General features: G+C 47.8%; 1 protein-coding gene across 3 annotated transcripts; it reads right to left on the bottom strand.

Annotated features, from left to right (window-relative positions):
* Positions 1 to 127,377: 127,377 nt before the first annotated feature.
* On the bottom strand, positions 127,378 to 253,932 carry hspbap1 (hspb associated protein 1). 3 transcript variants are annotated; one of them, XM_085986844.1, is made up of 9 exons: positions 253,837 to 253,932; positions 247,121 to 247,306; positions 194,318 to 194,502; positions 185,572 to 185,708; positions 166,670 to 166,841; positions 143,127 to 143,210; positions 142,262 to 142,354; positions 131,174 to 131,284; positions 127,378 to 127,949 (listed from the first exon to the last, which is right to left on the bottom strand). In XM_085986844.1, the coding sequence occupies exons 1-9, from the start codon at positions 253,844 to 253,846 to the stop codon at positions 127,443 to 127,445; spliced, it is 1,485 nt and encodes a 494-aa protein (XP_085842970.1). In that variant the 5' UTR covers positions 253,847 to 253,932; the 3' UTR covers positions 127,378 to 127,442. The 3 variants fall into 3 exon arrangements, with proteins under 3 accessions (XP_085842970.1, XP_085842972.1, XP_085842973.1); XM_085986846.1 differs by lacking the exon at positions 142,262 to 142,354; XM_085986847.1 differs by lacking the exons at positions 166,670 to 166,841; positions 185,572 to 185,708.
* Positions 253,933 to 288,358: the final 34,426 nt, after the last annotated feature.

Genomic DNA, 288,358 nt, shown 5'->3' with positions numbered 1-288,358 from the left:
ATCCCGTTCCACACTATCCCGTTCCACACTATCCTGTTCCACACTATCCCGTTCCACACTATCCTGTTCCACACTATCCCGTTCCACACTATCCCGTTCCACACTATCCTGTTCCACACTAACCCGTTCCACACTATCCCATTCCACACTATCCCGTTCCACACTATCCCGTTCCACACTATCTCCCGTTCCACACTCTCCCGTTCCACACTATCCCGTTCCACACTATGCCGTTCCACACTATCACCCGTTCCACACTATCCCATTCCACACTATCCCGTTCCACACTATCCCGTTCCACACGATCCAGTTCCACACTATCCCGTTCCACACTATCCCGTTCCACACTATCCCGTTCCACACTATCCTGTTCCACACTATCCCGTTCCACACTATCACCTGTTCCACACTATCCCGTTCCACACTATCCCGTTCCACACTATCCCGTTCCAAACTATCCTGTTCCACACTATCCCGTTCCACACTATCCCGTTCCACACTTTCCTGTTCCACACTATCCCGTTCCACACTATCACGTTCCACACTATCCTGTTCCACACTATCCCGTTCCACACTATCCCGTTCCACACTATCCTGTTCCACACTATCCCGTTCCACACTATCCTGTTCCACACTATCTCGTTCCACACTATCCCGTTCCACACTATCCCGTTCCACATTATCCCGTTCCACACTATCCCGTTCCACACTATCCCGTTCCACACTATCCCGTTCCACACTATCCCGTTCCACTCTATCCTGTTCCACACTATCTCGTTCCACACTACCCCGTTCCACACTATCCCGTTCCACACGATCCCATTCCACACTATCCCGTTCCAAACGATCCCGTTCCACACTATCCCGTTCCACACTCTCCCGTTCCACACTATCCCGTTCCACACTATCCCGTTCCGCACTATCCCGTTCCGCACTATCCCGTTCCGCACTATCCCGTTCCACACTATCCCGTTACGCACTATCCCGTTCCGCACTATCCCGTTCCACACTATCCCGTTCCACACTATCACCCGTTCCACACTATCCCATTCCACACTATCCCGTTCCACACTTTCCCGTTCCACACTATCCCGTTCCACACTATCCCGTTCCACACTATCCCGTTCCACACTATCACCTGTTCCACACTATCCTGTTCCACAGTAACCCGTTCCACACTATCCCGTTCCACACTATCCTGTTCCACAATATCCCATTCCACACTATCCCGTTCCACACTATCCCGTTCCACACTATCCTGTTCCACACTATCCTGTTCCACACTATCCCGTTCCACACTATCCCGTTCCACACTATCCTGTTCCACACTAACCCGTTCCACACTATCCCGTTCCACACTATCCCGTTCCACACTATCCCGTTCCACACTCTCCCGTTCCACACTATCCCGTTCCACACTATCACCCGTTCCACACTATCCCATTCCACACTATCCCGTTCCACATTATCCCGTTCCACACTATCCCGTTCCACACGATCCAGTTCCACACTATCCCGTTCCACACTATCCCGCTCCACACTATCCCGTTCCACACTATCCCGTTCCACACTAACCCGTTCCACACTATCCTGTTCCACATTATCCCGTTCCACATTATCCCGTTCCACACTATCCAGTTCCAAACTATCCCGTTCCACACTATCCTGTTCCACACTATCCCGTTCCACAGTATCCTGTTCCACACTATCCCGTTCCACACTATCCCGTTCCACACTTTCCCGTTCCACACTATCCCGTTCCACACTATCCCGTCCCACACTATCCTGTTCCACACTATCCCGTTCCACACTATCCCGTTCCACACTATCCTGTTCCACACTATCCCGTTCCACACTATCCCGTTCCACACTATCCCGTTGCACACTATCCTGTTCCACACTATCCCGTTCCACACTATCCCGTTCCACAATATCCCTTTCCGCACTATCCCGTTCCGCACTATCCCGTTCCACACTATCCCGTTCCACACTATCCCATTCCACAATAACCCGTTCCACACTATCCCGTTCCACACTATCCCGTTCCACACTATCCCGTTCCACACTATCCTGTTCCACACTATCCCGTTCCACACTATCCTGTTCCACACTATCCCGTTCCACACTATCCCATTCCACAATATCCCGTTCCACACTATCCCGTTCCACACTATCCTGTTCCACACTATCCCGTTCCACACTATCCTGTTCCACACTATCCCGTTCCACACTGTCCCGTTCCACACTAACCCGTTCCACACTATCCCGTTCCACACTATCCCGTTCCACACTATCCCGTTCCACACTATCACCTGTTCCACACTATCACCCGTTCCACACTATCCCGTTCCACAATATTCCGTTCCACAATATCCTGTTCCACACTATCCTGTTCCACACTAACCCGTTCCACACTATCCCGTTCCACACTATCCCGTTCCACACTATCCCGTTCAACACTATCCTGTTCCACACTATCACCTGTTCCACACTATCACCCGTTCCACATTATCCCGTTCCACACTATCCCGTTCCACACTATCCCGTTCCACACTATCCCGTTCCACACTATCACCTGTTCCACACTATCCCGTTCCACACTATCCCGTTCCACACTATCCCGTTCCACACTATCACCTGTTCCATACTATCCCGTTCCACACTGTCCTGTTCCACACTATCCCGTTCCACACTATCACCCGTTCCACACTATCACCTGTTCCACACTATCCCGTTCCACACTATCCCGTTCCACACTATCCTGTTCCACACTATCTCCCATTCCACGCTATCCCGTTCCACACTATCACCCGTTCCACACTATCCCGTTCAACACTATCCCGTTCCACACTATCCCGTTCCACACTATCCTGTTCCACACTATCCCGCTCCACACTCACCCGTTCCACACTATCCCGTTCCACACTATCCCGTTCCACACTATCCCGTTCCACACTATCCCGTTCCACACTAACCCGTCCACACTATCCCGTTCCACACTATCCTGTTCCACACTATCACGTTCCACACTATCCCGTTCCACACTATCCCGTTCCACACTGTCCTGTTCCACACTAACCCGTTCCACACTATCCCGTTCCACACTATCCCGTTCCACACTATCCTGTTCCACACTATCCCGTTCCACACTATCCTGTTCCACACTATCCCGTTCCACACTATCCCGTTCCACACTTTCCCATTCCACACTATCCCGTTCCACACTATCCCGTCCCACACTATCCTGTTCCACACTATCCCGTTCCACACTATCCCGTTCCACACTATCCTGTTCCACACTATCCCGTTCCACACTATCCCGTTCCACACTATCCTGTTCCACACTATCCTGTTCCACACTATCCCGTTGCACACTATCCTGTTCCACACTATCCCGTTCCACACTATCCCATTCCACAATATCCCGTTCCACACTATCCCGTTCCGCACTATCCCGTTCCACACTATCCCGTTCCACACTATCCCGTTCCACACTATCCCGTTCCACACTATCCCGTTCCACACTATCCTGTTCCACACTATCCCGTTCCACACTATCCCGTTCCACACTATCCTGTTCCACACTATCCTGTTCCACATTATCCCGTTCCACAATATCCCGTTCCACACTATCCCGTTCCACACTATCCCGTTCCACACTATCCCGTTCCACACTATCCTGTTCCACACTATCCCGTTCCACACTATCCTGTTCCACACTATCACGTTCCACACTGTCCCGTTCCACACTAACCCGTTCCACACTATCCCGTTGCACACTATCCCGTTCCACACTATCCCGTTCCACACTATCACCTGTTCCACACTATCACCCGTTCCACACTATCCCGTTCCACAATATTCCATTCCACAATATCCTGTTCCACACTATCCTGTTCCACACTAACCCGTTCCACACTATCCCGTTCCACACTATCCCGTTCCACACTATCCTGTTCCACACTATCACCTGTTCCACATTATCACCCGTTCCACATTATCCCGTTCCACAATATACCATTCCACACTATCCCGTTCCACACTATCCCGTTCCACACTATCACCTGTTCCACACTATCCCGTTCCACACTATCCCGTTCCACACTATCCCGTTCCACACTATCACCTGTTCCACACTATCCCGTTCCACACTATCCTGTTCCACACTATCCCGTTCCACACTATCACCCGTTCCACACTATCACCTGTTCCACACTATCCTGTTCCACACTATCTCCCATTCCACGCTATCCCGTTCCACACTATCACCCGTTCCACACTATCCCGTTCCACACTATCCCGTTCCACACTATCCCGTTCCACACTATCCCGTTCCACACTATCCCGTTCCACACTATCCCGTTCCACACTAACCCGTCCACACTATCCCGTTCCACACTATCCCGTTCCACACTATCCCGTTCCACACTATCCCGTTCCAGACTAACCCGTTCCACACTATCCCGTTCCACACTATCCCGTTCCACACTATCCTGTTCCACACTATCCCGTTCCACACTATCCTGTTCCACACTATCCCGTTCCACACTATCCCGTTCCACACTTTCCCGTTCCACACTATCCCGTTCCACACTATCCCGTACCACACTATCCTGTTCCACACTTTCCCGTTCCACACTCTCCCGTTCCACACTATCCCGTTCCACACTATCCTGTTCCACACAATCCCGTTCCACACTATCCCGTTCCACATTATCCCGTTCCACACTATCCTGTTCCACACTATCCTGTTCCACACTATCCCGTTGCACACTATCCTGTTCCACAGTATCCCGTTCCACACTATCCCGTTCCACAATATCCCGTTCCACACTATCCTGTTCCACATTATCCCGTTCCACACTATCCTGTTCCACACTATCCCGTTCCACACTATCCTGTTCCACACTATCCCGTTCCACACTGTCCCGTTCCACACTAACCCGTTCCACACTATCCCGTTCCACACTATCCCGTTCCACACTATCCCGTTCCACACTATCCCGTTCCACACTATCCCATTCCACACTATCCCGTTCCACACTATCACCTGTTCCACACTAACACCCGTTCCACACTATCCCGTTCCACAATATTCCGTTCCACAATATACTGTTCCACACTATCCTGTTCCACACTAACCCGTTCCACACTATCCCGTTCCACACTATCCCGTTCCACACTATCCCGTTCCACACTATCCTGTTCCACACTATCACCTGTTCCACACTATCACCCGTTCCACATTATCCCGTTCCACACTATCCCGTTCCACACTATCCCGTTCCACACTATCCCGTTCCACACTATCACCTGTTCCACACTATCCCGTTCCACTCTATCCCGTTCCACACTATCCCGTTCCACACTATCACCTGTTCCACACTATCCCGTTCCACACTATCCTGTTCCACACTATCCCGTTCCACACTATCACCCGTTCCACACTATCACCTGTTCCACACTATCCCGTTCCACACTATCCCGTTCCACACTATCCTGTTGCACACTATCTCCCATTCCACGCTATCCCGTTCCACACTATCACCCGTTCCACACTATCCCGTTCCACACTATCCCGTTCCACACGATCCCGTTCCACACTATCCCGTTCCACACTAACCCGTTCCACACTATCCCGTTCCACACTATCCCGTTCCACACTATCCCGTTCCACACTATCCCGTTCCACACTATCCCGTTCCACACTATCCCGTTCCACACTATCCCGTTCCACACTATCCTGTTCCAAACTAGCCCGTTCCACACTATCCCGTTCCACACTATCCCGTTCCACACTATCCCGTTCCACACTATCCCGTTCCACACTATCCCGTTCCACACTATCCTGTTCCACACTATCCCGTTCCACACTATCCAGTTCCACACTATCCCGTTCCACACAATCCCGTTCCACACTAACCCGTTCCACACTAACCCGTTCCACACTATCCTGTTCCACACTATCCTGTTCCACACTATCCCGTTCCACACTATCCTGTTCCACACTATCCCGTTCCACACAATCCCGTTCCACACTATCCTGTTCCACATTATCCTGTTCCACACTATCCCGTTCCACACTATCCCGTTCCACACTATCCCGTTCCGCACTATCCCGTTCCGCACGATCCCTTTCCGCACTATCCCGTTCCACACTATCCCGTTTCACACTATCCTGTTCCACACTATCCTGTTCCACACTATCACCTGTTCCACACTATCCCGTTCCACACTATCCCGTTCCACACTATCCTGTTCCACACTATCCCGTTTCACACTATCCTGTTCCACACTATCCTGTTCCACACTATCACCTGTTCCACACTATCCCGTTCCACACTATCTCGTTCCACATTATCCCGTTCCACACTATCCTTTTCCACATTATCCCGTTCCACACTATCCCGTTCCACACTTTCCCGTTCCACACTATCCCGTTCCACACTATCCCGTTCCACACTATCCCGTTCCACACTATCCTGTTCCACACTAGCCCATTCCACACTATTCCTTTCCACATTATCCCATTCCACACTATCCCGTTCCTCACTATCCTGTTCCACACTATCCCGTTCCACATTATCCCGTTCCACACTATCCCGTTCCACACTATCCCGTTCCACACTATCCCGTTCCACACTATCCCGTTCCACACTATCCCGTTCCACACTATCCAGTTCCACACTATCCCTTTCCACACTATCCCGTTCCACACTATCCCGTTCCACACTATCCTGTTCCACACTATCCCGTTCCACACTATCCCGTTCCACACTATCCCGTTCCACACTATCCCGTTCCACATTATCCCGTTCCACACTATCCCGTTCCGCACTATCCCGTTCCGCACTATCCCGTTCCGCACTATCCCGTTCCGCACTATCCCGTTCCGCACTATCCTGTTCCACACTATCCCGTTCCACACTATCCTGTTCCACACTATCCTGTTCCACACTATCCCGTTTCACACTATCCTGTTCCACACTATCCTGTTCCACACTATTCTTTTCCACATTATCCCATTCCACACTATCCCGTTCCTCACTATCCTGTTTCACACTATCCCGTTCCACATTATCCCGTTCCACACTATCCCGTTCCACACTATCCCGTTCCACACTATCCCGTTCCACACTATCCCGTTCCACACTATCCCGTTCCACACTATCTCCCGTTCCACACTCTCCCGTTCCACACTATCCCGTTCCACACTATCCAGTTCCACACTATCCCGTTCCACACTATCCCGTTCCACACTATCCCGTTCCACACTATCCCGTTCCACACTAACCCGTTCCACACTATCCTGTTCCACATCGTCCCGTTCCACACTATCCCGTTCCACACTATCCCGTTCCACACTATCCAGTTCCACACTATCCCGTTCCACACTATCCCGTTCCACACTATCCCGTTCCACACTATCCTGTTCCACACTATCCCGTTCCACACTATCCCGTTCCACACTTTCCCGTTCCACACTATCCCGTTGCACACTATCCTGTTCCACACTATTCTGTTCCACACCATCCCGTTCCACAATATCCCGTTTCACACTATCCCGTTCCGCACTATCCCGTTCCGCACTATCCCGTTCCGCACTATCCCGTTCCGCACTATCCCGTTCCGCACTATCCTGTTCCACACTATCCCGTTCCACACTATCCCGTTCCACCCTATCCCGTTCCACACTATCCCGTTCCACACTATCCCGTTCCACACTATCCCGTTCCACACTATCCCGTTCCACACTATCCCGTTCCACACTATCCTGTTCCACACTATCCCGTTCCACAATATCCCGTTCCATACTATCCCGTTCCGCACTATCCCGTTCCACACTATCCTGTTCCACACTATCCCGTTCCTCACTATCCCGTTCCACACTATCCCGTTCCACACTATCCCGTTCCACACTATCCTATTCCACACTATCCCGTTCCACACTCTCCCGTTCCACACTATCCCGTTCCACACTATCCCGTACCACACTATCCCGTTCCACACTATCCCGTTCCACACTATCCCGTTCCACACTCTCCCGTTCCACATTATCCCGTTCCACACTATCCCGTTCCACACTATCCCGTTCCACTCTATCCCGTTCCACACTATCCCGTTCCACACTATCCCGTTCCGCACTATCCCGTTCCGCACTATCCCGTTCCGCACTATCCCGTTCCGCACTATCCCGTTCCGCACTATCCCGTTCCGCACTATCCCGTTCCGCACTATCCCGTTCCTCACTATCCCGTTCCACACTATCCCGTTCCACACTATCCTGTTCCACACTATCCCGTTCCACACTATCCTGTTCCACACTATCCTGTTCCACACTATCACCTGTTCCACACTATCCTGTTCCACACTATCCCGTTCCACACTATCCCGTTCCACATTATCCCGTTCCACACTATCCCATTCCACACTATCCCGTTCCACACTATCCCGTTCCACACTATCCCGTTCCACACTATCCCGTTCCACACTATCCCGTTCCACACTAACCCGTTCCACACTAGCCCGTTCCACACTATCCTGTTCCACACTATCCCGTTCCACACTATCCCGTTCCTCACTATCCTGTTCCACACTATCCCGTTCCACATTATCCCGTTCCACACTATCCCGTTCCACACTATCCCGTTCCACACTATCCTGTTCCACACTATCCCGTTCCACACTATCCAGTTCCACACTATCCCGTTCCACACTATCCCGTTCCACACTATCCCGTTCCACACTAACCCGTTCCACACTATCCTGTTCCACACTATCCTGTTCCACACTATCCCGTTCCACACTATCCTGTTCCACACTATCCCGTTCCACACTATCCCGTTCCACACTATCCCGTTCCACATTATCCTGTTCCACACTATCCCGTTCCACACTATCCCGTTCCACACTATCCTGTTCCACACTATCCCGTTCCACACTATCCCGTTCCCCACTATCCCGTTCCACATTATCCCGTTCCACACTATCCCGTTCCACACGATCCCGTTCCACACTATCCCGTTCCACATTATCCCGTTCCACACTATCCCGTTCCACACGATCCCGTTCCACACTATCCCGTTCCACACTATCCCGTTCCACACTATCCCGTTCCGCACTATCCCGTTCCGCACTATCCCGTTCCGCACTATCCCGTTCCACACTATCCCGTTTCACGCTATCCCGTTCCACACTATCCTGTTCCACACTATCCCGTTCCACACTATCCTGTTCCACACTATCACGTTCCACACTATCCTGTTCCACACTATCCCGTTCCACACTATCCTGTTCCACACTATCCTGTTCCACACTATCACCTGTTCCACACTATCCCGTTCCACACTATCCCGTTCCACACTATCCTGTTCCACACTATCCCGTTCCACACTATCCTGTTCCACACTATCCTGTTCCGCACTATCACCTGTTCCACGCTATCCCGTTCCACACTATCCCGTTCCACACTATCCCGTTCCACACTATCCTTTTCCACATTATCCCGTTCCACACTATCCCGTTCCACACTATCCCGTTCCACACTATCCCGTTCCACACTAACCCGTTCCACACTATCCTGTTCCACATCATCCCGTTCCACACTATCCCGTTCCACACTATCCCGTTCCACACTATCCAGTTCCACACTATCCCGTTCCACACTATCCCGTTCCACACTATCCCGTTCCACACTATCCTGTTCCACACTATCCCGTTCCACACTATCCCGTTCCACACTTTCCCGTTCCACACTATCCCGTTGCACACTATCCTGTTCCACACTATTCTGTTCCACACCATCCCGTTCCACAATATCCCGTTTCACACTATCCCGTTCCGCACTATCCCGTTCCGCACTATCCCGTTCCGCACTATCCCGTTCCGCACTATCCCGTTCCGCACTATCCCGTTCCGCACTATCCTGTTCCACACTATCCCGTTCCACACTATCCCGTTCCACCCTATCCCGTTCCACACTATCCTGTTCCACACTATCCCGTTCCACACTATCCCGTTCCACACTATCCTGTTCCACACAATCCCGTTCCACACTATCCCGTTCCACACTATCCTGTTCCACACTATCCCGTTCCACACTATCACCTGTTCCACACTATCCTGTTCCACACTATCCCGTTCCACACTATCCCGTTCCACATTATCCCGTTCCACACTATCCCATTCCACACTATCCCGTTCCACACTATCCCGTTCCACACTATCCCGTTCCACACTATCCCGTTCCACACTATCCCGTTCCACACTAACCCGTTCCACACTAGCCCGTTCCACACTATCCTGTTCCACACTATCCCGTTCCACACTATCCCGTTCCTCACTATCCTGTTCCACACTATCCCGTTCCACATTATCCCGTTCCACACTATCCCGTTCCACACTATCCCGTTCCACACTATCCTGTTCCACACTATCCCGTTCCACACTATCCAGTTCCACACTATCCCGTTCCACACTATCCCGTTCCACACTATCCCGTTCCACACTAACCCGTTCCACACTATCCTGTTCCACACTATCCTGTTCCACACTATCCCGTTCCACACTATCCTGTTCCACACTATCCCGTTCCACACTATCCCGTTCCACACTATCCCGTTCCACATTATCCTGTTCCACACTATCCCGTTCCACACTATCCCGTTCCACACTATCCTGTTCCACACTATCCCATTCCACACTATCCCGTTCCCCACTATCCCGTTCCACATTATCCCGTTCCACACTATCCCGTTCCACACGATCCCGTTCCACAATATCCCGTTCCACATTATCCCGTTCCACACTATCCCGTTCCACACGATCCCGTTCCACACTATCCCGTTCCACACTATCCCGTTCCACACTATCCCGTTCCGCACTATCCCGTTCCGCACTATCCCGTTCCGCACTATCCCGTTCCACACTATCCCGATTCACGCTATCCCGTTCCACGCTATCCTGTTCCACACTATCCCGTTCCACACTATCCTGTTCCACACTATCCCGTTCCACACTATCCTGTTCCACACTATCCCGTTCCACACTATCCTGTTCCACACTATCCTCTTCCACACTATCACCTGTTCCACACTATCCCGTTCCACACTATCCCGTTCCACACTATCCTGTTCCACACTATCCCGTTCCACACTATCCTGTTCCACACTATCCTGTTCCGCACTATCACCTGTTCCACGCTATCCCGTTCCACACTATCCCGTTCCACACTATCCCGTTCCACACTATCCTTTTCCACATTATCCCGTTCCACACTATCCCGTTCCACACTATCCCGTTCCACACTATCCTGTTCCACACGAGCCCATTCCACACTATTCTTTTCCACACTATCCCGTTCCACACTATCCCGTTCCACACTATCCTGTTCCACACTATCCCGTTCCACACTATCCCATTCCACACTATCCCGTTCCACACTATCCCGTTCCACACTATCCTGTTCCACACTATCCCGTTCCACATTATCCCGTTCCACACTATCCCGTTCCGCACTATCCCGTTCCGCACTATCCCGTTCCGCACTATCCCGTTCCGCACTATCCCGTTCCGCACTATCCCGTTCCGCACTATCCCGTTCCACACTATCCCGTTCCACACTATCCTGTTCCACACTATCACCTGTTCCACACTATCCTGTTCCACACTATCCTGTTCCACACTATCACCTGTTCCACACTATCCTGTTCCACACTATCCCGTTCCACACTATCCCGTTCCACATTATCCCGTTCCACACTATCCCATTCCACACTATCCCGTTCCACACTATCCCGTTCCACACTATCCCGTTCCACACTATCCCGTTCCACACTATCCAGTTCCACACTAGCCCGTTCCACACTATCCTGTTCCACACTATCCCGTTCCACACTATCCCGTTCCTCACTATCCTGTTCCACACTATCCCATTCCACATTATCCCGTTCCACAATATCCCGTTCCACACTATCCCGTTCCACACTATCCTGTTCCACACTATCCCGTTCCACACTATCCAGTTCCACACTATCCCGTTCCACACTATCCCGTTCCACACTATCCCGTTCCACACTAACCCGTTCCACACTATCCTGTTCCACACTATCCTGTTCCACACTATCCCGTTCCACACTATCCTGTTCCACACTATCCCGTTCCACACTATCCCGTTCCATACTATCCCGTTCCACATTATCCTGTTCCACACTATCCCGTTCCACACTATCCCGTTCCACACTATCCTGTTCCACACTATCCCATTCCACACTATCCCGTTCCACACTATCCCGTTCCCCACTATCCCGTTCCACATTATCCCGTTCCACACTATCCCGTTCCACACGATCCCGTTCCACACTATCCCGTTCCACATTATCCCGTTCCACACTATCCCGTTCCACACGATCCCGTTCCACACTATCCCGTTCCACACTATCCCGTTCCACACTATCCCGTTCCGCACTATCCCGTTCCGCACTATCCCGTTCCGCACTATCCCGTTCCGCACTATCCCGTTCCACACTATCCCGTTTCACGCTATCCCGTTCCACACTATCCTGTTCCACACTATCCCGTTCCACACTATCCTGTTCCACACTATCCCGTTCCACACTATCCTGTTCCACACTATCCCGTTCCACACTATCCTGTTCCACACTATCCTGTTCCACACTATCACCTGTTCCACACTATCCCGTTCCACACTATCCCGTTCCACACTATCCTGTTCCACACTATCCCGTTCCACACTATCCTGTTCCACACTATCCTGTTCCGCACTATCACCTGTTCCACGCTATCCCGTTCCACACTATCCCGTTCCACACTATCCCGTTCCACACTATCCTTTTCCACATTATCCCGTTCCACACTATCCCGTTCCACACTATCCCGTTCCACACTATCCTGTTCCACACGAGCCCATTCCACACTATTCTTTTCCACACTATCCCGTTCCACACTATCCCGTTCCACACTATCCTGTTCCACACTATCCCGTTCCACACTATCCCATTCCACACTATCCCGTTCCACACTATCCCGTTCCACACTATCCTGTTCCACACTATCCCGTTCCACATTATCCCGTTCCGCACTATCCCGTTCCGCACTATCCCGTTCCGCACTATCCCGTTCCGCACTATCCCGTTCCGCACTATCCCGTTCCACACTATCCCGTTCCACACTATCCTGTTCCACACTATCACCTGTTCCACACTATCCTGTTCCACACTATCCTGTTCCACACTATCACCTGTTCCACACTATCCTGTTCCACACTATCCCGTTCCACACTATCCCGTTCCACATTATCCCGTTCCACACTATCCCATTCCACACTATCCCGTTCCACACTATCCCGTTCCACACTATCCCGTTCCACACTATCCAGTTCCACACTAGCCCGTTCCACACTATCCTGTTCCACACTATCCCGTTCCACACTATCCCGTTCCTCACTATCCTGTTCCACACTATCCCATTCCACATTATCCCGTTCCACAATATCCCGTTCCACACTATCCCGTTCCACACTATCCTGTTCCACACTATCCCGTTCCACACTATCCAGTTCCACACTATCCCGTTCCACACTATCCCGTTCCACACTATCCCGTTCCACACTAACCCGTTCCACACTATCCTGTTCCACACTATCCTGTTCCACACTATCCCGTTCCACACTATCCTGTTCCACACTATCCCGTTCCACACTATCCCGTTCCATACTATCCCGTTCCACATTATCCTGTTCCACACTATCCCGTTCCACACTATCCCGTTCCACACTATCCTGTTCCACACTATCCCATTCCACACTATCCCGTTCCACACTATCCCGTTCCACACTATCCCGTTCCACATCATCCCGTTCCACACTATCCCGTTCCACACTATCCCGTTCCACACTATCCCGTTCCACACTATCCCGTTCCGCACTATCCCGTTCCGCACTATCCCGTTCCACACTATCCCGTTTCACGCTATCCCGTTCCACACTATCCTGTTCCACACTATCCCGTTCCACACTATCCTGTTCCACACTATCCCGTTCCACACTATCCCGTTCCACACTATCCTGTTCCACACTATCCCGTTCCACACTATCCTGTTCCACACTATCCTGTTCCACACTATCACCTGTTCCACACTATCCCGTTCCACACTATCCCGTTCCACACTATCCTGTTCCACACTATCCCGTTCCACACTATCCTGTTCCACACTATCCTGTTCCGCACTATCACCTGTTCCACACTATCCCGTTCCACACTATCTCGTTCCACACTATCCCGTTCCACACTATCCTTTTCCACATTATCCCGTTCCACACTATCCCGTTCCACACTATCCCGTTCCACACTATCCCGTTCCACACTATCCCGTTCCACACTATCCTGTTCCACACGAGCCCATTCCACACTATTCTTTTCCACACTATCCCGTTCCACACTATCCCGTTCCTCACTATCCTGTTCCACACTATCCCGTTCCGCATTATCCCGTTCCACACTATCCCGTTCCACACTATCCCGTTCCACACTATCCTGTTCCACACTATCCCGTTCCACACTATCCAGTTCCACACTATCCCGTTCCACACTATCCCGTTCCACACTATCCCGTTCCACACTATCCCATTCCACACTATCCACTTCCACACTATCCCGTTCCACACTATCCCGTTCCACACTATCCCATTCCACACTATCCCGTTCCACATTATCTCCCGTTCCACACTCTCCCGTTCCACACTATCCCGTTCCACACTATCCAGTTCCACACTATCCCGTTCCACACTATCCCGTTCCACACTAACCCATTCCACACTATCCTGTTCCACATTATCCCGTTCCACACTATCCCGTTCCACACTATCCCGTTCCACACTATCCAGTTCCACACTATCCAGTTCCACACTATCCCGTTCCACACTATCCCGTTCCACACTATCCCGTTCCGCACTATCCCGTTCCGCACTATCCCGTTCCGCACTATCCCATTCCACACTATCCTGTTCCACACTATCCCGTTCCACACTATCCAGTTCCACACTATCCCGTTCCACACTATCCCGTTCCACACTATCCCGTTCCACACTATCCTGTTCCACACTATCCCGTTCCACACTATCCCGTTCCACACTATCCCGTTCCACATTATCCTGTTCCACACTATCCTGTTCCACACTATCCCGTTCCACACTATCCCGTTCCACACTATCCCGTTCCACACTATCCCATTCCACATTATCCCGTTCCACTCTATCCCGTTCCACACTATCCCGTTCCACACTATCCCGTTCCACGCTATGCCGTTCCACACAATCCCGTTCCAAACTATCCCGTTCCACACTATCCCGTTCCACACTATCCCGTTCCGCACTATCCCGTTCCGCACTATCCCGTTCCGCACTATCCCGTTCCGCACTATCCCGTTCCACACTATCCCGTTCCACACTATCCTGTTCCACACTATCCCGTTCCACACTATCCCGTTCCACACTATCCTGTTCCACACTATCCCGTTCCACACTATCCTGTTCCACACTATCCTGTTCCACACTATCACCTGTTCCACACTATCCCGTTCCACACTATCCCGTTCCACACTATCCTGTTCCACACTATCCCGTTCCACACTATCCTGTTCCACACTATCCTGTTCCGCACTATCACCTGTTCCACACTATCCCGTTCCACACTATCCCGTTCCACACTATCCCGTTCCGCACTATCCTTTTCCACATTATCCCGTTCCACACTATCCCGTTCCACACTATCCCGTTCCACACTATCCCGTTCCACACTATCCCGTTCCACACTATCCCGTTCCACACTAGCCCGTTCCACACTATTCTTTTCCACACTATCCCGTTCCACACTATCCCGTTCCTCACTATCCTGTTCCACACTATCCCGTTCCACATTATCCCGTTCCACACTATCCCGTTCCACACTATCCCGTTCCACACTATCCTGTTCCACACTATCCAGTTCCACACTATCCCGTTCCACACTATCCCGTTCCACACTATCCCGTTCCACACTATCCCCTTCCACACTATCCCGTTCCACACTATCCCGTTCCACACTATCCCGTTCCACACTATCCCGTTCCACACTATCTCCCGTTCCACACTCTCCCGTTCCACACTATCCCATTCCACACTATCCAGTTCCACACTATCCCGTTCCACACTATCCCGTTCCACACTAACCCATTCCACACTATCCTGTTCCACATTATCCCGTTCCACACTATCCCGTTCCACACTATCCCGTTCCACACTATCCAGTTCCACACTATCCCGTTCCACACTATCACGTTCCACACTATCCTGTTCCACACTATCCCGTTCCACACTATCCCGTTCCACACTATCCCGTTCCACACTATCCCCTTCCACACTATCCCGTTCCACACTATCCCGTTCCACACTATCCCGTTCCACACTATCCCGTTCCACACTATCTCCCGTTCCACACTCTCCCGTTCCACACTATCCCATTCCACACTATCCAGTTCCACACTATCCCGTTCCACACTATCCCGTTCCACACTATCCCATTCCACACTATCCCCTTCCACACTATCCCGTTCCACACTATCCCGTTCCACACTATCCCGTTCCACATTATCTCCCGTTCCACACTCTCCCGTTCCACACTATCCCGTTCCACACTATCCAGTTCCACACTATCCCGTTCCACACTATCCCGTTCCACACTATCCCGTTCCACACTAACCCATTCCACACTATCCTGTTCCACATTATCCCGTTCCACACTATCCCGTTCCACACTATCCCGTTCCACACTATCCAGTTCCACACTATCCAGTTCCACACTATCCCGTTCCACACTATCCCGTTCCACACTATCCCGTTCCGCACTATCCCGTTCCGCACTATCCCGTTCCGCACTATCCCATTCCACACTATCCTGTTCCACACTATCCCGTTCCACACTATCCAGTTCCACACTATCCCGTTCCACACTATCCCGTTCCACACTATCCTGTTCCACACTATCCCGTTCCACACTATCCCGTTCCACACTATCCTGTTCCACACTATCCCGTTCCACACTATCCCGTTCCACACTATCCCGTTCCACATTATCCTGTTCCACACTATCCCGTTCCACACTATCCTGTTCCACACTATCCCGTTCCACACTATCCCGTTCCACACTATCCCGTTCCACACTATCCCATTCCACATTATCCCGTTCCACTCTATCCCGTTCCACACTATCCCGTTCCACACAATCCCGTTCCAAACTATCCCGTTCCACACTATCCCGTTCCACACTATCCCGTTCCACACTATCCCGTTCCGCACTATCCCGTTCCGCACTATCCCGTTCCGCACTATCCCGTTCCGCACTATCCCGTTCCGCACTATCCCGTTCCACACTATCCCGTTCCACACTATCCTGTTCCACACTATCCCGTTCCACACTATCCTGTTCCACACTATCCTGTTCCACACTATCACCTGTTCCACACTATCCCGTTCCACACTATCCCGTTCCACACTATCCTGTTCCACACTATCCCGTTCCACACTATCCTGTTCCGCACTATCACCTGTTCCACACTATCCCGTTCCACACTATCCCGTTCCGCACTATCCTTTTCCACATTATCCCGTTCCACACTATCCCGTTCCACATTATCCCGTTCCACACTATCCCGTTCCACACTATCCCGTTCCACACTATCCCGTTCCACACTAGCCCGTTCCACACTATTCTTTTCCACACTATCCCGTTCCACACTATCCCGTTCCTCACTATCCTGTTCCACACTATCCCGTTCCACATTATCCCGTTCCACACTATCCCGTTCCACACTATCCCGTTCCACACTATCCTGTTCCACACTATCCCGTTCCACACTATCCAGTTCCACACTATCCCGTTCCACACTATCCCGTTCCACACTATCCCGTTCCACACTATCCCCTTCCACACTATCCCGTTCCACACTATCCCGTTCCACACTATCCCGTTCCACACTATCCCGTTCCACACTATCTCCCGTTCCACACTCTCCCGTTCCACACTATCCCATTCCACACTATCCAGTTCCACACTATCCCGTTCCACACTATCCCGTTCCACGCTAACCCATTCCACACTATCCTGTTCCACATTATCCCGTTCCACACTATCCCGTTCCACACTATCCCGTTCCACACTATCCAGTTCCACACTATCCCGTTCCACACTATCACGTTCCACACTATCCTGTTCCACACTATCCCGTTCCACACTATCCCGTTCCGCACTATCCCGTTCCGCACTATCCCGTTCCGCACTATCCCATTCCGCACTATCCCGTTCCACACTATCCCGTTCCACCCTATCCCGTTCCACACTATCCTGTTCCACACTATCCCGTTCCACACTATCCCGTTCCACCCTATCCCGTTCCACACTATCCTGTTCCACACTATCCCGTTCCACACTATCCCGTTCCACACTATCCCGTTCCACACTATCCCGTTCCACACTAACCCGTTCCACACTATCCCGTTCCACACTATCCCGTTCCACACTATCCCGTTCCACACTATCCCGTTCCACTCTATCCCGTTCCACACTATCCCGTACCACACTATCACCCGTTCCACACTATCCCGTTCCACACTATCCTGTTCCACACTATCCCGTTCCACACTATCCCGTTCCACACTATCCCGTTCCACACTATCCTGTTCCACACTATCCCGTTCCACACTATCCTGTTCCACACTATCACCCGTTCCACACTATCCTGTTCCACACTATCCCGTTCCACACTATCCCGTTCCACACTATCCTGTTCCACACTATCACCCGTTCCACACTATCCTGTTCCACACTATCCCGTTCCACACTATCCCGTTCCACACTATCCCGTTCCACACTATCACCTGTTCCACACTATCCCGTTCCACACTATCCCGTTCCACACTATCACCCGTTCCACACTATCACCTGTTCCACACTATCCCGTTCCACACTATCCCGTTCCACACTATCCTGTTCCACACTATCTCCCGTTCCACGCTATCCCGTTCCACACTATCACCCGTTCCACACTATCCCGTTCCACACTATCCCGTTCCACACTATCCCGTTCCACACTATCCCGTTCCACACTAACCCGTTCCACACTATCCCGTTCCACTCTATCCCGTTCCACACTATCCCGTTCCACACTATCCCGTTCCACACTATCCCGTTCCACACTAACCCGTTCCACACTATCCCGTTCCACACTATCCCGTTCCACACTATCCCGTTCCACACTATCCCGTTCCACACTATCACCCGTTCCACACTATCCTGTTCCACACTATCCCGTTCCACACTATCCCGTTCCACACTGTCCCGTTCCACACTATCCCGTTCCACACTATCCCGTTCCACACTATCACCCGTTCCACACTATCCTGTTCCACACTATCCCGTTCCACACTATCCCGTTCCACACTGTCCCGTTCCACACTATCCCTTTCCACACTATCACCCGTTCCACACTATCACCCGTTCCACACTATCACCCATTTCACACTATCCCGTTCCACACTATCTCCCGTTCCACACTATCCCGTTCCACACTATCCTGTTCCACACTATCCTGTTCCACACTATCCCGTTCCACACTATCACCCATTCCACACTATTGTGGCAGACCCACTAAGGGACTCCAATCAATTGTATATAATTCCCTTTAATAATATGTTAGCTACAGCCTGAGTCTGTATCTTTGTTTTCACTGTTTACATGTACAGAGCGCGATCACTTTAATAGCGCGGGTAAACGCGATGACGTCATGCCGTTCATCACGTGATCCCCATCAGAGGGAAAAACGTCCTGACGTCATGATGTCAGCCCCGGGACCGCCCAAGCAGTCCTCGTGGAGCCTCCGAACTGACTAGACCTATATTCGATGTTCTCCTGTAATTATCCGTTAAACTCTGTAAGTTTTCATTAAACCTTGTTTATTTGATCGCCTGAGTGGACCTCAGTCTTTTGATAGGAACTAGACATTCCTACATTGGTGACCCCGACTTTTGCAAATGGTTTTCGTAGAAGTTACTGAACATGGAAATGAATGCCGTTTCTTTGAAGCTACCACAGTTCTGGGAGCAACAGCCAGCCGTGTGGTTCATCCAGGCTGAAGCCCAGTTCGCAATCAGGAACATCATTGTGGATCAGACCCGTTACTATTACGTGGTCTCCGCCCTCGACAGCGCCACAGCCTCGCGGATCATCAGCCTGCTTGGTAATCCACCAGAAGATCGCAAGTATGAAACGATAAAGGCGCGGTTGTTACAGGTCTTCGGGCTCACGAAGTCAGAGCGCGCCCACCGGCTGCTCGCTATGCCCGGCCTCGGGGACTCCAAGCCATCCGAGCTCATGAGCCAAATGCTCACGCTCCTGGGCTCCGAACCGGAATGCTTCCTCTTCAGGGAGCTATTCCTCAGCCAGCTACCGGAGCAAGTTCAGGCTGCCCTAGCCAGGTCGGAAGTCACAGATTGCGCAGAGCTGGCTGCCGAAGCGGACAAGATTTTTGCGGTGACACAGCAGTACTGCGCTGCCACGAGGCACCCATCCCCCACAGACGCTGCTCCAGCCCCTCAACCTGCGGGGTTGTGCTTCTACCACGCCCATTGTGGCGCGAATGCAAGATGCTGCCGCCCTCCCTGCAGCTTTTCGCTCAAAAAAACACAACAGCAACCCTGTCGAAAGAGGACCGGTTATAACGAGTGCCCCGTGGCTGCGATGGCAATCGGTAATTCGGGAAAACTCCTCTTCATCACCGACTCCCTATCTGGTCGACGTTTCCTCTGCGACACCGGGGCGCAGTGTAGCATCCTACCCGCGTCAAATCTTGATATACAAGCCGGGGGGCACGGCCTCTCCCTCGAGGCGGCTAATGGCGGGGCCATTCGGACCTTCGGAAGACGGCAGGTCCAGGTGTGCTTCGGCAGCCAGCGGTTTTACTGGGATTTCATCACGGCCAAAGTCTCTCAAGCCATCCTCGGGGCGGATATTTTGTGCACCAACGGCCTCCTGGTGGATGTAAGGCACCGCCGGTTGATCAATGCGGCCACTTTTCACTCCATCCCGTGCCACCGCGGTAATGCCGTGTCACATACTGTCTCCTGTGCGTTCCCACCTCCGGATGACTTCACTCGCCTCCTCGGAGATTTCCCAGACCTGACCAGACCCACTTTCTCTTCCGCGGCCACGAAACATGGTGTCGAACATCACATCACCACTACTGGCTCCCCGGTCTACGCACGGGCCCTGCGCCTCGAACCTGGCAAGCTCGCGGCTACAAAAGCGGAGTTCGACACGATGGAGCGGCTAGGGTTATTCGCCGGTCGAATAGTCCCTGGTCTTCGCCTCTCCACATTGTTCCGAAACCTGGTGGCGGATGGCGGCCTTGCGGCAACTACCGACGCCTGAACGATGCCACTACTCCTGATCGATATCCGATCCCTCATATTCAGGATTTCTCTGCCCATTTGGCGGGAAATACCATTTTCTCAAAAGTCGACCTTGTCCGTGGCTACCACCAGGTCCCCGTGCACCCGCAAGACGTCCTGAAAACTGCAGTCATCACCCCATTCAGCCTGTTTGAATTTCTGCGGATGCCGTTTGGATTGAAGAACGCTGCACAGGCTTTCCAGCACTTGATGGACTCCGTGCTTCAGGACCTCAAGTTTCTATTCGTCTACCTCAACGACATCCTCATCGCCAGCCCTAATAAAGAGGAGCACATCTGCCATTTGCGCACCCTCTTTATACGCCTCAGTCAACAGGGCTTGATCATCAACCCGGCCAAGTGCCAGTTTGGCCTGCAGCAGATTGATTTCTTAGGCCATCGCATCACATCGGACGGCGCAATTCCCCTGCAAACGAAGGTTGAGGCATTTACTTCTTTCCCGCACCCGCAGACTGTCAAGACCCTGCAGGAGTTCCTCGGGATGGTAAATTTTTATCACCGGTTCGTCTCTAATGCAGCTCTGCTCATGCAGCCCCTGTACGAGGCCCTCAAGGGCAAGTCCAGCAAGGATCTGATTAGCTGGATGGTCGACATGGACCGGATGTTCATTGACACAAAAGGCACCTTAGCCAACACAACCATGCTGGCGCACCCGCTGCCAGGTGCCACCATCGCCCTCACGACCAACGCGTCAGACTACGCCATCAGCGCAGTGCAGGAACAGTGGGTGAATGGGACGTGGCAACCGCTGGCGTTTTTCAGCCGTCAACTACGGCAAAATGAATAGAAGTACAGCACATTTGACCGGGAGTTGCTGGCCCTTTTTCTGGCCATCCAGAGTGCTGTGCATTGAGTGCTGCGAGAGTTTGGTAAGTGGGAGAAAAGTCATTTAAGTGTATTTTGTGAATTTTAGTGTGTTAAAAAGTTAATTATTTGAAGGGAGTTTAATTTTTTAAGTGTATATTAAACTGCTGGGGAGTTTAAACCGGAAGTAGAATCCGGGTATAAAAGGGGCAGGTCTAGTGCTGGTGCACAGAGTGCTGTGCATTGAGTGCTGTGAGAGTTTGGTAAGTGGGAGAGTTCCTGCAAGTGGGAGGTGAGGGTGTGTTTTTTGCACTGTTTTGTTCCCCTCTCCCAGGCTTAGACAGCACTGCGGAAGCGGAGCAGCGAGACGAGTCAACCAAACAGGCCCCACAGACAGTATTCAAGGAGGAGGTTGGCAATCAGCTGGTTGGTTGGTTTTCTTCCTTCTCTTTTATACCTTTAAGTTGGTAAGTCCTATTGAATAGTGGTGTAATATTATCATCTATATCGGGGCAGAGGGTCTTCATAACTAATAATAAGAAATTTAATTAATTGCATAGATATGGGTGAATAGGTGATGTGTCACTGTTACAAAATGTGGGAGCTGGTGGACCCCATTGAGGCTCACGGTGATTACATTTGCGATAAGTGTTTGCTGCTAGAGGAACTCAAGCTCCATGTTAAAGAGCTTGAGACCGAGCTTCAGACACTGCGACACATCAGGGAGGGGGAGAAGTTCCTGGACTCTACGATTCAGGAGGTGGTCACACCTATGAAATTAATTAATGCAGATGTAGTCCATGGTCAGGGACAGGACGGTGTGACTATGAGTGAGGCAGGTACAGGGATCGAGGAGGAAGTGTTGAAGGAGCCGCAACCCTTGCTCTTGTCAAGCAGGATCGAGGTTCTTACTCCCTGTGAGGGCGGGAGCGAGGACTGCAGGGAGGATGAGCAACCTGGCCACAGCACTGTGGTACAGGGGGCCATTCAAGTGGAGGGAGTAAAAAGAAATGTTGTAGTGGTAGGGGATAGTATCCTTAGGGGGATAGATAGGGTTCTCTGCAGTCAAGAGCGGGAGTCCCGAAGGCTGTGTTGCCTGCCCGGTGCCAGGGTTAACGACATCTCTTCTGGGCTGGAAAGAAACTTGGCGTGGGAGGGGGAGGATCCAGTTGTCGTGGTCCATGTTGGGACAAACGACGTAAATAGGACAAGGAAGGCGGTTCTGTTAAAGGAGTATGAGCAGCTAGGGGCCAAATTAAAAAACAGAACCTCAAGGGTAATAATCTCTGATTTATTACCTGAGCCACGAGCAAATTTGGCTAGGATAAATAAAATTAAAGAGTTAAATGCATGGCTCAAAGACTGGTGTGGGAGAAATGGGTTTTGCTTCTTGGGACACTGGCACCAGTACTGGGACAGGAGGGAGCTGTTCCGTTGGGACGGACTCCACTTGGCCAGTGCTGGGACTAGAGTCCTGGCGAATCATATAACTAGGGCTCTGGAGAGGGCTTTAAACTAATTAGTGGGGGGGAGGTTTCTAGAGAGCAAATAATAGAAATGACAACGGAGAAGGTCATAGACTTAGGTAGCAGTGGGGGAATAAAAAAACAGAACGTGTCAGGAAGGGACAGAAGGTATGGAGTAAAAGGTAAAGTAGTAAAAGGGGAAAAAACAGGAACTAAGTGTCATAAAACATATTTGAAAGTTCTTTATCTGAATGCACATAGCATTCGTAAAAAAATGAATGAGTTAACGGCACAAATAACTACATATGGGTATGATCTTGTGGCCATTACAGAAACATGGCTGCAGGGTGACCATGACTGGGAATTAAACATACCAGGTTATTTAGCAATCAGGAAGGACAGGCAGGAAGGGAGGGGAGGTGGGGTGGCTATGTTAATAAAGGAAGGAATCACTATAATACAGAGAAATGATATTGGGTCAAAGGAGCAGGATAGTGAAACAGTTTGGGTGGAGATAAGGAATAATAAGGGTAAAAAAACACTAGTGGGCGTAGTCTATAGGCCTCCGAACAGTTGCAACTCTGTTGGACGGAGTATTAATCAGGAAATAGTTGAGGCTTGTAATAAGGGAACCGCTATAATTATGGGGGATTTTAACTATCATATTAACTGGACAAATCAAATTGGGCAGAGCAGCCTTGAGGATGAGTTCATTGAGTGTATTAGGGATGGGTTTCTTGAGCAGTATGTAACTGAACCGACCAGGGGGCAAGCAACCTTAGATTTGGTCCTGTGTAATGAGACAGAATTAATTAAAAATGTCCTAGTAAAGGATCCCCTTAGAATGAGTGACCATAACATGGTTGAATTCCATATTCAATTAGAGGGTGAGAAGGTTGGATCTCAAACAAGCGTGCTGAGCCTGAATAAAGGAGACTATGAAGGTATGAGAGCGGAATTGATTAGTGTGGACTGGGAAAATAGATTAAAGGGTAAGATGGTACATGATCAGTGATGTACATTTAAGGAGTTATTTTACAACTTCCAAAAAAATATATTCCACTGAGGAAAAAAGGGTGTAAAAGGAAAGCTAGCCATCTGTGGCTAAGTAAAGTAATTAAGGATAGTATCCGACTAAAAACAAGGGCATATAAGGTAGCCAAATCTAGTGGGAGGATAGAAGATTGGGAAGTCTTTAAAAGACAGCAAAAAATAACTAAAAGATTGATTAAGAAAGGGAAGATAGATTATGAAAGTAAATTGGCAAAAAATATAAAAACAGAGAGCAAAAGTTTCTATAGTTATATAAAAAGAAAAAGGGAGGCTAAAGTAAATGTTGGTCCCTTAGAGGATGAGACCGGGTTATTAATGGTGGGTGTAAAGTCTGTAGGTTGTGCAGTAAATAACTTCAGAGACTTTAGAAGTACAAACAAAACAGGTCTTTACTATTCAGAGGTCTGGGCGATTTCTGCCCTAGTTAACGTATCACAACCCTTATATACTGGTGTGGTCACTATCGGTATTACAGTATACATGAGTCAATAGATAGTGCCACCCTAAAGTAGTGCTCTTAAAGGCGAACGGTTACATTCTATAGTTCCCTTAAAGGTAAATGGTTACATACACAACACTCCTCCCTTCCTAGCTTATTACTTACAGAATCCCGTTAAACATACAATCTTCAACTTTATATAAACAGTTTGCAGATATACTCTCGATGGAGTCAACGTCATATAACAATTTACAGATATACTCTCAATGGAGTCAACGTCATATAACAGTTTACAAACATACTCTCAGTGGAATCAGTTTACAGGTTCAGTCTCTGTGGGAACAGTTCATAAATTCAGTCTCTGGTATTAATTCGTTCCAGACAGCATCCTCCATAGCCTTTTTTTTTTTAACCGCTTGTACTTTCCTCCTGTTGAACCAGCAGTGCGGACTTATACAACCCACTGGCTGTCTTGATAATGTCCCTGGATTTTTTTTTTACAAATTTAGCACCTTTCGTAGTGTTCGGACTGAGGTAGTAGAAGTAATAATATTTTAAACAGTTATTATTTTCTGCTTCTTCTTTTTCTTTTCTGCCTTTTTGAAACTCTCCGAGCTCTTTTCCCGGCTGCCATCTGTAGCGCCACTAACTCTCTATGTTCCTTAGACCTTAAGTGCTTCTTCAGGATTTCAGCACTTTGGGAGTTCCCATCACAATTTGGGCAGACCACATCCTCATAACATTCGGTGTCACTCAACAGGTCAAAACCCTTCTTCAAGCAATCATATTCATCCTGCTCTTCCTCGGATGTCTGCCCTTCCTTCCCTCCTGGCCTCATTTGTGCGTTCAATCCTTTCCCTTCCTTCAGGGATTTCGTTATCAGGCTATTTAATCCTTCTACTGAAGTAGCTGTTTCCCCATTCTCCTGTTCCCCTGGACGTAATTCAGCGTACTCCTCCATTTCATCCATCATTTTCTCCAATGCTTTCATCTTCTCTTCCTCTTGTACTTTGGCTTCCAGTGCTTGGAGAAGTTGCGCCTCGATGCTCTCTAGCTCATGTTCAGGGCCCATTCCCAGTTGAAACTGTTCTTCAAGTCGGTCAACCTCGGTAATTGCCGCCTCATATTTGTCTTGGGCTTCCTTCCATATTTTTATGAGTTCTGCCATGTCTTTCACCTCTACATCCTCATCTATGTATGGAACTTCTACCGATGAGTCTGTCTTGGCCCTGAGCTCCTCAAGAATTTCCTGCAGCCTTTGGACTTCTTGCTCATGTTCAACCTTTAGTTGCTCATATACTTCCAACGAAACTAGCTTTTCGGAGGTTGCCGAGTTAACCCCCTCCAGAATTGTAGTCTGGGCCTGTTCATACTGTTTTTTCAACTTCTCGCACTCTGCTTGTAAGGAGTCGTAGAGAAGAACTGGAATAAAATCCTGGCTTCCTGAAGATTCCTCTTCATTTGTTTCTTTCGCAATTTCCTGTTGGAGTTCAGCCAAGGCTGCTATGCTATCTGCCTCTCGAAGTCTCACTGCCATCAACTCTTCTTTATTCTTGCAGTCCATCTCAGCCATTTCCCGTTTACTTTCATTTAACTGAGTGAGTAGTCCCTTATTTTGGGCTGAGAGATATTGCACCTTCTCATGTAGACCCTTGCACTCCTTCTCTGCTTGACATAGCTGATTACCGCTGATTTGGTTCTGCGTTTCAAGTTCCAACATCCTTTGCTTAGCTTCTTTCAGTTTCGCCCCTATAAGCTCCTCTTGCAACATGGCCACATTATTCTCATCAGGTAAAGAAGCGTTTCTCTTTTCCATGTCCAAGATTTGTTTCTGCATCTCCTTAAGAGCACCCTGTGATTCAACTTCTCTTAACTTTGCCTGCACTAGCTCCGTCTCTAATTGCAGAACAAAACCCTCAGTGCAGCGTGATTTGCCCTTCTGCTGTATCTCTAGATCATGCAAATATTCTAACCCCTGAACATCATCAGGGAGATGTGATCGGTAATTGGTCACGATGGCTCTATGGTCGCTCTCTGCTTGAGCCAGTAGGTTCTGTTGTCTTTCCAGACTCTCCCATTCGGTGTCATAGAACCTTTTCATTGTTTTCATCTCTTGTACGAGGCGGTAACTTAATTGTTCTAATTGTTGTTGTACTTTGAAATAGCGTTGAGTTCGAGCCCGGTGTTCCTCCGTAATGCATATGTCTGTAGCTTGAACAGACTCAGAATTCTCTGTCTTTATGCACGCCATCGATTTTCCAACCTTAGTCCGTGAGTTAATGTTAACCTTGTTTTTCATACATAAGCTGGACTTATCGTCTTCCGGCTCAGAGTCTGAGCTGCTTGTCTGCACCGAGTCCTCACTCGTCATTGCTTGTCGGTAGTGCCATTCCATGTCTATTTTCTTGATCCACTCCCGTCCTAGAAGTGGTGGTCCTCCCTCAGGTAGTACGTACAAATTCATTCTTGGGTGTACTTTACCCCTATCTCTCACCTTGACTCTTATTTTCCCCATGGGGTATACGCGATGCCCCGTGTATGTCTGTAATACGAACTTGGTATTTCTTAAGGGTATGTGAGAGAATAGTCGGTGGTAGTCCTTTTGGTTGATGACTGATACAGCTGATCCCGTGTCCAGCTCCATTCGTACTTGGACTCCAGCTATTTTTAGTGTGACCCAGATCGTCTGTAGATCAGTTACTTTACCCACATTGTGGATTCTCAGACTATCCAACTCCTGGCTGTTTGGGTCTGAGTCTGAATTTTGTTCGTCTGAACTCTTTTCAGCCACCTGATGCACCTTGTTGTACTTTTCTTGTGGTGGTGTCTTCCTTTGTTTGTTGGTCTTCTTTCTGGACCTGCATACCTTCGCGATGTGACCCAGTTTGCCACATTTCCTGCACTCTTGGTTCTTAAACCAGCACTGATTCTGGTCGTGCGTTGTCTTTCCACAACGGTAGCATTTGGGAGTGCTTGCTGTAATTTGGTCCACCCCGAGTGCCGCCGCCTTTAGCTGCATTTCCGCCGTCCCTTTCGCTGCGGCTTCGTGCGATGAAGCTATGAGGACAGCCCTGTCCAGTGTGAGGTCGTTTTCTTCCAGAAGTCGCTTCTGCGTTCCTTCTTTGGCCAAGCCGCATACGAACTTGTCCCGCAGCGCCTCTGTCAAATTCCCTCCAAACTGGCAGTATTTCGCTAGCTTACGCAGTTCGACTAAGTATTCCGCATTGCTTTCATCTTGCCTCTGGGTTCTGGCGTAAAATTTAAATCGTTCAGCCAGCATCAACGGTGTGGGGTTCAAGTGATCCTTCAACACTGTTACGATCTCTTCGAAGGTCTGGTCCACTGGTTTAACTGGTGCTATTAGATGTTTCAAAAGCCCGTATGTTTTTGCTCCCATCGAATTTAACAAAGTTATTGCCTTGTTGTCATCCTCAATTTCGTTGGCTACGCAATATATTTCTATGCGTTCCACATACGTGGCCCAGTCTTCTATTTCTGCATTAAAGTCATTAATATTTCCTCGCTTAGGCATCTTCTTCTCTTTTTGAGAACAGTACAAGTATTACTTTACTTATTATTAATTTTCTTCTCTCTTCTTGAGAACACACCAGCCTTTCTGAAAAATCTTATTACTTTTCTGAAATTCTTAATAATTTCCAAGATGGCGGTTTCCCGCTTCTTCCTTCTTCTTCAGCGGTTTTCCCCGAAAAATGGCGGCTTTCCCGCGCTTCTCGCTCTCCCCGCCCACTTCAATGGCGGTTTTCCCGCGTTTGGCGGTCTTCACCCGGTCCCCCGACGCCGTCTGTCAGCCCGAGTGCGGTCCTTATCTATAATGCGATCGCTGGATCGCGAAGCGGCTGCCGGCCCTTATCTGTAGATCCGATCGCTCTCGCGGCTCTCGGCCCTTATCTGGAGATGCGATCGCTGGCTTGCAACGCCTCCCGCTCGGCTCTGGCTCCCCCGCTCGCGCGGCTCTCGGCTCTGACACTCCCGTGCCTACTCGCATGCTCAGCGCTTCGTGGCAGCGGTTGCTGCACGGCTTCTCACATTGCCCGCGGTCCGGCTGTCACCCGACGCCGTTGGACCCGAATGCTTTGCCCTTCTCCTCCAAATACTTCTACCCCGTTTTTTTTAAATTTATTTGTCTTAATTTTTTTTCCTACTCACAGTCTCTTCGGCCGCCTTGTTTTAGGCTGATTGGCTCACTCAAGATGTGGTAGCAGGGTAATCTGTGCCTGTTGCTGCCGCAGCTTTGCTGTTAATCTTCCAGCTTCCAGTAAGTACTATACTTTTAGTAGACGGAGCCTCGTGTTTTCTTTTTGAAGCTCTCTGCTACTGGTTAGTCTTGCCGCAGGGTACGATCGGACTCGTCGCCACTGTAAAGTCTGTAGGTTGTGCAGTAAATAACTTCAGAGACTTTAGAAGTACAAACAAAACAGGTCTTTACTATTCAGAGGTCTGGGCGATTTCTGCCCTAGTTAACGTATCACAACCCTTATATACTGGTGTGGTCACTATCGGTATTACAGTATACATGAGCCAATAGATAGTGCCACCCTAAAGTAGTGCTCTTAAAGGCGAACGGTTACATTCTATAGTTCCCTTAAAGGTAAATGGTTACATACACAACAGTGGGAAACATGGAGATGGCAAAAATGCTGAACAAATATTTTGTATCAGTCTTTACGGTAGAGGACACTAAGAATATCCCAACACTGGACAAACAGGGGGCTCTAGGGGGGGAGGAGCTAAATACGATTAAAATCATTAAGGAAGTGGTACTTGGTAAAATAATGGGACTGAAGGCGGATAAATCCCCTGGACCTGATGGCTTACATCCTAGGATCTTGAGGGAAGTGGCATTAGGGATTGTGGATGCATTGGTAATAATTTTCCAAAACTCCCTGGACTCAGCAAAGGTCCCGGCAGATTGGAAAACTGTTAATGTAACACCCTTATTTAAAAAGGGTAGTAGGCAGAAGGCTGGAAACTATAGACCTGTTAGCCTAATATCTGTGGTTGGTAAAATGTTAGAGTCCATTATTAAGGAGACAGTAATGGGACATTTGGATAAACATAATTTAATAGGACAAACTCAGCATGGTTTCATGAAGGGGAAGTCATGTTTGACAAATTTGCTTGAGTTCTTTGAGGAAGTAACATACAGGGTGGATAAAGGGGAACCAGTGGACGTAGTGTATTTGGACTTCCAAAAGGCATTTGACAAGGTGCCACACAAAAGATTATTGCTCAAGATAAAAAATCACGGGATTGGGGGTAATATTCTGGCGTGGGTGGAGGATTGGCTCTCTAACAGAAAGCAGAGAGTTGGGATAAATGGTTCATTCTCAGACTGGCAATCAGTAACTAGTGGTATTCCGCAGGGGTCAGTGCTGGGTCCCCAACTCTTTACAATCTATATTAACGATTTGGAGGAGGGGACCGAGTGTAACATATCAAAGTTTGCAGATGATACAAAGATGGGACGGAAAGTAGTGAGTGAGGAGGACATAAAAAACCTGCAAAGGAACATAGACAGGCTAAGTAAGTGGGCAGAGATTTGGCAGATGGAATACAATACTGGAAAGTGTGAGGTTATGCACTTTGGCAGGAAAAATCATAGAGCAAGTTATTATCTTAATGGCAAGAAACTGGAAAGTACTGTAGTACAAAGGGATCTGGGGGTCCTGGTGCACGAAACTCAAAAAGTTAGTATGCAGGTGCAGCAAGTGATCAAGAAGGCCAATGGAATGTTGGGTTTTATTGCTAGGGGGGTAGAATATAAAAACAGGGATGTATTGCTGCAGTTATACAAGGTATTGGTGAGACCGCACCTGGAATACTGCATACAGTTTTGGTGTCCATACTTAAGAAAAGATATACTTGCTCTCGAGTCAGTACAAAGAAGGTTCACTCGGTTAATCCCGGGGATGAGGGGGTGGTCATATGAGGAGAGGTTGAGTAGATTGGGACTCTACTCATTGGAGTTCAGAAGAATGAGAGGCGATCTTATTGAAACATATAAGATTGTGAAGGGGCTTGATCGGGTGGATGCGGTGAGGATGTTCCCAATGATGGGTGAAACTAGAACTAGGGGGCATAATCTTAGAATAAGGGGCTGCTCTTTCAAAACTGAGATGAGGAGAAACTTCTTCACTCAGAGGGTGGTAGGTTTGTGAATTTGCTGCCCCAGAAAGCTGTGGAAGCTACATCATTAAATAAATTTAAAACAGAAATAGATAATTTCCTAGAAGTAAAGGGAATTAAGGGTTACGGGGAGCGGGCAGGAAATTGGACATGAGTCTAGGTTCGGAATGGTCATGGCCCTGTGGGTAGTGGAGCTGGCCCAGGGGCCGTGTAGCCTGGTTCTGCTCCTACTTCTTGTGTTCTAATTCTGTGTTAGATTTCAGGAGATGGTTTTATTCCTGTTCCTGACTGGGGTGGAGATCGCCTTTACAGAAGGTAAGTACTGTAGAAAATATAGGGACAGAGTGATCTCCTGGAAGAGTTTCGATCGCCTAGATGGGTCGGAGAGGAATTTCCCAGATTTTTCTCCCAAATTGGCCATTGGGTTTTTTATCTGGTTTTTCGCCTCTCCCGGGAGATCACATGGGTTCGGGTGGGATGGAGAGTGATAGAAGATTTGAGGTTAGGATCAGATCAGCCATGATCTTATTGAATGGTGGAGCAGGCTCGAGGGGCCGATTGGCCTACTCCTGCTCCTATTTCTTATGTTCTTATGTTCTTATTTCCGGTTCTTGCTAGAGGGCCGTCCGTTCACGGATTTTGCGGACCATAAGCCACTAACGTTCGCTATGGCCAAGACCGCCGAACCGTGGTCAGCTCGGCAACAACATCAGTTGACGTTTATCTCAGAATTCACCACTGACATTCAGCATGTGTCCGGTAAAGACAACCTAGTGGTGGATTGCCTCTCCCGCGCGACCGTTCATGCAGTCCAGCTCGGCATCGACTATGCCCTCATGGCTGAGGATCAAGCCTCGGATCCGGAAGTCCAATCTTACAGAACCAACCCCTCTAGCCTCCAAGCGGCCGACGTCAAATTCCATGCCGCAGGCACTACGCTACTCTGCGACATCTCCGTAGGAGATCCTCGCCCTCTTGTGCCGGTCGCCTGGCGCCGAAAAGTTTTTGACGCCATACACGGGTTGTCGCACCCTGGCATGAAGGGCTCGCAACGGCTGATGTCGTCCAAATTCGTGTGGCGGGGCATGCACATGGATGTCCGTGACTGGGCCAACACCTGCATGGTCTGCCAAAAGGCCAAGGTGCAGCATCACGTCAAGGCTCCATTGGCCACTTTTGCTGTTCCGGAATGTAGGTTTGATCATGTGCATGTGGACCTGATGGGGCCACTTCCGCCTTCGCACGGGTTTACTCATCTTCTTACAATGGTGGACTGCACCACTAGATGGCCTGAGGCAGTTCCTTTGTCATCCACCACTTCCGCAGACGTCGCCAGGGCATTCATTTCCGCTTGGGTCGCCCGTTTCGGGGTACCGTTGGACATCTCGTCTGATCGTGGGCCGCAGTTTTCTTCTGAGCTCTGGAACACTGTGGCTCAGGGGCTCGGCGTCAAGTTGCATCGCACCACTGCCTACCATCCACAGGCGAACGGCCTGTGCGAACGATTCCACAGGTCGCTCAAAGCCGCACTGCAAGCCAGCCTTCAAGGCGCGGGCTGGATGGACAGGCTTCCATGGCTCCATTTGGGTCTTCGTACGGCACCTAAAGAAGATCTTCAATCGTCCTCGGCGGAGCTCGTATATGGCCAGCCGCTACGCGTACCAGGGGATTTCCTTCCGACTCCAACAGAGCCATGGTCCGCATCCCAGCAGCTCATCAGCCACCAGGAGGCAGCCAGAAGTTTCGCTCCAGTGCCTACATCGCATCACGGTTTGCAGAGCTCCCACGTCCCAGCTGAGCTGCAGAACGCCGACTATGTGTTTATCCGCCACGACGATCATCGGGATCCGCTCAAACCCCCTTTCCGCGTGCTAGAGCCGGGAGACAAAACTTTTTCGGTCGCTATCGGAGGTAAACCGGACCACATTTCGGTTGACCGGTTGAAGCCGGCACACTTGGACCTTGACCGCCCAGTCGAGATCGCACAACCACCGAAATGTGGCCGACCGCCCACAGTCGCCGTGCCAGATCAAACGCAACCGCCTGCCAGCTCGCCCACCATCCATCAGCTTCCACTTCAAGGCTACAGAAGTCGATCTGACAGGCTTGTCAGGCCTCCTCGCCGTTTTACTTATGCTGTAAAAGACAATTCAGGGGGGGCGCATGTGGCGGAGCCACTAAGGGACTCCGATCAATTGTATATAATTCCCTTTAATAATATGTTAGCTACAGCCTGAGTCTGTATCTTTGTTTTCACTGTTTACATGTACAGAGCGTGATCACTTTAATAGCGTGGGTAGACGCAATGACGTCACGCCGTTCATCGCGTGAACCCCCACCGGCGGGAAAAACGTGATGACGTCATGACGTCAGCCACGGGACCGCCCAAGCAGTCCTCGTGGAGCCTCCGAACTGACTAGACCTATATTAGATGTGCTCCTGTAATTATCCGTTAAACTCTGTTAGTTTTCATTAAACCTCGTTTATTTGATCGCCTGAGCGGACCTCAAACTTTTGATAGGAACTAAACATTCCTACACTATCACCCATTCCACACTATCCCGTTCCACACTATCCTGTTCCACACAATCCTGTTCCTCACTATCCTGCTCCACACTATCCCGTTCCACACTATCCAGTTCCACACTATCCCGTTCCACACTATCCCGTTCCACACTATACCGTTCCACACTATCCCGTTCCACACTATTCTGTTCCACACTATCCCGTTCCACACTATCCCGTTCCACACTATCCCGTTCCACCCTATCCCGTTCCACACTATCCCGTTCCACACTATCACCTGTTCCACACTATCCCGTTCCACACTATGGCCGTTCCACACTATCCCGTTCCACACTATCCCGTTCCACACTATCCCGTTCCACACTATCCCGTTCCACATTATCCCGATCCACACTATCCCGTTCCACACTATCCCGTTCCACACTATCCCGTTCCACACTATCCCGCTCCATACTATCACCTGTTCCACACTATCCCGTTCCACACTATCCCGTTCCACACTATCCCGTTCCACACTATCCTGTTCCACACTATCCCGTTCCACACTATCCCGTTCCACACTATCCTGTTCCACACGATCACCTGTTCCACACTATCCTGTTCCACACTATCCCGTTCCACACTATCCCGTTCCACACTATCCCGTTCCATACTATCCCGTTCCACACTATCCCGTTCCACACTATCCCGTTCCACACTATCCCGTTCCACACTACCCAGTTCCACACTATCCCGTTCCACACTATCCCGTTCCACACTATCCCGTTCCACACTATCACCTGTTCCACACTATCCCGTTCCACATTATCCCGTTCCACACTATCCCGTTCCACACTATCCCGTTCCACACTATCCCGTTCCACACTACCCAGTTCCACACTATCCCATTCCACACTATCCCGTTCCACACTATCCCGTTCCACACTATCCCGTTCCACACTATCACCTGTTCCACACTATCCCGTTCCACACTATCCCGTTCCACACTATCCCGTTCCACACTTTCCCGTTCCACACTATCCCGTTCCACACTTTCCCGTTCCACACTATCCCGTTCCAAACTATCCCGTTCCACACTATCCCGTTCCACACTATCCCGTTTCACACTATCCCGTTCCACACTATCCCGATCCACACTATCCCGTTCCACACTATCCCGTTCCACACTATCCCGTTCCACACTATCCTGTTCCACACTCTCCCGTTTCACACTATCCCGTTTCACACTATCCCGTTCCACACTAACCCGTTCTACACTATCCCGTTCCACACTATCCCGTTCCACACTATCCCGTTCCACACTAACCCGTTCTACACTATCCCGTTCCACACTATCCTGTTCCACACTATCCCGTTCCACACTATCCCGTTCCACACTAACCCGTTCTACACTATCCCGTTCTACACTATCCCGTTCCACACTATCCCGTTCCACACTATCCCGTTCCACACTATCGTGTTCCACACTATCCCGTTTCACACTATCCCGTTTCACACTATCCCGTTTCACACTATCTCGTTCCACACTATCCCGTTCCACACTATCCCGTTCCACACTAACCCGTTCTACTCTATCCCGTTCCACACTATCCCGTTCCACACTATCCCGTTTCACACTATCCCGTTCCACACTAACCCGTTCTACACTATCCCGTTCCACACTATCCCGTTCCACACTATCCCATTCCACACTATCCCGTTCCACACTATCCCGTTCCACTCTATCCCGTTCCACACTATCCCGTTCCACACTATCACCCGTTCCACACTATCCCGTTCCTCACTATCCCGTTCCACACTATCACCTATTCCACACTATCCCGTTCCACACTATCCCGTTCCACACTATCCTGTTCCACACTATCACCTGTTCCACACTATCCCGTTCCACACTATCCCGTTCCACACTATCCCATTCCACACTATCCCGTTCCACACTATCCCGTTCCACACTATCCCGTTCCACACTATCCTGTTCCACACTATCCCGTTCTACACTATCCCATTCCACACTATCCCGTTCCACACTATCCCGTTCCACACTATCCCGTTCCACACTATCCTGTTCCACACTATCCCGTTCCACACTATCACCCGTTCCACACTATCCCGTTCCACACTATCCTGTTCCACACTATCCCGATCCACACTATCCCATTCCACACTATCCCGTTCCACACTATCCCGATCCACACTATCCCGTTCCACACTATCCCGTTCCACACTATCCCGTTCCACACTATCCTGTTCCACACTATCCCGTTCCACACTATCCCATTCCACACTATCCCATTCCACACTATCCCGTTCCACACTATCCTGTTCCACATTATCCTGTTCCACACTATCCCGTTCCACACTATCCCGTTCCACACTACCCTGTTCCACACTATCCCGTTCCACACTATCCCGTTCCACACTATCCTGTTCCACACTATCCCGTTCCACACTATCCTGTTCCATACTATCCCGATCCACACTATCCCGTTCCACACTATCCTGTTCTACACTATCCCGTTCCACACTATCCCGATCCACACTATCCCGTTCCACACTATCCTGTTCCACACTATCCCGTTCCACACTATCCCGTTCCACACTATCCCGTTCCACATTATCCTGTTCCACACTATCCCGTTCCACACTATCCCGTTCCACACTATCCCGTTCCACACTATCTCCCGTTCCACACTATCCCGTTCCACACTATCCTGTTCCACACTATCCCGTTCCACACCATCCTGTTCCACACTATCCCGATCCACACTATCCCGTTCCACACTATCCCGTTCCACACTATCCCGTTCCACACTATCCCGATCCACACTATCCCGTTCTACACTATCCCGTTCCACACTATCCCGTTCCACACTATCCCGTTCCACACTATCCTGTTCCACACTATCCCGTTCCACACTATCCCGTTCCACACTATCCCGTTCCACACTATCCCGTTCCACACTATCACCCGTTCCACACTATCCCGTTCCACACTATCCCGTTCCACACTATCCCGATCCACACTATCCCGTTCCACACTATCCCGTTCCACACTATCCCGTTCCACACTATCCCATTCCCCACTACCCCGTTCCACACTATCCCGTTCCGCACTATCCCGTTCCGCACTATCCCGTTCCGCACTATCCCGTTCCACACTATCCTGTTCCACACTATCCCGTTCTACACTATCACCCATTCCACACTATCCCGTTCCACACTATCCCGTTCCACACTATCCCGTTCCACACTATCCCGTTCCACACTATCCCGTTCCACACTATCCCGTTCCACACTATCCTGTTCCACACTATCCTGTTCCACACTATCCCGCTCCACACTATCCCGTTCCACACTATCCCGTTCCACACTATCACCCGTTCCACACTATCCCGTTCCACACTATCACCCGTTCCACACTATCCCGTTCCACACTATCCCGTTCCACACTATCCCGTTCCACACTATCCCGTTCCACACTATCCCGTTCCACACTATCCCGTTCCACACTATCACCCATTCCACACTATCCCGTTCCACACTATCACCCATTCCACACTATCCCGTTCCACACTATCCTGTTCCACACTATTGCCCGTTCCACACTATCCCGTTCCACACTATCCCGTTCCACACTATCCCGTTCCACACTATCCCGTTCCACACTATCCTGTTCCACACTATCCTGTTCCACACTATCCCGTTCCACACTATCCCGTTCCACACTATCCTGTTCCACACTATCCCGTTCCACACTATCCCATTCCACACTATCCCGTTCCACACTATCCTGTTCCACACTATCCCGTTCCACACTATCACCTGTTCCACACTATCCTGTTCCACACTATCCCGTTCCACACTATCACCTGTTCCACACTATCCTGTTCCACACTATCCCGTTCCACACTATCCCGTTCCACACTATCCCGTTCCACACTATCACCCGTTCCACACTATCCCGTTCCACACTATCCCGTTCCACACTATCCCGTTCCACACTATCCTGTTCCACACTATTGCCCATTCCACACTATCACCCATTTCACACTATCACCCGTTTCAAGCTATCACCCGTTTCAAGCTATCCCCAGCTTCATGCGATCACTGAAGGGATATTTCCCCCGCGCAAACCTCTGACTCAGAGCCACAAGTGCTATCATCAAGCGAGCCACCTGACAACCAGAAGTAACATAGCTCTGGTATTATCACAGTGATACCAGTTGTCTCTACTGAATCATGTTATGTACAGGGCAGCATACTGTAAATGAATGAAAATTAAACAGGTACATTCTTTATACAGTTTGATTTTTTGTGTTTTTCATATCCTGTTAGCCTTTTTCAGGCACTTTTGCCAGGATGTCGCCACCTAACTTACGGGTCTAGCACAGTCAACACTGGCAAACGTCAGCAGCTTGCATTTTGACATTAAAAAAACTTTAAATTAATTCTAAGGATGTGAACATTGCTGGCATGGCCGACATTTATCGCCCATCGCTAGTTTCCCTGTAAAACTGACTGGCTTTCCAGGCCACTTCGGAGAGCAGTTTAGAGTCATTGGTGTAGGACTGGAGTCACTTCCAGGTCAGCCCGGGTCAGGGCGGCAAGTTTCCTTTCCTAAAAATGCGTTAGTGAACCAGTCGGGTTTTGGTGACAATCCAACAGTTTCATGGTCGCTTTTACTGACACCCTCTTTTTATTTCTTTAAAGTGAATTCAAATTCTCAAAGTGCCATGGTGGGATTTGAACTTACTTTCTACTGGCTACTCGTCCAGGCCTATATTGATTACCAGTTTAGGAACGCAACCACTATACTGCCATACCCTAATCAACTGTGAACAGAAGGTGGGAATGGGATCACTGGTGCGGCACATACCCAGTTACGTCCATTGACGCTCACTGTGCCGGCTCACACATGCGAAAGTGGCTTGACAGGTTAGATGCTGAGCGGCTGTTTTCCCTGGCTGGAGAATGTAGAACTAGGGGTTGCAGTCTCAGGCAAAGGGGTCGGCCATTTAGTCCTGAGATGAGGAGAAGTTTTTTCACACAGAGGGTGGTGAATCTTTGGAATTCTCTACCCCAGAGGGTTGTGGAGGCTCAGTTGTTGAGTTTTTTCAAGGCTGAGAGCGATAGATTTTTGGGCACTAAAGGAATCAAGGAACAGGGCAGGAAAGTGGAGTTGATGCAGAAGATCAGACATGTTCTTATTGAATGGCGGAGCAGGCTCGAGGGGCCATATGGCCTACTCCTGCTCCTATTTCTTATGTTCTTAAATGGTCACTTAGGTGAAACACCAGAGGAATTACACATACCCCGTATCCCAGCATGCATCACTGAGCTGAGAAGTGAGTGGCGGGGGCGGGGGCGGGGGCAGGGGGGGGATGTGGGAGGGGAGGTGGAAAAGGCTGAAGAGATCAAAACTATTTATCAAATGAAGGAGTCCACGGCTCCCTTATTAAAGGCAAAGGATATTCTATGGCAGTTCTGAATCCCTTTAATGCCTCAATGATGTAATGGAAGAAAATAATCTCTTCAAGTCTTTGGGGAAATCTTTTTGACTAGCATCACACCACACCCTCGAAGGGACCCGCCAATCTAGGATGGATGAATGCCCTGACCCGCATTCAGCTGATAGGCATGGCCCCTTCCAGTTAATGTTTCCCATGACTCACTAATGGGCCACATCATATTCTCCGTGGGGTGTAGTAGATACGGTGTTGTTAAGAAGGCTGTCACCTAATATTTAAGCATGTTTTTGCTCAATTTTATATGGCTGAGGCGCAAAGGGTAAATAACTGCACCCTTCCCTTTTAATAGCCTATAAGATTGTGAAGGCCATTTCAATCCAATTATGTTCTCGGCCTCCTCCAATCCCACATCGACTCCATTGCTGAAGGTGCCTCTAAGAAGTTTGGTTTCCACTTTTCTGCTGAGCAATTCTTTTCCTTCTCAACGTCCATCCAAGATTTGATCTCTGCGGTGGGGTGGGGGCCCTTCCAAAACCAAGACATCTCACGAGCAACACTTCTCAATCTGCGACTTCTTTCTCTCAGTCATGAACCCTTTCTTGTCTTTCCCTAATTGATCACAAGGTCAATAGCGATGAGGAAAGTCAATTAGCCCACTCGAAAAGAGTGAACCTACAGACCCCCAATCACAGAATCCGACTGGCTCTTGACTCTCCTGCTTTTGTGAAGGGATAAGCCATATTCAGAAAAATACACTATTCTATGAAAGAATTCTAGCCTTATTAAAACATGACAATCTAGGTCTGAAAATCGGGCAGCCTCAACAATCTAAAGCTGTAAACAGCATACAGGCTATTGGGATAAGATAAGTTGTTGACACTGAATCAATAACCTTATTGAAACAGGAGGTTGGAAGCTCCTGAAGTCTGAAGCTTTGGAAAGAACACAATGGTACACCCTGTTAAGGTGTCCTAAATTACACTTCGGAAAGAAACACAGAAAATTAAGAAACATATGCCTTCGTAAAAATGACATCAAACACTTCTCACGGTTCTGTGTTGCAACCTGCTGAGGTAACTAAGAAGACAATTGTGCACCCGGTTGAGGTGTTTTAATTTACATGTCGTAAAAAGACACAAAGAGAAGACCTTGGTAAAAATGACATCAAATAGATGCACCTGCTGTTACACAGTTTTTGTGTTAAGCTTGACACATCTACACAGGAGACATAATTCTGCATTGCTACCAGGTGAAGTGACTGTAAGAATAGCAGGGGTCAGCAGAAAAAATGACTAGAGATAATTAGCTTACATCAGCAGAAAACTTCAAAGAAAATGCCACTGAAAAAGGATATAAATATTGAACTTTCAAATGGGATGATAGTCTCGCTGTAAAGGGGCAAAGCGATTCTCAGGCTTCAGAGGCAAGCTCTGTAAGTCTACAACTCTTTGTACCTCAGGGATCAAGGTATTGTACTGTATTTGATTTTGGTGGATATCCTGGAATAAAGACTAAGAACTGTAAAAATATAGCGAAGTTAAGATTTGAGAATGAGGATCTCCGATAATAGAATTGTAAGCTTTCTGTTTTTGGAACTGTTAATGTTGCGATTGAAACACCTACTGTAATTACATGTCGGTTCTTTAATAAATCTATATATTTTTAGAATTGTCTCACATAATACTTCTGTATCAAACTCACGAACTCAATCTCTGTACACTCTTTGGTGAGGAGTTGTAGAATTCTGGGGGAGTTATCCGGACCCTCATAATATCTGGAATGCTACAGTCTAGCTAAACTTATTAAAAGAGCTATCTGGAGGACGGTAACATCTTCAGGTTGTTCCTTTCCTTTAGGGAGAGATAGTCTGGACTTTTAGACCCAATTAAGCATCTTTAGGATTCAGCTACCTCAAACTTTAGTTGAAAGTGAATGTCTGGGGAATACACCTGATCTGGGGTAGCCCTAAAGGGGCTAGGACTAGTAATTATCCCTTCACTTTATCCAGAGGTTATTCCTAGTGACACTAGAATAGTTCCCCTGAACAGTCCTCTCGTGTTCCTCCAAAACTGAGTAATTAAAAAGAGACAGTTAGTTCTTTAAATTCCTTGTTCTTTCAGCAGCGTTGTCTGGTGATAAAAAATGCCACTTGCACGGAATAAAAACCAGCAGAAAGTTGAAGACTATCCTAAGAAATAAAGGAAGAAAAATAAGTTAACTGATATCCACGATGAGAGAACCAACATTGGTCCCAGTGGAGCCGATTTTAACTGTGGAATCGCCCCTGTAAGAATGTAAATATATTTTTCCATTATTCTGATACAGAGCAAGGACAGAACAGCTAATACAGCAGAATTGGATTAAACTGTGTGCTCGCAAATCCTGGCCTAGTAATTCTTCTTGGGAGGTGGCGCAATACGGGCAGTGTCGGATTGGCCGCCTGACATACACAGCACCTGATAAGAACATAAGAAATAGGAGCAGGAGTCGGCCATTTGGCCCCTCGAGCCTGCTCTGCCATTCAATAAGATCATGGCTGATCTTCTACCTCATCTTAAATAAGTAAGCTACTTAGATAATATGGAGCTAAAAGGGTTGTTAGGTTAAAACACGTAGGCTTTTAAAACACAGGCTTTTGATCACAGCAGGGGGAGTATAAGAGAAGGAATTGTAGTGTATGTACCTTTAAGAGAAAAACATCATACTCTCAGAATCACGGATCTAACAGTGGCGACGAGTGTCGATTCGAATCTACCTGCAACTCTGCATTTCCCTTCGAGGATTCGCTCCGGGAGGGCGGTGGAAGAAAGTTGAGGCCAGAAGCACGGGCGTCGACCACGAGCAACCGCCCAGTCGTCTGGCAGAGAGTGAACATCGCAGGGGAGGCTGTGGAGAGCCGGGCTTGGTTCCCCAGCCACGATGATCAGCAATAGACTGACGACAGGTACAGCGCAGACCCTTCCCGGACAGCGGCGGCTGGAGCCGACCGACGGCAGAGATAAAGCCGAGCAGCGTCGACGGGGCAAGAGAGAGGGTGATGTGCACAGGGCGCAGCCGGGGGTTGAAAACCGAGCAGCGTCGAGGAAAAACAAAACGGAGAGAGAGAGGGTAAAGCAACAGCCAGGTTCAGGACCGAGCGGCGGAAACGGGAAAGGCGCACAAAAAAAAAGAACGCGCAGAGCACAGCCAGGGCTCAAGGGCTGAACAGTGTCCGCGGGGAGAAGAAGGGAGAGCGCGGGAGATGCCATTGAGCCGCGGAGAAGAAGGACGAGCATGGGAGACACCATTTTTAGAAGCCGCAGCGGAGAAGAAGGGCAAGCGCGGGAAGGAAGGAAAGCGCGGGAGACGCCATTTTGTGCCAGCGGAGAAGAAGGGGAAGCGCGGGAGATGCCATTTTTGACAGTTAAATCAAACTCAGGGATGCCGAAGAGTGGCAGTATCTCTATGTTCGACAATGAAGTCGAAGATTGGGCGACATATGTGGAACGTATTGAGGCGTACTGCAGGGCAAATGAAGTGCCAGAATCTAGGAAAGCACTGGTTTTGTTAAATTCCATGGGTGCAAAAACTTATGGGTTACTGCAAAACCTAATAACCCCAGAGAAGCCTGTGAACAAGAATTTCGAAAGCATAGTAGAAATCCTACAGGACCACTTAAACCCCACACCGCTGCTGATAGCAGAACGATTTAAGTTCCATAAAAGGAACCAACACAAAGACGAAAGCAATGCTGAGTACTTAACGGAACTGCGCAAGCTATCGAAACACTGCCAGTTTGGAGTGGGACTAGCAGATACGTTAAGGGACAAGTTTGTGTGTGGGCTGCAAAGTGAAGGAACCCAGAAACGGCTTCTATCAGAAAAGTATCTTACGCTGGACAAGGCTTTCAGTATGGCAGTTTCACACAAAGCAGCCGCAAGGAGCGCTGCAGAGATACAACGGAAACCGCAAGAATATGGCACCAATTAAATGTCCTATGGAACAGGGAAGTGCTATCGCTGCAGCAGAACAACACATGACCAGAAGGATTGTTGGTTCAAGGACCAAGTGTGCAGACACTGTGGAAAAGCAGGACACATAGCAAGAGTCTGCAGGTCTGGGAAGAAAACCAACAGTAAGAAATCTCCACAGGAGAAGTACAAAAAGGTACACAAGGTGATGGACAGTAGTTCAGACGAACAGAAAAGTGACACAGACTCCGGAAGCAAGGAGCTCGGTTGTCTGAAACTACATAAGGTAACCAAAATGGAGGATCACCAGACTATCTGGGTTACACTCAAGATAGACGGAGTCCAAGTGAAAATGGAATTGGACACAGGATCAGCCCTAACAGTCATAAACCAAAGGGACTACAAGCGGCTATTTTCACATATACCCTTGAAAGCTACAGAGATTGTCTTGAAGACGTAGACGGGGCAAAAAGTCTACCCCAAAGGAAAAATAAGGGTGAAAGTGATATATAAAGGCTAGGAAATACCTAAAATGGATATATATGTATTGCCAGATGAAGGACCACCACTGCTAGGATGTGAATGGATCCGGAAGATATAATTAGATTGGCATTCCATACAGGCACTGAAGGTTGAGGCCAAAAAGGATGACGACGTCACACCTGGACGACTGTCAAAAATGCTAACTGACACAAAACAAGTGTTCCAGGAGGGACTCGGAACACTAAAAAGCATAACAGCAACGATTAAAATAGAGGAAAATGCAAGCCCAATGTTTCTTGAGGCCAGACCAGTGCCTTATGCGATCAGACCAGCTGTCGAAGCAGAGCTGGAAGGGTTAAGAACATAAGAACATAAGAAATAGGAGCAGGAGTAGGCCAATCGGCCCCTCGAGCCTGCTCCACCATTCAATAAGATCATGGCTGATCTGATCCTAACCTCAAATCTTCTATCACTCTGCATCCACCCGAACCCATGTGATCTCCCGGGAGAGGCGAAAAACCAGATAAAGACCCAATGGCCAATTTGGGAGAATAAAATCTGGGAAATTCCTCTCCGACCCATCTAGGCGATCGAAATTCTTCCAGGAGATCACTCTGTCCCTATATTTTCTACAGTACTTACCTTCTGTAAAGGCGATCTCCACCCCAGCCAGGAACAGGAATAAAACCATCTCCTGAAATCTAACACAGAATTAGAACACAGTAGGTGCAGAACAAGGCTACACGGCCCCTGGGCCCACTCCACTACCCACAGGGCCATGACCATTCCGAACCTAGACTCATGTCCAATTTCCTGCCCGCTCCCCGTAACCCTTAATTCCCTTTACTTCTAGGAAACTATCTATTTCTGTTTTAAATCTATTTAATGATGTAGCTTCCACAGCTTTCTGGGGCAGCAAATTCCACAAACCTACCACCCTCTGAGCGAAGAAGTTTCTCCTCATCTCAGTTTTGAATGAGCAGCCCCTTATTTTAAGATTATGCCCCCTAGTTCTAGTTTCACCCATCATTGGGAACATCCTCACCGCATCCACCCGATCAAGCCCCTTCACAATCTTATATGTTTCAATAAGATCGCCTCTCATTCTCCTGAACTCCAATGAGTAGAGTCCCAATCTACTCAACCTCTCCTCATATGACCACCCCCTCATCCCCGGGATTAACCGAGTGAACCTTCTTTGTACTGGCTCGAGAGCAAGTATGTCTTTTCTTAAGTATGGACACCAAAACTGTATGCAGTATTCCAGGTGCGGTCTCACCAATACCTTGTACAACTGCAGCAATACCTCCCTGTTTTTATATTCCATCCCCCTAGCAATAAAAGCCAACATTCCATTGGCCTTCTTAATCACTTGCTGCACCTGCATACTAACTTTTTGAGTTTCGTGCACCAGGACCCCAGATCCCTTTGTACTACAGTACTTTCCAGTTTCTTGCCATTAAGATAATAACTTGCTCTATGATTTTTCCTGCCAAAGTGCATAACCTCACATTTTCCAGTATTGTATTCCATCTGCCAAATCTCTGCCCACTTACTTAGCCTGTCTATGTCCCTTTGCAGGTTTTTTATGTCCTCCTCACTCACTACTTTCCCTCCCATCTTTGTATCATCTGCAAACTTTGATATGTTACACTCGGTCCCCTCCTCCAAATCGTTAATATAGATTGTAAAGAGTTGGGGACCCAGCACTGACCCCTGCGGAACACCACTAGTTACTGGTTGCCAATCTGAGAACGAACCATTTATCCCAACTCTCTGCTTTCTGTTAGAGAGCCAATCCTCCACCCATGCCAGAATATTACCCCCAATCCCGTGATTTTTTATCTTGAGCAATAATCTTTTGTGTGGCACCTTGTCAAATGCCTTTTGGAAGTCTAAATACACTACGTCCACTGGTTCCCCTTTATCCACCCTGTATGTTACTTCCTCAAAAACTCAAGCAAATTTGTCAAACATGACTTCCCCTTCATGAAACCATGCTGAGTTTGTCCTATTAAATTATGTTTATCCAAATGTCCCGTTACTGTCTCCTTAATAATGGACTCTAACATTTTACCAACCACAGATGTTAGGCTAACAGGTCTATAGTTTCCAGCCTTCTGCCTACTACCCATTTTAAATAAGGGTGTTACATTAGCAGTTTTCCAATCTGCCGGGACCTTTGCTGAGTCCAGTGAGTTTTGGAAAATTATTACCAATGCATCCACAATCCCTACCGCTACTTCCCTCAAGACCCTAGGATGCAAGCCATCAGGTCCAGGGGATTTATCCGCCTTGAGTCCCATTATTTTACCAAGCACCACTTCCTTAGTGATTTTAATCGTATTTAGTTCCTCCCCCCCTAGAGCCCCCTGTTTGTCCAGTGTTCGGATATTCTTAGTGTCCTCTACTGTAAAGACTGATACAAAATAATTGTTCAGTGTTTTTGCCATCTCCATGTTCAGGAGTACTGTCCAAAGTAGACTGGAGCGAGTGGGCTACACCCATCGTTCCTGTAATGAAGAGGTCGTTGAGTAATACGCCTGGGGAACCAAAGAAGGTCCGCATCTGTGGGGATTTTAAGGTGACAGTGAACCCAGTCCTTCACACGGTACAATATCCGCTTCCACGAATTGAGGATATTTTCACCTCGCTATCTGGAGGTAAACGCTTCACCAAAATTGATCTAGCCCAGGCGTACTTGCAAATGGAGGTAGAAGAAGCCTCAAAACAATACCTTACGATTAACACTCATAAAGGGTCTTTATCAATACAACCGGCTGGTGTTCGGGGTAGCATCGGCTCCGGCTATTTGGCAAAGGGTGATGGATCAAGTCCTGCAAGGAATTCCAGGGACCCAGTGTTATTTGGACGACATCCTGGTCACGGGCGAAAATGACAGTGATCACCTCGCCAACTTGGAGAAGGTGCTCACCAGATTAAAGGAATATGGACTACGAGCTAATCGCCGCAAGTGCGAGTTTTTCCAGAAGCAGATCTCGCATTGTGGCCATGTCATCGATGAAGAGGGGTTACATAAGTCCCCTGAAAAGATTGAGGCAGTAGTCAAGGCTCCAGCACCGGAAAATGTGTCACAACTGAGGTCGTTCCTCGGGCTGGTAAACTACTGCCATAAGTTCTTACCAAATTTGTCCACGGTATTACACCCACTGAACACCCTACTGCAAACAGGGTACCATGGAAGTGGAATGATGAACGTAGATGAGCTTTCCAGAAGTGTAAAGAATTGATCACATCAAAAGAGGTGTTGGCCCATTTCAACCCAGCACTACCAATTTGTTTGGCATGTGATGCATCACCCTATGGTATTGGAGCGGTGCTGTCGCACAAATTCCCAGACGGTTTGGAGAGGCCAGTAGCCTTTGCGTCTCGGTCACTAACCTCAGCCGAGCGCAACTACGCCCAGATTGACAGGGAGGCTATCAGCCTAGTATGGGGAGTAAAAAATTCAACCACTATCTGCATGGGCAGAAGTTCACCTTGCTGACTGACCACCAACCACTTGTCTCCATCTTTAATCCTAAGAAGGGTGTTCCAGTGATGACTGCACAACGGTTACAAAGATGGTCCCTGTTTCTAGGGGCGAATCAATATGAAATCTATATATATAAACGAATCGATCTGTCTGTCTGTCTGCCCTTCTGTCCTCGGGTGTGCGTCTGTCCGGCTATGCGCTCGAAAGTTATAGAGCGTACCTACGCGTGCATTACCTCCTACGAAAGCTTACGGTTCCGGGACGGTCGTAAGCATATTTACTTTTCGGTCAGACGAAAATTGTTCGCGCCTTATGCAAAAAACCTTCAAAATTAAACTCATTATCTGCTACTTAGCATTGATTGACTGACGTCAAGGTTCAACCAATCCTGTGCCTTCACGATTGACCAATCCTACAGTATGGTCCCCTGATGGTTGGCCAATCGGTGTGTGTGTGTGGGCGGGACTAATTGTTTTCATCTCAGGGATCTGGCAGCCATTGTTTCACTGCCATTACTTCAGCATCCAGCTCAAACTACTTTGATCATCCAGCTTTGAAAAAGTTAGTATCTCTTTTAAAAATAACATAAGATTTACCAAAAACGTTTTATAAGTACTTTCACTTTCATCTTTCAAGATATTAAAAGGTAGAAATGTTGCCCGGCAGCACATTGAGAGAGGGACACAGACAGGGCCCAAAAGCCTGGGACTCGATTTAAAATGTTGCCCGGCAGCAGATTTACAGAGGGACACAGAGAGGCCCCAAAGCCTTGTTCTCGATTTAAACCGCCCAGCCCAAAACAGCCCTGACAAAGCCGGGCTCCCCCCAGCTAGTAGAATATAAAGGCACGAAACAGCATGGAAACGCTGATGGGCTATCGCACCTGCCACTGCCTACTGTGGAGGAAGCACCAGCAGTGGACCCTATCGAGATATTTTATTCGTCAATAATTGAATGATTGCCAGTAACGAACGCGGATATAGAGAAGGAGACCCGCAATGATACGATGCTGTCTCGGGTATATGATTTGACGGTGAGGGGATGGCCAACACATGGCGACTCACTGTTGCCAGCATTCTCATCCAGAAGAGAACAGTTGTCAGTATGCCAGGGGACAGTGATGTGTGGATCCAGAGTGGTGATTCCACCCAAGTTAAGGGAGAGAGTGCTAAATGAGCTACATGAAGGTCATCTGGGGGGAGTGAAAATGAAAAGCTTTGCTAGGGCTTATGTGTGGTGGCCGGGAATTGATCAACAAATCGAAGACCTAACCAAGAGCTGCTCAGGATGCCAGAAGGTCCAAAATGCACCACCACATGCCCCTCTACACCCATGGAAGTGGCCCTCCTCTCCATGGCAACGGGTGCATATTGATTTTGCTGGTCCATTCATGAACTCAATGTTCTTAATAGTAGTGGATGCTCATTCGAAGTGGCCTGAGGTGATAAAAATGTCCTCAACCACTACAGAGAAAACGATTGCAGTCCTACGGACCATATTTGCCAGAAACGGCTTGCCAGAGCAGATTTGCTCTGATAATGGACCACAGTTTGTGTCCGAAGAGTTTCAAAAATTTATGAGAAGGAATGGGGTAAGGCATTACACATCCGCCCCGTATCATTCAGCCACAAATGGATTGGCTGAGAGGTTCGTACAAACCTTTAAGAAGGCGATAAAGGTCATGTGCGATGATGAAATTCCACTACAGCATAAGGTGGACAATTTCTTATTAGCCTACCGAAACGCGACACATGCAGTTACCAACCAGACCCCGGCCATGATGTTCTTTAACCGAAGGTTGCGATCTCATCTGGACTTGCTTAGACCAAATGTGCGAAGAAATGTTGAGGATAAACAATTCCAGCACATCAATGAGAAGCCGACAAGGAGCTTCAATGTAGGACAACCAGTCTTGGCCCGTGACTACCGAACAGAGAAATGGCAACCCGGAACGATATGCACACGGCAGGGGCCATTAATGTACACAGTGGATGTCAGGGAGAACATTGTGAGACGCCACGTTGATCAGATCTTAGCGTCACAGGAACGAGTCAACCCCATGTCTTGCGTACCTGGGAATGAACCCGACATACCGGTAGCATCTACCTCCGAACCAGTAGCAGTGGAACCCGATGAATTAACCAATGAAAAGGGGCCAGAATCGCCTCCGCACCAAGAACAAGAACCTTAGGAAAGGCGCTATCCCGAAAGGATCAGGAAGCCGCCCCAAAGACCGAATCTATAAATGGACTATTGTTGTTTAATGTACATGTTAAAGTGTTAATTGTTATTTGAATATTATGGGTACTACTAATCTAAAAGGGGAGGAATTGTAGTGTATGTACCTTTAAGAGACAACTACTTTTACAGCTCCTGTATACTGTAGTACCGGCAGTGACCACGCCTGTATATAAGCCTTGAGCATGACTCTGTACCCCAGTCTTGAGACTACCCTACTCCAGTAAATACCTGTTGATTGTTAAGTTACAGCATCCGTGTGGTTATTGAAAAACATCATACTCTCAGAATCACGGATCGAACAGGAATTACCGCAATTTAAAAAATAGGTTCCTTTTAAAAAGAAAGACTTGCATTTATATAGCGCCTTTCATGACTTCAGGACGTCCCAAAGCGCTTTACAGCCAATGATGTACTTTTGAAGTGTAGTCACCAACATCATAGGTTTGTACAACAAAGCTATGGCTCGGGAAAAGCAATGATAGGAGGTAACGGTATGGTGAGACAAGACATGAGGCCCCTCATCCCTGTCTAGCAATCTCTTCAAAGCTCTGAGGCTCATATATCACCTAATACAGTTTGAATCCAGCAGCAACTAGACCATAAAAGAAAATGGTATAAAAAGTGATACAATGGCCCGGATTTTCTGAGGCCCATGACTGCGTATGCGGTGCTTCCGCGGCTGTAAGTGCCCCGCACGTTCCGGGTTTCCGCCTGTGCTGTGCATGCACGAAAACCCAGAACTTACGATCTGTCAAGTTTCAGCTCGACAGATCATCTGCATCTCTGGGAAATGGACATTTGCTGGCGGAGAATTGGGCTATTTACCCAGCACTTGCCCGTGAAACTCTTCTGCCTGGCAAAAATAGGGTAGGGCCTTCTTTTACCAGCGTAAGTATAAAATATTTTTAAAATTATTTAAAAATAAAAAATCTTTAAAATTAGTTACAGGTTATTTTTAACCCCTTTAAAACATTTAACTTTATTTTTTCAAAAAATTACATTTTTGTTTTAAATGTTTAAATTAATTGTATTTTAATTAATTTTGAACATGTAATGATTTATTATTATTTAACTGGTGTGTAATTGTGATTTTTCGGGGATTCCTGTTAAGCTTATGGGGATTCCGCACGTTAATGGAATCCCCGTAAGCATAATGGGGATCCCCTTTTTGATTGGTTGACCTGGCCCACGTGATCCCAGGGGCGCTTGCGAACCATGTGCGCCCCGGGATACGTGGGTCTTTATGCATGTGTATGCGTAGAGGTCTACAAACCTCCGGGACCATTAGGTAGGTTCATACTTTTCTTCCATAGAAACATAGAAGATAGGAGCAGGAGTAGGCCATTCGGCCCCTCGAGCCTGTTCCGCCATTTAATGAGATCATGGCTGATCATTCAAATTCAGTACCCTGTCCCTGCTTTCTCCCCATATCCCTTGATCCCTTTAGCCTTAAGAAATATATCTAACACCTTCTTGAATATATTTAATGAATTGGCCTCAACTGCCTTCTGTGGTAGAGAATTCCTCAGGTTCACCACTCTCTGGGTGAAGAAATTCCTCCTCATCTCAGTCCTAAATGGCTTACCCCTTATCCTTAGACTGTGACCCCTGGTTCTGGACTCCCCCGCCATCGGGAACAGCCTTCCTGCATCTAGTCTGTCTAGTCCTGTTAGAATTTTATAAGTTTCAATGAGATCCCCTCTCATTCTTCTAAACTCCAGTGAGTATAAGCCCAATCAACCCAATCTCTCCTCATACGTCATTCCTGCCATCCCAGGTATCAGCCTGGTGAATCTTCGCTGCACTCCCTCCATGGCAAGAACATCCTTCCTCAGATAAGGTGACCAAAACTGCACACAATACTCAAGGTGTGGTCTCACCAAGGCCCGTGGGAAGCCTCCGATCGCAAATTCAGGCCCAATATTTTGCTCAGTAGCAACTTTCGCCTACCTTGAAGATCAGGTAATGTGAAGAGGCTTGGACAAGCCCTGCTTGCGATTTCCCCAGGTGGTTCCCTGCGCAGATGGTTTTTGATGTAGGGCTAAATGTGCACTATTCTGTGACGTAAGAAAATTACTTGGCACTTGGCCTAAGCATTAAACAAAGCTTTAATCAACTGTTTTACAACATGGAGGTCTAGTTATGTCCTTCACTAGTTCCTGTTAAGAATGTCCTGCGCAAGCTGGGCCCGTGCCCGAGTATTTATACTCTCCCTGGACAACGCCACCCGCAGGCTGCTCAGTATTATTTCATAAGTCTTTCTTTCATGAATGACTGATTCATGTCATTCTGTATGAAGTTTTAAGATGAATGCTTTTGAAACTATAATACATGAAGTTAATTTTTAGACGTATTACTTGTCTCTAGCTTTTTGAACCTGTTAAAAAGATAAGGAAGGAATCATCCCAACAGTTCCTTCGCCCATATCGAAGCCGACCAATTTCCCGACCTTCCCAAATGCCGAATTGCATTGGAACCCCGGTTCGGAACACAATGCTCGCCAGATCTGTGCAAATGAGACCCGGGCCCCCAGAATGGCAGCAACAACCGGCGGGCAATGGGCACACTGGCCATTTATTGCCCACACTCTTCCTGCCGCCCGCCTGTTGTATGGCAAACGTTGACGTCGCTCCCAATGTTTCAAGGTTAGAGAAAAAACAAAGATTGATCATTTGGGGCTTCCACACGTGATTGAGGTCAAGTGACCTCTGGAGGAGAGTTGACGTGTATGTGTGAACATAAGGTGTGGACAGGATCAAGCTCAGTCTTGAAGTTCCCCCACAGATTGAATCTCAGGTGAATGCAAAAGAATGCAAACAAGCCAGATGTGCCGAGTGGATGATCCATATCGGCCTACTCCCGAGGTCCCCACCATCACAGAAGCCAGTCTTTAGCCAATTCGATTCACTCCACGTGATATCAAGAAACGGCTGAGCGCACTGGATACAGCAAAGCCTATGGGCCCCGACAACATCCTGGCTATCGTGCTGAAGACTTGGGCACCAGAACTAGCTGCGCCTCTAACCAACCTCTTCCAGTACAGCTGCAACACTGGCATCTATCCGACAATGTGGAAAACTGTCCAGGTATGTCCTGTCCACAAAAAGCAGCACAAATCCAATCCGGCCAATTACCGCCCCATCAGTCTACTCTCAATCATCAGCAAAGTGATGGAAGGTGTCATCGACAGTGCTATCAAGCGGCAGTTACTCACCAACAACCTGCTCACTGATGCCCAGTCTGGGTTCCACCAAGACCACTCGGCTCCCGACCTCATTACAGCCTTGGTCCAAACATGGACAAAGGAGCTGAATTCCAGAGGTGAGGTGAGAGTGACTGCCCTTGACATCAAGGCAGCATTTGACCGAGTCTGGCATCGAGGAGCCCTAGTAAAACTGAAGTCAATGGGAATCAGGGGGAAAACGCTCTGCTGGCTGGAGTCATACCTAGCACAAAGGAGGATGGCTGTGGTGGTTGGAGGTCAATCATCACAGCCCCAGGACATCGCTGCAGGAGTTCCTCAGGGCAGTGTCCTGGGCCCAACCATCTTCAGCTGCTTCATCAATGACCTTCCCTCCAACATAAGGTCAGAAATGGGGATGTTCACTGATGACTGCACAGTGTTCAGTGCCATTCACAACTCCACAGATAATGAAGCAGTCCATGCCTGCATGCAACAAGACCTGGATGACGTTTAGGCTTGGGCTGATAAGTGGCAGGTAACATTTGCGCCACAGAAGTGCCAGGCAATGACTATCTCCAACAAGCAAGAGTCTAACTACCTCCCCTTGACATTCAATGGTATTACCATCGGTGACTCCCCCACTATCAACATCCTAGAGGTCACCATTAACCAGAGACTTAACTGGACCAGCCACATAAATACTGTGGCAACAAGAGCAGGTTAGAGGCTAGGTATTCTGTGGCGAGTGTCTCACCTCCTGACTCCCCAAAGCCTTTCTACCATCTACAAGGCACAAGTCAGGAGTGTGATGGAATACTCTCCACTTGCCTGGAGGAGTGCAGCTCCAACAACATTCTCAAGAAGCTCGACACCATCCAGGACAAAGCAACCCGCTTGATTGGCACCCCATCCACCACCTTAAACATTCACTCCCTCCACCACTGGCTGCAGTGTGTACCATCTACAAGATGCACTGCAGCAACTCGCCAAGGCTTCTTCGGCAGCACCTCCCAAACCCACGGCCTCTTCCACCGAGAAGGACAAGGGCAAGCAGGCGCCTGGGAACACCACCACCTCCAAGTTCCCCTCCGAGTCACACACCATCCTGACTTAGAAATATATCGCCGATCCTTCATCGTCACTGGGTCAAAATCCTGGAACTCCCTACCTAACAGCACTGTGGGAGTACCCTCACCACATGGACTGCAGCGGTTCAAGAAGGTGGCTCACCACTACCTTCTCAAGGGCAATTAGGGATGGGCAATAAATGCTGGCCTTGCCAGCGATGCCCACATCCCATAAACGAAAGAAAAAATCCCACGGCACTAGTGTCATAGAGTCATAACGGCACAGAAGGAGGCCATTCGGCCCATCGAGTCCGTGCCGGCTCTCTGTAGAGCAATCCAGTCAGTCCCATTCCCCCGCTCTATTCCCGTAGCCCTGCAAATTAATTACCTCAAGTGCCTATCCAGTCTCCCCTTGAAAACATTGAGTGTCTCCGCTTCCACATCTTCTGTCGGCAGCGAGTTCCAGGTCCTCACCACTCGCTGCGTAAAAAAGTTTTTCCTCACATCCCCCCCCTGTATCTCTTGCCTAAAACCTTAAATCTGTGTCCCCTAGTCCTTGTACCATTAACTAGTGGGAACAGCCTTTTCCCATCTAGCCTATCCAAACCCGTCATAATCTTGTACACCTCTATCAAATCACCCCTCAACCTCCTTTGCTCTAATGAAAACAAATCCAGCTTCTCCAACCTGACCTTGTAGCTAAGATCCCCCATCCCCGGAACCATTCTGGTAAATCTCTTCTGCACCATCTCAAGGGCCACTAGTTCGAAGAAGAGCAGGAGGGTGGTTCTCCCCCGGTGTCCTGGGGCCAATATTGATCGCTCAGTCAACATCACTAAAAGCAGATTGCCTGGTCATTATCACATTGCCGTTTGTGGGAGCTTGCTGTGTGAAAATTGGCTGCTGTGTTTCCTACATTACAGCAGTGACTACACTTCAAAACAAGTACTTCATTGGCTGCAAAGTGCTTTGGGACGTCCTGAGGTCACGAAAGGCACTAAATAGAATCATAGAATAGTACAACACAGAAGGAGGCCATTCGGCCCATCGAGTCTGGGGCGGCTCTTTCAAAGAACAGTTAGTCCCACTCCTCAGCTCTTCCCCCAATTTTCTATCCTTGTAGTAGTTATTGAATTCCCTTTTGAAAGCTACTATTGAATCCGTTTCCACCACCCTATAAATGAATATATCTATAAACGCAGGTCACAGGTGAAGAACGGCCATTTTGGGCGAGTTATCTGGATGGCGTCTGGGACCAGTGGAACTTTAGCGACAGCTCTGAGGAGAAGAGGTGGAGAAAGTGGAGAAAACTGGGAACAAAACTGAACTGAGTTCATTTTTAAACATTAACCAGTGGTAAACTCAACTGGAGACTCCAGTGGAGCTGGAAGGAAGCCAACTAGGGTACACTTAGCACCTGCCTAAATTGAATCTCACTGAGTCAGGGCAGACGGCACATCTTACTCAATAAAGTCAACCGCAATCTCTGCTGTCTGCAAACCACTCGTTATTCTTAAGTGGAAGAGAACTTTCTATTCTGTATGTGCGAGAGGCCTGATGAATCAGAGTCGTGCTGACAGCTGATTTTATCTGCTTGTCAGTCAACTTCAGGATCGCTCAATTCCTGCTGTGCTCCTGAGCAGACTGCCAATGTAGTCTGCACTGAGCTTGTTCTGTTGTACCACACCTTGGGTTTTGTGGTTATAAATGATACTGGAATGTCCCTTGTTGTTGAAGCACGACCCTCAAGCCCCTCTTACTACTGATTAATAATTACCAGGCTTTCTTGTGATTGGTTGGCAGTTAATCAGAGCATTTAAAATCTAAGAGCTGGGTTCAAATCCACTGGAGACTGGTAAGGTGGGAGTCACTCTCGCTCTCCCCCCTCTCCCTCTCCCCCCTCTCCCAATCCCCCCTCTCCCAATCCCCCAACTCCCTCTCCCCCCTCTCCCTCTCCCCCCTCTCCCAATCCCCCCACTCCCAATCCCCCCACTCCCAATCCCCCCACTCCCAACCCCCCACTCCCTCTCCCCCCTCTCCTTCTCCCCCCTCTCCCTCTCCCCCCTCTCCCAATCCCCCCACTCCCAATCCCCCCACTCCCAATCCCCCAAATCCCCCCTCTCCCAATCCCCCCTCTCCGTCTCCCCCCACTCCCAATCCCCCCTCTCCCTCTCCCCCCTCTCCCAATCCCCCCACTCCCTCTCCCCCTCTCCCAATCCCCATTCCCAATCCCCCCTCTCCCAATCCCCCCCTCCCTCTCCCCCCTCTCCCAATCCCCCCACTCCCAATCCCCCCACTCCCAATCCCCCCACTCCCAACCCCCCACTCCCAACCCCCCCACTCCTTCTCCCCCCTCTCCCTCTCCCCCCTCTCCCAATCCCCCCACTCCCAATCCCCCCTCTCCCAATCCCCCCTCTCCCTCTCCCCCCACTCACAATCCCCCCACTCCCAATCCCCCCACTCCCAACCCCCCCACTCCCAATCCCCCCACTCCCAACCCCCCCTCTCCCTCTCCCCCTCTCCCAATCCCCCCACTCCCAAACCCCCCTCTCCCTCTCCCCCCACTCCCAATCCCCCCACTCCCAATCCCCCCACTCCCAACCCCCCCACTCCCAACCCCCCCACTCCCAACCCCCCCACTCCCAATCCCCCCACTCCCAATCCCCCCACTCCCAATCCCCCCTCTCCCTCTCCCCCCTCTCCCAATCCCCCCACTCCCAATCCCCCCACTCCCAACCCCCCCACTCCCAACCCCCCCACTCCCAATCCCCCCACTCCCTCCCCTCTCTCTCCCCCCTCTCTTCTCCCTCCTCTCTCCCACTCCCTCTCCCCCCTCTCCCTACCCCGCTCTCCCTCCCCAATCTCCCCTGCTCCTCTCTCCCACTCCCTCTCTCTCCCTCCTCTGCTCCTCTCTCCCACTCCCTCTCTCTCCCTCTCCCCTCTCCCCCCTCTCTCCCTCCTCTCTCTCCCTCCCCCTCTTCCTCCCCCTCTCCCCTCCTCCCTCTCTCCTCCCTCCCCCTCTCCCCTCCTCCCTCTCTCCTCCCTCCCCCTCTCCCCTCTCCCTCCCCCTCTCTCCTTCTCCCTCTCTCACCCTCTCCCTCCCCCTCTCTCCTTCTCCCTCTCTCACCCTCTCCCTACCCCCTTCCCCTTCTCCCTCCCCCTCTCCCTCCCCCTCTCCCCCTCTCCCTCTCTCTCCCCTCTTCCTCCCCCTCTCTCCTTCTCCCTCTCTCTCCCCTCTTCCTCCCCCTCTCTCCTTCTCCCTCTCTTTCCCCCTCTCCCTCCCACTCTCTCCCTCCCCCTCTCTCCCTCCCCCTTCTCCTCTCTTCCACTCCCTCTATCCCCTTCTTCCCTCTCTCTCTCCCCCTCTCTCTCTCTCCCTCTCTCTCTCTCTCCCTCCCCTTCCCCTTCCCTTCACCTCCCCTCCCTCTCTGACTCCCTCTCCCTCTCTCCCTCTCCTCTCCCCTCCTCCACCCCTCCCACTCCCCTCCATCTCCTTCTACCTCTCTCTCCCTTTCTCTCTCTCTCTCTCTCCTCTCACATCCCTCCCTCTCCATCTCCTCTCTCTCCTCTCCCCCTCCCCCTCTCTCTTTCGTTCTCTCTCCACCTCCCCTCCCCTCCCGCTCTCTCACTCTCTCTCTCTTTCTCACACACACACATTGTAAGTGCCCTAAAAGAAATAGGTTTGAGCAATAAATTGGTTCTTTTCGCTGTGACCCTATAGCAAAAGCTGCCCCTTATTTGGCATTAAGTTAAAACGTGTTTTCAGAAATGCCGTAGGATGTTTTGAAGAGCAGAAAAGGTCAGACTTGGGTAGTAAAGGGGGCCAGTCAGTGATTGAAGGCTATGACATTCTGTGAAGGAAGCTTTACTATTTTACCTATTTTGTCTATCTGTTCTACATTATCCTTGAACCCAAGATGCTGATGCAACAGAGCAAGCAATGAGAAAAGGCCATTGGGCCCATCAAGGCTGCTCCTTCCACAGGCCACATGCAATTTACCCTATCGTGAACTCTACCCAAACTCATTTCATCTTCTGAGGGAAGGGTCTCTATAAACACTCCCTACTCCACGAGACACACCAGATTCCTCACACCTTCACCCTTCAACCCTGGCCTGATCTTTCTGGACAATATTCCCTCAATGTGGCTCATTAATCAAACATCTTCATGACCTATCACGTTTGGCCCTCGCTTTAGTGACATGCAAGAAGTGTAATTCTCCAACATGGTATTTTATCTACAGGCCCTCTTAATTGAACAGTGTGGATGGCAAGATGCTTGTTAAAGTCCTTCCGACCCTTCACCAACCAGTTAGGCTTCAGAAAAGGGCAGCTGACATGTAAGAAAGGAACTGAACATTTTCAGGCAATTAAAAACTAAAGCCATGGCTGCTAGAGCATTCTCAGTGTAGAATCATCGAAGCTTCAACACTGAAAGAGACCATTCATCCCACTGTGCCTATGCCTCGACAGCACTTCCCAAACCCACCAACTCTGCCACCTGGAAGGTCAAGGGCAGCAGGCGCACGGGAACAACATCACCTCCAAGTTCCGCCCCCCAAGTCACACACCATCCTGACTTGGAAACATATCGCCGATCCTTCATCGTCACTGAGTCAAAATCCTGGAACTCCCTCCCTAACAGCACTGTGGGAGTACCTTCAACACACGGACTGCAGCGGTTCAAGAAGGTGGCTCACCCGCACCTTCTCGAGGGCAATTAGGGACGGGCAATAAATGCTGGCCTTGCCAGCGATGCCCATATCCCGTGAATGAATGTAAAAAATGCTGGCTCCACATGACAGTTATTGACGCCATTTTCCCCAGAACCGTAATATTTTCCCTCTTTTAAGTATTTATTTAATTCCCTCTTAAATGCAGTGATTGACTTAACTTCCACGGCCACTTTTTCTAATGCATTCCTGAATCTAAAAATCCTTCATGTGGCAAATGTTTGCTAACCTCCCCCTTAACTCATGTATCACTAATCCTGAAGCTATGCCCTTATTAGCAAACCACTGACAAGTGTAAATAATCTTTCCCTATTTACCCTCTCAAACCCTTTGGAGCACGTCCATTAGAGCTTCCTGTAACCTTCCCCCTCCTTGCTGAACATAGCCTTAGCTTTTCAAGTCTCTCCTTGGCTCTCGAGAGTCCACTCGATAGAATCGAACTTCCCTCTCGCCGCTCTGGAGAAATTTAGTTTCTCGTATAATGGATTTAAATATTATACAGTGACTCACAGCTGTTTGCCATGACTAATGAAACATTGCACCATTTCCCTGCCAAAAAAAATAGTCACTGCTCTTCAGAAGCCACCTATTTGTGTGAAATACTTTTGAGAAACACAATTTGGCCCGGATTTTGCGGTAGGACTAACGGTGAGGCTATCAGCGCTCACTGTTATTCGAGTGTAAATCGGACAGAAACTTCCGCCGACCGCACGTGCGCCGTTAAACGCAGTTATTCAGGAAGTTGCTGTCTGGGCTGCCCTGCTCCTCCAGAAACTGCGCTATACCGGAGTCTCGGAGAGAGACTTGGCATTGAAGCACACGGGACGGCGTGAAGTTGCGGTACTTACGAAACATAGAAGATAGGAGCAGGAGTAGGCCATTCGGCCCCTCGAACCTGCTCCGCCATTCAATGAGATCATGGCTGATCATCCAAATTCAGTACCCTGTCCCTGCCTTCTCCCCATATCCCTTGATCCCTTTAGCCTTAAGAAATATATCCAACTCCTTCTTGAATATATTTAATGAACTGGCCTCCACCGCCCTCTGTGGCAGAGAATTCCACATGAGATAGATACACACTAAACACACCAGAAAAAGTTAGGGCTTGTCCATTCCAGTGTAAGTAAATTTTTAACTGGGTGATAAGCAATGCTGCCTGTGATTTTATTTGGCCCTGCGCAAGGGGCTGCGCGGGTTATTCAAAATACCGCGCATGCACGGGTTTTACGGGACTGCACGGCCACACAGCTTACAGGGAACAATGGTGGTTAGTCTTACTTACTGCCAAACAACCTCTCTGGCACTGAAAATTAACTTATATATTAGTTGGAGCTTTAAAAAAAATAAAAGTGTTTAAATGCATTTTTTTTACTTTTTCTCTGTGTCTCTTTTATCTCGTTTAATCCCATCTTTCTTTCCCTCTCATCAATTCGCTTTCTGTACCTGATTTGGCATTGAATTAAATATTTTAATTGACTTTTCCTGGTTCAGACTCTGCGCTGCTCAGTCAGGATTCTTCAGTCTGATTGGTTAAGGAGATGCACAGTTGCTTTCCCTGTTCACACAGGTTCCCAATCCACTGTAGAGGGCGCTGTGGCGAAATGGCTTTCGAATCGCCACAAATTCCAGTGCAAGATCTCATAGAAAGTTGGTGGGCAAGTGTAAGTGTCATGAATGGCTGGTGCCATTCGTTCGCCCCTGACTGCAAAATCTGGCTCAATAACGAGATAAATAATTGGAGGTACTGTTTATTTATCTTGGGATGCACTGAGGTCATGGAAAATGCTATAAAAATACAGGTTCTTTCTTCTTTCTAGCTCTCCTAGTAATCAAGAACACCCAACAAGGGTGCTCCCTTTCTTCTTCTCCTGGCAAAGCAGTTTACTGCAATAGTGTCTTTCAGCTCCCATTTATTTATTATTGATTACAAAAGAATTGGAGCTTTTTGTTTATTCATTCATGGGATGCGGGTGTTACTGGCAAGGCCAGCATTTATTGCCCATCCCTAGTTGCCCTTGAGAAGGTGATGGTGAGCTGCCTTCTTGAACCGCTGCAGTCCGTGTGGTGGAGGTGCTCCCACACAGTGCTGTTAGGGAGGGAGTTCCAGGATTTTGACCCAGCGACGATGAAGGATCGGCCGATATACTTCCAAGTCAGGGTGGTGTGTGACTTGGAGGTGGTGGTGTTCCCATGTGCCTGCTGCCCTTGTCCTTCTAGGTGGTAGAGGTCGCGAGTTTGGGAGGTGCTGCCGAAGAAGCCTTGGCGAGTTGCTACAGTGCATCTTGTAGATGGTACACACTGCAGCCACGGTACGCCGGTGGTGGAGGGAGTGAATGTTTAAGGTGGTGGATGGGGTGCCAATCAAGCGGGCTGCTTGGTCCTGGATGTTGTCGAGCTTCTTGAGTGTTGTTGGAGCTGCACTCATCCAGGCAAGTGTAAGAGTAAAGAAGTCTTACTACAATTATACAGGGCCTTGGTGAGACCACACCTGGAATAATGAGTACAGTTTTGGTCTCCTTACCTAAGGAAGGATATACTTGCCTTAGAAGGAGTGCAACAAAGGTTCACTAGACTGGTTCCTGGGATGAGGGGACTGTCCTATGAGGAGAGATTGAGTAGACTAGGCCTATATTCCCTAGAGTTTAGAAGAATGAGAAGTGATCTCATTGAAACATGTAAAATTCTTACAGGGCTTGACAAGGTTAATGCTGGGAGGATGTTTCTCCTGGCTGGGAAGTCTAGAACATGGGGTCACAGTCTCAGAATAAGGGGTCGGCCATTTAGGACTGAGATGAGTAAATCCATTACATTCATTGACCACAAAAAAAGGATAAAACCTCAAAAAGCAGCTTTATGGTCAACAATATAAATACAATAATAAATTTTTACAGGTAAATCAATAATGTTTACAGTACAAACTGCCACTAGTTAATAAACCAAGAAAAGAACGAACCCGTATACGCCAGTCCTACTGGCATCGCTCAATCATTCGGCCACTCATTCCTCCGTTCGTTCGTTTGTTTGCTCAAGCGTAAATTCCATTGTGCATATCTGCGTGCGTGCGTGTCATTTGTCTACCTGCATGAATGCGTGCGCTCGTTCATCCGTCCAGACAGGCCTCACGCTCACCCAATAGGATGCCCACTTTCATCCTAGGGAGCGAGGGCCCCTCGGGTTGATTAACCCGCCTTTACCTGCTGCAGCCTCGCCACCCGCACATGCTCAACTCACCTTCTGTTGTTAATGGTCAAGCCCCGCCCCTCACACGCTCTGATTGGTTGGAGGACCCGCCGTCCGCTTGGTCCTCCAGCCCCGCCCCACTCTTCCTATTGGTCCGGAGCTCCCGTCAATCACCCGGGCAGTGTGAGCTGAGCATGCGCGGACCTTGGCAGCAGCCGCTGACACATCAGGCGAGAGAGCTCAGGGAGCGGGTTAATGAACCCCGGGGGGACGCGGGCTGCTCACACCCCGAGTGCGGCCCCAGGCCCCATTATTAAAACACTCAACATTATCCGCTTTACAAACACCCGGGGTGGGCCTCAGGCCCCGAACAAGAGCCTCCGGGCCAGGCGTTTGCCCCGAGCGGGGCGGCAGCTGCGGGGCATTCACCCGATGACAGGCCCGGGTTAACGGCTGCCATCTTGAGAGGCTCAGGGGGCAGCAGGGCGCATGCGCAGCCCCCTTGGCCAGGAACCAGGAGCAGAGAATCTTGTCAATTTCTATCCTGGACTCACAGTGATGGCTTTTGTAAACTCATTTTACAGGCTGTGAGAAGGGCAGCATTTACACACCGCAAACTCCAACCAACAACATGAACTTACCTTTATATAGCACCTTTAAAACATCCCAAGGCACTTCTCAGTAGTGCAGTCAGACAATAATCGACACACATACTTTGTTTGTGGTCCAGTGCACTGACACAAAGTTCCTTCACAACTGTAACAATTTTATTGCGGTTGCTGTGAAGGCTGTGCTCACTCTGCTCGTACACCTGGTCTCCAAAGGAGGCAAAACAGGACTAATGCTGCCAAGCTCAGCTCTTTTTGATCAGAAAATAGCAACTATTTCACCTCGCCAGGAAATGCACAAAAGAGACAGCAGTGCTCATTGGCTGCCCAGGAAAGTCCTATTTAGATTAAACTCCTTCACCCAGAGAGTGGTGAGAATGTGGAGCTTGCTGCCACAGGGAGTAGTTGAGGCGAAGAGCATGGATGTATTTAAGGGGTAGCTGGATAAACACATGGGAGAAAGGAATAGAAGGAGATTCTGATAGGGTGAGATGAAGAAAGCTGGGAGGAGGCTCGCGTGGAGCATAAACACCGCATGGACCAGTTGGGCCGAATGGCCTGTTTCTGTGCTGTACAATCTATGTAAAATGCCTTCACTCCGAGGGTTGTGAATCTTTGGAATTCTCTACCCCAGAGGGATGTGGAGGCTCAGTCATTGAGTATATTCAAGGCAGAGATTGATAGATTTTTGGACTCTAGGGGAATCAAGGGATATGGAGACAGTGCAGGAAAGTGGAGTTGAGGTAGAAGATCAGCCATGGTCTTATTGAATTGCAGAGCAGGCTCAAAGGGCCGAATGGCCTACTCCTGCTCCTATTTCTTGTGTACTTATGCTCCTGGGAATTCTACTCAGAACTGTAAAATAATGGAGGAATATGGGATATTTATATTTGCTTACATAGGAACAGGAGTAGGTCAGTCAGCCCCTCGAGCCTGTTCCATCATTCAGTTAGATCATGGCTGATCTGCACCTCAACCCCCTTTACCTGCCTTTAACCCATATCCTTTGAGACTCTTGCCTAACAAAAATCTATCGATTTCAGTCTTCAAAGCTTAAATTATCCCCCAGCAGCCATAACCTTTTGGGGAGAGTGTTTTCCTTATTTCCACTACCCTTTGTGTGAAGACGTGTTTCCTGACATCACCCCTGAACAGCCTCGCTCTAATTTTAAGATTATGCCCCCTTGTTCTGGACTCCACCCACCAGAGGAAACCTTTATCTGCCCTATTGAATCCTTTTATCAATTAAAACACCTCGATCAAATCGCCCCTCGACCGTCTGTACTCAAGGGAAAACGAGCCAAGTTTATGTAACTGATTAAGAAGGCAAATGGAATGTTGGCCTTCGTAGCGAGAGGATTCGAGTACAGGAACAAGGATGTCGCTGCAGTTGTACAGGGCCTTGGTGAGACCACACCTTGAGTATTGTGTGCAGTTTTGGTCGCCTTATCTGAGGAAGGATGTTCTTGCCATGGAGAGAGTGCAGCGAAGATTCACCAGGCTGATACCTGGGATGGCAGGAATGACGTATGAGGAGAGATTGGGTCGATTGGGCTTATACTCGCTGGAGTTTAGAAGAATGAAAGGGGATCTCATTGAAACATAAAATTCTGACAGGACTGGACAGACTAGATGCAGGAAGGATGTTCCCGATGGCCGGGGAGTCCAGAACCAGGGGTCACAGCCTAAGGATAAGGGGTAAGCCATTTAGGACAGAAATGAGGAGGAATTTCTTCACCTAGAGAGTGGTGAACCTGTGGAATTCTCTACCACAGAAGGCAGTAGAGGCCAATTCATTAAATATATTCAAGAAGGAGTTGGATATATTTCTTAAGGCTAAAGGGATCAAGGGATATGGGGAGAAAGCAGGGACAGGGTACTGAATTTGGATGATCAGCCATGATCTCATTGAATGGCGGAGCAGGCTCGAGGGGCCGAATGGCCTACTCCTGCTCCTATCTTCTATGTTTCTATGTTTCTAGCCTCAGAATTTAACCCATTAACACCCGGCGCCATTCTGGTGAATCTGCGCTGCACCTCCTGCAAGGCCAATGTATCCTTCCTGAGGTGTGGTGTCCAGAATTGAACACAGTCACTCCAGATGGGGTCTGACCAGAGCGCTGTACGACTGAAGCATCACCTCCTCCCCTTTGTAATCCAGACCCCTTGAGATAGAGGCCGACATTCCATTAGCCTTTTTGTTTGCTTCTTGTACCTGTCCACTGGCTTTTAATGATTTGTGTACTTGGACTCCCTTTGCTCCTCTACAGCTCCTAGTTTCTCACCATTTAGAAAGTATTCTGATTTATCATTCTTAGGTCCAAAGTGGATGACCTCACACTTGCCCACATATATACAAGCAAATCTAGGATTGTAATTTTCACTGTATGGAGAAAAAAATTCGCGTTTAATTTGAAAGCGCATTGAAATAAATCATTTGTATTTGTTATTGGCCACTTGAAGAACGGGACATCGTATGGAGAATTGAAGAGAAAAGCACAAGAAGACAGCGGTTTGGAGAAGTGAGAATTGAGCCAGAACCTACCTTAAGCTGAACACTGATGATGAAGATTGACCAGGGCAACAGAAGGTATTGATAGGACATTACCGGAACAAATGAGGAGAGCATCTGGGACCTAAGGCCCTCGTTATCGATGATTTCAATTATCCAGAAGTTAAATGGAACCATGCTGAGATCTCATAAAAGTTTGATATAATTGCTTCAACTGATAAAAGAATGCATCCTGGTATCGTGTGCGATGAAGGGTGTTGTAGAAGAGCTGATACTTGTTTAAAAAGGGCGCCAGAGTTCAGGTGAGGCCCCACAGCAGCAGCGGAGGCGGCGGCAGTGCGGACCTGTGGGAGACTCGGCAGTTTAAAAAGGGCACCAGAGTTCAGGTGAGGCGTACCAGTCTCCAATCTCCAAGCTCAGAGGGAGGGAGAGAAGTAAAAAGTAATTGGTTGGTGAGTATTTCTTTCTTTTTAAACTTAAACTCTGTGGTTTATAGTTACTAAGGTCTCTCTGGTGTAGCGGGGACTGTTGGTAAACCATTTAACTGTAGTGTAATTAGTGGGATTGATTGATTTAATTTAATTTCAATTAATTAAAGGGTAAGTCATGTCAGGACAGCCCTGCCACGTGGTATGCTCCTCCTGTGATATGTGGGAACGCAGGGACACTTCCTGTGTCCCTGACAACTATGTGTGCAGGAAGTGCATCCAGCTGCAGTTACTGACAGACCGCATTGCGGCGCTGGAACTGCGATTGGATGCATACTGGAGCGTTCGCGATGCTCGGGATATTGTGAATAGCATGTTTACAGAGTTGGATACACCGCAGGTAGAGGTTGGACAGGCAGAAAGGGAAGGGTGACCAACAGGCAGAGTACTAAGCGCAGGCCGGTAGTGCAGGGGCCCCTGTGGACATCCCCCTCTCAAACAGATACACCACTTTGAGTACTGTTGGGGAGGATGGCTTATCAGAGGAAAGCAGCAGCAGCCAACTTCCTGGCACCAGGGGTGGCTCTGCTGCACGGGACGGGAGGAAAAAGAGGGGTAGAGCTATAGTGATAGGGGATTCTATTGTAAGGGGAATAGATAGGCGTTTCTGCGGCCGCAAACGAGACTCCAGGATGGTGTGTTGCCTCCCTGGTGCAAGGGTCAAGGATGTCTCAGAGCGGCTGCAGAACATCTTGGAAGGGGAGGGTGAACAGCCAGCTGTCGTGGTGCATATAGGTACCAACGATATAGGTAAAAACCGGGATACGGTCCTAAAAGCTGAATATAGGGAGTTAGGAGGTAAATTAAAAAATAGGACCCCAAAGGTAGTAATCTCAGGATTGCTACCAGTGCCACGTGCTAGTCAGAGTAGAAATAGAAGGATATTTCACATGAATACATGGCTAGAGGAATGGTGCAACAGGGAGGGATTCAACTTCCTGGGACATTGGAACCGGTTCTGGGGGAGGTGGGACCAGTTCAAACCGGACGGTTAGCACCTGGGCAGGACTGGAACCGATGTCCTAGGGGGAGTGTTTGCTAGTGCTCTGGGGGAGGGTTTAAACTAAAATGGCAGGGGTTTGGGAACCTGAGCAGGGAGACAGAGGAAAGGGAAACGAGGATAAAAGCAAAAGATAGGAAGGAGAAAAACAAAAGTGGCAGTCAGAGAAATCAACGGTTCAAATCAAACGTGGCCACAGTAAATAATAATTCTAATAGGTCTAAGAGCGTTAAAAAAACAAGCCTGAAGGTTTTGTGTCTTAATGCGAGGAGCATTCGTAATAAGGTGGATGAATTGGCTGCGCAAGTAGAGGTAAATGAATATGATTTGGTTGGGATTACGGAAACGTGGCTCAAGGATGGCCAAGGCTGGGAACTCAACATCCAGGGGTATTCGATATTCAGGAAAGATAGGCAAAAAGGAAAGGGAGGTGGGGTAGCATTACTGGTTAAAGAAGGGATTAACACAATTGTAATGAAGGATATTAGCTCTGATGATGTGGAATCTGTATGGGTAGAATTCAGAAATACCAAGGGGCAGAAAACGTTAGTGGGAGTGGTATATAGACCTCCAAACAGTAAGGCGGAGGTTGGGGATGGCATTAAAAGGGAAATTAAAGAAGCGTGCAATAAGGGCACAGCAGTCATCATGGGTGACTTTAATCTACATATAGATTGGGCTAACCAAATTAGTAACAATACTGTGGAGGAGGAATTCCTGGAGTGTTTATGGGATGGTTTCCTGGACCAATATGTCGAGGAACCAACCAGAGATCAGGCCATCTTAGACTGGGTATTATGTAACGAGAAAGGATTAATTAGCAATCTTGTTGTATGAGGCCCCTTGGGTCGGAGCAATCATAATATGATCGAATTCTTCATTAAGATGGAGAATGAAGTAGTTGATTCAGAGACTAGGGTCCTAAATTTAAATAAAGGAAACTACGATGGTCTGAAACACGAGTTGGGTAGGATTGATTGGGGAATGTCACTCAACGGGTTGACGGTGGATAGGCAATGGCAAACATTCAAAAACCGCATGGATGAACTACAGAATTTGTTCATCCCAGTTTGGCATAAAAATAAAACAAAAAAGGTGACTCAACCGTGGCTAACAAGGGAAATTAGGGATAGCATAATATCCAAGGAGAGGACATATAAATTGGCCAGAAAAAGCAATAATCCTGAGGATTGGGAGCAGTTTAGGATTCAACAAAGGAGGACAAAGGGATTAATTAAGAAGGGGAAAATAGAATATGAGAGTAAGCTTGCAGGGAACATAAAAACTGACTGTAAAAGCTTTTATAGATATGTGAAGAGAAAAAGATTGGTGAAGTCAAGCATAGGTCCCTTGCAGTCAGAATCAGGGGAATTTATAATGGGGAACAAAGAAATGGCAGACCAACTAAATCCATATTTTGGTTCTGTCTTCACAAAGGAGGACACAAATAACCTCCCAGAGATGCCAGGGAACATAGGGTCTGATGAAAGGGTGGAACTGAAAGAAATCAGTATTTGTAGGGAAATGGTGTTAGGGAAATTTATTGGACTGAAGGCCGATAAATCCCCAGGGCCTGAAAATCTACATCTTAGTGTACTTAAGGAAGTGGCCCTAGAAATAGTAGATGCATTGCTGATCATCTTCCAACATTCGATGGAATCTGGAACAGTACCCATGGATTGGAGGGTAGCTAATATTACCCCACTATTCAAAAAAGGTGGTAGAGAGAAAACGGGGAATTACAGACCGGTAAGCCTGACATCAGTAGTGGGGAAAATGCTAGAGTCCATTATAAAAGATGTAATAGCAGAGCACTTGGAAAACAGTGACAGGATCGGACAAAGTCAACATGGATTCACAAAAGGTAAATCGTGCTTGACTAATCTACTGGAATTTTTTGAGGATGTAACTGGTAAAATAGATAAGGGTGAACCAGTGGATGTGGTGTATCTGGACTTTCAGAAGGCCTTCGATAAGGTCCCGCATAAGAGATTAGCGTGTAAAGTTAAGGCACATGGAATTGGGGGCAAGGTATTGACTTGGATAGGGAACTGGTTGGCAGACAGAAAGCAAAGGGTTGGAATAAACGGGTCTTTTTCCAAATGGCAGGCAGTGACTAGTGGGGTACCGCAGGGATCGGTCCTTGGGCCCCAGCTATTCACAATATTTATAAATGATCTGGACAAGGGAACTAAATGTAATATCTCCAAATCTGCAGAGGACACAAAGCTGGGTGGGTGTGTGTGCTATGAGGAGGATGTCAAGAAACTCCAGGATGATTTGGACATGTTGGGTGATTGGGCGGAAACATGGCAGATGCAATATAACGTGGATAAATGTGAGGTTATCCACTTTGGTGGCAAAAACTTGAAGGCGGATTATTACCTAAATGGCAATAGATTGGGAGAAGGGGAAGTGCAACGAGACCTGGGTGTCCTTGTGCACCAGTCGCTGAAGGTAAGCATGCAGGTGCAGCATGCGGTTAAGAAGGCAAATGGTAAGTTGGCCTTCGTAGCGAGAGGGTTTGAATACAGGAACAAGGATGTCTTGCAGCAGTTGTACAGGGCCTTGGTGAGACCACATCTTGAGTATTGTGTGCAGTTTTGGTCACCTTATCTGAGGAAGGATGTTCTTGCCATGGAAGGAGTTCAGCGAAGATTCACCAGGCTGATACCTGGGATGGCAGGAATGACGTATGAGGAGAGATTGGGTCGATTGGACTTGTACTCGCTGGAGTTTAGAAGAATGAGAGGTGATCTCATTGAAACTTATAAAATTCTGACAGGACTGGACAGTCTAGATGCAGGAAGGATGTTCCCGATGGTCAGGGAGTCCATAACCAGGGGACACAGTCTAAGGATTAAGGGTAGGCCATTTAGGACAGAAATGAGGTGAACCTGTGGAATTCTCTACCACAGAAGGCAGTAGAGGCCAATTCATTAAATATATTCAAGAAGGAGTTGGATGTATTTCTTAAGGCTAAAGGGATCAAGGGGTATGGGGAGAAAGCAGGGACAGGGTACTGAATTTGGATGATCAGCCATGATCGCATTGAATGGCGGAGCAGGCTCGAGGGGCCGAATGGCCTACTCCTGCTCCTATCTTTTATGTTTCTATGTTTCTATGTTTGTCCCCTTCTACAATCTTCTTCACTGCTCTCCCCAAGGCACTGACATGGTTGGGTATGGTTCCACCAGTGTCAGCTGATCTCCGATACCGAAGCGAACTGGCCAGTCTTTGGGTGTGGCCTGGGTACTCAGTGCCAACTGGTTATGAAGCTGTAGGGAAGCCAAGCCGTGCGCGACCCCGTTCGAGCTCAGTGCCTCATAGAATCATAGGATCATAGAATCGTATAGCACAGAAGGAGGCCAATCGGCCCATCGAGTCTGTGCCGGCTCTTTCGAAGAGCAATACAGTCAGTCCCACTCCCCCGCTCTTTCCCCATATCCCTGCAATTGTTTCTCCTTCAATTATTCACCAATTCCCTTTTGAAGGCTGCTACTGAATCTGTGTCCACCGCAGGCAGTGCATTCCAAATCCTAACCACTCGTTGCATAAAAAAGTTTTTCCTCACGTCGCCTCTGGTTCTTTGCCAATCACCTTAAATCTGCCTCGCACCTACATTTCCCAGCAGGTGTCACTGAATAGCCAAGATGATTGGGGAAAGCTGGTTTATTTGGCCCATCCTTAGCCCTCAGGCACTGAGGCCAACTGCAGTGTTCATTTCCCCCCCTGGCTGCGATCAGCCAGCTCTCTACAGATAGAGAAAAGAAAAAGAAAGGAGTTGCATTTCTATAGTGCCTTTCATGACCTCAGGACGTCCCAAAGCGCTTTACAGCCAATGAAGTATTTTGAAGTGTAGTCATTGTTGTAATGTAGGCGTTCAAACATGGCACTTTACGGGTTTGCATGACTCAGTGCCACAATGGGAAATGCATTTACTCAACAGTTAGGGGGGGTCATGTTCACATAGTAAAGACGTCAGGCAGGAGAAGACCTTTGGCCCATCTAGCCCAACTATCCACTCTATTCCCTTTGTAAAAGAAGGAAGAAAGCAAGACTTGCATTTATATAGCGCCTTTCATGACCTCAGGATATCCCAAAGCGCTTTACAGCCAATGGAGTACTTTTTGAAGTGTAGTCGCTGTTATAATGTAGGAAACACCTTTCTAATAACCCTGAATGCCACTTGTTGACAAGAACCTGTCTAATTCCTTCTTGAAACCCTCTTGTCCCACCACCCATGCCAGTAATCCTTTCCACATATTTACCAAGTTTTTTAATAAAAAGGAGGCTCGTGAGTTTCTTTGACTGTCCCTATTACGCACTCCAGTCAATATGAGGAAGATTGAAATCCCCAGGATTACTACTGACTACTTCACACTCATCTGCCTCAGCATGTCCCACAAACCTGCCATCAGCCTCCCTTTGAGTATCTGATGACCTGTAACATGTTGTTGACTTTTTCCCTTTACGGTCCTTTAATTCTATCCAAAGAGATTCAGTACCCCTTTCAACAGCCAACCCTATTGTAACTAGTCCCTCTCTAACAACTAATTCCACCCTACGTGCTGCCTGATCTTCCTAGTCCTTCATAAAACACAGAAAACCCTGCAAATCAACTCCCCAATGATCATTTGATTTCAACCAGGTTTCAGTCATTCCTACAACCTCTACTTCCTCGCTATGTAGCAGCCCTTCTAGTCTGCCTATTTTATCCCTTATACACTTTGCTTTTTAAAATTCATTCACGGGATGTGGGCGTCGCTGGCAAAGCCAGCATTTATTACCCATCCCTAATTGCCCTGACTCATAATGGCACAGAAGGAGGCCATTCAGCCCATCAAGTCAGTGCTGGCCCTCTGTAGAGCAATCCAGTCAGTCCCATTCCCCCGCTCTATCCCTGTAGCCCTGCAAGATTATTTCCCTCAAGTGCCTATCCAGTCTCCCCTTGAAAACAGTGTCTCCGCTTCCACCACTTCCGTCGGCAGCGAGTTCCAGGTCCTCACCACTCACTGCGTAAAAAAGTTTTTCCTCACATCCCCCCCCTGTATCTCTTGCCCAAAACCTTAAATCTGTGTCCCTTAGTCCTTGTACCATCAACTAGTGGGAACAGCCTTTCCCCATCTAGCCTATCCAAACCCATCATAATCTTGTACACCTCTATCAAATCACCCCTCAACCTCCTTTGCTCTAATGAAAACAAATCCAGCTTCCCCAACCTGTCCTTGTAGCTAAGATCCCCCATCCCCGGAACCATTCTGGTAAATCTCCTCTGCACCTTGTCAAGTGCCTTCACATCCTTCCTAAAGTGTGGTGACCAGAACTGGACGCAATACTCCAGTTGTGGCCTAACCAGCGCTTTATAAAGGTTCAGCATAACTTCTCTACTTTTACAATCAATACCTCTATTTATGAAGCCCAAGATCCCATATGCTTTGCTAACCACACTCTCAATATGTCCCCCCACCTTCAGGGACCTATGTACATTAACTCCCAGGTCCCTCTGTCCCTGCACACTCTTTAAAACTGTGCCATTAAGTGTATATTGCCTCTCCCTGTTCCTTCTGCCAAAATGCATCACCTCACAGTTCTATGTATTAAATTCCATCTGCCACTTGTCTGCCCATTCTGCTAGTCTTTCTATATCCTGTGAAGTTGATTGATATCACCCTCACTGTTTGCCACACCCCCAAGTTTGGTATCGTCGGCAAATTTAGAAATTCTACTCTGTATTCCAATATCCAGGTCATTTATATATATCAAAAAAATCAGTGGCCCCAGCACTGACCCTTGGGGAACACCACTGTCTACCATCCTCCAGTCTGAAAAACAGCCATTTACCACAACTCGCTGTTTTCTGTCCTTAAGCCAATTCCTTATCCAAGCTGCCACTGACCCTCCTATTCCACGAGCCTCAATTTTGTTAACCAGCCTTTTATGTGGTACTTTGTCAAACGTATTCCTAAAATCCATGTCGACAACATCCATTGCATTCCCTTCATCAATCCACCCTGTTACTTCATCAAAAAATTCAATTAGATTAGACAAACACGGTCTGCCTTTTACAAATCCGTGTTGGCTCTCCTTAATTAGCTTAAACCTCTCCAAGTGCCCGTTAATTTTTTCCTTGATTATTGTTTCTAAAACTTTACCCACCACTGATTTTAAACTGACCAGCCTGTAGTTACTAGGATTGTCCTTACACCCTTTCTTGAACAATGGTATCACATTTGCCACTTTCCAATCCTCAGGCACCTCCCCCGCATCTAGGGAAGATTGGAAAATTATGGCAAGCTCTTCCGTTATCTCCTCCCCCAATTCCCTGAGCAACCTGGGATGCAAGCCATCTGGACCAGGTGACTTATCCACTCCAAGCCTTTCTAGTACTTCTTGTCTATCAACTTTCACCCCTTCCATTGCTTCTACCTTTTCCACTTCTACCGATATCTTACTGCCAAGTTACTGTTTACATGATTTTTGGGTTCCCTTTTATGTTAACCGCCATTCTACTCTCATATTCTCTCTTTGCCAATCTTATTTTCATCTTCACTTCCCCTCTCAACTTATTGTATTTGGTCTGGTTCTCCCTTGAACAATTCACCTGACATGCATCATGTGATGAAACATTCCATTCACCACTGCCTGTGACTGAGATCGGTTTCAGTGTCATTTCCCTTCCCCCAGACCTCATTGTATTGTGTACTGGAATGTGCTGTATTGTATACTGGAATGTGCTGGAATGTGCTGTGTGTAGGGCTCCGCCCATACCTGGCCCCGTTTGTAAGCTAGCTTCAGTCTGGCCTCAGTCTCCAGAAGGAAGACATCTCTCTCTCTTACGTGTTACTTTCTAAGTTAATAAAAGCCTTGTTTTTGTTCTGCTAACTTCGAGTCTCGGAATTATTGAGGCACATCACATCATACACCCTCTTTTTTTGTTTCATCTTCTCTATCTCCCCCGTCATCCAAGGAGCCCTTGCTTTGGTTCCCTTACCCTTCCCTCTTGTTGGAAAGTACCTAAACCTGTACTTGGAACATCTCCTCCTTAAAGATCACCCATTGTTCCATCACAGTTTTTACTGTCAGTCTTTGGTTCTTATTTTGCCCACCTCATTCCCCAGCACCAGATCCAGCAATGCCGCCTTCCTAGTTGGGCCAAGAACATACTGGTCAAAGAAATTCTCCTGAACACATTTCAGAAATTCCTCCATCTCCTTTCCCTTTACTCTAGCATTATCCCAATCGATATTTGGGTAATTAAAGTCCCCCAATATCACCACTCTGTAGCTCTTGCATATCTCTGCGATTTCCCTGCAGATTTGCTCCTCTACCTCCCTCTCACTATTTGGAGGTGTATAGAATACCCCCAATAGCGTGATCATACACTTTTTGCTCCTCAACTCTAACCAAATGTCCCCTCAAGAACATCCTCTCTTTCCAACACTACAATGTCTTCCTTAATCAGCACTGCCACCCCACCTCCCTTTTTTCCTTCCCTATCTTTTCTGAACACCTTGTACCCTTGAATATTAAGTGCCCAGACCTCACCATTTTTAAGCCACATTTCTGTTATTGCCACAACATCATATTGCCACATGGCTAATTGTGCTTGTAGCTCACCAACCTTATTCACCACACTTTGTGCGTTTACATACATGCATCCTAAACCCATTTTTGAATTTTTCATAATCTTTCTTAGTCTGCTCCTATCTAATATGGTACTACTACCGCCTCTAGTACTATCCAACACACTCACTCTTTTATGCACATTATTCCTCTTTTCTACTCCTATATGTTGGTGCCCATCCCCCTGCCAAGCTAGTTTAAACCCTCCCCAACAGCACTAGCAAACTTCCCTGCGAGAATATTGGCCCCGGCTGTGTTGAGGTGTAACCCGTCCAGTTTGTACAGGTCCCACCTTCCCCAGAAATGGTCCCAATGCCTCAGGAATCTAAAGCCCTCCCTCATGTACCATCTCTCCAGCCACGCATTCATCTGTTATATCCTGTACTCACTAGCACATGGCACCGGGAGTAATCCGGAGATTACGACCTTTGAGGTCCTGCTTTTTAATCTCTTTCCTAGCTCCCTATAGTCTGCCTGCAGGACCTCATCCCTCTTTCTGCCTATGTTGCTGATACCAATATGGGCAACGACCTGTGGCTGTTCACCCTCCCCCCTCAGTGTGTCCTGCAGCCGCTCAGTCACATCCTTGACCCTGGCACCAGGGAGGAAACATACCATCTTGGAGTCACGCCTGCGTCCACAGAAATGCCTATCTGTTCCCCTAACCAATGAATCACCTATCACTATTGCTCTTCCACTCTTCTTCCTCCCCCCGTGCAGCTGAGCCACCCGTAGTGCCGTGGCCTTGGCTCTGGCTGCTCTCCCCAGAGAAGCCATCACCCCCACCAGTTTCCAGAACTGTGAACCGGTTAGCGAGCGAGATGCACTCTGGGGATTCCTATCCTACCTGCCTGGACCCATTCCCTCTCTGCCTGCACATTCTGAGGCTGCGGGGTGACCACTTCTAGAAACGTGCTTTCCAAGTATTTCTCAGCCTCGCGGATGCACTGTAGTGACTCCAGCTGCCGCTCAAGTTCCGAAACCCGGAGCTCGAGTTGCTGCAGTTGGTGACACTTCCTGCACACGTGGTCGTCCAGGCCGCAAGAAGCATCCAGGATTTCCCACATGGCACAGGATGGGCAAATGACGGGACTGAGCTGCCCTGCCATGGCTCTATTTACCAGACTATGGAGGTCATTTAGCAGAAATAAACTTAAACTTAACCAGAAACACTCAACAGCAACCCACCAATCAGCACCTCCCTCTATTAGATAGGTTATGAACTACTTAGCAGAAATATACTCAAACAGAACAAAAAAAACTTACCACAAATACTCACCCTGTACTCACCTCTCAGCTCCCTTGTGCCAGCGACACCTTTGAATTCTGACATCACTCCTTCGTTGTGTCACTTGCCGACTGTCTCCCTCGCAGGTAGTTCACTCACTCAGGCTCCCAGGTCTCTGCTCCATGCTGCCTTTATCCCCGGTCTCTGACTCCGTTCCTCCCGCAGGTCTGCTCACCTAGACTCCCAGGTCTCTGCTCCGCGCTGCCTTTATCCCCAGTCTCCGACTCCATTCCTCCCGCGGGCCCGCTCACTCAGACTTGATTTATTTATCTAATATTATCCAGTATTTATCCAATTCTCCTCTTTCTTTTTTATCCCCCTGGGTAACCACTTGCTTTACAGAGGCACGGCATTACTTATGGTTACCCTCCATTGTATCTATGATATAGTGGAAGCAGATTAAATAGTAATTTAAAAAAAAGAATTGGGTATAAGGAAAAATTTGCAGGGCTATGGGGAAAGGGGGGGGGTGGGGGGGACTAATTGGATAGTGTCAACTATGGCTCAGTTGGCAGCACACTTGCCTCTAAGTCAGAAGGTTGTGGGTTTAAGTCCCACTTCAGAGACTTGAGCATATAATCTAGGCTGACACTCCCAGTGCAGTACCAAGGGAGCGTTGCATTGTCGGAGGTGCTGTCTTTCAGATGAGACGTTAAACCGAGGTCCTGTCTGCTCTCTCAGGTGGACGTGAAAGATCCCACGGCACTATTTCGAAGAAGAGCAGGGGACTTATCCCCGGTGTCCCGGCCAATATTTATCCCTCAATCAACATCACTAAAAACAGATTATCTGGTCATTATCACATTGCTGTTTGTGGGAGCTTGCTGTGTGGAAATTGGCTGCCGCGTTTCTTACATTACAACAGTGACTACACTTCAAAAGTACTTCATTGGCTGTAAAGCGCTTTGGGACGTCCTGAGTTCATGAAAGGCGCTGTATAAATGCACGTCTTTGTTTCTTCAGCTCTTTCAAAGAGCCGGCACAGGCACAATGGGCCGACTGGACTCCTTCTATGCTGTATGATTCTATGATCTTGTCCTCATCACAGGCACTCAGCACTGAATAATGATTGAACAGTTTCAGATGGGCTGAATGGTCCACTCGTCTTCCTATGTTCCTGCTCCTTCCTGCTTTTCCTTCCTGCCCTACGAGTGGTCACCCATTTCTCTTGCTCCTGACTCCTCTCTGCCTGTGAGATGACCACTCCTCGGATCCTATGTTCCACAAACATTTCCTCATTCTGAATGTTGCAGAGTGTGGTCAGCTTGTGCTCGAGTTCAGCATTTTCTTGCCGACCTGCCAACACTGCATGCTTGTGTACACCTCTTGGATAGCTTATGGATTCAAGGTGTCAGCTGCTAACACTCTCGCCTCTGAGTCAGAAGGTTGTGGGTTCAAGTCTTACTCCAGAGAATTGAGTGCATAATCCAGGCTGACACTTTGGTGCAGTACTGAGGGAGGGCTGCACTGTTGGAGATGCCGTCTTTTTGATGAGCTATTAAATTGAGGCCCTGTCTGCCCTCTCAGGTGGACCTGAATAATCCCACGGCACTTTTTCGAAGAAGAGCAAGAGAGTTCTCTCCAGTGTCCTGGCCAATATTTATCCCTCAATCAACATCACTAAAAATAATAGACTATCTGGTCATTAATCAAACTTTTGTTTGTTTCACATTTACTGTTTTTTTTAATTTCACATTTACTGTTTTTTTTTATTGTACACCAGTACTTATACAACTCATCAATTACATAGTAAATCCATTACATTCATTGACCACAATAAAATAAAGCCTTGAGAACAGCTTTATGGTTAACAATGGTGGCATAGTGGTTAGCACTGTTGCCTCACAGCGCCAGGGACCCGGGTTCGAATCCGGCCTCGGGTGACTGTCTGTGTGGAGTTTGCACATTCTCCCCGTGTTTGCGTGGGTTTCCTCCGGGTGCTCCGGTTTCCTCCCACAGTCCAAAGATGTGCGGGTTAGGTTGATTGGCTATGATAAATTGACCCTTAGTGTTAGGGGGATTAAATACGTGGGGTTACGGGGATAGGGTGGGATATGTGTTGTTGTAGGGGTTACGGGGATCGGGTGGGATATGTGTCGGTGCAGGCTCGATGGGCCGAAATGGCCTCTATCTGCACTGTGGGGTTTCTGTGATTCTGTGAATATAAATGCAATGATAAATTTTACAAATGAATCAATAATATTTACAGTACAAACTACCACTATTTCAATAAACCAAGAAAAAAACCCGTATCACGCCAGTCCTACTGACATCGTTCACCCATTCAATCGTTCAATCATCCATTCGTTCGTTCGCTCGTTCGTTTGTTCGAGCGCAAGTTCCATCATGCGTGCATGTGTGCGTGTCATTTGTGTCTACGTGCGTGCATGCATGTGCGTTCGTTCGTCCGTTCGTTCATTCGTTCGGTCGAACGTAAGTTTAATTGTGCATGCATTTGTGCATGTGTATCATTTGTTTCTGCAAGCGTGAGTTCAATCGAGCGTTCGTTCGATCCAGAACCCAGCCGTCGAAGTACTCATAAATTTCTTACCAATATAATTTATTTTATCTTTTTTTTCCTTTCTTTTAATTTTCCCCTGTTAACTTATTTTTCTCCCTTTTATAAAACATATCATTTACTGGGCAATAATCTCAAAGTAAATTCCACATAGACACTAATTAACACCACAATATACAAAGTCCCATAGCTTTATCAGAAATCAATTAAAGCTTCAAGTAGACTGCTTTCAACCAGAAAACCAGAAACTTCTTCAACAAAACAAGTGAATACCAGTTCTATGCCAGTCCTATTGGCAATCAAATAACTCCTCGTTTTCACTTGATGTTGTCTAACCATGTAATGTCATGATCCTTGTCCACGGTCTTCAGGTTTTCCACGGAAAAGAAGCCAACCACTTTCTCAAATCCCATAAAAAGACCGAATACTCAAATTTTCTTCTACTTGCTGTTATCGCTCACAGGACCCAACTATCAAAATACTTATTATTCCTTGCCGATATTACTTTGTTTTGTCTTTTATCTTCCTTTTATTTTCCTTTTTTTTCACTTTTATTCCGTTCTCTTTTCCCATCTTATGGCCGCTCATGCGCCATGCTACAGATGGAAACAGTCTGTCTTTCCTCACCAAAATGGCAGCGCACAAACCCGATCCCATCAACGAAACAACCCCTCACAGCTGCCACCAGATGGGGCACAGACTGGGCCGCTGGAACTCATTCGGGCCCGAGACCGTTCTTCAACCTTAGAAACCATACAGCATGCTCACCCGACTCCGCTTCTGCCGACCAGCCGCTCCGCCCTGGGCCCCCCGCCTAGGGTCTTCCGTGCTGGGCCTCCCACCTGGGGTCCTCCGTGCTGGGCCTCCCGCCTGGGGTCCTCCGTGCTGGGCCTCCCGCCTAGGACACTCTCCTCTGGGTCTTCCACCCTGGGCCTTCTGCACTAGGCCCTCCGTACTGGCATTCCCCGCGAGCAGCCGGGGTGTGGAGCAGCCCGTTCACACAGCACCGAGCAGAGCTGAGCTGCTGAGAATCTCGCAGCCTGTGTGTCTCTCTCCACATTTACTGTTATTGTTTACTGTTTAAAATTGACATTTCCCAGCTTTAAGCAGGGTTATAAAGGGATATACAAGGCCTGCAATTCAGAGCAGCTGAAGGCAGTTAATTCAGGAAACTAGATTAAACTGGTTCTTCTGTAGCAGGGCTCAGCAAGCTCCTTTGTTTCAGGGCCTATAAAAACAGGCTTTGCAGTGCGATTTTGTACTGAGTGCAGTTTAAACAGTGTGCTGTGAGTTGGGTGAGTCAGGGAGTTAGATGAGGAGCGGAAGGAGGAGCTCCCTTGCTTCGCCTTTGTTTTTCCTAACTTTTCACCCTGTAGGAATTGGTTCTTACTTTACACCAAGGAAAGAGTCCGAGAGCGGGAGCAGTTAATCAACAACAACAGCGAAACCCCTAAAATGACGTCACAACCAGGGAAGGAGCTGATTGGTAAGTAGGACCTGGTGAGTATTTCTACAGTTCAGTCGTTAAAGTAAAAGTAAGGTCTCTAGTTTAGAGTAAGTAGTGTTTAAAGGGAAGTAAGGTCCCTAGTGTATTTAATATTCTTTAATTTAAAGGGAGTAAATTAAAGGTAGGACATGGCAGGGCAGCTCGGCAGTGTGGAGTGCTCCTCCTGTGCTATGTGGGAAGTCAGGGACACTTTCGGTGTCCAGGGCGAACACATGTGCAGGAAGTGTCTCCAGCTGCAGCTACTCGAAATCCGAGTTTCGGAGCTGGAGCTGCGGCTGGAGTCACTGTGGAGCATCCGCGAAGCTGAGATCTTCATGGATAACATGTTTAACGAGGTGGTCACACCGCAGGTAAAGAGTACACAGGCAGACAGGAAATGGGTGACATCAGAGTAAATCAACTAGGAAGGTAGTGCAGGTGTCCCCTGGGTCCATCTCCCTCTCCAACAGATTTTCCGTTTTGGATACTGGTGGGGGAGATGGTTTCTCAGGGGAATGCAGCAAGAGCCAAGTTCATGGCACTACGACTGGCTCAGGAGGGGAGGAAAAAGAGTGGGAGAGCAATAGTGATAGGGGATTCTATCATAAGGGGAACAGATAGACATTTCTGTGGCTGCAGACGTGACTCCAGGATGGTATGTTGCCTCCCTGGTGCCAGGGTCAAGGATGTCACTGAACGGCTGCAGGGCATTCTGAAGGAGGAGGGTGAACAGTCAGAGGTCGTGGTTCACATTGGTACCAACGACATGGGTAGAAAGAGGGATGAGGTCCTGCAACAAGAATTTAGGGAGCTAGGTAGCAGATTAAAAAACAGGACCTCAAAGGTTGTAATCTCTGGATTACTCCCGGTGCCACGTGCTAGTGAGTATAGGAATAGAAGGATAGAGCAGATGAATGCGTGGCTAAAGAGTTGGTGCAGGAGGGAGGGCTTTAGTTTCCTGGATCACTGGGTCTGCTTCTGGGGAAGGTGGGACCTGTACAAGTCAGACAGGTTGCACCTGAACCGAAATGGGACCAACATCCTTGCGGGGAGGTTTGCTAGTACTGTTGGGGGGGGGGGGTTTAAATTAACTTGGCAGGGGGATGGGATACGGAGTGGAGCTATAGTAGGGGGTGATGCACAGCCATATATAGAGGAAAAAACAAGTCAGCCTGGAAGGCAGAGCAAATATGTAATGGCACAAGGGAGTATGGCAAGGTTTTTTGGCATTTATTTTAATGCAAGGAGTCTTGCGAGTAAGGCAGATGAATCGAAGGATTTGATGAACACATGGGAGTATGATATTGTTGCTATCACAGAGACATGGTTGAGGGAGGGGCAGGACTGACAGCTCAATATTCCGGGGTATAGAATCTTCAGGTGAGACAGAGGGGTGTAAAAGAGGGGGTGTCGCAATATTAATCAAGGAGTCAATTACTGCTGTAAGGAGGGATGATATCTTAGCAGGCTCCTCTAATGAGGCCATATGGGTAGAACTTAAAAACAAAAAGGGGCAAGCACTTTGCTGGGAGTGTACTATAGGCCCCCAAACAGTCATGGAGAGATAGAGGAACAGATATGTAGGCAAATCTCAGAAGTGTAGAAATAATAGGGTAATAATAGTAGGGGATTTCAACTTCCCCAATTTTAACTGGGATAGTCAGAGTGTGAAAGGCTTAGAGAGGGTGCGGAATTTTTAAAGTGCATCCAGGAGAGCTTTTTGAGCCAGCATGTAGAAAGTCCTACAAGAGAGGGGGCGGTACTGGACCTAATTCTAGGGAATGTAGCCGGGCAAGTGGTAGAAGTGTCAGTAGGAGAGCATTTTGGTGACAGTGACCATAATTCGGTGAGATTTAAGGTAGTCATGGAAAAGGACAAAGATGGACCGGAAATAAAGGTTCTAAATTAGGGGATGGCTGATTTTAATATGATAAGGCAGGATCTGGCCAAAGTGGACTGAGATCAGCTACTTGTAGGAAAATCCACATCAGAGCAGTGGGAGTCTTTCAGGAAGGAAATAGAGAGAGTACAACGCCAACATGTTCCCATAAAGATCAAGGGTGGGACCAACAAGCCCAGGGAACCCTGGATGTCAAGGGATATACAAGAATGGATTAGGGAAAAAAAGGGAGGCTTTTGGCAGATACAAAGGACTAAAAACAGAGGAAGCCCAAGAGGAGTATAGAAAGTGCGGGGAGGGTACTTAAAGAAATTAGGAGAGCAAAGAGGGGGCATGAAAAAACACTGGCGGGCAAAATAAAGGAAAATCCCATGGTGTTTTATAAGTATATTAAGGGCAAGAGGATAACCAGGGAAAGAGTAGGGCCCATTAGGGACCAAAGTGGCAATCTGTGTGTAGAGCCGGAAGATGTAGGTGAGGAATTAAATGAATATTTTGCATCTGTGTTCACTATGGAGAAGGACGATGTAGGCATAGAAATCAGGCAGGGGGATTGTGATATACTTGAACAAGTTAGTATTGAGAGGGAGGAGGTACTAGCGGTTTTAGCGGATTTAAAATTGGATAAATCCCCAAGCCCAGACGAGATGTATCCCAGGCTGCTGTGTGAGGCAAGAGAGGAGATTGCAGGGGCTCTGACACAAATTTTCAGAACCTCTCTGGCCACAGGGGAGGTGCCAGAGGACTGGAGAACAGCTAACGTAGTACCATTATTCAAGAAGGGTAGTAGGGATAAACCAGGGAATTACAGGCCAGTGAGCCTAACATCAGTGGTAGGGAAATTATTGGAAAAAATTCTGAGGGACAGAATTAGTCTCCGCTTGGAGAGGCAAGGATTAATCAAGGATAGTCAGCATGGCTTTGTCAGGGGGGGATCATGTCTAACCAATTTGATTGAATTTTTCAAGGGGGTGACTAGGTGTGTGGATGAGGGTAGTGTAGTTGATGTAGTCTACATGGACTTCAGTAAGGCTTTTGACAAAGTCCCACATGGAGACTGGTCAAGAAGGTAAGAGCCCATGGGATCCAGGGCAATTTGGCACATTGGATCCAAAATTGGCTGAGTGGCAGGAGGCAGAGGGTGATGGTCGAAGGTTGTTTTTGTGACTGGAAGCCTGTGTCCAGTGGTGTACCGCAGGGATCGGTGCTGGGTCCTTTGCTGTTTGTAGTGTACATTAATGATTTAGATATGAATGTAGGAGGTATGATCAGTATGTTCGCAGATGACACGAAAATTGATGGAGTGTTAAATAGCGAGGAGGGAAGCCTCAGGCTACAGGATGATATAGATGGGTTGGTTAGACGGGCAGAACAGTGGCAAATGGAATTTAACCCTGAAAAGTGTGAGGTGATGCGTTTTGGGAGGACTAACAAGACAAGGGAATACACAATGAATGGTAGGACCCTATACATGTACATAGATCCCTGAAGGCAGCAGGACAGGTAAATAAGGTGGTTAAAAAGGCATATGGGATACTTGCCTTCATTAGCCGAGGCATAGAATATAAGAGATGGGAGGTTATGATGGAGCTGTATCAAACGCTAGTTAGGCCACAGCTGGAATACTGTGTGCAGTTCTGGTCGCCACACTATAGGAAGGATGTGATTGCATTGGAGAGGGTGCAGAGGAGATTCACCAGGATGTTACCTGGGCTGGAGCGCTTCAGCTATGAAGAGAGACTGGACAGGCTGGGGTTGCTTTCCTTAGAGCAGAGAAGGCTGAGGGGGGACCTGATTGAGGCGTACAAAATTATGAGGGGCATAGATAGGGTAGATAGAAAGGAACTTTTCCCCTTAGAAGAGGGGTCAATAACCAGGGGGCATAGTTTCAAGGTAAGGGGCAGGAGGTTTAGAGGGGATTTGAGGAAAAACTTTTTTACCCAGAGGGTGGTTGGAATCTGGAACTCACTGCCTGAAAGGGTGGTAGAGGCAGGAACCCTCACAACATTCAAGAAGCATTTAGATGAGCACTTGAAACGCCGTAGCATACAAGGCTACGGACCAAGTGCTGGAAAATGGGATTAGAATAGACAGAGCTTGATGGCCGGCACGGACACGATGGGCCGAAGGGCCTCTTTCTGTGCTGTATAACTCTATGACTCTATGACTCTATTATCTCATTGCTGTTTGTGGGAGCTTGCTGTGTGCAAATTGACTGCCGTGTTTCTTACATTACAACAGTGACTACACTTCAAAAAAGTACTTCATTGGCTGTAAAGCGCTTTGGGACGTCATGAGGTTGCGAAAGATGCTGTATAAATGTAAATTCTTTCTTGCTTTCCTTGTACTCAGGGAGGCCCACATCATGCACGCCACACACGTAACTGGCTTTGCATGGCATTTGCCATTTTTCAAAATGATCTAACTTGATCTAGTATTTATTAGGAGGGCTAATATGATGGATAGGTCGGAAATCAGACTGTCATTAGATTCAATTTCATAGGACTGGCTGAAGCAAAGGGGGCATTAAAATTAATGTACCAAATATCAAGAGAGTTCATCTTACAAGAGAGGAACTGAAGAGATAAATCAGAAAATAAATATCTGAGAGAGGGAAAAAAAGATGCTGGGAGGAAGCAATATATATAGAGAGAGAGTTTCTGCTGGTCTCCATAACCAAAGTTGTGGGGCAAGAATCTTTTTTTTATTTGTTCATGGAATGTGGGCATTGCTGGCAAGGGTCAGCATTTATTGCCCATCCCTCGTTGCCCTTGAGAAGGTGGCGGTGAGCCTCCTTCTTGAACAGCTGCAGTCTGTGTAAAAACAAAAATGCTCGACATTGAGTTGGTCATTCAGAAACAGGACGCAAAAATTCAGAAACTATTAGGTCAGAGGGCTTTAGTGAAAGAGCAGGACAGTGGGACTGATTGGATAGTTTATTTCAAAGATCCAGCACAGGCTCAATGGGCCGAATGGCCTCCTTCTGTGCCCATCATTCTCTGATTCTACGATGGAAGCAAAGACATAGTGAGGGAAATGTTACACCCGTTCACTGGACACAATTGTTGCTGCTAAAATGACCAGAGGATAGTCAATTTAATTTCAGTCTTCAAAAAAAAAAGTCAGATTCATAATCCTGGGAACTGTACAGCTGTTAGCTTGACATCTGTAACGAGGGGAAAATATAATAGAGTCTATTACAAAAGATGCAATTCAAGAGCACTTAAGCAAGAGAGAAAGCAATAAATCCATTGCTGGTATGAAATTATGAGCAACAGGTCAACATTTTGGAGCAAATTTTTTTAAGGCACGACATAATCCGTGGGAGACGTACACATCGTATATCTCAACCTTCAAAGAGCATCCAATGGGCTTCATCACAAGAGGCTCGGGGTTAAAGTGACAGCTCGTGGAATCCATAAAATGACATAAAATGGATTCCTCATTAGAAGCATAATAAGAAACAAATAGGCTGCTATGTCCACTGGAACCCTCAAGGCATTGACTCTGGGAGCCCCCTGTGGTTGATGATATTTAATGCTTATGTTGGCCATGGTATTATAAGTAGACTGTCTAAGTTCATGGATGATACCAAGTTGAGTGAGAAAGCGGAACCAAAGAGATCGGTAGAGACTTTCCAACTGGGCGAATGAATAGTATGTAATATATGGTACTAGATTTTGTAGAATTTACATGGATTCACGGAGGTACATGGGAGTCGAGTGGACTGTGGTCTCACTGTTGCCAATGACCAGCTCTGTGTACTGATAAGTGAATGAGATGGAGTATATATGCAAGTATGTTTTTAGTTGAAGTGGTCGATTTCCTTCTCAGGTTGTCTGCTCATCAATTGTTGCAATACACAAGCAACAGATCACGTGATCAATCCGTACTACATAAGAACATAAGAAATAGGAGCAGGAGTAGGCCATTTGGCCCCTTGAGCCTGCTCCGCCATTCAATGAGATCATGGCTGATCTTCTACCTCAACTCCATCTTCCCGCACTATCCCCATATCCCTTGATTCCCTTAGTATCCAAAAATCTATCGATCTCAGTCTTGAATATACTTAATAGGGTTGTGAATCTTTGGAATTCTCTGCCCCAAAGGGCTGTGGATGCTCGGTCGTTGAGTGTATTCAAGACTGAGATCGATAGATTCTTGGGCACTAAGAATCAAGGGATATGGGGATCGGGCGGGATAGTGGAGCTGATGTAGAAGTTCAGCCATGATTTTATTGAGAAAACCAAGGGTGTGGCGAGAATGAGGAACTTAAAGAAATTATTATTAGTAAAAAAGCAGTACTAGCAAAATTAATGGGACTAAAAGTCGATAAATCCCAAGTGCCAGATGACCTACATCCTAGGGTTTTGAAAGAGGTGGCCATTGGGATAGTGGACGCATTGATTGTCATCTTCCAAAATTCTATAGATTCTGGAACGGTTCCTGCAGATTGGAGGATAGCAAATGTAATCCCGCTATTTAAGAAAGGAGGGAGAGAGAAAATGGGGAACTATAGACCTGTTAGCCTCACATCAGTAGTTGGGAAAATGCTGGAATCTATTATAAAGGATGCAATAACTGGGCACTTAGAAACTAATAGTAAGATTGGGCAGAGTCAACATGGATTTATGAAAGGGAAATCCTGTTTGACAAACCTATTGGAGTTCTTTGAGGATGTAACTAGTGGAGTAGACAAAGGGGAACCGGTAGATGTGGTGTATCTGGATTTTCAGAAGGCCTTTGATAAGGTCCCACACAAGAGGTTGGTGAACAAAATTAGAGCACATGGAATTGGGGGTAATATACTAGCATGGATTGAGAATTGGTTAACAGACAGAAAACAAAGAGTAGGGATAAACGGGTCTTTTTCAGGATGGCAGGCTGTGACTAGTGGGATACCGCAAGGATCAGTGCTTGGGCCCCAGCTATTCACAATCTATATCAATGATTTGGATGAGGGGGCCAAATGTAACATTTCCAAATTTGCTGATGATACAAAGCTAGGTGGCAGTGTCAGTTGTGAAGAGGATGTGAAGAGGCTTCAAGGGGACCTCGACAGGCTCATTGAGCGGGTAAAAACATGGCAGATGGAATATAATGTGGATAAATGTGAAGTTATCCACTTTGGTAGAAAAAACAGAAAGGCAGAGTATTTCCTAAATGGTGAAAGATTGGGGAATGCAGATGCTCAAAGGGACCTGGGTGTCCTTGTACATGAGTCACTGAAAGTGAATGTGCAGGTGCAGCAAGCCATTAGGAAGGCAAATGGTATGCTGGCCTTCATTACAAGAGGATTTGAGTACAGGAGTAAAGAAGTCTTATTCCAATTATATAGGGCCTTGGTGAGACCACACCTGGAGTACTGTGTACAATTTTGGTCTCCTTACCTAAGGAAGGATATACTTGCCATAGAGGGAGTGCAAGGAAGGTTCATGAGATTGATTCCTGGGATGGCGGGACTGTTGTATGAGAAGAGATTGAGTAAACTGGGCCTGTATTCTCTTGAATTCCGAAGAATGAGAGGGGATCTCATTGAAGCATACAAAATTATTACAGTGCTTGATAGGGTGGATGCTGGGAGAATGTTTCCCTTGGCTGGGGAGTCTAGAACCAGGGGCCACAGCCTCAGGATAAAGGGTAGACCATTCAGGACTGAGATGAGAAGAAATTTCTTCACACAGAGGGTGGTGAATCTTTGGAATTCTGTACCCCAGAGGGCTGTGGAGGCTCAGTCATTGGGTATATTCAAAACAGAAGTCAATAGATTTTTGACTAGTAAGGGCATCAAGGGATATGGCGATAGGGCCGGTGAATGGAGTTGAGGCAGAAGATCAGCCATGATCTCATTGAATGGCGGAGCAGGCTCGAAGGGCCGAATGGCCGACTCCTGCTCCTATTTCTTATGTTCTTATGTTAACGACTGAGCATCCACAGCCCTCTGGGGCAGAGAATTCCAAAGATTCACAACCCTCTGAGTGAAGAAATTTCTCCTCATCTCAGTCCTAAATGGCCAACCACTTATCCTGAGACTGTGACCCCTGGTTCTAGACGCCCCAGCCAGGGGGAACAACCTCTCAGCATCCACCCTGTCAAGCCCCCTCAGAATCTTATGTTTTAATTAGAGCACCACTCATTCTTGTAGGGCTGTGGGACTGCTCAGTCCCATTCCTTAGACTTGAGCACTAAAATCTGGGCTGACAATCCAGTGCAGTGCTGAGGGAGTGTTGTGCTTTCGGAGGTGCTGTTTTTTTGGATGAGATGTTAAACTGAGGCCCCATCTGCTCTCTCAGGTGGTCATAAAAGATCCCGTGGCACTATTTCAAAGAAGAGCAGGGGAGTTATCCCCGGCGTCCTGGCCAATATTTATCTCTCAATCAACATAACAAAAACAGATTATATGGTCATTATCACATTGCTGTTTGTGGGAGCTTGCTGTGCGTAAATTGGTGGCCGCATTGCTTACATTACAACAGTGACTACACCTCAAAAAGTACTTCATAGGCTGTAAAGTGTTTTGGGAGGTCCTGGGGTTGTGAAAGGCGCTATATAAATGCAAGTCTTTTTTTTCCTTTACCCTCAAGCCCATTCCTGCATTCAATTGGATCATGGTTGATGTGTACCTCAACTCCATTTACCCGTCATTGCTTCATATCCCTTGGTACTCTTACCTGGTCCTTGGCTCTGCACTTGGCTTAAAAACTGTTAAATCTCCAACATCTTCCAGTTCTGACCTCCGTTTCTCTCTCCGCAGCTGCTGCCTGACCTGCTGAGTGTTTTCCACCATTTTCTGGTTTTATTCCTTCTTTTAGCAGTTGCCTGGCAGAAACCATGAGCACGCTGCTCGTCTCCATCTGTCTGGGATTTCTTCGACGGCAGTCAAAATGTTTCACCCTCATTTTGATTCTTCTTCTTAGGCAGTCCCTCGGAACCGAGGATGACTTGCTTCCACATTAAAAATGAGTTCTCAGGTGACTGATGAGTCCAATGCGGGACCTACAGTCTCTGTCACAGGTTGGGCAGACGGTGGGTGGGGTGCTTGGCTTGACGTACGCTCCTTGCGCTGCCTGCGCTTGGCTTCCGCTTGCTCCCGGCGAAGAGTCTCGGTGTTCGGCGCCTTCCCAGATGCTTCTCCTCCACTTTGTGCAGTCTTGGGCCAGGGATTCCCAGGTGTCGGTGGGGATGTTACACTTTTTCAAGGAGGCTTTGAGGGTGTCCTTGAAGCGTTTCCTTTGCCCACCTGGGGCACTCTTGCCATGCCGGAGCTCCGAGTAGAGCGCTTGTTTTGGGAGTCTCGTATCGGGCATGCGGACAATGTGACCCGTCCATCGGAGCTGATTGAGCGTGGTCAGAGCTTCGATGCTGGGGATGTTGGCCTGAGCAAGAACACTGACGTTGGTGCGCCTATCCTACCAATGGATTTGCAGGATCTTGCGGAGGCAGCGTTGGTGGTACCTCTCCAGTGCTTTGAGGTGCCTGCTGTACATGGTCCATATCTCTGAGGCATACAGCAGGGCAGGTATCACTGCTGCCCTGTAGACCATGAGCTTAGTGCCGGGTTTGAGGTCCTGGTCTTCAAACACTCTCTTCCTCAGGCGACCGAAGGCTGCACTGGCACACTGAAGGTGGTGTTGGACTTCGTCGTCAACATCTGCCCTTGTTGACAGTAGGCTCCCGAGGTATGGAAAGTGGTCCACGTTGTCCAAGGCCTTGTCGTGGATTTTGATAATCGGGGGGCAGCACTGTGCGGCGGGGGCAGGTTGGTAGAGGATCTTTGTCTTACGGATGTTTAGTGTAAGGCCCATGCTCTCATATGCTTCGGTGAAGGTGTTTACGATGGTTTGGAGTTCGACCTCCGAGTGAGCGCAGACGCAAGCATCATCTGCATACTGTAATTCGATGACAGAGGATGGGACGACCTTGGATCTGGACTGGAGGCGACGGAGGTTGAACAGTTTCCCGTTTGTTCTGTAAATTAGCTCCACTCCAGTGGGGAGCTTACTGAGGGTGAGATGGAGCATTGCAGCAAGGAAGATGGAGAAGAGCGTTGGTGCGATGACACAGCCTTGCTTGACCCCGGTTCGTACGTGAATTGGGTCTGTGGTGGAACCGTTGGTCAGGATCACGGCTTGCATGTCGTCGTGAAGCAGGCGGAGGATAGTGACAAACGTTTGAGGGCAGCCGAATTTGAGGAGGACACTCCATAATCCCTCACAGTTGACAGTATCGAAGGCCTTTGTGAGATCAAAGAAGGCCATGTACAGCGGTTGGTGCTGTTCCCTGCATTTCTCTTGTAATTGACGAGCGGTGAAGATCATGATTAAGTGTTCGATTGGGGGCCATTACAAAATAAACAGAGGTCACATTGCAGGAAACAGCTTCGGAACGTATTAAAGCAGTACAATTACACATCACTAACTCACGCTGGTTACGTAACCATTTTGACATGAGAGCCTGAGCAATTTCAATGAAAGATGCCTTCATAAGGCTGATTAGTTAGGGAACAGCCTATGGTGAGGTAATTATGTTATTAACTACCCAGCCTTTCCAGTAAGCCAAATTAGAATCGTAGAATCGTAGAATGATGCAGCACAGGAGGCCATTCGGCCCATCGTGCCTGTGCGGGCTCTTTGGTGGAGCTCTCCAACTAGTCCCACTCCCCCCTGCTCTTTCCCCATAGCTCTGTAAGTTTCTTCCCTTGAAGTATTTATCCAATTCTCTTTTGAAAGTTACTATTGAATCTGCTTCCATTACCCTTTCAGGCAGCGCGTTCCAGATCACAACCACTCGCTGTGTAAAATAAATGTTTCCTCGTGTCGCCTCTGGTTCTTGTGCCAATCACCTTAAATCTGTGTCCTCTGGTTACCGAGCCTTTGTTGTTTCAAATGACCTCCCTCACCCCACCCCACCCCTCCCCAACCTTGTCAATTTCAATGTCAGCATTGGAAACGTAAACTTGGCCAACTAGCGATCTCTGTCCTTACGCTCATTAAGACCGGTAAGTAGATTTGAAATTTTAAGAAAGAACTTGCATTTCTATAGTGCCTTTCACAACCTCAGGACGTCCCAAAGCTCTTTACAGGCAATGACCTACTTTTTGAAGTGTAGTCACTGCTGTAATGTCGGAAACGCGGCAGCCAATTTGCGTACAGCAAGCTCCCACAAACAGCAATGAGATAATGACCAAATAGTCTGTTTATTTTTAATTGAAATTGGTTGAGGGATAAATATTGGCTAGGACTCCGGGGAGAACTGCCCTGCTCTTCTTCAAAATAATGGCCCTGGGATCTTTTACATTCACCTGAAAGGGTAGACGGGGCCTTGGTTTAACGTCTCATCTGAAAGACCAGTTAGGGTCTAGCAGTGGCAGACTTTGTGAGCAAGTCACCACCCAAGCAACATAAGAATGTAAAGCGTGCAATGAGAAACCTCTATTTGGCTCATCAAGCTCGCTCCTTCCACAGATTGTATACAATCTGTATCCCGGAAACATCTGATCCCAGAAACATGTCTGCACCAAAATGGTCCAGTGAACAAGATTATATTTAAAAAAAACCTCTGTTAAGAGGGATGAAGAATAGTGGGATTGTGAGGAGTGGGGAAGATTGGGATTGTGAGGGTTGGGGAAGAGTGGGATTGGGATGGTGGGGAAGGGTGGGATTGTGAGGGTTGGGGAAAGGTGGATCAATGTGAGGGTTGGGGAAGGGGGGGATGGTGAGGGTTGGGGAAGGGGGGGATGGTGAGGGTTGGGGAAGGGGGGGATGGTGAGGGTTGGGGAAGGGGGGATGGTGAGGAGTGGGGAAGGGTGGATCAATGTGAGGGTTGGGGATGGTGAGGGTTGGGGAAGGGGGATGGTGAGGGTTGGGGAAGGGGAGATGGTGAGGGTTGGGGAAGGGGGGGTGGTGAGGGTTGGGGAAGGGGGGGATGGTGAGGGTTGGGGAAAGGGGGATGGTGAGGGTTGGGGAAGGGGGGATGGTGGAGAAGGGGGAATGGTGAGGGTTGGGGAAGGGGGGATGGTGAGGGTTGGGGAAGGGGGGATGGTGGGGAAGGGGGGATGGTGAGGGTTGGGGAAGGGGGGATGGTGGGGAAGGGGGGATGGTGAGGGTTGGGGAAGGGGGGATGGTGAGGGTTGGGGAAGGGGGGGATGGTGAGGGTTGGGGAAGGGGGGGATGGTGAGGGTTGGGGAAGGGGGGGATGGTGAGGGTTGGGGAAGGGGGGGATTGTGGGGAAGATTGGGATTGTGAGGGTTGGGGAAGGGGGGGATGGTGAGGGTTGGGGAAGGGGGGGATTGTGGGGAAGATTGGGATTGTGAGGGTTGGGGAAGGGGGGGTGGTACGGTAGCACAGTGATTATGTTACTGGAGTAGTAATCCAGAGGCCTGCACTAATGATCCTGGAGGCAGGAATTCCAATCCCACCACGGCAGCTGTGGAATTTAAATTCAGTTAATTAAATAAATCTGGTATAAAACAGCTAGTATCAGTAATGGTGACCATGAAACTACCACATTGTCGTAAAAACCCATCTGGTTCACTAATGTCCTTTAGGAAAGGAAATCTGCCGACCTTACCCGGTCTGGCCTATATGTGACTCCAGACCCACAGCAATGTGATTGACTCTTAACTGCCCTCTGCAGTTCAAAAGGTGGCTCACCACCACCTTCTCAAGGACAATTAGGGATGGGCAATAAATGCCAGCCTTGCCAGCGACGCCCACATCCCAGGAACTAATTTTTTAAAAAGCCACAGGAACGATTTGACATTCAACTCAACTCCCGCTCAATATTACTCACCTTTCTTAAGTTTAAAAGAAACAAATTAACATGTAAGAACAGAGGAGAGTATTCTGAAGCTGAATCATACTGAGGGGGTTAAAGCGAGGAATTGGAGAAGTACGTAGGACTGAAGGGCATTTGCCTAATTCCCAGTGACTCTGAAATAAACAAACTGGATTGAAATCTTCTCACTGTTGATCTTGCTGTGGGGAAATGTTAGTGCAGTGTTCAGGCCCCGGTACATAGAACCGATGAGCGCATTTCACAAATATCCTCTCACGTCCCCGAGAAGTTAGGAAACTGTGTCGAGGCCACTGCTTCAATCATTAGTAACTGCTTCACAAACCATCATGCTTGAAGAAGAGCAGGCAGGAATGTGTCGCTCGGACTTTTTAATCATTAGGAGTTCACACATCACGCTTGAGACAACTGCAGCCATAATTTCAGTGCCGCTAACGTCATTGCGAGATCAAACTGGGGCTTTCTTGACAGATGAAAAATTACATGTAACTTTTAAAAATCCAATTAATTTAATGGCTACTCTTAAAATATGATGGAGGTGACTAATGTAAACAGTCGGACCTCTTCAATCCTGAAGGGCAATGCAAACTGAGCTGGAAGACCATTTATTGCTGTCAGGCTCTGTGACCAGCTGGATTATGCAGCTAGTGTCAGGAATGGTAAGTAGACAACCCACAGCTGCAACACCACCAGCTAGTTGTGTGATTTCCTCAGTTTCCCCAGTCTCTTGCAAATGTTTGAGTAGAACCAAAGTTGTAGTTGGAGGAGTGATGCAGATAGCAGAGGAAATTCAACTTGGGGTGGGGGGTGGGAAAACCTAAAGATTTGGTTTCAACAACAACCTGTATTTATATAGCGCTGTAGGAGTCTACGTACTCCTAGCAAAAAATACTGAACTCGGAGAGGTTCAACAGAAAAGGTTTAATTGTTGAGACTGCATGTTGAACACAAAATGGCGTCAGAGCCTACATCAAGTCCAACTGCCTTTCATCAGTCCACAGCTTCGACTGCTCCTCCCGCGCTCTGGGCTTAACTATGTTGCAGATCGAGTTTCTTAAAGGTGTGATCCTTCTTAAAGGCATGACGCCTGATTTGTAGTCTACGGACCGAAAAGCAGATTGTGTCCTTTCTGTGGTCGGTACGCCACACAGCTCCCCCCAGAATCTGCTAGTAGGGAGTGTACGAACTGGCGTGGCGGCTTGATGGCACGGCCGGAACGGCTCTTGGCGGTTGGTGTCAGGAGCGGGGCGGTCGGACGCGTCGGGCTCTTAGGCGGTCTGCCCCGCGGTGGGGGTTGGCCCACTTGAACGGGTTCGTCGGGCTCTAGGTGCGCCAGCTTGAGCCGGTCGACCGACACCTTGTCAGTTCTGCCGCCCACTTCGAGGAGGAAGAACTTGTTCCCCGTCTGGAGTACCTTGTAGGGTCCGTCGTATGGGGGCCATAGAGGTCCTCGGTGGGCGTCATGGCACACGAAAACAAATTTGGCCATGTGCAGGCTAGGTGGTACGCGGGTTGCTGGTTCGCCGTGCCGGCCGGTGGGTACCGGAGCGAACTGTTGTGCTCGGTTGGCGAAAGCGCGGTGTTGCTGGTCAGCCGACCAGGGGGTCGTGGCGGTGGGCAGGAACTCTCCGGGTACGTGCAGCAGCTGGCCGTCCACGAGTTCCGCCGCCGAGGCTTGCAGGTCTTCCTTGACTGCAGAGCGTAGGCCAAGTAGCACCCACGGGAGGCGGTCGATCCAAGCCTCGTCCTCGAGGCTGGTGCAGAGGGACGCCTTCATGGACCTGTGGAATCGCTCGCACAGTCCGTTGGCTTGGGGGTGGTAAGCCGTGGTGCGGTGAACGGCCACCCCGAGGTTTCGGGCGATGGCGGCCCACAGATCAGAGGTGAACTGCGGGCCTCTATCCGACGTCATGTCGGAGGGGACGCCGAACCGAGCGACCCAGGTACCGATGAACGCCCTCGCGATGTCGGCGGTGGTGGTGGACGTCAGTGGAATGGCCTCGGGCCAGCGGGTGGTACGGTCCACGATTGTCAGCAGGTGCGTGTGACCTTGTGATGGCAGCAGGGGGCCGACGAGGTCGATGTGGACGTGGTCAAGCCTTCTTTCTGGCACGGTGAACTCCTCGAGTGGGGCTTTGACGTGCTGGTGGATTTTGGCACGCTGGCAAGCTATGCAGGATCTGGACCAGACGCGCACATCTTTGCGCAGGCCGCGCCAGACAAATCGGTTGGCCACCAGTCTAATGGACGCGCGGGTGCCGGGGTGTGAGAGGCCGTGGACAATGTCGAACACCCGTTTTCGCCAGGACGCCGGGACTACGGGGCAGGGTTGCGCCAAGGAGGTGTCGCATTTGACTGTGACGGCGGACGGGCCGCAGGCGACGTCGGTCAGTCGCAGCCCTGGGAGGGTTGTGGGCGCGGAGAGCAGATCGGGGTCGGTGCGTTGCTCCGCTGCCAGTTGAGCATAGCCCACTGCCAGGTGGGCGCCGTGGACGGTGGGGCGGGATAGGCAGTCGGCCACCATGTTGTCTCAACCGGAGACGTGCCGGATGTCCGTGGTGAATTCGGACACCGCGGCGAGCTGGCGTTGTTGCCTGGCTGACCACGGGTCCGCAGATTTCGCCATCGCGAATGTCAGGGGTTTGTGGTCGACAAACGCGGTGAAGGGGCAGCCCGCCAGAAGAAATCTAAAATGGCGGACTGCCAGGTACAGTGCGAGGAGCTCGCGGTCAAAGGCGCTGTATTTGGCCTCCGGGGGGCGCAGTTGACGGCTGAAAAAGGCCAGCGGTTGCCAGGCCCCGTCGACCCACTGTTCGTACACGGCGCCGACCGCGTGGTCGGAGGCGTCCGTGGTGAGGGCCACCCTGGCATTGGGCTGTGGGTGAGCGAGCATGGTGGCGTCGGCGAGCGCCTTTTTGGTCGAGTCGAAAGCGGTCAACATGTCCGCCGACCACTCGATCGCCATTCTGTCTTTCTTACCCCGGAGGGCTTCGTATAGGGGCCGCATGAGGGAGGCCGCTCCGGGAATGAAGCGGTTGTAAAAGTTGATCATCCCCAAGAACTCCTGGAGGCCTTTGATGGTGGTAGGCCGGGGGAACTGCTGGACGGCTTGCACCTTGGCGGGCAGGGGAATGGCTCCGTCCTGCGTGATGTGGTGGCCGAGGAATTCAATCCTGCTGAGGCCGAATTGGCACTTGGCTGGGCTGATGATGAGCCCGTGCTCACTGAGCCGCTGGAACAGGGTGCGGAGGTGCTCGATGTGTTCCTGCTTGGAGGAACTAGCTACCAGGATGTCATCCAGGTAGGCAAAGAGGAACTTCAGGTCTCGGAGGACCGAGTCCATGAGCCGCTGGAAGGCCTGGGCCGCGTTTTTGAGGCCGAAGGGCATTCGGAGATGTGCGGGTTAGGTTGATTTGGCTATGATAAATTGACCCTCAGTTTTAGGGGATTAAATACGTGGGGTTACGGGGATAGGGTGGGATATGTGTCGGTGCAGGCTCGATGGGCCGAAATGGCCTCTATCTGCACTGTGGGGATTCTGTGAAAAGGGGTGATTATGGCTGTCTTGGGAACGTCCGTGGGGTGGACTGGCACCTGATGGTAACCGCGCACCAGGTCGACTTTGGAGAAGACTGAGCGGCGGCCAGTCTAGCCGAGAAGTCTTGAATGTGCAGTATGGGGTACCGATCCGGCATGGTGGCGTCGTTTAGGCGCCGGTAGTCCCCACAGGGGCGCCATCCCCCATCGGGTTTGGTGACGATGTGGAGTGGGGAGGTGATGCGCTATCAATTACTAAGAAAGACTGGAAGTTAAGAGAGTAACAAATAGGCTTTTATTAGCTAAAGAACGAAGGCATGCCTCTAGTGGTTGACCGGTCCTGAATGCCTGGGGAACTGCAGAGCAGCCGCCTTTATACCAGGGCATATGGGTGGAGCCAGGGGCGGAGCCAGCTGAGGCATGCACAGACAGGTACAACAATGGGCAAGAGTGAACAACAGTGAAGTGAACAACAGTGAACAACAGTGGAGTGAACAACAGTGGTTTACCACATTCACCCCTTGCTTAAAAAATGAGTCCGACGGGGTGAAGTGTATTAAAAGTTCGTATAATTAAGTCTTTCTGGGGGTCTTGTATGTCGTCATGATCGTCGTGGCGATGGCTGAGGTGGTGCAGCTTCCGACGCCGAGTCCCGCGTGGGCCGGAGCACTGGCGTGTCGTCCTCATGGGTGTTGAGTTGGTTGGTGATCAATGACGGGTCACGGGGCCACGGCGTGCCGTCAACAGGGGTTAGGTATGGGTCCGTTGCCGCCGGTGCATTGTGGGTAGCGGTGAAGGGCAATGGTAGTGGGTAGTGGGTGATGTTGGTTTCAGGGGCCCCCAAGGGTGCGAGGTCTCGTATGGAGACTGTGTCCTCCCGCCCGTCCGGGTACGCAACGTAGGCATACTGAGGGTTGGCGTGGAGGAGGTTGACCCTCTCAACCAGGGGGGCCGTTTTATGGGTCCTCATGTGCTTCCGAAGTAGGACGGGCCCTGGAGACATCAGCCATGGTGGTAGCAAGGTCCCCGATGTGGACTTCCTAGGGAAGACGAACATTTTTCGTGAGGGGTGGCGTTAGTGGCAGTACAGAGCAGTGACCGAATGGAGTGGAGCGCATCGGGGAGGACATCCTGCCAGCGGGAGGTTGGAAGGCCCTTAGATTTTAAGGCTAGCAGGGCGGCATTCCAAACTGTCGCGTTCTCTCTTTCTACCTGTCCGTTCCCCCGGGGGTTGTAGCTGGTGGTCCTGCTCGTGGCAATACCTCTCACGAGCAGGTACTGGTGGAGTTCGTCGCTCATAAACGATGAGCCCCGGTCGCTATGGATATAGCTGGGGAAACCGAACAAGGCGAAGAGGTCGTTCAGGCATTTAATGACCGTAGCACTGGTCATGTCTGGGCAGGGGATGGCAAACGGAAAACGGGAGTACTCGTCGATGATAGTGAGGAAGTACGCGTTGCGGTCAGAGGAGGGGAGGGGCCCTTTACAATCGACGCTCAGGCGCTCAAAGGGGCGAGTGGCTTTTATCAGGTGTGCTCTGTCTGGCCTATAAAAGTGCGGTTTGCACTCGGCACAGACTTGGCAGTTCCTGGTCATGGTCCTGACCTCCTCGATGGAGTAAGGCAGGTTGCGGGCCTTGATGAAATGGAAGAACCTGGTGACCCCCGAGTGGCAGAGGTCGTTGTGGAGGGCCCACAGTCTATCAACCTGTGCGTTGGCACATGTACCTCGCGATAGAGCATCCGGGGGCTCATTGAGTTTCCCGGGCCGGTACAAGATATCGTAATTGTAGGTGGAAAGTTCAATTCTCCACCTCAAAATCTTGTCATTTTTGATTTTGCCCCTCTGCTTGTTATTAAACATAAAAGCAACTGAACGCTGGTCAGTGAGTAGGGTGAATCGTTTTCCGGCCAGGTAATGCCTCCAATGTCGCACAGCTTCCACAATGGCCTGGGCCTCCTTTTCGACAGAGGAGTGTCTGATTTCGGCGCCTTGGAGGGTTCGTGAAAAGAAGGCCACGGGCCTTCCCGCCTGGTTAAGGGTAGCGGCCAGGGCAAAGTCGGATGCATCGCTCTCCACCTGGAAGGGGATGGACTCATCCACCGCGTGCATGGTGGCTTTAGCAATGTTCTCTTTGATACGGTGGAAGGCTAAGCCGGCCTCTGCCGCCAGGGGAAAAGAGGTGGACTTGATAAGTGGACGGGCTTTGTCCGCATAATTAGGGACCCACTGGGCGTAGTAGGAGAAAAACCCCAGGCATCTCTTCAGGGCCTTGAGGCAGTGGGGCAGGGGAAGGTCCATAAGGGGACGCATCCGGTCGGGGTCGGGGCCGATGACTCCGTGTTCCACAACACAGCCAAGGATAGCGAGGCGGGTTGTGCGGAATATGCACTTCTCCTTGTTATACGTAAGGTTTAGGAGTTGGGCAGTGCGGAGGAATTTGTCGAGGTTGGCGTCATGGTACTGCAGGTCATGGCCGCAGATGGTCACATTGTCCAGGTAGGGAAAAGTGGCCTGCAACGCATTCTGGTCGACCATCCGGTCCATCTCCCTTTGGAAAACGGAGACCCCGTTGGTGACGCCGAAGGGAACCCGAAGGAAGTGGTAGAGGCGGCCGTTTGCCTCGAAGGCAGTATACTGGCGGTCCTCATAGCGGATAGGGAGTTGGTGATATGCTGACTTAAGGTCAATGGTGGAGAATATGCGGTATTGTGCGATCTGATTGACCATATCAGATATGCGGGGGAGGGGGTATGCGTCCAGTTGGGTATATCGATTAATTGTTTGGCTGTAGTCAATGACCAGGCGCTGCTTCTCGCCGGTCTTGACGACCACAACCTGGGCTCGCCAGGGGCTGGTGCTAGCTTCAATAATCCCCTCCTTCAGGAGCCGCTCCACCTCAGATTTAATAAAAACTCTGTCACCAGCGCTGTATCGCCTGCTTTTGGTGGCGATGGGCTTACAGTCGTGGGCGAGGTTAGCGAACAACGGGGGGGGGGTGACTTTAAGCGTGGAGAGGCTGCAAAAGGTGCGCAGCGGGCAATTTGAAAACTGCTGGTTGCAGACTGTGAGTGGGGGAAGGGGTCCACCATACGCCATCGTGACACTCTTAAGGTGGCACTGAAAATCCAACCCCAGTAGAACGGCAGCGCAGAGATGGGGCAGGTCAAGCAGTTTAAAGTTTCTGTACTCTGTGCCCCTCACCGAAAGGGTCACCACGCAGCAGCCGCCGACGTCCGCTGAATGGGACTTGGAGGCCATAGAGACCCGGTGGCGCGCTGGCAGGACCGGGAGAGAGTAACGCCGCACCGTGTTGGGGTGGATAAAGCTCTCCGTGGTCCCGCAGTCGAAAAGGCAGGTCGTGGCGCGGCCGTTTACTTTAATGTCCATCATGGACCTAGCTAGTTGGTGAGGTCTAGATTGGTCCAGTGTAACGGAGGCCAGCGTAGGGTCAGGCGTGTCGCTGCAGTCATCAGGTGAGGCGGTGGGTGAGTCGGGGGCCCGTTGCAAAAATGGCGGCCGGAACGGATCACCCATGGTCGAAGGCGTCCAAGATGGCGTCCAAGATGGCGGCGCCCATGATCCACACGCGGCTGGAGGCGTACAAGATGGCGTCCAAGATGGCGGCCCGCTCGGCCCACACGCGGCACTGCTGGAGTTTGGGGTAGGTTTAGCCTTGCAGACGCTGGCGTAGTGCCCTTTCTTCCCACAACCAGAGCAAGTAGCGTTTTTCGCCGGGCAGCGCGCTCTGGGGTGTTTGGCTTGGCCACAGAAGTAACACTTCGGGCCCCGGGACATCGCTGCAGAAGTTGGGCCATTCGGGGGTGGCGCGGCGCAGGGTGGCGGTCCTACCATGTCCGAGGATGGCGGCGCCCGCGCCATCCACGATGCGGCCGCGCGGTCAGGGGAGTAGGCGTCCATATTCCGGTGGGCCACGTCTAGCGAGAGTGCGAGGGCCGTGGCCTTCTTCAGGTCGAGTTCGCCCTGCTCCAACAGTCTCTGCCGGGTGTAGTTGGACCCGAGGCCCGCGACGAAGGCGTCCCGGACAAGTTCCTCCGTGTACACCGCGGCCGACACCTCTTTACATTTGCAGGCCCGGCCGAGCACCTTCAGCGCCCGTAGGTATACCTCCATCGATTCCCCGGGTTGCTGTTTGCGGGACCCCAGGAGGTGTCTGGCGTAAACCTCATTTACCGGGCGTGTGTACTGTTCTTTAAGGAGGTCGAGAGCACCCTTGTAGGTAGTCGCATCTTGGATGAGCGAATAAGCTTGGTGGTTCACCTTGGAGGTCAGAATTTTTAGTTTGTCGCCATCGTTTTGAACAGTTTCGACGGAGGCTTCTATGTAAAATTCGAAGCATCACAGCCAGTGTGCGAACTTGGTAGATGAATCCGCCTCTTGAGGGTTTAGTTCCAGGCGTGCTGGTTTGAGGATTTGCTCCATCGAAAAAAAGTTTAGCTAATAAAATTGATGCGCTATCAATTACTGAGAAAGACTGGAAGTTAAGAGAGTAACAAACAGGCTTTTATTAGCTAAAGAACGAAGGCATGCCTCTAGTGGTCGACCGGTCCTGAATGCCTGGGGAACTGCAGAGCAGCCGCCTTTATACCAGGGCATATGGGTGGAGCCAGGGGCGGAGCCAGCTGAGGCATGCACAGACATGGGTGAGTCGGGGGTATATAAAAAGAAAAAGGGTGGCTAAAGTAAATGTTGGTCCCTTAGAGGATGAGACCGGGAATTTAATGGTGGGAAATATGGAGATGGCAAAAACGCTGAATGAATATTTTACATCAGTCTTTACAGTAGAAGACACTAAGAATATCCCAACACTGGACAAACAGGGGGCTATGGGGGGGAGGAGCTAAACACGATCAAAATCACTAAGGAAGTGGTACTCGGTAAAATAATGGGACTCAAGGCGGATAAATCACCTGGACCTGATGGCTTACATCCTAGGGTCTTGAGGGAAGTGGCGGTAGGGATTGTGGATGCATTGGTAATAATTTTCCAAAACTCCCTGGACTCAGCAAAGGTCCCGGCAGACTGGAAAACTGCAAATGTAACACCCTTATTTAAAAAGGGCAGTAGACAGAAGGCTGGAAACTATAGACCGGTTAGCCTAACATCTGTGGTAGGTAAAATTTTGGAGTCCATTATTAAGGAGACAGTAACAGGACATTTGGATAATCATAATTTAATAGGACAAAGTCAGCATGGTTTTATGAAGGGGAAGTCATGTTTGACAAATTTGCTGGAGTTCTTTGAGGAAGTAACGTATAGGGTGGATAAAGGGGAACCAGTGGACGTAGTGTATTTAGACTTCCAAAAGGCATTTGACTAGGTGCCACACAAAAGATTATTGCTTAAGATAAAAAATCACGGGATTGGGGGTAATATTCTGGCATGGATAGAGGATTGGCTATCTAACAGAAGGCAGAGAGTTGGGATAAATGGTTCATTCTCAGACTGGCAATCAGTAACTAGTGGTGTTCCGCAGGGGTCAGTGCTGGGTCCCCAACTCTTTACAATCTATATTAACGATTTGGAGGAGGGGACCAAGTGTAACATATCAAAGTTTGCAGATGATACTAAGATGGGAGGGAAAGTAGTGAGTGAGGAGGACATAAAAAACCTGCAAGGGGACATAGACAGGCTAAGTAAGTGGGCAGAGATTTGGCAGATGGAATACAATACTGGAAAGTGTGAGGTTATGCACTTTGGCAGGAAAAATCGTAGAGCAAGTTATTATCTTAATGGCAAGAAACTGGAAAGTACTGAAGTACAAAGGGATCTGGGGGTCCTGGTGCACGAAACTCAAAAGGTTAGTATGCAGGTGCAACAAGTGATTAAGAAGGCCAATGGAATGTTGGCTTTCATTGCTAGGGGGATAGAATATAAAAATAGGGAGGTATTGCTTCAGTTGTACAAGGTATTGGTGAGACCGCACCTGGAATACTGCGTACAGTTTTGGTGTCCATACTTAAGAAAGGACATACTTGCTCTCGAGTCAGTACAAAGAAGGTTCACTCGGTTAATCCCGGGGATGAGGGGATGGACATATGAGGAGAGGTTGAGTAGATTGGGACTCTACTCATTGGAGTTCAGAAGAATGAGAGGCGATCTTATTGAAACATATAAGATTGTGAAGGGGTTGGATTGGGTGGATGCGGGGAAGATGTTCCCGATGATGGGTGAAACTAGAACTAGGGGGCATAGTCTTAGAATAAGGGGCTGCTCTTTCAAAACTGAGATGAGGAGGAACTACTTCACTCAGAGGGTGGTAGGTCCATGGAATATGCTGCCCCAAAAAGCTGTAGAAGCTACATCATTACATAAATTTAAAACAGAAATAGACAGTTTCCTAGAAGTAAAGGGAATTAAAGGTTACGGGGAGTGGGCAGGAATTTGGACATGAGTCTCGGTTCGGATCGGTCATGGCCCTGTGGGTAGCGGAGCGGGCCCAGGGGCCGTGTAGCCTGATCCTGCTCCTATTTCGTGTGTCTAATTCTGTTAGATTCAGGAGATGGTTCTGTGATAGTGGATTGGCGGTTAGGATCAGATCAGCCATGATCTTATTGAATGGCGGAGCAGGCTCGAGGGGCCGATTGGCCTACTCCTGCTCCTATTTCTTATGTTCTTATGTTCTTATGTAATGGGCAAGAGTGAACAACAGTGAAGTGAACAACAGTGAACAACAGTGGAGTGAACAACAGTGGTTTACCACAGGAGGCCCAGGGGCTGTTGGGGCGGCGGATGATGCCGAGCTGTTCCATTGTGGCAAACTCGGTCTGCGCGATCTCCAGCTTGGCCGGGTCCAGCCTGCGGGCGTGGGCATACACCAGTGTGCCTGTGGTGGGGATGAAGTGTTCTACCCCGTGCTTAGCAACTTTCGCGGAGAAGGTCGGGTTGGTGAGGGCTGGGAACTCAGCCAGGAGTGCTGAGTAGTCATCCGTTGAGCGGGCGCGGCACTGCCACGCCATTTTGGCGGGTTGGGGGGGGCCATGGCGCCCGGGATAGGTGACATGGTGTTCATGTCCACGAGGCGGCGCCGAGGCATGTCGACCAACAGGCCGTGGGCGCACAGGAAATCCGCACCGAGGAGCGGGGAGAGCACCTTGGCGGTGATAAACTCCCAGTGGTAGCGGCGGCCTGCGAGGTCGATGGTGACGGTGCGGGTGCCGTACGTCCGGATGTCGGTGCCATTGGCGGCAGCCAGCACAGGGCTGCGGCCGCCTCGCTGGATCTCGAGGGCGGACATGGGGATGATGCTGCGCTGCGCGCCCGTGTCGCATAGGAAACGGCGTCCGGAGGCGCTGTCCATAACGTACAGCAGCGCGCCTGCTTGCCCCATGGCCATCGTGTAGGCCGGTGTGGGGGCGGTTGGAAACGTGCAGGGATGGCTGCAGCGGCGTGCCCGTGTGCCGAACCGGGTATGGAAGTAGCAGTAGCCCTGGGTCGGAGGGCTTGGGGGACGTGGGGGCCTGGGGGGCCTCGTGGCATAGCTGTGTGGCCACGCGATAGAGGGTGGAGCGCGCGCCGACGCTGCGGAGGCCAGGTCGGGGGTGACGGCGTGGTTGGAGCCGGCGGACAGGAGCTTATCGGCTTCGTCGGCCAGGGCCTCGAGGTCCGTGAGGCTGGACGCCACGATCGCCGGGCGGATGCTGGGAGGCAGTTGGCGGATAAAGAGCGTGCGGAAGAGGGAGCCGGGTGGTTTCTCGTCGGTCAGAGCAAGCATGTGTGAGAGCAAGTCTGACGGCGTGGAGTCACCGAGGCCCGTGAGGTCGAGGAGGTGGCAGTTGCGCAAAAATTGGGAGGCTGTGAATTTTTTAAGGAGCGCGGCCTTGAGATGTGCGTACTTGCCTTCCTCCGAAGGGTTTTGTAGTGTTGTCCAGACTTTCGTGATTGTGGAGCTGCCCAGGGAGGCGAGGAGGTAGTCGTACATCGTTGCGTCGGCGGTGATGCCGCGGAGTCGGAATTGTGATTCGGCTTGAAGGAACCAGGCGGTGGCTAGGTTCTCCCAGAACTCCGGCAGCTTCACAGAAACTGCGTTTGTGTCAGCCATGGTTACGCTTAGGAGTCGTCCTGAGCGTCGGGATCACCAATGTAGGAGTCTACGTACTCCTAGCAAAAAATACTGAACTCGGAGAGGTTCAACAGAAAAGGTTTAATTGTTGAGACAGCATGTTGAACACAAAATGGCGTCAGAGCCTACACCAAGTCCGACTGCCTTTCATCAGTCCACAGCTTCAACTGCTCCTCCCCGGCTCTGGGCTTAACTATGTTGCAGATCGAGTTTCTTAAAGGTGTGATCCTTCTTAAAGGCATGACGCCTGATTTATAGTCTACGGACCGAAAAGCGGATTGTGTCCTTTCTGTGGTTGGTACGCCACAGCGCCTTTACTGTAGTAAAACATCCTAAGGTGCTTCCCATGAGTGTTACGAAACAAAACTTGACACCGAGCCACATGAGGAGATATTAGGGCAGGTGACCAAAAGCTTGGTCAAATAGGTAGGTTTTAAGGAGCGTCTTAAAGGAGGGAGGAGAGGCGGAGAGGTTTAGGCAGGGAATTCCAGAGCTTAAGGCCTAGGCAACAGAAGGCATGGCCGCCAATGGATGAGTGATTATAATCAGGGATGCTCAAGAGGGCAGAATTAGAGGAGCGCAGATATCTCGGGTGGTCGTGGGGCTGGAGGAGATTACAGAGATAGGGAGGGCAGGTCTAAATTTCCCTAAACTGGCTCCATAACCAGCTAAATCTGAGCTCGATAAAGCTACCAGTATCCAAACCAGAATAAGGACGGCTACATCTTTGTTCCCTTTCCTGTTTCGTCCTCCTGCACACATCCGGATGCCTCCCCCCAAAAAACTTGCCACACATCTGGGTAGCGGGGAGGGGGCTAAACCACGTGGACGTGAGGGCAGAGGTCAGGAAGGCACTTGTAGTGTATGTACCTTGAAGAAGGAACTATATTCTGCAGCCCCTGTATACTGCAGTACCAGTAGTGACCACCCCTGTATATAAGCCTGTGTAGTAACTTTGTATAGTAGTTCCAGTTTTGTCTCCATTCAGTAAACACCTGTTATAACCAACTTCTGCAGTCCGTGTCTCAATTACACACGGACATTACATTGGCGACGAACAGATCCGAACTTACCTACAGTTCTGCACCACCTCACGGGGATCCATCCCTGAAGCGAAGTTATTAGAGGTCGAAGCCAGAATGAAAAAAAAACAAACAGAAGAAATGGGCGTCGACCGTGGGCAACCGCCCTCTGATTCATCGAATTCGAAGATTTGCAGGAGAGGCTGTCGAGAGCTGGGCTTGGTTCTCCAGTCTATGGTGTTCCAGCTAATCAGGCTGGTGGCAGATAGTACACTGATCCTTCCTGGGCTGCAGCGGGCTAGAGCTCGATCGGGTGGCTTTTCAACGGGGCCGAGCAGCGTTGTCGGGAAGAGGAGAGAGAGAGAGAGGGTGGAGCACACAGGGCGCGGCCGGTGCTACGAAGCCGGGCAGCGTACAGACCCGAGAAGAGGGAGGAAAGTGTCCCATAGGGTCTGCTCTGACGACGGGAACAGTAATTAAAATAAAAGAAAAAGAAATTAGAAGCGCAGAAAGCCACGAGGAGCTGCAGTTTGCCACGGGGACCGCGGAGAGTGGCGTTGGCAGCAGCGCGGGGGGAAACGCGCGAAGACCATAGGGCATCGCCATCAAGGCATAAAAACGCCAGCAACAGCGCTGGCAGCAGCGGAAAAGGCAGAAAGCGCGGGAGGCGCCATCTTAATCCAGCAGGGAAGAAGGCAAAGCGCGGGAGGCGCCATTTTGTTCAATCGGGGAAGAAGGCAAAGCGTGGGAGGCGCCATCTTAGACCTCCAAGATGCCGAAGACTGGCAATATCACTGCCTTCGATAATGAAGTAGAAGACTGGACCACGTATGTGGAAAGAGTCGAAGTATATTGCAAGGCAAATGAAGTAGCCGATGAGAAAAAGGCATCGGTACTACTAAACGTAATGGGCGCAAGAACGTACGGCCTATTGCGGAACCTGATCACTCCAGTCAAACCGATGGCGAAGAGTTTTAACAAAATTGTTGACATCCTACAGGAACACCTAAATCCTACACCGCTGCTGATAGCAGAAAGATTTAAATTCCACAAGAGAAATCAGCATAAAGATGAGAGCAATGCTGATTATCGTACGGAACTATGCAAGCTATCAAAGCACTGCCAGTTCGGAGCAGGACTGGCAGACACCCTACGGGACAAATTTGTCTGTGGACTCCTGAGTGAAGGAACCCAGAAGAGGTTACTCTCAGAGAAAGAGCTGACGCTAGATAAGGCTTTCAGCGTGGCAGTATCGTACGAAGCAGCAGCAAGGGGAGCTGCGGAAATACAGCAAAAGCCACAGGAATACGGCACCCATGAAATGACATGGGGATTTGAAAAATGTTATCGCTGCGGCAGAACAACCCATGACCAGAAGGACTGTTGGTCCAAGGACAAAACATGCAGGCAATGCAGAAAGATGGGACACATTGCACGAGTTTGCAGGTCCGGGAAGAAGAAGACTAACGACAACAAAAAGACTACTAAGGAACAGTACAGGAAAGTACAAAAGATGACGGACAGTAGTTCCGAAGACCAGAAGAGCGATAGTGAATCCGGGAACAAGAGACTAAGCTGTCTCAAACTACACAACGTAATCGCAAAAGAGGATCACCGAACCATTTGGGTCACCCTCACGATAGCAGGGTCCCAAGTCAAAATGGAATTGGATACAGGATCAGCCCTGACCGTCATGAATCGACGAGACTACGAGCGGCTATTCTCACACATACCCTTGAAAGACACATCCATTGTCTTGAAGACGTATACAGGGCAGAAAGTATACCCCAGAGGGAAAATAAGGGTGCCTGTCGAATACAACGGCAAGGAAATACAGAAATTGTATCTGTACATACATTGGGACGTGAATGGATCAGAAAGATAAGTTTAGACTGGCGCTCCATTCAGGCACTGACTGTGGCTGGTAAAAAGGATGACGAAGTCACACCTGGACGATTGTCAAAAATCTTAGCTAACGCTAAAGAGGTATTTCAACAAGGACTGGGAACTCTTAAAGGCGTAACCGCCTCGATAAAAAGAGAAGAGAATGCAATTCCCAAGTTTTTCAAAGCAAGACCGGTACCGTATGCAATTCGCCCAGCCGTCGAGGCAGAGCTGGAGAATCTGGAGAATGCAGGCATGTTATCTAAGGTAGACTGGAGCGAGTGGGCGACACCCATCGTTCCTGTCATGAAGAAAACGTTAAACAATAAGTCTGAGGAGCCAAGGAAGGTTCGCATCTGTGGGGACTTCAAGGTGACTGTGAACCCAGTCCTTCACACAGTACAGTATCCTCTTCCGAGGATAGAAGATATTTTCGCCTCACTATCTGGAGGGAAACGTTTTACAAAAATTGACCTAGCGCAAGCATATTTGCAGATGGAGGTTGAAGAATCCTCTAGGAAATATCTCACGATAAACACTCACAAAGGTCTTTACCAGTATAATCGACTGGTATTCGGAGTAGCATCAGCTCCGCTTATATGGCAAAGAGCGATGGAACAAGTCCTGCAAGGGATTCCGAGGACTCAGTGTTACTTGGATGACATCCTAGTGACAGGTGAAAATGACAGTGAACACCTTGCCAACCTAGAGCAGGTGCTCACTAGACTAAGAGAACATGGGCTACGAGCTAATCGCCCCAAGTGCGAGTTTTTTAAGAAACAAATATCGTATTGTGGCCACGTGATTGATGAAGAGGGGTTACATAAGTCCCCTGACAAAATTGAAGCAGTAGTTAAGGCTCCAGCGCCTGAAAATGTGTCGCAGCTGAGGTCATTCCTCGGATTGGTGAATTACTACCATAAGTTTTTGCCGAATTTGTCCACAATTCTGCACCCACTGAACGCCCTGCTACAAATTGGAGTAGCATGGAAATGGAGCGATGAATGTAAGCGGGCCTTTCAGAAGTGTAAAGGCCTGATCACTTCAAGAGAAGTATTGGCTCACTACAACCCACCACTACCGATAAGACTGGCGTGTGATGCATCTCCCTACGGCGTTGGAGCAGTACTGTCACATAAATCCCTTGATGGTTCAGAGAGGCCGATAGCTTTTGCGCCACGCTCGTTAACTGCAGCCGAGCGTAACTACGCCCAGATTGACAGAGAGGCCCTCAGCCTGGTGTGGGGGTGAAGAAGTTCAATCACTACCTGCACGGACAGAAATTTACTCTACTAACTGATCATCAACCTCTTGTCTCCATTTTCAACCCTAAGAAGGGCGTCCCGATAATGACAGCACAACGGCTACAGAGGTGGTCCCTTTTCCTAGGGGCACACCAATATGACATCGAGTACAAAGGAACTAAACAGCATGGGAATGCTGATGGATTGTCGCGCCTACTGTTGCCGACGGTGGAAGAAGCACCTGCAGTGGATCCTGTGGAGATATTCCACTCGACCATAGTCGAATGTCTACCTGTGACGAATGCAAACATAGAAAAGGAAACACGAAATGACCCGACACGCTCCAGGGTCTATGATTTAACGGTGAAGGGATGGCCAGCACATGGCGAACCACTGTTGCCAGCATTCTCGCCGAGAAGAGAACAGCTGTCAGTGTGCCGAGGAACCTTGATGTGTGGATCCAGAGTAGTAATTCCACCCAAATTGAAGGATAGAGTGCTCAATGAGCTTCATGAGGGTCATCTGGGAGGGGTAAAAATGAAGAACTTAGCCAGGGCGTTTGTGTGGTGGCCGGGAATCGATAGAGAAATCGAAGAGATGACCAAGAGCTGTACAGGATGCCAGAAGGTCCAAAACGCCCCGCCACAAGCCCCTCTACATCCATGGGAGTGGCCCTCATCCCCATGGCAAAGGGTACACATTGATTTTGCTGGTCCATTTATGGACTCGATGTGTTTAATTGCGGTGGATGCACATTCAAAGTGGCCAGAGGTAATAAAAATGTCCTCAACCACCACAGAAAAAACTATCACAGTCTTACGAACCATATTCGCCAGAAATGGGCTGCCTGAACAGATTTGCTCTGACAATGGACCACAGTTTGTGTCTGAAGAGTTCCGGAGGTTCTTAAAGAACAATGGTGTTAAGCATTACACATCCGCCCCATATCATCCAGCCACCAATGGATTGGCTGAGAGGTTCGTTCAAACATTCAAGAAGGCTATCAAGGCAATGTGTAATGAAGACATACCCCTACAACACAAGGTGGATAACTTCTTGTTTGCCTACCGGAATGCGACACATGCGGTTACCAACCAAACTCCAGCCATGATGTTCTTCAATCGAAGACTAAGCTGCCGCTTGGATTTGGTTAAGCCAAACATCAGAAGAGATGTGGAGAACAGGCAGTTTCAGAATATGAATGAAAGGCCAACCAGGAGTTTCAAGATAGGCCAACCAGTTTTGGCCCGGGACTACCGCACAGAGAAATGGCAGCCAGGAACGATCTGCACACGGCAAGGACCTCTAATGTATACCGTGGACATTGGAGAGAGCATTGTAAGACGCCATGCTGACCAGATTCTAGAGTCACTGGAAAACGTCAAATCTACACCACGATCCTATACACCTGGTGATGAAACCGAAGTACCAATTGCATCTACCTCAGAATCGGTGATATTGGAAGCAGACGAACCAAACAACGACGTTGATCCCGAATCAACTTTGCCAGAAGAACCTGATACCCCAAAGAGGCGTTATCCGGACAGAATCAGGAAGCCTCCTCAAAGACTGAATTTATAATTGATTAACTTCAGCTAATGTATATAGCAACTGTAATTGTAAATATGTTATTTAATTATTAATCGAATGTTATGTACTGTTTAGCTAAAAGGGGAGGAATTGTAGTGTATGTACCTTGAAGAAGGAACTATATTCTGCAGCCCCTGTATACTGCAGTACCAGTAGTGACCACCCCTGTATATAAGCCTGTGTAGTAACTTTGTATAGTAGTTCCAGTTTTGTCTCCATTCAGTAAACACCTGTTGTAACCAACTTCTGCAGTCCGTGTCTCAATTACACACGGACATTACAGCGCTACCAAACTCCATCTCTCTTCTGGCTGCTGAATCTAGACACTGAACCAAAAGCAAGATTCTGTGGATACTGGAAATCTAAATAAAAAACAGAAAAATGCTGGAAACGCTCAGCGGGTCAGGGAGCGTCTGTGAAGAGAGAGAAACAGAGTTAATGTTTCAGGTCGATGACCTCTCATCAGAACTGGCAAAGCTTAGAGGCGTAACAGGTTTTAAGCAAGTGCAGAGGCAGGGAAAGGGTGGGCGAGGAGGCGAGGAAAGATCAAAGGGGAAGGTCTGTGATGGGGCAAGCCAAAAGGGGGTGGGTAATAGGACAAGTGAAGAAACAAATCTGTTTTGTATGGGGGGGAATACCCTACCTGAGAGCCTTTGAATGAGAGGTGATCTTATTGAAACATATATGGTTCTGAGGGGGATTGACAGGATAGATGCTGGGAGGTTGTTTCCCCTGGCTGGAGAGTCTAGAACTAGGGGACATAGTCTCAGCATAAAGGGTCGGCCTTTTAAGACTGAGTTGAGGGGGAATTTCTTCGCTCAGAGGGTTGTGAATCTTTGGAATTCCCTGCCCCAAAGGGCTGTGGACGCTCAATTGTTGAGTATATTCAAGGCTGAGATCGATCGATTTTTGGATTCTAGGGTAATCAAGGGATATGGGGATCGGGTGGGAAAGTGGAGTTGAGGTCAATGATCAGCCATGATCTTATTGAATGGCGGAGCAGGCTCGAGGGGCCAAATGGCCGACTCCTGCTCCTATTTCTTATGTTCTTGTGTTGTTGTTCTCAATGGTCACATAGTTGTGATCATAGTTCTGGCTATTGCTTTCATTGACTGGCCTTTTTACTTTCCAGGAGGCTGTCTCACTTTGAGTTGGTTGGGATGTTGGGTGCATTTCACCAATCTCTATGACACAATTGATCCAGTGATTTAATGTCACAGCAGATAAGCAACAGATTGACTTTCTCAGAACAAGATTACAGCAACCACAACTTTCATCGTCACTTACTACCAGTGCTCTCATATGCGAAATGCTTATCTGGGAAGCAGATTGACATAAGAGGTTGACACGCATCAATGGGGGTGGTGGAACACATGGCTCACCTCATGAGCCAGCAGAAAGAAAGGTTTTGATAGAAGTGCATGACACAGAGCTGAGATCAGCCTAGGGAGAAGCTTGGGTTAGTTTCAGTACAACTCGAACATCACAGCATGTCAGCTGTGGCTCAGTGGGTAGCATTGTCGCTTCTGAGTCAGAAGGTGGTAAGTGAGTCCCAGTCCAGGGACCTGAACACAAAATCTAGGCTGACGGTCCAGTGCGGTGCTGAGGGAGTGTCGCACTGTCGGAGGTGCTATCCTTTATATGAGACGTTAAACTGAGGCCCCATCTGTCCTTTCAGGTGGACATAAAAGATCCCACGGCACTATTCGAAAAAGAGCAGGGGGAGTTGTCCCCGATGTCCTGGCCAACATTTATCCCTCAACCAATATCACTAGAACAGATTATCTGGTCATTATCTCATTGCTGTTTGTGGGACCTTGCTGTGTGCAAATTGGATGCTACATTACAACAGTGGCTTCATTGGGTGTAAAGGGCTTTGGGATGTCCTGAGGTCATGAAAGGTGCTAGATAAATGCAAGTCTTCCTTGAGTCTGGTAAGATTAGATTAGCTAACTACTAGAACTTGCTGCTCCTTCAAGTCTTCTTAGACTAACTACTTCCTTTCTAGGTCAGAACTTTTAGGTATCTGGAGACTCAATAGAGCTTATGGAAAACTAGATTCAATCCCTATGCAGGATTTATGGCTTTAAAGGGAGAATTGATCTTCTAAGCATCTTTCATGAACCATGACATTAAATCAATCGTTTCCCCTCTGCACATCCTTCTACATCAGAATGGATGCCAGAAATGACTACCGCATAAACTCAAATGGAACTAGGCAACTTTAACCCTTCCTTAACAAAGCTCTAGACATACATTTAAATCACAGGGGGGCCAAAACAATGACTCTCCTTGGCTGTAGCATCCCAGAACCAACCTTATGCCATCTAGTGTTCTACATAACTTGTATAGAAGTTTGCCTTGCCTCCTGATCCTAGCTTGGGTATCAAAGCGTCAGCACTTAACAATCAGGTTGAACTATAGAAGACTCATCCCATCCATCTCAGGAGAATGAAATAATATTGGCAAGTAACAGCAAGGAAAACCCAAAGATCATCATCTTAATATTTATTTATCTTCTTGCTCTTCCCTTGGAGAACAGTGTGAATCATCAGGAGGATTCACAGGCTGATTAACAGTCTGACAGGCCGCGACATGAACACTCCTTCCATGGCATCTTTAGACCAGCCGACAAGGTGGTTAGAACATAAGAACATAAGAAATAGGAGCAGGAGTAGGCCATTCGTCTCTTCGAGCCTGCTCCGCCATTCAATAAGATCATGGCTGATCTTCTGCCTCAACTCCATTCACGGCCCTATCGCTATATCCCTTGATGCCCTTACTAGTCAGAAATCTATCGACTTCTGTTTTTAATATACCCAGTGACTGAGCCTCCACAGCCCTCTGGGGTAGAGAATTCCAAAGATTCACCACCCTCTGTGTGAAGAAATTTCTTCTTATCTCAGTCTTGAATGGCCTACCCTTTCTCTTGAGGCTGTGGCTCCTGGTTCTAGACTCCCCAGCCAAGGGAAACATTCTCCCAGCATCCATCCTATCAAGCCCTGTAATAATTTTGTATGCTTCAATAAGATCCCCTCTCATTCATCTGAATTCAAGAGAACACAGGCCTAGTTTACCAATCTCTTCTCATACGACAGTCCCGCCATCCCAGGAATCAATCTGGAGTGTTTACGGGATGGTTTCCTGGACCAATATGTCGAGGAACCAACCAGAGATCAGGCCATCTTAGACTGGGTATTATGTAACGAGAAAGGATTAATAAGCAATCTTGTTGTACGAGGCCCCTTGGGTCGGAGCGATCATAATATGATCGAATTCTTCATTAAGATGGAGAATGAAGTAGTTGACTCGGAGACTAGGGTCCACAATTTAAATAAAGGAAACTACGATGGTCTGAGGAGCGAGTTGGGTAGGATTGATTGGGGAATGGCACTCAAAGGGTTGACGGTGGATAGGCAATGGCAAACATTCAAAGACCGAATGGATGAACTACAGAATTTGTTCATCCCAGTTTGGCATAAAAATAAAACAAAAAAGGTGACCCAACTGTGGCTAACAAGGGAAATTAGGGATAGCATAAGGTCCAAGGAGAGGGCATATAAATTGGCCAGAAAAAGCAATAATCCTGAGGATTGGGAGCAGTTTAGGGTTCAACAAAGGAGGACAAAGGGATTAATTAAGAAAGGGAAAATAGAATATGAGAGTAAGCTTGCAGAGAACATAAAAACTGACTGTAAAAGCTTTTATAGATATGTGAAGAGAAAAAGATTGGTGAAGTCAAGCGTAAGTCCCTTGCAGTCAGAATCGGGGGAATTTAAAATGGGGAACAAAGAAATGGCAGACCAACTAAATACATATTTTGGTTCTGTCTTCACAAAGGAGGACACAAATAACCTCCCAGAGATGCCAGGGAACATAGGGTCTGATGAAAGGGTGGAACTGAAAGAAATCAGTATTTGTAGGGAAATGGTTTTAGGAAAATTGATGGGACTGAAGGCCGATAAATCCCCAGGGCCTGATAATCTACATCCCAGGGTACTTAAGGAAGTGGCCCTAGAAATAGTAGATGAATTGCTGGTCATCTTCCAGAACTCGATAGACTCTGGAACGGTACCCATGGATTGGCGGGTAGCTAATGTTGCCCCACTATTCAAAAAAGGTGGTAGAGAAAAGGCGGGGAATTATAAACCGGTAAGCTTGACATCGGTAGTGGGGAAAATGCTAGAGTCCATTATAAAAGATGTAATAGCAGAGCACTTGGAAAGCAGTGACTGGATCGGACAAAGTCAACATGGATTTACAAAAGGTAAATAATGCTTGACTAATCTACTGGAATTTTTTGAGGATGTAACTGGTAAAATAGATAAGGGAGAACCAGTGGATGTGGTGTATTTGGACTTTCAGAAGGCTTTCGATAAGGTCCCGCATAAGAGATTAGCGTGCAAAATTAAGGCACATGGGATTGGGGGCAAGGTATTGACTTGGATAGAGAACTGGTTGGCGGATAGAAAGCAAAGAGTTGGAATAAACGGGTCGTTTTCCGAGTGGCAGGCAGTGACTAGTGGGGTACCGCAAGGATCGGTCCTAGGACCCCAGCTGTTCACAATATATATTAATGATCTGGACGAGGGAATTGGATGTAATATCTCCAAATTTGCAGACGACACAAAGCTGGGTGGGAGGGTATGCTGTGAGGAGGATGTCGTGAAACTCCAGCACGATTTGGACAGGTTGGGTGATTGGGCAGAAACATGGCAAATGCACTATAATGTGGATAAATGTGAGGTTATCCACTTTGGTGGCAAAAACAGGAAGGCAGATTATTATTTGAATGGCAATAGGTTGGGAGAAGGGGAAGTGCAAAGAGACCTGGGTGTTCTTGTACACCAGTCGCTGAAGGTAAGCATGCAGGTGCAGCAGGCGGTTAAGAAGGCAAATGGTATGTTGGCCTTCGTATCAAGAGGGTTCGAGTACAAGAACAAGGATGTCTTGCTGCAGTTGTACAGGGCCTTGGTGAGACCACACCTTAAGTATTGTGTGCAGTTTTGGTCGCCTTACCTGAGGAAGGACGTTCTTGCCATGGAAGGAGTGAAGCGAAGATTCACCAGGCTGATACCTGGGATGGCAGGAATGACGTATGAGGAGAGATTGTGTCGATTGGGCTTATACTCACTGGAGTTTAGAAGATTGAGAGGGGATCTCATCGAAACCTATAAAATTCTGTCAGGCCTGGACAGACTAGATGCAGGAAGGATGTTTCTGATGGCCGGGGAGTCCCGAACCAGGGGTCATAGTCTAAGGATAAGGGGTAAGCCATTTAGGACTGAAATGAGGAGGAATTTCTTCACCCAGAGAGTGGTGAACCTGTGGAATTCTCTGCCACAGAGGGCGGTGGAGGCCAGTTCATTAAGTATATTCAAGAAAGAGTTGGATATATTTCTTAAGGCTAAAGGGATCAAGGGATATGGGGAGAAGGCAGGGACCGGGTACTGAATTTGGATGATCAGCCATGATCTCATTGAAGGCTCGAAGGGCCGAATGGCCTACTCCTGTTCCTATCTTCTATGTTTCTATGTGAACCTTTGTTGCACTCCCTCTATGGCAAGTATATCCTTCCTTAGGTAAGGAGACCGAAATTGTACACAGTTAGTCCTATACGGTGGGAGGGTTTTATGGGCTCCCACAACCCATACAATGGGTTGGGGGTGGGGGGCCACCCACACCCACCAGGCGCATGTATCCTGCTGGATGTCAACCCAGAATTCTGAGCTCCGACTCCACCCGACAGCTTCCGGCCCAGAGGCGGGAATGCTACCACTGAGACAAAGGCTCGCTCCATCCAAAGGTGTTTAAAAAATACATAAAGAGCAAGAGGATAACTAAAGAAAGAGTAGGTAACCTGTGTGTGGAAGCGGAAGGCTTGGGTATAGTTCTTAATGAATACTTTGCATCTGTCTTCACAAAAGAGTGGGACGATGCAGACATTGTAGTTGAGGAGGGGTGTGAAATATTAGATGAAATAAACATAGTGAGAGAGGAAGTATTAAGGGGTTTAGCATCTTTGAAAGTAGATAAATCACCAGGCCCGGATGAAATGTATCCCAGGCTGTTAAGAGAACCAAGGGTTGAAATAGCGGAGGCTCTGACCATCATTTTCCAATCCTCTCTGGCTACAGGCATGGTGCCAGAGGACTGGAGGACTGCTAATGTTGTACTGTTGTTTAAAAAGGGAGAAAGGGATAGACCGAATAATTACAGGCCAGACAGCCTAACCTCGGTGGTGGGCAAATTATTGGAAAAAATTCTGAGGGACTGTATTAATTGTCATTTAGAAAGGCACAGCTTAATCGAGGACAGTCAGCATGGATTTGTTAAGGGAAGGTCGTGTCTGTTATGTTCATTAATAACTAGACATTCTTATTATGAACACAGCTAGCTTCTAGCTAGTCATTTATTCAGTACACGTTCTCTAGGTACAGCATCTGTAGAGATTCAGCATGTGTGCTTCTGTGTGCAGGCAGCCATCTTGACTACTGCCTTGTGGGTAGCCTAGTGCATCGTGGGTAGTGTAGTCTTAAACACATACAACTAAATATACAGCTCTATATAGCTCTATAGCTCCACCTAGTGTACTATTCTAGAATGACATGTTATTGATCATTACAGTGTCTGACTAACTTGATTGAATTTTTTGAGGAGGTAACAAGGAGGGTCGATGAGGGTAGCGTGTTTGATGTAGTCTACACGGATTTTAGCAAGGCTTTTGACAAAGTCCCACATCGCAGACTGGTCAGAAAAGTAAAAGCCCATGGAATGCAAAGGAATGTGGCAATTTGGATCCAAAATTGACTCAGTGGCAGGAAGCAAAGAATAATGGTCGATGAGTGTTTTTGTGAATGGAAGGCTGTTTCTAGTGGGGTTCAGGGCTTAGTACTAGGTCCCTGTCTTTTTATAGTATATATCAATGTAGGGGGCATGATTAAGAAGTTTGCAGATGATACAAAAATTGTCCATGTTTGATAATGAGAAAGAAAGCTGTAGACTGCAGGAATATATCAATGGACTGGTCAAGTGGGCAGAAAAGTGGCAAATCAATCCAGAGAAGTGTGAGGTAATGCATTTGGGGAGGGCTAACAAGGAAAGGGAATACACAATGAATGGTAGGACACTGAGAAGTGTAGAGGAACAGAGAGACCTTGGAGTGCATGTCCACAGATCCCTGAAGGTAGCAGGACAGGTAGATAAGATGGTTAAGAAGGCATATGGGATACTTTCCTTTATTAGCCGAGGCTTAGAATACAAGAGCAAGGAGCTTATGCTAGAACTGTATAAAACACTAGTTAGGCCGCAGCTAGAATACTGCGTACAGTTCTGGTCATCACATTACAGGAAAGATGTGATTGCACTAGAGAGGGTACAGAGGAGATATACAAGGATGTTGCCAGGACTGGAACATTTTAGCTCAGGAAAGATTGGATAGGCTGGTGTTGTTTTAGAAACATACATAGAAACATAGAAGATAGGAGCAGGAGTAGGCCATTCGGCCCTTCGAGCCTGCTCCGCCATTCAACGAGATCATGGCTGATCATCCAAACCCTAGCACCCGGTCCCTACACCGACAGCCATCCCACCCAAGCCCTATCCCCACGTATTTAATCCCCCCTAACACTAAGGGACAATTTTTTTTTTTATCATGGCCAATCAACCTAACCCGCACATCTTTGGACTGTGGGAGGAAACCGGAGCACCCGGAGAAAACCCACGCAAACACGGGGAGAATGTGCAAACTCCACACAGACAGTCACCCGAGGCCGGATTTGAACCCGGGTCCCTGGCGCTGTGAGGCAACAGTGCTAACCACTATTCTTTGGAATGGAGGAGGCTGAGAGGAGACTTAATTGAGGCATATAAAATAACGAGGGGCCTAGCTAGAGTGGATAGGAAGGACCTATTTCCCTTAGCAGAGAGGTCAATAACTAGGGGGCATAGATTTAAAGTAATGGGTAGAAGGATTAGAGGGGAGTTGAGGAGAACTTTTTTTCACCCAGAGGGTGGGTGGGGGTCTGGAACTCACTGCCTGAAAGGGTGGTAAAGGCAGAAAACCTCATCACATTTAAAAAGTACTTGGATGTGCGCTTGAAGTGCCGTAACCTATAGCGCTACGGACCAAGAACTGGAAAGTGGGATTAGGCTGGGTGGCTCTTTTACGGCCGGCACAGACACGATGGGCCGAATGGCCTCCTTCTGTGCTGTAGATTTCTATGATTCTATGAATGACATTTTTCTATCCGAGAGGTCCATCGGCAGACTTCAATGAAGGGAAACGGGCCGAAGTGCTAAAGCTTGTAGGGCCACATCAGGGCTATCAAAATGATCCTGACCCAGCCAGCACTAATGCCACAGAAAACCAAGCAAATCAGATGGTGGAGGGAGAAGGACGCAATAACCAAAACCCTCTGCCAAGATATGGACACAACTTCAAATCCTGGTTACCAACAACAGCACCTAGGTTTTCTGCAGAAACCCATCTCCAGAGATCCCCACACTTGGAAGATCAAGTTCACTCCATCCAAGTTGGAGAGCCATGTGTGACAAGGCATGTGACAAGGTAAGCTCTCTTAAAAGATTTTCAAAGCAATGGCAGCAAAGACTTGAACTGTAGGCTGGTCCTTTTGTGAGTTCAAAATGGCCGCCAGAGATGCACCATTTACAAGGATAGACAGATTCTTTTGATCAAGCATTAGTTTAAGACAAAGGCTAACATTGATCCAAGGTGATGCTTGGGGAGAGCATAAGAAAGAACTTATAAATAGCAGCAGGAGTAGGCCTTACGGCCCTTCAAGTCTGCTTCACCATTCAATAAGATCATGGATGATCTTGTATCTCAACTCCACCATATCCTTTGATTCCCTTATTATCTGAAAATCTATCCATCCCTGTCTTTAAAAAGCAGGACCTCAAAGGTAGTAATCTCCGGATTACTCCTGGTGCCACGTGCGAGTGAGTACATGAATAGGAGAATAGAGGAGATGAATGCATAGCTGGAGAGATGGTGCATGAGGGAGGGCTTTAGATTCCTGAGGCATTGGGACCATTTCTGGGGAAGGTGGGACCTGTACAAGCCGGACGGGTTACACCTCAACAGAGCCGGGACCAATATTTTCACGGGGAGGTTTGCTAGTGCTGTTGAGGAAGTTTAAACTAGCTTGGCAGGGGGATGGGCACCAGCATATAGGAGTAGAAAAGAGGAATAAGGTGCATAAAAGAGTGAGTGTGTTGCATAGTACTAGAGAGGAAAGTAGTACGAGAGGTGGTAGTAGTACCATGTTAGATAGGAGCAGACTAAGAAAGAATACAAAAAATTCAAAAATGGGTTTAGGATGCATGTAAGTAAACACACAAAGTGTGGTGAATAAGGTTGGTGAGCTACAAGCACAATTAGCCATGTGGCAATATGATGTTGTGGCAATAACGGAAACGTGGCTTAAAAAAAGTTGAGGACTGGGCACTTAATACTCAAGGGTACAAGGTATTCAGAAAAGATAGGGAAGGGAAAAAGGGAGGTGGGGTGGCAGTGCTGATTAAGGAAGACATTGTAGTGTCACAACAGATACACCACTTTGAGTACTGTTGGGGGGGATGGCTTATCAGAGGAAGGCAGCAGCAGCCAACTTCCTGGCACCAGGGGTGGCTCTGCTGCACAGAATGGGAGGAAAAAGAGTGGTAGAGCTATAGTAATAGGGGATTCAATTGTAAGGGGAATAGATAGGCGTTTCTGCGGCCGCAAACGAGACTCCAGGATGGTGTGTTGCCTCCCTGGTGCAAGGGTCAAGGATGTCTCCGAGCGGCTGCAGAACATCTTGGAAGGGGAGGGTGAACAGCCAGTTGTCATGGTGCATATAGGCACCAACGATGTAGGTAAAAAGCGGGATGAGGTCCTAAAAGCGGAATATAGGGAGTTTGGAGGTAAATTAAAAAACAGGACCTCAAAGGTAGTAATCTCAGGATTGCTACCAGTGCCACGTGCTAGTCAGAGTAGAAATAGAAGGATACTTCAGATGAATACGTGGCTAGACGAATGGTGCCAGGGGGAGGGATTCAAATTCCTGGGACATTGGAACCGGTTCTGGGGGAGGTGGGACCAGTTCAAACCGGACGGTCTGCACCTGGGCAGGGCTGGAATCGATGTCCTAGGGGGTTTGTTTGCTAGTGCTGTGGGGGAGGGTTTAAACTAAAATGGAAGGGGGTTGGGAACCTGAGCAGGGAGACAGAGGAAAGGGAAACAAGGATGAAAGCAAAAGATAGGAAGGAGAAAAACAAAAGAGAAAACAAGGGTTTAAATCAAACGTGGCCACAGTAAATAATAATTCTAATAGGTCTAAGAGCGTTAAAAAAACAAGCCTGAAGGCTTTGTGTCTTAATGCGAGGAGCATTTGTAATAAGGTGGATGAATTGGCTGCGCAAATAGAGGTAAACGAATATGATTTGGTTAGGATTACGGAAACGTGGCTCAAGGATGGCCAAGACTGGGAACTCAACATCCAGGGGTATTCGATATTCAGGAAAGATAGGCAAAAAGGAAAGGGAGGTGGGGTAGCATTACTGGTTAAAGAAGGGATTAACACAATGGTAATGAAGGATATTAGCTCTGATGATGTGGAATCTGTATGGGTAGAATTGAGAAATACTAAGGGGAAAAAAACATTAGTGGGAGTGGTATATAGACCTCCAAACAGTAAGGCAGAGGTTGGGGATGGCATTAAAAGGGAAATTAAAGAAGCGTGCAATAAGGGCACAGCAGTCATCATGGGTGACTTTAATCTACATATAGATTGGGCTAACCAAATTAGTAACAATACTGTGGAGGAGGAATTCCTGGAGTGTTTACGGGATGGTTTCCTGGACCAATATGTCGAGGAACCAACCAGGGATCAGGCCATCTTAGACTGGGTATTATGTAACGAGAAAGGATTAATTAGCAATCTTGTTGTACGAGGCCCCTTGGGTCGGAGCGATCATAATATAATCGAATTCTTCATTAAGATGGAGAATGAAGTAGTTGACTCAGAAACTAGGGTCCTCAGTTTAAATAAAGGAAACTACGATGGTCTGAGGAGCGAGTTGGGTAGGATTGATTGGGGAATCGCACTCAAAGGGTTGACGGTGGATAGGCAATGGCAAACATTCAAAGACCGAATGGATGAACTACAGAAGTTGTTCATCCCAGTTTGGCTTAAAAATAAAACAAAAAAGGTGACTCAACCGTGGCTAACAAGGGAAATTAGGGATAGCATAAGATCCAAGGAGAGAAAATACAAATTAGCCAGAAAAAGCAATAATCCTAAGGATTGGGAGCAGTTCAGGATTCAACAAAAGAGGACAAAGGGATTAATTAAGAAAGGGAAAATAGAATATGAGAGTAAGCTTTCAGGGAACATAAAAACTGACTGTAAAAGCTTTTATAGATATGTGAAGAGAAAAAGATTGGTGAAGGCAAGCGTAGGCCCCTTGCAGTCAGAATCGGGGGAATTTATAATGGGGAACAAAGAAATGGCAAACCAACTAAATACATATTTTGGTTCTGTCTTCACAAAGGAGGACACAAATAACCTCCCAGAAATACCGGGGAACATAGGGTCTGATGAAAGGGTGGAACTGAAAGAAATCAGTATTTGTAGGGAAATGGTGTTAGGAAAATTGATGGGATGAAGGCCGATAAATCCCCAGGGCCTGATAATCTACATCCCAGGGTACTTAAGGAAGTGCCCCTAGAAATAGTAGATGCATTGCTGGTCATCTTCCAGAACTCAATAGACTCTGGAACAGTACCCATGGATTGGAGGGTAGCTAATGTTACCCCACTATTCAAAAAAGGTGGCAGAGAAAAAGTGGGGAATTATAGACCGGTAAGCCTGACATCGGTAGTGGGGAAAATGCTAGAGTCCATTATAAAAGATGTAATAGCAGAGCACTTGGAAAGCAGTGACAGGATCGGACAAAGTCAACATGGATTTACAAAAGGTAAATCATGCTTGACTAATCTACTGGAATTTTTTGAGGATGTAACTGGTAAAATAGATAAGGGAGAACCAGTGGATGTGGTATATTTGGACTTTCAGAAGGCTTTCGATAAGGTCCCGCATAAGAGATTAGCGTGCAAAATTAAGGCACATGGGATTGGGGGCAAGGTATTGATTTGGATAGAGAACTGGTTGGCGGACAGAAAGCAAAGAGTTGGAATAAACGGGTCATTTTCCGAGTGGCAGGCAGTGACTAGTGGGGTACCGCAAGGATCGGTCCTAGGACCCCAGCTGTTCACAATATATATTAATGATCTGGATGAGGGCATTGGATGTAATATCTCCAAATTTGCAGATGACACAAAGCTGGGTGGGAGGGTATGCCATGAGGAGGATGTCATGAAACTCCAGTACGATTTGGACAGGTTAGGTGATTGGGCAGAAACATGGCAAATGCACTATAATGTGGATAAATGTGAGGTTATCCACTTTGGAGGCAAAAACAGGAAGGCAGATTATTATTTGAATGGCAATAGATTGGGTGAAGGGGAAGTGCAAAGAGACCTGAGTGTTCTTGTGCACCAGTCGCTGAAGGTAAGCATGCAGGTGCAGCAGGCGGTTAAGAAGGCAAATGGTATGTTGGCCTTCGTAGCAAGAGGGTTCGAGTACAGGAATAAGGATGTCTTGCTACAGTTGTACAGGGCCTTGGTGAGACCGCACCTTGAGTATTGTGTGCAGTTTTAGTCGCCTTATCTGAGGAAGGATGTTCTTGCCATGGAAGGAGTGCAGCGAAGATTCACCAGGCTGATACTGGGATGGCAGGAATGACGTATGAGGAGAGATTGCGTCGATTGGGCTTATACTCACTGGAGCTTAGAAGGTTGAGAGGGGATCTCATCGAAACCTATAAAATTCTGTCAGGCCTGGAGAGACTAGATGCTGGAAGGATGTTCCCGGTGGTCGGGGAGTCCAGAACCAGGGGTCATAGTCTAAGGATAAGGGGTAGGACATTTAGGACTGAAATGAGGAGGAATTTCTTCACTCAAAGAGTGGTGAACCTGTGGAATTCTCTGCCACAGAGGGCGGTGGAGGCCAGTTCATTAAATATATTCAAGAAAGAGTTGGATATATTTCTTAAGGCTAAAGGGATCAAGGGATATGGGGAGAAGGCAGGGACAGGGTACTGAATTTGAATGATCAGCCATGATCTCATTGAATGGCAGAGCAGGCTCGAAGGGCCGAATGGCCTACTCCTGCTCCTATCTTCTATGTTTCTAGTGCTGGAAAGGGAGGATGTTCTTGAGGGGACAAGTGCAAAATCCATTTGGTTAGAGCTGAGGAGCAAAAAGGGTATGATCACACTATTGAGGGTATTCTACAGGCCTCCAAATAGTGAGAGGGAGGTAGAGGAGCAAATCTGCAGGGAAATCGCAGAGATATGCAAGAGCCATAGGGGGAAAAATTCGGTTGATTTGCGCCTCTGGGCGCAAAGCAACTAGCGCCCGGACGTGGCGATGTTTGCACCGCTCGCGAAATTGGCCAGACATTTTGCGGCAGCGCTAAACACTACCACCACGATCTCCTGTGCCCGCAGATCGTGACATCAGTCCAGCGTGCAATGCCCCGGTCTGGATATTGAGTGGCGCCCCCTGCCTTTCCGCCTGCCGCTAGCAATGACAGGTTGAGGAGAACGTTTTGCAATCGGGAAGGGACTGGGGAAGCAATATTTAAAGGTGACCGTTTCCTGCCTTTTTTTGTCGGCAACATTTTTGCACCACGCATTCTGAGAGAGAGACACTTCTGGAGAGATTCAACACCGTGTAAAGGAGTTTTGGGTACTGAGCAGCGCTTTGCAGGTTCATTTTGATTTGACCTGCCTTGCATCGATTTAGAACAGACTATGGGGGCTGCACTCTGAGCTCTTTCCCTGGGCCTCTCCATTGTTCTTTCCAGCAGATTTGATGTACAGGTCTCTCCAGGCCGAGATTCAAGGCTGCAATGAGCAGGATGTGGATGGAGAGCAAGATCGACCCTCCCCTTTAAGAACTGGCCACTGCCAGCGTGTCTGTGTTCCATTGCTGACTGACATCACATGAGCTTCGCCAACGCTCTGAGGTAGCGCCTCGCTCCTCGGCGTTAGCGCCTTAAGACAGGTGTGTAGCACCTGATTTAGCACTCCAATCACCTCCAGGGGTGATAGAAGCCAAGTTTGCAGCCGGAGGCGATAATTAGCGCCAGTGCCTGGCCGATAATTGCGCTCCAAGCTGAGCGATACCGAATTTCTCCCCCATAGAGTGATGAATTGTAGGGCTATGGGGAAAGAGCGGGGGCAGCGGGACTAATTGGAGAGGTCTTTCCAAGAGTTGGCACAGACACAATGGACTGAATGGCCTTTTCTGCGCTGAACGATTCTATGATTCAGCTCATCAACATTGTATTTTAATCTTAAGAAATTAGTCATATTAGTGCCTTGGTACTCAATTTAATCAAGCTCATCAGAAAATCCTATCTTCAGTGGGAAACCTAACCTTAAAGCCGGGCTGTGTCTGGATTTCTGCAGCTACCAGTATAGGATGAATTGGTCTTCACCACCTTTAATGTTGGTAAGGTGGAAGGTTTGAAGACATTGGGCTCACCTCTAGTGCACCACCAATAATACATCAGGAAGAGACCCAGAATATTGGGCTCATTGGTTGGTCCACAATGGATGACTCATGAAAATACAAGTTGAAAATGGACCCAGGACCACACAGCTATCCTCACACACTTATCACATACAATGTGAAAATATCTGATCCCAGCAATGGCAGGTAATAAACATTGAACATGGCAAGCAATGTAACTTTCAAAAGAGAATTGGATGTGTATTTGTAAAGGAAAGAATTGCAGGGTTATGGGGCACACATGAAGCATTTAAGGGGAATCTGGATAAGCACAGGAGGGAGAAAGGAATCGAAGGTTATGCTGATAAGGTGAGATGAAGTAGGGGTGGGAAGAGGCTCGTGAGGAGCACAAACACCAGCATAGACCAGTTGGGCCGAATGGCCTGTTCCTGTGCTGTGAATGGTATGTAATTCTATGTAATGAAGGGCAGTGAAATAAGCTCTAAACAGGGGCCAGAAACTGTTACCTGACAGACTAGTCAGCATTGAATACGGAGGAGGAAAAATGAAGGAATCTTAAGTTTGTTTAACACGCCGGCTGGTGCAGGATCAGTCAATGACCTGCATCATTTATGTGTGGTGAAATATAAAATGGAGGAATAAATTAGGAAGTTGAAATCCAAATATTTAACGCTGTGCAGACTATTTAATTCCGTGTATTTACAAAGATAAACTAACATGATTGCAACAAATGTCTTGCTTGAAAATTATGGTCCCATTCGCTTTAATTTGGGGTCTCTTGCATTTAGCATGGCTGCTGTGGGTAAACCTGCAATTTACTTGTTCCTGGACTTTAATACTTTCATTCCACAAGATTGAAATGTTAGAACCTTGTCCTTAATTTGATGTGGCGGATTTGACAGAAAGATTACACCCACTGCATGACCGCACTTTCGGTCGGTCTTGGCAAAGCTACAGCTTCTTTGGACCTTGGCATCATAATTACACTACTCAGCATAAACCCGATGAGACAATTCCAGCACAGCAAGGGCACACGCAAATGCAGAGCAAGACCATTCCCAAAATGTATGTTTGGGAGAGGAGAGGATAAGATCTCGTACAGGTTTTCAGCAGATTAGTCCGCCATGCAGCAGCCATTTTTGATTTTTTCCAACCAGTATTGACAACAAGAGCAAGTGACACATGCAGTCATCTCGCAATGGCTTTTTGTAATAACCTAAAATCCAATAACTCAACAAAACAACTTGCATTTATATAGCGCCTTTAACCTAGCAAAACGCCCCCAAGGAGCACAGTCGGACAAGAATTGGCACCGAGTCAAAGAAGGGGACATTTGGAGAGGTGACCATAAGCTTGGTGAAAGAGTTTTAAGGAGCGTCTTAAAGGAGGAGAGCTTTTCAGAGGGAATTTCAGCGCTTGGGGCTTAGATGGTTGAAGGCACGGCCGCCAATGGTGGGGCAAAGGAAGTGGGAGATGCACAAGAAGCCAGAATTACAGGAACACAGAGTTCTAGGAGGGTTGTAAGGCTGGGGGAGGTTACAGATATAGGGAGGAGCAAGGCCATGGAGGGCTTTGAACACGAGGATGAGAATTTTAAAATCGAGGCGTTGGTCATGTCACAGATAACAATGTTACCTCAAACTAGGTAACACGGATTCCAAGTTCAATGGAGTTACTGCACACACTGCAGCCACGGTACGCTGGTGGTGGAGGGAGTGAATGTTTAAGGTGGTGGATGGGGTGCCAATCAAGCGGGCTGCTTTGTCCTGGATGGTGTCGAGCTTCTTGAGTGTTGTTGGAGCTGCACTCATCCAGGCAAGAGGAGAGTATTCCATCACACTCCTGACTTGTGCCTTGTAGATGGTGGAAAGGCTTTGGGGAGTCACGAGGTGAGACACTCGCCGCAGAATACCTAGCCTCTGACCTGCTCTTGTTGCCACAGTATTTATGTGGCTGGCCCAGTTAAGTCTTTAACATAGTAAAACAGCCCAATACACTTCACATGAGCATTATAATAAAAAAAAATTGACACCGAGCCACATAAGGAGATTTTTAGGTCAAATGACCAAAAGCTTGCTCAAAGACGTAGGTTTTAAGGAGCGTCTTAAAGGAGGAAGGCAAGGTAGAGAGGTTTAGCGAGGGAATTCCAGAGTTCAGGGCCTTGGCAGCTGAAGGCACAGCTGCTAATGGTGGAGCGATTAAAATCGTGGATGTTCAAGAGGCCAGAATTAGAGGAGCGCAGAGATCTTGGAGGGTTGTGGGGCTGGAGGAGGTTATAGAAATCGGGAGGGTCGAGGCCCTGGAGGGATTTGAAAACAAGAATGAGAATTTTAAAATCGAGGCATTGCTTAATCGGGAGCCAATGTAGGTCAGTGAGCACAGGGGTGATGGGCGAACGGGACGTAGTGCGAGTTAGGACACGGGCAGCAGGGTTTTGGATGACCTCAAATTTACATAGGATAGAAAATAACAGTTAAGAGCAGCAGTAGGCCGTACGGCCCTTCGAGCCTGCTCCGCCATAAGAGCGTGGCTGATCTTCGATATCACTCCACTTTAAACAGCCGATTCCCCATATCCCTTGACTTCCCCTAGAGTCCAAAAATCTATCTACCTCGGCCTTGGCTATACTCAACGACTCAGCATCCACAGCTCTCTGGGGTAGAGAATTCCAAAGAACGTGGGCGTGCGGTGGAATAGTCAAGTCTAGAGGTAACAAAGACATGGACGAGAGTTTCACCAGTTGAGCTGAGGTGGGGTGGAGTTGGGCGATGTTCCGGAGATGGAAGTAGGTGGTCTTAGCGATGACGTGAATATGTGGTCGGAAGCTAAGCGTGATGACCGTTTTTAAATATTACAGCTCCTGGTAAACTTTCTCTGTGGAATTGCTTACAATCAGTTGATAAATAAGTATTATTTTTCTACATACAGGAAGGCGTAACAAGACACTCACTCCACAGAGCTGTAGGTCATCCAGAGCCTACAAATGCATCGTGACAGTTGACATAGTAATTTCCAAAGGTAAATGCTGTCGGAGAAATGTGACCAAAAATTGTGACAACAGAAAGTAAGGTTTGTAGCTAAGGAGTGTCTAGAACGAGGGGTCACAGTCTCAGGATAAGGGGTCGGCCATTTAGGACCGAGATGAGGAAACATTTCTTCACTCAGAGGGCTGTGAATCTTTGGAATTCTCTACCCCAGAGGCTCAGTCGTTGAGTATATTATTCAAGACTGAGAGCGATACATTTTTGGACACGAAGGGAATCGAGGGATATGTTGATAACGCGGGAAAGTGGAGTTGAGGTTGAAGACCAGCCATGATCTTACTGAATGGTAGAACAGGCTCGAGGGGCCGTATGGCCTACTCCTGCTCCTATTTCTGAAGAGTGCATTGCCTGCATAAGACTTTTAATAATACTGATATATCGAGATAGACACTGCCTCTTATTAATGATTTATTTCCACACCTGAAAAATACAATCAATGGACACTGATGAGCTAGTCTGACTAATGAGAGCAGTGCCTGTCCAGCAGAATCTCAGTCATTAAGCGGATCACGTCAGGGTGGACGAAGCAGTTTAGCAACTCGTCGGTGGACATCACTGTCCTGTGAGCCCCAGTAGGTTTGGAATTACAGTCCATTCTTTCGCTACAACGATTAGCTTCCAGGCTATTGATCGGGGAAAGGTTGTGATCCCCGGGGATGCTGGATACCCTCTCCTGGACTGCAGCAGCTGCTTCTTGGCCAACGGGAACCAGGTTAGGCCCGAAAGGGATGCTGGTGGTAAGGGCGGGCTGAGGCTCTGCAAGGCTCCTCACAGCCTCTGTGGCTACAGGCTGACCCGCTCCTTCGCCCGAATCACATTTCCTCTTCTTACAAAAGGCAGATGAGCCCCCTGCTGACTGGTTCCCGCCCTTGGCGGAGCTGGGCGGGCCAATTTGTGGCTTATCTAAACAGGCCTGAACTGCAAGGTTGACGTAGTGCAGGTTTGTCTCGTGCGACGTGACTGTAACCTAAACAAACAGAAAGTGAGAAACGCTATGAAAACATTTTGATTTGTAATACTATATACTTACCATTTCAATATATTACACAGTTGCACTTCAAATGGGTCCGTGATGCAAAAAATCTGTTCCAATTTTTTTTTGGATTGGCTCAAAATTCCCAGCAGCCAATCAAAAAATGCTCTGCTACCATTTACATTACCTAATCAGCGCAGATTTGGAACCAATCAATTGGAACACTTTGATACTATCCGTTAGTCCTGATTGGATCATGGGCAACGTTCTCTCTAAGGTGCGCAGCCCATTCGGGAAGTCCCGCGCAGGCCGCTCGCTCGCCAGCTTGTTACCGCTGGAAAAGATGGCGTGCACCAAAAAAAAAGTTAGAGGGAACATTGACCATGGGATATTTGAAAAAAGCACTTTTAACACTGACCACTTACAACACTGGCTTTCACCATGTCTCTTACAAACCTTTCAGACATTCACCATGAGCAACACCATGAGAGACAGTATGTGCTTACCTATCTAAGCTGGAAATGGACAATAGGGCAGTCAGCAACTGAAACAGCAAGATGGGTCAACATTTCCGGTGAGATCCTTCAGCAGAACCAGTGTGTTGACTGATCGGCCGTGTATTTCATAGAATCTTAGAAACTTACGGCGCAGAAGGAGGCCATTCGGCCCGTCGGGACCGTGCTGGCTCTATGAAAGAGCAGTCGTGCTTGGTCCCCGCTTTTTGTCTGTAACCCTGTAAGCTCCTCATCCTCGAGTACCCGTCCAATATTCCTTTTAATACTATTGATGGAATCAGCTTCCACCACCTTTTCAGGTTGAGCGTTCCAGATCCCGACAACTCTCTGAGTGAAAAGCATTTCTCCTCATCTCCCCGCTAGATCTTTTGCCAATGATTTGAAATCTATAAGAACATAAGAAATAAGAGCAGGAGTCGGCCATTTGGCCCTTCGAGTCTGCTCCGCCATTCAATAAGATCATGGCTGATCTACTACCTCAACTCAATGTTCCCGCATTATCCCCATATCCTATGACCTCTGGTTATTGGCCCACTCGCCAGGGAGAATAGTTTTTCTCTCTCTGCTCTATCAAAACCTCTCATCATCTTGAAAACCTCGATTAGGTCACCTCTTAACCTTCTCTGTGACAAGAAGAGCAGCGATAACTTTTGCAACCCCTCCTCATAGCATTTTCTGTGTTCGCCAATGGCACCAACAAGTTAATTCATAAAATGCCTATAATTGCTACATTTAATGTTTGTTGGTATAGTTTGCATTTTCGAATATGGTAACCGGGACTGTTGGATCAAGAACATAAGAAATAGGAGCAGGAGTAGGCCAATCGGCCCCTCGAGCCTGCTCCGCCATTCAATAAGATCATGGCTGATCTGATCCTAACCTCAAATCTACTTTCACTCTCCATCCCACCCGAACCCATGTGATCTCCCGGGAGAGGCGAAAAACCAGATAAAAAACCCAATGTGCCAATTTGGGAGAAAAAATCTGGGAAATTCTTCTCCGACCCATCTAGGCGATCGAAACTCGTCCAGGAGATCACTCTGTCCCTGTATTTCCTACAGTACTTACCTTCTGTAAGAGGTGATCTCCACCCCAGCCAGGAACAGGCCCAATTTACTCTTGAAGGACTCCTAGCTGGCAGCCTGTTCCCGAGGTCTTCACTAATCCCTGTGAATAGAACCATCTCCTGAAATCTAACACAGAATTAGAACACAAGAAGTAGGAGCAGGACCAGGCTACACGGCCCCTGGGCCCGCTCCGCCACCCACAGGGCCATGACCGATCCGAACCTAGCCTCATGTCCGATTTCCTGCCCGCTCCCCGTAACCCCTAATTCCCCTTACTTCTAGGAAACTGTCTATTTCTGTTTTAAATTTATTTAATGATGTAGCTTCCACAGCTCTCTGGGGCAGCAAATTCCACAGACCTACCACCCTCTGAGTGAAGAAGTTTCTCCTCATCTCAGTTTTGAAAGAGCAGCCCCTTATTCTAAGATTATGCCCCCTAGTTCTAGTTTCACCCATCATTGGGAACATCCTCACCGCATCCACCCGATCAAGCCCCTTCACAATCTTATATGTTTCAATAAGATCGCCTCTCATTCTTCTGAACTCCAATGAGTAGAGTCCCAATCTACTCAACCTCTCCTCATATGTCAACCCCCTCATCCCCGGGATTAACCGAGTGAACCTTCTTTGTACTGACTCGAGAGCAAGTATGTCTTTTCTTAAGTATGGACACCAAAACTGTATGCAGTATTCCAGGTGTGGTCTCACCAATACCTTGTACAACTGCAGCAATACCTCCCTGATTTTATATTCCATCCCCCTAGCAATAAAAGCCAACATTCCATTGGCCTTCTTGATCACCTGCTGCACCTGCATACTAACTTTTTGTGTTTCGTGCACCAGGACCCCCAGATCCCTTTGTACTGCAGTACTTTCCAGTTTCTTGCCATTAAGATAATAACTTGCTCTATGATTTTTCCTGCCAAAGTGCATAACCTCACACTTTCCAGTATTATATTCCATCTGCCAAATCTCTGCCCACTTACTTAGCCTATCTATGTCCCTTTGCAGGTTTTTTATGTCCTCCTCACTCACTACTTTCCCTCCCATCTTTGTATCATCTGCAAACTTTGATATGTTACACTCGGTCCCTTCCTCCAAATCGTTAATATAGATTGTAAAGAGTTGGGGTCCCAGCACTGACCCCTGCGGAACACCACTAGTTACTGATTGCCAGTCTGAGAATGAACCATTTATCCCAACTCTCTGCTTTCTATTAGATAGCCAATCCTCCACCCATGCCAGAATATTACCCCCAATCCCGTGATTTTTTATCTTGAGCAATAATCTTTTGTGTGGCACCTTGTCAAATGCCTTTTGGAAGTCTAAATACACTACGTCCACTGGTTCCCCTTTATCCACCCTGTATGTTACGTCCTCAAAGAACTCGAGCAAATTTGTCAAACATGACTTCCCCTTCGTAAAACCATGCTGACTTTGTCGTATTAAATTATGTTTATCCAAATGTCCCGTTACTGTCTCCTTAATAATCGACTCTAAAATTTTACCAACCACAGATGTTAGGCTAACCGGTCTATAGCTTCCAGCCTTCTGTCTATTACCCTTTTTAAATAAGGGTGTTACATTTGCAGTTTTCCAAACAAAGCGAAGACAGACTAAACACAGATTCACACACCTCTGTGGTATTCAGCCAGCTGGCAGTATCAGCGCAAGGATCTGCAGACTTCAGAGCACAGACGACAGTGCGAGTCAACGCCTCCCCGACTCTGGCTTCATCGTCATCAGCCTGGTAACAGAACGGAACAGAATCAGAAACACTGCTGTCACCAGGGTCAAAATAGGGAGAGCCGTGCCCCTCTCCCAAAACATGCGCAGCAGCGCAAAAGGCATTTTAACGGGGCCAACCAGATCTCCACCTCAACTAGGACCCATTTAGTTCAGATCTATACACTATGTCAAGAGTGACCCAAGCCTCCTGACCAGGACTTGAGGCCACAATTACTGCACCTATGTTTTTTTTATTTTCTAAACTCACTCCAAGGCCTCTGACCTCCTGACTCGGCTACTACCTTCTCAGTTTCCAAGACTGGATGTGGAATTTTCACCATTTTGCTTTAGAAATGATTGGAGCATTGAAAGGCACATTTCATCCATGTGTCTCTATCGCAACAAAGCACAAATCTTCCTCCTCAGATGGTGTCAAATAGCGACTCCCTCTTTAAAAAGAGCTCCGAGGGTGAGATTTCCCTTTTCAGCACCAGGATAGATCATGACGTCATTTTGGCTTACCCTTTCGGCTACGAATATGAATTTGAATGGCCAAATGTGAAAATCTGCAATGTATTGTATTTAGGAACATAAGAATAAGAGTAGGCCATTCAGCCCCTCAAGCCTGTTCCACCATTCAATTAGATCACAGCTCATCTGTACCTCAACCCCATAATAATAACAATAATTCAACTTTATTGTCATTGTACAATGCACAAGTACATGAACAACGAAATGTGATCTTGCAAGCTCCCATGAGTCCAGTACAAATAACATTAACATTAAACGTAAATAGCACCGTCCTGGGAGAAGCAAAGCCGCTGCGTCTGTGCACGCCGCCATTCCATTTCCACCATTCCTCCTGTCTGACAATCTTCAGCCCAACGCCCGGGCCTGCTCACCAGCCGCCCCTCCCGGGGCTCCTTCCGTGACCTTCTCACCAACCGCCCCTCCTCGGGGCTCCTTCCGTGACCTTCTGCACCTAGTCTTCCCTGATGGTCACCCCTCCAGGTACTAACCAGGCCTGGCTCTAGCTTAGCTTCCAAGCCTTGCCAGTGACCCTGTCCCTAGTCCCAGGAACAGGGCCTGTCCCTAGGCCCAGGAACATCTACCTGCCTTTGCTCCACATCCCTTGATACCCTTACCTAAAAAAAAAATCTATCGATCTGTCTTGAAAGCTTTAACTGCCCCCAGCATCCACAGCTTTTTTGGGGGACAGAGTTATTTCCACAACCCTTTGTGTGGAGCAGTGCTTCCTGATTCTAATCCTAAATGGCCTTGCGCTAATTTTAAGATTATGCCCTCTTGTGGATTCCCGCAGCATAGGAAATAGTTTCTCTTTACCTGCACTAATGAATAATTTTATCATTCTAAACACCATGATTAAATCACCCCTTAATCTTCTATACTCAAGGGAATACAAGCCAAGTTTATCCAACCTGTTTTCATAATTTAACCCGGTATCACTCCGGTGAATCGACACTGCGCCCCCTTCCAAGGCCAATATATCCTTCCTGAGATACGGTGTCCAGAACTGGACGCAGTTCTCCTGATGGGGTCTTTTTTTAATATAGTAGTTCCTGGGATGTGGGTGTCGCTGGTCCCTAATTGCTGGGGATGGGCAATAAATAAGGTGGCGGTGAGCCGCGTTCTTGAACCGCCGCAGTGTTATTGTTTCTCGTAGCGGTTTGGTATAACTGAGTGGCTTGCTGGGCCATTTCAGAGGGGCAGTTAAGGGTCAACCACATTGCCGTGGGTCTGGAGTCACATATCGGCCAGACCGGGTAAGGACGGCAGATTTCCTTCCCTAAAGGACATTAGTGAACCAGATGGGTTTTTAACAACAATCCGGTAGTTTCATAATCACCATTACTGATACTAGCTTTTTATTCCAGATTCATTTAATTGAATTTAAATTCCCCAGCTACCGTGGTGGGATCTGAACTCCTGTCTCTGGATCATTCGTCCAGGCCTCTGGATTATTGGTCCAGTAACATAAGCACTATGCTACTGAACCCGGGTCTGACCAAGGTTCTGTACAACTGAAGCATCACTTCCTCCCTTTTGTATTCCAGCCCCCCTTGAGACAAAGGCCAACGTTCCATTAGCCTTTCTGATTACTTTTCCTGCCTGTCCACTAGCTTTTAGTGATATGTTTATGGACACCCAATCTCTCTTTTTGCTTAAGGCAAAAGAAGTACGGGGGAGAATTATCAAAATACGCAGTCCTCAACGCGAAGCAGGGAGGGGCGGAGGGGGGGGGGGAGGAACAATACGGAAATAGTTTATGCTCAAAATAAAGCAGCAATAAGGAACTACCCTTGAGCAAGAGTAATGCGTAGTGTATAATAACATTTGGATCTTAAACTCCCTCGCCCATCACATCATGATAAGTAAAGACCCATAAAGATCCCTGCTGTTTTACTACCCACATTACAGCAGTCATATAAACCATAATATAATATCACACACGAGGTGTTTTTTCCACCTGAGCTGTCGGAGAAATTATCCTAAAGTAATTACTGAGGTCGTACAACAAAACACAAATGGCTAAAAATTCAGTTTGGGGCACCAAGCTCGCCTGGGCGCCGGAATTACCGCTGCGTGCGGAGCCACTTGCGCCATCCGGATATTCAGTTTCTGCACCCCAAATGGAAGCGGGCCGCTAATCGAGGCTTCCCGCGCCCCGCTTGGGGCGCTGAAACTGAATATCGGCGCGCTAAGGGCCGCAGCGCCACACGCTGCGGCACGGCACACTGCGGTACTGCAGGCCTTCCTCCCACTGTTAAGGGGGAGGTGCCTGCAACAGCGTGAGCCCCGCTCGCGAGTGCCGGCAAATGAGCCCTGCACCAAGGAGAAGTGCCGGGCTCTCGGGAAACAGCCGGCAATGCCGCGGGGGGGGGGGGGGGCGGTGTAGGAGGCCGGGGACGGAGGTGCGGGCAGGCAGGCGCCGAAAAAGCGGCCGGCCGCACCTCCACCTTAACTAGCGCCGCTACCGCCACAGGTAGGCTCCTGTGTACCGGTCGCTGTTTGCGGCCAGCGCTGAGGAGGCGGGCGCGACCAAATATGGCCATCGGGGCGATAGCGGGGCGCTGCGCACACCGATGACGTCATCGGTGGCGGCGCAGCGCTACAGGCTAACGCCGCCATTAGCGCCCCGCTAAATATCGCGGTAGGTGTGGCCAGTGGCGCACAAGCCACTGAGTGTCCTCTTTGGGCGCAAACTGGTGGCGCAGGCCACTGAATTTCTAGGCCTAAGTGACTTAATGCAGTTAACAATATACTCTATTGTGAGATGTCTAATTGTAACACACAGGAGACTCTCCTAGGACCCTTTCATATTTTTTTACACGGCTGCTATCAAAGTTCGTCACTTGCATCGTCCTCTCTCCTCTCCATTGTACACTCTATATATTGTACAGGAAACACAATTTGGCACCGAGGATTACATGCGATACCTTTGGATATATTTTCGCTTCCACCTTTAGTTTCACGCAGAATGGAAGATAGGATCAAGTCAGAAGCACAACTGATCAATCAGACAGACAGAAAGATAGAGGGATAACAGTTCCATTCTCCTTTTGTAACTTATTTCCTGGGAGTCATTTTGTTCTTTCGAACAAGCTTTCTGCTGGAGTTAACGCTGATAGCATTGCATGAAAGGGTTGGCCAATGTTCCGAAGTTTGACTGGTCCCCTCCACTCTTCGGCACATTGACCTGTGCTGAGGTACAGTTCTATTGGGGTCAGCTGCCCTCCCAGCACCTGCCCAAGTGACCATTCCTTATGAGAGATAGCCCAGACAGCGAATGAGATAGTCCGTTGAGTGAGACATGGCAACCAAGCAAACAGACCTTTCAGCAAAAGCCACTGGATAGCCAGTAAGAGTGGAAGTTCAGGCTGATGTTTCCTTTCATGAGTACCAGGGCTCAGGGGCCAATTTGTAATATTCCTACTGCTGCCTACCGAAGATCAACTAACTCAGCGCAGACCAGTGGACAGGGCCTGGGACCTTCCTGCTCCATAGAGTTCAGCTATTACATGTCAGCCTTGGCTCAGTGGGCAGCACTCTCGTCTCCGAGTCAGAAGGTTGTGGATTCAAGTCCCACTCCAGAGACTTGGGCACGAAATCTTGGCCGACACTCCAGTGCAGTACTGTACTACTGTTGGATGAGACGTTAAACCGAGGCCCCCTCTGCCCTCTCAGGTGGATGTAAAAGATCGCATGGCACTATTTCGAAGAAGAGCAGGGGAGTTCTCCCCAGTGTCCTGGCCAATATTTATAGCTCAACCAACGTCACTAAAACAGGTTATCTGGTCATTCATCACATCGCTGTGTGCAAATTGGCTGCCGGGTTTCCTACATTACAACATTACACTTCAAAAAGTACTTCATTGGCTGTAAAGTGCCTCGGGACGTCCTGAAGTCATGAAAGGCACTATATAAATGCATGTCTTTCCTTTTCTTAACCTATTCTTAAATATTGACATGGTCTCTGCTTCAATCACTAACTCTGGTAGTGCACTGCATAGCCTCACAACCCTCTGTGTAAAAAAAAATCCCCTGCTCTCTGTCCTAAATCTCTTACATTTAATCTTATATCTATGTCCCATCAACCACTGGAAATATTTTTTTTCTCTCTACCTTATCCCATCCCTTCATAATTTTAAACAACTCTATCATATCACCTTGTAATCTCCCCTATTCTAAAAATAAAACCACCCAAATTTTTCAAGTCTTTCAAATCAGGTTTAACTCATCTACTTGATCTATGATTCTGTACCTAATCTATTTTTGTTACTCATAACTAGAACTGGCAACACCCCTCCAATTGTAGGCATACAAACATATTGCTTGAGAAAAGAGTCCGGTACACATTTGAGGAATTCTATTCCCTTTTCTCCTTTCACCCTCTCTCGGTCCCAGTTAACGAGTGAGTAATTAAAATCTCCTAGAACAATCATTTTGATATTTCTACTCAGATCCCTATCTGTCTACAGATTTCCTTTTCCTCTCCCCTCCTACAATGAGAGGGTCTGTAGTACAACACTAATGTAATAATCTTTTATCTTTGATCTCTATTCTGTCCTTCCTAAAAAAATATTATAACCCCGTTATTATTTTCTACTCCTTCCCCAGTTTGCAGCCAAGTTTTTGTTGGTGCTATTAAATCTTATCTTCCGGTGATATACTTGCTTCTAAATGCCTCCGTTTATTTCCCGCACTGAACACCACAATAGAAACATAGAAGATAGGAGCAGGAGTAGGCCATTCGGCCCCTCAAGCCTGCTCCGCCATTCAATGAGATCATGGCTGATCATCCAAACTCAGTACCCTGTCCCTGCCTTCTCCCCATATCCCTTGATCCCTTTAGCTTTAAGAAATATATCCAACTCCTTCTTGAATATATTTAATGAGTGCACTTTATCTTGCCTTTGCTCGTTAAAGCTAAACCTTTACCCTAGAATGTTTTTGTTCAATCTAACGCCCCATTCCTTTATCTCAGTCTTTCCATTGCTTATAACTGATGGATTTGATTTTCCTTCTCTACTCCCTTTACTCCTTCTGCATGCTATCTCATTAGCTAAATTCTTTGTTTATATATTTACCTCATCTATTTCTATCTTCTCTGCTCGCAATTATTTTTCCTACCGAATTTCATCGCTCCATCACTGGCGGCCGTGCCTTCAGCTGCCTAGGCCGACCTAGCTTCAATTGGTAGCACTCTCACCTCTCAGTCAGAAGGTTGTGGGTTCATAGTCCCACTCCAGAGACTTCAACACAAAAACCTAGGCTGACACTCCAGTGCAGTGCCGAGGCAGTGCTGCACTGTTGGAGGTGCCGTCTTTCAGATGAGACGTTAAACCGAGGCCCCGTCTACTCTCTCAGGTGGACGTAAAAGTTCCCATGGCACTATTTCGAAGAAGAGCAGGGGAGTTATCCCCGGAGTCCTGGCCAATATTTAGCTCTCAGTCAACATCACAAAAACAGATTATCTGGTCATTATCACATTGCTGTTTGTGGGATCTTGATGTGCGCAAATTGGATGCCACATTTCCTACATTACAACAGTGACTACACCTCAAAAGTACTTCATTGGCTGTAAAGCGCTTTGGGAAGTCCTGAGGTTGTGAAAGGCGCTATATAAATGCAAGTCTTTCTTAGGCCCTAAATTCTGGAATTCCCACCTAAACCTCCAGGAGCCTTTCCTCCTGTAAGGCACTCCTTAAAACCTACCTCTTTCACCAATGTTTCCCTTCTTTAGCTCTCTGCCCAATTTCTTGATTATGCATCTGTGAAGCAGTTTGGGCAATTTTTCACTTAAACGCGATATATAAATGTAAATTGTTGTGTTTATTTTTAGATAAATATGATTTATTCATTTCTATGTGTTGATTCCTTACTTCTAATTCTCTCCTGACTCCTTAAGCCATCTCTCAGTATTGCAAATATTGCTGTGCTCTTTATTTACAGTTGGTGAGAACATAATTCATATATACAGAGAGCGTATCATGGTCTTTGAGCGCAGAATGTGACATGTCTAAACTAAACATATGCTGAATCAGCCTGTAATTTAGGAGAAGGTCACATTCATAAATTCACATTACTCTGCACAATGAACATTAATGCTTGCATTATCCAGAGGCTGATAGGTCTATGGAAAGTCAAGACCTTTAAACGTACGACACTGCAGGAGGTGATGTTGCAACAAGAGTCAACTAAGCATGAATATGCATTTATGTGTAAATATGTTTACCGATATAAACAGGCATGCACATAATGCAATACATTCGTACACATAATCCCCTACGTGTGCGAGTTGCCCGAGTTCTCAAACCACATCCTCTCCAATGCCACTTTGCATCTTTAAGAGTAAGCTGTTTACATACAAATTCCATTTGTATATAAGTAAATGATTCACCCGTTCTGCCTCCACTCCATTAATCACGCTACTCAATTGCTCAAATGAATTGCGAGCACAAGGACTGAGTGCTGCTCCTGCCTTCTGCGCAGCAGTGAAGGGCAGCCAAAGAAGCCTTTCGAGGAAGAAAGCGCCACAGTGCAGTGCAAATTTCAAGCAGGGTTTTTCCTGTCCATATGACTATCAAAGAAAAAGACTTACATTTCTAATACGCCTTTCATAACCTCAGCATGTCCCAAAGCGTTTTACAGCCAATGAAGTACTTTTTGAAGTGTAGTCGCTGTTGTAATGTAGGAAACGCAGCAGCCATTCTGCACACAGCAAGCTCCCGCAAACAACAAGATAATGGGCAGATCATCTGTTTTTAGTGATGTTGGTTGAGGGATAAATATTGGCCCCAGGATATAATATATGAAAATGATAGGCAGGAAATGATCAGCCTGTCCCATACAGTCACAGTGCAATTAAGCATCGTGACCACCCCCCCCCCCCCCGCAATTGCTCCCACCACAAGCGACCGTGTAATCTCCTGGGAGCGGTTAATATTAAAAAAATTCCTAGGCCAATTCAGGGGAAACGAATTCCGGGAAAGTTCTCTCCGACCACCCCCCCCCACCCAACCCCACCGAAGTTGATCAAAAAGGAGTTCTGGAGACCACAGTGACCACGAGGCACATCATCCAACAACTCACCTACCTTTTGCACGCAGTGATATCGACCTCAGCCAAGAGCTCGTCCCGCTCCCTTTTGAACATCTGCAGTAAATCCACACTCACTGTACAAACCGGCAACTTGTTCCAGAGGTTGATGATGAGCCCCGCATAAAACAAAACCTCCCGATGTCTAACCTAGTTCTGTGCTTACGTGTCTTATACTCAAGTGACCCTGGTTCTCCCTGACCTATCTAATTCAAGTAGTCTATCTACCCGGAGACAATCTAATCCCTTCAATCTTTTAAATAGCTCAAACGAATCTCCTTGAAGTCTACGCTTTTTTTTTTAGAGTGAAAAGACTCAGATCTCTAAGTCTATTTTGTTGACTAAGAGCTTTTCAAACTAGGTATCACTCTGGTGGCTCTCTTCTGAACCTTTTCCAGAGCTTCTATATCTCAACTACAACAACATCTTGCATTTATATAGCACCTTTAACGTAGTAAAACGTCCCAAGGCACTCCATAGGAGCATTATCATACAAAATTTGACACCAAGCCACAGAAGGAGATATTAGGACAGGTGAAAGGAGGTAAGTTTTAAGGAGCGTCTTAAAGGGGGGGAGAGAGAGGCAGAGGTTTGGGGAGGGAATTCCAGAGCTTAGGGTCCAGGCAGCTGAAGGCACGGCCGCCAATGGTGGAGCAATGAAAATCGGGGCGGCGCAAGAGGCCAGAATTGGAGGAGCGCAGAGATCTCGGAGGGTTGTAGAGCTGGAGGAGGTTACAGACCTAGGGAGGGGGCGAGGCCATGGAGGGATTTGGAAAAAAGGATGAGAATTTTAAAATCACACCGCTGCCAACCGGGAGCCAATGTAGGTCAGCGGGCACAGGGGTGATGGGTAAACGGGACTTGGTGCGAGTTAGGATACGGGCAGCAGAGTTTTGGATGAGCTCCAGTTTACAGAGGGTGCAAGGTGGGACGCTGCTCTTGCACCATGTGAGGGGGTAAAAATTGAACACAATGGCCCAGAAATTCGGGTCGGGGGCTTCCCGCGGGTGCAAGCCCCCGACCTACACTTACCTTGCGCGCCGGCCATTGAGCTGTGGGCCCCCGTGGAATTCCGATCCTGGGCCTGCTCCAGCTGCCAGCGCATAGTGCTTGCATATCCCAGGGGCGCAGTTAGTTCGATGTGTCCCCTGGGATCACGTGGGCCATGGGGAGCCAATCGGAGCAGGGAATGCTCCATTCATAAGTTTGACAGAAAGACCTGTCAAAACTTAGAAATACTACGGCCCCATAACATCACTAAATCTTCAAATAAATTTTTTAAAAACATCACATTTTTAAATAAACTATAAATTACATGAAATAACTATATTAAACAATATTTAAATTTTTGAAAAAAATAATTTTATTTTCTAACGGGGCTAAAAATAAACTTACCTTTCTTTGAAGTATTTAAAAATAATAAACCTGTGGAAAAATTTTTTTAATTTTAATTAATTCACCACTTACCTTGTAAAAAGCAGGCCTTACACCTGCTTTTTACATGTGTAACTTCTGCAGACTTACCCTCCCGGAGAAACCTGCAAAAAAAACGAAGTTCGATGCACACGCGCAGCCTCTCCGGCGCACGTGTTCAACCTCTGAACCCCTTCTTTCAGGGGAACGGAAGTGCCGGTTTCCCACGCATGCGCAGTGCATGCAGGAAACCAGCACTTCCATTGGGCTTACGGGTGAGTACCCCGTGCGTACTCACCCGTGGAGACCCGAATTTCTGGGCCATTACTCTAGATGAGGTCGAATCAAGATCTTGCATAAGAGCATTAAAGTGCTCACTGTTTTATATTGGATCGTCCTGACAACACACCCCAGTACTCCTAGTCTTCGCTCTAGCCTCCCAGCATTGATCATGAATGTCTGGAGACTAATGCACTAACACCTAGGTCTCCGTCCCGCTCAACAGACTTTAGTACGGAGTCCTGCAAGGTATCTGTATACCTGGCATTGGCCCTGCCCACGTGCACAGCAGTACATTTATCGACATTATCGGTCATCTGCCAGACACGAGCCCATGCTCCCTTCTGATTGTAGTCTTTTTATCCTCATCCAGGGTTCTGAGATCAGCACAAATCTGTGTCATCTCTGAACTTACTGACACATCGCTCAACGCCTTCATCCAGATCAATATCGACAGTGAAGAGTAACAGTTCTAACACAGATCCAACTCAGATCACTGCAGGAGCCCACTAGCAACTGGTCCTATGCAGAATTTTAAAATAATTTACGATAGTTGTCCACAGTCGTCTTCTGCATTGAGATTTTGGCTCCTCTGAAAGTAGCCCCCATTGTGCTTAGCTCAGCCCGATACCTATCCCTGTTATTTTTCATTCGTCTGTAGAATATTTTTGTTTAAGTCTGGTATGTCCTTGCACATACCCAGTTAGACACTTTGGTCTGTTTTACCATGCGCCCTTCATCTGGCTCTAGGGACAGATTGCTGGAGGGTCGATAACCAGAGGGAACAGATTTTAGGCGATTGACAAAAGAACCAGAAGCGACATGATGAAAAACTTTTTTAACGCAATGAGTGGTTGGGATTTGGAATGCACTGCCTGATAGGGAGGTGGATACAGATTCAATAGCAGCCTTCGAAAGGGAATTAGATAAATACTTGAAGGAGAAAAACCTGCAAGGCAGTACGGTGGCATAGTGATTAGCACTGTTGCCTCACAGCGCCAGGGACCCGGGTTCAAATCTGACCTCGGGTGACTGTCTGTGTGGAGTTTGCACATTCTCCCCGTGTTTGCGTGGGTTTTCTCCGGGTGCTCCGGTTTCCTCCCACAGTCCAAAGATGTGCGGGTTAGGTTGATTGGCCATGATAAAAAATTGGCCCTTAGTGTTAGGGGGGATTAAATACGTGGGGTTACAGGGTTACGGGATAGGGCTTGGGTGGGATGGCTGTCAGTGTAGGGCCCGGGTGCTAGGGTTTGGATGATCAGCCATGATCTCGTTGAATGGCGGAGCAGGCTCGAAGGGCCGAATGGCCTACTCTTACTCCTATCTTCTATGTTTCTATGATATGGGGAAAGAGCGGGGGAGGGAGGGAGTGGGAGTGGGACTAACTGGATTGCTCTTCGAAACAGCCGGCGCAGACTCGATGGGCCGAATAGCCTCCTTCCGTGCTGTACTATTCTATGATTCTGTGACATACGTGGTTTCCGTTTACATTAGAATGGACGTAAAGGTTATTTTTCGACTGTGTTTGGTAGTATCCCCGCCGAGTGCGGCTGCTTAATCTACCTGATGCAATTCCTCAGCCTTTTTTTAAAATTTCTGAAACGCAAGTACTTATTCTGATTTATGTGCAGAAAAGGTTAAAAGCTCCCAGTATCATCAGAATCCGTCAGATATTTCTGCTAACCTTTCTTTCAGTGCTACTGAACAGGCAGCACGTAATGCAGTCATGGAAAACTGTCGGCAGCTTCGTACTGTACATTCTCAGCAAACTGTTCGACTGGGGAAGGTGGAGGGAGAAAGAAAGACTTGTATTTAGATAGCGCCTTTCAGGGTGTCCAAAAGCACTTTACAGCCAGTGAAGTACTTTATGAAGTGTGGTCACTGTTGTAATGTAAGAAACGCAGCAGCCAATTTCCGCACAGCAAGCTCCCACAGACAGCAATGCGATAATGACCTGATAATCTGGTTTTTTTTTGTGACATTGAGGAATAAATACCGAATAGAACACCGGGGAGAACTCCCCTGCTCTTCTTCAAAATAGTGGCCATGGGGATCTTTTACCTGAGAGTGCAGATGGGGCCTCGGTTTAACGTCTTATCTGAAAGACGGCACCTCCAACCGTCCAGCACTCCTCAAGTACTGCACTGGGAGTGTCAGCCTACATTATTAAATCCGTGTGTTAATGGAGACATGGCATGCAGGAGTTGGTTTAACAAGTCTTTACTGAATGGAGACAATCTGGAAACTGAAACTACAGAAGCCTGCCAGGGCCTTTTATACAGGGATGGTCACTGCCGGTACTGCAGTCCGAGACCAGTTATTCCCTTAAAGGGACATACACAACATACATTATGTGCTCAAGTCTCTGGAGTGGGTACTTGAACCCACAACCTTCGGACTCAGAGCCGAGAGTGCTACCAACTGAACCACGGCTGACACCTGGAGGAGGGAGAGAGAATGCTGATTATAGCACATGTAGGCAATAAGTAATGTCGCATAAGATTCCTTTCTTCGAAATACAAAGAAACAGGTAAGGTTGTACATGTTACCAGTTCGATCCAGGAGTTAACGCTGACAGTGACAGGATCCAAGGATTCTACATAGTGCCACCAATGCCTGGGAACAAACAGGACCTAGAGGGGGAAAGCAAAGATATGTATGAAGATCACATCTGCAGCAATAAACCCAACGCATTTTCTCGTGATTGCTTCAGTTTACAAACACTTGTGGTATCATTCAATTTTAAACATATACCCTTGAAAAAAACATAGCAGGCACAATTCTTAGCTATTAAGGATAGGCTACCGTTTGAAGTTTGCAGTCCCCTAATGTTCGTTTTCACTCATACGGAAATCAACCTTGCCATCCACTCTTATTCGGCAATCTATGCAGAACACACACCAGGAAAAGTGCTGATCGCAGCAAAAGGGGCTTCACAGAGTTGTCACCTTTTGCCAAATCCAAAACCAAGGAGAAAACAAGATGGGCATGGGCATGGAAGCAAAGGATGGAATCATGGCTTGACATTTAACATTTGGTTTACTGATGATGCAACTTGAGTGTCAGCCGTGACTCAGTGTTAGCACTCTCGACTCTGAATTGGAAGGTTGTGGTCTCTGAGCCCCACGCCAGGGATTTGTGTACATACGCCAGGCTGACACTTCAGTGCAGTACTGAGGGAGTGCTGCACCGGAGAAGGCCTGGGTTTAATCTCTCATCCGAAAGATGGCACCGCCGGCAGTGCAGCACTCCCTCAGTACTGCACTGTCGGCAGTGCTGTCTTTCGGATGTGACGTTAAAACGAGGCCCTCTCAGGTGGATGTAAAAGATCCCACGGCACTATTTCGAAGAAGAGCAAGGGAGTTCTACGCGGTGTTCTGGCCAACATTTGTCCCTCAACCAACATCACTAAAAAACAGATTATCTAATCATTATCACATTGCCTTCACTTCAAAAGTACTTTATGGACTGCAAAGAACACAAGAAATAGGAGCAGGAGTAGGCCATTTGGCCCTTCGAGCCTGCTCCGCCATTCAATGAGATCATGGCTGATCTTCTGCCTCAGCTCCATTCACCGGCCCTATCGCCATATCCCTTCATGCCCTTACTAGTTAGAAATCTATTGACTTCTGTTTTGAATATACCCAATGACTGAGCCTCCACAGCCCTCTGGGGTAGAGAATTCCAAAGATTCACCACCCTCTGTGTGAAGAAATTTCTCATCTCAGTCCTGAATGGCCTATCCTTTATCCTGAGGCCGTGGCCCCTGGTTCTAGACTCCCCAGCCAAGGGAAACGTTCTTCCAGCAACCACCCTATCAAGCCTTGTAATAACTTTGTATGCTTCCATGAGATCCTCTCTCATTCTTCTGAATTCAAGAGAATACAGCCTAGTTTACTCAATCTCTTCTCATACGACAGTCCTGCCATCCCAGGAATCAATCTCGTGAACCTTCGTTGCACTCCCTCTATGGGAAGTATATCCTTCCTTAGGTAAGAAGACCGAAATTGTACACAGTACTCCAGGTGTGGAGTAAGACTTCTTTGCTCCTGTACTGAAATCCTCTTGTAATGAAGGCCAGCATACCATTTGCCTTCCTAATGGCTTGCTGCACCTGCACATTCACTTTCAGTGACTCATGTACAAGGACACCCAGGTCCCTTTGAGCATCTGCATTCCCCAATCTTTCACCATTTAGGAAATACTCTGCCTTTCTGTTTTTTCTACCAAAGTGGATAACTTCACATTTATCCACATTATATTCCATCTGCCATGTTCTTGCCCACTCACTGAGCCTGTCCAGATCCCCTTGAAGCCTCTTCACATCCTCTTCACAACTGACACTGCCACCTAGCTTTGTATCATCAGCAAATTTGGAAATGTTACATTTAGTCCCATCATCCAAATCATTGATATAGATTGTGAATGGCTGGGGCCCAAGCACTGATCCTTGCGGTATCCCACTAGTCACAGCCTGCCCTCCTGAAAAAGACCCGTTTATCCCTACTCTTTGTTTTCTGTCTGTTAACCAATTCTCAATCCATGCTAGTATATTACCCCGAATTCCATGTGCCCTAATTTTGTTCACCAAGCTCTTGTGTGGGACCTTATCGAAGGCCTTCTGAAAATCCAAATACACCACATCTACCGGTTCCCCTTTGTCTACTCCACCAGTTACATCCTCAAAGAACTCCAATAGGTTTGTTAAACAGGATTTCCCTTTCATAAATCCATGTTGACTCTGCCCAATCGTATTATAAGTTTCTAAGTGCCCAGTTATTGCATCCTTTTTAATAGATTCCAGCATTTTTCCAACTACTGATGTGAGGCTAACAGGTCTGTAGTTCCCCGTTTTCTCTCTCCCTCCTTTCTTAAATAGCGGGGTTACATTTGCTATCCTCCTATCTGCAAGAACCATTCCAAAATTTATAGAATTTGGGAAGATGACAACCAATGCGTCCATTATCCCAATGGCCACCTCTTTCAAAACCCTAGGATGTAGGTCATCCGGTCCTTGGGATTTATCGACTTTTAGTCCCATTAATTTTGCTAGTACTGTTTAGGACGTACTGAGGTTGTGAAAGGCGCTATATAAATGCAAGTTATTTATTTCATTGATAACCTTAATAACCAATGCCTACTTCCACCTCCATAATATCTTTAGGGGGAAAAATTTGGTTGCTGGGCGCTAATGGGGTGCAAATCAACTAGCACCCGGACGTGGCAATGTTTTCATCGCTCGCGAAATTGACCAGATATTTTGCGCCTGCAGATCGTGACGTTAGTCGAGCGTGCAACGCCCCGGACCGGATATTGAGTGGCGCACACTGCCTTACCAGCTGCCGCTAGCAATGACAGGGTGAGGGGAGCGTTTTGCAGTCGGGAAGGGACTGGGGGAGCGCTATTTAAAGGCGACCGCTTCCTGCCTTTTTTTGTCGGTGACATTTTTGCACCACGCATTCTGAGAGAGAGAGAGAGAGACTTCTGGAGCGATTCAACGCTGTGTGAAGGAGTTTTGGGTACTGAGCAGCACTTTGCAGGTTCATTTTGATTTGACCTTCCTTGCATCGATTTAGAAGAGACAATGGGAGCTGCACTCTGAGCTCTTTCCCTGGGCCTCTCCATTGTTCTTTCCAGCAGATTTGATGTACAGGTCTCTCCAGGTCAAGATTCAAGGCTGCAATGAGCAGGGTGTGGATGGAGAGCAAGATCGACCCTCCCTTTTAAGAACTGGCCAGCGCTAGTGTGTCTGTGTTCCATTGCTGACTGACATCGCATGAGCTTCACCAGCGCTCTGAGGTAGCGCCTCGCTCCTCGGCGTTAGCGCCTTAAGAGAGGTGTGTAGCGCCTGATTTAGCACTCCAATCACCACCAGGGGCGTTAGAAGCCAAGTTTGCAGTCGGTGACGATAATTAGCGCCAGGTGCTAAGCTTTGTGCCCGGGGCGATACCGAATTTCTCCCCCTTAGTCTCTGGCCCTGCCTCAGCCCATCTGCTACCGAAACCGTCAATGGTGCTTTTGTTAGCTCTAGATTCGACTGTTCCAATGCTCTCCTGGCTCACCTTGCATCTTCCACCCTCCATAAACCTGAGCTCATCCAAAACTCGGCTGCCCGTATCCTAACTCGGACCAAGTCCCATTCACCCATTACCCCTGTGCTCGCTGACCTACATTGGCTCCCGGTCCAGCAACACCTCGGTTTCAAAATTCTCATCCTCATGTTCAAATCCTTCCATGGCCTTTCCCTCCCTATCTCCGTAACCTCCTCCAGCTCTACCACCCTCCGAGAACTCTACTTTTCTCCAACTCTTCTCTCTTGAGCATCCCCCACTTCATTCGCCCCAACATTGGTGGCCGTACCTTCAGTCATCTAGGCCCTAAGCTCTGGAATTCCCTCCCTAAACCGCTCCACATTTCTACCTACTTTGAGGTGCGACTTAAAACCTACTCGGTGCCAAGTTTTTGTCTGATAATCTCTCCTGTGAAGCGCCGTGGGACATTTTACTATGTTAAAGGCGCTATATAAATGCAAGTTGTTGTTATTATTTTTTTTTAAATGTCCAACTGCTATCCTACATTTTTAGAAATTTCCAGAACTCAAAAATGTGCAATCCAAAACAAGCAGGCAGGATCCTGGCTGCAAATGTGACGAATGTAGTAAAAAAAGAAAGGATGGCTCGGAGTCTGTGTCCTGTCTTTTATTCTTGTACCATCTGTTCCATGATTACATTCCTCTCAGACTGCCTCACTAAATAATGCAGCCAAAGAAATCCAAAACACAACTGAACAAACACCCTGCATTGATGTAAATTCTCAGCCATAATACTTTACGATACACGGTGTCCTTCCAAAACACTTGGCCAAAACACTCAGGCACGCCTTACAACTTGTGTACCAAGTTAGAAGATTTGCTCCTCTCTATCTCACTCACACTCTTGCTGCTTTGGCTACGTAACTAAAAACAGGCCGATTACCTCTTGCATACCCATTACCCCTCAAAAAAGCAAAGCACAGTAGAAAGAAAGGAGGACTTGCATTTATATAGCACCTTTCATGACCACCGGGCGTCCGAAAATGCTTCACAGCCAATGAAGTGTAGTCACTGTTGTAGGAAATGTGGCAGCCAATTTGCGCACAGCAAGCTCCCACAAACAGCAATGTGATAATGACCAGATAATCTGTTTTAGTGATGTTGATTGAGGGATAAATATTGGCCCAGGACACCAGGGATAACTCCCCTGCTCTTCTTCAAAATAGTGCCGCGGCCTCTTTTTCATCCACCTGAGAGGTTGAACGTCTCATCCGAAAGACGGCACCTCTGACAGTGCAGCACTCCCTCAGTACTGCACTGGAGTGTCAGCCTAGATTTTTGTGCTCAAGTCTCTGGAGTGGGACTTGAACCCACAACCTTCTGACTCAGAGGCAAGAGTGCTACCCACTGAAGCTATCCAATGGTGGAGCGAAGAAAATCTGCAGGAAAAATAATTGCAAGCAGAGAAGATAGAAATAGATGAGGTAAATATACAAATAAATAATTAGGTAAAGGGATAGCATGCAGAAGGAGTAAAGGGAGTAGAGAAGGAAAATCAAATCAACCAGTTGTAAGCAATGGAAAGACTTCAGATAATAAGACTTCGTCTCATTCGAAATCTGACAGTGCAGCACTCCCTCAGCACTGCACTGGAGCGTCAGCCGATATTTTTGTGCTTGAGTCCCTGGAGTGGGACTCGAACCCACAACCTTCTGACTCAAGAGACAAGGGTGCCACACACTGTGTCACAGCTGACACAGAAGGCACTCAATGGATACCCCTGTTAATGGGGATGCTCAGTTAAAGTGTGTTTTTTACTCAAAGAGGTTCATTCCAATGGAAGCAGCGCTGTTGGTTTAGCTCAACATTTAAGACTGAAGACACCACTTTCTGGGCACGAACTGAGCTGATTACTGCTTTAACAGATGTAATTACTTAGAAGCAAATGAAATATAGCTAGTGACAGTGTTGTCACAAATACTAATTACTAAGTGGCATTACTCTTCGAATTGTTATTTTTCTTTTGACCCATTCGAGTATTGAGCTGTGATAGCGTGTTAGCTACAAGCCCATATACAAGTACGAATGAAACACAAAAACCATGGCTCTGTGGGGGGGAAATTACAAAGAGCAAGGGCAACTTAAATAAGAAGTCAATCGTCAAATATCAATCACAGCAGCAGTATACTCCCCCCACCCCCACAAGCATGTGAAATATCTCTATGTGTGAGTGTTTTAATAGGCTAAACGTTCGAGCCTTCATCCAAGTAAGGTTTAAGTATTAAACTGAGGCCTCGTCTGCTCTCTCAGGTGGATGTTGAAGATCCCATGGCTCTATTTTGAGGAAGAGCAGGGGAGTTCTCGCTGGTGTTCTGGGCAACATTTATCCCTCAATCAACACCACTAAAACAGATGATCTGGGCATTATCTCACTGCTGTTTGTGGGAGCTTGGCAGCCGCGTTTCCTACATTACAACAGTGACTACACTTCAAAAAGTGCTTCACTGACTATAAAGCGCTTTGGAACGTCCTTTCAAGTCTTTCTTTTACTTGAGATATAATCTGACCAGAGCACTGTACAGTTTGTGCAACATATTGTCTGACCTGACCTCTACTGTTTCGGTGATGTAGTTCACTATTCTATTGGCTTTGATAGCTGTTTTGCTTGGAAGTAGAGGTATTAAGGGATATGGAGACAAGGCAGGGAATTGGGATAAAAAGATAAACAGCAGCCACAGCTAACGAAATGGCGGAGTAGGCTCAGAGAATGGTCCTCCTCCTCCTCTTCCTGTGACATCACTATGGCCTGCAATAACAATCCTTGGTAAATGCATCTCACTTCTAATGCTATTTTCTGACCTTTACTAGGCTTCAAAAACTCTTAATTTGGTAATGTAAACATACCCAGGCACTTTCTGAGTATCATATTTGTCACAACGATAGATTCATTTGTGTCACATTGTGTGGTCAGATCATCCAATCATTGTGCGCAATACTCGGGGTGGGGTTACATTAACAGACCCTACAAGCAAGTGTCACAGTCGCTTCCCTTGGTGTTTACATTGTTTCTCAGCAGCGCACTGACTCAGTATTGTGACACAAAGGACAATCCAGGGTGCAGGCGAGGAACACAACCGTTAACGGGGCTGGAGCAAACCTATGGGGCCTAGAATTTCGTTGACGTCGCGCCCGTTTTACAAGCATACAACTGGTGTCCAATGTCTAACGTGGCGGGTGGTATGGGCACGCATATTCCGCGCCGGAAGTAGGCCGTGATATGCCTATCAATTAGTCCAATAAAAGGCGACGAGTTAAGAACGTAACTGAAGGTTTTTATTGGCTAAATAACAGAGCCCACCCTCGTGGGTGATCCGATCCAACAGGGAGGAATACTAGCCAGTCAGCTACCTTTATACCTGGGCAGGTAATGGGCGGAGTCGGAGGTGGTCAGCCCAGGTATAACAGTGCGACAAGAGGCGACCTCGTGTAGTGATGTGACAGTGAGAACAGTGAGAACAATATACAGTGATAACTATAACAGTGGTTTACCACATTCACCCCTTGTTTAGATTAGAGTCCGGCGGGGTGAAGTGTATTACCAGCTCTGGTATGTCAGTCTGTCCGGAGGCTTCGTTAGCCTCTCCGATCGTCGCAGCGGCGGTGTTACATTATCCGGTGTTAAAGCTGGTGTCTGCGTAGTCGGCAAAGGCTCGTGGGGTTCCGGCATGCCGTCTACCTCGGCTGGACTCGGGGGGTTGGGAGGGGGGGGTGAGGGTGCGAGGTCTCGTAAGGAGACAGTGTCCTCCCGTCCGTCTGGGTAAGCCACATAGGCGTACTGGGGGTTGGCGTGCAGGAGGTTCACCTTCTCGACCAGGGGGTCCGTTTTATGGGCCCTCACGTGCTTTCGCAGCAAGACGGGTCCCGGAGAGGTCAGCCAGGTTGGTAGGGTGGTTCCCGTAGTCGACTTCCTGGGGAAGACAAACATTCGAGCATGGGGGGTGGTGTTAATGGCAGTGCAAAGTAGTGACCGGATGGAGTGCAGCGCAATCGGGAGGACCTCTTGCCAGCGGGAGGTTGGGAGGCCCTTAGACTTTAAGGCTAAGAGGGTGGCCTTCCATACCGTCGCGTTCTCTCTTTCCACCTGGCCGTTCCCTCGGGGGTTGTAGCTGGTGGTCCTGCTTGCTGCAATACCCCTCTCCAATAGGAACTGACGGAGTTCCTCGCTCATGAAGGAGGCGCCCCGGTCACTATGTATATAGTTCGGGAACCCGAACAAGGCGAAGAGTTTGTTCAGGCATTTAATGACCGTGTTACTGGTCATGTCTGGGCAGGGGAAGGCAAAGGGGAAACGGGAGTACTCATCAACGATGTTGAGGAAGTACACATTACGGTCGGATGACGGTAGGGGCCCCTTGAAGTCGATGCTCAGACGCTCGAAGGGGCGGGTGGCCTTGATCAGGCTTGCTCTGTCCGGCTTATAGAAGTGCGGTTTGCACTCAGCACAGATCTGGCAGTTCCTGGTCATGGTCCTGACCTCCTCGATGGAGTATGGCAGGTTGCGGGCCTTAATGAAATGGTAGAGTCTGGTGACTCCGGGGTGGCAGAGGTCATTGTGGAGGGTCTGAAGTCTATCACTTTGCGCGCTGGCGCATGTAATGCGTGAAAGAGCATCAGGGGGGTCGTTCAGTTTACCGGGCCGGTACAAGATCTCATAATCATAGGTGGAAAGCTCGATTCTCCACCTCAAGATTTTGTCGTTCTTGATCTTGCCCCTCAGCTTGTTATTAAACATGAAGGCAACCGAGCGTTGGTCGGTGAGGAGGGTAAATCGTTTGCCTGCCAAGTAGTGCCTCCAGCGCCGTACTGCCTCCACAATTGCCTGGGCTTCCTTCTCGACCGACGAGTGTCGGGTCTCGGGGCCCTGTAGGGTCCTTGAGAAGAAGGCTACCGGCCTACCCTCCTGGTTAAGGGTAGCGGCTAGGGCGAAGTCGGATGCATCGCTCTCCACTTGGAAGGGGATTGACTCATCCACTGCGTGCATTGTGGCCTTGGCTATGTCTCCCTTAATGAGGGAGAAGGCCGCGCACGCCTCTTCCGTGAGGGGGAAGGATGTGGTTTTCAGGAGGGGTCTGGCTTTGTCCGCATAATTGGGTACCCATTGGGCATAGTAGGCGAAAAGCCCCAGGGTTCTCCTAAGTGCTTTTGGACAGTGGGGGAGGGGTAGCTCCATGAGGGGGCGCATTCTTTCGGGGTCGGGGCCGATGACTCCGTTCTCTACTACACAGCCAAGGATGGCAAGGCGCGCTGTGTTAAACACGCATTTCTCCTTATTGTAGGTGAGGTTCAGCCGTTGGGCCGTACGGAGGAATTTCTCCAGATTCACGTCATGGTCCTGCCGGTTGCGGCCGCAGATGGTGACGTTATCGAGATAGGGGAAAGTGGCCTGTAGTCCGTTCTGGTCAACCATCCGGTCCATCTCCCGTTGGAAAACCGAGACCCCGTTGGTGACACCAAAGGGGACCCTAAAGAATTGGTAGAGGCGGCCATTCGCCTCGAAGGCGGTGTACTGGCTGTCCTCCGGGCTGATGGGGAGTTGGTGGTAGGCCGACTTGAGGTCGATGGTCGAGAATACGCGGTATTGTGCAATCTCATTGACCATGTCCGATATGCGGGGGAGGGGGTATGCGTCCAGCTGGGTGTATCTGTTTATGGTCTGGCTGTAGTCGATAACCAGGCGATTTTTGTCGCCGGTCTTGACTACCACCACCTGGGCACGCCAGGGGCTGCTGCTCCCCTCAATAATGCCCTCTTTCAGGAGTCGCTGCACCTCAGAGCTAATGAAGGCTCTGTCCCCAGCGCTGTACCGCCTGCTCTTAGTAGCGACAGGTTTGCAGTCGGGGGTGAGGTTAGCGAACAGGGAAGGTGGCGGTACCTTGAGGGTGGATAGGCTGCAGGTGTTACGCGGTGGGCGGTTTAACTTTCGCTGGTTGTCGACTGTGAGTGGGGGGAGGGGTCCACCGTATGCTAGGGTTACACTTTGGAGGTGGGATTGGAAGTCCAGCCCTAGTATGACGGCAGCGCACAGCTGGGGGAGTACGAGGAGTTTAAAATTTTTATACTCTGTCCCTTTAACCGACAATGTCACGACACAGTAGCCGCTGATGTCTGTGGCGTGCGACCTCGATGCCATCGAGATGCGGCTGCGCGTTGGCAGGACGGGGAGGGAGTAGTGGCTCACCGTGTCTGGGTGGATGAAGCTCTCCGTGCTTCCGCTGTCGAACAGGCAGGTCGTGGCGTGGCCGTTGACTTTGATGTCCATCATTGAGCTGGCCAGGTGGTGCGGGCGGGCTTGATCCAGGGTCACGGAAGCTAGGGTGTAGATGAGCGCGTCGTTGTCATGACAAGATGGCGGCGAAGATGGCGGCCCCCGTAGTTCACATGAGGCTCTGTTTAAATCGTTTGCCCCGCACAAAGATGGCCGCCCCTGCTGTTCCCATGAGGCTCTGCAGTCTTCGGCTGCCCCGCACAAAGATGGCCGCCCCTGGTTTTCCCATGAGGCTCTGCAGGCTTCGGCTGCCCCGCACAAAGATGGCCGCCCCTGGTTTTCCCATGAGGCTCTGCAGGCTTCGGCTGCCCCGCACAAAGATGGCCGCCCCCAGGGTTCGCATGAGGCACTGCTGGCTTCTGAGGATTTGCTTCTGCAGGCCTTGGAGAAGTGGCCTTTCTTGAGGCAGGTTTTGCAGGTCGAGTTTTTGGCTGGGCAGCGCGACCTCGGATGCTTCTCCTGGCCGCAAAAGAAGCAGCCAGCGGCCCGATCGGGGTTGCCTGATGTCGGGGCCGGTACCGGGGCTAGCGGGCCCGGTCGGATCCGTGATGCAGACGCTGAGGTAGGTCCCGGGGGCAGCGCTGTGAAGGGTGGTGGGGTGGGGGTCGGGCCCGAGTCCCAGGGTCGCGAATAGTACCTGGCAAACGCTTCCTGGTCTTGCTGGGTGGCCTCTAGGGTGAGGGCGAGGGCTTCGGCCTTGTCCAGGTCTATGTCCTTAGCTTCAAGCAGTCTTTGCCGTGTGTAGTCGGAATGTAGGCCTCTCACCAAGGCGTCGCGGACATTGTCTTCCATGTTCGCAGTAGCCGTCACCGCTTTAAAGTCACAGTTCCTGCCGAGTTGTCTCAGCGCTCGTGAAAATTCAGCTATCGATTCTCCTGGCTGTTGCTGGCGAGATCTTAAGAGATGCCTAGTGTACATGTAGTTTACCGGGCTCCGGTACTGCTGTTTCAGTAGGTTGATGGCGTCGTCGTACGTAGTCATGTCCTGGATGAGTGTATATACTCTCGGGCTCGCTTGGGCTTTCAGGACTCTTAGTTTGGATCTCTGAGGGACGACGGCTTCCTCCAGGTACGATTCGAAGCAGTCCAGCCAGTGTTTGAAGTCGTTGGCTGAGTTTGGTGCCTGTGGGTTTAGATCCAGGTATGGTGGTTTCAAGGCTTGCAGCCAAGCCGGCTGGTGTGGCCCGTTGTCTGGAGGCTGCTGTTGCTGTGCTGCTGGGTGAGCTCCTTGCTGTTGCTGTTCATTATCAGACATCTTTAAAATTTAGCCAATAAAATTGATATGCCTATCAATTAGTCCAATAAAAGGCGACGAGTTAAGAACGTAACTGAAGGTTTTTATTGGCTAAATAACAGAGCCCACCCTCGTGGGTGATCCGATCCAACAGGGAGGAATACTAGCCAGTCAGCTACCTTTATACCTGGGCAGGTAATGGGCGGAGTCGGAGGTGGTCAGCCCAGGTATAACAGTGCGACAAGAGGCGACCTCGTGTAGTGATGTGACAGTGAGAACAGTGAGAACAATATACAGTGATAACTATAACAGTGGTTTACCACAGGCCGTCCACCATATTGGTAAAGGATTAGATATAGGCGTCCAGGGCCTGTGTCTGCAACAGGTGTCAGCCCCTTTGTGTATGCAAATAGGGTGGCCTAACACCTGTTTCAGGATCCTTTCCTGAAATTACGCTGCCCTGAACGCTGCCAGCTCAGGATAACCAAGACGACATGCAGCCTAACCAACGGTCCTTAAAAATCATTTCAATACAAGATGTGTTACTAGCCTGCAACAAGACTGTACAATCTGCCTTATTCTTTAGATATACATTAGCAGATGGTGCTACTCAGGGGAAGCTGGAGGACAGCAGTGTTATTCTACAAAATGCACAACTTATTTTGTTGCTGGGGGTAAAGTTATGTCCCGTCACGGGTACAAAAGTCAACTGCTGTTAAGTAAACACTAGCTGTGTTCAGGCTGCAGGTTTGTTTGTCTTATTTAAATATGTGATTGCACTGGAGAGAGTACAGAGGAGATTTACGAGGATGCTTCAAGGCACAGGGCAAGGCTAGAATACTCAATGAGTAATTTCTATCGGTGTTTATTAAGGAGGTGGATGCTGACAAAATATCGGTAGAAGTGAGAAAGGTAGAAGCAATGGAAGGGATGAAAATTGATAGACAGGATGTACTAGAAAGGCTGGGTATGCTTAGAATGAATAAATCGCCTGATCCAGATGGCTTGCATCCCAGGTTACTCAGGGAATCGGGGGAGGAGATAGCGGAAGGGCTTGCCATATTTTTCCAATCTTCCCTAGATGCGGGGGAGGTGCCTGAGGGCGCTAATGGGGCGCAAAGCAACTAGCATCTGGGCGCAGTCATGTTTGCGCCGCTCGCGATATTGACCAGACATTTTGCGGCAGCGCTAAACACTACCGCCACGATCTCCTGCGCCCGCAGATCGTGACGTCAGTCGAGCGTGTAGCACCCCGGACTGGATATTAAGTGGCGCCCCCTGCCTTTCCGCCTGCTGCCAGCAACAACAGGTTGAGGGGAGTGTTTTGCAGTCGGGAAGGGACTGGGGGGGCGCTATTTAAAGGCGGCCGCTTCCTGACATTTTTTGTTGGCGATATTTTTGCACCACGTACTCTGAGAGAGAGAGAGACTTCTGGAGAGATTCAACACCGTGTAAAGGAGTTTTGGGTACTGAGCAGCACTTTGCAGGTTCATTTTGATTTGACCTTCCTTGCATCGATTTAGAAGAGACTATGGGGGCTGCACTCTGAGCTCTTTCCCTGGGCCTCTCCATTGTTCTTCCCAGCAGATTTGATGTACAGGTCTCTCCAGGCCAAGATTCAAGGCTGCAATGAGCAGGGTGTGGATGGAGAGCAAGATCGACCCTCCCCTTTAAGAAGTGGCCGGCGCCAGTGTGTCTGTGTTCCATTGCTGACTGACATCGCATGAGCTTCGCCAGCGCTCTGAGGTAGCGCCTCGCTCCTCGGTGTTAGCGCCTTAAGACAGGTGTGTAGCGCCTGATTGAGCGCTCCAATCACCACCAGGGGCGATAGAAGCCAAGTTTGCAGTCGGAGGCGATAATTAGCGCCAGGCGCTAAGCTTTGCGCCTGGCCGATAATTGCGTCCCAAACGGGGCGATACCAAATTTCTCCCCTTGTGACTCTATGTTGCCAGGGCTGGAGAATTTTAGCTTTATGCAAGGATTGGATAGGCTGGGGTTGTTTTCTTTGGAACAGAGGAGGCTGAGGGGAGACTTAAATGAGGAGTATAAAATTATGAGGGGCTGAGATAGAGTGGATAGGAAGGACCTATTTCCCTTAGCAGAGAGGTCAATAACCAGGGGGCATAGATTGAAAGTAATTGGTAGAAGGATTAGAGGGGAGTAGAGGAGAACTTTTTTCACCCAGAGGGTGGTGGGGGTCTGGAACTCACTGCCTGAAAGGGTGGTAGAGGCAGACACCCTCATCACATTTAAAAAGTACTTGGATATGCACCTGAAGTGCCATAACCTACAGGGCTACAGACCAAGAGGTGAAAAGTGGCTGGATAACTTTATCAGCCAGCACAGACCCGATGGGCTGAATGGTCTCCTTCTGTGCTGTAAATTTCTATGATTCAATGAAATGTGACTGGTAGAGTTTATTAAGAGGTTGTAGACATTCTGACTCTGGTATTTTTGGTTCGAGGAGAGTGTCACTGCACATTCCAAATGGCTGCCCTTGTTTCTTTCTACTTTTTTTTTTCCAAAGTGTGGCCTGGAAATTTAAATGCAGTACTTGAAATGTGACATACAGGAAATGCACCGCAGTACAATTAACAAGAATGATTCCAGGGATGAGGGACTTCAGTTACGTGGATAGACCGGAGAAGCTGGGGTTGTTCTCCTTAGAGCAGAGAAGGTTGAGAGGAGATTTGATAGAGGTGTTCAAAATCAGGAGGGGTCTAGACAGAGTAGATAGAGAGAAACTGTTCCCATTGGCGGAAGGGTCGAGAGCCAGAGGACACCGGTTTAAGGTGATTGGCAGAAGAACCAAAGGCGACATGAGGAAAAACTTTTTTACGCAGCGAGTGGTTAGGATCTGGCATGCACGGCCTGAGAGGGTGGTGGAGGCAGACTCGATCGTGGCTTTCAACAGGGAATTGGATAAGTACCTGAAGGAAATAAATTGCAGGGCTACGGGGAAAGGGCAGGGGGTGTGGGACTAGCTGAAGTGCTGTTGCAGAGTCAGCACGTGCCTCCTTCTGTGCTGTAGCCATTCTATGATTCTATACATACCCAACACAAGTGTTCACTCTACTCACACTCGCATTCTCCCAATCACTTCCCATTGCGCACAATTCCTGGTTCAGGTGTAACAAATTAAATATAAAACCTTGATTCCAGCAGAACCTTTTCCAATGGTTTTCAATGGACAGCACATTGCTGTAAGTACCATTCACTGCTTGCCACACGCAGAAATGTACTTACTTTTCACAAATTAAATGTAGCCCTCTCGTCTCTGAGTCAGAAGGTCATGGGGGCAGGTCCCACTCCAGGCTCACGAGCACAAAATCCAGGCTGACAGTTCCAGTACAGTACTGAGGGGGGTGCTGCACTGCCGGAGGTGCCGTCTTTTGGATTAGACATTAAACCGAGGCCCCGTCTGCCTTCTCGGGTGGAAAAGGATCCCATGGCATTATTTCAAAGAAGAGCAGGGGAGTTTTCCCCCGTGCCTGGCCAATATTTATCCCTCAACCAGTATCACTAAAAAACAAATTATTTGGTCATTATCGTATTGCTGTTTGTGGGACCTTGCTGTGCACTAATTAGGTGCTGCATATCCAACGTTACAACAGTGACCACGTTTCAAAAGTGCTTCATTGGCTGTGAAGTGCTTTGGGATGTCCTGAGGTTGTGAAAGGTGTAAAAAAAAATGCAAGCCACATAATGAAGAAATCAAAACACTTCAGCTATGAAGAAAGACTGGACAGGCTGGGGTTGTTTTCCTTGGAGCAGAGAAGGCTGAGGGGGGACCTGATTGAGGTATACAAAATTATGAGGGGCATAGATAGGGTGGATAGAAAGGAACTTTTCCCTTTAGTAGAGGGGTCAATAACAAGGGGGCATAGATTCAAGGTAAGGGGCAGGAGGTTTAGAGGGGATTTGAGGAAACACTTTTTCACCCAGAGGGTGGTTGGAATCTGGAACTCACTGCCTGAAAGGGTGGTAGAGGCAGGAACCCTCACAACATTCAAGAAGCATTTAGATGAACACTTGAAATGCCATAGCATACAAGGCTACGGAGTAAATGCTAGAAAATGGGATTAGAATAGACAGGGCTTGATGGCCGGCGTGGACGCGATGGGCCTCTTTCTGTGCTGTATAACTCTATGACTCTATCTATAACTGCACAAATTCCCAATGCAGCTGTCAGCTGCAAGCATATGGGCAGAGAAGAGTTAAAAATAAATGGTCACTAGGGGTCCAAAAGACATAGGTGACCAGCTATTTGGATGGGATAAACTTGAGCTCATCCGAAACTCTGCTGCCCGTATCCTAACTCGCACCAAGTCCCATTCGCCCATCACCCCTGTGCTTGCTGACCTACAGTGGCTCCCGTCTGAAACTCTGCTGCCCGTATCCTAACTCGCACCAAGTCCCATTCGCCCATCACCCCTGTGCTCGCTGACCTACAGTGGCTCCCATCTGAAACTCTGCTGCCCGTATCCTAACTCGCACCAAGTCCCATTCGCCCATCACCACTGTGCTCGCTGACCTACAGTGGCTCCCATCTGAAACTCTGCTGCCCGTATCCTAACTCGCACCAAGTCCCATTCGCCCATCACCCCTGTGCTTGCTGACCTACAGTGGCTCCCAGCTGAAACTCTGCTGCCCGTATCCTAACTCGCACCAAGTCCCATTCGCCCATCACTCCTGTGCTTGCTGACCTACAGTGGCTCCCATCTGAAACTCTGCTGCCCGTATCCTAACTCGCACCAAGTCCCATTCGCCCATCACTCCTGTGCTTGCTGACCTACAGTGGCTCCCGGCCAGGCAACGCCTTAGTTTTAAAGACGCTCCTTAAAACCTACCTCTTTGACCAAGCTTTTGAACACCACCACTTGCAAGTTTCCCCTCCAAGTCACACACCAAACTGACTTGGAAATATATCGGCCGATCCTTCATCGCCGCTGGGTCAAAATCCTGGAACTCCCTCCCTAACAGCAGTGTGTGGGAGTACCTTCACCACACGGACTGCAGCGATTCAAGAAGGTGGCTCAACACCACCTTTTCAAGGGCAATTAGGGATGGGCAATAAATGCTGGCCTTCCCGGCGATGCTCACATCCCGTGAACGAATAAAAGAACCTGTAATATCTCATTAAAATCAGATTTTGTTTGATAACACTCCTGCGAAGCGCCCTTGGGACGGTTTACTACGTTGATGGCGCTATATAAATACAAGTTGCTGTTGATCCATTCTTGTTCCCATACTTTTACGTATTTTTTCTGACTTACACAATAGCAAAAAAAATTATGTTTCAGCAATTCACCAAAATTCCTCATCAGCACATAGGACTTCTTGTCAAATGTTATCAAAATTAACTATTCTTCATTAAGACGTTGTCTGAAATTACCATAAATGAGCACAGCCATCCATCATGTTAATGCACAAAACAAAACATGATATTTCACAATTGTACCCATCATGGGTTTTGTGGCACACTGTTTATACTCAGAATTATGCCTTTTTTTCCTATTTAGTAAATCATAATTCAAGGTTTCCAATTTACTGTCACATTTCAGAAAGTAATTTCCAATACACTTTCGCAAACTAAGCGTAAACGAATGAGAAATTAATTCTACACATCACTCAGTGGATTCAATTGTGTTTGAACACACAACTGAAAATGTATCGTACTGATGGGACTAACAATAAAAAAAACCTTGTGCACACTGGCAGGAAAGAGAACGGAAGAATATCACAAAAAAAAGCAGTCTACATGTTCACTGACAACCCAAGTTATGTTGTAAGACTGGCTCACTGTCACTGTAGCACACATTAAATAAACACTACAAGGCTAATTCAGTACAATTTGTTCTGTTGATAGAACAATTGCAATAATAAAATCCCTCTTTTTAAATCATGAAAAGCAATTAAGCTGTCCTTGAGTCTGGGTAAACAATAATGACTCCCGCCTCTGATATTTTTCCAATATCTTGTGCCCTCCGCCTTAAGTTTTTAGTAACGCACAGCTTGTGCACTCCCACTGCTGACGCCTCCGATCACCACCTCCAGGTACCAGCCAGCCACAGATCCAGAACTGAGGGGGTGAGCAGGGCCTCAAAACTGTATGGTCGTGATCTCCATCTCCACTGCAAAAACATTTAACTCAATTTAAAAACCTACGGTGCGATGAACATGGTCTCACCTCCCCAGCATCCCCCAGCCCTATCCAAACCAGCATGTGAAGAAAGTCAGTCCAACTGGGATTGTTCTCCTTAGAGCAGAGAAGGTTAAGAGGAGATTTAATAGAGGTGTTCAAAATTATTAAGTGTTTTTATAGTGTATATAGGGAGGAATTATTTCCACTGGCAGGAAGGTCAGTAACCAAAGGACACAGATTTAAAATAATTGGCAAAAATGCCAAGGGTGGGGAGAGGAGGAGAATTGTTTTTACACAGCGAGTTGTGATGATCTTGAACGCACTGCCTGAAAGGGTGGTGGAAGTAGATTCAACAGAAACTTTCAAAAGGGAATTGGATGTATAATTAAAAAGGAAAATATGGGGAAAGAGCAGGGGGAGTGGCACTAATTGGACAGCTCTTTCAACGAGCCAGCACAGGCACGATGGGCCGAATGGCCGCCTTCTGTGCTGTGTGATTCGATGAACTTTGGGATGCTGCAGCTCTATGATGCAGGGTCGCACTTCAGCTAACATACCAATCAATTTCCGACGATTAAATCAGCCGACATAGCGATTGCTGTTGACAAAGTCTTTTTGTTTCCTTATTTCTTTTACCTCCTTCAGGTGCACTGGCTTGGAAAGTAACCTTCCTTCAGCTGGGCAAATCACAAAACTTCATTCTGAAACTGTACTGTGCAAAGGCTAAGGCAGGTGACAAGTTTTCTTTACCCCCGAAATAAAATTTCCCATTATCCCAAAGTATTCTGGTCAGCCATTGGGGGTGGGCGCGGTGAACCCTGCTTCAAGATTCAATCACCTCACTCAACAATCAGCCAATGCCTTCCCTTTCTTTCGTGGCCTCAAGCCACAGCACTTCCCAATTTCCCAGGGTGAATATTTTGGAGGCGATGGACATTTATCAAGGGTGGGGGGGGGGGGTCTCGCTACTGGCTGATGGACCTCTTTTCTCATTTTTTTTTAATTTTTTTTTTTTACACACAGTGGGCAGCATCAAACATTCCCAATTCAGGTACGGCACAGACCAGAGATGCAGTAAATCCTACTGGGTTCCATCCCAACAATGTGCATTCACTGCAACCTTGGAGGAACAGCCCATACTGCACCAGTACAAGAACAAAAAACAATAAGGCAATGGGAATGGAGTAGGTAGCTGCAGTTTAAGAGCTAGCACTGGCACAAGCACAGTGGCCAAATAACCTGCTTCTGTGCTGTAATTTCTGTGAGATTTCCACTTCCCACACCAACCCTATCCTTGAGCCTTCTAGAAGTGAAACTGCCAATTTAGAGCTAACATGAGTCAAATTATGGGAAGTTCTGTGCTGTGGATCTGTGTGTATAGTTCTTCAACTTTGTATTTGCTGGAAAGGCATCTGAAATCTACGGCCAAGTTCCCTCAAGAAAGAAAGAAGAAACATGCACTTCTACCGCGCCTTTCACTACATCAGGGCGTCCCAAAGCACTTTACAGCCAATGAAGTACTTTTGAACTGTGGTCACTGTTGTGGTGTAGGAAACGCGGCAGCCAATTTGCGCACAGCAAGCTCCCACAAACAGCAACATGGCCAGATAATCTGTTTTTTTTTTAAAGTGATGTTGGTTGTGTGATAAATATTGGCCAGGAATCCAGGAAGATCTCCCCTGCTGTTCTTCGAAATAGTGCCATCGGAACTGTTATAAATCTCATCATTCATCAAGAAACTACTCGTGAAATAACGCTGGATGGCCAGCTGGTGGCGCCGTCCAAGGAGTATAAATACTCGGGCGTGGGCCCCAGCTTGCCCAGGGACATTTTGTAAGGCAAGGAACTAGTGAAGTACAACTAGACCTCCATGTTCTGAAACAAGTTGATTAAAGCCTTGCTTTATACTCAAACCAAGTGCGTAGTGAGTTTTATTACGTCAGGAACTTTTACGTCCAGCTGAGAGGGCAGGCAGAGTCTCATCTCAAAGACTGCACCTGGCGTGTCAGTCTAGATTTTGTACTCAAGTCTCTGGAGTGGGACATGAACCTCCAACCTTCTGACTCCGAGGCGAGCGTGCTACCCACTGAGCTATGTCTGACACTCAAACTACAGCAACTCAATCCGCCATACCAAGGTCAGACGCAAAAAATACTTGAACTCACTGATGTCCCAAATGAATTAGAGGCTGTTAAAGCACACAAACAATCCATTCGGCCCATCAATTCCACGCCGGTGTTTTTCTCCACGAGCCACCTAATGCCACTCTCCTGCTCGCTCTCTATACCCTTTAATAATCTTCTTTTGCATGCAACAATCTACAGTAATTCCCTTTGAATAGAATTTATGGATTCCATTTCAACAACAGTCTGTGGCAGAGAATTATAAATGTAATTCTCTTTGTTACTGGAGCCCACTGATTCCCTTCTTGCTGAATAGTGGAAACAATCAATCAAATAAACATTATTTTATCAAAGCACCTCACAATCTTGAAGACCCCTTAACCTTCTCAGCTCCAGCCAACAAAAAAAGCCCTAATTTCTCAAGTTTGCCTTCATAGTTGTAACCCCCCCTCGTCCCTGGTAACATCCTAGTGTGACTGCGATGGTCACCATTGCCATTGACTCTTAAGTGTGCCAAGTTTGCTTCAGTTACAGATATTGACGCTCAGACAAGAACAACATTGAGAAGATGGATGGAAAAGGTGGGGCTGAAAGGATACAGGATGCTGGTATCCTCATAAGTTCTCCTCCTTCGCGCATGCACCTCTTGCTTTCCCACCCTCCACAACTCCACCCTTGTGCCTTCCTCATTTCACACACCCAAGAAATGCCCAGCCAGTGGTTGACCAAGAGGAGGGAGAGGAGAGTGAAGAAGATTGATTTGGCACTCCCAGCCACCGGCTCCTCAAGGTCGACCAGCAAAGGCCATTTGCAGTGTCCCCCACTGAAAGTCAGCAGCCTTTCATCAGCCATGCTACAGCCACTGGGGTAGCATTGCGTGACATCAGTAGAATAGGCAAAGGCACACACAAGACAGTCACTAAGAGTGGTGATGAGTTGATTTCTTGATGTCATATTGAATGGATAGATGTATAAAGTTGGATCGGAAAGTTTGCTTTGGGCTGGCTTTTATTTCAGCATCGTGGCCAAGAGGACACTGTGATGGTCAGTAACAGAGGGAAGGTAAGGTGTGGGGCTAATGTTGAAAGGGGAATTGGGGTTGCGGTCACTGTAGCCACAGGCGGATAATTTCATCCCGGATATCCTGGCCAGAAAGGGGCTGTCTGGCTTGCATCCTTCCCTCGGCTTCCTCCTCCTCGGTGTCTTTCTGTTCCCTCTGCGAGCAGATGCTGTAAATCTGAAATGACAGCATAAAATTCTGGAAATACTCAGTAGGTCAGGCAGCATCGCGACCTGAGACGTGAACTCTGTTTCTCTCTCCACGGGTGTTGCCGGACCTGCTGAGTATTTCCAGCATTTTCTGTCTTCTCAGAGGCCACCCTTTACCATCCGAGGTCTTACAAGCGTCCAGCAGCACTCTCATCACATTTTTAAAAACTTTTAACATCTATTGCAGCAAGCCACTACTTCAATAAAATCAAAAAAACCCAGTCCAAAAGTTTAAATGCAAAACTTACCTGAAAGATGTGTGTGTGTCCCTTTAAGAGGTGCTGACAGTGCCTCTGTCAGTCTGCTTGCAGGCTGGGTTTACCTGGTGTGCTTAGGACCCAGAGCTGAACTCAGCGCTCAGGTCGAAGTTGGCCATGGTGACGTTAAGTCAGTGTTGCTATTTTTCTATTCAGGGCAGCGCGACCGGGATTTCGAAAATGGAGCACGCCGCGAGACCTGCCACCAGCTGGCAGAAGAGTGGCGGCCGCCGCTTTCTTGACATTACGCCGCGCTAACAGGCAGTGCTAAGGTAGGGAATTTCTCCCCCAATGTCTCTCACTTCCACGTGTTATTCCCATCTACGAGCCTTGTTAGAAACTGACAAAAGTCATTCAATTAAAGCAAATTAATGAATTCAACCCCGAGGTTTGAACTCAGAACCATTTGGTTGGAAGCCAATGCTCAATATTCTGTGCTACCATTAGTTACGCACACAACACATTCCAACATTTGACACAGAAAAGGATCACGATGAAATTAATGCAACAAAACTGATTTTTCCCAGTCGATTTCAACATAGGCATTAAAAAAACGACTGCCTCTCAGCCAAGCGGAATGTGCACTCTCAGTGCATGTCAAATGTTTAATCAGTTTTGTTTTCACCATAAAATGTTTGGGGTCTTTGTTGCCATGCCAAGTTCATACTGCAGTTCACAGATGTCTCTGTCTAAACGATGATAAATGTATTACAAAGCGAGAATATTCAAACATAAAAAAATTGTCCAGCCATATAGGCACGTCTTTAAACTGCTGCTTCTCTCCGGTCCGGTCTTAGCCTACAGGGCTTTGGCCTATTTCAATGCCATTAAAAAATGTAGATGGTGGAGATCTTCTCAAACATATTTTGTCTTTCTTGTAACAGTTCCAAATTCTGGACAATTCAGCAATAGTGTTCAAAGCCATAACAAATCTAAATGTTCATGGTTACTGTGGTTTTTAAGCCAACTTTAGACTGAGAACAAGGTGAATTCAGGACAGAACAATTTCATTGCACCAGAACTGCGCGGCTCCCAAATGGCTCAATGAATGAATGCACAATGTGGTGTGGTACCAAGGTAGGTGCCAGGTTCGACCCGTGGTCTGGGCTGAATGACCCAATTTCAACTGGAGACCTCCGAGTTAAGTTCGTGAGGGTGAGAGGGGAGAACGGGGGGGAAGGATTTCCTAATTGGAAATGCATACTTTTGGACTTTTGAGCGAGCACAGGATCAACCACAGTTGTAGTGCCTCCCGCCCACTCCCATGGAGAAACAGCCAGCTAACACCTACTGTCTGGGGTCATGCATAAGGAATGGCTAATAAGATGAGATCGACGCTGGAGAGCAGCTGGCACCCATGGAATGCCCTCTGAAGTGGTTTAGCCACCCAACTGTAAACAAACCCGCCACCATCAACTCAGGGCAACGCAGGATGGGAAACAAATGTGGTCTTGCCTGAGTTGCCCAGATCCTGAAAACAATTTAAAAAAATACCCCATTCCTCTCCTGAAGACACTGGTATATGGCTCCATGAGGAATACTCACTAAACTGCTGCTTAAAAGTAAGGTAATCCAACAACAACTTGCATTTGTGTAGCGCCTTTAAGGTAGCAAAACGTCCCAAGGCGCTTCACTGGAGCGTTATCAAACAAAATTTGAAACCAAGCCATATAAGGAAATAGTAGGATAGCAAAATACTGCAGATGTTGGAAATCCGAAATAACAACAGAAAATGCTGGAAAAACTCAGCAGGTCAGGCAACATCTGTGGAGAGAAATTTGAGTTGACGTTTCGGGTTTGACCCTTCTTCAAAACTGGAGAGAAAAGGAACTAGATCGAAATAGTAGGATAGGTGAAGTCACGGAGGTAGTTTTAAGGAGCATCTTAATGGATGAAAGAGAGTTAGAGAGGTGGAGAGGTTTAGGGAGGGAATTCCAGAGCTTAGGGCCCAGGCAGCTGAAGGCATGACTGCCAATGGTGGAGCGATTAAAATCGGGGATGCGCAAGAGACCATAATTGGAGGAGCGCAGAGATCTCGGAGGGTTGTAAGGCTGGAGGAGGTTACAGAGATAAGAAGGGGCGAGGCCATGGAGGGATTTGGAAAAAAGGATGAAAATGTTAAAATCGAGGCGATGTCGGTCAGCGAGCACAGGGGTGATGGGTGAACGGGACTTGGTGCGAGTTAGGACACGGGCAGCAGAGTTTTGGATGGGCTCAAGTTTATGGAGGGTGGAGGATGGAAGGCTGGCCAGGAGAGCGTTGGAATAGTCAAGTCTAGAGGTAACGAAGGCATGGATGAAGGCTGCAGCAGCAGATGAGCTGAGGCAAGGGTGGAGACGGGCGATGTTACGGAGGTGGAAGTAGGCGGTCTTGGTGATGGAGCGGGCATGTGGTTGGAAGCCCATCTCAGGGTCAATTCCATTATATGAAACTCAGACAGACATTCTGTTCAAGGGATAAGGCACAACATAATTGCAAGTATTTTTTTTAAGAAATGTTTTTATTTGTAGCATAGCTCTAAAGAACCACTGTAACTAAAACTGAGAAACAGAGTGCGCTGCGACGCATCATTCACAATGACAGTCCAACACTCTGAAACTAAACACAGACCAGCCATGATCTAGTCGGATGGCAGAATAGGTTCGAGGAGCTGAATGGCCTACGCCTGTTCCTATATTCCCAAGTTCTGGCAAAAAAGCACAATCTTACCTCTCCTGGGCGCAAGGTCACAACGTGCGGCCTGGCTCCACGAAATCGAGGGAAGCGCTCCAAATCAGGGTGGACCACATTCACATTGCTAAATACACTGGACTCTTCATAAGGAATTCTGGTGGGATACAGGAAGGAAGTGTCTTCCGGGGGGAAGAGATGCCATCTTTTTCTGCAAATATATATATATATTTTAAATCCTTAATTATTCTAACAATAAAAACAAATGTTCTTGCATATAATACTTAAAAGGTCTTTCTCTTAAAACTTACCACCCTATCTCTCGGAGCCATGCATAATCTCCAGCTGGTGGCAAACTTTCTACTAAGGCCAGTGTCACTCTGACACTAGGATAGCGCACCAACAGCAGCCGTGGGACAACTCTCACTCCAATTGTCCTTCCATTCCCGTAAGAGGCACCTGGCCTCGGCTCGACACCTTTCAAGCAGACCATGCCTGGAGTGCTGGGGAAAAATTCCGTATCGCCACGTTTGGGGCGCCATTATCGGCCGTGCGCAAAGTTTAGCGCCTGACACTAATTATCGCCTCCAACAGCAAACTTGGCCTTTATCGCCCCTGGAGGTTATTGGAGCACTAAATCAGGCTCTTCACACCTGTCTTAAGGCGCAAAGGCCGCGGAGCGAGGCGCTACCTCAGAGCGCTGGCGAAGCAAGGAAGGGCAAATCAAAATGAACCTGCAAAGTGCTGCTCAGTACCCAAAACTCCTTCACACAGCGTTGAATCTCTCCAGAAGTCTCTCTCTCTCTCGCTCAGACTGTGTGGTGCAAAAATGTCACCGACAAAAAAAGGCAGGAAGCGGTTGCCTTTAAATAGCGCTCCCCCAGTCCCTTTCTGACAGCAAAACGCTCCCCTCAACCTGTCGTTGCTAGCGGCAGGCGGTAAGGCAGGGGGTGCCACTCAATATCCGGTCCGGGGCGCTACCGGGGCGTTGCGCACTCGACTGACGTCACGATCTGCCGGCACAGGAGATCATGGCGGTAGTGTTTAGCGCTGCCGCAAAATGTCTAGTCAATTTCGCAAGCGGCGCAAACATCGCCGCGCCCGGGCGCTAGTTGCTTTGCGCCCCAATTGGCGCCCTCTTAAGGTGCTAACGGGAGGCGCAAACAACTGAATTTTTCCCCCTTGGTCTCCTTACCTAGGGAAGGATATACTTGCCATAGAGGGAGTGCAACTAAGGTTCACCAGGTTGATTCCTGGGATGGCGGGACTGTCGTATGAGAAGAGATTGAGTAAACTAGGCCTGTATTCACTTGAATTCAGAAGAATGAGAGGGGATCTCATTGAAGCATACAAAATTATTACAGGGCTTGATAGGGTGGATGCTGGGAGAATGTTTCCCTTGGCTGGGGAGTCTAGAACCAGGGGCCACAGCCTCAGGATAAAGGGTAGACCATTCAGGACTGAGATGAGAAGAAATTTCTTCACACAGAGGGTGGTGAATCTTTGGAATTCTCTACCCCAGAGGGCTGTGGAGGCTCAGTCATTGGGTATATTCAAAATAGAAGTCGATAGATTTCTGACTAGTAAAGGCATCAAGGGATATGGCGATAGGGCCGGTGAATGGAGTCGAGGCAGAAGATCAGCCATGATCTCATTGAATAGCGGAGCAGGCTCGAAGGGCCGAATGGCCGAATCCTGCTCCTATTTCTTATGTTCTTCTTATGTTCTTTCCACGGCAGCGTGGCCCAGACTGGCAATTCAGGAGTGTAGTGGAGTGTGGTGGGGGGTGGGGGTTGGGGAGGGAACCTGCAATCTGCAGTGCTGTGGCATCCCATAATAACGCTACAAATGCTGAACCGCTTCACCCCCTCCCCACCCGCCACCCCATATCAAAATATACATTTATATTTCTTATGTTGTGAATTTTTTTGGTACATTTTAGATGAGGGACTTCTTCAGTGGGGAATATATTGCTTTTTCACCTCAGCATCTTGTGTTGCCATCAGACATTGCCAGTTCAGGTATCGCACAGAATAAAGCTCCCCTGACTGTGCTCGAACCAAAGGCTCAGAAAACCTAATAATCTTAATTTCACCTCTTACACCTTACCTTCACTCTGAGAGAGATTGACAACTTATGTGTCAAATTAGGGCAATTTTGTGCTGTGGCTCCCTGCTCACTATTTTCTGACTTAAGAATGCCCTAAACTCATTTCACCCACTGCGAGCTAGATAAAGGAAACTTTCAGCCAATTAGTCTGGGCTGTATTTAAACGCAGGTCTCAGCAGTGAACAGGCAACATTCTAAACCACTGCACCATCCTGTCGCTGAACTGAAGAGATAATTGTTGAAAGCTGTCGATTTTCAGCAAATTGGCTCTACAGTAAAGGAGCATTTCTTCCAAGAGTCAGAAGTTCAGCAGACTCGAACATAAACTGCAGCTCTTCTTTTTAAATGAAAGCATATTGTCGGGGAAGGGGTGAAGCATGACACATGACCAACCTTTCAGTTCAGGGTAATGGCATATGACCATTGGAAGAATTGGGAACACAATTAAATTATTCTGGTGAGGAGAGAGGATGAATGGGAGAGATTGTGCCATCAGGTTGTTGGTGGGGCTCAATACACATTTATAGAAAATGCTTCCCCTTCTATCATTTCGACCTCTTACTATGATTGTGACATCAGCTAAACTAGGATTGGAAAGAAAGACTTGCATGTATACAGCGTCTTTCATGACCACCAGACGTCCCAAAGCACTTTACAGCCAATGGAGTACTTTTTGAAGTGTAGTCACTGTTGTAATGTAGGAAACGTGGCAGCCAATTTGTGCACAGCAAGCTCCCAAAAACAGCAATCTGATAATGACCAGATAATGTTTTTGTGATGTTGATTGAGGGAAAAATATTGGCCAGGACACCAGAGATAACTCCCCTGCTCTTCTTCGAAATAGTGCCGCAGGAGCTTTTACGTCCACCTGAGAGAGCAGACGGGGCCTCGGTTTAACATCTCATCCGAAAGACAGAAAGGATTTAAATGATACATATCTACACCCCTAAATATGTTCAGTCCTTATCCTGCCTCAGTTTACATCAGCCTTGCTCCAGTTTGGTAAACATCCACGTGCAGTGGGAGGGGTATTTGAACTCGGTCATAAACCCAGAGCCTGGACAAATCCAGCGAATCTCTGCCAGAATTTCTAACCTCATTTGAGACTTGGCAGAAGAGATAGGTCTGGTAGATAGCTGGAGATTGCTGCACTCCACAGGAACAAGTCTTCATTTCATTCACCGCCTCACGATTTGTAATTTTTTGAAATGATCTTTATCTGACTTCAAAGTCACCTGCCCAAGATGCACCGGGGGCAGTTTATCGAAACAAACAGCAGACGATCTTTTTAGATCCTGGTCCAAGTTCTTCTTCCCGCAACCCAGTGGATGAGGCAACTCTGCTTTTGTTCAACCAAAACTAAATTTTTGAGCCTTTTGAACAGAGCAAGTAACAGGCTTGTTGCAATAATAACAGCACGCCAGATGTATCCCCCCATGTGCCGATGGGACATGGCCAAAGCTTCCTCAGAGGTGCAGTTAGTTACTGTGCATCTACTCGCAAAACACTCAAGAGTTGAAACAGATTCAGAATCTTGAAAGTGAGACTTAAGCCCTGGAGAAATTACATAAACCAAGCAGACGTGTACAGAACCAATGCAACTCAGTTAAATCAGCAATGCAACCCAGCCCACTCCTCATACAAAGCAGAATGCTCCCTCTTTTGAGCTGGGCAAAACTGCCCTCCACAATTGTGATCAATTTGGAAATTCTCTGTTATATGAGGAGAGAATGAGTACATTGGGCTTATACTCTGAAGTTTAGAAGAATGAGAGGTGATCTCATTGAAACATATAAGATTCTGAGGGGGATTGACAGGGTAGATGCAGGGAGGATGTTTCCCCCTGTCTGGAGAGTCTAGAACTAGGGGGCACAGTCTCAGGATAACGGGTCGGCCATTTAAGACTGAGATAAGAACATAAGAACATAAGAAATAGGAGCAGGAGTAGGCCAATCGGCCCCTCGAGCCTGCTCCGCCATTCAATAAGATCATGGCTGATCTGATCCTAACTGCCAATCCACTATCACAGAACCATCTCCTGAATCTAACAGAGTTAGACACACGAAATAGGAGCAGGATCAGGCTACACGGCCCCTGGGCCCGCTCCGCTACCCACAGGGCCATGTCCGATCCGAACCTAGACTCATGTCCAAATTCCTGCCCGCTCCCCGTAACCCTTAATTCCCTTTACTTCTAGGAAACTGTCTATTTCTGTTTTAAATTTATGTAATGATGCAGCTTCTACAGCTTTTTGGGACAGCATATTCCATGGACCTACCACTCTCTGAGTGAAGTAGCTCCTCCTCATCTCAGTTTTGAAAGAGCAGCCCCTTATTCTAAGACTATGCCCCCTAGTTCTAGTTTCACCCATCATCGGGAACATCCTCCCCGCATCCACCCGATCCAACCCCTTCACAATCTTATATGTTTCAATAAGATCGCCTCTCATTCTTCTGAACTCCAATGAGTAGAGTCCCAATCTACTCAACCTCTCCTCATATGTCCATCCCCTCATCCCCGGGATTAACCGAGTGAACCTTCTTTGTACTGACTCGAGAGCAAGTATGTCTTTTCTTAAGTATGGACACCAAAACTGTATGCAGTATTCCAGGTGCGGTCTCGCCAATACCTTGTACAACTGAAGCAATACCTCCCTATTTTTATATTCTATCCCCCTAGCAATGAAAGCCAACATTCCATTGGCCTTCTTAATCACTTGCTGCACCTGCATACTAACCTTTTGAGTTTCGTGCACCAGGACCCCCAGATCCCTTTGTACTTCAGTACTTTCCAGTTTCTTGCCATTAAGATAATAACTTGCTCTACGATTTTTCCTGCCAAAATGCATAACCTCACACTTTCCAGTATGGTATTCCATCTGCCAAATCTCTGCCCACTTACTTAGCCTGTCTATGTCCCCTTGCAGGTTTTTTATGTCCTCCTCACTCACTGCTTTCCCTCCCATCTTAGTATCATCTGCAAACTTTGATATGTTACACTCGGTCCCCTCCTCCAAATCGTTAATATAGATTGTAAAGAGTTGGGGACCCAGCACTGACCCCTGTGGAACACCACTAGTTACTGATTGCCAGTCTGAGAATGAACCATTTATCCCAACTCTCTGCCTTCTGTTAGATAGCCAATCCTCTATCCATGCCAGAATATTACCCCCAATCCCGTGACTTTTTATCTTAAGCAATAATCTTTTGTGTGGCACCTTGTCAAATGCCTTTTGGAAGTCTAAATACACTACGTCCACTGGTTCCCCTTTATCCACCCTATATGTTACTTCCTCAAAGAACTCCAGCAAATTTGTCAAACATGACTTCCCCTTCATAAAACCATGCTGAGTTTGTCCTATTAAATTATGATTATCCAAATGTCCTGTTACTGTCTCCATAATAATGGACTCCAAAATTTTACCTACCACAGATGTTAGGCTAACCGGTCTATAGTTTCCAGCCTTCTGTCTACTGCCCTTTTTAAATAAGGGTGTTACATTAGCAGTTTTCCAGTCTGCCGGGACCTTTGCTGAGTCCAGGGAGTTTTGGAAAATTATTACCAATGCATCCACAATCCCTACCGCCACTTCCCTCAAGACCCTAGGATGTAAGCCATCAGGTCCAGGTGATTTATCCGCCTTGAGTCCCATTATTTTACCGAGTACCACTTCCTTAGTGATTTTGATCGTGTTTAGCTCCTCCCCCCCCCCCCTGTTTGTCCAGTGTTGGGATATTCTTAGTGTCCTCTACAGTAAAGACTGATACAAAATATTCATTCAGTGTTTTTGCCATCTCCATATTTCCCACCATTAATTTCCTGGTCTCATCCTCTAAGGGACCAACATTTACTTTAGCCACCCTTTTTTTTTTTATATAACTATAAAAACTCTTACTATCCGTTTTTATATTTTTTGCTAATTTACTTTCATAATCTATCTTCCCTTTCTTAATCAATCTTTTTGTTATTTTTTGCTGTCTTTTAAAGTTTTCCCAATCCTCTATCCTCCCACTAGATTTGGCTACCTTATATGCCCTTGTTTTTAGTCGAATACTATCCTTAATTTCTTTACTTAGCCACGGATGGCTGTCTTTTCTTTTACACCCTTTTCTTCTCAGTGGAATATATATTTTTTGGAAGTTGTAAAATAACTCCTTAAATGTACACCACTGATCATGTATCGTCTTACCCTTTAATCTATTTTCCCAATCCACTCTACTCAATTCCGCTCTCATACCTTCATAGTCTCCTTTATTCAAGCTTAGCACGCTTGTTTGAGATCCAACCTTCTCACCCTCTAATTGAATATGGAATTCAACCATGTTATGGTCACTCATTCCAAGGGGATCCTTTACTAGGACATTTTTAATTAATCCTGTCTCGTTACACAAGACCAGATCTAAGGTTGCTTGCCCCCTGGTCGGTTCAGTTACATACTGCTCAAGAAACCCATCCCTAATACACTCAATGAGCTCATCCTCAAGGCAACCCTGCCCAATTTGATTTGTCCAATTAATATGATAGTTAAAATCCCCCATAATTATAGATGTTCCCTTATTACAAGCCTCAACTATTTCCTGATTGATACTCCATCCAACAGAGTTGCAACTGTTCGGAGGCCTATAGACTACGCCCACTAGTGTTTTTTTCCCCTTATTATTCCTTACCTCCACCCAAACTGTTTCATTATCCTGATCTTTTGACCCAATATAATTTCTCTGTATTACAGTGATTCCTTCCTTTATTAACATAGCCACCCCACCTCCCCTTCCTTCCTGCCTGTCCTTCCTGATCGTTAAATAACCTGGTATGTTTAATTCCCAGACATTGTCACCCTGCAGCCATGTTTCTGTAATGGCCACAAGATCATACCCATATGTAGTTATTTGTGCCATTAACTCGTCTATTTTGTTACGAATGCTACGTGCATTCAGATAGAGAACTTTCAAATATGTTTTGTGACACTTAGTTCCTGCTTTTGCCCTTTTTATTACTTTACCTTTTACTCCATACCTTCTGCCCCTTCCTGACACGCTCTGGTTTTTAATTTCCCCACTGCTACCTAAGTCTATGACCTTCTCTGTTGTCATTTTTATTATTTGCTCTCCAGGAACCTCCCCCCCACTAGTTAGTTTAAAGTCCTCTCTACAGCCCTAGTTATATGATCCACCAGGACTCTAGTCCCAGCACTGGCCAAGTGAAGCCTGTCCCAACGGAACAGCTCCATCCTGCCCCAGTACTGGTGCCAGTGTCCCAGGAAGCAAAACCCATTTCTCCCACACCAGTCTTTGAGCCACGCATTTAACTCTCTAATTTTATTTGTCCTAGCCAAATTCGCTCGTGGCTCGGATTATTATCCTTGAGGTACTGTTTTTTAATTTGAACCCTAGCTGCTCATACTCCTTTAACAGAACCGGCTTCCTAGTCCTATCTACGTCGTTTGTACCAACATGGACCACGACAACTGGATCCACCCCTCCCACTGCAAGTTTCTTTCCAGCCCAGAGGAGATGTCCTTAACCCTGACACCGGGTAGGCAACACAGCCTTCGGGACTCTCGCTCTCGGCTGCAGAGAACTCTATCTATCCCCCTAATAATACTATCCCCTACCACTACATCATTTCTATTTACTCCCCCCTCTTGAATGGCCCCCCGTTCCACGATGAGGAGGAATTTATTTGCTCAGAGGGTCGTGAATCATTGGAATTCTCTACCACAAAGGGCTGTGGAAGCTGAATCGTTGAGTATATTCAAGGCTGAGATCGATCGATTTTTGGGGAATTAAGGGATATGGGGAAAAAGAAAATACTGCAGATGCTGGAAATCTGAAATAAAAACAGAAAATGCTGGAGACACTCAGCAGGTCAGGCAGCATCCGTGGAGCGAGAAACAGAGTTAACGTTTCAGGTCGATGACCTTTCGTCAGAACTGGAAAAAAAGCAGGAAATGTGTAGTGTATGTGCCTTTAAGAGCCCCCTGTGTACTGTAATGCCGGTAATGGCCACTCGGGCTATATAAGCCTGTATATTGTGTTGTATCAGTTAGTTCCCCTCCAGACTTTGTTCAGTAAACACCTGTGAAACCAACTCCTGTCTTCAGTGTCTCTATTAACACACGGATACAACAGTGGCGACGAATTGGAAACGGACTTACCTGCAATTCGGCAGCACCTCAAGGACATCGATTCCTCTGGCGTCCAAAGTCGAAGAAAATCAAGAAAAAGAAAAAGCTGTGGTTTCACCAGCTAGCCAAGCTGGTGGCAGGTACTGCAATAATCCTTCCTGGGCGTCAGGCTGGGGCTCCAGCGGCTGGCTCTGCAGCTAGGCCAAGCAGCGAAGGCGGAGGCAAGCAGTAACAGACGGGGAAGGAGCACTCGGGAGACGGCCGGCGCTGCAAGCAGGTCGGCGTTCAGACCTAGCAGAGAGAGTCCGGCGGGAACGAGTCTCCACCTGTAAATAAATAAATAAAAAGGGAAACCCGCGGGAAACAGCGTTGTCATCGGCAGCAGCGGCCGGGAAGCGCCATATCTTTTCTGCAGAAAAGAAAGAAAAGCGCGGGAAGCGCCATTTTTTTTCTAGGATGCCTAAGTCTGGCAATATTGATGCTTTTGATAACGAGATAGAGGATTGGACCACACATGTGGAAAGAGTGGAGGTATATTGCACCGCAAATGGAATAGAAAATGAAAAAAAGCCTCAGTACTTCTAAATCTAATGGGCGCAAAGACATACGGGCTGTTACGAAACTTAATCACTCCAGCCAAACCAAAGGACAAGAATTTTAAAGAAATTGTTGATACCCTACAGGAGCACTTAAACCCAACACCGCTGCTGATAGCGGAACGATTCAAATTCTTCAAGAGGAATCAACACAATAATGAAAGTAACGCTGATTACCTCACAGAATTAAGAAAGCTATCAAAGCACTGCCAATTCGGGGCAGGACTAGCAGATTATCTTTGAGACAAATTTGTCTGTGGTCTCCTAAGTGAAGGAACACAGAAAAGGCTGCTTTCTGAAAAAGATTTAACACTGGACAAGGCTTTCAGTATGGCTGTATCATACGAAGCAGCCGCAAGAGGAGCTGCAGAGATACAACAAAAGACACAGGACTTCGGCACCCATGAAATGACACAGGGTTTCGAGAGATGTTATCGCTGCAGCAGATCCACCCATGACCAGAGGGACTGCTGGTTCAAGGACAAAGCATGCAGGCAATGCGGAAAGATTGGACACATTGCACGGGTATGCCGATCTGGACAAAAAAAATCCACGGACAGGAAAAAAAAAATCAATAAAGAAAAGTACAGAAAGGTACAAATGATGACGGACAGTAGCTCCGAAGACCAGAAGAGCGATAGCGACTCCGAAAACAAGAGACTAAGCTGTCTCAAATTACATAATGTAATTGCCAAAGAAGATTACCAGACCATTTGGGTTACCCTCACGATAGCAGGGTCCCCAGTTAAAATGGAGCTAGATACAGGATCAGCTCTGACCGTCATAAATCGACGGGATTACGAGCGGCTATTTCCGCATATACCTTTAAAAGACACATCCATTATCTTGAAAACATATACGGGGCAGAAAGTATACCCCAAAGGAAAAATAAGGGTGCCTGTTGTATACAACGGCAAGGAAATACAAAAGTTGTATTTATACGTTCTACAAGATGGTGGTCCACCGCTGTTGGGACGTGAATGGATCAGGAAAATACATTTAGACTGGCACTCCATTCAGGCACTGACGGTGACCAGTAAGGAAAAAAACGATGATGACGTCATACCTGAACGATTAAAAGACATCTTGGCCAACGCCAAAGAAGTGTTTCAAGAGAAACTAGGAACCTTGAAAGGCATCACCGCCTCAATAAAAGTGGAAGATGCGGCAATTCCCAAGTTTTTTAAGGCAAGACCGGTGCCATACGCAATTCGTCCAGCAGTCGAGGCAGAGCTGGAGAATTTGGAAAAGGCAGGCATATTATCCAAAATAGATTGGAGCGAGTGGGCAACACCCATCGTCCCAGTCATGAAGAAAGCGTTGAATAATGATAAATCTGAAGAACAGAGAAAAATTCGCATCTGTGGAGACTTCAAGGTGACTGTAAACCCGGTCCTTCACACGGTACAGTATCCTCTTCCGAGGATAGAAGATATTTTCGCCTCACTATCCGGAGGGAAACGTTTCACCAAAATTGACTTGGCACAGGCATATCTACAGATGGAGGTTGAAGAGGCCTCTAAAAAGTATCTCACGATAAATACACACAAAGGTCTGTACCAGTGCAATCGACTGGTTTTCGGAGTAGCATCCGCTCTAGCTATCTGGCAAAGAGCTATGGAGCAAGTCCTCCAAGGGATTCCGGGGACTCAATGTTACCAAGACGACATCCTTGTAACAGGAGAAAACGACAACGAGCACCTTGCCAATTTGGAGCAGGTGCTCACTAGGCTGAGAGAATGGGACCTACGAGCAAATCGCCCCAAGTGCGAATTTTTCCAGAATCAAATATCATATTGTGGCCACATAATTAATAAGGAAGGGTTGCATAAGTCACCTGAAAAAATTGAAGCAGTCATAAAAGCCCCAGCACCTGAAAATGTTTCACAATTAAGGTCGTTCCTGGGATTAATAAATTACTATCATAAATTTTTACCGAACTTATCAACTCTTCTGCACCCTCTTAATGAACTGCTACAAACAGGAGTAATTTGGAAATGGAGCGAAGACTGTAAACGTGCCTTCCATAAATGCAAAGACTTAATCACGTCCAAAGAAGTTTTGGCTCATTACAACCCATCACTGCCAATCAGACTGGCGTGCGATGCATCCCCTTACGGCGTAGGAGCAGTATTATCGCATAAATTCCCTGATGGCTCGGAACGGCCGATAGCTTTTGCGTCACGCTCATTGAACTCAGCTGAGCGTAACTATGCCCAAATCGACAGGGAAGCACTCAGCCTGGTATGGGGAGTGAAGAAATTCAACCATTACCTACATGGACAAAAATTTACCTTGTTGACTGACCATCAACCCCTCATCTCCATATTCAACCCTAAAAAGGGTGTTCCCATTATGACAGCGCAAAGGCTACAGAGGTGGTCCCTTTTTCTAGGGGCACACCAATACAACATAGAATACAAAGGATCAAAACAGCATGGGAATGCTGACGGTTTATCGCGCCTACCGTTGCCAATGGTAGAAGAGGCACCTACAGTAGACCCAGTGGAGATGTTCCACTCAACCATAGTGGAATGTCTACCAGTAACAAATTCTGCCATTGAAAGGGAAACTAGAAATGACCCGACTCTCTCACGAGTCTACGACTTAACGGTGAAGGGATGGCCAGCACATGGCGAACCACTGTTGCCAGCATTCTCGCAAAGAAGAGAACAGCTGTCAGTGTGCCGAGGAACCTTGATGTGTGGATCCAGAGTGGTGATTCCACCCAAACTCCAGGATAAAGTTCTAAAGGAGCTTCACGAGGGGCATCTGGGTGGAGTGAAAATGAAGAACCTAGCCAGGGCGTTTGTATGGTGGCCAGGTATCGATGGAGACATCGAAGAAATGACCAAGAGCTGCCTAGGATGCCAGAAGGTCCAAAACGCTCCACCACAAGCCCCTCTACATCCATGGGAGTGGCCCTCATCTCCCTGGCAAAGGGTACACATCAACTTTGCTGGTCCATTTATGGACTCAATGTTCTTAATCGCGGTTGATGCACACTCCAAGTGGCCGGAGGTAATAAAGATGTCCTCCACCACCACGGAAAAAACCATCACAGTATTAAGGACCATATTTGCCAGGAATGGGCTGCCTGAACAGATCTGTTCTGATAATGGACCGCAATTCATGTCCGAAGAATTCAGGAAGTTCTTAAAAAACAATGGGGTTAAGCACTACACGTCCGCCCCATACCATCCCGCCACCAATGGATTGGCTGAAAGGTTTGTCCAGACCTTCAAGGCGGCCATTAAGGCCATGGGTAATGAAGACATAAACCTTCAGCACAAGGTGGATAACTTCTTATTTGCATACAGGAATGCAACACATATGGTTACAAACCAAACTCCCGCCATGATGTTCTTCAATAGAAGCCTAAGATGCCGGCTGGATTTGATCAAGCCAAACATCAGAAGGGACGTGGAGAACCGGCAATTTCAAGGCATGAATAAAAGGCCAACTAGATCCTTCCAGATAGGTCAACAAGTTTTGGCCCGGGACTACCGTACCGAGAAATGGCAGCCTGGAACTATCTGCACACGACTAGGACCGCTGATGTATACCGTGGACATCGGAGAAAGCATAATAAGGCGCCATGCTGACCAAATCATAGAGTCATCCGAAAAGGGACAACCTACACCACAATGCTATACGCCTAACGATGAAGTAGAGATACCCATATCTACCTCCGATCCGGTGATACTAGAACCCGATGAACCCGACACTGGCATTCAAGCCGAATCAGCCTTGCCAAAAGAACCTACTACACCACCAGAAACTACTACACCACCGAGGCGTTATCCGGACCGAGTCAGGAAGCCTCCAGAGAGACTGACTTATAATTAATTAACTGCAGCAATGTGTAGATTATTTTTCTTGTAACATGTAATTAATGATTACTTAAAATATTATGTACTGGTTGGCTAAAAGGGGAGGAATTGTAGTGTATGTGCCTTTAAGAGCCCCCTGTGTACTGTAATGCCGGTAATGGCCACTCGGGCTATATAAGCCTGTATATTGTGTTGTATCAGTTAGTTCCCCTCCAGACTTTGTTCAGTAAACACCTGTGAAACCAACTCCTGTCTTCAGTGTCTCTATTAACACACGGATACAACAAAATGGAACAGATTTTAAAGCAAGTTTAGGGGCTGGGAAATGGGGGAGGGGATGAAAGAACAAAAGGGAAGGTCTGTGATAGGATAGAAGGCAGGAGAAGTTAAGAGACATTAAGAGAGATTCAAGGCGAGGCGAGATGGTAATGGGACAGGTTAAGAAACAAAGGATGGCTCTAGATGAAGTGTGAATTGCGCTGGCAGAATGAAAGACAGCTGCCCTGTGGGAGAGAAGAAAAAAAGGCACAAACAAAAAGTGTGGATAAAAAATATATATAGGATAGGGGCCGAGGTTATGATCTGAAATTGTTGAACTCTATGTTGAGTCCAGAGGGCTGTAAAATGACTCATCGAAAGATGAGGTGCTGTTCCTCGAGCTTACGCTGAGCTTCCATGGAACAATGCAAGAGGCCGAGGACAATGAGGTCTGAGTGGGAGTGGAGCGGTGAATTAAAGTGACAAGCGACCGGAAGCTCGGGGTCATCCTTATGGACTGAACGGAGGTGTTCCGCAAAGCGGTCACCCAATCTGCCTTTGGTCTCCCCAATGTAGAGGAGACCACATCGTGAGCAGCGAATACAGTATACTAGATTGCAAGAAGTACAAGTAAATCGCTGTTTCACCTGGAAGGGGTGTTTGGGGCCCTGGACAGTGGGAAGGGGGGAGTTATAAGGGCAGGTGTTGCATCTCCTGCGCTTGCACGGGAAGGTGCCGGGCGAAGGGGAAGGGGTGCTGGGGGTGTTACAGGAGTGGACTAAGGTAGAAGATCAGCCATGATCTTATTGAATGGCGGAGCAGGCTCGAGGGGCTGTATGGCCTACTCCTGCTCCTATTTCTTATGTTCTTAGTAGCATCCACTTTCTTGAACTACTAACACAGTAATTGTGATCAATTAATAATATTAATAAGGCTTGTATTCCCTTGGGTACAGAAGATTAATGGTTAATCTAATCGAGGTGTTTAAGATGATTAAAGGATTAAATTAGAGAGAAACTATTTCCTCTGGTGGGGGGAGTCCAGAACAAAGGGGGCAGAACCTTAACATTGGAGCTAGGCCGTTCAGGGGTGATGCCAGGAAGCATTTCTTCACACAAAGGGTAGTGGAAAACTGGAACTCTCTCCCTCAGAAAGTTGTTGAGGCTGAGGGTCAATGGAAAATTTCAAAACTGAGATTGATAGATTTTTGTTAGGCGAGGGTATTAAGGGATATGGAACCAAGGCGGGTAAATGGAGTTAAGACACAGTTCAGCCATGATCTAATTGAATGGTAGAGTCAATAGCCAGGCAACACTAAGCGGCAAGGCCCACACATGAATAATGGCCACTTGGCCGAGGTAGCGGAAGTGAAACTACGCCAGGAAGAAAGGAGGGCAAAGAAAAAAAGTCATAAAATAGGTAATTCCTTAAAATATGCAGTACATTTTCCAAGAATCTCAAATAATCTTGATGTTGCAAAGACTGGCGATGCATTGGTTAAAAAAGTGAAAAAGGGGCAGCCTGACAGAAGTGAAAGAAAAATACCGCAAAAACAAAGGAATAAAAGGAAAATAGTGACAAAGACAAACAAGGACAAGCAATCCACCTCCAACTGTAACCGATATCTCCTATTTGTCCCTGCTGTTCAGCGCCCACCCTTCTCACCACTCTGGAAAGCACTTTGAAATGACTTCTATGCATGATGGATTGTCCTAACGATGTGAAAAATACTATTTAAATGCTAGTTTGTTCTTTATTAATTAATTAATACCCTAATCTGCAGAGAATTACACAGAATCTAAAACACAGAAACAGGCCATTCGACCCAACTGGTCTATGCCGGTGTTTATGCTCCACATGAGCCTCCTCCCACCTTACTTAGCTCTTTCCAATTGCTCCCCCGTATCCCTCTATTCCCTTTTTCTTGCATCACCAAGCCTTCCCGTAAATGCATCAACGCTATCTGCTTCATTAGCGTTGTGGTCATCATGTTCGCCTCACACTCATAAGGTCCCCGGTTCGAAGCTGGGCGGCAACATTTTGAGAAAAAAAACCTTCCCCATTAAAATTGAATACATATTTTTAAAAATGAATTAATTTTACCCAGAGTGGTGAGAATGTGAAACTCGCTACCACAGGGAGTGATTGAAGTGAATAGTACAGATGCAATTAAGGGGCGGTTAGATAAGCATATGAGGGAGACGGGAATAGAGGGTTACGCTGATCGAGTTAGATGAGGAAAGATGAGAGGAGGGTCGAGTGGAGCATAAACACCGGCATGGACTGGTTGGGCCGAATGGCCTGTTTCTGTGCCGTATATCCTCTGTAAATCTATGTAAAACCCCTCCACGTGGTAGCGAGTTCCACATTCTCACCACTCTGTGCAAAGAAATTCCTCCTAAATTCTTTATTCGATTTGTATGGGGATATCTTATATTTACCCCCACCCCCCACACATTATTCTGGACTCACCCACAAGTGGGAACAGTTTCTTCACAACTAACCACCTCCCCCTGACATTCAATGTCATTACCATCGCCGAATCCCCCACCATCAACACCCTGGGGGTTACCACTGACCAGAAACTTAACTGGACCAGCCATATGAATACCGTGGCTAAAAGAGCAGGTCAGAGGCTAGGTATTCTGCGGCGAGTGTCTCACCTCCTGACTCCCCAAAGCCTTTCCACCATCTACAAGGCACAAGTAAGGAGTGTGATGGAATACTCTCCACTTGCCTGGATGAGTGCAGTTCCAACAACACTCAAGAAGCTCAACACCATCCAGGACAAAGCAGCCCACTTGATTGGCACCGCATTCACCACTTTAAACATTCACTCCCTCCACCACTGGTGTACCATGGCTGCAGTGCGTACAGGATGCACTGCAGAAATTCGGCAAGGCTTCTTCGGCAGCACCTCCCAAACCCGCGACCTCCACCTAGAAGGACAAGGACAGCAGGCGCATGGGAACACCACCACCTCCAAGTTCCCCTCCAAGTCACACACCATCTGACTTGAACATTTATCGCCGACCCTTCATCGTCGCTGGGTCAAAATTCTGGAACTCCCTCCCTAATAGCACTATAGGAGTACCTTCACCACATGGAGTGCAGCGGTTCAAGGTGACTCACCACCACCTTCTCAAGGGCAATTAGGGATGGGCAATAAATGCTGGGCTTGCCAGAAACACCCACATCCCAGGAACAAATTTAAAAAATCCCAACACTGACCCCGATATCACGATTTACATCCCTCCTGTCCAAAACAATTCATTAACCATCACTCTGGTTTCTGTCCTTTAACCAACTTCCTATCCCTGCTTTCCTTTAGTACCTTGTGCCTGCATTGTACTAACAAACCCCCTATGCAGCCCTTTTTCAAATATCTTTCATTTTGCACCCACAAACTTAACAAGCTCCAGTTTTTGACCACACCGTGAAATGGAACAATCCAGCAAGGGGTCAACGTTTCTCCACGGCAAAGGAGAGAAAATTCATTACCGAAGACAATTCTTATGTATCTTTTTATAATTGACAATTATCTCTCTTCGCCTAAAGGCATGACTCTTGCTACCATACAGTTCCATCAGCACCTGTAGCCATCGAGTGCCTTGGCCGTCCTTCAGGTGTGAGCTTTGAGAGACGGCGAGTGTCAACAAGCTGTCTGACAGTGGCGTGCCCCATGGGATAGCCAAATCTGAGACTGTCCTCATCCAATGTCCACACACACACACGCTAATCGACATCTGGTAGTTGTATCGGGAACTCCAATTGATTTTTAGGTCCCTCGTCGGCCACTCAGGTGGATGTAAAAGATCCCATGGCAATATCAAAGAAGATTATAGGAATTCTCCTCAGTGTCCTGGCCAACATCGAAACCAACTCCTAAAACAGATCATTTGGTCATAGAGGGGTCCATAACAAGGGGGCATAGATTCAAGATAAGGGGCAGGAGGTTTAGAGGGGATTTGAGGAGAAACTTTTTCACCCAGAGGGTGGTTGGAATCTGGAACTCACTGCCTGAAAGGGTGGTAGAGGCAGGAACCCTCACAACATTCAAGAAGCATTGAGATGAGCACTTGAAACGCCATAACATACAAGGCTACGGACCAAGTGCTGGAAAATGGGATTAGAATAGACAGGGCTTGATGGCCGGCGCGGACAAGATGGGCCGAAGGGCCTCTTTCTGTGCTGTATAACTATGACTCTATCACATAGCTGTTTTTGGGAGCTTGTTGTGCACAAATTGGCTGCTGTATTTACATTACAACAGTCACTGCACTTCAAAAGTACTTCATTGGCTGTAAAGCGCTTTGGGGCATCCTGAGATCATGAAAGGCACTATAGAAACTCAAGTCTTTTTTTTCTTCCGTAGACCCAGGGGTGCTGAGGTCAACTGTAAATCCCCACCCGGTTGCCTGGCGAAGATCTGCTAAATTCAGTGCAGTACAGGAATTGAATCCGAACCCTTCTGTCTGTGTGGACAGAGTAGAAAGCTGTTCCCATTGGAGTAGAAAACTGTTCCCATTGGTGGAAGGGTCGAGAACCAGAGGACACAGATTTAAGGTGATTGGCAAAAGAACCAAAGGCAACATGAGGAAAGACTTTTTTACGCAGCCAGTGGTTAGGATCTGGAATGCGCTGCCTGAAAGGGTGCTGGAGGCAGATTCAATCGCGGCGTTCAAAAGGGAATTGGATAAGTACCTGAAGAAAAAAAAATTGCAGGACTACAGCACAGGCTAGACATGCCGAATGGCATCCTTCTGTGCTGAAACTAGTCTATGATTCTATTTGACCAAGCTTTTGGTCAACTGCCCTAATTTATCCTTATGTGGCTCGGTGTCAAATTTTTTGTCTTAAAATACTCCTGTGCAGTGCCTTGGGACGTTTTACTATGTTAAAGGCGCTATATAAAGTTGTTGTTGTTAGGGTTCAGTGTTTTGTTTTTACCCACTAAGCTATCTAGGGAAACCATTGCAGCGTTCCTCTTAATTGCCATTTGTAGAACATGCAATGGCAGGGGGGAGGAGGAAGCCATTTCCCTGTCATCTCAGTCAGCAAACTATGAGTAGCATGGGAAGAGGGGAAGTGGCAAGTAAAAAGAGAGCCGGCTCAGGCTAGACATGCCGAATGGCATCCTTCTGTGCTGTAACCATTCTATGATTCTACTCGGGCCTTGCCTCACCTCATCCGCTGCTGAAACCCTCATCCATGCCTTTGTTACCTCGAGACTTGACTATTCCAACGCACTCCTGGCTGGCCTCCCACATTCCACCCTACGTAAACTTGAGGTCACCCAAAATTCGGCTGCCAGTGTCCTAACTCGCATCAAGTCCTGTTCACCCATCACACACATGCTCGCTGACCTACATTGGCTCCCGGTTAAGCAGCGCCTCGATTTCAAAATTCTCATCCTTGTTTTCAAATCCCTCCATGGCCTTGCCCCTCCCTATCTCTGTAATCTCCTCCAGCCCCACAACCCCCCCGCCCCCGAGATCTCTGCGCTCCTCTAATTCTGCCCTCTTGAGCATCCCTAATTATAATCGCTCAACCTTTGGCAGCCATGCCTTCTGTTGCCTGGGCCCTAAGCTCTGGAATTCCCTCCCTAAACCTCTCCACCTCGCTACCTCTCTTTCCTCCTTTAAGACGCTCTTTAAAAACTACCTCTTTGACCAAGCTTTTGGTCACTTGCCCTAATTTATCCTTACGTGGCTCGGTGTCAAATTTTTTGTCTTAAAATACTCCTGTGCAGCGCCTTGTGACGTTTTACTACGTTAAAGGCGCTATATAAAGTAGTTATTGTTGTTGTTGTTATGTTTCAGTGTTTTGTTTTTACCCACTAAGCTATCTAGGGAAACCATTGCGGCGTTCCTCTTAATTACCATTTGTAGAACATGCAATGGCAGGGGGGAGGAGGAAGCCATTTCCCTGTCATCTCAGTCAGCAAACTATGAGTAGCATGGGAAGAGGGGAAGTGGCAAGTAAAAAGGGGGAAGATATCTAAAATGAATTTAGCGGTACCTTCCTTGCACTTGCAGCACCAGATTGCATCCGTAAGTATCAAGGTGACAGGGGGTGTTTGCTGCTTCGCTGCCAATCCACAGTGTGCTGTCTCGTCCATCTCTCCCAGGGAACCCAAAGTCAGACCAGATTACGTCCTACTAAAGAAATGTACATGTTAGTGCACCATTATTGGGATTTCAGTCCCCTTGCACGACACCCCTTAATTGATCTCCATTGATGCGATTTAGACAAGTTGAGTGAGTGGGCAAATACATGGCAGATGCAGCATAACGTGGATAAATGTGAAGTTATCCACTTCGGTCGGAAAAACAGAAAGGCAGAGTATTATTTAAATGGTGATAGATTGGGAAATGTTGATGTACAAAGGGATCTGGGTGTCCTTGTACACCAGTCACTGAAAGTAAACATGCAGGTGCAGCAAGCAATTAGGAAGGCAAATGGTATGTTGGCCTTCATTGCAAGAGGATTTGAGTACAGGAGTAAGGATGTCTTACTACAGTTATACAGGGCCTTGGTGAGACCACACCTGGAGTACTGTGTGCAGTTTTGGTCTCCTTACCTAAGAAAGGATATACTTGCCATAGAGGGAGTGCAGCGAAGGTTCACCAGACTGATTCCTGGGATGGCAGGACTGTCGTATGAGGAGAGATTGGGTCGACTAGGCCTGTATTCACTCGAGTTTAGAAGAATGAGAGGGGATCTCATTGAAACGCATAAAATTCTGACAGGGCTAGACAGACTGGATGCAGGGAAGATGTTTCCCCTGGCTGGGGGGTCTAGAATGAGGGGTCACAGTCTCAGGATACGGGGTAGGACATTTAGGACTGAGATGAGGAGAACTTTCTTCACTCAGAGGGTGGTGAACCTGTGGAATTCTCTACCACAGAAGGTTGTGGAGGCCAAGTCACTGAATATATTTAAGAAGGAGATAGATAGATTTCTAGACACAAAAGGCATCAAGGGGTCTGGGGAGAGAGCGGGAATATGGTATTGAGATAGAGGATCAGCCGTGATCATATTGAATGGCGGAGCAGGCTCAAAGGGCCGAATGGCCTACTCCTGCTCCTATTTTCTATGCTATTCTGCAGCTGACCTCCAGAAGAAATGTAGGAGCCTCTCGGATGAGACATTAAACCAAGGCCCCATCTGATGTAAAAGATTCCATGGTACTATTTTGATGAGGAGCAGGGGCGTTCTCCTCGGTGTCCTGGCCAGTATTTATCCCTCAATCAACATCACTTAAAAAAAAATTATCTGGTCATTATCACATTGCTGCTTGTGGGATCTTGCTGTACGCAAATTGGCTGCTGCGTTTCCTACATTACAACACTTCAAAAGTACTTAATTGGCACTTTGGGGCGTCCTGAGGTTATGAACGGCACTATATAAATGCAAGTCTTTCCTTTTAGGAGCCACCCAAAATGACTGAGCTTCCATTTTTCCTTCCCATTTATTGGCTCCATCATTCCTTCACAGTGGCACAGCTGATCCTAATCTCCTTTACACCAGACCCTTACAGCTGGATGGAGAAAGGATATGTTTATTCCTTCACTCTGGCCTGGGTTTGAGCCCAAGTACAAGTGAAAAGACAGTGAACTAATCGCTGCACCACCCAGTCCCCCAAGACACAAACATCAGAATTTGACGGGACTTTTCGCCTCCTTTCCTGTCTGTATTCCACTTCTTCCTTTTCCAAATGAATTTATCATTCAGTCCAGACACTGCACGTTTCTCTGCAACTGGTTATCAAAACCCATTTTGTCACCTACATCATGCTTAAATTAAAAACTGGGATCTTTTGCTTGTTAACAAGCCGGTCTTGAGGGAAATTACACAAACCAATTTGTTAGGTGTAATAATGCTGATGTCATCTAGGCATGATCATAAGCCGAATGCTGCCAGCTGGGTGAGATCATGTGTTGGTTACTTCTTACTAACATTCTTAGCTTGTACCAGATGCTGAGTGTTTTCAAGTGTTTTCATATTTTTTTTAACTCGTTCCTCGCACCAAAACATGTGGAATTTTCCCTATCTAACTCCAGGCTCCTTTGCAAAAGCAAAGTAGCAAGATTCCGCCCCTCTACTTTTTATGCTTGTTGGTCAATTCAAGTGTCACACTGTGGCAGGAGGGTCGGTAAACCAGAGGACGCCGATTTAAGGTAATTGGCAAACGAACCCGAGGGGGAGACGAGGAGATTTTTTAAAAACAGTGAGTTATGATGATCTGGGATGCACTGTCTAAATGCGGGGGGTGGGGGGGGGGGGCGGTGGGAGCAGATTCAATAGTAATTTTCAAAGGGGAACTAGATAAATACTTGACGGGGAAAAATTTGCAGGGCTACGGGGATGGGGCAGGTGGAGTGTGACTAACTGGATAGCTCTTGCAAAGCGCCGGCACAGGCACGATGGGCCGAATGGCCTCAATCTGCGCTGTATCATTGTAGACGAACATAAATTGACGGGCAGGGCAAGACCAGCTGGTCCATCATGCCTGCACCACAACATGATGGCTGGAGCATCATGGCTGACACTTCTTCCCACCTCCCCCCCGCCACCTCCCCGGCACCCCCCCGCCCCCCCAGGCAGTCTTGTAATCTCCCTGAGAGGGGCAAAAAAAGAGGAAAATACCACATGGCTCTATGATTCCAAAAATGCTTTAGGGAGGATGCTTTTAAAACCTTCAAGAGCATCTACATAATTCCATATCATGCTTCAATCAACGAGAGGTGCTTTTACTATAGGGTGGAGCGGAGAAAGGTGATAGAATGCTGTTCAAACATACAAATTATCTAGAGCTGTCTTTTGTCTCCACTAGTCCTATCACCATCTCGTCTCGTTTTGAATACCTCTTAATGTCTCTTCACTTCTCTTTTGTTCTCTCCCAGCCTGGCCTTTTAATCCATTTCATTCCCTGTGCCTCTTTAGTCTTGACAAAGGGTTTTGACCCGAAACGTTGACTCTAATTTCTCTCCACGGATGTTGCCTGGCCCGCTGAGTTTTTCCTGCATTTTCTGTTGTTAATACAAATTACCTTCACGGCTCTGCTTCAGCATCATTTTCTAAATCTTTTATTTGGAATCTAAACCTGATCAACATCAGTTGATAGCTGACTGCAATTTTTTTTTTTTCAACCGATCCTCTTCCTTTGACTTTGGGAGACATTTAACTCATTTTAATGGGAGCAGTAATCCTGCAGGAAAGCACTTCCACCGCAAATATATGATCTGTAAAAAAATAAAACTGTAGTCTACGTTTCCTGATAGAAATTTCCAGCTGGCAATAACTTAAACCATTCTAGCAGCGAGTAGGATGAAATTATGCTAAATTTACAACTTTAATAATCGGTAGTGAAAAGCTTGACTGTAAATTTGGTTTTAATTTCTGTTGGCAATTCATTCAAAGTGACACGTGGGACGAAGTGTACTGGGGAGGCATTCATCAGAGAAAACAGAACATAAAGCTGGCCACAGACCTTATCCAGGTTGAAACAGCCACAGGATCAACGTTACAACCCTCCAGCTGTGTTTTGGGGTTTATGGTCACAGTACGATAGTGTAGGGGTTCTGGTGCTGGACTAGTGAGTCGGAGGTGGTGAGTTTAATTCCCACCGAGGCAAGGTGAGCATTTGATTTAAAATATCTATCCTAAAAACACAACTGGTTCACTAACATCCTTCAGTGAAGGAAACCCCTTCACTCAGACGGTTGTGAATCTTTGGAATTCTCTACCCCAGAGGGCTGTGAATGCTCTGCTGTTGAGTGTATTCAAGACAGAAATCGATAGATTTTTGGAATCGAGGGATATGGGGATCGGGCGGGAAAGTGGAGTTGAGGTAGATGGTCAGCCATGATCTTACTGAATGGCGGAGCAGGCTCGAGGGGCCGTATGGCCCACTCTTGCTCCTATTTCTTATGTTCTGCCACCTCTGGCCCTATACACGACTCCAGTCCCACATTATGTGGTTGACTCTTACTGTCCTCTGGAGTGGTGTAGTGGCAAGTAGGAAACGGCAAAAGAAAAAATTCTCAGAATCTGACAGCATCGAAGGAGGCCATTCAGCCCATCGTGCCTGTGCCGGCTCTTCATATCGTAGCAAAGAATTTTGACAAGAACAACTATACAAAATAAGGCCCTAAAATGAAGCACCGTTTCCACATTGCTTCCAAGGAACAATTCAATACACGTCAGATCCAGCTGATGGCTTTGCACACTGAGTGCTTCTTTCCAGTTAACAATTCTTCTTTTAGCTCAGGGAGGTAACAGTTACGTTGGCTGCAGGGCTCTGCACATGTGTGTGTGGGCCTGATACAATCACGAATGCCATTGCTGATGCTCTGCCAGCTGTTTGATTTTTTTTTACTGTTTACAACTGTGACTGCGAGTAGTCAAGGACAGTGCTGCAATGCAACAGCGGGCAACGCAACAATGGGCAATGCCATCTTTTGCCCCCCCCCACCCCCGTGAAGGCGCTTTTAAGCTGCTGTGGTGCCGCTGGACTCCCAAAGGGCACGTTACTGCGTGGCCAGCTGCAAGGCAAATGTAGACGGCAGGGACTGGCTGAGTTCCGCAGCCCGTCATTCCTGGCAGACCATTTCAGCAGTTTTGCATTTGGCTGGCTGATGAGTGTCCAGTTTTTCTTTAGCCGCTTCCTCCGCTCAATTTCACATCTTCCACTGGCGCACAAATAGGCAACAGTGCACCAATCCTAACATGCAAGGTCCGTCAAACAGAGTCAAACACCTGAGCACGCATGCATTTGGAGACCCCAGTAAGGTATGGAGGGAATGCTGTTGGAAGTGCGTTCCTTCAGGTGGGACTTGAGACCATAGAAACATAGAAGATAGGAGCAGGAGTAGGCAATTTGGCCCCTCGAGCCTGTTCTGCCATTTAATGAGATCATGGCTGATCATCCAAACTCAGTACCCTGTCCCTGCTTTCTCCCCATATCCCTTGATCCCTTTAGCCTCAAGAAATATATCCAACTCCTTCTTGAATATATTTAATGAATTGGCCTCAGCTGCCTTCTGTGGGAGAGAATTCCACAGGTTCACCACTCTCTGGGTGAAGAAATTACTCCTCATCTCTGTCCTAAATGGCTTACCCCTTATCCTTAGACTGTGACCCCTGGTTCTGGACTCCCCCGCCATCGGGAACATCCTTCCTGCATCTAGTCTGTCTAATCCTGTTAGAATTTTATAAGTTTCAATGAGATCCCCTCTCATTCTTCTAAACTCTAGCAAATATAAGCCTAATCGACCCAATCTCCTCATACGTCATTCCTGCCATCCCAGGCATCAGTCTGGTGAATCTTCGCTGCACTCCTTCCATGGCAAGAACATCCTTCCTCAGATAAGGCGGCCAAAACTGCACACAATACTCAAGGTGTGGTCTCACCAAGGCCCTGTACAACTGCAGCAGTTCCGGCAGATTAAGGCCCAATCTGTCATGTTAAAGGCCTTACGGCACCTTATGAAGAAAGATAGGGGGGGAAAAATTCGGTGGGTTGCGCCACCAGTTAGCGCCTAAAGAGGGCAGTCAGTGGCTGTAGCGCCACTGGCCACGCCTCCCGCGATATTTAGCGGGGGCGCTAATGGCGGCGTTAACCTGTTGCGCTGCGCCACCTCCGATGACGTCATCGGTGTGCGCAGCGCCCCGCTACCGCCCCGATCTCGATATTTGGCAGCGACCGCCTCTGTAGCGCCGTTCGCAAATGGCGCCCGGTTCACAGGGCCTTCCTGTGGCGGCAGTGGCGCAAATTAAGGTGGAGGTGCGGGGCGGCCGTTTTATCCGGTGGCCGCCTGCCAGCACCTCCGTCCCCGGCCTCCTGATCCCCCCCCCCCCCCCCCCCCCGGGGCAGTGCCGGCTGTTTTCCGAGAGCCCGGCACTTCTCCTCGATGCCGGGCTCTTTTGCCGGCACTCGCGATCGGTCATCGTGCTGGTGCAGGCCCCTCCCCCTTAAGAATGGGAGGAAGGCCCGCAGTACCGCAGCGCGCCGCGGCACGTTGCGCTGCGATATTCAGTTTCAGCGCCCTAAGAGGGACGCAGAGCGCCTCGAGCCTCGCCCCGTGTCCCTCTTGGGGCGCTCAAGCTGAATTTCCGGCGGTCGCTACTGCTCCAAACGCTGCGCTAAATCCGGCGCCCAGGCGAGCTTGGCGCCCCGTTTGCGGCTCCACCCAATTTCTCCCCCCAGGAGTTCTCCTGGTGTGCTGGGCAGCATTCCCCCACTTAACCAACGCAACCAAAAAACACATTGTTGTTTGTGGGATCTTAGTAAGGGCAAAATGGCTGCCACGGGCTGACATTGCACATCAAAAGTAATTAAAAACATACATCCCGAGAAAAAAGAAAGACTTGCATCTATATAGCACCTTTCATGTACTTTTTGAAATGTAGTCACTGTTGTAATGTAGGAAACGCGGCAACCAATTTGCGCACAGCAAGCTCCCACAAACAGCAATACAATAGCAAAATATTGCGGATGCTGGAAATCTGAAATAACAACAGAAAACGCTGGAAAAACTCAGCAGGTCAGGCAGCGTCTGTGGAGAGAGAAACAGAGTTAACGTTTCAGGTCGAAGACCTTTCAATGTGATAATGAACCAATAATCTGTTTTAGATGATGTTGATAAATATTGGCCAGGACACCGAGGATAACTCCCCTGCTCCTCTTCAAAATAGGGCCATGGGATCTTTTAACATCCACCCAGGAGAGCAGACGGGGTCTCGGTTTAACGTCTCATCTGAAAGACGGCACATCCGACAGTGCGGCGCTCCCTCAGCACTGCACTGGGAGTGTCAGCCTAGATTATGTGCTCAAGTCGCTGGAGTGGGACTTGAGCACACAACCTTCTGACTCAGAGTCGAGGGTGCGACCCACTGAGCCATGGCTGACAGGAAAGTTTCTTTAGTGTGATGTCACTATATAAATGCAAGTCTTTCAAAAAAGAGAGCTAGAACTAACGGGTTTCCTACATTACAACAGTGACTACACTTCAAAAGTACTTCATTGGCTGTAAAGCGCTTTGGGACGTCCTGAGGTTGTGAAAGGCGCTATATAAATGCAAGTCTTTTTTTTTTGCTGCAGCCAGTTCTCTTTATATGTTTGCTCTATTGGTAAATGTACATTATATTAGAGGGCATTGCAGTGAGCACCTAGTGCAACGTTTTTGTGTGCTCATTATATTTTGGGCATTTTTTAGACTAGCTTTTTTCCTCGGATTCAGCGCCACAGACCATTCCTGTAAGTTAGCCCTCATGCTCAAGAACCGCAGTGTGGCTTTCTTTACGTGCCCAGTATCTAAGTAATTGCAGTGAGCCCAGGGGGTTGAACCCTGGTCACTGTGTTCTGGCTTACAGATTACATCATGTGGAGCCACATTATTTTCTTGACTTCAAAAAGGTGCATCAAACTGTGGCTTAGGCTATACACACACACACTTAACTATACCCCCTTGGGAGACAGAAAACAACAGAAGTCGCTTCTGTGATAACACTCGATATCAACCTTCAGGGCCCGTTTTCTGATTAATCTCACACAGTAGGTCGCTGCTGGCCTACCGCAAAGTCATCTCTCGCATGCGCCGAGCTCTGGTGGCTTTGAGGAAGTCAGCCCCAGATATACCTCCAAGATCCTTTAAAGATTTATCGCAACACAAGAACTATTTTAAAATTGTGTCCCTCAAACTCAATGACGGCTGCCAATCAAACATATCTCTAATATGCACCTTACAAAGATCAACAGGAATTGAATGGCTTAGCCACTTCCTGGGGAAACAGATTAATCTGTCCAGAGACACTGGGCGATTGATGAGTCATGCCCCCTGTCATGAATCTTATCATGACTCGTGAAGTAACACTGGTCGGCCAGCTGGTGGCGCTGTCCAAGGAGTATAAAAACTCGTGGGCCCAGCTTGCTCAGGATGTTTCTGTAACCAGGAACTAGTGATGTAACTGGAATCTCATGGTTGTGAAACAGTTGATTAAAGCCTTGTTTTACACTCAAACCAAGTGCTCAGTAGTCTTTTTACATCACCCCCATCCAACAAGCACCAAACACTCGCATGTCTTGGCCTTCCTGAACTGTACTTGGTTTCTGGCCCGTCCTAATGTGTATATGTAGCCAGACAGAACCATTTCCTGCAAGCAAACCTAATTTTAACCCTGTGTGCACCATGACCTGCAGGACAGAAACCAATAACATAATCCTTCGCAGGCAGAAATGTTCCACTTTTTTTAATCCACAGGAATCTCAACCAATAGACTACCGGAACTTTTTATTTTTAAAGAAAGACTTGCATTTCTACAGCGCTTTTCACGATCTCAGGAAGTCCCAAAGCCCTTCACAGCCAATGAAGTACTTTTGAAGTGTGGTCACTGTTGTAATGTGGGAAATGTGGCAGCCAATTTGCGCACAGCAAGGTCCCACAAACAGCAATGTGATAATGACCAGATAATCTGTTTTAGTGATGTTGATTGAGGGATAAATATTGGCTCAGGACACCGGGGAGAATTCCCCTGCTCTTCTTCGAAATAGCGCCATGGGACCTTTTACGTCCAGCTGAGAGAGCAGACGGGACCACGGTTTCACGTCTCATCCGAAAGAGGGATAACTCATTAAAACCGTAATGGACATTCACTTCTGACTAACAAAACGTTTCGTTCTGGGCTCATGATGTTACATGGAACTTTTGGAAATCTCGCGACGGCGAGCTCGGTCTGAACACATTTTGAACCATTTGGTTACCTGAAAGAGCTCGGCCTTTTCTTCAAACATCATGGCGATGTACTTGTAGTCCGCATAGGCCCAATACTGAGAGCGAGGGAAAGAGTCGAACGGTCCGGGTGAGACATCGGATTCACCATGAAGCCAGACTAAGAACTCCTGCAGTGTGGCCTGTATGTACCCACAGTGCGTTTCAAACTGAGGAACTAGGAAAGACACAGGTTGAAGGTGACTGAACTGTGTACAGGAAAGCAGCCCTACCCTAGTTTTCTGAGTATATTATGCACCGCATTTGCGTATAATGTGCGCATTTGTACCTCTATGAAATAGGAATTGCTAGACGAACAAAGACCAAGGTCCATGTAGTTCGCCTTCTACCGCCCCAGTAGTCGCACGATACAGTGATAATGGGAGTTGTTGGCTAATCATAGCGATCAATCTCTATCAATGAGTCTACAACAGACCTAGACATGAGGTGAGGAAAATCCCAGTGGTGAAGAGCTTTGGGAACCATAGGTCCAAAGTCACCTGTTTCCCGCCCCCCCCCCACCCCCAAGCATGCTACACTTACCACCCGTCATGTCTCAAATTACTCACATACTGTATGTTATTTTCTGAAAGAAACATATCTAATTTGCATTTGAATAAATCACTATTAACTGCTTCCACCATCTCCCGAGGCATTCTGCTCCATAGATTGACCACTCGCTCACTGAAATATTGTTTCTGCACACAAATGCACCCAACCACCCCTCTTAGAACACAAAACACCACTCCACAATGGTGTCAAACTACTAATGTTTTATGGTGTCAAACTTAATTATGTTTTTCTGATATATAACGGCCTGTGGCACATCTTAAACTCTCCCCATCAAAAAATCATCAGTTACCGTTCTTTAGTAACTGGAGCAGGAGGTTGTTAACTGGCAGTGCTCGGATTTCATCCTGCACATTAAACAACAGAGTACTTAACGTTCGGGAAGAGCTAGGTTAAAATGTGCTATGCATCGTTAAAATAGAAAAATGAGCCACGTTACAAAAAAAAATACCCTTGGGTTCTGTTAGAATCACAGAATGGTTGCAGCACGGAAGGCGGCCATTCGGCCCTTCGAGCCCGTGCCGGTTCTCTGCAAGAGCACTTCAGCTCATCCCACTCCCCCAGGACTAGCTGACAAGAAACTATTTAAAAGGCAGTCTGAACGTCACAGAAAGAGAGGCCAACAAAGGCACACTGATTTAAAATAGATTTCCTAAGTGGACACTTCTCAAAATTATTTGCGGTGTTAACACATAAGATCTTACATGCTTTAAACAATCGACAGTTAATGTCGTAGAAAGTTGGCATACCATTCGATTGTACCACAGAACGGTACGACCCATGATGCATGGTGCATTCTTGATGTGAAATTTAATTAACATGCAAATTTAACATATTTAGCATCGAGTGTTTTTTTTAAATAAGAGGGAACGCTGGTCGTGACCACCCTGCGTGAAATGAGTTTGGGCAATCTCGGTTCAGTCCCTAGTCAACGTAGAATCACAGCAAACAACTGCCCCTAATTCTGTATTAATGGACATTAAATTGTCAATCTTATTCGCAGAGCTGTTAATGAGGAATGGAAAAATGTTACACTGGTGGAATAGGGAACACTCTCTTGAGGTTGGGCCTGAGGCACATTAACACTCTGCCCCAACCGATGCTATCCCTAACCTCGGAATGCTTGATGCGGACGATGGGTGGTCGAAATAGAAAAGATTAATTTCCCGGCACTGCTATCCCTCGCCTTGATGAGCACAGAATTCACAAGAAAATGATTTAAAATAAAACCATTTGCCACAATTAATATGAAAAATGTTCACGGCATCTTTTAAACCCGGAGCAAATTCGAGTCCAACTTTCCCTTTCATTCGGTCAGAGAACTGCAGCTACGGTAAAGACATCGATGAAGTAACGTAATATTTAACTACTTGAACAGGCATTATTTAAGCTCCTCCCTTGCCGATTAATACTTCTTGGCCTAGTGGAGTTGCTTTAACCAAGCTTCTTAACCCGTTCATGTACAATAACAAGCAATGAGCAAATGGCACCAAAAGTATGTTGAGAAATAGTCTTATTTGCTGCATTATTCAGGTTATAGTCATTTGCTGAAGGCTAGTTATGCCTCATCAACTATAGCTGTTCTCATGGGTCATTGTGTTTTCATTAGCCTTCACTACGAATTCTGTTACAACTAATGTACCACACAAATCAACCTCTTCCTCGACTAACATTAACTGTTGTCAAGATTAGAGTGCCTTATGGTACAGAACTATGTGCTCTAATTCATTACTACCTCAAAGGACAAGGCAGCTCTACAATTACCCTTAGATCACCTGCTGCTGCTAACAGGCAACCCATGAATTGATCAGTAGCTATGCTAAGTAGTTACCAGCACTACCTGCTTGACTCACTTGCCAACACTCTCGCCTCCGAGTCTGGAGGTTGTGGGTTCGAGTCATGCTACACGATCTCAGCACATAATGCTGACAGTCAAGTGCAGTGCTGAGGAAGTGCTGCATTGTCCAAGATGCCACCGTTGAAGGAGACATTAAACCAACGCTCCATCTACCTTCAATGGCTCAGGTGGAGCTTAAAGATTGCATGTCACGATCTGCAGAAGGACAGGGAATGGTTCCCAGTATCCGGGTCAAAAATGCTTCTTTTTTTTTTATTCGTTCCAGGGATGTGGGCGTTACTGGCAAGGCCAGCATTTATTACCTTTCCCTAATTGCACGAGAAGGTGGTGGTGAGCCGCCTTCTTGAACCGCTGCAGTCCGTGTGGTGAAGGTGCTCCCACAGTGCTTTTAGGGAGGGAGTTCCAGGATTTTGACCCAGCGATGATGAAGGAACGGCCGATATATTTCCAAGTCAGGATGGCGTGTGACTTGGAGGGGAACTAGGTGGTAGAGGTCGCAGGTTTGGGAGGTGCTGTCGAAGAAGCCTTGGCGAGTTGCTGCAGTGCATCTTGTAGGTGGTACACACTGCAGCCACAGTGCGCCGGTGGTGGAGGGAGTGAATGCTTAAGCTGGTGGATGTGGTATCAATCAAGCGGGCTACTTTGTCCTGGATGGTGTTGAGCTTCTTGAGTGTTGTTGGAGCTGCACTCATCCAGGCAAGTGGAGAGTATTCCATCACACTTCTGACTTGTGCCTTGTAGATGGTGGAAAGGCTTTTGGGAGTCAGGAGGTGAGACACTCGTTGCAGAATACCCAGCCTCTGACCTGCTCTTGTAGCCACAGTATTTATGTGGCTGGTCCAATTAAGTTTCTGGCCAATGGTGACCCCCAGGATGTTGATGGTGGGGGAACTCGGCAATGGTTGGAGATAGTTATTGACCACTTATCAGCCAAGCCTGAATGTCGTCCAGGTCTTGCTGCATGTGGGTATGGATTGCTTCATTTTCTGAGGAGTTGTGAATGGAACTGAACATCAGTGAACATCCCCGTTTCTGACCTGATGATGGAGGGAAGGTCATTGATGAAACAGCTGAAGATGGTTGGGTCTAGGACACTGCCCTGAGAAAATCCTGCAGCGATGTCCTGGGGCTGTGATGATTGGCCTCCAACAACCACAAACATCTTCCTTTGTGCTAGGTACGACTCCAGCCAGTGGAAAGTATTCCCCCTGATTCTCATTGACTTCAGTTTTACTAGGGCTCCTTGATACCACACTCGGTCAAATGCTGCCTTGATGTCAAGGGCAGTCACTTTCGCCTCACCTCTGGAATTCAGTTCTTCTGTCCATATTTGGACCAAGGCTGTAAAGAGGTCTAGAGCCAAGTGGTCCTGGCAGAACCCAAACTGAGCATTGGTGAGCAGGTTATTGGTGAGTAAGTGCCACTTGATAACACTGTCGATGACACCTTTCACCACTTTGCTGATGATTGAGAGTAGACTGATGGGGCAATAATTAGTCGGACTGGATTTGTCCTGCTTTTTGAGGACAGGACATACCTGGGCAGTTTTCCACATTGTTGGGTAGATGCCAGTGTTATAGCTGTGCTAGAGCAGCTTGGCTAGAGGCTCAGCTAGTTCTGGAGCACAAGTCTTCAGCACGACAGCTGGGATGTTGTCGGGACCCATAGCCTTTGCTGTATCCAGTGCGCTCAGCAATTTCCTGATATTATGTGGAGTGAATCGAATTGGCTGGCTTCTGTGATGTTGGGGACCTAAGGAAGAGGCCGAGATGGATCATCCACTCGGCATTTCTTCAACCACCACGAAAAACAGATTAACTGGTCTTCAAGCTCATTGCTGTTTGTGGGATCTTACTATGCACAGAATAGTTGCTGCATTCATCGACAAAACAGCAATGATTGCACGTCAAAGTATCGCATCATATACAAAGCATTTTTGGAAGTTTGGGAGATATCAGATGCTACATAAATACAAGTTATTTCCTACCTGTATGATTAATGGCAAGTAATTACCACCCATACTTTTTAAACAACTAATTGTGATCAATTTATTTCTCATCCTTCGATGTTTGCCTTACAGAAATTTAAAACCATTCCTTTCCCTATCAAACTCAATCACATTATGGTCACTATTTGATAGAGGCTCCCTTACCATCAGACTGTTAAATAATTCTGATTCATTTCTTAAGGCTAAAGGGATCAAGGGATATGGGGAGAAGGCGGGGACAGGGTACTGAGTTTGGATGATCAGCCATGATCTCATTGAATGGCGGAGCAGGCTTGAGGGGCCGATTGGCCTACTCCTGCTCCTATCTTCTATGTTTCTATTACTCAATCACTAAATCCAGTATGGCCTGTTCCCCAGTCTGTTCTCAAATGTATTGTTCGAGAAAACTGTCCAGAGCACATTCTAGAAACGACACAGTGGGCAGCACTCTCGCATCTGAGTCAGAAGTCCTACTCCAGAGACTTGAACCCAAAAATCTAGGCTGGCACTCCAGTGCAGTGCTGAGGGAGTGCTGCACTGTCAGAGGTGCCGTCCTTTGGATGAGTCGTTAAACCGAGGCCCCGTCTGCTCTCTCAGGTTCCATGGCACTATTTCGAAGAAGAGCAGGGGAGTTGTCCCCGGTGTCCTGGGCCAATACTTATCCCGCAACCAACATAACAAAAACAGGCTATCTGGTTATAAGAGCATAAGAAATAGGAGCAGGAGTAGGCCAATCGGCCCCTCGAGCCTGCTCCGCCATTCAATAAGATCATGGCTGATCTGACCCTAACCGCCAATCCACTATCACAGAACTATCTCCTGAATCTAACAGAATTAGACACATGAAATAGGAGCAGGATCAGGCTACATGGCCCCTGGGCCCGCTCCGCTACCCACAGGGCCATGTCTGATCCGAACCTAGACTCATGTCCAAATTCCTGCCCGCTCCCCGTAACCCTTAATTCCCTTTACTTCTAGGAAACTGTCTATTTCTGTTTTAAATTTATGTAATGATGTAGCTTCTACAGCTTTTTGGGGCAGCATATTCCATGAACCTACCACCCTCTGAGTGAAGTAATTCCTCCTCATCTCAGTTTTGAAAGAGCAGCCCCTTATTCTAAGACTATGCCCCCTAGTTCTAGTTTCACCCATCATCGGGAACATCCTCCCTGCATCCACCCGATCCAACCCCTTCACAATCTTATATGTTTCAATAAGATCGCCTCTCATTCTTCTGAACTCCAATGAGTAGAGTCCCAATCTACTCAACCTCTCCTCATATGTCCATCCCCTCATCCCCGGGATTAACCGAGTGAACCTTCTTTGTACTGACTCGAGAGCAAGTATGTCTTTTCTTAAGTATGGACACCAAAACTGTATGCAGTATTCCAGGTGCGGTCTCGCCAATACCTTGTACAACTGAAGCAATACCTCCCTATTTTTATATTCTATCCCCCTAGCAATGAAAGCCAACATTCCATTGGCCTTCTTAATCACTTGCTTTACCTGCATACTGTGGCGTTGCCACATTGGGGAAACACTGTGTGTATGTAGATAAACCTGTATAATCCCCTTTTAATTGCTGTATTCCCCTCCCCCCGCAAGACAGTTGCAAGCTGAGAGGAATAAGGCATGTTCAGACTTGCCTGCTGCTGAGAGAAGGAAAACCAATCAGGTTCCAGCAGGTGACCAATCCGTGAGTCATCACAGGCTCGCGGGCTTTACGAATTCAGTACTGTATTGTGAGAGTTGGAGTAAAGACCTATTTCTTGTAGCTCGCTGTGTTGCCTATTTCTTTACGCGGGAGATCGTAGTCCCCCACATTGGTGACCCCGAATGTCGGCGGCCGAAGCCCCCGACTCACGCAGCCCTACAGAGGCCAGCAACGACCCAACGGCAACCAGCAGCAGCCCGATGTCGGCCGGCGCCGCGTCCTTGAAGCACCCCACCTTCTGGGAACACCAAGCACCAACTTGGTTCGCGCACACGGAGGCCCAATTCACCCTTCGCAGGGTTCAAGACGATGACGAAAGGTACCTCTACGTAGTCTCAGCACTAGCAAGCTCCACCGCCGCCGAAATTCTCGACCTGCTGGGGAACCCACCACAGACCGGCAAGTACTCAACCATTAAGGGCCGCTTGCTGCAGGCTTACGGCCTGTCCAGGGAGGAGAGGGCCCACAGGCTTCTCTCACTATCAGGCCTCGGCGACTCTACCCCGACCCAGTTGATGAGCCGGATGCTTGCGCTCCTGGGCTCTGAACCGCAGTGCTTCTTGTTTCGGGCCCTTTTCCTCAGCCTGCTTCCTCAGCAGGTACAGACTGCCCTCGCGGGGTCCCCGATCACGGACTGCGTACAACTGGCAGCCGCCGCGGACAAAGTCTTCGCCGTCGCCCAACTCGGCTGTGCAGCCGCGAGGCTCCCCGACACCACCGAGTGCGCGCCGCCACGCCAGGCCGCAGAACTATGCTACTACCACGCGCGTTTCGGCCACAAGGCCCAACGCTGCAGAGCACCCTGCTCTTTCGATCAAACCAAAATGGCCACCCGGCCCAACGCACCAGCCCCGCGCCGCCGCTTAGGCCCGCTCGACCGCACCCCCGCCGCCACGATGGCCATCGGCACCGCAGGTAAACTGCTGTGCATAACCGACTCCCTTTCAGGGCGCAGATTCCTTTGCGACACCGGAGCCCAATGCAGCATAATTCCTGCCTCCCAGCTCGACATCCAGGCAGGCCGCAGCGGCCCACCCCTCGTGGCGGCAAATGGCGCAGCCATCGCTACTTTCGGAAAGCGACGGGCCGAGGTTTGTTTCAACGGCCAGCGATTTACGTGGGATTTCGTGACGGCCTCGGTGGCACATCCCTTGCTGGGCGCCGATTTTCTTTGCGCCCACGGACTCCTGGTCGACGTCCGCGACAGGCGCCTGATCGACGCAGCAACTTTCGCTTCACTGGCCTGCCAGCAGAGCAACAGCCCGGCCCTCGTCGGGTCCTGTTCCGCCCCGGCGCATGATGACTACGCCCGCCTACTTGCAGATTTCCCGAGGCTCACACAACCGACCTTCTCAGCCGCGGCAGCCAAGCATGGTGTCGAGCACCACATCGCCACTACGGGACCACCAGTGTTCGCCCAAGCCAGACGCCTGGACCCAGCCAAGATGGCGGTGGCCAAGGAAGAATTCGTCACAATGGAGAAACTGGGCATCATCCGCCGCTCGAACAGCCCCTGGTCGTCCCCCCTCCACATTGTGCCCAAGCCGGGCGGTGGCTGGCACCCCTGCGGCGATTACATACGGCTCAACGACGCCACCACGCCCGATAGATACCCCATTCCGCACATCCAAGACATCTCAGCACACCTAGCAGGAAAGTCCGTCTTTTCCAAGGTCGACCTGATTCGCGGCTACCATCAGGTCCCCGTCCACCACGCAGACGTCCAGAAGACGGCGGTCATCACCCCCTTCGGACTGTTCGAGTTCCTGTGCATGCCCTTCGGGCTCAAGAACATCCAACGGCTCATGGACTCCGTCCTATGGGACCTGAGCTTCCTGTTCGTCTATCTGGACGATATCCTCGTGGCCAGCACCAGCAAGGCCGAGCACATCGCGCATTTGCGCTCTCTTTTCCAGCACCTCAGCCAACACGGGCTAATCGTCAACCCGGCCAAATGCCAGTTCGGAGCAGCCCAAATTGACTTTCTCGGCCATAGAATCTCGCCAAGGGGAGCCATTCCCCTACCCTCCAAGGTGCAGGCGGTGGCGGACTTTCCCCAGCCCACCGCGGTCAAGGCGCTGCAGGAACTTTTGGGGATGGTCAATTTATATCACCGTTTCATGCCCAAGGCCGCCTCACTCATGCGCCCCCTCTACGAAGCCACCAGGGGCAAAACGGGCAAAGAGCAACTCACCTGGTCCAGCGAGATGGCGACAGCCTTCCACCAGACCAAAAGCGCCTTGGCCAATGCCACACTACTGGCCCACCCCATCCCGGGCGCCAAGACCGCCCTCACCACGGACGCCTCAGATTACGCCGTCGGCGCCGTCCAGCAACAGTGGGTCGAAGGCGCGTGGCAGCCACTGGCATTTTTCAGCCGACAGCTGCGCAAGAACGAGCAGGCCTACAGCACGTTCGACAGAGAGCTCCTGGCCCTGTTCCTGGCAATCCGGCACTTCCGTTTCCTCCTGGAAGGCCGGCCATTCACCGCATTCGTGGACCACAAGCCGCTCACTTTCGCCATGGCCAAAGTAACCGAACCCTGGTCCGCGCGCCAACAGCGCCAACTCAACTACATCTCGGAGTTCACCACGGACATCCGCCACGTCGCCGGCAAGGACAATTTGGTGGCCGACTGCCTCTCAACACCCTCGCTCCACGCAGTGCACCTGGGCGTTGACTACGCCAGCATGTTGCTGGACGGCGCCGACGGCGTAATCTGAGGCGTCCGTGGTGAGGGCGGTCTTGGCGCCCGGGATGGGGTGGGCCAGTAGTGTGGCGTTGGCCAAGGCGCTTTTGGTCTGGTGGAAGGCTGTCGCCATCTCGCTGGACCAGGTGAGTTGCTCTTTGCCCGTTTTGCCCCTGGTGGCTTCGTAGAGGGGGCGCATGAGTGAGGCGGCCTTGGGCATGAAACGGTGATATAAATTGACCATCCCCAAAAGTTCCTGCAGCGCCTTGACCGCGGTGGGCTGGGGAAAGTCCGCCACCGCCTGCACCTTGGAGGGTAGGGGAATGGCTCCCCTTGGCGAGATTCTATGGCCGAGAAAGTCAATTTGGGCTGCTCCGAACTGGCATTTGGCCGGGTTGACGATTAGCCCGTGTTGGCTGAGGTGCTGGAAAAGAGAGCGCAAATGCGCGATGTGCTCGGCCTTGCTGGTGCTGGCCACGAGGATATCGTCCAGATAGACGAACAGGAAGCTCAGGTCCCATAGGACGGAGTCCATGAGCCGTTGGACGTTCTTGAGCCCGAAGGGCATGCACAGGAACTCGAACAGTCCGAAGGGGGTGATGACCGCCGTCTTCTGGACGTCTGCGTGGTGGACGGGGACCTGATGGTAGCCGCGAATCAGGTCGACCTTGGAAAAGACGGACTTTCCTGCTAGGTGTGCCGAGAAGTCTTGGATGTGCGGAATGGGGTATCTATCGGGCGTGGTGGCGTCGTTGAGCCGTATGTAATCGCCGCAGGGGCGCCAGCCACCGCCCGGCTTGGGCACAATGTGGAGGGGGGACGACCAGGGGCTGTTCGAGCGGCGGATGATGCCCAGTTTCTCCATTGTGACGAATTCTTCCTTGGCCACCGCCATCTTGGCTGGGTCCAGGCGTCTGGCTCGGGCGAACACTGGTGGTCCCGTAGTGGCGATGTGGTGCTCGACACCATGCTTGGCTGCCGCGGCTGAGAAGGTCGGTTGTGTGAGCCTCGGGAAATCTGCAAGTAGGCGGGCGTAGTCATCATGCGCCGGGGCGGAACAGGACCCGACGAGGGCCGGGCTGTTGCTCTGCAGGCAGGCCAGTGAAGCGAAAGTTGCTGCGTCGATCAGGCGCCTGTCGCGGACGTCGACCAGGAGTCCGTGGGCGCAAAGAAAATCGGCGCCCAGCAAGGGATGTGCCACCGAGGCCGTCACGAAATCCCACGTAAATCGCTGGCCGTTGAAACAAACCTCGGCCCGTCGCTTTCCGAAAGTAGCGATGGCTGCGCCATTTGCCGCCACGAGGGGTGGGCCGCTGCGGCCTGCCTGGATGTCGAGCTGGGAGGCAGGAATTATGCCGCATTGGGCTCCGGTGTCGCAAAGGAATCTGCGCCCTGAAAGGGAGTCGGTTATGCACAGCAGTTTACCTGCGGTGCCGATGGCCATCGTGACGGCGGGGGTGCGGTCGAGCGGGCCTAAGCGGCGGCGCGGGGCTGGTGCGTTGGGCCGGGCGGCCATCTTGGTTTGATCGAAAGAGCAGGGTGCTCTGCAGCGTTGGGCCTTGTGGCCGAAACGCGCGTGGTAGTAGCATAGTTCTGCGGCCTGGCGTGGCGGCGTGATCTCGGTGGTGTCGGGGAGCCTCGCGGCTGCACAGCCGAGTTGGGCGACGGCGAAGACTTTGTCCGCGGCGGCTGCCAGTTGTACGCAGTCCGTGATCGGGGACCCCGCGAGGGCAGTCTGTACCTGCTGAGGAAGCAGGCTGAGGAAAAGGGCCCGAAACAAGAAGCACTGCGGTTCAGAGCCCAGGAGCGCAAGCATCCGGCTCATCAACTGGGTCGGGGTAGAGTCGCCGAGGCCTGATAGTGAGAGAAGCCTGTGGGCCCTCTCCTCCCTGGACAGGCCGTAAGCCTGCAGCAAGCGGCCCTTAATGGTTGAGTACTTGCCGGTCTGTGGTGGGTTCCCCAGCAGGTCGAGAATTTCGGCGGCGGTGGAGCTTGCTAGTGCTGAGACTACGACCGACGTCGCGCGAGCATTCGTCTCGACAAGGGTGGCCCGGTTCGGCGTGCCGACCGACATATCCTCGGACAGAGGCCCCCAGTTCACCTCCCACTTGTGGAATGCCATCACCGCCGGCCTCGGCACCAAGTTGCACAGGACAACAGCCTACCACCCGCAGGCCAACGGGCTCTGCGAGCGCTTTCATCGTTCCTTGAAAGCCTCCCTCCGCGCCAGCCTGGCCGACACCAGCTAGATCGACAAACTACCCTGGGTCCTCCTTGGATTGCGCACCGCGCCCAAAGAGGACCTCCGCGGCCGAGATGGTCTACGGCCAACCGCTCAGAGTACCAGGCGACTTCCTCCCCCTGACAACGGAGCCGTGGTCGGCCGCCAGACAGCTTTCCCTGCACCAGGACGCGGCCCAGCAATTCCGTCCAGTGCCCACTTCACAACACGGCCCGCAGCCGTCCTACGTGCCTCGAGGCTTACGACATGCGGAGTTCGTCTTCGTGCGCTGGGACGCGCACAGAGGCCCGCTGCAGGCACCATACACCGGCCCCTTCCCAGTATTGGAGACGGGGGACAAAGCTTTTCTTATCAACGTCGGCGGGAAGCCAGACGTTATTTCAGTAGACCGCCTCAAACCGGTGCACCTGGGCCTCAGCTTCCCGTTTCGGCCGGCTCTTCCCCCACGGCGGGGCAGACCTCCCGCGTTGGCAGTGGCCCCACAAGAGGACCAAGACACGCCAGAACCTTACTTCCCGGCCGCCGCCCCACCTTCGCCAGCAGCCCGTCCAGCCAGCCCACCGGCAGACCAGCCGACGAACCAACCGGCCGACCTCCCAGACAGTCCTCCTCACACGCCAGATGGCTACTACAGCTGCTACGGCCGCTTGGTCAAACCTCCGCAGAGACTGACTTTCACAGTTAACGAGGATTCTGGGGGGGGGGCGTATGTTGCCACATTGGGGAAACACTGTGTGTATGTAGATAAACCTGTATAATCCCCTTTTAACTGCTGTATTCCCCTCCCCCCGCAAGACAGTTGCAAGCTGAGAGTAATAAGGCATGTTCAGACTTGCCTGCTGCTGAGAGAAGGAAAACCAATCAGGTTCCAGCAGGTGACCAATCCGTGAGTCATCACAGGCTCGCGGGCTTTACGAATTCAGTACTGTATTGTGAGAGTTGGAGTAAAGACCTATTTCTTGTAGCTCGCTGTGTTGCCTATTTCTTTACGCAGGAGACCGTAGTCCCCCACAATACTAACCTTTTGAGTTTCGTGCACCAGGACCCCCAGATCCCTTTGTACTACAGTACTTTCAAGTTTCTTGCCATTAAGATAATAACTTGCTCTACGATTTTTCCTGCCAAAGTGCGTAACCTCACACTTTCCAGTATTGTATTCCAGTATTATCACATTGCTGTTTGTGGGACCTTGCTGTGCGCAAACTGGCCGCTGCGTTTCCTACATTACAACAGTGACTACACTTCAAAAGTACATCATTGGCTGTAAAGCGCTTTGGGATGTCCGGTGGTCGTGAAAGGCGCTATAGAAATGTAAGCTTTTTAAATTTTATTTTTAACTACTTGAGCTGTTCTGCTTCTCCCAGTCAGTGTGGAAAATTAAAACCTGTGTGAAAATCTAAATGGCGAAATCAGGATTGAATTAGATGACAATAATCTACGTGCATCACAATACGCGCCGTAACCTTGACAACTGTTTAATGGTCGTTGAAGAAAAAGTGAAGTTGAATGGGTCAGTAGTTCAATCAGAATTTAGCATGAAAGGCTAATGAATATATCACAAATGACCCATGTTCTAAAGATGACTGCTGCTGATGAGATGTAACCAACTTCCTGGAAAAGGTCACGCGCACTGTACAATTTCTAATTTGATTTGGAGAAACAAATCCTGTCTCGAGAAGCCGCCAAATGTGCTTTGGTGTAATTCACACACCGCCTGTTTCTTCCACAAGAGCGAATCAACACTGTTTAATCTATCAAAACTCCATTGAGACTGAAAGGATTAACAGTGGACAAAACAAAACACTTAAAACAGTCCCTGTATAATACCACAAGGAGAAATAATAAATCAAGCAGCATGGCAGAAGCTGAGGAAATTATTTTTTAAAATCTGGATCTGAAAAAAGAGAGGAGACTGGCTAATTCCGTCTGGGAAAGTCTGCTATTTCTCCCTGCTGCACACATTCCACATTTCCCTCTTGATCCTCGGCACAGTGAGAGCGGTATCATTACCGTCACTGCTCACACACCTTTAGGATCCAAATGGGGTACCTGCAGCAAGAGCCCCCAACTCAAGCAAAATGAGCATGTCGTAACGTCAAGATCCATACTTCACTGGATTCCTGAAGTTGAACATTTCATACTATTTTAAGCAGCGTGTTTCAAGTCACAGAGGACTAAACACGAGGTGCAAGGGCTGGGCTGATATACTACGCAGCGCCAAATGAAACAAAAAAAAGTTAGCAAAAAAAATTTGAAATACAGGTAGTGAAAGAAAGAACTTGCATTTATATGACCACAAAACTTCAGTCACAGAATCACAGAAACCCCACAGTGCAGATAGAGGCCATTTCGGCCCATCGAGCCTGCACCGACACATATCCCATCCGATCCCCGTAACCCCTACACCAACACATATCCCACCCTATCCCTGTAACCCCACGCATTTAATCCCCCTAACACTAAGGGTCAATTTATCATAGCCAATCAACCTAACCCGCACATCTTTGGACTGTGGGAGGAAACCGGAGCACCCGGAGAAAACCCACGCAAACACGGGGAGAATGTGCAAACTCCACACAGACAGTCGCCCGAGGCTGGATTCGAACCCAGGTCTCTGGCGCTGTGAGGCAACAGTGCTAACCACTATGAAGTACTTTTTGAAGTGTAGTCAGTTATTACATAGAATGACATAGAATGTACAGCAGAGAAACAGGTCACTCAGCCCAACTGATCCATGCTCCACACGAGCCTCCGCCGACCCTCCATCTCACCCGATCAGCATATCCTTCTGTTCCTTTCTCCCTCATGTACTTATCTAGCTTCCCCTTAAATGCATCGATGCAATTCGCCTCAACTACTCATGATAAGATTCAAGGTAAAGATTGAGAAGGACATAAGTCAGACAAAGACCAAATTAATACATTGGAAAAAATGCTGATTTTAAGGGGATGAGAATGGAACTCGGGGAAATAAACTGGAAAAATTTACTGACACACAACGAAATAGAACAGCAGTGGGAAACATTTAAAACGGTGATCAATAGAGTCCAGGAGAAATATATCCCACTAAAAAGCAAGAACAAACTAGCTGGGGGAGATAATTGATAAACTAATCAAACTTAGGGAGGATAAAACGCCTGGTCCGGATGGATTGCATCCGTGCATGTTAAAAGAAGTTTGGGAAGAGATAGCAGAGGCACTATTACATATATATTCATTAGAAAAGGGAGCAGTGCCAGAGGACTGGCGAGCAGCTAATGTGATTCCGACATTTAAAATGGGAGCTAGAACAAGACCAAGGAACTATAGACCAATTAGCTTAACATCGGTGGTAGGAAAGATAACGGAATCGTCGCTCAAAGATGAAAGAGAAAAACATCGAGCAACTGAAAATATAATAAAGAGTAGTTGGCACGGATGTCAACAGGGAAGGTCAAACTTGACCAACCTTATTGAATTCTTTGGAAGTAACAGAGGGTTGGGCACCAAGATGTCGTATTAAAAAGTAGAAACAAGAGGCACAGAGGGCAGGGAGAGACCGTTGGAAATAATACAGAATTAGATGGTATCACAGAAAATACAAAGAGGTCTAATTTAGTTTTGGAGTGCACGTGTGTAAAATGCATAAAGTGTGGTTAATAAGGTTGGTGAGCTGCAGGCGCAAATAGCCATGTGGGAATATGCTGTAGGGGCGATAACGATGACCTGGCTCAAAAAGGGGGAGGATTGGATGCTTAATATTCCTGGGTAAAAGGTATTCAGGAAAGATGGGGAAGGAAAACAAGGAGGAGGGGTAGCAGTTTGAGTAAGGAAAATATTATAGTGCTAGAAAGGGAGAATGACCTTGAGGGGTCCAAGACAGAATCTATTTGGTTGGAGTGAAGAAACAATAGAAGAACTATTACACTACTTGGTGTATTTTATAGGCCACCAAATAGTGGAAAGAGAGAGGAGCAGATTTGCAGGGAAGTTTCTGAGAGGTGCATAAACTATAGAGTAGTTATAATGGGAGACTTTAACTACCCTAATATTGAATGGGACAGTGATTATGTTCAGGGCAGAGAGGGGGAGGAATTTCTGAAGCGTGTTCAGGAGAATTTTCTTGATCAGTATGTTTCCTGCCCAACGAGGAAGGAGGCATTGCTGGATCTAGTCCTGGGGAATGAAGTGGGTCAAGTGGAGATTGTCACAACGGGAGAACATCTCGTGAATAGTGATTATAGTGTCCTAAGGTTTAGATTAGTTATGGAGAAAAACAAGGAGCAAACTAGAATAAAAATACTTAATTGGACGAGGACTAATTTCAGCGAATTGAGGAGGGATCTGGTCCGGGTAAATTGGAGTCAAAGGCTGCCAGGCAGAAAGGTAATGGAGCAATAGGCGGCCTTTAAAGAGGAGATGGTTCGGGTACAGTCTAGATATATTCCTACAAGGGGGAAAGGGAGGGAAATCAAAGCCAGAGCTCCCTGGATGACGAAGGAGTTAGAGAGCAGGATAAAGCAGAAAAAGGGGGCATATGACAGATGTCATAGAAACATAGAAGATAGGAGCAGGAGTAGGCCATTCGGCCCCTCGAGCCTGCTCCGCCATTCAATGTGATCATGGCTGATCATCCAAATTCAGTACCCTGTCCCTGCTTTCTCCCCATACCCCTTGATCCCTTTAGCCTTAAGAAATATATCTAACTGTTCTTGAATATATTTAATGAATTGGCCTCTACTGCCTTCTGTGGTAGAGAATTCCACAGGTTCAGCACTCTCTGGGTGAAGAAATTCCTCCTCATTTCTGTCCTAAACGGCATACCCTTTATCCTTAGACAGTGACCCCTGGTTCTGGACACCCCGACCATCAGGAACATCCTTCCTGCATCTAGTCTGTCCAGTCCTGTCAGAATTTTATAAGTTTCAATGAGATCCCCTCTCATTCTTCTAAACTCCAGCGAGTACAAGCCCAATCGACCCAATCTCTCCTCATACGTCATTCCTGCCATCCCAGGTATCAGCCTGGTGAATCTTCGCTGAACTCCTTCCATGGCAAAAACATCCTTCCTCAGATAAGGTGACCAAAACTGCACACAATACTCAAGATGTGGTCTCACCAAGGCCCTGTACAACTGCAGCAAGACATCCTTGTTCCTGTACTCAAAGCCTCTCGCTACGAAGGCCAACATACCATTTGCCTTCTTAACCGCCTGCTGCACCTGCATGCTTACCTTCAGCGACTGGTGCACAAGGACACCCAAGTCTCGTTGCACTTCCCCTTCGCCCAATCTATTGCCATTCAGATAATAATCTGCCTTCCTGTTTTTGCCACCAAAGTGGATAACCTCACATTTATCCACGTTATATTGCATCTGCCATGCTTCTGCCCAATCACCCAACCTGTCCAAATCATCCAGGACTTTCTCGGCATCCTCCTCACTGCATACACGCCCACCCAGCTTTGTGTCGTCTGCAAATTTGGAGATATTACATCTAGTTCCCTCGTCTAGATCATTAATATATATTGTGAATAGCTGGGGTCCAAGGCCCGATCCCTGCGGTACCCCACTAGTCACTGCCTGCCACTCGGAAAAAGACCCGTTTATTCCAACTCTTTGCTTTTTGTCTGCCAACCAGTTTTCTATCCAAGTCAATACCTTGCCCCCAATCCCATGTGCCTTAACTTTACACGCTAACCTCTTATGCAGGACCTTATCGAAAGCCTTCTGAAAGTCCAAATATACCACATCCACTGGTTCTCCCTTATCTATTTCACCAGTTACATCCTCAAAAAATTCCAGTAGATTAGTCAAGCACGATTTACCTTTTGTAAATCCATGTTGACTTTGTCCGATCCTGTCGCTGTTTTCCAAGTGCTCAGCTATTACATCCTTTATAATGGACTCTAGCATTTTCCCCACTACCGATGTCAGGCTTACCGGTCCGTAATTCCCCGTTTTCTCCCTACCACCTTTTTTGAATAGTGGGGTAACATTAGCTACCCTCCAATCCATGGGTACTGTTCCAGATTCCATCGAATGTTGGAAGATGATCAGCAATGCATCTACTATTTCTAGGGCCACTTCCTTAAGTACCCTAGGATGCAGATTATCAGGCCCTGGGGATTTATCGGCCTTCAGTCCCATCAATTTCCTTAACACCATTTCCTTACAAATACTGATTTCTTTCAGTTCCTCCCCTTCATCAGACCCTATGTTCCCCGACATCTCTGGGAGGTTATTTGTGTCCTCCTTTGTGAAGACAGAACCAAAATATGTATTTAATTGGTCTGCCATTTCTTTGATACCCATTATAAATTCCCCTGATTCTGACTGCAAGGGACCTACGTTTGACTTCACCAATCTTTTTCTCTTCACATATCTATAAAAGCTTTTGCAGTCAGTTTTTATGTTCCCTGCAAGCTTACTCTCATATTCTATTTTCACCTTCTTAATTAATCCCTTTGTCCTCCTTTGTTGAATCCTAAACTGCTCCCAATCCTCAGGTTTACTGCTTTTTCTGGCCAATTTATATGTCCTCTCCTTGGATCTTATGCTATCCCTAATTTCCCTTGTTAGCCACGGTTGAGTCACCTTTTTTGTTTTATTTTTATGCCAAACTGGGATGAACAATTTCTGTAGTTCATCCATGCAGTCTTTGAATGCTTGCCATTGCCTATCCACCGTCAACCCTTTGAGTGACATTCCCCAATCAATCGTACCCAACTCGCGCCTCAGACCATCATAGTTTCCTTTATTTAAATTCAGGACCCTCGTCTGTGAGTCAACTACTTCATTCTCCATCTTAATGAAGAATTCGATCATATTATGATCGCTCCGACCCAAGGGGCCTCGTACAACAAGATTGCTAATTAGTTCTTTCTCATTACATAATACCCAGTCTAAGATGGCCTGATCTCTGGTTGGTTCCTCGACATATTGGTCCAGGAAACCATCCCGTAAACACTCCAGGAAATCCTCCTCCACAGTATTGTTACTAATTTGGTTAGCCCAATTTATATGTAGATTAAAGTCACCCATGATGACTGCTGTGCCCTTATTGCACGCTTCTCTAATTTCCCTTTTAATGCCATCCCCAACCCCCGCATTACTGTTTGGAGGTCTGTATACAACTCCCACTAACATTTTCTGCCCCTTGGTATTTCTCAGTTCGACCCATACAGATTCCACATCATCAGAGCTAATATCCTTCCTTACAATTGTGTTAATCCCTTCTTTAACCAGCAATGCTACCCCACCTCCCTTTCCTTTTTGCCTATCTTTCCTGAATATTAAATACCCCTGGATGTTGAGTTCCCAGCCTTGGCCACCCTGGAGCCATGTTTCCGTAATCCCAATCAAATCATACTCGTTTACCTCTATTTGTGCAGCTAATTCATCAGCTTGAACAAGGGAGAATCAGGCTGAATATAAAAAGTACAGAGGAGAAGTGAGAAAGGAAATAAGAGGGGCAAAGTGACAGTATGAGAATAGATTGGTAGCTAACATAAAAGGGAATCCAAAGGTCTTCTATAGGCATATTAACAGTAAAAGGGCTCAGAGGAGCAGTGGGGCAGATTAGGGACCAAAATGGAGAACTATTGGTAGAGGCAGAAGGCATGGCTGAGGTACTAAATGAATACTTTGCATTGGTGTTTACCAAGGAAGAGGACTTTGTCAAAGCTATGGTAAACGAGGAGGTTGTTGGGACACTGGATGAGATAAAAGTAGATAAAGAGGTACTAGAAAGGCTGGCAGTGCTAAAAGTGGATAGGTCACTCGGCAGGGATGGGATGCATCCTAGGTTACTGAGGGAGGTAAGGGTAGAAATTGCGAAGGTGCCGGCCACAATCTTCCAATCCTCCTTAGACACAGGGGTGGTGCCAGAGGACTGGAGGATTGCAAATGTTACACCCTTGTTCAAAAAAGGGGAGAAGGATAAACCTGGCAATTACAGGCCAGTCAGTTTATCGCGGTGGTGGGGAAGCTTTCAGAAACAATAATCCAGGAGAAAATTAACAGCCACTTGGATAAGTATGTACTAATAATGGAGAGCCAGCATGGATTTGTTAAGGGCAAATCGTGTTTGACTAGCTTGATTGAGTTTTTTAATTAGATAACAGAGAGGGTAGATGAGGACAGTGCAGTTGACGTGTATATGAATTTTTAAATGCGTTTGATAAATTATCACATAATAGGCTTGTTTGTAAAATTGCAGCCCATGGGATAAAAGGGGCAGTAACAGCATGGATACAAAATTGGCTAAGGGATAGAAAACAGAGAGTTGTAGCGAATGGCTGTTTTTCAGACTGGAGGGAGGTATACAGTGGCATTCCCCAAGGTTCAGTATCAGGACCATTGCTGTTTTTTGATATACATTAATGACTTGAACTTGGGAATACAGGGCACAATTTTGAAATTTACAGATGACACGAAACTTGGAAGTGTAGTAAACAATGAGGAAGGTCATATTAGACTTCAAGACGGCATAGACAGGCTGGTGGAATGGCAGCTGAAATTCAACGCAGAAAAGTGTGAGGTGATTCATTTTGATAGGTAGAATGAGGAGAGACAATACGAGCTAAATGCTACAATTTTAAAGGGGGAACAAGGACAGCGAGACCTGGGGGTGTTGTGCACAACCCTTTCAAGATGGCCGGTTAACAAAGCAGTTAATAAAGCATAAGGGAATCTGGGCTTTATAAATAGAGGCATAGGTACAAAAAGCAGGAAGTTATGCTCAACCCACATAAAACACTAGTTCGGCCCCAGCTGGAGTATTGTGTCCAATTCTTTAGGAAGGACGTGAAGGCTTTGAAGAGGGTACAGAAGAGATTTACGAGAATGATTCCAGGGATGAGGGATTACAGTTACGTGGATAGACTGGAGAAGCTGGTGTAAGAGTCATGAAAGTTTAAGAAAGAAAATACTTTAAAATATTGGTTAAATAGTATAATACAGTTAATTTACCTGACTGACTTATTGTATTGAGAAACCCCCTCTTTTCTTGTTACAATAGTATAGGCTGAGTGACCCCCTTTATTCTTGCTACAATGGTACAGTCCTTAAGCTTGTCACATGGTATCCAGCCATTGTACAGCTCAAGCACCACGAGGCTGGAGAAGGCAGAAGCTTTGAGGGCTGGAGCAATACAGTTTTTGATCGTGTGCGTTTAAACGTGTTTTGCTTTGTAATTCTGTTTGTAAGGTGTTACAGTAAACAGTTTAAAGATAAAGTTATGGTTTGGAACGTTTTATTTCGACACACGTCTACTCGTTGCTAAAGCCTCAAAGCTCAGTGGCTGCATGTTTGGAAATTACGAAGCACCACTACATTAGTCAAAAACTAGCTCCCTAAGAAGGAAAGGATAGAATTGTCGGCGAATGTATATACATGAATGGTCACGGAGCCAGATGACAATATAAGAAAGCGAAGGTACAGTGACTGTTACTTGCCTTGTTCATTCTATTGAGAAGCTAAATAAGAGCTGCGGGTAAAATGGCCGAGGCCTTATGGAGCCGTGAGGAGCTTCCCCCAGCCAGAAGGATTGTTGGCCAAAAGAGGGAAGTAAAGCTCACCCCAAAGGCAATGGAAGAGAAGTTACATAGAAGCATAGGTGCAAGGAGGGCTATATTAGCTCAGATAACTGGAAAAATGAAGATAATTGATTGTCTCATGGAAGATAATGCTAATATTAAGAAAGTTGAAGACATAATGCATTATGATTTCTCCAAGTTGCATGAAGAATTTAATGTACTCAATGAAGATGTATTAGCACTTCTGTCTGAAGAAGAGGGAAACGCTGATCAGCACAACTGGTTTGATCTTAAATTATCCAGCATTAAGGACTATGTCAAGGCCACAGAACAGTGGATGTTAAAGATTCGTCAAGATGCTGATACAGCAGAGAAAGATAAGGATGACGATGAAGTCGGACCAGATGATAGCATTTCAGAGACTTCAGCCAGACTGAGCAAAAATCGAAAAGAACGTAGCTCTGTTTCTGGACACAGGTCAGTCGCTTCTACCACATGCTCGTCGCGACGCATGAGAGAGGAGGTTGAACGGGCAGCGTTGATGGCGCGCGCAGCATCTTTAGTGGAGAAGCAAGCTCTTGAATGGGAAGAGGCCCAACTGCAGGCCCAAGAGGCCCAACTGCAGGCCCAACTGCAGGCAAAGAAAGAACAGCTGGAGCTAAAAACAGCTATTGCGGTCTCAGATGCCAAGTTGAGTGTGTATGAAGATTATGAAGGTTCACAGGATGGCATGAGCGAATACTGCCAGTCAATGTTGTCACAGAGTTGGATCCAGGGCACCTTCAAGAGTTAAAAGAGAGTCTGAAGGCCATCCCCTGGCATTACAACGTGGAAGAGAGGCCTCTCCACTAACAGGAGCACGTGATGCTACCCCAGACGTCAGACGGTCTAGACTAGACCCTGCTGATGACCACCAGAGGCCTGAAGACACAGGGAGAAGCCTATACCGAGTGATGCAACGTCAGAACAAAATTACAGAGATGCTTGTAAAACAACAGAATCTGTTTCGACTCCCTCAAAGAGACATGCCAGTGTTCCAAGGCGACCCATTCAAGTATAAGCCCTTCATCAGATCCTTCGAACAAGCTATTGACTCCAAAACAGAGAGCAGCAGTGATAAGTTGTACTACCTGGGACAGTACACCAGTGGTAAACCACAAGACCTGGTCAGAAGCTGTAAACACATGAGACCGGACCGGGGATACATAGAAGCCAGGAAGTTGCTGCAGCAGCACTATGGTAACGAGCTGAAGATAGCCACTGCATATATTGAAAAGGCTATCAAGTGGCCACAGATCAGATCGGAGGACGGGGAGGCATTGAACACATATGTTCTTTTTCTCATAGGATGTCGCAACACCATGGAGGATGTTGAATTCATGGAAGAGATGGACAATCCTACGACTATGAGAATCATCATCTCTAAGCTTCCTTACAGGATGAGAGAACAATGGAGAAGAACAGCCTTTGAGATAATGGAGAGACGGAAAAGTAGAGCCAGGTTTGCAGACTTAGTGAATTTCATAGACAAACAGGCTAAAATTGCTAGGGACCCATTGTTTAGAAACATCCAGGATGTCAGCCCGACTACTGATGGAAGAGTGAAAGCCAAGCCTGCTGAATCAAAGACTCTCAGGAAAGGTGGTTCCAGGGGAAGCAGCTTTGCAACTATCACTCAGGTTGGGGAAGAAAGGTCTCGGAACTCATCTCCCAAAAAGAGCAGCACAGCGACGCCTGCTAATGCCTTTCAGAAGCCATGTTTATTCTGCCAGAAGAATCATACATTGGATTTCTGCAGTGACATCAAAGCACAGCCACATAAAGACAGAATCGAATTTCTGAAGTACAATGGCCTATGTTTTGGATGTCTCTCTCAGGGGCACCTGAGTAGAAACTGTAAGCAAAGAACAACATGCAGAGAGTGCACTCGGAAACATCCCAGTCTGCTGCATATCCACAAAGAAGAACAAGTCTCTAAGAAGAGTGAAGAAAACAATACCGACGAGAAGGTTGTTTCAAGTGCTCTGGTGTCGCTAGAACCAGAGACTTGTGGATTCACTGGGGCCGGTGACAGTGATTGTATTCTTGCCATCGTACCTGTAAAGATCAAGTCTAAGAGGAGTGAGAAGTTTGTGGAGACTTACGCCTTCATGGATCCAGGTAGTTCAGCAACGTTCTGCACAGAATCACTCATGCGACAGCTGAACGTTAGAGGCAGAAGAACAGAAATCCTATTACGCACCATGGGTCATGAGAAGTCAATGCAAAGTTATATCCTGTCAGACTTAGAAGTGTGTGGACTTGAAGTGAAGGACTTCATAGACCTGCCTAATGTTTTCACACAGAGGGAGATTCCTGTTAAAATAGGGAACTTAGCCCTGCAGAAGGATGTGGAGAGATGGCCTTACCTGGAAAAGGTGCGTCTCCCATATATTGAAGCAGAAATTGGCCTATTAATTGGAACCAATGCCTACAAAACTATGGAGCCATGGCAGGTGATAAACAGCAACGATGATGGACCCAACGCAGTCAGGACAGCCCTTGGATGGGTAGTCAATGGACCGGTAAGGAGAGATGATGGCAACAAGTCGAACAAGGAGCAACGACAAAATGTAACAGTTAATCGTATCTCTGTCGCAGGCATTGAAGAGCTGTTGATACAGCAGTTCAATGCAGACTTTTCAGAACGCAGCTGTGAGGAAAAGACAGAGATGTCACAAGAAGACCATCAGTTCATGGATTTGATGACAAGGTCTACACAGTTCATTGATGGCCACTATCACATTGGTTTGCCACTGAGAAGACAGACCGCGAAGATGCCGAACAATCGCTGCATAGCAGAGCAGCGCGCCACCAGTCTAAAGAGAAAACTGAACAAGAACCCCGACTTTCACGAAGACTACAAAGGCTTCATGAGAAACATCATAGCGAAAGGCTATGCTGTAAAAGTGCCCGAGGAACAGTTGAACAGAGACGATGGAAGGGTCTGGTACATTCCTCATCACGGTGTGTATCACCCAAAGAAGAAAAAGATCCGTGTAGTGTTTGACTGCACCACCTCATTCAGAGGAACTTCACTGAATGACCAGCTGCTTCAAGGTCCTGATCTTACTAATACCCTCATTGGCGTCTTGACGAGGTTTAGACAAGAGCTCGTTGCCATAATGGCAGATATAGAATCAATGTTCTACCAAGTCAGAATCCCTGATGAAGATGCTGATCTTCTGCATTTCCTTTGGTGGCCAGATGGCGACGTTAGTCAAGCTATGGTGGAATGTAGAATGGCTGTACACTTGTTCGGAGCCACATCATCTCCCAGCTGTGCAAGCTACGCTCTCAGAAAAACTGCAGAAGATGGCAAAGGCAAAGCACCATCAGAGGCTGTGGAGACAATCTTCAGAAACTTTTACGTCGATGACTGTCTGAAGTCCGTGTCAACAGAAGACGATGCCATTGCACTGTCAAGAGACCTTAGAACTCTGTGTTCGAATGGAGGATTCCATCTGACTAAGTGGATAAGCAACAGCAGAGCAGTTCTAGCTCCTATCCCAGAAAAGGAAAGGGCCACTGAAGTCAAAGATCTGGACCTGAGCCACGATGTCCTTCCTATTGAGAGAGCTCTTAGTGTATGATGGTGCATTGAGTCAGACACGTTCAACTTCAGAATAATGGTGAACGAAAGACCATCCACAAGACGAGGGATTCTCTCCGTGGTCAGTTCCATCTATGACCCTCTTGGATTCCTGGCACCACTCATTCTGCCGGTGAAGCTGATCCTACGAGAGCTGTGTAGAGACAAGAGAGGTTGGGATGAAGATATCCCAGGAGGTCAAGCTCAGAGATGGCTCAGATGGTTGACAGATTTGCAACAACTTTCTAGCTTCAATGTCAGCAGATGCATCAAGCCTGTGAGTTTTGGAGTTACAAAGACAGCTCAACTACATCATTTCTTGGACGCCAGTGAGGACGGCTATGGCACGGCTACTTACCTCTTGCTGACAAATCAAAAGGGCCGGAAACATTGTTCCTTCCTCATGGGGAAATCCAGGGTGGCTCCGCTGAAGCAGGTCACCATCCCGAGACTGGAGTTGACAGCAGCGGTTGTTGCAGTTAAAGTTGACAAGGTGATGCGGAAAGAGTTACAGCTCCCACTAGAAGAATCTGTCTTCTGGACGGATAGCACGACGGTGCTGAAGTATATAGAGAATGAGAAGATACGCTTCAAGACCTTCGTAGGAAACAGAATCTCATCCATTAGAGAAGCTACACAACCATCTCAATGGAGGTATGTAAACACCTCATTAAACCCAGCAGATCAAGCCTCACGGGGATTGAAGGCTGAAAACTTCATGAGGAGTGAAACTTGGATACAAGGCCCAAGTTATCTGCTGGAAACAGAGAGATCATGGCCAGAAAGACCAGATATGCCAAGTCAGGTTGCTGAAGACAACGTCGAAGTCAAGAGATCAGTCACAGCAAATCTCATAACTACGAAAGAGAACTTTGACACAGTGAACAAGCTTGTTAACCATTTCTCAGGATGGCACCAGTTGAGGAAAGCAGTTGCATGGTTTCTAAGGTTGAAAGAGTTGCTGCTACACCTGAGCGGTAAGAGAAAAAGGTATCGAGCCACTATCCGTCAGTCTGAACGTAACCCTGATAAGCAGAGAATGCTTCTACAGCAATATATGCACCAGCACAAGACCACATTGGGTAAGAATTCATTGACCGTGGAGGATTTGGCCAAAGCTGAGATGGAGATAGTTTGCTTCAGTCAAAGACAAAGATATCCAGAAGAAATCGAAGCTTTACAGCGAAATACTCCAATCAAGAAAGGTAGTCATATCTACAAGCTGGACCCTACACTGCAAGTTGGAGTACTGAGGGTGGGAGGGCGACTAAACAAATCTGCTATACCAGAGGAGCCAAGCATCCTGCTATCCTTTCTAAGGACTTCCGGGTTGCTACTCTCATTCTTCAGCATATACACCAGAATATTGGACACAGTGGGAGGAACCACGTGCTTGCGAAGCTGAGACAAAGATACTGGATTCCAGGAGCTAATTCTGTAATAAGAAAAATACTCTCTGAATGCATTGTTTGCAGACGGTTACACGCTAGAGCTGGGGAGCAGAAAATGGCAGACCTGCCTGAAGACCGTTTGTTACCAGACAAGCCCCCATTTACAAACGTAGGGGTGGACTATTTCGGGCCTTTCGAGGTAAAGCGAGGACGGAGCCTTGTCAAGAGATATGGTGTGCTTTTCACTTGTTTGACCATCAGAGCAGTTCATATTGAGGTGGCACACACGCTTGACACTGATTCCTGTATTAACGCCCTGCGGCGCTTTGTCTGTAGAAGAGGACAGGTGTCCATTATGCGTTCTGATAATGGCACTAATTTTGTCGAGCAGAGAGAGAACTACGGGAAGCTATTGAAGGTTGGAATCAGCTTAAAATACAGGAAGCCATGATGCAAACAGGAATTAAGTGGATCTTCAATCCACCGGCTGCATCCCACCATGGAGGTGTCTGGGAAAGACAGATACGCACCGTAAGAAAACTACTCAGTTCTGTACTGAAGCTGCAAGTGCTTGACGACGAGGGACTTCAAACCGTTCTGTGTGAGGTTGAAGCCATCATTAATGACCGACCGATAACTAAGACATCAGATGATCCCAATGACCTCGAAGCCCTGACCCCGAACCACCTGTTGTTGTTGAAAACACAGCCAGTCATGCCCCCGGGAGTCTTCAAAAAGGAAGATCTGTATGCACGTCGGAAGTGGAGGCAAGTTCAGTATATGTCAGACCTTTTCTGCACCAGATGGACAAGAGAATACTTACCTCTGTTACAGGAGCGTCAAAAATGGTCCAAAGTAAAGAGGAATTTCATTGCTGGAGACATCGTCTTAATCGTGGATGATTCAGCCCCTAGAAATTCTTGGTTGATGGGAAAAATAATTAAGACCATGCCAGACTCCAGAGGCGTTGTTCGTCGCGTTTGTTTGCAAACCAAGACCAGTACCCTGGAAAGACCGATCACAAAGCTCTGCCTGCTACAAGAAGCAGCGTGAAAGGTTCCTGAACAAAAAAAAGTGGACATTTATATTGTAAATATGTTGAACTCATTAGTTTATGACTCTTAAGAATGTTTGAGTAATTGATATGCTTCATGTGCCTAGTCAATTAGGGGCCGGAATGTAAGAGTCATGAAAGTTTAAGAAAGAAAATACTTTAAAATATTGGTTAAATAGTATAATACAGTTAATTTACCTGACTGACTTATTGTATTGAGAAACCCCCTCTTTTCTTGTTACAATAGTATAGGCTGAGTGACCCCCTTTATTCTTGCTACAATGGTACAGTCCTTAAGCTTGTCACATGGTATCCAGCCATTTTACAGCTAAAGCACCACGAGGCTGGAGAAGGCAGAAGCTTTGAGGGCTGGAGCAATACAGTTTTTGATCGTGTGCGTTTAAACGTGTTTTGCTTTGTAATTCTGTTTGTAAGGTGTTACAGTAAACAGTTTAAAGATAAAGTTATGGTTTGGAACGTTTTATTTCGACACGCGTCTACTCGTTGCTAAAGCCTCAAAGCTCAGTGGCTGCATGTTTGGAAATTACGAAGCGCCACTACAGCTGGGGTTGTTCTCCTTGGAGCAGAGAAGGCTAAGAGGAGATTTGGTAGAGATGTTTACAATCATGATGGGTTTAGATAGAGTAAATAAAGAGAAACTGTTTCTAATGGCTGAAGGGTCAACAACCAGACAGCACAGATTTAAGGTGATTGGCAAAAGAACCAGAAGTGACATGAGGAAAAGCTTTTTTTTACACAAGTGGTTAGGATTGGGAATGCACTGCCTGACAGGGTGGTGGAAACAGATATAATAGTAGCTTTCAAAAGGGAATTGGATAAATACTTGAAGGAGAAAAAATTGCAGGAATATGGGGATTGGGACTAACTGGATTGCTCTTCGAAAGAGCAGGCACAAACTCGATGGGCCGAATGGCCTCCTTCTGTGCTGTACTATTCTATGATTCTATGAAAGGGTAGATACGGGTAATGTAGTAGAAGTAATATATTTGTATTTTCAAAAGGTCTTCAATAAGGTACTGCATAGTAGACGCGTGACTAAGGTCAGAACATGTGGAGTCAGGGGACAAGTAGCAGAATGGATAGCAAGCTGGCTACAAAAGAGAGAGTAGGGATTAAAGGTAGTTACTCAGACTGGTGTGCCACAGGGATCGGTGCCAAGACCACTGCTGTTCACCATTCACATAAACAATTTGGACTCAGGAATCGAAAGTACAACTTCAAAATTTGCAGATGATACCAAATTGGGGAGTGTAATTAATAGAGGGGGACTGCGACAAAATACAAGACGACATTAATAAACTTACAGAATGGGCGTGTAATTCGCAAATGAACTTCAATATCGATAAATGTGAGGTAGTACACTCTGGTAGGAAGAATAAGGAGGTCACATATTCCTTGGCAATAAGTGTCGAAATGGGCTAGAAGAGCAGAGGAATCTGGGGGTACCGATACACAAATCACTAAAAGTAGCGACGCAGGTTAATAAGGACATTAAAAAAAGCAAACAAAGCGCCGGGGTTCATTTCTGGAGGGACAGAATTGAAAAACAGGCAAGTTATGTTAAGCTTGTCTAGGACCTTGGTTAGATCACACTTGGAAAACTGAACAGTTCTGATCTCCATATTATAAAAAGGATATAGAGGCACTGGAGGAGATGCAAAAAAGATTTACTAGAATGATACCAGAACTGAACGGTTATACCCATCAGGAAAGATTGAGTCATAGAAAGTTGCAGCACGGAAGGAGGCCATTTCGGCCCATCGTGTCCGCGCCGGCCAACAAAGAGCTATCCAGCCTAATCCCACTTCCCAGCTCTTGGTCCGTAGCCCTGCAGGTTAGAGCATCCCAAGTGCACATCCAAGTACTTTTTAAATGTGGTTAGGGTTCATGCCTCGATCACCCTTTCAGGCAGTGAGTTCCAGACCCACATGATTTCCCTTTCATAAATCAGTGTTGACTCTGCCCAATCCTATTATTATTTTCGAAGTGCCCTATTACCACGTCCTTAATAATAAATTCTAGCATTTTCCTTACTCCTGATGTCATCCTTGTAAACCTTTTTTGCACCTTTACCAGTGCCTCTATATCCTCTTTGCAATATGGAGACCAGAGCTGTGCACAGTACTCCGTGTGGTCTAACCAAGGTCCTATACAAGTTTAACATAACTTCTTTGCTTTTCAATTCTATCCCCCTAGAAATTAACCCCAGTGCTTGGTTTGCTAATTCGTGCAGCGAGCATGGCTACGACAGGAAGGAATTTAGCTTTGGGGCTCAGCTCACTGTTACCAGTGAGTTCTTTTGTGCGAGTGTCAAAAGTACCACATTACAGTAATTCTAACACAGCTATATAATGTAGGAAATGCATTTTAAACAGGTACAGGAAGCCCTGCACTAGAATCGGACTGAAATTTAACCTCAATGTGGAGAATGTTCTATTTTAGAACTGGTACTGTGTAATGAAACAGGATTAATTAATGATCTCATAGTAAAGGATCCCCTAGGAAAGAGTGAACATAGCATGGTAGAATTTCAAATTCAGTTTGAGGGTGAGAAACTTGGGTCTGAAACTAGTGTCCTGAACTTAAATAAAGGCAATTACAAGGGTATGAGGACAGAGTTGGCTAAAGTGGACTGGGAAAATAGATTAAAGGGTAAGACGGTAGATCAGCAGTGGCAGATATTTAAGGAGATATTTCATAAATCTAAGGTAAAGCAAAGGTATATTCCAGTGAGAAAGAAAGGCTCTATGAGAAGGATGCACCATCCGTGGATAACTAAGGAAGTTAAGGATGGTATCAAATTGAAAGAAAAGGCATACAATGTTGTGAAGATTAGTGGTAGGTCAGAGGATTGGGAAATTTTTAGAAACCAGCAAAGGATGACTAAAAAAACCATAAAGAGGGAGAAGATAGAGTATGAGAGTAAACTAGCAAATAATATAAAAACAGACAGTAAGAGCTTCTACAGGTATATAAAAAGGAAGGGAGTAGCTAAAGTAAACGTTGGTCCCTTAGAGGATGAGACTGGGGAATTAATAATGGGAAATAGAGAAGTGGCAGAGACTCTAAACAATTATTTTGGATCGGTCTTCACGGTAGAAGACACTAAAACCATCCCAATAATAATAGATAATCAAGGGGCTACAGGGAGGGAGGAACTTAAAACAATCTCTATCACTAGAGAAAAAGTACTAGGCAAACTAATGGGGCTAAAGGCCGACAAGTCCCCTGAACCTGATCGCCTGCATCCTAGGGTCTTAAATGAAGTGGTTGCATGGATAGTGGATGCATTGGTTGTAATCTACCAAAATTCCCTGGATTCTGGAGAGGTCCCAGCGGATTGGAAAACCACAAATGTAACGCCACTATTCAAGAAAGGAGGGAGACAGAAAGCAGGAAACTATAGGCCAGTTAGCCTAACATCTGTCATTGGGAAAATGCTGGAATCCATTATTAAGGAGATAATAGCAGGACATTTACAAAATCATAAGACAATCAAGCAGAGTCAACATGATTTTATGAAAGGGAAATCGTATTTGACAAATTTGCTATAGAGTTCTTTGCGGATGTAACAAACAGGGTGGATAAAAGGGAACCAGTAGATGTGGTGTATTTGGATTTCCAGAAGGCATTCGATAAGGTGCCACATAAAAGGTTACTGCACAAGATAAGAGCTCACGGGGTTAGGGGATTGGCTAACTAACAGAGTGTCGAGATAAATGGATCATTTTCTGGTTGGCAAACTGTAACTAGTGGGGTACCACAGGGATCAGTGCCGGGGCCTCAACTATTTACAATCTATATTAATGACTTGGATGAAGGGACCGAGTGTACTGTAGCCAAATTTGCTGATGATACAAAGATAGGTGGGTTAGCAAGTTGTGAGGAGGACACAAAGGCCCCGATTTTCGGGCAGCTGTCGGGTGGCTTTTCATGCGGCCGTGGTCCGAAAATCGCGGAAAAAGCGGGTCGGGACCCCCCCCGCCTGACTTTCGGACCGCCGTTTCCACGCGCCCCGCTTCAGTCCCGCCCGCCGCTGGCGGGACTGCTCGTCGGCACACTAATCACCAATGATCACCTTGTTAAGGACGATTTTCCCGTGCCGTTGCGACTTTGGGGCTTTCCCCACCTGAAACCTGCCTGCGGGGAACCCCGCCGATGAGAGCTGGCGTGAAAACAGCTGGCTTGCTTGCTTGCAGCAGCAGGTCGCTGAGGGCTGAAGATATTTAAAGAGGCAGCATTTGCAGGCTGCAGGGCCTTGTTGATCAAGGCTTGGGGGAACTATTTGAAGCCTTAGGAGCAGCTGCAGAAAGTTGGAGCCTCACACACTTCTTCAGTGTGAGCTCCTGGGAAGCCCCTCTCACCACCCTAACTCAGGACCTCCTCAACCGAGGCATCTGCTAGAAGCATGGGAGGCCTTTGGCACCTTCCCTTCCTGGCATTAGAGGATCTCCAACAGCAGAGGTGGCAGCAGCAGAACCAGGAACAGCAGGATGATTACCAGGAGCACCAGGCTGCTGCTCACTCACCTGAAGCTGCACAAGCCAGAAGGGGCCAGCGCTTGGAAGTGGCTTGAGAGCACCTTGCTGCGCTTTAGGGCGCCAGTGGGACCCGTTTCTGCACTGGCAGTCCTACTCAGAAGGACTTCCATGAAGATCTGGTTTCTCTGTTCAACAGATGGCCAACGCTCCTCAAGAGATGTCATTCTCTTATGAGCACTCACCATGTTTTCCGTATGCTGGCGAGTTATCTCCTCCATGGAGGTTGCCAACCTTTCCATGGTGCTGCGTTCATGCACCAATGACTCCACAAAGGCTCTACTCATGGTCGCTATGGACTCCTCCATTCGCTCCACACTCGCAGCGACCCTGGAGACCAAACCTGCCAGAGACTCCTGCATCTGTGCATGGAGATCCATCACCTCTTCTCTTGCGGATGGACCCAGAGGCAGAGGGTCGAGATGCAGCGCAGCTGAGCTGAGGTGGCAGAGCCCTGCGCCCTCCGACGAGGACTCTCCACTGCTGTCCCTGTCTCCAGAATCTGCTGAGGCTCACTTGTGAGCTGTGAAACACCAGGTGACAACACTACTCTATGTCCCAAAGGTCCCCCCGAGGTGTGAGTGTCTGCGCTGGTGCTGGGTGCGCTTACTTCTGCTGACGCTGCACCCTCAGATGTTGGAGCTTCCTCTGAGGAGTCTGGCTGCACAGCCTCTTCTTCCTCCAGTGAGGATGGGGGCTCTGGATGGTACTGTGGGGGAGTAAAGGAAGGAGTTACAGATGTAATGCCAAGGTTCCTCTGGTGACTCCCAGCGAGTTGGCATTTGCTGACACCTGCATCCATGCAGCATTGGTCTCAGTGGGAGGCCTCTTCCTCCCTGACCTAGGGAAGAGGACCTCCTTGTGGGCCCTAACCCCATCCAATAATGCCTGCAGTGAAGCCTCGTCGAATTTGAAGGCAGCTCGGGGTCTGGCACTGGCCACAGCTGCTGCAGGCTCCTCTGCCATCCTGTATGGTTCATTTGGAAGCCTTCAGAGGATGCAGTGCTTGCCGTGGACCTTGAAAGCACCACGAATGATGACATCATACTGTGGGGATTTCTGACTCGATTTAGACAATTAGCAAGGCTTCCCACATGCTGGGAATTAATTGGCCAATTGAGGGAAAATTGCGTGGGGCTGGCTGACACTTTTTTATGTGTGTCAGAAACCCCACATTCGGGGAAATCCGACCATTTCCCACACAAGCCGAAAATTGGGGCCAAAGTGTCTGCAAAGGGATATAGATAGGTTAAGTGAGTGGGCAAAAATTTGGCAGATGGAGTATAATGTGGGAAAATGTGAGGTTATCCATTTTGGAAGGAAGAATGAAAAAGCAAATTATTATTAAATGGAGTGAGACTACAAAATGCTGCGGTACAGCGGGATCTGGGGGTCCGAGTACATGAAACACAAAAAGTTAGAATGCAGATACAGCAAGTAATTAGGAAGGCTAATGGAATGTCGGCCTTTATTGCAAGGGGTATGGAGTATAAAAGTAGGGACGTTTTGATGCAACTTCACAGGGCGCTGGTGAGACCACACCTGGAGTACTGCGTACAGTTTTGGTCTCCTTATTTAAGGTAGGATATACTTGCATTGGAGGCAGTGCAGAGAAGGTTCACTAGGTTGGTTCCTGGGATGAAGGGGTTGACGTATGACGAAAGGTTGAGCAGGTTGGGCCAATACTCATTGGAGCTTAGAAGAATGAGAGGTGATCTTATTGAAACATATAAGATTCTGAGGGGGCTTGACAGGGTGGATGCTGAGAGGATGTTTCCCCTCGTGGGGGAATCTAGAACTAGGGGGCACAGTTTCAGAATAAGGGGTCGTCCATTTAAGACGGAGATGAGGAGGAATTTCTTCTCTCAGAGGGTCATGAATCTTTGGAATTCTCTTCCCCAGAGAGCTGTGGAGGCGGAGTCATTGAATATATTCAAGGCTGAGATTGACAGACATTTGAACTACAGGGGAGTCAAGGGGTATGGGGAGAGAGCGAGAAAGTGGTGTTGAGGCCAAGAGTGGATCAGCCATGATCTTATTGAATGGCAGAGCAGGCTCAAGGGGCCGATTGGCCGACTCCTGCTCCTGTTTCTTATGTTACAAGTGTCAGCTGTGGCTCAGTGGGTAGCGCTCTTGCGTCTGAGTCAGAAGGTTGTGGGTTTAAGGCCCACTCCAGAGGCCTGAACACAAAATCTAGCCTGATACTCCAGTGCTAGTGCTGAGGGAGTGCTGCACTGTCAGAGGTGCCACCTTTCAGATGATACATTAAACCAAGGCACTATTTCAAAGAAGAGCAGGGGAATTCTCTCTCGTGTTATGGCCAATATTTATCCCTCAACCAACACCACTACAACAGATTATCTGGTCATTACCTCATTGCTGTTTGTGGGACCTTGCTGTGCGCAAGTTGGCTGCCGCATTTCCTACATTGCAACAGTGACTACACTTCAGAAGTACTTTATTGGCCGTAAAGCGCTTTGGGACTTATTGAGATCATGAAAGACACTATGGGGTAGATTTTCCCTAAACTGTCGGGAAGGAGGCGGGACTACAACTTTCGGGTTTTAGTCCCGCCTACATCGACATCCAGCCAATCCGCGCGATTTTCCCTTGATTGACCTTGTTGAGCCCGCCCAGCGGGCTCAGCAGGCCAATTAAGGGCCACCCGGCAACAGGTGACGTCACAGACTGCAATTTCATCTGTCAAGAGTTCTTGACAGATGAAATATCAGTGTTTCACAGCTGTTTGACGCTGTCAAACACTGACAGTCTGACTTCTAACCTGAGTCCTTCTACACAGACTCAGTTAGAAGTCTCACCAGCAATGAAAGCTGAAGGCTGTCACTTTTGACAGCTCGCAGCCATTTTGCTTTCAGTGCCGGCTGAGTGATGGACTCCCGAAACCTAGAGGAGGAAAGGCTGTTAAGGTAAGTACAGGTAATTTAAACTTCTTTACACACTTTAGACACACCAAACACACTTACCTTTGCACTTATGCACCCATCACTCACCTGAACACCGACATCACGACCCCTCCAAGTCCTTCAACCCGACGGCCTGCCTGCTCTAACCTGGCGTGGTTTGGAGCCGTCGGGAATCCCACACGACACCCCTCAAAATAGGGATTAGGCTAAAAACTGCCTGTTAACTACCTGTTAACAGGCAGTTAATTGTCACTAATCCCTTCCCGCCTCGGGTCGGTGGGTCCCAGTGCAGGGCGGGTACCCGCCTCCCCTGAAACTTACGTGGAGGCGGGTTTTGGGCGGGATGGTGTCGGGACCCCCGAATTCGGGATTTCCCCCCCCCCCCCACATGCCTGAAACCCCGCCTGACGGCTCCACGAAAATCTACCCCTATATAAATGCAAGTCTTTCTTAAAACAATGGAGGAGTATTTTGAGCAGAGGGAAGAAAATTGACAAACTGACTCGATGACCAAAAAGGAAGCAAGGCCCAATTTTCAGAGAGGAGTGGAAATTTAAACTGGAGGTGAGGTACAGGCAGAGCTCGACTTTCCTTCTCTGCAGAAGTGTACGTATCCCTTTTCTGATGCTGCAACCAGTCACTAATTCATTATTTGGACAAAACCCCAGTGTTTATATAGCTGCATGAAGAAGTTGAAAAGTTCATTTAGGCTGTTGCGCAGTTAAGTTGCTGGAAAATTCACAACTGCAGAACTCCTTACCTCCCTCAAATCAATCCTTCCTCCAGAAATCCTTAAGGGGAAAAATTGGGTTGCGCCCCCTTTGGGGCGCTAACTTCACCAGGGGGCTACTTTTAGCGCCCCGAAAAAGTTAGTGCCCCCGCGCCCGAAATTCATCGATAGCGCTCCTCTTGTGCCGGGCTCACAGTGCGCAGCCGGCACTCTGCGGGGCGGGGGGGGGGGGGGTGGGGCGCGTTCAGGAGGCTGGGGAAGGCAAAGCGGGCAGGTGGCCAGCAACAAAAATGGCCACCCGGCACCTTCCCTTTAATTAGTGCCACCCCGGTCGCAGGTAGGCCCCGCTGACCCCGTCGGACACAGCATCTGGTGGTAAGTCAGGGGGCGCCAACGAAGATCGCAGCTGAGGCGCGAGCGGGGCTCTGTGCAGGGCGATGGCGTCATTGCCGGTGGCACAGCGCTGCGGGGCGCTAACGATTACCGCCGCCGCTAACCTCCCGCTGAATTTCGCAGGAGGCATTAGCGGCGCCGCGCCCAGGCGCTAGTTGCTTTGCGCCCCGTTAGCGACGTCTTAGGGTGCCAACGGGAGGCGCAAATCAACCGAATTTTATCCCCAGGCTTTTAAAGCCTCAATCCCCAGTTAACCTCATCTTCTCCTCATTTCTAACTTGGTGCATCCTGCACTGCGGGTCTATAGCTGTTCATAAGAACTAGGAGCAGGGGTAGGCCATATAGCCGCTCGAGCCTGCTCCACCATTCAATAAGATCATGGCTGATCTTCGACCTCAACTCCACTTTCCTGCCCGATTCCCCATATCCCTTGATTCCCCTAGAGTCCAAAAATCTATCGATCTCAGCCTTGAATATACTCAAAGACTGAGCACCCACAGCCCTTTGAGGAAGAGAATTCTAAAGATTCACAACCCTCTGAGTGAAGAAATTCCTCCTCATCTCAGTCTTAAAAGGCCGTCTCCTTATCATGAGACTATGGCCCCTAGTTCTAGACTTTCCAGCCAGGGAAAGCAATCGCTCAGCGTCTACCCTGTCAATCCCCCTCAGAATCTTATATGTTTCAGTGAGATCACCTCTCATTCTTCTAAACCCCAGAAAGTATAGGCCCAATCTACTCAATCTCTCTTCATAGGACAACCCTCTCATCCCAGGAATCAATCATCTCGGTTATTTAGTGATCAACAAAGTTTAATCCCCAGTGGAACGCCAACAAATGGTAGGGAGCACGTTCTCACCAGGGTTGCCAAACCTCCAGAAACGTCCTGGAGTCTCCAGGAATTGAAGCTTAATCTCCAGGACAACCCAAGAGAAAAACCCATAGGGTCATTAAAATTTTCTTTCAACATTTTTGCTTATTAGTTATAAAAATGCTGTTCGGCTGACAGTCAAGGACCAATTGGCCGTGGGAAGGCGTGGCGCTGTGAGAGTGGACATGTGGGACGACCAATGGGGGTGGGGCGGAGAAGGGGGCAACTGGAGGGAGGAGGTCATGTGATGAAGCCTCCAGGAATACATCCAGAGTCGACCACCTTAGGTCCCACCCGTAATTTCCCGCAGTGAGATTTCCAACCTCAGCTAGGCCATTGGGGAAAGACATCAAATCTGGAATTCAAGCACTTCTCCAGAGAGAGGTGAAACGGGAGAGAGACCCAAGGCTACTTTTTTACACAAGGGCTGGAAGCCGGTCTCCAGTTCATCTCCCTTAGTCACAGGAGGTGGGCACCTGGGAAAGCTTCAAGAGCAAAAAAGAGGCTACGGGGTCGATTTTCGTGGAGCCGTCAGGCGGGGTTTCAGGCGTGTGGGGGGGGGAAATCCCGATTTCGGGGGTCCCGACACCATCCCGCCCAAAACCCCGCCCCACGCAACTTTCAGAGGCAGCAGGAACCCGCCCCGCACTGGGACCCGCCGAAACCAGGCGGGAAGGGATTAGTGCCAATTAACTGCCTGTTAACAGGTTGTTAACAGGCAGTTTTTAGCCTAATCCCTATTTTGAGGGGTTTCGTGTGGGTTTCCCGACGGCTCCAAACCACGCCAGGTTAGAGCAGGCGGGCCGTCGGGTTGAAGGAGTTGGAGGGGTCGCAATGTCGGCGCTCAGGTGAGTGATGGGTGCATGAGTGCAAAGGTAAGTGTGTTTGGTGTGTCTAAAGTGTGTAAAGGACTTTTACTTACCTGTACTTACCTTAACAGCCTTTCTTCCTGTAGCCGTCGGGAGCCCATCACTCAGCCGGCACTTAAAGCTGAACGGCTGCAATTTGTGAAAAGTGACAGCCTGCAGCTTTGAATGCCGGTGTGAGTTCTAACTGAGTCTGCGTAGAAGGACTCATGTCAGAACTCAGACTGTCAGTGTTTCACAGCTTCAAACAGCTGTGAGACACTGATATTTCATCTGTCAAGAACTCTTGACAGATGAGATTGCAATCTGTGACGTCACCTGTTGCCGGGTGGCCCTTAATTGGCCTGCTGAGCCCGCTGGGCGGGCTCAACAAGGTCAATCAAGGGAAAATCGCACGGATTGGCCGGACGTCGATGTAGGCGGGACTAAAACCCAAAAGTTGTAGTCCCGCCTTCTTCCCGACAGCTTCGGGAAAATTGACCCCTACAAGTTTTCATTTTCTTAAAAAGGAAGAGATGTGCAAGGGACCAGGGTGTGCAGTTTTTGCTCAAACTACTCTCCCTTTTTACAGAAGAAAATACTACTTTTGCCAGATATTTCAGCTTCTCTTTCATAAAAAAGACAAACTTCAGTTTTAGCACTGACCTACATAAGAATATAAGAAACAGGAGGAGGAGTCGGCAATACGGCCCCTCGAGCCTGCTCCGCCATTCAATAAGATCATGGCTGATCTTCGGCCTCACCTCCACTTTCCCGCCCATTCTCCATATCCCTTCATTCCCCTAGAGTCCAAAAATCTATCGATCTCAGTCTTGAATATACTCAACGATTCAGCATCCACAGCCCTCTGGGGCAGAGAATTCCAAAGATTCACAACCCGCTGAGTGAAGAAATTCCTCCTCATCTCAGCCCCTTATCCTGAGACTATGCCCAGAGTTCTAGACTCTCCAGCCAGGGGAAAAGAATCTCAGCATCTATCCAGTCAATCCCCCTCGACCTGTAACACTTGAACAGAATCTCCCTCTGTTAGGCCACTCTCACAACAGCAATTACAAATAACTGCCTTACGCATTGCAGACCAGCTAAACCGCAAACCGTGTCGGGGGGGGGGGGTGGGGTGCAACTCCCTCTTGCCTTGAAGGATGCTGCAAAGCCCCACTTAGCATTCCCAGCCTGTAGTATCACCCCTGATGACTCCAGGGTATAATCTGGTGTGAAGCCATCAACACAATCTCACCTTCTCCAATTTGCAAAGCAGCCATTCTCAGATGCTCCCTGTAACTGATAGCACCGGAATGCTCAAGCAGGAATGAATGGTCTCCTGATCAGCGCTAAAATTGACGTTCAGAAAAATAAGGGTCTAAGGAATATCTTGTGATTTTCTTCTTTAAAAAGAGCGCTTTGAACAAAAGCACCGTCACTACACTCTCTTTCCCCATTCAGCATTGACGATAAAAGTTCCAAAAATGAAGATTTATTTGCTGTTTGTTGAGGAGATTTTCCACTTACTTTCCTGCTGCCAAAAATAGTCACTTGAACTTTAATCAGGGGGAATGTTAATCCTTTAAAAAAGAGTGATATACACAGCAGGTGAAATAACACGGCCAGCCAGTGGGACAGGAAGGAGCTGCAACAATCCACAAAGGATCAGGCGCAAAAGGAAAGCAGCAAAACTGAACCAGTGAATCAGTGGAGATAGAAGAATAAAAGCTGCTTTGTTCTACAGTCTTGCCAAAGTTGGAACGTAACTCGATCCTCTGCCCACACAGCAGTGTTGTATTCTCGTGGCTCCGGATTTGGTTCTCATCTTCCTCAAAGCAAAAGCGCTGGCTCCCGTTAAAGTCAACGGTGCTGCTGAGGGACGCGTGCAGACTGTCCCCTTTAACCTGTCTGACCGGAAAAGCTCTAGAAGTACAGACACAAAACGTCTGGCTCCACCAGAGCAAAAACACACAAAATTAACAAGAGAAGCATATGGGTAGGAGGGGGAATTATTCTGCTACTAAAAGTACTACCACAGGGATTTCCTTCTCCTCCTAACTTCACCCAGCATCTCTGTGCTCGTTGGCCTACGTTGGCTACTAGTCCGTCTGCCTCAATTTAAAAATTCTCATCCTTGTTTTCAAATCCCTCTATGGCCCTCGCCACTCCCTATCTCTGCAACCTCCTCCAGCCCTACCACCCTCCGGGATCCCTGTGCTCCTCCAATTCTTCCCTCTTGCGCATGCCCATTTTTCATCGCTCTACCATTGGCAACCGTGTTTCTATAGTTATATAAAAAGAAAAAGGGTGGCTAAAGTAAATGTTGGTCCCTTAGAGGATGAGACCGGGAAATTAATGGTGAGAAACATGGAGATGGCAAAAACGCTGAACAAATATTTTGTATCAGTCTTTACGGTAGAGGACACTAAGAATATCCCAACACTGGACAAACAGGGGGCTCTAGGGGGAGAGGAGCTAAATACAATTAAAATCACTAAGGAAGTGGTACTTGGTAAAATAATGGGACTCAAGCCGGATAAATCCCCTGGACCTGATGGCTTACATCCTAGGGTCTTGAGGGAAGTGGCGGTAGGGATTGTGGATGCATTGGTAATAATTTTCCAAAACTCCCTGGACTCAGCAAAGGTCCCGGCAGATTGGAAAACTGCTAATGTAACACCCTTATTTAAAAAGGGTAGTAGGCAGAAGGCTGGAAACTATAGACCTGTTAGCCTAACATCTGTGGTTGGTAAAATGTTAGAGTCCATTATTAAGGAGACAGTAACGGGACATTTGGATAAACATAATTTAATAGGACAAACTCAGCATGGTTTCATGAAGAGGAAGTCATGTTTGACAAATTTGCTTGAGTTCTTTGAGGAAGTAACATACAGGGTGGATAAAGGAGAACCAGTGGGCGTAGTGTATTTAGACTTCCAAAAGGCATTTGACAAGGTTCCACACAAAAGATTATTGCTCAAGGTAAAAAATCACGGGATTGGGGGTAATATTCTGGCGTGGGTGGAGGATTGGCTCTCTAACAGAAAGCAGAGAGTTGGGATAAATGGTTCATTCTCAGACTGGCAATCAGTAACTAGTGGTGTTCCGCAGGGGTCAGTGCTGGGTCCCCAACTCTTTACAATCTATATTAACGATTTGGAGGAGGGGACCAAGTGTAACATATCAAAGTTTGCAGATGATACAAAGATGGGAGGGAAAGTAGTGAGTGAGGAGGACATAAAAAACCTGCAAAGTGACATAGACAGGCTAAGTAAGTGGGCAGAGATTTGGCAGATGGAATACAATACTGGAAAGTGTGAGGTTATGCACTTTGGCAGGAAAAATCATAGAGCAAGTTATTATCTTAATGGCAAAAAACTGGAAAGTACTGTAGTACAAAGGGATCTGGGGGTCCTGGTGCACGAAACTCAAAAGGTTAGTATGCAGGTGCAGCAAGTGATCAAGAAGGCCAATGGAATGTTGGCTTTTATTGCTAGGGGGACAGAATATAAAAACAGGGAGGTATTGCTGCAGTTATACAAGGTATTGGTGAGACCGCACCTGGAATACTGCATACAGTTTTGGTGTCCATACTTAAGAAAATATATACTTGCTCTCGAGTCAGTACAAAGAAGGTTCACTTGGTTAATCCCGGGGATGAGGGGGTGGTCATATGAGGAGAGGTTGAGTAGATTGGGACTCTACTCATTGGAGTTCAGAAGAATGAGAGGCGATCTTATTGAAACATGTAAGATTGTGAAGGGGCTTGATCGGGTGGATGCGGTGAGGATGTTCCCAATGATGGGTGAAACTAGAACTAGGGGGCATAATCTTAGAATAAGGGGCTGCTCTTTCAAAACTGAGATGAGGAGAAACTTCTTCACTCAGAGGGTGGTAGGTTTGTGGAATTTGCTGCCCCAGAAAGCTGTGGAAGCTACATCATTAAATAAATTTAAAACAGAAATAGATAATTTCCTAGAAGTAAAGGGAATTAAGGGTTACGGGGAGCGGGCAGGAAATTGGACATGAGTCTAGGTTCGGAATGGTCATGGCCCTGTGGGTAGTGGAGCTGGCCCAGGGGCCGTGTAGCCTGGTTCTGCTCCTACTTCTTGTGTTCTAATTCTGTGTTAGATTTCAGGAGATGGTTTTATTCCTGTTCCTGACTGGGGTGGAGATCGCCTTTACAGAAGGTAAGTACTGTAGAAAATATAGGGACAGAGTGATCTCCTGGAAGAGTTTCGATCGCCTAGATGGGTCGGAGAGGAATTTCCCAGATTTTTCTCCCAAATTGGCCATTGGGTTTTTTATCTGGTTTTTCGCCTCTCCCGGGAGATCACATGGGTTCGGGTGGGATGGAGAGTGATAGAAGATTTGAGGTTAGGATCAGATCAGCCATGATCTTATTGAATGGTGGAGCAGGCTCGAGGGGCCGATTGGCCTACTCCTGCTCCTATTTCTTATGTTCTTATGCCTTCAGCTGCCTAGGCCCTGAGCTCTGGAATTCCCTCCCATGGCCTCTCTACCTCTCTTTCTTCCTTTAAGACACTCCCTAAAACCTACCTCACCTGTCCCAGTATCTCCTTATGATGTTCCACAGGGATCGGTGCTGGGACCACGGTTGTTTACAATTTACATTAACGAATTGGAAGTACAATTTTAAAATTTGCGAACGACACCAACTTGGTGGATGTAGTTAATACAGAGGAGGACTACAACAACATACATCGATGATGAAGTCCAACACCGCCTTCAGTGTGCCAGTGCAACCTTCAGTCGCCTGAGGAAGAGAGTGTTTGAAGACCAGGACCTCAAACCCGCCACTAAGCTCATGGTCTACAGAGCAGCAGTGATACCTGCCCTGCTGTATGCCTCAGAGACATGGACCATGTATAGCAGGCACCTCAAAGCACTGTAGAGGTACCACCAATGCTGCCTCCGCAAGATCCTGCAAATCCATTGGCAGGATAGGCGCACCGTCAGTGTTCTTGCTCAGGCCAACATCCATCCCCAGCATCGAAGCTTTGACCACGCTCGATCAGCTCCGATGAACGGGTCACATCGTCCGCATGCCCGATACGAGACTCCCAAAACAAGAGCTCTACTCGGAGCTCCGGCACGGCAAGAGAGCCTCAGGTGGGCGGAGGAAACGTTTCAAGGACACCCTCAAAGCCTCCTTGAAAATGCCGCTGATGATCTACCAACTGACAAAACTGCTGATCCGTTAGAATGGTCCGAGAAGGGGGGGGAAAAAAGAGACAGAAAGAGAAAACAAACACTTGAACTCATTAATAAGAAGATACTGTTGTCAGCCGTGGCTCAGTGTGGGCAGCACTCTCGCCTCCGAGTCAGAAGCTTGTGGGTTCATAGTCCCGCTCCAGAGACTTGAGCACAAAATCCAGGCTGAGGGAGTGCTGCACTGTCGGAGGTGCCGTCTTTCAGATGAGACGTTAAACCGAGGCCCCGTCTGTCCTCTCTCAGGTGGATGTAAAACATCCCATGACACTATTTCGAAGAAGAGCAGGGGAGTTCTCCCCGGTGTCCTGGCCAATATTTATCCTTCAACCAACACTCTGGCCTAGAAATTGGGTATAGCCCCGCCAGCTCATTTGCGCCGTAAATTTTGCGCCCGCCGCGGAGCCAGTTGTGCCCGCCCCATATTCACTTTCAGCGCCCCAAAGCGGAACCGGGCGCTGTTCCAGGGTTTGGCCGCCCCGCTTGGGGCGCTGAAAGTGAATTTCAGCGCTGCCGGTCCCGCTGCGCCACCCGATGCGGTGCGGCAGGCTGCTGTACTGCAGGCCTCCCCCTTCTCTTAAGGGGGAGGTGCCTGCAACGGCCGGAGCCCCGATTGCAAGTGCCGGCAAAAGAGCCCGGCACAACGGAGAAGTGCCGGGCTCCACGGAAACCAGCCGGCAATGCCGCGGGGGGGGGTGGAGGAGGCCGGGGAAGGAGGTGCGGGCAGGCGGCCGCCGAAAAAGCGGCCGCCCCGCACCTCCACCTTAACTTGCGCCGCTAAGGCTGCAGTAAGGACCCGGTCTCCCGATGTTGTTAGCGCCCGCCACGGAAGAGGCGGCCGCTACTGAAGATGGGGATCGGCGTGGTTTCGGGCGGTACCGGGGCACTGCGCACACCGATGACGTCATCGGTGCCGGCGCAGCGCTACCGGCTAACGCCGATGTTAGGGCCCACCTAATTTCGGGCGCGACGCAACTTCCGGCACAATCCACTCTTTCGCCCCTAATTGGGCGCAAACGCAACTGAATTTCTAGGCCTCTGTGTGCAAATTGGCGACTACGTTTCCTACATTACAACAGTGACTACATTTCAAAAGTACTTTAGCAAAATACTGCAGATGCTGGAAATCCGAAATAACAACAGAAAATGCTGGAAAAACTCTTAATATCTCTTCTCTTTTGTTCTCTCTCAGCCTGGCCTCTTAATCTATTTCATTTCCTGTGCTTCTTTAGTCTTGACAAAGTGTTCACCTGAAACGTTGACTCTATTTTCTCTCCACGGATGTTGCCTGGCCTGCTGAGTTTTTCCAGCATTTTCTGTTGTTATTTCAAAAGTACTTCATTGGCTGTTAAGTGCTTTGGGATGTCCTGAGGTTGTGAAAGGCGTTATATAAATGCAAGTCTTTTTTCTTTATAGTTAGTGCTAGGGAATCAAACATTTTCACTTTTGGTGTCCCACATCAGCAGTTCGCACTCCTAGATCAATTAGAAGCAGAGTAAAACTCCACTCCCTTCTGCCCTAACGACGTGCCTTAACCCAAATCTCAAAGTGCACTTCCTACTGCACCAGTGTGATTTTCTAATCTACATCAATGCAACCATTACTTCAGCCCCTCCAATGGAGATAGCTAAATTAGTGCCAAACTTTGTGGCAAACTTTGTGCGATGGACAAAGGACTACCTATTTGAATAACTAAAATACATTTCACATACGGCCCTCAGGAGGAAGAGAATGTCATGTGATCAAATGCTGGAAACACTCAGCAGGTCAGGCAGCATCTGTGGAGAGAGAAACAGAGTTAACGTTTCAGGTCGAGGAACAGCACCTCATCTTTCGATTAGGCACTTTACAGCCTTCCAGACTCAACAGAGATTTCAACAATTTCAGATCATAACCTCGGCCCCCATTTTTGCGGACAGAAGCTGCTGCTCATGATCCTAATATTCCCAGTTACACCTCCTCTAGACCCATCTTTTGTTTCTCTCCTCCTTTCACCTCGCACCATCATCTCTTCTGTCATTTACTCTCTCCTGCCTTCCACCCTATCACAGACCTTCCCTTTTGTTCTTTCCTCCCCTCCCCCCTTTCCCTGCCCCTACACTTGCTTAAAACCTGTTACATCTCCAACCTTTTCCAGTTCTGACGAAAGGTCATCAACCTGGCACGTTAACTGTTCCTCTCTCCACAGAGGCTGCCTGCTTCCAGCACTTCCAGGATTTATTTCAGATTTCCAGCATCCGCAGTGTTTTGTTTTTGTCATGTCACCAAGTCTGGCTTGGCCTCAAATTGACATCCAAGAAGAATGAATGAAAGAAGGACAGACTTGCATTTTTACAGCGCCTTTCACGACCACAGGACATCCCAAAGCGTGTTACAGCCAATGAAGTACTTTTTGAAGTTTAGTCACTGTTACAATGTAGGAAACGCGGCAGCCAATTTGCGCACAGCAAGCTCGCACAAACAGCAATGTGATAATGACCAGATAATCTGTTTCTGTGATGTTGTTTGAGGGATAAATAGTGACCAGGACACCGAGGATAACTCCCCTGCTCTTCTTCGAAATAGTGCCGTGGGATCTTTTACGTCCACCTGAGCGCGCAGACGGGGCCTTGATTTACCGTCTCATCCGAAAGACGGCACCTCTGACAGTGTAGCAGCCCCCTCAGCACTGCACTGGGAGTGTCAGCCTAGATTTTTGTGCTCAAGTCTCTGGAGTGAGACTCGAACCCACAACCAATGACTCAGAGGCCAGTGTGCTGCCAATACAGAATGTCACACCATCAACAATCTTAGCTGTTTTTAAGGAATTTGTCACTGTGTTATTATTCCATTGAGCGTTAATTATTATTCACAGTACTTGTGTAAATAGGACAATAGGCCCTGAAAATCCTGAGGCCACAATCTTAGCAGTTGCTGCCTTTTTTGAGGAAATTGAATCCCTAATATCCAGGGAGTGAAGCATCATAATCTGTATTCATATTTCTCCTACTACTTTCCGCCCCCCCCCCCCCCCCCAACTTACATGGTTGATTCTTCTTTCCCATCTGGCCAGGGATGGGGAACAGCACACCAGTCAGAGGTGTACTTATAGAAGAATCAATCCTAAATAGCCCAGTTATAGCTCCCCCACCACCCCTAACACTCCCAGTCCAATCTGAAGCATGAATGATCCCAGGTTACATTTATGTGCAATTTGGCAATGTTGCCCGAGCACATTACAGTAAATCTTCATTAGAGCGCGCTCCCGAGATACCACAATCTCAGTTACAACATTTTGTTTTTAAATGGCTATTGTGCTACTAAAATACTGATTTTTTCTCTCTCTGCTCCAGTAAGCAGAAATCTATCTGCTTTACGCAGATAAGACTCAAGAGGTCCCAAAGCCAGTTTGCAGCTGTCAGGCCGAAGGAAATTGCCAGTCTGGGTTCCCGCACAGTCTCTATAACTGATTCTTCCGAGCTCGCTCCATCCCAAGAACTGCCGGGGGGCGGGGGGGAGAAAGAGAAAGGATGGAATAAAGCATCTATAACAAAAAGCACAGATAAAATAGTGCTTATGTCAAGAACAAATACATTTTACACAGCATTTCATTATCTCCAAGTATACTTATCCTTATAACTTTTAAAGGTTTTAAGAACATAAGAAATAGGAGCAGGATTAGGCCATATGGCCCCTCGAGCCTGCTCCACCATTCAATAAGATCATGGCTGATCATCGACCTCAACTCCACTTTCCCGCCCGATCTCCATAGCCTTTGATTCCCCTAGAGTCCAAAAAACTATCTATCTCAGCCTTGAATATACTCAGTGACTCAGCATCCACAGCCCTCTGGGGTAGAGAATTCCAAAAATTCACACCCCTCTGAGTGAAGAAATTCCTCCTCATCTCGGTCTTAAACGGCCGACCCCTTATCCTGAGACTGTGACCCCTGGTTCTAAACTCTCCAGCCAGGGGAAACAACCTCTCAGCATCTACCCTGTCAATCCCCCTCAGAATCTTGTATGTTTCAATGAGATCACCTCTCATTCTTCTAAACTCCAGAGAGTCTTTAGCTGGAAGTCAATTCCACATATTCTGTGCTCTCAAGTCACGCTTCAGGTTCGTTAATCTCATAGAATCATAGAATCATAGAAACATAGAAGATAGGAGCAGGAGTAGGCCATTCGGCCCCTCGAGCCTGCTCTGCCATTCAATGAGATCATGGCTGATCATCCAAATTCAGTACCCTGTCCCTGCCTTCTCCCCATATCCCTTGATCCCTTTAGCCTTAAGAAATATATCCAACTCCTTCTTGAATATATTTAATGAACTGGCCTCCACCGCCCTCTGTGGCAGAGAATTCCACAGGTTCACCACTCTCTGGGTGAAGAAATTCCTCATTTCAGTCCTAAATGGCTTACCCCTTATCCTTAGACTATGACCCCTGGTTCTGGACCCCCCGGCCATCAGAAACATCCTTCCTGCATCTAGTCTGTCCAGGCCTGACAGAATTTTATAGGTTTCGATGAGATCCCCTCTCAATCTTCTAAACTCCAGCGAGTATAAGCCCAATCGACACAATCTCTCCTCATACGTCATTCCTGCCATCCCAGGTATCAGCCTGGTGAATCTTCGCTGCACTCCTTCCATGGCCAGAACGTCCTTCCTCAGATAAGGCGACCAAAACTGCACACAATACTCAAGGTGCGGTCTCACCAAGGCCCTGTACAACTGCAGCAAGACATCCTTGTTCCTGTACTCGAACCCTCTTGCTACAAAGGCCAACATACCATTTGCCTTCTTAACCGCCTGCTGCACCTGCATGCTTACCTTCAGCGACTGGTGCACAAGAACACCCAGGTCTCTTTGCACTTCCCCTTCTCCCAATCTATTGCCATTCAAATAATAATCTGCCTACCTGTTTTTGCCACCAAAGTGGATAACCTCACATTTATCCACATTATAGTGCATCTGCCATGTTCTGCCCAATCCCCCAACCTGTCCAAATCGTACTGGAGTTTCACGACATCCTCCTCACAGCTTACCCTCCCACCCAGCTTTGGGTCGTCTGCATATTTGGAGATATTACATCCAATTCCCTCGTCCAGGTCATTAATATATATTGTGAACAGCTGGGGTCCTAGGACCAATCCTTGCGGTACCCCACTAGTCACTGCCTGCCACTCGGAAAATGACCCGTTTATTCCAACTCTTTGCTTTCTATCCGCCAACCAGTTCTCTATCCAAGTCAATACCTTGCCCCCAATCCCATGTGCCTTAATTTTGCACGCTAATCTCTTATGCGGGACCGTATCGAAAGCCTTCTGAAAGTCCAAATACACCACATCCACTGGTTCTCCCTTATCTGTTTTACCAGTTACATCCTCAAAAAATTCCAGTAGATTAGTCAAGCATGATTTACCTTTTGTAAATCCATGTTGACTTTGTCCGATCCTGTCACTGCTTTCCAAGTGCTCTGCTATTACATCTTTTATAATGGACTCTAGCATTTTCCACACTACCGATGTCAGGCTTACCGGTCTATAATTCCCCGCTTTTTCTCTTCCACCTTTTTTGAATAGTGGGGTAATATTAGCTACCCTCCAATCCATGGGTACTGTTCCAGAGTCTATCGAGTTCTGCAAGATGACCAGCAATGCATCTACTATTTCTAGGGCCACTTCCTTAAGTACCCTTGGATGTAGATTATCAGGCCCTGGGGATTTATTGGCCTTCAGTCCCATCAATTTTCCTAACACCATTTTCCTACAAATACTGATTTCTTTCAGTTCCACCCTTTCATCAGACCCTATGTTCCCTGGCATCTCTGGGAGGTTATTTGTGTCCTCCTTTGTGAAGACAGAACCAAAATATGTATTTAGTTGGTCTGCCATTTCTTTGTTCCCCATTATAAATTCCCCTGATTCTGACTGCAAGGGACCTACGCTTGACTTCGCCAATCTTTTTCTCTTCACATATCTATAAAAGCTTTTGCAGTCAGTTTTTATGTTGCCTGCAAGCTTACTCTCATATTCTATTTTCCCTTTCTTAATTAATCCCTTTGTCCTCCTTTGTTGAATCCTAAACTGCTCCCAATCCTCAGGATTATTGCTTTTTCTGGCCAATTTATATGTCCTCTCCTTGGATCTTATGCTACCCCTAATTTCCCTTGTTAGCCACGGTTGAGTCACCTTTTTTGTTTTATTTTTATGCCAAACTGGGATGAACAAATTCTGTAGTTCATCCATTCGGTCTTTGAATGTTTGCCATTGCCTATCCACCGTCAACCCTTTGAGTGACATTCCCCAATCAATCCTACCCAACTCGCTCCTCAGACCATCGTAGTTTCCTTTATTTAAATTGAGGCCCCTAGTCTCTGAATCAACTACTTCATTCTCCATCTTAATGAAGAATTCGATCATATTATGATTGCTCCGACCCAAGGGGCCTCGTACAGCAAGATTGCTAATTAATCCTTTCTCGTTACATAATACCCAGTCTAAGATGGCCTGATCTCTGGTTGGTTCCTCGACATATTGGTCGAAGAGCAATCCAGTTAGTCCCGCTCCCCCGCTCTTTCCCCATATCCCTGCAATTTTTTTCTCCTTCAAGTATTTATCCAATTCTCTTCTGAAGGCTGCTATTGAATCTGTATCCACCACACTATCAAAAATTCTATTGTAGAAAGAATGGGAGACCAGGCTTCAGAAAGAATTTAGAGCACAATTAAATCATGTTGAGAAGAACAGAGATATGGTAACCTTATTAAGCTGAGTTTTTCGAATATAGTACTGCTTGCGGGACAAAGAATGGGAAACGTCAGCATCCTTAACCATGAAAACACACAAGATATATAAATATATGAACAATATGCAGTGAGTATAATGAGCATTTCAATCTGGTGGAAGCACAAAAATAATTAAGTATTTTGAAATGACTGGGGCAGCAAGTTAATATTCATATGAGTGTGTGGGGATGGCTTCTCCATTGTAGAAAAAAAAATCACCACATTAAATCAATTTATGAAGTAAATTCAAAATCAGAAAAGGCATTTTTCCTTTCCAAGGTGACCAGTCAACTTTAGACCTACACACTAACAAACACGGCCAGTTACCAATCATGACAACTCCAAATCTGACGACAGCAGTCAATGTCAATTTTACTAAAACTAAACTAAAATAAAAGGTGTTTTTTGTAAAGATGTGAAAACCTCGCTCCTACCTCACTATTAGTTTTTTTTCTCACTGGTCTTGCGAGGATAGGCATCAACCCATCAACCACCTTAAACATTCACTCCCTCCACCACCTTAAACATTCACTCCCTCCACCACCTTAAACATTCACTCCCTCCGTCGCCTTAAACATTCACTCCCTCCACCACCTTAAACATTCACTCCCTCCGTCACCTTAAACATTCATTCCCTCCGTCACCTTAAACATTCACTCCCTCCGTCACCTTAAACATTCACTCCCTCCACCACCTTAAACATTCATTCCCTCCGTCACCTAAACATTCACTCCCTCCGTCACCTTAAACATTCACTCCCTCCGTCACCTTAAACATTCACTCCCTCCACCACCTTAAACATTCACTCCCTCCGTCACCTTAAACATTCACTCCCTCCGTCACCTTAAACATTCACTCCCTCCGTCACCTTAAACATTCACTCCCTCCGTCACCTTAAACATTCACTCCCTCCGTCACCTTAAACATTCACTCCCTCCACCACCTTAAACATTCACTCCCTCCGTCACCTTAAACATTCACTCCCTCCGTCACCTTAAACATTCACTCCCTCCGTCACCTTAAACATTCACTCCCTCCGTCACCTTAAACACTCACTCCCTCCTCCACCTTAAACATTCACTCCCTCCGTCACCTTAAACATTCACTCCCTCCCCCACCTTAAACATTCACTCCCTCCGTCACCTTAAACATTCACTCCCTCCGTCACCTTAAACACTCACTCCCTCCTCCACCTTAAACATTCACTCCCTCCGTCACCTTAAACACTCACTCCCTCCTCCACCTTAAACATTCACTCCCTCCGTCACCTTAAACATTCACTCCCTCCGTCACCTTAAACATTCACTCCCTCCGTCACCTTAAACATTCACTCCCTCCGTCACCTTAAACATTCACTCCCTCCATCACCTTAAACATTCACTCCCTCCGTCACCTTAAACATTCACTCCCTCCGTCACCTTAAACATTCACTCCCTCCGTCACCTAAACATTCACTCCCTCCACCACCTTAAACATTCACTCCCTCCACCACCTTAAACATTTACTCCCTCCGTCACCTTAAACATTCACTCCCTCCGTCACCTTAAACATTCACTCCCTCCGTCACCTTAAACATTCACTCCCTCCGTCACCTTAAACATTCACTCCCTCCACCACCTTAAACATTCACTCCCTCCGTCACCTTAAACATTCACTCCCTCCGTCACCTAAACATTCACTCCCTCCGTCACCTTAAACATTCACTCCCTCCTCCACCTTAAACATTCACTCCCTCCGTCACCTTAAACATTCACTCCCTCCGTCACCTAAACATTCACTCCCTCCTCCACCTTAAACATTCACTCCCTCCGTCACCTAAACATTCACTCCCTCCATCACCTTAAACATTCACTCCCTCCACCAGCGCACCATGGCGGGAGTCTGTACCACCTACACGATGCACTGCAACAACTTCTGAAGGGCAACTGGAGATGGGCAACAGATGCTGGCTTAGCCAGTGACGCCCACATCCCGTGACTGAATAAATATAATATAAATAAAAAACATTGCTGCCCAAACAGGAGCCAGTCACAACAAGGGAGCCACCGAACATGTGTTAGCACAGCTAATTGAAGAAGCTCCATCGCTTCTCCCCTCTCAGCACAACATCCCTGAGATATCCTTTAGATGTCAGGAGGTGGTTCTTTTTCCAGAGAATACTGGACCTCTGGAACAGGCTGCCGTCTCATGCGGTGGACGCTGATTCGCTGAATTCCTTCAAGTGAGAGCTGGACTTGTTTCTGGCTGGGGCAGAGATCACCTCTTACAGAAGGTAGATACTGCAGCAAATTCAGGGCCCGAGTGATTTCCTGGACTAGTTTTGATCGCCTAGATGGGTTGGAGAGGAATTTCCCAGATTTATTTTTCCCCAAATTGGCCTGGGTTTGTTAATCTGGTTTTTCGTCTCCCAGGAGACCACATGGATTCGGGTGGGGTGGAGTGTACATGTTGTGATACACAAGGTATCGCAGTTGTGACGTCAGGCTCAATGGACCAGATGGCCTTTACCTATCCGTCATTGCTCATACAGAACACTGAGAAACCGAAGTGTAGCCCCAAAGACCAGAGTGCAGGGCACTACAAGGTTGAAAAGAGTAGAAGGGAAAAAGCGAGAGAAATCGGAAAGTAGCAAACTGGGAAGTAATGCCAAGTGTGGGTTTTTAAAAGCCTCAGGATTGTGCAACGGAGGAAGACTGAGGGAGGCAAGGAGTTTCAGAGTTTTGAGATCTTGGAACGTAATGAATTAAGAGTGGGAGATTTGATTTTAACACAGCGGGGATGTCGAGAGGCGGAAGAACATGAAGGATGGTGTGCTGCAGCTTGTAAGGAATCAAGAGAAAAGTTGAGTGCAGCAATGACTACATCAATAAAAGTGACGAGAAAGGTTGTAGGGTAGAAGTAAACTAAGTAGTTAGGGAGACAGTTCTCTTCTTCTTACGCAGTCCCTCGGAACCGAGGATGACTTGCTTCCACATTAAAAATGAGTTCTCAGGTGACTGATGAGTCCAATGCAGGACCTACAGTCTCTGTCACAGGTGGGGCAGACGGTGGTTGAAGGGGCGGGTGGGTGAGGTGCTTGGGTTGACGTGCGCTCCTTGCGCTTGGCTTCCGCTTGCTCCCGGCGAAGAGACTCGAGGTGTTCGGCGCCTTCCCGGATGCTTCTCCTCCACTTTGTGCGGTCTTGGGCCAGGGATTCCCAGGTGTCGGTGGGGATGTTACATTTTTTCAAGGAGGCTTCGAGGGTGTCCTTGAAGCGTTTCCTCTGCCCACCTGGGGCTCTCTTGCCAGGCCGGAGCTCCATGTAGAGCGCCTGTTTCGGGAGTCTCGTATCGGGCATGCGGACGATGTGACCCGTCCATCGGAGCTGATCGAGCGTGGTCAAAGCTTCGATGCTGGGGATGTTGGCCTGAGCGAGAACACGGACGTTGGTGCGCCTATCCTGCCAATGGATTTGCAGGATCTTGCGGAGGCAGCATTGGTGGTACCTCTCCAGTGCTTTGAGGTGCCTGCTGCACATGGTCCATGTCTCTGAGGCAAACAGCAGGGCGGGTATCACTGCTGCTCTGTAGACCATGAGCTTAGAGCTTAGGGAGACAGTAGCCATGAGCCCACATACCACCTATGTGTGACGCTACACACTATGCGTTTCAACGTACAGTAATACTGTGAAATTTCTCTGTTAAAGAATTAGTAAATTGAATTAAATGCTAATTTTGCCTTTAAAAGGTGAGATAAGGCTAATTACACTCATTTATGTTATTTTGTTATCTAAAAAAGCCAATGTGTGGCCAGTAAATGAGAGTGTGCAGCTATAAAACCCTTACCTTTATTCATCTTCCTCTCGCCAATCCTAAACTTTAATGGTTTTCCATGAAAGAGATGTGAAAGATACTCCACATTCCACTTCAGCGCTGGCCAGTCAGAAACCATGTTAAGAAATACTGCAGGCTGCTGCAATGCTGACACAATAACCCTGACCTCCTCAGGGTTAAACGGCTTACTACAGGTATCTGCAAGAGGAAAATACATGCAAAAGACAGATTACAGTACCACGTTTAATCAGATCATCATCATTTATCAAAAGAAGTGCCCTTATTGAAATCTTTTTGCCCCTTGCAAAGCGTTATCGTGTTTCTCACAGCCCTCTCAGATCTCTGCGCTCCTCCAATTCTGGCCTCGCGTATATCCCTGATTTTAATCGTTCCACCATTTGGCGGCTGTGCCTTCAGCTGCCTCAGTCCAAAGTTCTGCCATTCCCACCCTAAACCTCTCTGCCTTCCTAACTCTCTCTCCTCCTTTAAAATGCTCCTTAAAACTGACCTCTTTGACCAAGCTTTTGGTCATCTATCCCATCTCATGTGGTTCAGTGTCAAATTTTGTGACTGTGAAGTGACGCTATATTACGTTAAAATCGCTGTATAAATGCAGGTTTTTGTCGTTGTTGATTAGTGGGATCAGGTTAGTGCTTTTTCTAACGTCATGCTGTATACTTTCGTCAGTGTAAACTTTGACTCAATCCAAGACATATCTAAAATCACAAACACAAGAACTCAGGCTTTGAGCAATAACCAGCAATGACTTTCTGTCCATTTAAACTATCCGGCAATTTATTTTCTGCCTTCTCTGTGCTCAAAGGGATGAGGAATCAAACACTTTTTGAGGTACAGATCAGCCATGATCTAATTGAACAGCAAAACAGGCTCGAGGTGCTGAATGGCCTACTCCAGTTCCTATTGATCCGATCACTTAGAAGTATGTTTTTCATGGGAGAGATTTTCACACTTCTACCACCCTTTGCATGAAGAAATGTTTCCTAACTTCTCTCCTGAATGTCCTGGCTCTGATTTTAAGGTTAAGTCCCCTTGTCCGAGACTCCCTCCCCGGCGGACAAAAGTTTCTCTCTATCCACCCGATCAATTATTTTCAAAATCCTAGAAAACGTAATCAGATCGCCCCTTAAGCTTCTATATTCCAGAGAATACAAACCTAGTTTATGTGATCTGTCCTTATAATCTAACCCTTGGAGCCCTGGTAACATTCAGGTAAATCTGGGTAGGGTAGGAGGCAGATAGGAGGGAGGAGGGATCAAATCCAACGACTCCAGGATTATTCTGGAGGGTAAGGCCTATCTTTTTGACAACTAACCACTTCCTCTGCCTCCTTCCTCTCCTTCAATGGCAACTGTGAGGAACTCACTGATTTTCTGTGAACCAAGCTTAGCTTCTACAGCCTCCCCAACCCTCATTTTTTTAGCTACAATTCTGCCAATAACATCGACACATCTTTGACATCAACCCTTCTCAACCTAACTCTTGACCACACAACTAGCTTTCTTTAATCTTATGGTTGCAAACATCAATGGCTCCCTCTCAAAGTTCAGTTCCCCCATCCATTCCAAGTTGCACCATCGTCCCATTCCTCAAAAGAGTCTTCCTCAACTCTTTTGTCTTCTCCAGCTATCGTCCCTCTTTACCCTTCCCTTCCACCCGGAGGTCTTCATTGTTGCCACCCCACTATGTGTTCACCTCTCCCAACGCTCCTTATATGAATCCCTTCTGTCCACTTTCTGCCCTGCCCTCAGTACCGACTGCCCGAATCAAAGTTACCCATGAGTTACCCACGTCGTCCGCATGCCCGATACGAGACTCCCAAAACAAGCGCTCTACTCGGAGTTCCGACATGGCAAGAGAGCCCCAGGTGGGCAGAGGAAACGCTTCAAGGACACCCTCAAAGCCTCCTTGAAAAAGTGTAACATCCCTACCGACACCTGGGAATCCCTGGCCCAAGACCGCACAAAGTGGAGGAGAAGCATCCGGGAAGGCGCCGAACACCTCGAGTCTCTTTACTGGGAGCAAGCGGAAGCCAAGCGCTGGCAGCGCAAGGAGCGCACGTCAACCCAAGCACCTCACCCACCCACCCCTTCAACCACCGTCTGCCCCACCTGTGACAGACTGTAGGTCCCGCATTGGACTCATCAGTCACCTGCAAACTCATTTTTAATGTGAGAGCAAGTCATCCTCGGTTCCGAGGGACTGCCTAAGAAGACTGCCTAAGACCCATGAGGACTGGACAGTTGCCTATATAACACCTCTGCTCCAGAAGGGAAAACGGGATAATCCAGGTAATTATAGAGCAGGCAGTCTAAAACTGGCTGTGAGCAAAGCTTCTTGAGGTCATAATACAAAACACAATTAATACTCACTTAGAATGATGAAGGTTAATTAAGCAGGGCCAGCACAGATTTATAAAAGGCAAGCTGTTCTTAATAGCTGTTCTTAATCGTTTTTTTGAAGAAGTAGCAGAGAGTAACGATTAAGGAAATGCAGCAGATATTTTGTGTATGGATTTTCAAAAGAACAACTACTTGTATTTATATAAAAAGAAAATACTGCTGGAAATCTGAAATAAAAACAGAAAATGCTGGAGATACTCAGCAGGTCAGGCAGCATCTGTGAAGAGAGAAACAGAGTTAACGTTTCAGGTCGATGACGAAACGTTAACTCCGTTTCTCTCTCCACAGATGCTGCCTGACCTGCTGAGTATCTCCAGCATTTTCTGTTTCTACTTGTATTTATATAGCGCCTTTAACATAGTAAAACGTCCCAAGGCACTTCACAGGAGTATTAATAGACAAAACATGACACCGAGCCGCATACAGAGAAATTCGGGCAGGTGACCAAAAGCTTGGTCAAAGAGGTCGGTTTTAAGGAGCATCTTAAAGGAGGAAAAGGAGGTAGAGAGGCGGAGAGGTTTAGGCAGGGAATTCCAGAGCTTAGGACCCAGGCAGCTGAAAGCACGGCCACCAAAGGTGTTTGCTAAGGTACCACAACGGAGACTTTTTGACAAGATTGTGTTGCAGGATATTAAAGAGAATATGGCAACATGGGTAGAGGGCTGGCTAAAGAACAGAAGACATGGTGGCTAATGGATATTACCAAAAAAGCAAAAATAACTCCAAATGCTCGAAATCTGAAACAAAAAGCGAAAATGCAGGAAACAATCAGGTCGGTCAGCATCTGTGGCGAGGACAGACAAGTCAACATTTCAGGTATCGATGCTTTGTCAGCACAGTTCTGATGAAAGGCCTGCACCCGATATTTAACTCTTCTCCACGCCAGATGCTGACTGACCTGCAGCACGTTTCCAGCGTTCTCTGGTTTTGTTTTAGTGGTACAGTAAATGGATGGTTTTTGGACTAGTGAGCTATAAAGAGTAATGTCCCCAGCAGCCAGTGTTGGGACCATTGCTCTTCTCAATAATATATATAAAATGATGTAGACTCAGGTACAAGGGGCACAACATCAAAATTTGACGATGACACAAAAATGTAAGTGATTTCAGGAAGACGTAGACAGGTTAAAGATCAGATGAAATTTAATTGAGCGATGTGAGGTGATATATTTTGAGGAAGGAGGAACGGTACACTAAAGGAGTCAAAGAGCAGAGAAACTTAAATCCCGCCCATCCATCAACCTTGGATCTCGCTGACCTACATTGGCGACTGGCCCGACACATGAAGTTTCAAACCTTTGTCCTCATTTTCAAATCCCTGTACAGCTTTGTTACCCCCATGTCTGCAGCCTCCTCCAGCATTATATCCCCTCCTGTGCCTCTCCCTCCTCCAACTCTGACCACATGTGCATCCACCCCACCAACCAATGCACTAATTGTGCCAGTCTTCAGCCATCTCAGCCCCACTGTCTAGAAAACCCTCCGGTTCTCCTCGCTCCAGCTTTAAAACCCAGCCTTTCAATCAAGCTTTGGTCGCCCTTCCTAATCTCTTCCCTTCCCTATTACTATTTATGCAAAATTGTAAGTGAATTTTGGTATAAATAGTAAGCAGTAGAACTCGTCCCCCGATATCTTGTAAATGAGAAGTTCAGGGTGGGATCATCTGCCTAATAATCGCACTTGAGTTTGAAGCTGAACAACTTTGTTAGGCCTGGAAAGTGTACACGAAAGAATGAAGAGTGAGAGTGTGTGAGAGTGTGTGTGAGTGACAGTGAGAAAGAGTGAGTACTGTGAGTGAGTAACTGTGAGTGCATGGGTGAGTGGCTGAGAGTGAGAGTGGCTGATAGTGACTGAGTGAGTCAGTGAATGAGAGGATATATTTGCCTTGGAGGGAGTGCAGTGTAGGTTTACCAGAATGATACCCAGAGTTAAATTACAAGAGATTACACAAATTAGGGTTGTATTCCCGAGAATTTAGAAGGTTAAGAGATGATCTGATCGAAGTTTTCAAGATATTAAGGGGAACAGATAGGGTAGATAGAGAGAAACTATTTCCGCTGGTTGGGGATTCTAGGACTAGGGGGCACAGTCTAAAAATTAGAGCCAGACCTTTCAGGAGTGAAGTTAGGAAACACTTCTATGCAAAGGGTGGTAGAAGTTTGGAACTCTCTTCCGCAAACGGCAATTGATGCTGGATTAATTGTTAATTTTAAATCTGGGATTGATAGATTTTTGTTAACCAAAGATATTAAGGGATATGGGCCAAAGGCAGGTATATGGAGTTAGGTCACAGATCAGCCAAGATCTCATTGAATGGCAGAACAGGCTCAAGGGGCTAAATGGCCTACTCCTGTTCCTATGAGTGTGAGAGTGGCAGTGAGAGTGTGTGGCAGTGAGTGTGTGGGAGTGACAGTGATAGAGTGTGAAAGGGAACATGTGAGAGTGGCAGTGTGACTGAGTGAGAGAGTGGCAGTAGGAGAGTGAGCGTGAGAGACAGTGAGTGACTATGAGTGAGATTAGCAGTGAGAGTGAGTGACAGTGTGAGAGAGACTGGCAGCGTGCGCGAGACTGGCAGCGTGCGCGAGACTGGCAGCATGCACGAGACTGGCAGTGTGTGCGAGTGTGAGTGATGGCAGTGTGTGAGTGATGGCAGTGTGAGAGACTGGCAGTGAGTGATGGCAGAGTGTGAGACTGGCAGTGGGTGTGAGTGTTAGTGATGCCAGAGTGTGAGAGAGATGGCAGTGAGAGTGAGAGAGAGATGGCAGTGTGAGAGAGATGGCAGAGTGTGAGAGATGGCAGTGTGTGAGAAATGGCAGTGTGTGAGAGATGGCAGTGTGTGAGAGATGGCAGAGTGTGAGAGATGGCAGAGTGTGAGAGATGGCAGAGTGTGAGAGATGGCAGTGTGTGAGAGATGGCAGTGTGAGAGAGATGGCAGTGTGTGAGAGATGGCAGAGTGTGAGAGATGGCAGAGTGTGAGAGAGATGGCAGAGTGTAAGAGAGATGGCAGTGTGTGAGAGATGGCAGAGTGTGAGAGATGGCTGTGTGAGAGAGATGGCTGTGTGTGAGAGATGGCAGAGTGTGAGAGAGATGGCAGAGTGTGAGAGAGATGGCAGAGTGTGAGAGAGATGGCAGAGTGTGAGAGAGATGGCAGTGTGTGTGAGAGATGGCAGTGTGAGAGAGATGGCAGTGTGTGAGAGAGATGGCAGTGTGTGAGAGAGATGGCAGTGTGAGAGAGATGGCAGAGTGTGAGAGATGGCAGTGAGAGATGGCAGAGTGTGAGAGAGATGGCAGAGTGTGTGAGAGATGGCAGTGTGAGAGAGATGGCAGTGTGAGAGAGATGGCAGTGTGACTCTGTGAGATGGCAGTGTGAGAGAGATGGCAGTGTGACTCTGTGAGATGGCAGTGTGACTCTGTGAGATGGCTGTGTGTGTGTGTGAAATGGCAGAGTGATTCTGTGAGATGGCAGTGTGACTCTGTGAGATGGCAGTGTGACTCTGAGATGGCAGTGTGTGAGAGATGGCAGTGTGTGAGAGAGATGGCAGTGTGTGAGAGAGATGGCAGTGTGACTCTGTTAGATGGCAGTGTGACTCTGTGAGATGGCAGTGTGACTCTGAGATGGCAGTGTGTGAGAGAGATGGCAGTGTGACTCTGTGAGATGGCAGTGTGACTGTGAGATGGCAGTGAGACTCTGAGATGGCAGTGTGACTCTGTGAGATGGCAGTGTGACTCTGTGAGATGGCAGTGTGACTCTGTGAGATGGCAGTGTGACTCTGTGAGATGGCTGTGTGTGTGTGTGAAATGGCAGAGTGATTCTGTGAGATGGCAGTGTGACTCTGAGATGGCAGTGTGTGAGAGAGATGGCAGTGTGTGAGAGAGATGGCAGTGTGACTCTGTTAGATGGCAGTGTGACTCTGAGATGGCAGTGTGACTCTGAGATGGCAGTGTGTGAGAGAGATGGCAGTGTGTGAGAGAGATGGCAGTGTGTGAGAGAGATGGCAGTGTGACTCTGTGAGATGGCAGTGTGACTCTGTGAGATGGCAGTGAGACTCTGAGATGGCAGTGTGACTCTGTGAGATGGCAGTGTGACTCTGTGAGATGGCAGTGAGACTCTGTGAGATGGCAGTGTGACTCTGTGAGATGGCAGTGTGACTCTGAGCTGACGGGCACCACTCTCTCTCTCTCTCTCTGTTTGTCTGTCTCTCCATCCTCCGCCCTCAGCTCCCGAGTCTGCGCACTCTCTCCTTGCAGTCGGGGGTCAGGAATCACCGGAGTCCGGCAGCCGCTATTCGAGTGTCCGGCCATGCCTAACCTTGGCTCATACTCAGCAGCCTTGCTCCACCTCAGCAGCCTGAATCTCCAGGCCCGTCCGCAGCCCCGAGCCGGCCGGCGGAGAGCCTGCGCATGCGCCAGGCCGCTGAGTCTGCGCATGCTCATACAAGCGCCATGACGTAATGGCCGTGCCGGTGCAGCGCGGCTTGCGCATGCGCATGGGGAAGGCACCTGGTGTCCTGGCTGGATGGTTGAGTGACATTTGTGATGCGCTGGAGTGGCACAGAGTGAAAACCCCACTGCAATCAGCACGAGTTGTCCTTACAATTTTAAAGTAACATATGTGAAATGAGGCCAAGTTGGTTGTGGTTTGATAGCAAAATACTGCAGATGCTGGTGTTAGATCCGTGTATTTTTTATGTGTGTCCTTCAATAACTAGACACGAGACTGCAGGAACAATCAACAGGTATTTACTGGATGAGGGTTACTCTAAAACTAAACGTACAGATCCCTACTCAGGGTTTATAGACAGGTGTGGTCACTGCCGGTACTACAGTATACAGGAGCTGTAAAAAGTAGTTCTCCCCTTAAAGGTACATACACTACAATTCCTCCCCTTTTAGATTAACAGTACCATAACATTCATTTAACAATTAACACTTTTAAAATGCACATTAACTGAAAATAGTCCATTTATAAATTCAGCCTTTGGGGCGGCTTCCTGATCCTTTCTGGATAGAGTCTTTCCTGAATGTCTTGTTCTTGGTGCGGAGGCCCCTTGTCGTCAGTTGGTTCATCAGCTTCCGATGCTACTGTTTCTGGGGTAGATGCTACCTGTATGTCGGGTTCATCACCAGGTGCGCGAGACATGGGGTTGACTCGTTCCTGTGACTCTTGGATCTGGTCGACATGGCGTCTCACAATGTTCTCCCCAACGTCCACTGTGTACATTAGTGGCCCCTGCCGTGTGCATATCGTTCCTGGTTGCCATTTCTCTGTTCAGTAGTCGCGGGCCAAGACTGGTTGCCCTACATTGAAGCTCCTTGTCGGCTTCTCATTGATGTGCTGGAATTGCTTATTCTCAACATCTCTTCGTACATTTGGTCTGAGCAAATCCAGACGAGATCTCAACCTTCGGTTAAAGAACATCATGGCCGGGGTCTGGTTGGTGACTGCATGTGTCGCATTTCTGTAGGCTAACAGGAAATTGTCCACCTTATGCTGCAGTGGAATGTCGTCATCGCACATGGCACTTACTGCTTTCTTAAAGGTTTGTACGAACCTCTCAGCCAATCCATTTGTGGCTGGATGATACGGGGCGGATGTGTAATGCCTTACCCCATTCCTTTTCATGAATCTTCGAAACTCTTCGGACACAAACTGTGGTCCATTATCAGAGCAAATCTGCTCTGGCAAGCTGTTCCTGGCAAATATGGTCCGTAGGACTGCAATAGTTTTCTCCGTGGTGGTGGACGACATTTTGATCACCTCAGGCCATTTCGAGTGCGGATCCACGGCTATTAGAAACATTGAGTCCATGAATGGACCAGCAAAATCAATATGCACCCGTTGCCATGGAGATGAGGGCCACTCCCATGGGTGTAGAGGGGCATGTGGTGGTGCATTTTGGACCTTCTGGCATCCTGAGCAGCTCTTTGTCAGGTCCTCGATTTGCTGATCGATCCCCGGCCACCACACATAAGCCCTAGCAAGGCTTTTCATTTTCACCCCTCCCAGATGGCCTTCATGAAGCTCATTGAGCACTCTCTCCCTTAACTTGGGTGGAATTACCACTCGGGATCCACACATCAAGGTCCCCTGGCATACTGACAGCTGTTCTCTTCTGGATGAGAATGCTGGCAACAGTGAGTCGCCATGTGTTGGCCATCCCTTCACCGTCAAGTCATATACCCGAGACAGTGTCGGGTCATTTCGGGTCTCCTTCTCTATATCAGCGTTAGTTACTGGCAAGCGTTCAATTATAGTCGAATGAAATATTTTGACAGGGTCCACTGCTGGTGCTTCCTCCGCAGTAGTCAGTGGCAGGCGTGATAGCCCATCAGCGTTTCCATGCTGTTTCGTGCCCTTATACTCGATTTCATATTGGTTCGCCCCTAGAAAAAGCGACCATCTTTGTAGCCATTGCGCAGTCATCACCAGCACGCCCTTCTTTGGATTAAAGATGGAGACAAGTGGTTGGTGGGCCGCCAGCAAGGTGAACTTCTGCCCGTGCAGATAGTGGTTGAACTTTTTCACTCCCCACACTAGGCTGAGGGCCTCCCTGTCAATCTGGGTGTAGTTACGCTCGGCTGAGGTTAGTGACCGAGACGCAAAGGCTACCGGCATCTCTGAGCAGTCCGGGAACTTGTGCGACAGCACCGCTCCAATGCCATAGGGTGATGCATCACATGCCAACCGAATGGGTAGTGCTGGGTTGAAATGAGCCAACACCTCTTTTGATGTGATCAATTCTTTGCACTTCTGGAAAGCTCGTTTACATTCGTCATTCCACTTCCATGGTACCCCCGTTTGCAGTAGGGTGTTCAGTGGGTGCAGTACTGTAGACAAATTCGGCAAGATCTTATGGTAGTAGTTCACCAGCCTGAGGAACGACCTCAGTTGTGACACATTTTCCGGTGCTGGAGCCTTGACTACTGCCTCAATCTTTTCAGGGGACTTATGTAACCCCTCTTCATCAATAACGTGGCCACAATACGAGATCTGTTTCTGGAAAAACTCGCATTTGTGGCGATTTGCTCGGAGCCCATATTCCTTCAATCTAGTGAGCACCTGCTCCAGGTTGGCAAGGTGAGCACTGTCATTTTCGCCCGTGACCAGGATGTCGTCCAAATAACACTGGGTCCCTGGAATCCCTTGCAGGACTTGATCCATTGCCCTTTGCCAAATAGCCGGAGCTGATGCTACCCCGAACACCAGCCGGTTGTATTGGTAGAGACCTTTATGAGTGTTGATCGTGAGGTACTGTTTCGAGGCTTCTTCTACCTCCATTTGCAGGTATGCCTGGGCCAGATCAATCTTAGTGAAGCGTTTCCCTCCAGATAGCGAGGCGAAAATATCTTCAATCCGCGGAAGCGGATAGTGTACCATGTGAAGGACTGGGTTCACTGTCACCTTAAAGTCCCCACAGATGCGAACTTTCTTTGGTTCCCCAGGCATATTACTCAACGACCTCTTCATTACAGGAACGATGGGTGTGGCCCACTCACTCCAGTCCACTTTGGACAGTACTCCTGAACGTTCCAAACCTTCCAGCTCTGCTTCGACGGCTGGGCGGATCGTAAAGCCTTAAAAAACTTTGGGCTTGCATTTTCCTCTATTTTGATCGTCGCTGTTATGCCTTTTAGTGTTCCAAGTCCCTCCTGGAACGCTTCTTGTGCGTCAGTTAGCATTTTTGACAGTCGTCCAGGTGTGGCGTCGTCATCCTTTTTGGCATCTACAGTCAGTGCTTGTATGGAATGCCAATCTAGCTGTATCTTCCGGATCCATTCACATCCTAGTAGTGGTGGCCCTTCATCTGGTAATACATATAGGTCCATTTTTGGTGTTTCCTTACCGTTATATACAACGTTCACCCTTATTTTTCCTTTGGGGTAGACTTTTTGCCCCGTGTATGTCTTCAAGACAATCTCTGTATCTCTCAACGGTATATGTGAGAATAGCCGCTTGTACTCCCTTCGGTTTATGACTGTTAGGGCTGATCCTGTGTCCAATTCCATTTTCACTTGGACTCCAGCTATCTTGAACGTGACCCAGATAGTTTGATGATCCTCCGTTTGGATCACCTTATGTAGTTTCAGACAACCCAGCTCCTTGCTTCCGGAGTCTGTATCACTTTTCTGTTCATCTGAACTACTCTCCGTCACCTTATGTACCTTCTTGTGCTTCTCCTGTGGAGATTTCTTGCTGCTGGTTTTCTTTCCCAACCTGCAGACTCTTGCTATGTGTCCTACTTTTCCACACTGTCTGCACACTTTGTCGTTAAATCAGCAATCATTATGGTCGTGTGTTGTTCTGCCGCAGCGATAACACTTCACTGTTCCGTATGACATTTCAATTGTGCCATATTCTTGCGGTCTCCGTTGTATCTCTGCAGCGCCCCGTGCAGCTGCTTCGTGTGATACTGCCATGCTGAAAGCCTTTTCCAGCGTAAGGTCCTTTTCAGATAAAAGCCACTTCTGGGTTCCTTCACTTTGAAGCCCACACACAAACTTGTCCCTTAAGGTATCTGCCAGTCCCGCTCCAAACTGGCAGTGTTTCGATAGCTTACGCAGTTCCGTTAAATACTCAGCATTACTTTCATCTTTATGCTGGTTCCTTTTGTGAAACTTAAATCTTTCTGCTATCAGCAGCGGTGTGGGGTTTAAGTGGTTCTGTAGGGTTGACACTATGTTTCCAAAATCCTTGTCCACTGGCTTCTCTGGGGTTACTAGGTTTCGCAGTAAGCCATACGTTTTTGCACCCATGGAATTCAACAATACCAGCGCTTTCCTCTCATCTGGCACTTCATTCACCTTGCAGTACACTTCTATGAGTTCGACATATGTCGTCCAATCTTCGACTTCATTGTCGAACGCTGTGATACTGCCACTCTTCGGCATCCCTGGGTGTGGTTAGACTGGCTCAAAATGGCGTTTTCCCACGCTTCCCTTCTTCTCCGCTGCGGCTCAAAATGGTGTTTTCCCGCACTCTCCCTTCTTCTCCGCTGCGGCTCAAAATGGCGTTTCCCCGCGCTCTCCCTTCTTCTCCGCTGCGGCTCAAAATGGCGTTTCCCGCGCTCTCCCTTCTTCTCCGCTGCGGCTGCTCGGCCCTTGAACACCGGCTGCGCTCTGCGCGTTTTCTTTCGCGCCTCTCTCTCTTCTCCCGTCGACGCCATTCGGTCCTGAACACTGGCTGCGCCCTGTGCGCTCTACCCTCTCTCTTCTCCCGTCGACGCCGTTCGGTCCTGAACACCGGCTGCGCCCTGTGCGCTCTACCCTCTCTCTTCTCCCGTCAATGCCGCTCGGTCCTGAACACCGGCTGCGCCCTGTGCGCTCTACCCTCTCTCTTCTCCCGTCGACGCTGCTCGGCCTTTTCTGTGCCGTCGGTCGGCTCTAGCTGCCGCTGTCCGGGAAGGGTCTGCGCCGTACCTGTTGCCAGCCCGTGTCGCTGGACCACCGTGACTGGAGAACCAAGCCCAGCTCTCAACAGCCTCCCCTGCGATGCTCAATCTCCGCTGGATGACTGGGCGGTTGCTCGTGGTCGACGCCCGTGCTTCTGGCCTCAACTTTCTTCCACTGTTCTCCAGGAGCGAATCCCTGGGAGGTAATGCAGAGTTGCAGGTAGGTTCGAATCTGCCTCGTCGCCACTGTTAGATCCGTGTATTTTTGATGTTGTGTGTCCTTCAATAACTAGACACGAGACTGCAGGAACAATCAACAGGTATTTACTGGATGAGGGTTACTCTAAAACTAAATGTACAGATCCCTACTCAGGGTTTATATACAGGTGTGGTCACTGCCAGTACTACAGTATACAGGAGCTGTAAAAAGTAGTTCTCCCCTTAAAGGTACATACACTACAGCTGGAAATCCGAAATAACAACAGAAAATGCTGGAAAAACTCAGCAGGCCAGGCAACATCCGTGGAGAGAAATTAGAGTCAACGTTTCGGGTCAGAAACCTTGACAAAGGGTTTTGACCCGAAACGTTGACTCTAATTTCTCTCCACAGATGTTGCCTGATCTGCTGAGTTTTTCCAGCATTTTTTGTTGTTATTTTGGTTGTGGTTTGAGTACAGGAGCAAGGATGTCTTGCTGCAGTTGTACAGGGCCTTGGTGAGACCACACCTTGAGTATTGTGTGCAGTTTTGGTCGCCTTATCTGAGGAAGGATGTTCTTGCCATGGAGGGAGTGCAGCGAAGATTCACCAGGCTGATACCTGGGATGGCAGGAATGACGTATGAGGAGAGATTGGGACGATTGGGCTTGTACTCGCTGGAGTTTAGAAGAATGAGAGGGGATCTCATTGAAATTTATAAAATTCTAACAGGACTGGACAGACTAGATGCAGGAAGGATGTTCCCAATGGCGGGGGAGTCCAGAACCAGGGGTCACAGTCTAAGGATAAGGGGTAGGCCATTTAGGACAGAAATGAGGAGGAATTTCTTCACCCAGAGAGTGGTGAACCTGTGGAATTCTCTACCACAGAAGGCAGTAGAGGCCAATTCATTAAATATATTCAAGAAGAAGTTGGATATATTTCTTAAGGCTAAAGGGATCAAGGGATATGGGGAGAAAGCAGGGACAGGGTACTGAATTTGGATGATCAGCCATGATCGCATTGAATGGCGGAGCAAGCTCGAGGGGCCGAATGGCCTACTCCTGCTCCTATCTTCTATGTTTCTATGTTCACGGTCCCACGCCTGTGACTTGAGCACAAAACAAAATCCAGGCTGATGCTTCAGCGCAGTGCTGCGGGAGCGCGGCGCTGTCGGAGGTGGCGTCTTTCAGATGAGACATTAAACCGAGGCCTTGTCTGTCCTCTCAGGTGGGCGATATGAGGGGAAACTTTTTTAGGCAGCGAGTGGTTAGGCTCTGGAATGCACTGCCTGAAAGGGTGGTGGAGGCAGATTCAGTCGTGGCTTTCAAAAGGGAATTGGATAAGTACCTGAAGGAAAAGAAATTGCAGAGCTACAGGGGAAAGGGCGGGGGAGTGGGACTGGCTGAAGTACTCGATGGGCCAAATGGCCTCTTTCTGTGCTGTAACCATTCAATGATTCTATGATTTTTAGACAGTGTTGGGGACTAAAGCTTGTAAAATGATCTTAATGCCCCAACAGTGCCCAAACATAAATGTCCTGTACCATCCTATGCCGCAATACCATCACAAAAAATGGTGCACAAAAATTCTCTTTTCTAAAGCCAGCCAGTCCACAGTACCGCCTACCCCAGAGCTTATCCCATTGACTATAAGTGGGAGCTGGTGTTAAAACCCTTAATTTAGCAGTTTAAAACCAATGCTAAAATATCCTATGCCAATTGGAAAGGGAACAGACTTCATTACCCGATTGGCTGATTTAAGAAAGGAGGGAGACAAAAAGCAGGCAACTAAACCAGTTAACCTAACATCTGTCATTGGGAAAATGCTGGAGTCCATCATTAAGGAAGTGATAGCAGGACATTTAGAAATTCATAATACTGTGTAGTCAAGCAGAGTCAGCATGGTTTCATGAAAGGGAAATCATGTTTGACAAATTTGCTGCAGTTCTTTGAGGATGTAACGATGGGTGGATAAAGTGGAACCACTAGATGTGGTGTATTTGGATTTCCAGAAGGCATTCGATAAGGTGCCACATGAAAGGTTACTACACAAGATAAGAGCTCACGGGGTTGGGGGTAATATATTAGCATGGATAGAGGATTGGCTAACTAACAGAAAACAGAGAGTTGGGATAAATGAGTCATTTTCAGGTTGGCAAACTGTAACTAGAGGGGTGCCGCAGAGATCAGTGCTGGGGCCTCAACTATTTACAATCTATATTAATGACTTGGATGAAGGGACTGAGTGTAATGTAGCCAAATTTGCTGATGATACAAAGATAGGTGGGAAAGCAAATTGTGTGGAAGACGCAAAGAATCTCCAAAGGGATATAGATAGGCTAAGCGAATGGGCAAAAATCTGGCAGATGGAGTTTAATGTGGGAAAATGCGAGGTTATCCACTTTGGTAGGAAAAATAAAATTATTATTTAAATGGGGGGAGATTACAAAATGCTGAGGTACAGAGAGATCTGGGGGTCCATGTACATGAATCACAAAAAGTTAGCATGCAGGTACAGCAAGTAATTATGAAGGCAAATGGAGTGTTGGCCTTTATTGCAAAGGGAATGGAGTATAAAAGTAGGGAAGTCCTGTTACAGCTGTACAGGGCGTTGGTGAGACCACACCTGGAGTACTGCGTACAGTTTTGGTCTCCTTATTTAAGGAAGGATATACTTGCATTGGAGGCAGTTCAGAGAAGGTTCACTAGGTTGATTCCGGAGATGAAGGGGTTGTCTTATGAAGAAAGGTTGAGCAGGTTGGGCCTATACTCATTGGAGTTTAGAAGAATGAGAGGGGATCTTATTGAAACATAAGATTCTGAAGGGGCTTGACAGGGTAGATGCAGAGAGGATGTTTCCCATCGTGGGGGAATCTAGAACTAGGGGACATAATTTCAGAATAAGGGAGCACCCATTTGTGATGAAATATTCCATTCATCACTGCCTGTGACTGTGGTCGGTTTCAGGTTTCTCCTCACCATTGTATTGTATATCACTGCCTGTGACTGTGGTTGGTTTCAGGTTTCTCCTCACCATTGTATTGTATATTGGAATGTATGGAATGCATTGTGTGTAGGGCTCCGCCCATACCTGGCCCCTATGTAAGCAAGCAGTCTGGCCTCATATCCAGTACTGCAGATCTCCAGATGGAAGATACCTCTCTCCACTGCGTGTTATCTTCTAAGTTAATAAAAGCCTTGTTTTGTTTCGCTAACATCAAGTCTCGGAATTATTGAGGCACATCACCATTTAAATCGGAAATGAGGAGGAATTTCTTCTCCCAGAGGGTCGTGAATCTTTGGAATTCTCTACCCCAGAGAGCTGTGGAGGTTGGGTCATTGAATATATTTAAGGTGGAGATTGACAGATTTTTGAACGATAAGGGAGTCAAGGGTTATGGGGAGCGGGCAGGGAAGTGGAGTTGAGGCCAAGATCAGATCGGCCATGATCTTACTGAATGGCGGAGCAGGCTCGAGGGGCCAAATGACCTACTCCTGCTCCTACATCTTATGTTCTTATATATGTTCTTATTCTTGACTGTCAGTCAAACATCCTTTTTCTGCAGTGTTCCTGGAAGCAGTGGCCAGAAGATTAATCTTTAATCCCTGGAGAGTGGCAACCATACTGAGAGCAGGAAGCCCCCTAAAAAGGCAGTGCAGAATTTATAGAGAGAGTTGGCAGAGTTTGTGAGTGCAACCTCCATCACCCCGCAAACTACCACACAGCACAGAACAAGGTTTAATGATATCACAAGGTTGGCCAAGGTCAGTGAAGACACTGCTCCCCATGCACATCCTGTAGGAATGACAGAGGCGTGACGCACCTCCTCACTCGTCCTGCCCCTTTGGTCTCATTGCATGGGCAACAGGAAAAGAGCGAACTGCTGGAAAAAATAATGCATCACGTTAACGCCAAACCACTGTGAGAATTCATATTTCCTGCCACAATTGGTTTTGCTCATCTTGAAGGAGAGATGTTTAAAGGAAGCCTGCACCCGCACCTGTAAGTCTGTTAGCTAACGCTTACCTGCAGACATATAGGTAAGAAGTATCCTTGACAGTCATATTCCTTTAACTCTGCATTCTCTCGCTGTAAAGGAAAACGTAGCACATAAACAGTACCAAAAAACTGCTACTGGAGGCGAGACACCAACCTTGAAAATGTTGGGTCTGTAAAAGGAGGAAGCTTGGCAGCACCTAAAATTCTCATTCAAAAATATTAAAATTCTCATCCTTCTTTTCAAATCCCTCCATGGCCTCGCGCCCCCTCCCTATCTCTGTAACATCTTCCAGCCCCACAACCAAACCTTCCCCCCTAAGCTGCGCGGGTGTGCGTCCGCACATCGACTGGGAGGTCCCGCGCAGGCCACTCACCAGCCGTTCCGCTGGAAAAGACACCGCGCATGTCGGCCACGCAGCAAAATCAAAGGGACCGCCCGCCAAAAATTAAAATTAGAGGGAACATTGTCTACAACCAATGTTCCCTTGAAGGTGGCCGCGCATCTGCCTGGTGGTCCCGTGTAGCCGGCTCACCGGCTTTTGAATGGAAAAACCACGCATGCGCGGAAATTTGAATGGGCGGCGCAGCCTGTTAAAGGGGCCGAGCACCCAAAAAAAATCAAACGGAGCATTGCGTACAACCCTCCGAGATCTCTGCATTCCTCCAATTCTGGCCTCTTGCGCATCCCCGATTTTCATGACAGCCGTGTCTTCAGCTACCTGGGCCCTAAGCTATGGTATTCACTCCCTAAACCTCTCCGCCTCTCTGCCCCTCTCTCTTCCTTTAAGACGCTCCTTAAAACCTACCTCTTTAACCAATGACACTCCTGTGAAGCGCCTTGGGACGTTTAGTATGTTAAAGGCGCTATATAAATGCAAGTTACAAGATTTTTACTAAGTATTTACAGCACAGAAACAGGCCATTTGGCCCAACAGGTCCGTGCCAAGTTGTTGCTGTTGTTTTGGTAGAAGAAAACAACTGGAGTACAGAGGTTATAGATTGAAGTAAACAGCTGGAGTATAGAGGTTATAGATTTAAATAAACAGCTGGAATCCAGGTGCTGTAGATGGAATAAAACAGGTGGAGTCCAGAGGTTGTGGATAGAAGTAACTAGCTGGAGTACACAGAAGAGAGAAGTATTCCAACATAAGAGAAGAAAATGTTTACAAGACGTCCTTGAGAAATGGGGATTCAAGGGAATACACAATAAACGGTCGGATATTGAGAAGTGTAGAGCAACAGAGGGACCTTGGAGTGCATGTCCACAGATCCCTGAAGGTAGGAGGACGGGTAGGTAAGGTGGTTAAGAAGGCATACGGGATACTTGGCTTTATTAGCCGAGGCATAGAATATAAGAGCAGGGAGGTTATGCTTGAACTCTATAAAACACTAGTTAGGCCTGTTAGATCCGTGGTTCAGTGGATAAATAATCACACGGATGCTGTACATTAACAAATAACAGGTCTTTACTGGAGGAGGGTAATCTCTAGACTGGGGTACAGAGGCATGCGCACAGCTTATATACCGGTGTGGTCACTGCCGGTACTACAGTATACAGGAGCTGTAAAAAGTAGTTCTGACTTAAAGGCACATACACTACAATTCCTCCCTTTTTAGATTAATAATACCCCCTTAATATTCAAATAACAATTACATTTTTACAAGTACATTCAATAACAAAAGTCCATTTATAGATTCAGTCTTTGGGGCGGCTTCCTGACCCTTTCGGGATAGCGCCTTTCCAGAGGTTCTTGTTCTTGGTGCAGAGGCGATTCTGACCCCTTTTCATCGGGTAGTTCATCGGGTTCCACTGCTACTGGGTCTGAAGTAGATGCTACCGGTATGTCGGGTTCATCCCCAGGTACTCGAGACATGGGGTTGACGCATTCCTGTGATGCTAAGATCTGATCGACGTGGCATCTCACAATGTTCTCCCCGACATCCACTGTGTACATTAATGGCCCCTGCCTTGTACATATCGTTCCGGGTTGCCACTTCTCTGTTCGATAGTCCCGGGCCAAGACTGGTTGCCCTACATTGAAGCTCCTTGTCGGCTTCTCGTTGATGTGCTGGAATTGTTTGTCCTCAACATTTCTTCGCACATTTGGTCTGAGCAAGTCCAGACGAGATCTCAACCTTCGGTTAAAGAACATCATGGCCGGGGTCTGGTTGGTAACTGCATGTGTCGCGTTTCGGTAGGCTAATAAGAAATTGTCCAGCTTATGCTGTAGTGGAATTTCCTCGTCGCACATGGCCTTTATCGCCTTCTTAAAGGTTTGTACGAACCTCTCAGCCAATCCATTGGTGGCTGGATGATACGGGGCGGATGTGTAATGCTTTACCCCATTCCTTTTCATGAATTTTTGGAACTCGTCGGACACAAACTGTGGTCCATTATCAGAGCAGATCTGCTCTGGCAACCCGTTTCTGGCAAATATGGTCCGTAGGACTGCAATCGTTTTCTCTGTAGTGGTTGAAGACATCTTTATCACCTCAGGCCACTTTGAATGAGCATCCACTGCTATTAAGAACATTGAGTCCATGGATGGACCAGCGAAATCAATGTGCACCCGTTGCCATGGAGAGGAGGGCCACTCCCATGGGTGTAGAGGGGCATGTGGTGGTGCATTTTGGACCTTCTGGCATCCTAAGCAGCTCTTCGTTAGGTCTTCGATTTGTTGATCGATTCCCGGCCACCACACATAAGCCCTAGCAAGGCTTTTCATTTTCACTCCCCCCAGATGACCTTCATGTAGCTCATTTAGCACTCTCTCCCTTAACTTGGGTGGAATCACCACTCTGGATCCACACATCACTGTCCCCTGGCATACTGACAGCTGTTCTCTTCTGGATGAGAATGCTGGCAACAGTGAGTCGCCATGTGTTGGCCATCCCCTCACCGTCAATTCATATACCCGTGACAGCGTCGGATCATTGCGGGTCTCCTTCTCTATATCCGCGTTTGTTACTGGCAATCGTTCAATTATCGACGAATAAAATATCTCGATCAGGTCCACTGCTGGTGCTTCCTCCACCGTAGGCAGTGGCAGGCGCGATAGCCCATCAGCGTTCCCATGCTGTTTTGTGCCTTTATATTCTATTTCATATTGATTCGCCCCTAGAAACAGGGACCATCTTTGTAACCGCTGTGCAGTCATTACTGGCACGCCCTTCTTAGGATTAAAGATGGAGACAAGTGGTTGGTGGTCAGTCAGCAAGGTGAACTTCTGCCCGTGCAGATAGTGGTTGAATTTGTTTACTCCCCATACTAGGCTGAGGGCCTCCCTGTCAATCTGGGCGTAGTTGCACTCGGCTGAGGTTAGTGACCGAGACGCAAAGGCTACTGGCCTCTCCAACCCGTCTGGGAATTTGTGCGACAGCACCGCTCCAATGCCGTAGGGTGATGCATCACATGCCAAACGAATTGGTAGTGCTGGGTTGAAATGGGCCAACACCTCTTTTGATGTGATCAATTCTTTACACTTCTGGAAAGCTCGTCTACATTCGTCATCCCACTTCCATGGTACCCCTGTTTGCAGTAGGGTGTTCAGCGGGTGTAATACCGTAGACAAATTTGGTAAGAACTTGTGGTAATAGTTTACCAGCCCGAGGAACGACCTCAGTTGTGACACATTTTCCGGTGCTGGAGCCTTGACTACTGCCTCAACCTTTTCAGGGGACTTATGTAACCCCTCTTCATCGATGACGTGGCCGCAATACGAGATCTGTTTCTGGAAAAACTCGCACTTGTGGCGATTAGCTCATAGCCCATATTCCTTTAATCTGGCGAGCACCTTCTCCAAGTTAGCGAGGTGATCACCGTCATTTTTGCCCATGACCAAGATGTCATCCAAATAACACTGGGTCCCTGGAATCCCTTGCAGGACCTGATCCATCGCCCTTTGCCAGATAGCCGGAGCCGAGGCTACTCCAAACACCAGCCGGTTGTATTGATAGAGACCGTTATGGGTGTTGATTGTAAGGTAATGTTTCGAAGCTTCTTCTACCTCCATTTGCAAGTACGCCTGGGCTAGATCAATTTTGGTGAAGCGTTTACCACCAGATAGCGAGGCGAAAATATCCTCAATTCGTGGAAGCGGATATTGCACCGTGTGAAGGACTGGGTTCACTGTCACCTTAAAATCCCCACAGATGCGGACCTTCTTTGGTTCCCCAGGCGTATTACTCAACGACCTCTTCATTACAGGAATGATGGGTGTAGCCCACTCGCTCCAGTCCACTTTGGACTGTACTCCTGAATGTTCCAACCCTTCCAGCTCTGCTTCAATCACTGGTCTGATCGCATAAGGCACTGGTCTGGCCTTCAGAAACTTTGGGATTGCATTTTCCTCTATTTTAATTGTTGCTGTTATTCTTTTTAGTGTTCCTAGTCCCTCCTGTAACACTTTTTTTGCGTCAGTTAGCATTTTTGACAGTCGTCCAGGTGTGACGTCGTCATCCTTTTTGGCCTCAACCTTCAGTGCCTGTATGGAATGCCAATCTAATTGTATCTTCCGGATCCATTCACGTCCTAGCAGTGGTGGTCCTCCATTTGGCAATACATATATATCCATTTTAGGTATTTCCTGACCTTTATATGTCACTTTCACCTTTATTTTCCCTTTGGGGTAGACTTTTTGCCCCGTATACGTCTTCAAGACAATCTCTGTAGCTTTCAAGGGTATGTGTGAAAATAGCCGCTTGTAGTCTCTTTGATTTATGACTGTTAGAGCTGACCCTGTGTCCAATTCCATTTCCACTTGGACTCCATCTATCTTGAGTGTAACCCAGATAGTCTGGTGATCCTACATTTCGGTTACATTATGTAGTTTCAGACAACCCAGCTCCTTGCTTCCGGAGTCTGTGTCACTTTTTTTGTTCGTCTGAACCACTGTCCATCACCTGGTGTACCTTTTTGTACTTCTCCTGTGGAGATTTCTTACTGTTGGTTTTCTTCCCAGACCTGCAGACTCTTGCTATGTGTCCTGCTTTCCCACACTGTCTGCACACTTGGTCCTTGAACCAACAATCTTTCTGGTCATGTGTTGTTCTGCTGCAGCGATAGCACTTCCCTGTTCCATAGGTCATTTCGTTGGTGCCATATTCTTGCGGTCTCCGTTGTATCTCTGCAGCGCCCCTTGCGGCTGCTTCGTGTGATACTGCCATACTGAAAGCTTTGTCCAGCGTAAGGTCCTTTTCTGATAGAAGCCGTTTCTGGGTTCCTTCACTTTGTAGCCCACACACAAACTTGTCCCTTAACGTGTCTGCTAGTCCCGCTCCAAACTGGCAGTATTTCGATAGCTTGCGCAGTTCCGTTAGGTACTCAGCATTGCTTTCGTCTTTGTGTTGGTTCCTTTTATGGAACTTAAATCGTTCTGCTATCAGCAGCGGTGTGGGGTTTAAGTGGTCCTGTAGGATTTCTACTATGCTTTCAAAATTCTTGTTTACCGGCTTCTCTGGGGTTATTAAATTTCGCAGTAACCCATAAGTTTTTGCACCCATGGAATTTAACAGAACCAGTGCTTTATTAGCATCTGGCACTTCATTCGCCCTGCAGTACACCTCAATACGTTCCACATATGTCGCCCAATCTTCGACTTCATTGTCGAACGTAGAGATACTGCCACTCTTCGGCATCCTTGGTTGTGCGTTAACTATCACTAATGGCGCCTCCCGCGCTTCCCCTTCTTCTCCGCTGGCACAAAATGGCATCTCCCGTGCTTTCCTTCCTTCCCGCGCTCGCCCGTCTTCTCCGCTGCGGCTTCACAAAATGGCGTCTCCCACGTTCTTCCTTCTTCTCCGCGGCTCAATGGCGCCTCCCGCGCTCTCCCTGCTTCTCCGCGGCTCAGTGGTGTCTCCCGCGCTCTCCCTGCTTCTCCGCGGCTCAATGGCGTCTCCCCTTGCTTCGCCCCGCGGACCCTGATCAGCCCGTGATCCCTGGCTGTGCTCTGCGCGTTCTTCTCTTGATATTTGTCGACGCCGCTCAGTCTAGAACCCGGCTGTTTCTTACCCTCTCTCTCTCCGGTTTGCAGTATTTTTCCTCGACGCCGCTCGGTGATCAACACCCGGCTGCGCCCTGCTCTCTTCACCCTCTTTCTTACCCCGTCGACGCTGCTCGGCTCTATCTCTCTGCCGTCGGTCGGCTCCAGCCGCCACTGCTTGGGAAGGGTCTGCTCTGGACCTGTCGCCGGTCTCTTACTGCTCGTTGTGGCTGGGGAACCAAGCCCGGCTCTCCACAGCCTCCCCAGCGAAGTTGGATCTCTGCCTGACTGCTGGGCGGTTGCTCGCGGTCGACGCCCGTGTTCCTGGACTCGACTATTTAAAAAAAAAAAGTTTTTAATTTTTTTTATGTTGCAGGTAGATTCGAATCGACACTCGTCGCCACTGTTATACCCGTGGTTCAGTGGATAAATAATCACACGGATGCTGTACATTAACAAATAACAGGTCTTTACTGGAGGAGGGTAATCTCTAGACTGGGGTACAGAGGCATGCGCACAGCTTATATACCGGTGTGGTCACTGCCAGTACTACAGTATACAGGAGCTGTAAAAAGTAGTTCTGACTTAAAGGCACATACACTACAAGGCCGCAGCGAGAGTACTTCCTCCAGTTCTGGTCACCACATTACAGGAAATATGTGATCGCATAGAATACAAGAGCAGGGAGGTTATGCTTAAACTGTATAAAACACTAGTTAGGCCTCAGCTAGAATACTGCGTGCAGTTCCAGTCACCACATTACAGGAAGGATGTGATTGCACTAGATGGGGTGCAGAGGAGATTTACGAGGATGTTGCCAGGACTGGAGAAATTTAGCTATGAGGAAAGATTGGATAGGCTGGGGTTGTTTTCTTTGGAACAGAGGAGGCAGAGGGGACATTTAATTGAGGTGTATAAAATTATGAGGGGCCTAGATAGAGTGGATAGGAAGGACCTATTTCCCTTAGCAGAGAGTTCAATAATCAGGGGGCAGAGAGTTAAACTAATTGGTCAGAGGATTAGAGGGGAGTTGAGGAGAAATCTGTTCACCCGCAGGGTGGGTGTGTGACTGGAGCTCACTGCCTGAAAGGGTGGTAGAGGCAGAAACCCTCATCACATTTAAAAAGTACTTGGATGTGCACTTGAAGTGCCGTAACCTACAGGGCTACGGACCAAGAGCTGGAAAGTGGGAGTAGGCTGGATTGCTCTTTTTCGGCCAGCACAGACACAATGGGCCAAATGGCCTCCTCCTGTGCCGTAAATTTGTATGATTCTTCTATGATTCTAAGTGTTATAAAAGAAAAACACAAGAAATAAAACAAGGTCAGCTTTGGTGATAAAAAGAATAGTAAAATGTTTTATAGGCACATCAATAAAAAAAGGAAGGTTGGGATAGGAATAGGGCCATTAAGGGATAGACAGGATAATAATGATAGAGAGATGGCAGAAATATTAAATAATTATTTTGCTTCAGTATTTACCAGGGAGATGGAACAGGCGGATATGGTATTGGATGATGAGATTAGTAATGAGATAAGTGCATTTAAAATTAAAAAAGGGGATATATTAAATAAATTAATCAAATTCAAAGAGGATAAAACCCCTGGACCGGATGGATTGTATCCACGCATTTTAAAAGAATCTAGGGAAGAGATAGCAGAGGAATTACTACACATATTACGTTAGAAAAAGGTGTAGTGTCAGAGGACTGGTGGATAGCTAACATAATATTGATATTTGAGAAGGGGGATTCAACATGTCCGGGGAATTATAGACCAGTCAGCTTAATATCGGAGGTAGGAAAAATAATGGAATCCCTACTAAAGGAGAAAATAGAAGAACATCTAGAAACCAAAGATATAATAATGAATAGTCAACATGGATTTCAAAAGGGAAAGTCTTGCTTCACCAACCCTATTGAATTTTTTGAAGAGGTAACAGAGAGTAGAGAATGGTAATGCAGTAGATGTAATTTATCGGGATTTTCCAAAAGGCCTTCGATAAGGTACCCCATAATAGACTGATGAACAAGGTCAGAGACTGCGGAGTCAGGGGACAAGTAGCAGAATGGATTGCTGGCTGGCTTCAGGACAGAAAGCAGAGAGTGGGAGTAAAGGGTCGCTATTCACAGTGGCAGAAGGTGGGAAGTGGTGTTCCACAAGGATCAGTGCTGGGACCACGGTTGTTCACAATTTACATTAACGATTTAGACTTTGGAATCAATAATACAATTTCTAAATTTGCGGATGACACCAAATTGGGGGGGATAGTCAACACTGAGGAGGACTGCAACAAGTTACAGGAGGACATTAATAAACTTGCAGAATGGGCATATAATTGGCAAATGGAGTTCAACACAGATAAAGGTGAGGTATTACATTTTGGTAGGAAGAATAGGGAGGTCACTTGTCACTTGGAGGGTGCGAGTCTAGGTGGGGTAGAGAAACAATGGGATCTAGGAGTACAAATACACAAATCACTAAAAGTTGCAACACAGGTTAGCAAGGCAATAAAAAAAGCAAACCAAGCACTAGGGTTTATTTCTAGAGGGATAGAATTGAAAAGTAGGGAAGTTATGCTAAACCTGTATCGAACCTTGGTTAGACCACAAAGAGTACTGCATGTAGTTCTGGTCGCCATATTATAAAAAGGATATAGAGGCACTGGAGAGGGTGCAGAGAAGATTTACAAGGATGATACCAGAAATGCGAGGGTATACATATCGGGAAAGGATGAACAGGCTGGGTCTCTTTTCTCTTGCAAAAAAAGAAGGCTGAGGGGTGACCCAATAGAGGTCTATAAAATTATGAAAAATGTTGATAGAGTAGATATTGAGAGAGTGTTTCCACTTGTGGGGAAGAGCATAACTAGAGGCCATCAATATAAGATAGTCACCGAGAAATCCAATCGGGAATTCAGAAGAAACTTCTTTACCCAGAGAGTGGTGAGAATGTGGAACTCGCTGCCACAGGGAGTGGTTGAAGCGAACAGTATAGATGTGTTTAAGGGGAAGCTGGACAAGCATATAAGTTAGAAGGGAATAGAGGGTTATGCTGATAGATTTAGATGAGGAAAGACGGGAGGAGGCTCGTGTGGAGCATAAACGCCGGCATGGACTGGTTGGGCCGAATGGCCTGTTTCTGTGCCGTATATCCCATGTAATCCTGTGTAAGAACCAGCTTTGGCTGAGTGACAGTACACTCGCCTCTGAGCTGGAGGGTTGTGGGTTCAAGTTCCTGTAATAATATCGATGTTTTTATTTTACTTTTGTTTTAATAGTGAAAAAACTATAACATGGAAAGGATTTGTTTAAGTCATGTTCTCAAAAGCCCTTCTCAGTATTGCTGATAAAAGAAGGCTTTGAAACACAGGCTCCTATCACAGGGGCAGCCATGAGTGCATACATCAGAGGATTGTTTACATCCAAGGATGGTTTAGGGGGGCATTATCTAAGAAGTAACACTCTGGTATGGAAAGGGTCTTCTTCTTCTTCTTAGGCAGTCCTTCGGAACCGAGGATGACTTGCTTCCACATTAAAAATGAGTTCGCAGGTAACTGATGAGTCCAGTGCGGGACCTACAGTCTCTGTCACAGGTGGGGCCGATGGTGGTTGAAGGGACGGGTGGGTGGGGTGCTTGGGTTGACGTGAGCTCCTTGCGCTGCCTGTGCTTGGCTTCCGCTTGCTCCCAGCGAAGAGACTCGAGGTGTTCGGCGCCTTCCCGGATGCTTCTCCTCCACTTTGTGCGGTCTTGGGCCAGGGATCCCCAGGTGTCGGTGGGGATGTTACACTTTTTCAAGGACGCTTGAATGAGGCCGCTCACCTCTTTCGGTATCAGCTGTGGCTCAGTTATTAACACCTTCGCCTCGGAGTCAGAAGGTTGTGGATTCAGGTCTCACTCCAGAGACTTGAGCACAAAAATCTAGGCCGACACTCCGGTGCAGTAATGAGAGAGGGTTGCACTGTCGCAGGTGCTGTCTTTCGGATGAGACGTCAAACCGAGTACCCGTCTGCTCTCTCAGGTGGACGTAAAAGATCCCATGGCCACTATTTCGAAGAAGAGCTGGGGAGTTATCCCGGTGTCCTGGCCAATATTGATTCCTTAACCGACATCACTGAAACAGATTATCCAGTCATTTCGTCTCATTGATGTTTGTTGGGAACTTGCTGTGTGCAAATTGGCTGCCGCGATTCCGACATCACAACAATGCCTACACCTGCAGAGTGTTTCGTTGGCTGTGAAGAGGTTTTGGTTGCATCTCAGTGACATAAAAACGTGCTATTTTCTGTGAGGGTGCCGGTTAGTTCCCGCAGTAACCCCTAGATGGCACCTTCACTTGTTTTTTTTCCCTTTGCTAATTGTTACTAGTTTCTCCTGTGTTTATTACTTAACTGCCTTTTATCAGGTTTATTGGTTTCACCTGTTTTTGCTTGTATTTAAGTTCGGTGGTTTCTTCCCTCTGTGCTCAGTCTTGACAAGCCGTTTGCCTCGTGGTAGCTTGTCTTGAGCTCCTATGTTTGTAACTGTTTACCTGTGTGATTCTAGTAAAGTACTTTTATTTAAGACTGCATACCTGCTTCTCGCCTCGCCTGTCTGCACTTGGGTCCAGAACCAGCCTCGCCCTGACAATTTTCTTTCTTTACCGAGGTTGGGGATGGAAGAGTCACCTCAAGTACAGAGGTGGTGGAGGCACAGGCAAGGGGGGTTACAACAACAAGCTGCAGTAAAGATAAGTACCAGAAGAGAATGTTTCTGGTGTGTGAAGATCAATCACAGTGCAGAATCTTCACAAAACATTAAAATGTCACCAATACAGCAACAACAACCAATGTACCTTATCAAAGGCCTTTTTGAAAATCCAAATATATTGCATCTACAATGTTATATTAGTATCTTAACAACAACAACACCTTGCATTTATATAGCGCCTTTAACATGATAAAACATCCCAAGGTGCTTCACAGGAGCAGAATCAGACAAAAATTTCACACTGAGCCACAGAAGGAGATATTTGGACAGGTGACCAAAACCTTGGTCAAAGAGGTAAGTTTTAAGGACTGACTTAAAAGAGGAGAGAGGTGGGGTGGTGGTGAGCTTTAGGGAGGGAATTCCAGAGCTTAGGGCCTGGACAGCTGAAGGCACGGCCGCCAATGGTGGTGCAAAGGAATTTACGAGCTAGCACACAGAAGCAGAAAGTGCTCCTGTATAACTAATGAAGACAGAACTTCCAAGAAGTCTTTGAGTGTCAGCTGTGGCTCAGTGGGTAGCACACTGGAGTCAGAAGATTGTGGGTTCAAATCCCACTCCAGGGACGTGAGCACATAAATCTAGGCTGACACTCCCAGTGCAGTACTGAGGGAGTGCTGCACTGTCGGAGGTGCCGTCTTTCGGATGAGACGTTAAACCGAGGCCCCCGTCTGCTCTCTCAGGTGGACGTAAAAGATCCCGTGGCACTATTTTGAAGAAGAGTTATTCCTGGGGCCAATATTTATCCCTCAATCAACATAACAAAAACAGATGATCTGGTCATTATCACACAGGAGCTTGCTGTGCACAAATTGGCTGCCGCGTTTCCCACATTACAACAGTGGCTACACTCCAAAAAAAGTACTTCATTGGCTGTAAAGCACTTTGAGACATCCGGTGGTCGTGAAAGGCGCTATAGAAATGCAAGACTTTCTTTGAGAAAAGGGGGTTTGAGTGTAAAAGAGATGAGGAAAAAAATAAAACAGGTAAACAAGATTAGCAAACGCATTTCAACCATTGGAGAGAGAAACGGGAACACTTTTGCGGAATCCCGCTGCAAGGTTGACCCCTGACCCCAGACGGGGTTATTTGCATTTTTGTAGGAAGGCTCTGTGGATTGTGCCGGGGAATCTGATGGGAGAAGGAGTGGAGATCAGCTGCAGGGAACCTTGGCATTCTTTTCTTTTATCCATTCACGGGATGTGGGCGTCACCGGCAAGGCCAGCATTTATTGCCCATCCCTAGTTGCCCTTGAGATGTTGGTGGTGAGCCACCTTCTTGAACCGCTGCAGTCCGTGTGATGAAGGTACTCCCACAGTGCTGTTAGGGAGGGAGTTCCAGGATTTTGACCCAGCGACGATGAAGGATCGGCGATATACTTCTAAGTCAGGATGGTGTGTGACTTGGAGGGGAAGTTGTAGGCGGTGGTGTTCCCATGCGCCTGCTGCCCTTGTCCTTCTAGGTGGTAGAAATCGTGGGTTAGGGAGGTGCTGTTGAAGAAGCCTTGGCGAGTTGCTGCAGTGCATCTTGTAGATGGCACACACTGCAGCCACAGTGCGTTGGTGGTGGAGGGAGTGAATGTTTAAGGTGGTGGATGGGGTTCCAATCAAGCGGGCTGCTTTGTCCTGGATATTCTGCCGCGGCGTAGTGTGACCGGGGACCTCAGCGATGGCTAAAGAACTTGTAAAAAAAAAAATTAAAGCACTATAGCACACTGGCTGATAGATCACATGAAAGGATGGTGGAAGCAGATTCAATAACCACTTTTAAAAGGGATTTGGATAAATACTTGAAGGAGAAAAAATTGCAGGGCTATGGGGAAAGGGCAGGGGAGTGGGACTAATTGGATAGCTCTTTCAGAGAGCTGGTACAGGCACGATGGGCCAAACGGCCTCCTGCTGTGCTGTATCATTCTATGATAGTACATAGGCTTCTGGCCCTTTAACTTTTAAATAGTTCCTCCACGGTGTGCATAGCAACGAGTGTAGGCCATTCAGTCCCTCAAGCCTGCTCAATTAGATCATGGCTGATGAGTACCTCAACTCCATTTACCCGCCTTTGCTCCATATCCCTTGATAATCTTATTCAACAAAAATCTATCAACCTCAGTCTTGAAAGCGCCAATTGTCCCCCAGCATCCACAGGCTTTTGGGTGAGAGAGTTCCACATTTCCACGACCCTTTGAGTGAAAAGGTGCTGCTGATTTCACTCCTGAATAGGCTCGCTCTAATTTTAATCAGTTCCTCTGTAACTACTCTGACAAATCCCCTAATCATTTTAAACACCGCTATGACATCACCCAGCAACCTGTCCTCGTAATGTAACCCTTTAAGCTCCGGTATCATTCTGGTGAATCTGGGATGAAGGGGTTGACGTATGAAGAAAGGTTGAGCAGGTTGGGCCTATACTCGTTGGAGTTTAGAAGAATGAGAAGTGATCTTATTGAAACATATAAGATTCTGAGGGGGATTGACAGGGTGGATGCTGAGAGGATGTTTCCCCTAGTGGGGGAATCTAGAACTAGGGGGCATAGTCTCAGAATAAGGGGTCGCCCATTTAAAAGGGAGACGAGGAGGAATTTCTTCTCTCAGAGGGTTGTGAATATTTAGAATTCTCTACCCCAGAGAGCTGTGGAGACGGAGTCATTGAATATATTCAAGGCGCAGATTGACAGACATTTGAACCACAAGGGAGTCAAGGGGCATGGGGAGAGAGCGGGAAAGTGGTGTTAAGGCCAAGATTGGATCAGCCACGATCTTATTGAATGGCGGAGCATGCTCGAGGGGCCGATTGGCCTACTCCTGCTCCTGTTTCTTATGTTCTTATGAATCTGCGCAGGCCAATATATCCTTCCTGAGGTACAGTGCCCAGAACTGAACGCAATACCCCAGATGAGGTCTGACTAAGGCTCCATACAACTGAAGCATAACTTCCTCCCATTTGTCTTCCAGTCCCATAAGACGAAGTGGAAGATGAGGTGAGGGAACGCCCCCTGCCACCTCATTGAAATAACAATGTTGGGCCTGCCCGTACTACAGATGCTGCCTCAGGAATGCTCCATGGGGAAGCTCCAGGTAATCAATGGAGGCAGACACTCTATGTAATGGATCTCCTCTCCATTTTTCCTGCGCCTTACACCTGGGGAACAGTGACTCCCCCCAGCCGCAGGGCAGACGAAAATCTCCCCTTTAATCTTATTGTTTTTGAATTTTTTTCTGTCTTTTGTCCCTTTGTTGTTTATAAATTTTCTGCCTGTTCGTCTTGTGACATGGAGTGTCGTGAGCCTTGGCTCCGTGGGTAGCACTCTCGCCTTTGAGTCAGCGGGTCGTGCCCACTCCAGAGACTCGAGCACAAAAATCAAGGCTGACTCTCCAGTGCAGTGCTGAGGGAGTGCTGCTCTGTCAGAGGTGCTGTCTGTTAGATGAGGCCCCGATTAAACTGAGGCCCCGTCTGCCCTCTCAGAGGACGTAAAAGATATCGAAGAAGAGCAGGGGAGTTCGCCCCGGTGTCCTGACTAATATTTTTTCCTCAACCAACATCACAAAAAAAAAGATGATCTGGTCGTTATCTCATTGCTGTTTGTGGGATCTTGCTGTGCGCAAATTGGGTGCTGCGTTTCCCTACATTACACCAGTGACTATACTTCAAAAGTACTTAATTGGCTGTAAAGCGCTTTGGGACATCCTGAGGTCATGAAAGGTACATGGATTATACAAATCTAGCCTGTGTCTTTCAGTATCAGTAGAGATAACTTTTATGAATTCAGTTTCCTAATGGACAAATATTCTGCAGGCTGAGTGCCCAAATTCCACCAGCTCTGCATAGGGAGCGTAAATTTGTAAAATCATCCCTCGTGTGTAATAATCCCTTGAGTCAGCCACATGATGCTTTGCCTTAATATATTTGCTGGATGGGCAAGCAGTGTCGCATTTAACATAGATACATAGAAGATAGGAGCAGGAGTAGGCCATTCGGCCCTTCGAGCCTGCTCCGCCATTCAATGAGATCATGGCTGATCATCCAAATTCAGTACCCGGTCCCTGCCTTCTCCCCATATCCCTTGATCCCTTTAGCCTTAAGAAATATATCCAACTCTTTCTTGAATATATTTAATGAACTGGCCTCCACCGCCCTCTGTGGCAGAGAATTCCACAGGTTCACCACTCTCTGGGTGAAGAAATTCCTCCTCATTTCAGTCCTAAATGGCTTACCCCTTATCCTTAGACTATGACCCCTGGTTCTGGACTCCCCGACCATCAGAAACATCCTTCCTGCATCTAGTCTGTCCAGGCCTGACAGAATTTTATAACCTGTAAGAAATCACACAACACCAGGTTATAGTCCAACAGCTTTATTTGAAACCTGCAACTGGACTGTATCAGACTCCAGACCTCAAACCACCCATGGGCAACACCACAGTAGATCGACCAGTAGCTCCATAAGTGAACCAATAACTGAAATAAAAACAGCAGGTTGGCCAGCACCCCAAAGAAAAAAGGTGGGGGGATGGGGACCTCACCAACAAGGCCAGCACTTATTGCCCATCCCTACTTGCCCTCGAGAAGGTGGTGAGCCGCCTTCTTGAATACAATTGAGTGGCTTGCTAGGCTATTTCAGAGGGGCCGTTAAGAGTCAACCACATTGCTGTGGGTCTGGAGTCACATGCAGGCCAGACCGGGTAAGGTCGGCAGATTTCCTTCCCTAAAGGGACATTTAGTGAACCAGATGGGTTTTTACAGCAGTCCAGTAGTTTCATGGTCACTGACGTAAGAAAACTACTAGGCACTTGGTCTGAGTATTAAACAAGGCTTTAATCAACTGTTTTTCAACATGGAGATCTAGTTGTGTCCTTCACTAGTTCCTGTTAAGGAATGTCCTGAGCAAGCTGGGCCATGCCCGAGTATTTATACTCTCCCTGGACAGCGCCACCAGCAGGCCGCCCAGTATCATTTCATAAGTCATTTCCACATGAATGACAAGATTCCTGTCAGTCACCATTACCGATATGAGCTTTTTTTTATTCCAGATTTTTATTTAATTAATTGAATTTAACTTCCCCAGCTGCCATGGTGGGATTGTGAACTCACATCTCCGGATCATTAGTCCAGGCCTCTGGATTACTAGTCCAGTAACATAAACACGATGCTACCGTACCCTCGTACTAATGAGAACAGAGGAACAGGAGGAGGCCATGCGGCCCCACAAGCCTGTTCCGCCATTCAGTTAGATCATGGCTGATCTGTATCTTAACTCCATTTACCAACCTGGGTTCCATAACCCTTGATACCTTTACCTAACAAAAAGCTATCAATCTCAGTTTTGAAATTTTCAATTGACCCTCAGCCTCAACAGCTTTTCGAGCGCGAGAGTTCCAGATTTCTACTACCATTCCAGATTTCCACTGACATTCCAGATTTCCAATGCCATTGGTACCATGTGACCATTCACCAGATCTTTCTCTCTCGGTGCTAACTGACCATTGTGCACTTCTAGCAATTTATATAGAATCACATAGTATTTACAGCACAGAAACAGGCCATTCAGCCCAGCTGGTCCATGCCGGTGTTTATGCTCCACTCGAGCCTCCTCCCACCCTACTTCATCTCACCCTATCGACATATCCTTCTATCCCTTTCCCCCTCATGTGCTTATCTAGCTTTCCCTTAAAGGCATCTATGCTTTTCACCTCAACTGCTCCTTGTGGTAGCGAGTTCCACATTCTCACCACTCTCTGCGTAGAGAGGTTTCTCCTGAATTCCTTATTGGATTTATTAGTGACTATCTTACATTTATGATCAAAGATGTATCTTGTACTATGTGGTGAATTGTAAAATGAGACAAGGACAGTTGATCCTTGACATGAATCAACTGAGCGGCCTGCAGGTGGCGCTGTCCAGGGAGAGTATAAATACTCGGGCACGGGCCCAGCTTGCGCAGGACATTCTTAACAGGAACTAGTGAAGGACACAACTAGACCTCCATGTTGTAAAACAGTTGATTAAAGCTTTGTTTAACGCTTAGACCAAGTGCCTAGTAGTTTTCTTATGTCAATCCTCATTGGCTCGGGCTGTGCAAATATTCAATTTGAATTCTGTCCTTTTTTTCAGATTTCCAGCATTTCCGTTTTGCCGTTTCAACAATGAGCGGATTATTTCCTCGAAGCAAACGACAGCCTTTGCCAAATGTAGGTTTTCCTCTCCTGGCATCGGTGCATTTTCAGCTGGGACTGGGTTAGGTCTGCAGCGCTAGCCGTGAATGCTGCCTTTTGAGTGGAGCTTGCAGCTGCTGTGAAATTGTCGAGCGATCCGTACAAAAGTTGTAATAGGGCCTGTGATTTTGTTTCTCAGCCACAAAAGCATTCCCTCATTTATGTAGCGTTTTACCAGGACAGAAATGCTTGAAAGCGATTGGCACAATGAGTTACTTTGAAGTGCAGTCATTCTGCATAACGAGTTAATCTATTTTTGTGCTATTGTTTGTGGGAGGAATGTTGGCCAGCCTCCTGGAAGAATTCCGTGCTCTTCAAAATGGGATCTTTAACCTTCATCTGAACTGCCCAAACAGACAGACAGTTTAACGGATCATTTGCAGAATAGCAGCTCGAACGATGCTGTACTCCCTCAGTGCTGTACTGAAGCATCAGCCGAGATAATAACAAAAGAAATATACCGAGGATGCTGGAAATCTGAAATAAAAACAGCAAGTGCTGGAAACACTCAGCCGGTCAGGCAGCATCTGTGGAGAGAGAAACAGAGTTAACGTTGCAGGTCGATGACCTGTCATCATCAGTCTAGATTATAAGTTTGGTCACCTATCTCTGTTATCTCCTTCAGCCCCCCCGCCACCGCCCCCCCCCGAGATATCTGCGCTCCTCTAATTCTGCCTCCATGAGCATCCCTGATTATAATCGCTCAACCTTTGGTGGCCGTGCCTTCTGTTGCCTAGGCCCTAAGCTCTGGAATTCCCTGCCTAAACCTGTTCACCTCTCTTTCCTCTTTTAAGACGCTCCTTAAAACCTACCTCTTCGACCAAACTTTTGGTCATCTGCCCTAATTTATCCATATGTGGATCGGTGTCAAATTTGTTGTCTTAAAATACACCTGTGCAGCGCCTTGGGATGTTTTACTACATTAAAGGCGCTATATAAATACAAGTTGTTGTTGATGGTGGTTTGGGCTTCAAACCCCCCACACCAAAACTTCTGATCCAAAAGTTACGAACTGACCGAGAAGACGGTTAACATAGGAACAGGAGCAGACCATTTAGTCCCTTGAGCCTGGGTCAGTACTAGGACCACTGCTTTTCTTGATATATATTAATGACTTGGACTTGGGTGTATAGGGCACAATTTCAAAATTTGCAGATGACACAAAATTTGGAAGTATAGTGAACAGTGAGGAGGAGATTGATAGACTTCAAGAAGGCAAAGACAGGCTGGTGAAATGGGCGGATTCGTGGCTGATGAAATTTAACGCAGAAAAGTGCGAAGTAATACATTTTGGTAGGAAGAACGAGGAGAGGCAACATAAACTAAAGGGTACAATCCTAAAGGGAGTGCATGAACAGAGAGACCTGGGGGTATATGTGCACACACGTTGAGCTGGAGTATTGTGTCCAATTCTGGGCGACGCACCTTAGGAAGGATGTGAAGGTCTTAGAGAAGGTGCAGAAAACATTTACGAGAATGATTCCAGGGATGAGGGACTTCAGTTACGTGGATAGACTGGAGAAGCTGGGGTTGTTCTCCTTAGAGCAGAGAAGGTTGAGAGGAGATTTGATAGAGGTATTCAAAATCGTGAGGGGTCTGGACAGAGTAGATAGAGAGAAACTGTTCCCATTGGCGGAAGGGTCGAGAACCAGAGGACACAGATTTAAGGTGATTGGCAAAAAAAACAAAGTCGACATGAGGAAAAACTTTTTTACGCAGTGAGTGGTTCGGATCTGTAATGCACTGCCTGAAAGGGTGGTGGAGGCAGATTCAATCACGGCTTTCAAAAGCGAATTGGATAAGTACCTGAAGGAAAAAAATTTGCAGGGCTACGGGGAAAGGGCAGGGGGTGTGGGACTAGCTGAAGTGCTCTTGCAGAGAGCTGGCATGGGCTGGACAGGCTGAAAGGCCTCCTTCTGTGCTGTAACCGTTCCATGATATGTGACTCCAGACCTACAGCAATGAGGTTGACTTTTAACTGTTCTCTGAAAGGGTCTAGCAAGCCACTCAGTTGTATCACTCAGCTTCACCACACGGACTGCAGCGGTTCAAGAAGGTGGCTCACGACCACCTTCCCAAGGGCAACTAGGGATGGACAATTAATACTGGCCTTGCCAGTGTAGTGTATGTACTTTGCAGAAGCAACTATATTCTGCAGCCCCTGTATACTGCAGTACCAGTAGTGACCACCCCTGTATATAAGCCTGTGTAGTAACTTAGCATAGTTAGTTCCAGTTTGTCTCCACTCAGTAAAGACCTGTTGTAACCCACTCCTGCCGTCCGTGTCTCAATTACACACGGACATAATACTGGCGACGAGCAGATACGAACTTACCTACAGTCTGCACCACCTCATGGGGATCCATCCCTGAAGCGAAGTTGTCAGAGGTCGAGGCCGGAAGGAAGCAAGAAAAAAAAAAAAAAATAAAACAATCAGAAGAAACGGGCGTCGACCGTGGGCAACCGCCTCTGATTCATCGGAGTGAAAGATTTGCAGGAGAGGCTGTCGAGAGCGGGGCTTGGTTATCCTGTCGATGGTGTTCCAGCTAATCGGGCTGGTGGCAGGTAGTACACTGATCCTTCCTGGGCTGCGGTGGGCTAGAGCTCGATCGGGTGGCTTTTCAACGGGGCCGAGCAGCGTTGTCGGGAAGAGGAGAGAGAGAGAGAGGGTGGAGCACACAGGGCGCGGCCGGTGCTACGAAGCCGGGCAGCGTACAGACCCGAGAAGAGGGAGGAAAGTGTCCCGCAGGGTTGCTCCGACGACGGGGAAATAAAAGAAATTAGAAGCGCAGAAAGCCGCGAGGAGCTGCAGTTGCCACGGGAACCGTGGAGAGCGGCGTTAGCAGCAGCGCAGGGAGGAAGTGCGCGAAGACCATAGGGCGTCGCCATCAAGGCATAAAACGCCAGCAGCAGTGCTAGCAGCAGCGGAGAAGACAGAAAGCGCGGGAGGTGCCATTTTGTTAAATTGGGGAAGAAGGCAAAGCGCGGGAGGCGCCATTTTAGATTTCCAAGATGCCGAAGACTGGCAATATCACTGCCTTCGATAATGCAATAGAAGACTGGACCACGTATGTGGAAAGAGTCGAAGTATATTGCGAGGCAAACGAAGTAGCCGATGAGAAAAAGGCATCTGTACTACTAAACTTAATGGGCGCAAGAACGTACGGCCTATTGCGGAACCTGATTACTCCAGCCAAACCGATGGCGAAGAGTTTTAACGAAATTGTTGATATCCTACAGGAACACCTAAATCCTACACCGTTGCTGATAGCAGAAAGATTTAAATTCCACAGGAGAAATCAGCATAAAGATGAGAGCAATGCTGATTACCTTACGGAACTACGCAAGCTATCAAAGCACTGGCAGATACCCTACGGGACAAATTTGTCTGTGGACTCCTGAGTGAAGGAACCCAGAAGAGGTTACTCTCAGAGAAAGAGCTGACGCTAGATAAGGCTTTCAGCGTGGCAGTATCGTACGAAGCAGCAGCAAGGGGAGCTGCGGAAATACAGCAAAAGCAACAGGAATACGGCACCCACGAAATGACACGGGGATTTGAAAAATGTTATCGCTGCGGCAGAACAACCCATGACCAGAAGGACTGCTGGTCCAAGGACAAAATATGCAGGCAATGCGGAAAGATGGGACACATTGCACGAGTTTGCAGGTCTGGGAAGAAGACCAACGACAACAAAAAGGTTACTAAGGAACAGTACAGGAAAGTACAAAAGATGACGGACAGTAGTTCCGAAGACCAGATGAGCGATAGTGAATCCGGGAACAAGAGACTAAGCTGTCTCAAACTTCACAACGTAATCGCAAAAGAGGATCACCGAACCATTTGGGTCACCCTCAAGATAGCAGGGTCCCAAGTCAAAATGGAATTGGATACAGGATCAGCCCTGACCGTCATGAATCGACGAGACTATGAGCGGCTATTCTCACACATACCCTTGAAAGAGACATCCATTGTCTTGAAGACGTATACGGGGCAAAAAGTATACCCCAGAGGAAAAATAAGGGTGCCTGTCGAATACAACGGCAAGGAAATACAGAAATTGTATCTGTACATGCTGCAAGATGGTGGACCACCGTTATTGGGACGTGAATGGATCAGAAAGATAAGTTTAGACTGGCACTCCATTCAGGCACTGACGGTGGCTGGTAAAAAGGATGACGACGTCACACCTGGACGATTGTCAAAAATCTTAGCTAACACCAAAGAGGTATTTCAACAAGAACTGGGCACTCTTAAAGGCGTAACCGCCTCAATAAAAATAGAAGAGAATGCAATTCCCAAGTTTTTCAAAGCAAGACCGGTACCGTATGCAATTCGCCCAGCCATCGAGGCAGAGCTGGAGAATCTGGAGAATGCAGGCGTGTTGTCTAAGGTCGACTGCAGCGAGTGGGCGACACCCATTGTTCCTGTCATGAAGAAAACGTTAAACAATAAGTCTGAGGAGCCAAGGAAGGTTCGCATCTGTGGGGACTTCAAGGTGACGGTGAAACCAGTCCTTCACACAGTACAATATCCTCTCCCGAGGATAGAAGATATTTTCGCCTCACTATCTGGAGGGAAGCGTTTTACAAAAATTGACCTAGCACAAGCATATTTGCAGATGGAGTTTGAAGAATCCTCTAGGAAATATCTCACGATAAACACTCACAAAGGTCTTTACCAGTATAATCGACTGGTCTTCGGAGTAGCATCAGCTCTGGCGATATGGCAAAGAGCAATGGAACAAGTCCTGCAAGGGATTCCGGGGACTCAGTGTTACTTGGACGACATCCTAGTGACAGGTGAAGATGACAGTGAATACCTTAACAACCTAGAACAGGAGCACACTAGACTACGGGAACATGGGCTACGAGCCAACCGCCCCAAGTGCGAGTTTTTTAAGAAACAGATATCGTATTGTGGCCACGTGATTGATGAAGAGGGGTTACATAAGTCCCCTGACAAAATTGAAGCGGTTGTTAAGGCCCCAGCGCCTGAAAATGTGTCGCAACTGAGGTCATTCCTCGGATTGGTGAATTACTACCATAAGTTTTTACCGAATTTGTCCACAATTCTGCACCCACTGAACGCCCTACTACGAACGGGAGCAGCATGGAAATGGAGCAATGACTGTAAGCGGGCCGTTCAGAAGAGTAAGGACTTAATCACTTCAAGAGAAGTATTGGCTCACTACAACCCATCACTACCGATAGGACTGGCGTGTGATGCGTCTCCCTACGGCATTGGGGCGGTACTGTCACATAAATTCCTTGATGGTTTAGAGAGGCCGATAGCTTTTGCGTCACGCTTGTTAACTTCAGCCAAGCGTAACTACGCCCAGATTGACAGAGAGGCCCTCAGCCTAGTGTGGGGGGTGAAGAAGTTCAATCACTACCTGCACGGTCAAAAATTTACTCTACTAACTGATCATCAACCTCTTGTCTCCATTTTCAACCCTCAGAAGGGCGTACCGATAATGACAGCACAACGGCTGCAGAGGTGGTCCCTTTTCCTAGGGGCACACCAATATGACATCGAGTACAAAGGAACTAAACAGCATGGGAATGCTGATGGATTGTCGCGCCTACCGTTGCCGATGGTGGAAGAAGCACCTGCAGTGGATCCAGTGGAGATATTCCACTCGACCATAGTCGAATGTCTACCTGTGACGAATGCAAACATAGAAAAGGAAACACGAAATGACCCAACACTCTCCTGGGTCTATGATTTAATGGTGAAGGGAAGGCCAGCACATGGCGAACCACTGTTGCCAGCATTCTCGCCGAGAAGAGAACAGCTGTCAGTGTGCAGAGGAACCTTGATGTGTGGATCCAGAGTAGCAATTCTACCCAAATTGAAGGATAGAGTGCTCAATGAGCTTCATGAGGGTCATCTGGGAGGGGTAAAAATGAAGAACTTAGCCAGAGCGTTTGTGTGGTGGCCGGGAATCGATAGAGAAATCAAAGAGATGACCAAGAGATGTACAGGATGCCAGAAGGTCCAAAACGCCCCACCACAAGCCCCTCTACATCCATGGGAGTGGCCCTCATCTCCATGGCAAAGGGTGCACATTGATTTTGCTGGTCCATTTATGGACTCGATGTTTTTAATTGCGGTGGATGCACATTCAAAGTGGCCAGAGGTAATAAAAATGTCCTCAACCACCACAGAAAAAGCTATCACAGTCTTACGAACCATACTCGCCAGAAATGGGCTACCTGAACAGATTTGCTCCGACAATGGACCACAGTTTGTGTCTGAAGAGTTCCGGAGGTTCTTAAAGAGCAATGGTGTTAAGCATTACACATCCGCCCCATATCATCCAGCCACCAATGGATTGGCTGAGAGGGTCGTTCAAACATTCAAGAAGGCTATCAAGGCAATGTGTAATGAAGACATACCCCTACAACACAAGGTGGATAACTTCTTGTTTGCCTACCGGAATGCGACACATGCGGTTACCAACCAAACTCCAGCCATGATGTTCTTCAATCGAAGACTACGATGCCGCTTGGATTTGGTTAAGCCAAACATCAGAAGAGATGTGGAGAACAGGCAGTTTCAGAATATGAATGAAAGGCCGACCAGGAGTTTTAAGATAGGTAAACCAGTTTTGGCCCGGGACTACCGCACAGAGAAATGGCAGCCAGGAACGATCTGCACACGGCAAGGACCTCTAATGTATACCGTGGACGTTGGAGAGAGCATTGTAAGACGCCATGCTGACCAGATTCTAGAGTCACTGGAAAACATCAATTCCACACCACGATCCGATACACCTGGTGATGAAACCGAAGTACCAATTGCATCTACCTCAGAATCGGTGACATTGGAAGCAGACGAACCCAACAACGACGTTGATTCCGAATCAACTCTGCCAGAAGAACCTGATACCCCAAAGAGGCATCATCCAGACTGAATCAGGAAGCCTCCTCAAAGACTGAACTTATAATTGCTTAACTTCAGCTAATGTATATGACAACTGTAATTGTAAATATGTTATTTAATTATTAATCGAATGTTATGTACTGTTTATCTAAAAGGGGAGGAATTGTAGTGTATGTACTTTGCAGAAGGAACTATATTCTGCAGCCCCTGTATGCTGCAGTACCAGTAGTGACCACCCCTGTATATAAGCCTGTGTAGCAACTTTGTATAGTAGTTCCAGTTTGTCGCCACTCAGTAAAGACCTGTTGTAACCCACTCCTGTAGCCCGTGTCTCAATTACACACGGACATAATAGCCAGTGATGCCCACATCCCGTGAATGATTGAATTTAAAAAATGGTCTCTCCATCTCCAACACCAGCTTACATGTATTTATTCTAATCCAGAACATTATATTTTCTACTTACATTTTCTCTATTGGGAGCAACAGATTGGGTAACCACTTTGACAGACATCTCTGTTGTCAGCAGCTGTGATCTTGATCCTTGCTCCTTTTTCCTTGTCCTTTGCTAACACCTTCCCTAGGTCGGCTCACTACAATTTAAAAAGAATTTACAGATCTAGGCGACACCTGCAAGACTGCTCTCATCTCCCATAACTTGCCTGCCGTCTCCGGGCATCACAGCTAAAAGTTGTGACTCAAACCATCCCAATTCATGCTGGCATCTCAATCCACTCAGCTTACAATTCTGTCAGCACATCAGAGGCCATGAAAACAGATTCATTTCACAACAAGAAGTTACATTTTTATAGAGCTCCTCACGTTGCTTTACAAGGCAGGAACGGAGACAACAAAACAGAAGAAGGAGGGATTTTGGAAGGGAAAACCAAAGGCACAGTTGAAGAGATAAGTTCCTAGAAGGTTTTTGAAGGCATGGAGGGACAAAGTGGTTTGGGGAAAGAGTCCAGAGCGCAGAGGATTGAAAGGTTGGACTCTAGTGGTGGTGCGACAACCTGGAGTCAGCCTAGTGGAGGCAGCAGGTTGGGACGCAGGGTGGGAGAAGTTCGCTGAAAAAGGTTGAATGAAGAATGATTGACAAAAGAAGTAGAGGGGAAATGAGGAGAGATTATTTCACACAGAGGGTTGTTAAGATCTGGAACTCACTACCTGAAAAAGTGGTGGAATCAGATTCCATAGGAACTTTCAAAAAGCAATTGGACATGTCTTTTGAGAGAACTCATGTGCAGGGTTATGATGAAAAAGCTGTGGTGTTGGACTAAATTGGACAGCTCTTTCAAAGAGCCAGCACAGACACAGCAGGCCGAATGGCCTCCTTCTGCACTGTAAGATTCTATGATTCTAAGCTCTGGAGGGATTTGAAGACAAGGACGAGGATAATGAATTTGATTGACTGAGGCAGAGAG

The sequence above is a fragment of the Somniosus microcephalus genome, chromosome 4 (genome assembly GCF_052327205.1).
Source record: "Somniosus microcephalus isolate GS21.2 chromosome 4, FLI_Smic_1.0, whole genome shotgun sequence".
Lineage (NCBI taxonomy): Eukaryota > Metazoa > Chordata > Chondrichthyes > Squaliformes > Somniosidae > Somniosus > Somniosus microcephalus.
This window is presented reverse-complemented; position numbering and strand designations above follow the sequence as displayed.

Bases quoted from the DNA above. Each gene is read 5' to 3' on its own strand.
- hspbap1 (XM_085986844.1), bottom strand. The intron at 131,285-142,261 runs GTTAGCAGAAAT...TTCTGTTACCAG, and splicing joins TCAGTAGCACTGAAAGAAAG to GCTGATGACGATGAAGCCAG. The intron at 127,950-131,173 runs GTGTGTGAATCT...CTGTTTGTTTAG, and splicing joins GCTGGCTGAATACCACAGAG to GTTACAGTCACGTCGCACGA.